Genomic DNA, 216178 nt, shown 5'->3' with positions numbered 1-216178 from the left:
AACACACGGTGCCCAGAACAAACGCAGGATGGGATGGAGATCCAGTGCTGTGTTGCCGTGGCACCAAGCAGGAATGTGAAGCGAGGTGGAGGCCGCCCTGTCCCCTTCTTCCACTTTTCTCAAGGAATATTTGGCATGACTCTACAGATTTATCTCCTGCTCTTCCCCTTCTCTCAAGGGCTGTTTTGCAGAGCTCTGCGGACGTTACCTCTCATTCTTCCTCTTTTCCCACAAAGCCAGCACACACCTTGCACCGAGGAACGCGCTGTGTCGCTACTCAAGAAACAAGTCTGACCACAGTCCTGCCCACCCACACGTACACACTTCCATAAATCCTACCCCGAGTTTGTATCCAACTCGGAGGGACAGATGGATGGGTCTGTGCTCCTCACCCCCCCCAAAGGGACACCTTTTGGTAAGATTTGGGAGCGATTACCCAGGAATTAAGTGTGATTGCAATCGGGGTTTTTTGTGTGTAGTGCTACAGAGCCAACATGCAGCTTGGACATTTATCGTAGCCAATCTCAAAGAATCTTTAGCTGTTGCATAAGAATAAACTGTACTATTTGTGAACCTGACTGCTTCTCCTGAATGCAGCCAGACCTACAGCTCGTGGGCTGTTCATGCATCTGGTGTCAGGCCTATAGTTACAGCCCTAATTGCCATACCTATTAAGAGATAAATCCAGCCCCCTCCAAGCCCCTCTAATCTCTGAGGACCAGCCAGAACGCAAGGGGATTAATCTCTTGCCAAATCAATTCATTACCTTAAAAACAACACACCTTTAGTGACTTTGCACTGAGGCCCAGCCGTCCTCTCCTCTCTTGGCCTCCCTTCCCTCCTGTCTCCATGGGAAAGGGGAGCACAGCAGCCCCCAGGCAAGGCTGGCTCTCCCCTAGCCAGCCACAGAGGTTTTGGCAGGGCTTTTGCTGTTCCTTGGCTTCTCTGCACGTCATCAGCCTGGCTGAGCTGCATCTGCCCTCTCCAGAGAAGCTGAGTGCCTGCCCTACAAAGAAGAAGAAGAGGGGAAAGGAGCAGTGGTGGCTGGACTACAGCAATCGTGGCATCCCATAATACCTCTTATCATATTGTCATATCAGCCCTTCTCAGATTCCCATTATCATCTAAGCCTGTCTCTGTGCAGGTCTCCACATCCACTATCATTCCAGCACCCCGACACCCTGAGCTCTGAACACTATCCCACCAGGCCCGGTGAAGAACCATTTTCTCCACCCTCCAGTTACAACTGCCCCAGCCAGCCCTTCAGCCTTTTTTCTGAGCTTCTTCCAGCTCATCTTCTCCCACCACCACTATGGTAGCAAAGGCAGGTGACAGCCAGAACTCTACCTAACGCACAGCACAGGTAATATTTGTGCTGGTCTGAGTATTCATTCCCTTACTGTGTATCATTGTGTGATACAGTTAATAGGTGACACCTTAAATGTTCACATTCTCTTACAGCTTTGAAAATAATGTTACCAGTTGACTGAAAGAGGGAAAACTGGCTAGAAATAAACATTTTCTTAAACAAGTTTAGCTGAACATTTCAGAAAAAAAGCACCAAGTGTGTGAGAATAGCAACGAAACGTTGGGAATTGTCCCAAATGGGCCGTTTGGCGCGAAATGGAGTGATGGGTTCAGTCTCTTATAGCACTTAAGTCCAAATAAAAGCCAACACCCAGCTGTATTAACAAAGGAGATGGGGACTGACTGGGTGTGAAGAAGAAGGCAGCCTCCCACCCCTTGGCATGGGTCCGTGGTGCTGGGCACAGCGCAGGGCAGCGTGAAGCAGGATGTGCCCCCGCCACTGCTGCTGCCAGCACTGCGCCCGTTCCGGGGAAGGAGCTGAGAGAAGCAAGAAATATCATCTCAGTTCAAGTTTCTGTCTTTAAAATAGACAGCAGATATCTGCCCAAGACGCAACCGGACTCCCTGCTTTCATTATTCTACCTTAACCGTTACAATGTGTAGAATAACCTGCCCTTTGGTATCTCTTCAGGTAATGGGCCACCCCTAAAAAGAAAACATCTTTTATTTACAGACCGCTGAATTATTCTAAGTACTTGTTGTATTCTCATCCTTCTCTCTAAGGATGGAGGCCTGAAAAAGACGGAATATATCTTACAATCTCTTTATTCCCTGCACTCCTTACTCTCCAGGCCACTTCTACTTCTAAACACTGTCCCAAAAATAAGAAGAAAAAAATCTAAAAGAGGAAATGGAAACTTTCCAAGAAAAATCATCACTTAAGCAAGCAATAGCACTAAGGCTTTTGAGGGAAGAATGGCATAGCTGCCAGTGCGTGCTCTCAGTAGCCAGGCTTGTCCCTCCAACTGCCATTCAGCGAACACCCTGTGCTCTGATTAGAGCTGATTAGAGCGAAGAGACGCTTACGCAGACATCGAAATATGCACATGCCTGTGTAGACCAGGGTACGTATATTCTTCGCTTACACTACAGCCTCCAAAAGTGGATCTCGGTCAGAAAAGAGACAGGTCGGGCTGCGAGCAAAACCACATCTGCCTCAGCACCACCACCGCCACCACCACCGTCACCACCACCGCCTCGACCTGAAGGGTTTCACCGGGTGGGTTTTGCTTTGTGCATGAAGCTGGGGACCAGCCCCTGGGGCTGGCGAGCGGCTGGGGGAGCAGGGGCACCACTGCAGCCCTGCCAGGGGGGCAGGAGGGTGGGAAGGCAGAAGGGCAGGCAGGCAGGAGGGATGGCAGGCAGGAGGGATGGCAGGAGGGCAGGAAGGCGGGAAGGAGGGCAGAAGGGCAGGCAAGGAGGGGCAGGCAGGCAGGCAGGAGGGACGGTAGACAAGGAGGATAGGCAGGGGGGCAGGAGGACAGGCAGGCAGGAGGACGGGCAGGCAGGACAGGCAGGCAGGCAGGCAGGAGGACAGGCAGGCAGGCAGGAGGACGGGCAGGCAGGCAGGAGGACGGGCAGGCAGGACAGGCAGGCAGGCAGGCAGGAGGACAGGCAGGCAGGCAGGAGGACGGGCAGGCAGGCAGGAGGACGGGCAGGCGGCCCGAGCCCGCCTCCCCCGGTCCCTCCTCCCGGCCCGGCCCCGCCGCGGCCTTCCCGCCCGCGGGCGGTGCGGAGGGGCGGGCGGAGCGGCCCGAAGTTTCTCTCAGAGCTGCGGACCCGCCTCGGGAGCGCCGGGACGCGTCTCGGCGGCGCTTCCCTGGCCGCCAGCCCCGCGGGCAGCTCCCCGGCGAGTCGGGCGTGTGGCGGGGGGCGCCCCGTGGTAAGGGGCGCCTCAGGCCGGCGGCGTCCCGGCCCTGTAAGGCCGCGCCCGAGCGAGCCACCACCATGTCTGCCGGTAGCAGGCGGTGGCCGGTTTGTTTGCTGGTGGCCACCTGCGTAGTGGCCGGGTCCCCCCCGAGTCGGGAGTGCTCCGTGGAGAAACTGGAAAACGCCATCATCGATATAAACTTATCTCTGCCCAAAGGCGTCAGGGGCGCGGAGCCATTGTACGCCCCGAGCCCAGGGGCTTGCGGTCGCGCTTGCTGCTCGGGGGAAAAGCTCTCAGGTAACCCGCTCCTCTCTGGTCTTTTCTGGGAAATGACTTGCAAAAGTTTGGGCTCGCGTGGTATTCAAGTGCTGTTCCGTGTACTCAGCACAGAAGCGTTCATTTCTCCTTGCGCCCACGCTGCGACTAGTAACCGTTTTGCTAAGGCGTGATGCTAGATCTTAATGTGAGGCCCCGTAGTATTCAGGGAAAGAACTGCAGCAAAGACACAGGGATAGTTTTAAACATTAAAACCTCGCCGATCCCCAAACTGAGGTGCATAAGCCATAGGTGCGCCGTAAAGTAACTGGCATTTTGTGCTACGTTTAATTTTAGCCACAACTGAGAGTGCTTACCTTTCTCTGAGACGGTTGGTTTGCATCGAGCTTTTGGAGCGGTGGGAGGTAAAGCAGCCAAGTGGTAAAGGTGACCCCCGCAATCAGCAACAAGCCAAGCGATTCCTGGGATGTGATAGGGAAAAGTATATAAATCATTTCCTTCCCCATGAGTATGGGAAAGCGGTTTTCAGATGTATGGGGATTTGTAAGCGAGATATTATTACATAAAGTGGTGCCAGTGGGGTATGGGTGAGGGGAGGGTGTGGGTTTAGATTCATTATTTCCTCAGGTTCATCTGTACAGGAAGAGGAAGGTGTGACCTTTTGTATATTGGCCCTGGGCCATTCTTTTACAGTCCTGGGCTGTTTTTCCTGTTGGAATGCTCTATGTTCGTAGTTTTCCTCTTACTCACATGAAGAAAAAAATAATTTAACAACCTAGAGCTCACGATCAAGCTGCTTTAAAAATTCTTATTGCTGAAACATGTACTTATATTTTTCAGGAGACAAGAAGTGTAATTTGATGATTTTTGATGCTCAAAGGACAAGCACGCATCCAAACTGCTACCTGTTTTACTGCCCTAGCGCTGAGGCTTGTCCGATGAAACCCGCAACAGGACTTGTGAGCTACAAAATAACTAGAGGTAAATAATAGTAAGAACCACCAGTCCCCACACTAGATGACTTTTGCACCTGTGAGTTTTCAGTAGGGGCCAGAAAATGTTTGGGGGTTGAATTTTTAGTAAAACGTTCTAAGCCAACCACTGTAATTTGAAGTTGGAAGATGGAGGGGCATATGTGAACTCCTGTGTGTGCCCAGCTTTTTGGTTGGAATAACATCTTGACCCTTATGAAACTCCTTCACCTTAGATTCAGAACTTATAATTTTCCCTTGCTCAAAACAAAAAGAAGCTGTTTCTATCTTGATATATTCAAGAAGGAAAATTCCCTGTATGTAATGCTGAAGAGTGTTGCTGAAAGCAGTGGAAATACAATGCCCTCGTCGCCGTCTGTATATTCAGATCATCCATGCTGCACTGATGAATGCCACGTACACAGAGGCAGAAACACTGACCACACGTAGGGCAAGCACTGCTCTGATGAATGGGTAACTGGCAATAGTAATAATTATTTTCAGCTTTCAGTTAGGAAACCTGAAGCACAGATGCAAACTGTCTAAACTCAAAGCTTCGTGGCACGTGGGCTGCACACTCAGAAATTTCTTGCTGTCTGTCATGTGCTGTGGGGTTTTCAATACCAAATCTTGGTGTTGACTGATGTTCACTTGCACCAGACCTGTCAGAACAGCTCAGATAAGAAACTGATATTTAGACTCTCCACCAGCCAGGAGTTCATAAGGTGGGTTCAGTGTGGTTGCTTGAGAGAGCAGAAAATTTGTATTTCCAGGGACTGAACTTTTGCTGAAAGAGAGAACTTTTCCAAGAGCATCTATGCAAGGAGCCACAGGATATGTAGAAAGACTATTCACATAATGCTAGCAAATATTTCTGTGCAAGCACAGTCACACAGGGACTGGGCAAAAGCAGTGTGTGACAAAGGGATTGCAGGCCTATAAAGTTACTGTTACAACCACTGTTTTTTCCAGCTCTTTCTCCCCTAGAAGACTATGAGGGTTTCAAGAAACAAGGAATGTAACCGTGTTTGTACTTTCATCCTGCAAATGGTATAATATTAGCATAATACTATGCTAACTGAGCATAGTATAATGCTCAGTTAGCAACCTGAGTGCATATACCATCTTTTTTTCATTTTGTGATTTTTAGCTTCTGTGAACATTGAATTATGGAAAAATTATGCTAGTTGATTTACCTTATGTTCCTAATAAGCTTTCAAAGATATCATCTGACAGGTGTTGGTACTGACAAACATTTCAAGCTCTGTTTTTTCACATGAGAATCTATGTGTGGCGACACTGAAAACCAAACTAAAAGGGGGAAATTGCTTTATTGTAGTAAAGCAACTTAAAATACTGATGCTATGTTAGTAATGAAATTCTGTTTTTTCTTTTTTTCTTAACTATTCTTGTAGCTGCTAACTAATGGAAACAACCTATGGCTTAGGAAGTAAAACATTTCCTGGTCCAAGTTGCAAAGAGCTGTTGCTAAAAAATAAATTAACATTTCTGGTTTCTACTGTTCATGTACTTTTGTGGCGCTTGCCTTTCCTGCCCAGCTAAGATACCCAAGCAAGACTTGTGGGTTCTAGTAAAGTATGCTCAGGAGGTGGTTTTGGTTTTGTTTTTTTTTTGAGAGTGACAACATGAAGTTGGTTTCTAATTCAGCTTATTGGATTTGAGATACTAATGGGAGTGCTTTGTTTTTTTAATCTCTTTTTTTAATGTTTGGCTCATATAGTGCCCTTGTTCTTTCTTACCAACGAGCATGTCTGTCCTAGTACCCCAGCTGTACCTCACAATGTGACAGTTTGGGGCAATTGCATTTGGGAGTTTGTAGTCTAAAATGAAGACAATGAATACAATAGTGTTTGATGCTAAAAATGTGGAGTAGAGTTAGTTAATGCAGGCATTTATGTTAATTAATCCATCGGAGCTCTGCAGAGGAGCAGCAATACTTAACTCCTGTACGGGACTCGTCACATAGCCTCCCTGTGCTCCCTCCATCCCTCCTTTGCACGCTGCACGTGTGCTCTGTGATTTTCTAGCTGTTGCCCAGGCGAGCAACCTGAAGATGAGGTGACACCCTGCGAGTGCTTTGTAGCTTTGTTTAAATGCGTGGTGGGAAGCGTCCGTGTGACTGCACTGGGAACAGGGAAAAGGTGAATGGGGGACTGACACCGTGGTGGTGACAGGCTGTTTCCTCACTGGTGTGGTAATGTGTCCAGAGCTGCAGAAGCAGGTTGGCTGTCTTTAACCATACAGCTTCTGATTATCTATTTATTTATATATAAAATATATAGTGATCTCACCCCTGGGCTCGGCACTGGTGAGGCCGCCCCTCAATGAGTGGGTTCAGTTTAGGGCCCCTCACCCCAAAAAGGCCATTGAATGACTCGAGCGTGGCCAGAGAAGGGCAACGGAGCTGGGGCAGGGTCTGGAGCACAGGTCTGCTGGGGAGCGGCTGGGGGAACTGGGGGGGTTCAGTCTGGAGAAGAGGAGGCTGAGGGGAGACCTCCTGGCCCTCTGCAACTCCCTGCCAGGAGGGGGCAGAGAGGGGGGATGAGTCTCTGGAGCCAAGGAGCCAGCGCCAGGCCCCGAGGGAATGGCCTCAAGCTGCCCAGGGCAGGGTCAGGCTGGCTCTGAGGAAGGATTTCTGTGCAGAAGGGGCTGTTGGGCGTTGGAATGGGCTGCCCAGGGCAGGGGGGAGTCCCCGGGATCCCTGGAGGGGTTGAAGAGTCGGGCTGAGCCAGCGCTGAGGGATCTGGGGGAGTTGGGAACGGTCAGGGGGAGGTTAATGCTTGGACTAGATGATCTTCAAGGTCTTTTCCAACCTAGATGATTCTGGAATTCCGTGTAATAACTGAAAATTTTGTTATTTAAAGCCATTCTCTAAAAACAGTGGCTCTTCTTGAAGTCAAACCTTGTGGTTGGAGTCCATTATCTATGTTACCTTGCTAACAAGCAGGTGCTTGACTGGAAGATTGGGATAAAAATTTGTGTCGATGATTCAAGTGAAGTATTTGCTGTGCTCTTGTTTAAAGCATTGCCAGTTTGCCAGTTTTTTGGGTTGTTGGCTTTTTTGCACTTTATTTTTTTGTGGAGTCTTAAGGCTTGGAAATATATATTAAAACAGCAGCCAAGTAGGCTTCTTTGCATGTGTAATAAAGCTGAAGTGTATCCATCCCTCTAGATAGTTCCTACTTGAGAAGTTCCTACTAGAGAAAGTTCCTACTAGAGAAAAAAGTGGTAATGAAAATGTCATGGACTTTTTGTTGTTTACTTCAATTACAGTGCAGTTAATGAACCTCTCTGTTTCTATAAAAAAGGACATGAGTGAGAGTCAGAACTACTTGAGAGCATGTTCCCTTTCAAGTGTTCTGTGTGGCAGCTGTCTGATATTGTAAATTTTATAATTATATGTATATATATTTATATATAAATCTGAATAATAACAATTAGGCAGTCTTTGCAAGAGCTTGCGCTCACCCAAACTCTCTAATACCTGTGTAGAATCAGGTAGCTGCTAGAATTATCATTTGTATGGAATTTCTGTCACATAACACTGTTGTCCTGCTTCCAAATTCTATTAAATGACGTTGACCTGCCTGTTTTTCAAGGAATACCTATCAACTTCTGGAGAAATTATAAAGTGTAGTCTGTTGTGGAAGTCTTCACTGCAAATACCTCGGAGGCTCTTGGAGTGATGTTTTAGAGCCCAGCAGTAGAGGCTCAGATCTTTCCTACAAACCAGTATGTGTATCAAATGGCCTATAAAATGGGGATATTATTGCCACCTTGTATCATAAGACAATTCTTGTGTGTGAATTGAACTGTGTCAAGCAATCAAAGGGCGTTTGGGTGTTACGAGAAAGGGGAATATATCATTATCTTGGCTAGGTGGAAATGTGTACATCTGACAAATAAAAGTGAGGTTGATAATATCTACTCCTTAACTGACAAAGGCTGAGAATGGTTTGAAGGCAGTGGGCCTACTCACACTGCTTTTGACCTCCAAATAACGCTAACATATATGCAATGTGTGTATAAACCAGATTGGGATGATCACTCTGCACAGGTAAATTCTGTAAGAAGCTCCAGTCAGGCTCTGATGTGCCCAGGCTTGAGGCTGATGGGTCTTATGACACAGAATTTAAAAGTCACTCTGGAAACGTTAAAGAAAATATGATTGTGATCCCTCAGTTTCATTAGCCATTACTTTCTGAAGTTCCCTTGTGTCTCTCTCACCAAGAAATATGAATAGAGTAAGCCTGTAGAAGTCACAAGTAGATTTAATAATTAAATACTGGCATTTCCTTTCTGTTTCCAGACAGCCGTGCCCCAGAGGATATATCCTTCCAAAGTGAGAACTTCTCTTCAAGTGGGTATTCTCTGTCTTCGGATGCTGGAGCGTTTCTTTCTCGCAGTCAGACTAGCCATCAGAATCATACCGCTGCTTTGCAACAACCTGTCTTTCATCAGGCATCTGAAGTCCTGAACCATGTGGGCAAGCATTTAGACAACACTGAGTTTCATACAGTTTTTCCTGAATCCCAAAGGGCAAAACATCCTGAGAGCTTAGACCCCGTCCCAAGGCAGAAAGTAATTAACCTGCCATCAAATACATCTTCTGCCGTTGGAATTGGAAACCCCTCTGCTTTGTTCCCTCAGTCTAGCACTCCTGAACCCAGCAATACTGCTCTTACTCCTCTGCCTACAAGTACCACCCGACTGGCATCTCGTACAACCTTTCTGCATCCTGGTGGTGCTAAACCTGCTACTGTCACCACCACCTTTGCACCGACCGTGACCGCTGGAGCTAAACCCACTATCCCTGCCACCGGCATCGCTGTTACACATGTTCCTCTTTCCAGTCCTGCAACTTCTGCATCTACAACCAAGTGGGCAACCACAAATTCCAGATCTGCTGCCACCCCGTCAGGGCTGAGAACTCCAGCCATCTCTCCTGAGCCAGCAGTTGTCTCTTCCAACGATACCAGCCATGTTACCCCCCTCTCTTTTGCAGAGTTCACTCTATCTACTCATGATTCCCCCACAGCTTCCCAAACCAACTCTCAGGGTTATGACCCCTCTGGTTCAAAAAGCTACCTGCCAGAAAGTGTTCTGAGAGGGAAAGGTGTCATTCAGCTGGGAGAAAAAAGCAGCCTTGTAGCAGCTTTGCTTTTCGGGGTGATATTCTTGTTGTTAGTTATTGCACTGACAGGGAAGAAAATACACGAGTCTCTTCAGAAGAGGCATTATACCAGGCTGGATTACTTGATCAATGGAATGTATGCTGATGTATGATGAGGTGGAGGAATAAGACTGAGGAGCATCTCTCATCTGTGAGAGGACAACTCTGAAACAGAACAGTAGATAGTGAATTTGCAGAAGAGGATGGATTCCTTTGGCCACTAATGGGAGGGTGGCAGATGGTTTGGTGGGGAAAAAACCTGCTCCTTCTATGCTGAACTATAATGTCTGTCATTTTTGATTTATTACCAAATCCTGAAAATAAACACTGAAATCCAAGTTAAGCTAAGAAGGTCTCACATTTAAGGAGAAAAAGCATTTCAAGAGCTTAATCTATACTGTGACAAGATCAGTGGAATAGAAGCACACCTAATAAATTGAATACCTGTGCAGTGCGTGAGCATTTTTAGTGCTGTTTGCACCAAATGCCATAGTGTTACGCAATCGTCTGGCAATCCCATTTACTCTATTTATAGCCTTAAAGGAGTACTTAATAGTAGAGCTTTGAGTCTAAGTGGCTTTAGGTACAAACAGGAAAAATTGTAGTACACATAGCTTAATTTTCCTTAGCTACGTATAGTTTACGGATATATATGTATCTTTAATGGATTTTTCTTCATACATCACAAGCTATCTTTAAAACCACATGCTGCAAATCTGAGTTTGCCTTTTCCAAAGAGCTTGCCACCCTATTACATAGAGAATTTTTGCAATATGTACCAGAGAGGAGGAGTTTTTACCGTATCAAAGCAAAGCAAGCTGCAATCAGGCTCTTTTGTAACAGAATGCGTGACCGAGGGACTTGGCGTATGCACGAGAGACAATCTGTACAAATACACCGAAATCCCTAACAGTTGAGACTCAACACCTCATCTCAGAGCAGGCAGAGACTTGTGAGGGGGCTTAGCAAAGACAACAGCTGTATTATTTGCAGAGGACACAGAAAACTGTGGTGTCCGTTTGCTGAACATCTAAAGGGAGGTAAAAAAGTTTTGAAGGAAAATGGTGGCTATGCTGTAGGAGAGTGCTGATCTCAAAGATGTTTCCTACAGTCAGCAGGAGCTTTTGGTGTTCTAGTTCCCTCACCAGGCTGGTGCTCGCCAAAGACCTGCTTGCAACAGTGCTGGACTTGCTGTCCCTCCTGAGCACGCAGAGTTCTGGCCGGCTCTCAGAGCACACCCTCTTTCTTCACTTCTAGGGGCATCTTCTTGGGACTGGTAATAACCGCAGCTGCTCCATGTGTTCCCCCGACACCACCACAGCCAGAGAGGAGTGGGAGGACGTGTGAGCAACTACCCAGCTTCCAGTTCGTGTTACTCACATTTCCCTTCACGTAGACCCAGTTTAAACCTGTTTTTAGAATGAAAGACTAGATTTCAAAGTATCCGTGTGGCAGGCAGTGTAATCAACAACAAACATCAAGACAGAGAAGGAAGGGTGCCTCGTGAAATAATTGTACTACAAAAAATGAAACGCGACTCACATCCGAGAGCTTCTTAGATCTGTCAAGCCTGGTGTGGTGGGAAGCAGGCGTGATCCAAAAATGGCCTCAAGGCAATTTTTGTGAGAGCTCTAACAATAACTTTATGCAGAAAATTCTCTGAAAATGCCATTATTCAAAGATCAAATAGAAGTCAGTGTTTCTTATGTCAAGAAGTTGAATTCTTACTGTATAGGGGCTGCAAACTGCTTTACAGATACAGTTTTTACAGATACAAAACCAGCTGGTCTTCTACATCGCTTAAACCTGACAATGCTTAAATGAAAAACATTCTGGATAATCTCTTAAAAGTGAACAAAATTATAAAAGAAAAGTGTCTCAAGTTCATCAGCTTACCTGTTGACTGCACTTTGTTTAACCTCAGTGGGTTTTTTTTTAATAGCTATTTTCAAAGGGTTTTGGTCAAGGAACGTAACGAGGAGGAACAACATTTCTGGGAAATGAGTTAGTAAAATGATAAGTACTCGGCCCAGTTGTGGGCTGTAAAAATGCAGGCACAGATCTGAGGTTGACCATAATTTTCTCTCAAAGGAACTAAACTCCATGAGAAGCCTTCAGCGTTGCTCCTGCTGTCATGGCAGGTTATTGCAGGAGAGGTGCTAAGAACAACTGTGTGCTTCTGCTGTAATAACTTAATTGATATGAATTGATACGGTGCAGTACAGGAGAGATACATCCAAGAGAAGGCAGGTAGACATATCTCAGGGCCGTTCAGAGCTCTGGGCATGGTTTTGGCTAATATCGTTAGAAATATCACCCTCCAACCCAAACAGCAATGTGTATCAAGTGAACAGCAGAAGTAAAGCAGAGAGGCAACCAGGCACCATGACTAATTTGGGAAGGATGCCAAACTGAGTAGCCTTTCACAAGTTTTGAGTGAAACAAACAACTTTAAAAAGCCGTTTTTATGCTTGAGCAAAGAAAAATACGTATTAGGCAGGTGTACTGAAACACTTTTTTTTTTTTTTTTTCAATCCATTTGTCCTGGATTAAGAATAAACGGGGAATTGTTAGGGACCGGTTTGGCTTTTTCTGGAGGGGCATTTACAAGCTGTGTTTGAACACTAGAGGGCGACAAGGGTTTAGTAAATAGAACTGACAAGTTTTGAGGATGCCAATTTAAAAATGATTTCATTAGCTCGATTTTTAACTTTCCAGTCAATGGTAATTTCATTGCAAAAATGTTTTATAGGAAATCTGGTTTGTTTATTGGAAGGTTTTGAGTGGAGGATTATATACGCACACTTTTAGAATTTCTTATTGTATCATACAGTGGGAGTGAACAGCTGTAGGGACAACAAAACTAAGCATATTTTCTTCTCTGTTTAAATGTTAAATCGGATTGCATTATTAGTCATGTATTGGCATTTCCAGTTAACAGAGCAGGAGAGAGTTTTCCCATCATCATTCTTTCAACTATGATGCTTAATTCTGTGCATTTTTGGAGCTTGTTTATTCATTGGGATATTGCTCTTATATGATGAAACAGGAGTGAGGCAGAGTAACTGTAAAAAATCCATCCAGTTTGTTATACTTTTCAACATTGTTTATCTAAAAGTTCTGTGCACTCTTCTGGTTTTCCATCGACATCTCCTGTGGTCTTAACTGTGCACCACACATATGAACTGGATCATTAGCCACCACAACATGGTGACAACCCCTGCACGTGGGGTGGCTCTTTCTGAAGTGAACCAGTTATGTTATGGCATGAGGCCAAAACCTGATTGACTTTAATCACCTGCAGAGTGTAATAAATGCTGTAGCTTCTTCTTTTCATGTTGTTGCTTTATAGCGCTGAGCAAACATCGGGTGTGTAAATACACTGTCATGAACAAAACTGGTTTGTGGTATTGTACAGTAAGGCAAATAGAAAGCCCACATTTTATAACCACTGCAAACAATCATAAAGAAAGCAATTGGAGATCTATTTGAGATGGATGAGAAGAGTGCATAGTCCCTACCTCAAAGGGCTGCAAACTCAGTGTAGCATGTTCTCTTCAAATGCTGCTTCAGTTTGTTGTAATTCCTGTGGGAGTAGGAAATGCTTATACTCAGGATTCTTTCAAGTAAATTACTAACCGACTAACAAAAGAAAAAAAAAATTACATGAAGAGACAGTTTCAAAACTGAATCTTATTTTTCTTCCTCCTACAAAACCATCTTAGTGGATTTGAATCTGAATACACCATTAGCTACTGCTTTGATCCCACCATCCCACACTCCATGCTGATACAAACATAGAATTTAAAGGGCCATTATTGCAGTCAACAGTTTCCACCCAGTGTCCTTGGAGAGAGCTATACTTTGTGCTCTGTCACACTTCAGAAACTGGCCTAGACTGCTGGGCCCTTGCTACGCATCACCCTTTCTCTCATATAGGTAATAGACTTTCCCTGTTCATCAATAGTTACAGGATAGCCACAGCCCCTCATCGTTGTAACTCTTGCACATCCCTTGAGGACTGTACGTGATATTCCCAGATGCTTTACCAGGCTCTTGATGGAGAGATCTCCTGGGATATACTTAGGATATACTGAACATTCTTCTTCATCTTCAGGAAGCCTAAACTCAATCTCACAGCCTAAATTTGCTTTTTTCTTCTAGGTCTCTACACTCCTGAGGATATCAAAGTGCAAAGCATAAAACTGCTGCTCTTTGTCTTCTTTGTGTTTGGTAGATATTATAAATAACAGATAAATGTATTTTTAGTTTCAGGACAACTATGCTGGATCACCGTTTCCTGTATATTGTCTCACTTTCTGAAAAAAAAGCCGGAGGATTGTGCATTAACTGTTCTGTTACTTCTTTCCTTCCAAGCTATAAAATGTCATTGGCTGAAGTGGCAAAAGAGTTTAGATATGCCGCCTCCAAGGTGTTCTAATCCCTCTTCTTTCTGGTTTGCTTTGTCTTTAATAGAAAATTGAAAATTCAATCATATTGCCAACACCAAGGAATAGTGCTCAGATAATTTGTGCACTCTGTATATTCTCAAATTTCACAAGCAGTTAACATCCAGAACAACTGCAAGTTGTTGTAGGTGAGACTGGCTAAACCATAGGCATGTTTTGAAATATTCACTGGTTTAAGCAGTCACTCTGAAGACCACAGAGGTGCTTCTTCAAACTGCTGGGATGGTGAGGATGACTGTATAAAGTATAAGTACTTACAAGGTCCTTTGGGTACCTGCCCCATCAGAGAAGCAGCTGAGTTCTGGCTGAAAGTTCAGAAGCCATCAGGAGCAAAACCAGGTTTTATGTGCCCCACTTACACAGAAAGAAGGATGTCATTGGTGGTGCTTAGACTTTGACATTGCGACTTTTACAACTCCTCTCAGCAACACCGAGATTGAAAATTTGCACAAAGTTCAAACATTTAGTCTTGTGCTAGGAAGATGGTAGAAAAACCCTCACTTAGACACAGGTATTCTATAGGCTTGCCTGCTGTTTATTTAGTTTCCAAGTAAGTTTTTCTGTTTGCTTCTCTGAAAGAGCCTTTTTTCCCTGTCCCTAAATCCAAGTTCCACTGACACTACTGAAGTCCTGTGTAGCCCGAGTAAGTTAGGAATGAGATGAGCCCTATGCTTTGGTGGCCGTGTGCTGCTCTTTGTGCGTGCAGCTCCTATTGATGTCAGCGGGAGGTCCTCCAGCACATAGTTGATGGCTATAAGTCAAGTCCTCCCACTTAGTGGCTCAACTTTCCAAAACAATTGCCTTATAGGATGACAGCAGTTCTCAGCCCAGAGGTAAAATTTCTGAAAGAACCCAAAGACCATTTTCCCAGCTGCTTCTGATTATTTAACTATGGCAGTGTTGTCCTTGTTTTGTTTCAGGGCACGAAATAAGGAGTTCAAATGTTTTTCCACCATGTGATAACTCAGACACTATTTCTGGAAAGACTCCAGATTTGGCACATGCTATATATTGCCTTGACAGAGCACTTCGTTTTAGAAAGGGCAAAAAATAATTTGTTTGTGAGGTATAGTTTTAAAAAAGTGAGAACGTCTCGCACTATGCTGCTCACTACTAAACAAAATACACATGTGGTTTTCCTACACAAATACATAAAGAAATATATAAAGTGTGTATACCCCATTCAGGTGAATGTTGTGAAGGATGGTAGAGTTTGAAAAGTGACAGGCCTGAATCAGTCACAGAATCCCAGAATCATCTCGGTTGGAAAAGACCTTGAAGTTCCTGCAGTCCAACCACGAACCTCCCCCTGACCGTTCCCAACTCCCCCAGATCCCTCAGCGCTGGCTCAGCCCGACTCTTCAACCCCTCCAGGGATCCCGGGGACTCCCCCCTGCCCTGGGCAGCCCATTCCAACGCCCAACAGCCCCTTCTGCACAGAAATCCTTCCTCAGAGCCAGCCTGACCCTGCCCTGGGCAGCTTGAGGCCATTCCCTCGGGGCCTGGCGCTGGGGCCTTGGCTCAAGAGACTCATCCCCAATGAATGCTGAAGTCTATCCATATGCTACGTCTAGCAGAGAGAGAACATCAGCTTTCGCAGATGTTGGAGGGAGATGTCTGTCATTGGAGAGCCTATCTCAAGGGTGGGTTTGAGGGTAGTTCAAGTGCCATGACGTTCTTGTAGTTTCTGAAAACGGGTATCCCTGGTGATAGCAGACATCTCCAATGGCTGCCCCATCAATTGGTAATGAAAGGGAATTCCAGGAACTCAGTCTGTGTACACCAGCAACAGCCAAAAGAGCAACCAATAAAGTGGATACGTGCTCTGAGCAGTTACGGTGCAGCTTCCTCATCTCTGGAGCATCTCCAGACTTTGTAAAATGTCAGGCGTTCAGAACATAAGAAGAAGGTTATCCTGGGCAGCAATCCAGATGGAGTTAAAGTGGGCAGATGCAGCAGCTGGGTTCCACGGCCGTGCACAACAGCAAGTCACCGTGCATCAGCCAGCGAGGGACACGCAAGTTCTCATACCGGTTCTGCTGCTGTCTGACACCCGTGTTCCAGCGGAGACTGTAGAAGGAAGTGGGCTGGAAAGGTAAATTTGGGGTAAAGCTTAAAACTTTGTAACTGATCCCGATTTTTTTTTTCCTTTAATTAATTTTAACCTGATTGAATGTTGATTAAGTCCTAATTAGAAACAACTTTGGTTGCAGGTCTCGTAATGGACCTGGTAAAACAGGATAGGTCTCTCCAGGAAAGACTTTGCTATTTCTCATTTGGCTTTTGACCTAAAATTTAACAAATCTTTTTTCAATCTTTAACTTAGCTCAACTTCTATTTATTTAACCCTATTACCATCAGTTATGACAACTAAGTATCTATCCTCTACCTCTCTACCTTTTTCTTCACAGCCATTCCATTGTCTAACATTGTTCAAGAGTGGAGGTTTTGCACAGGGAAAGAAAATGGGAATTCACCTTTGTAATTGCTAGGCTGTGTTTTGCTTTAGTTTTCAGATCTTCCTGTTTAAAACTGAAGAGTATTTTAAACTTGAATTTTGATTTTCTAATCTTTCTTTTGAAATCGTATCTATGTAGCAAAATAATTACTAGGTGATCCATATGTCAGGGACCCAGGGCTGCATAATGTTGAGTGCTTTTTGCTCATGAAGAGGCCCTTCTGAATCTATTGAAATACAAAACAGTATCTCAGAAAAAATAGATTTTGTCCTTTGTTTGTTGCAAAGAGCCATGACAAATGTCACAGCTACACCATAGGCACAAGTCTCAAATGTTTTGTGTTCATGTAAGTATAAATCATGGCACATATTTAATGGCAAAAATAATAAAAAGAACTGGCAGATGCATAGCTGAGTACTCTAAACTTAGTGTGCAGAAACTGAGGGAGTGGCTGTGGCACTGAATGAGACCAGGAACTACAGCTCTCCTGCTTGTACACTGATAATACCAAATAAATCAAGTGGTACCAAGTGCAGGTTGCCCAAACCTCGCTGTTTCGTAGAAGCTATAGAATGTGCAGAGTGTCCTCATTGCTTAACTGGAGAGCTATGGGTTTGATGGTCGGACTGTTTGATGGATAAGGAATTTGCTGGATGGCTGCGTCCAGAGCGTTACAGTCAATGGCTAAATGTCCAGATGGAGATGGGTAACAAGTGGTGTCCCTCAGAGTCCATATTTAGACTGATACTGTTCAATATCCTCATCAGTGACAAGGGCGTGGTGGGACTGAGCGCTCCCTCAGCAGGTCTGTGGGTGACACCAGGCTGAGTGGTGCAGTTGATACACCGGAGGGAAGGGATGTGCCATCCAGAGGGGCCTGGACGGGCTGGAGAGGTGGGACATGCAAACCTCATGGAGTTCAACAAGGCCAAGGGCAAGGTCTTGCCCGTGGGTCGGGGCAATCCCCAATATCAGTACAGACTAGGGAATGCATGGATCGAGAGCAGCCCTGCAGAGAAGGATTTGAGAATACTGGTAGAGGAATGATTAGATATGAGCCAGCAATGTGCGCTTGCAGCCCAGAAAGCCACCCGTGTGCTGGGCTGCACCCAGAGCAGTATGGCCAGCAGGGCAAGGGATTCTCCCCCTCTGCTCTGCTCTCGTGAGACCCCCCTGCAGTGCTGGGTCCAGCTCTGGGGCTCCCAGCACAAGACAGACATGGGCCTATTAAGACCAGGTCCAGAAGAGGCTATGAAAACAGTCAGAGGGCTGGAACACTTCTCCTGTGGAGAAAGTCTGAGAGAATTGTGGCTGTTTAGCCTGGAGAAGGCTCCAGGGAGAGCTCCTTATTGCGGCCTTTCAATACTTTAAAGGGGCTTTAAGACAGATGGCGAGAGGCTTTTTACCACAGCCTGTAGTGACCGCACAAGGGACCGTGGTTTTAAACTGACAGAAGGTAGATTTAGATTGGACATAAGGAAGACATTTTTTAATGACGAGGGTGGTGAGACACTGAACAGGTTGCTCAGAGAAGTTGTGGATGCCCCAGCATTGGAAGTGTTTAAGGCTGGGTTGGACATGGCCTGATCTGGTGAAAGATTTTCCTGCCCGTTGGACTAGATGACCTTTACAGATCCCTTCCAACCCAAACCATCCAGTGATTCTATAGTTCTATGACCAGCTGAGAGGTAGTATGCAAAGTGGGAGGGACAACTAAACAACTGGTGTATAGGATGCTCTGCAAACATTTTTTTCTCCTGTCTTTAAGTACTTTGGGTCTGTGCCTCTCATTGTTTTCTTTAACATGGTCACTGGAACACCTTTTGGTATGCTGAACTCATGATTTACTGCCACAGTGTACCATAGGATGCACATATCCTCACTAATATTTCCTCCAGTTAAACTGCCAGGGTAACTAAACCACAGATGAAGACTCTAAATCATCATTTCTTTCAACACTTAGAGCTTTACTTATCTTAAAAAATGGAAAAAAAAAAAAAAAAAAAAAAAAGTGTTTGCAGAAAATAGCATTTTAAATGCATTGTTCAAAGAAAAGATTTCTTAATATGCCAAGATTAAATGGGGATTTTGTTCTGTGTAAGCTCTTTTCAGATCATTCTAAAGGTATTAGATTTTTCACAATTGTAGTAAGGAAAAAAATTAGTAGAAGTTGCATTAACTGCAAAGCTCTGACACTGAAAAAGGCATTGGAAGGAGCTTTATGAGTCAGGGCTGTTCAGACACAATTCCCCGTCTTTTGTTCAACGATCCATGTGACCAAATACTGTCTTTGTGGGTTTGAGTGGGGAGGGAGTGGAAGAAGGAAGGATGAGGAATGGATTGGATAGCTTCACTCTAATCACTACTTTTTCTTGAGAGGAGAAAATATAATCTAATTATTCCAAAATGGAATGTGATGATCCTTCAATAATATCTTGATAGCACGCACAACTGTTTTAATATATATATATATTTTGGGAGTGGGTCTGTCTTTCTCTGTGTTTTACTTTGTCACTTACCTACATTTAGTTGCCAGCTGTACTGGAGGAGTCTTGATAAAGTCCACGCTGTAAGGAAATTATTCAAGAACTAATGGAGATGGAAAAGCAGCAAATGAGACTTCAACTGTATATAATTGCCTCTTCCATCCCCTCCTCACATGAACAATGATTTACGGGCCATAAGCCACAGCAACTTTTATATACAGAGCCAGTGCAAGCTGTAGGACCCGCGTTCATCCCTGCTCAAACAGGCAATGGAATCAGTGGGAGACACTCTAGGTAATGGCTGGGGAGAACGTGTGCTGAGCTTTTTGCTGTCCTATGCCTGTATTTTGAATATCTTTTGTGGAGGCACGGGGGGTTACAGCACACCCTGCACTTAGTGCTGCTGCCAGTCGATAGCGGGATAAAGGGGGAAAATTTGGCACTCTCTTTCCACTTGGGCCATTCCCTCAAAGTCCTATAGCTTTGACACAAAGATCACCATGTTTTTAATAAACCAGAAACTCACTAACTAAATTAGTGGCAAGGCCTGTTTAAAGAAAGGCAGATTGTAGAATCAGCCACTGTCGATTATCTTGGGATTTCATTAGTTGAGAAGTGAGCAAGGACTATTAGGCATTGTGATTAGTTGATTTAAAGATTATTTTTTTTTAAAAAAAAAAGGGTAAAAATTTTGTCCTTGTAGTTTACTCATTCAAGAGTGGTATGATGCTCTAGGGCATTCACAATGATTTTTATGATTCTGAAATAAACTGAGCACTTACTTATGTCCTGCATGCTACCTTTCCAGGCCTTGAAACATGCTTCCCACAGTGAAACATAAAACCCATAGAACAGAGTATGAGTAATAGTTCTGAATTGTCAGAGGCATCGATTTTTCTCTGAGAAATCCTGGGTAATGGTAATTTAATGAAAATGTTACCAAGAATATGCCTCCATCCTTATTTTTAATTACTACCTATAAAGCAATTAAGAGGGTAAAAAAGGTTTGGGTTTTCCTTGAAAGAATAAATTGTTCCAACATCTTGCGTTTGTGTGACCTTACCTTACAAATCTCTTAGAAGAAGGGGGCCTCATTAAACATTGCAGACATTAAACCTAAAGATTACCCATTAGAGGGCACTCTTTTCTGCTCGGAGGAACTCCTCTTGCTTTTCGAGATTATTTTGAGAATTTACCTAACGGTTAATAAAAACAACACCCCTGAAGAGGTATCACAGCTGATCATCCGTAGCCATATTCTTGAGGTGCGTAGTGTCTTGGCTGAGTTGCAGACTAGTTTGTTTGGGAACATAAATAACACAAATATAAATAAAAGTATATTTAAACATGGATGCAAACATAAATATGAAATATAAATATGTAAATATGAATCTCCCTCCCAGAGTTTGAGCTGGAGAGGAATGAGCCTCTTGCTTGCCTTAAACTTCCCTTCCATGGTACTTCCAGAACTTTAGCCCAGAAGTGGGTATTTCAAGTTGCAAACGAGCTCTTTCCTGCACACAGATGGTGTGTCACACCGTGTACGCTACATAAAGATTGGAAATTGTTGTAGGAAAGACTGCTAATTGCTGTGACACGGTGACTTACCTTTCTTGACCATAGGCATAAATTCTAGTCATTAATCCCTGTGACTAAAAAAGTGCGAGTAAACGTACAACGCTTTACCAGTAACTAATTTTTAAACTTCAAAGGCTGCAGTGCAAAGCAGAATTGTTAAATATTATGGATGCATATTGCAAAACGCTGAACTCCATGAAAGGGGTTTGAAAAGGAAATATTCTTAAATTGTTGTTGCTTAAAAGGCACGCATGTTATGGTTAATAGAGCCCAGATGCTGACTGGTTTTGAAAATTTGAGCAAAGTAAAACAAAATAGTGTTTTGGTGTCTGTCAGCCTGAAATGTGAGCTCTTTTAAAAGGATGTTTTCGCTGTATTGACCTAGCATTAAAGTACTTTACAAATTTTAGAACTATAACTTTCTCAAATGACATTTTTATAATTTGGCTTTGAAATGTAGCCACGGCTAAATATTCATAAGGAAAGTCTTGGACTTGCCCTGTGGTCTGGTGGGCAGTGCCAAATTAAAATCAGAATCCTGCATGGTTCACACTGAAAACACAACCGCTGAAGAAGCGTATCCTCAGGCAGTGCTGTTTTCAACTCCCTGGGAGATGGAAGAGGAGGAAAGAGGTAGTAGGTAGACAGCCTGACCTTGGATTCACCATCAGCAGGAGTCCAAACACTCCTCCAAAGGCGTAAAGAAAATGCCCAAGCCTTTCAGGTCATCTTATTTCATATTTTCCCTTGGGGATATAGCCAGATTCCTCTTGGACTAGCTTGCCTGTATGGGCTGCTGAACTCAAGCACCTTCTCCTCTGTGAAGTTTTTGTTGTAAGGATTTTTTTTTTTAGCCACAAAGAAACACAGTTCTCATCCTGGGCACCAGGCAACCTCTTCTGGTAGAGGAGATGGGAAAGAAAGAATGGGTATGATACTTAACGGGGGTGGGGGTGTGTGAAATAAGGTGGTACTGAAATGCAAGGAAAAGAGGCAACTCTGTGCGATAAAAAATGGGAATTGATGAGAAAATTGCTGCAGAAGTAGTGGGAGCACAAGTTTTTGCTGCGGTTTGACAGACTGTGGGGAAACCCTGCAGATAGTAACTGCGAGAAACAAGTAAGGTCTCGTGGCCTGGAGAAAATTTCTGGGCTAGAGACATAGAAAATCTGCTCATAAGCTGCCCATGTCCCAGTGAAAAGGTGCAGTTCATATGGTATGGGAGTAAAAGTGAGGGGAAAAGCATGTTGGCTTGTTACCGAACTTTAGGAAGGAAGAGATGATCTGTTCCTCTGTTCATTGAAGGAGGAACACCATGGTGAACCCATTGCACTCCTGGAACAGGATAAACCTGGTCAGGCACATCTATCACGTTTATTCGAGCTGACCTTGTTTTGAGGAAGAGTCGGATGAAGCATTTTTCTTTATTGATCTAAACTGTTTGACCTAGGTGAGGATGCCGCAAGTCAGGGTGTCCTGTTTTATCTGCGAAACGGTTGTAACAGGCGTCACTGGTGAAGTCATCACTACGTCAAGTCCCATTTCCCAAGCTACTGTGCTGCAAACTTTCCTGCTGGGGGCAAGAGAGGACTTGAGCTCGAGTTTCAGTATGAGACCTTGGCCCTTTTGAAGTCAGTGAGAATTTTGCCATTGCCTTCAGAGGGACCAGGATTTCACCACGCCATGCCCATTAATTCTTGTTGAGACATTCAGCGAGAGAGCTAATTATGATAGTGGTTTCTGTGATGTGGGCAGCCACAAATTCATTTGCTGAGCAGCCATCTTCTCCTAACAGCTTTTGCTCATTAGGGACTTTGGTCCCGGTCCTACAAAAGATCCCGTTGACTCCACTGGAACTCGGGGCACAGTTCAAAGATAGAGTGACTTTGGCAGTCGCTGCTGGTTTCAGGAGTTCCAGCTGCTGCCCCTTGCTGTTCTGTGGCTGACACGACTGCTTGTGAGGCTGGGCCACCAACCTAACCAGGGAACTAACCCGAGTATGAAAAAAATCCCGTGAAAGCTCTTGTATCGTTGAGCCACCATCTAAGGCCAGAGCTAAGGGTAAGGCTGTGCAGGTTTCTTAGTTCAAGCCTTGGACTGGATTTGAGCCAGCAAACGGAGGTTTCTCTTTCTAAGGTTAATGAAAATAACTGCAACTAATAACGGGAGCTTCTTACTAAAATAAAAGAGACATTCACCCTCCACTCCCATTTACTTTGACTTTAAGCTCAAAAAAAGGAACATAATTATCTCAGAGAAACCTTGGCTGTCAGAGGCTTTTCTGTGTGCAGTAATCTTGCCTCCTATTTTACTTTGTAAAAACCTCTGCCATGGAATTAATTCTACCCGTATGAATTAGAAGTAAATCTGAAAAATGTTAGGAGATAGTCTTGGTCTTGATTCCTAAGCATTGATGGGGAAAAGGGTTCAAAAAAAGCTGCCTGGGCTGGAATAGAGAGAGGAGGGTTGTGTCTCTGCAGGCTGTGGGGGAAAGGGGCTAGGCTGAGGGAGGTGAAGCCAATAATCATTAACTGGCCCAGAGGAAATCCAAGAAGGAGAGGAAAGCCTTCGAATTATAGAAAAATGGTGAAATGCACCAGCGTGAGGGGTGGCAGCATATAATGTTCGAAAGCTAAAAATAAAACCAGTCAGCCTGGACAGCAGGGAAGATGTCTTTAAAAGTAAGAGCAACCAGGCAGGGGACCAGGCTCCCAAGGGAGGTAGTCAAGACACCAGAGTGTTTCCAGCAGAAACAGATAAGATGTGAGAGGAAGCGGCAGGTAGAGAAATGAGTTCTGTGGTGCAGGGGTTCAGGCTTGAGGTTTCCCTCGGCTGTGCACTGTGTGATTAAGACAGGAATTCATTAGAGATCTGCTGTACTTCGTAAGAGGTTAATCACAGATTGTGCAACATCGTGAGTGTACAGTATAAGGAAAAAAAAACCCAAACCCACAAACCTATTTTTCTTCTCTGCTTCCAATTAAAAAGTGAAAATAAATATAAAGGTGTGCTCGTTCTGCCTGCTCCTGCAAAATCTAGCAGTGACAACAAGGGTTAGGTGTGGGTTATCTACTGTCTGACTAGATTTTGGCATGGGAAGCCTTTCCCCCCTTCCCCTCCACTATCCGTGCGGATCTTGCTGGAGTTTGCTGACAGCGCCGTAACGGAGGAGGCTACTTCATCCGCCACGGCGTCAAGGACAACATTTTGTAACACAGACCTGGCCTCAGGCAGGGATTGCCATTGACTCGCACTGTTTACATTTTCAAAACGTTTTTTTTGTGACCTTGAAGGTCAGAAATATACTTTTTGTAAAAAGCTCTGAGTTTGTCTCTTTTCTTGTTTTTCCCCAGTAAAAGCTGAGAGTCTGATATTATCATATGACTCCAGGAGCCTGATGTTAAGTCAGTCTACAATGCCCAGGCCTTTAATCTGGCCCAGATGTTATCTCCTACTGTAATCACAAGAAAAGCTATGAAGATATACGCTCAACAGATATGAAATTGAAAGTTAAATGTTTCTGTAAGTTTCTAATAAACCTGAAAATAATATAGACTGCCGAATGTAAGGATCTCAAATTTTGCTGCAAGTTGTTCTGCCTCGTATCATTATCCTACTAACCAGCTGTCATCCTCTATGAGGGACGGAGAACACGATGTAGACATTTAATATTTGCTGTAGAAATCCTGGTGTTGATTTTCTAACCCAGGGGAGATGCAGGAAAGCTGAACTGCGTATTGTTTATTAGGAATGAACAAAGTAGGTAGGGAGGGAAGCTTTTTTTAAGCGAGGGCATATTACAAAATCAGAACTTTTTAGCTTCTTCAGAAAGAAAAGGGCGTGTTTGTCTACAGGGGCACAATCAGGGAAAAGCGTAAGTTATGTTTGAACCCAGCGCGTTGGCCACTCATTTTCATCTTTATTCGTAACCACCGCTCCAAGCGGCACAAAGCCAGCTTACTACATTTAGTTTAGCAAGGGGGACAATAAGCCAAAACACCCTCAAAAGTGCTGGGAAATCAATCACACGCCGTCACATCAACGAAACACCAAGCCCTACTGATAAGGGGCGCCTGCTAGCTCTGCTCTGGGAAAGATCAAGATTACTGCTCTTAAACGTCCATACCGGGGGTATTAATTGCAACTTAATTTTATCATACTGCTTAATTCCACACCGCCGCCCTCCGAGTGATACTCTAACATTACAGCCGCTTCCCCCCAGATTTTAATTGAGCCGGCGAGGCAGAAGGAAGGAGGGAACCGGTAGCCCCGAGGAGCCCCGAGGAGCCCCGAGGAGCCCCGAGGAGCGGCAGCCGCCTTCACCTGGCGGAGGAGCAGCCGCCGCCTTTGTGCCGCCGCTCCTGCTCTGTGGCAGAAAGTAGTCCCGTCCCTCCCCGCGTTGCTCCGCGGGCCGCATCGCAGACGGCGGCGGAGGTGGTGAGTCCCGACAAGTAGTCCCCGCTGGAATGCGACGGCGGAACGCGCCGACCCCGCCGCGTCCCCTCGCCGTCACCCCGCCCGCCCTCGTCCCGGTGCCACCGGGGCCGCCCGACCCCTTCCCCCCCGGGTTTTTGTCGGTCGCGCCAGGCGAGCGGCTGTGCCAGAGCGGCTGCGCGCCCGCCCCGGTGAGCGCGCTCCGCCCGCCCCTCGCTCCCTCCGCCCGCTCCCGCCCTCCCGACGGGAGAGGTGCCGGGGGGCGGGCGCTGCTCCGGGAGCCAGGAGCCGGCCGGGCGCGGCGCGGGGAGGCGAGGCCGGGCCGGGGGAGGAGGAGGAGGGCTGTATCCCTGCGCCTGTGCGCGCCCGGCGGAGGCGGAGGCCGGGCGAGCGAGCCGAGGGGTGGATGGGGGAACGGCCGCGGTGAGGCGGCGGCGGCCGGCATGGAGGGCAGCGCCCGCTCCCGCGGCGGCTCGGCGGGGCAAGTGGCCTGCTAGGGACCGGCCTAAAGGGGGGAGAGAAAAAAAATCTCCGCGGCCGCCCTTCCCCGCCTCCCCCCACCCCTTTCCCCGCCACCTTTCCCCCGCCCGCCTGGAAGCATGAACTGGCAGCGGAGGTGCTGCTCCTCGCCGCCGCCTCCCCGCCGGTGAGAGCGAGGAGGGAAGGAAGATGGGGGCCGTCCTGCGCAGCCTACTCGCCTGCAGTTTTTGTTCCCTGATGAGAGGTGAGCGAGGCGGCGGCGGGGAGGTTGTTTTATTTTTTTTTTTTTGGAGATGGGGGGGGTGTGGGTTAAGGGGGAAAAGTTGCAGGGTTGGTGGCGAGGGGCCATGTTTGGGCGTGCGGGAGGGGAGAGGCCTGGCTGCCGGCGGGGCCCGCCGCGGGGGCAGCGCTCCCGCCCCGCCGCCGCCGCCTCCCCCGGCTCCCCCTCAGCAACTTCCCCGCCGGCCCGGCCCGGCCCGAGCCGCGCTTAGGAGCAGCCCGCCCTGCCAGGCGCCCCATTGTTGGTGTTAAGTTTGTTGTGTGGTTTTTTTTTTTTTTTAAAAAAAAACACCCACCCACAAAACAAGCTCCCCAAACACCCCCCCCCCCCCCCCCCAGTCTCTCCGCACACCCCCCAGCTGCCGTGGCTGTGGGGCAGCAGCTCGGCCACGCCGGTGTCAGGCTGATACCGCTGTTCCTATCGCCAGGCTCCCCTCGTTCCCCCCTGCCCGAGAGGGGGGTTTTATCCTGCCGGGTGCGGAGCCGCACGTATTCAGCGAAGGAGGAGGGGGGTGGGTGGGTGCGTGTGTGTGTGTGAGGGGGTGTATGCGTGTGTCTGGGTGTTGTTGGAAAGTGCCCGGGAACGGGTGTTTCACCGAAAGCTTCCTCGCAGCGAAGTGAGCGTGCGGAGTTGGCGAGAAGAGGAATGAATGCTCCGCTCAGCTGGGCTCGCTCTGCGCTGGGACTTGAGAGAAGTTTGTGTTTCACTGGTGAACTGCCACGGAGGTTCATACAGCTTTTCATCAGCAGTCGAGTGCCTTACAAGGGGATGTCACTTGAAGTAGCTGAGAATTTTTCTGCCACTTCCCCCCTTCCAACAAAACATCTTGTCTTATGGGGCACAGTTGGTACAAAACCCGAGGATTTTTCTTTTTTATGCCGTAAACTGAACTACAGTAGCTATTTCTATGTGTTGTCTTTCAGGGAAGAAATCACCTGTGGTGTTTGCATCCGTCGTTTTGCTGTTTACTTATATTTTTTTCACACTAGATGGGGGAAGAGCTAAATTGCTAACAGCCACACTTTGATTTAGAAAATTCAACTCTAGTGTTCTTCGTTGAAAGCTGGAGTAAAGGTAGTTTAGGTTGAAGTAACTCCTCAGCAGCCAGTTGCTCAGTACTCTGGAAAATTTTCCTCTCCTCCATACGTTGTGTTGTGTTGGTTTGTTTTTTTTTTTTTTCCCCTGTGCATCTGTTTGCCATATTGTATCCTGTTTGCACAGATACAAATATACTTATTTAAATAGGCTGTGTAACATTTTGTAGTCTGTTGTGCTGGATTTTCAAAAGTTGAGCCTGGAGTGGGGAGAGAAACTGTTTCCTGATTAGTTCGTTTTCTTATGTAACAATTTTACCCGTTCTTACTAAACCATTTGTTTGGCTTTAACTCGCTGTTCAGCCTAGTTCAGATGAGAGCACAGAAATCGCTGGTGTATGTGATGTCACGTAATATCGTCACTGATATTTCTTTATATTAATCTCAAAATGGTGATGTGTCCTTTTTCAGTTTTTTTGTATACTTGATGATGCTTAGTAAGACGCTTTGAAGAAACTTTAATTTTATAAACAATCCAGACTGTCACTTCGTTTCTCATCTCTCATCTTTTGTCTATTGCCAAGGATATTTGTATCCGAACAGCATTTTTGTTTCTTCTGTGTTCATGTGCTCCTGCTGTTTGATCACCTACCTGAAGTCGTAATCTGTGACACGATAGTAATTTTCCTACTGGCTAATTGTTGCCTTAGATAGAGATAAACAGCAGGAACAGCTGAACTCTGAAGAAACGAAAATTTTAATGCGTGCATCCTCCCTACTAATAAACAACATCTATGCAAGTAGAGTTGGTTTGAATAAGATGGGTTGAGTTCAGAAGAGGTGTCAGCAGTTCCTTAATGAGGCAGAGGCAGTGCCAGCGTGAGGATGAATAAGTTTATACATGAAAGTAGAGGTGAAGTTATGAAGTTCACTATTTGGTTGGTGAATTCAGTGCTGTGAAGGGTGCCAAGCCAACAGTGCTGGAGACTGAAACTCAGAAAATGTAAGAGTGTTATGTTTGTGGATTGTGGCATCCTCTGCTTACAGAACTAGCCTCCGTGTTCTCCCTGACTTAAAAAAAGCAAATGGACTGAGCTTTACAATAACTGAACTGTGATTATTAGTCTGAAAAAGCTATGGTGGATTCATTTGCTGATCTGGAAAGGAACAAAATTGATAACCTGGAAGAACAGTGCTCTGGAAACTAATACGGACTTGAAGAAGTACTAGGCTGTTCCTAGCCGGAAAGGGATGAACCTTTCTTTCAGAGTTGTTCAAGGACTGCCAGATCCTACTGACATTTTCAAGGCAGGTATTTGGGTTGCTGACAGACAGGAGGTTACTGTCATGACAGCTTGCTGTGGAGATTCTGTGGGTTGGGGTTGGGGTTTTCTTCGTACTCTGACTGATGGAAGAAAGGGTTCACTTTTCTGGAAGCTCTTGACCTTTGTCACAGTCCGGTCTCTGTTCTCCTCTCTTGGCCCCGGTTTGATTTGGGGGTTTGGGCTTCCTCCTCCCTGACCATCGGCCGCTTCCTGAGGGTATGTACAGAGGCGTGAGCTGGAGCTGTTTCATGGCAGCTTTGCGGTGTTCTTCATGACAGCTGTGAAACCAATCAGGATCTCGTTAGATAACTGACAGATGCAAAGAGGCAATAGCAGTGGCACCACATCTGTTGGGGAGCTACAGATAAGGGTGAAACTGAGGTTTCAACTTATTAAAAAGTGATAAAGAGAGGCCTTCATCTGCAAGTATTCACGGCTTACTTTTCTTCCAGAAATAACTCCCCAGTCAGCATGCAATTGCTGTTTTGTTTTGTTTTTAAACCCTGATCGTGCAGACAGTGCGTAAAGCTCTTGTTTGAATAGGAATCTCATAAATTATGTTTGTGCAAACATACTGAATATTGCAGACCTCTGTGCTTAAGCTTAGTCAGTGAAGAAATGGAAGTGCCTGGTTGGTAGTGGGCATTTTAAAACCCCTTCTCTCTTAGGCCTGCAGAATGGGGTTGGTTTTAATCTGTTGTGATTGTTTTAATTGGTTTTAATCTGTTGTTACTTGCTTTTGATAAACAACATCTTTGCTTTTTTGTATCTTTTTAGATAGACTTGTTTGCATGTAGTTTAGAAGAACTTAATGTTCAAGACTTGCTAAGCTGTGACTGGAGGTGTTTGCACGTATTTTTCTATGAGAGGTTGGAGAAGGGGACAAGAAATAGGCTTTTTACTTCCGAAGCACTCAAGTTGGAGCTGAAGTGTGGAGTTTCAGCTGGAGCTATGTTCTTTTTGTAATCATCATGGTCTGTTTCTCCACCCAAGCTTGAATCAGCTGCATTCTAGTGATGATTTTTCATTGTATGATTCCTCAGAAATCAGTGTGACTTTGCTGTGATTTCCAATGCATTTTCCTCTTTTATCTCTTCATAGGAACAGTCTCAGATTAGAGTGGTCCAAGGTGTTACAAAATCCATCCTTACTTTAATAGTTTTTGCAATTGCATCTCTGTGATACGGTTCGCTAATCATCAGATTGCTTTAGCTTTTCTTTAAAACTGAAAAAATTAGGGCTTAAAAAGTTAGACGGAATTTTTTTGCTATGTCTTGGAGGTAAAGTGAAGCAGCATTTTTGACAGGGTGCACTGAAGATACGGGGAAGTTCTGGGTGTTTGGGTGAAGCTGTGTATACCTGGTCAGAGGTCTATGCAGATGATGAGCTTCTTGTATCCTTCAGTGGGAGTTATACAAAGATATTCAGGTGAAAAACTTTGTTCATGTTTCACACCAGGACTGGTTAGAGAGACATTAATCATGTTCATATTTTCTTTTTCCCTAGTGAATTGATTGCATCTACATTCCCTGAGTTCTAGGTAAGGAGTTTGGCTAGAAGCTGTAGCATGTAGAGGTGGCTTATTTTTTTGCAAGGAAGATAGGTCAGGATCTGGAGCACAGGAACCTTTCAAACTCCCTGTCTTTGGGAGCTGGAGAAATCTGATTCCTTTAGACATCTGTAATCCACCTTTTATGATGATGTCACATCTCAAAAATGCCAGCTTCAAAAATACCTGCTGCTGCGCACGTAATATGGGATTTACTTTTTACTTCAAGTAGAGCAAGGATTTTTATTTTTTTTTTCTTCTGAGGGAGTGGGGTAGGGGAAGAAAACAGAGAGAAACAGGTCTCAGTTTCTGATCTGCCACCATTCGTCTCCTCTGGCAGCCAGTCTGCAGACTTTAAACACTATATTCTTTGTCCCCAGCATATTTAACCTCATTAATTTCCTATGAAATGCTAAATACTTGGGTTGCTTTGCTGATGGCCTCTTCGAAAGAGTCCCACTTCCTTGTGCTATAGGGAGGGGTACCTGTTACTGTTGAGTGGCACCAGAAATGCCGTTGTCACTGAAGCTTTGTTGCGTGCTCTTGCTTCTGGCTGGTTCTGTTGTGCCTGGGAGCGTGCTCAGCTTCTCTCCCAGTTCTTCTGGGGAGCCCTCGTGCTTCAGCCCACTCACCGGAGAGAGAATTGGTTAAACTACACTGCTCGCTGGTGAAATTCTTCGCTGCCGCTCACTTTGGCGCTTGGGGGCCGTTTGTACTTTGAAGGCAGTTGCTGCCAGTGAAGCAGAATTTATGTTGAGAAGGAATTTCCCACAGATGCACTTTTACCAACCAGTAAGTCATATAAGTTGCTTCGAAAGGCATGTGGGGATGCACCTGCCTTGCAGACTTCAGGAACGGTCTGCTCACGTTCATGTAAAGCAGCTGGCACTGCTTGCTGAAAAGTTGAGCCGTGGCTCACCAAGGGTGACTGTTGGTGTGTGGACATGAGGTTTAGGATGAGCATGAAGTGAGGACTTCTGCTGCTTCTGTGCCCGGTGCTTTGTAGTGATGGCTCTTCTAGAGGGTGGTTGCTGTTTGGTGAAAGAAATACATTTTCTAATCTTTATTTTTTCAACTTATTCCTTGCTTGTGTAGTTTCAGAGCATATGCCACTTGCAGAATACACAGTGCTCTAAACAAAGACGCCGTGTCATTCTTTTGTGGTAAATGTCCAAGGCATTGCATCTCTAATGGACTGTACATAAATGCTGGATATTGGCACCCTAAATATTAAGTAACTTTTTCCTGTCTGTATATTTGGCAGACAAGCTGACATAGCCTTCATTAAGCTCTCTAGATACCCTTGTAGTTTATAAATATTTATGGCCAGAGATTCACAATGTGAACAAGCTTGATTATTTGCTCCATGTGGACAGAACTTGATCTGAACGCAGTGACGGTGTTTGCAAGCAGAAATGAGCTTGTCGTCATTTCTCCTTTCCGATACATTCTCCTGTGAAACAGTTACGAAAATAGGGTGGGTTTTTTTATCTCCTTGTGATTATCTTTCTATTTCAATGTAATTGGCACAGTCCCCCACCAATTTTGAAATGGAGTCAAGCCTACCAGTCTCTGAATAGAATGGGAATACTGTAATACCTTTTTCCATTTAATTTATAATACATCTTTAAGAACATACCCTTCAAAGCCTAGGTTAAAAGAAGTAGTGATTTAGTTTAGTAATACTTTGTTTCCTTTGCAAAATGTTATAAACTATTTGGAGAAAGAAGCATGTCAGTTTAAAAGACGGAATGCTTGCTGAGCTTCATTATTTATAAGGAGAGAACAATAAGGAAATGTTTTTAATATAAACATACATGGAAAATGGCAACATTTGTACAGATTTTTTTTTAGTATCTTGTTACAGGATCACATTACCTAAATAGAATTACTCCCTCGTGATATAATCAATGTGGCAGAAATGGGATTATAGTTTTAATTCTGTTTATGAGGGCCATGTGTGAGCTCTTGATGTCAGATTTGAAAAGTAATCATATTTGAGACAGAAAATCTTAATCAACTAGCTGTATAATTTTGCTTAGTCAAAAATCATTTGTTTTCCTTCTCTACTATAACGAAATGTAATTTTCTCTTTTATATTTTTCCTCTTACTCTTCCTCTCCTCCCCCACTCTGTTCCCGGAGGAAAAACATTGTTTGTATGTTTTTGGTTGTGTGTTTGTTTTCTGTTTTGTTGGGGTTTTTTTAAAACTGTTTATGCCTCCAGAACTTCTCAGTAATAAGCATTCTCCTCTGTCCGTTGTCAGAGAGTTCAGGCTTCTAGAAGTTGGCTGATGTGTTTGCTTGAATTCTGGAAGTTAAGGGTATGTGGAAGGTGACAGAAATGTAAGGTGTCATAGAGTTTCAGACTTTTTTTTTTCTTTGTTGTTCTGTCAAAGCAGTGACTAAAACTCTGGCTTGTGCTCATAGTGTTGGAGTTAATGAAAATGTTGACACTTTGGAAATCCAAGAATCCTCTTGTCCACACATAGATTAATAGAGTAGAAATATTAAGAGTAACAGAAGAGTAGGAAATTGTAAACCTTGTAGTCACTGTTATGTCCATTTTGAAAATGCACTGGTGTTCTAATAACTCAGAAACTTAACTGAGGCTCAACAGTTAGACTTTATGGTAAAAAACCTAAGTAATATAATTCCAAGTTGGGTGGGTTTGTGTTTATGGGTTGGTTTGTTTTTCTTTTGGATTACCAGAAATGAGTCCTATCCAATATGGAAAAGATGAGATCGTTCACCCTTTTCAAGGCATCCTGGATGGGAATGTATTTGATTTTATGGATTTTTTTTTTTATGTGTCACTAGATCTGATGTAAGTCTGTTGAAGATTTGACATTAATAGTGCTGGAATGTGAGTGTTTTGAGAGTTAATAAAATAGATCACGTAGGTCCAACTGTGTTTCCAAAAAAAATTCAAATGTGCAATACTTTTCAAAATTCTTGAAATATGTGCACATCTTTCCTTACTCTTTAAAAATAGTCCCTAACTGTTCATTTGAACTGGAATTGTTATTTGTTATATTAATCTGTAGTAAATTTAATAGTTTAAGAATTTGACTGTTGAAAAAATAATTTTGGCTTGAGGACTTTTTTTCCTTTAGCTGATGGAAAGTTGTTTTAAACTTGCACTGTGAGCATTTTCTTTTAATTTTCTTTGAAAACTGTTTTCTAGTTCAGCATGAATCCATCATATTTTTGCAAAATTGTTAATACTGTCTTGTCTTGAAGAAAGTATTTTACCTGCTTGAGAAACCAAATCTGTGAAATTGTTCTACTGGTATGGCTTAGTTTGTTCTCAGTAGTTGTTATGATGGTGAACTGACAAAGATGCCATTCACTGAGCTTGGCCTGGAAAGTATGACACAAAAAAATCCTTGGATAGCTGATACAGTTTTTCTTGAAGAATTGCAGAGAAGTGGGGATGAAAATGTGCTAAGCCTTCGAGGCAGTACTGCGGCTCCCCCCACGCTCTCCGCCCCAGATCTGGCCCACTTCTATGTCCTGGCTAAGGGCTGTCACTTACTTTTGTGGTGTACTCATCAGTGCTGGTGACTTTTTCTGTTTTATGGGTTATTTTGTCATCCAGTTGGGGTGTTGTATGCTAAATTCCGTGTTTGTGCTTTACAGCCACTTCCTGATAGCGCTTCAAAAATCTAAACAAACAAAAAGCCCCAACCACAAAACAGAATGAATAAATTTTAAAAGTTGGTTTGATTTTTACCTGATGAGACTAGACTTCAAGACTATTTTTTAAGTAGTAGGCACACCAGCTCGACTAACTTGCTGGAAGTTATCTAAGGGCAGCTCAGTGCCTATGAACTTCTTGTCAGTGTGGAAAAAGGCTTTGTTAGTTTGAAGGCAAACCAGTGTGCTGCTGCTCAGGGGGTGGATTTTTCTGGTCCACTGGAACTGTTGGCAGTCTGGGTGAGACCCTTTGCCTGGGGCTGTTCCCACATGGTGTCAGCAGAAGTAGGGTCCTCCAGCTCAGGAGCTCTCCCTGGTCATTCTCAACTGGATGTGCACCCCCAAACACGTGTGCTGGCCAGGCTGGAACACATAACGAACGGCCATCGCTTCACAAATTTGGAGCATTCCCGCCTCGGTTTGTCAGGGTGTAGAAGGTGTATTTGGTGGCCTTTAGCCTTCGAGGCTTTGGGAAATGGGCTACCTTTGTCACAGCATCTCAATGTTGTGTCTCGGTGCTCTAATTTAGTGGAGGGACTTAAGCAACACAGAGTCTTTCAACAGCTTCATGAGGGATATGAGAGAGGCTTTGGGGTTGTTTTCTTATAGTTAGAAGCGCTGTAGGAAATGGTGACACCAAAAAGTGTAAAGGGTAGCGTGTTGTTTCAGCACCGTCGGGTCATCTTATCTGTCATCATGCAACTTTGAGTTTGGGTTGCAAAATGTCATCCCTATTCGGATGTGGATCTCTAATTGATACCCTACAGCCAAGCAAGATTTCTTTTTCCGCACAAGCAAAGGTGTGTGCTTGGGGAAAACTGTTGGAAAAGTACCTTGCAGACAGGAGATAGTGGGTTTGGAAACTGCTGCAAAGCAGCTTTTTCATTAAACAGGTTGTGTCGATTTAAAGATGGGTGTTTCCCCAGAGCTAGGGAAGTATTACCAATGTGCGTGGAACAGGTATGACTTCATCTGCAGCACTGTGTGTTATTCTGACAACTATTTGAGAAACTGGGAGAGTGTTGGAGTGTTATGAGGGCACCTGAGGAAGTGGGAAGTGTAATGTTGAGGTTGTGCAGACATTAATGTGGATCATGGTACTACTTGGTCACACATCCCTAGGAGCCTTCCTGCTTTCCAGACTCATCTTCTGGTCCAGGAAAGTATATTGTGATGCTGCCAGGTCAGCTTTATTTTCTTGCCACTTTTTCTACCAGCCTGCTGTTCCCCTAAGCAGCAGGGTGATAGAAGGCGGTGGTAGTGTTACACGGCCGTGCAGCTGCCTGACCAGGGAGCGCAGTGCTCTGCTCATCCTAGGCTGTTGTCAGCAAGATAAATTCAGCATATAAAGTTAAGGAGATGTCAGCTGCTAAAGCAGTGTGTTGTATCCCCATGAGAGTGCAATGGAAAGAACTTCAGAGTAGGAGAGTCAGTGTTAAGGAAAGATGGACACGATGTGCTACCTAACACTGAGAAGACTCATGAGGTGATAATTGGGAAGCATGACTGTTCCTGTAACCTTCTGTGTTACCACCTAAACAGCCCTCCGGTGGCTGTAGCATGTGGAATATGCTTCAGGTTAACTGAAAAGAGGAAAAAAAAAGTCCTTTCTGAAAAGGTTGGGCTGCCTCCTGCTTGTTTACTAAAATCCTAGTTGCCTGCTGTGTCCTGCAGGTGTATTTGTGAGAGCAAGGAAGTTCAGAGAGGAGAGAGCTCTCCATTCACAGTGAAGGTGGAATGGGGGCTACTGGTAAGCCAGTTCATTAGTTTTCTTAAAATTGTGTGGAATAAATCAGGAAAGGTGGTGCGATGGAGCACTTAGTGCAAAATCCTGGCCTGCTGCTTGCTGTGCTAAACCTCTTATGTATTTCCTGGTGATTTTTATGTTTGAAAATACAAACCATCTGTAAAAGTTTCTTGAGGCTGGGTCCCTGCTTTTTGGGGAAGTTTATTTTCATTTGAAAGTTGCCTCTCTTCTGATCTCGTAGTCCCCCAGGCTTTTATTCCCAATGCTACCTCAACCTTTTCCTTCTTGCTCCCTCAAATTGAGCAGCAAAACTCAAACGTTCACAGATAACAAATATACAGAATTCCTTATAAGCATAAGCAATGATGAAGAAATTTGAAATCTGGAGTCCTCACAACTGACTGTGCCAGAATCCTTGTGTCAGTCCAGAGGGTTTTTCTTATGTTCCTCTGTTGGCCCTTTGTGGGACATCTTGGGAATGGGGATTGTTTTACATACAAGGAGTTTTGTGTATAGAATGGTTCTGAGGAGGCTGCGGCTAATGCTCTGTGCTCGTTGTGTTTGCCCATTTATCTGCTTTTCCTTCTCTTGTGGACGGAACGTGTGTGCATGTCGTTTTGTCAAGACATCTGGCAAATCCTTCTTGCTCACTGTGCCTCGTCCACAACAGCGTGTATTTGCTTGGCACGTATCACAGAATCATTCAGGTTGGAAAAGCCCCTTGGGATCATCGAGTCCGACCCTCCGCCCAACTCTACAAAGTTCTCCCCTACCCCACATCCCCCCACAGCTCATCCCAACGGCCCTGAAACCCCCCCCTAGGGATGGGGACTGCCCCCTCCCTGGGCAGCCTATTCCTCTGTCTGACCACTCTTTCTGGGAAAAAATTTTTCCTAATGTCCAGCCTGACCCTCCCCTGTTGCATCTCATCGCTGTGTCTCCTCCTCTCCAGTCCTCATGTTTGCCACCCTCATAACAGTGTGCTTGCCAGTATCAATTCACCTTTAGATGCTTGGAGTTCTTCAAGATTTTTATAAGATGGGGAGTTTTCCCAGCTCAGTGACATCTTCTTCCAATGTAACAATCCATGGGTTTCTTACCAGTGGATTCCTGCATGGATATTTCTTCCCACAATGTGAATCGTTGCCCAGTATTACTGGCTGGGCCACACTGGGATTCTGGGGCATGTTACTACAACTTACGGTGGCCACCTCTAGTCTGGCGGGTCCTGTTCCTAAATTGGAGGTTCACCAGCAACTGGTTCAGCTAATTTGTCAAAGCTGATGCACTCCTCCCTTTCCCTGGTGTGCTAGTTCTTGTGTTTATCTGATTTTGGTCTGAACTGGTTCTGGATGATGGCTGGCTAAAATCTACTTTTTGTCAGGTTTGGGGGAGAGCACAGTGGCCTGCTGCTGGTTTGGCTCCCTGCGTTGTCTTGCCGTGCTATGGGACAAGTGCTAGTGCCAACGCAAAAGAGGGGTTGGGAACCAACAGCTGAAACTGGAACTGCGGAGAAAGGATGTAGCTGCAGTCGCATCTTGAGCGGATCTAGCAGGCTGCCAGTGAAAGGGGGGAGAGCTGCTCCCCCTTCCAGCTCCCTGCTGTTTGCCTTATGTTAGTTTTGGAGTTTGCTGGACCACTTCTTGAGTTGATTCAACTCGCTAACCCAGTCAAACCTTTCACTGATGTCATGATTTGAATCAGCTTGGGGAGGGGCCCTTAACTAAGTGAGGGGGTAGAACAGCATTGCTGGGGGTTGGGAATGAGCAAAAAAGGGTTTGGGGATAATGAGGCTCTGCTAATTGCTTTAACCAGGCCAAATTCCAGTTCAGTGAAAGAGAATCAGTATCCTGAAGGTAGCACTGACCTCGTGGCACCCAGAGGCGTCACAGATCATTGAAAGTGGAAAGGAGCAAGCGGGGACTTGTGGAAAAGGCCTGTGGACTAGTTAAAGAAAAATATGAAAATTCTGACATCTTAAAGTTGCCACTTAAACACGAAAAAAAATTGACAAAGCTATTTAGCTTTTTATAACCATTTTACATTGATTCATCACTTTGCATCCTGTGGGCAGCAACGTTTTTAAGCCAGTATCAGACACTCACAAATCAGATGTACAAAGCTAGATTTAGATAAACAAGCATTAGGGAAGCCACACTTAAGTCTCTTGGGGATTTGCAACTTTCAGTATGCTAGGGAGAGCTACAAGAGTTGCAGCCAAGAGAAATATTTGGTAAAAAAATTATAGTTTGGTCATGAGAAGGGTGCTGATGTAGAATTCTAGTTGTAAAGGTAAGGCAAAAAAGGCAATGTCTGGATTTTAATATTGCATGTGGTAAGCTTAGGGAAGGTGTTTTGTGAGTATCGGAGTTAAGAAGCAGTGAGGCCCAGTGACCCGCTATTGGCAGGAGTTTCTTATGATTTAAATTATTTTTGTTGCGGTTCAAATGTATTAAACTTTGGTGTTCTCTAAGCAAGTGCTTGTTCTGCTGGTGGATACAGAAGAAGCTTATTTGATAACTACGCATAGTTTTTACTCTGTATTGGGTACTTAGAAGAATAAACTACATGTAGACTTCTCATGTGGCGGAGGCACAGTAATGTTCACTACTGCTTCAGTTATTGATTTCTGAGATGGGTGTGTTTTACTTTTAAAAAATATGTGCTTCTCTTCAACATATTATAGTTTGTTGCAGTTAAAATATGTATTTTTATGATGTCTGTAGAAAGGGCAATATAAACGCATGTAAAGAGTTAAGAGTCTCAAAAAAAAAAAAAAATCTGAGTTGTATCTCCTTGCCCCATTATAATTTAAATGACAGAACAGTTGCCTGGCTTTCAAAGGAGTTTCTCTTAGACTTCTCAGGTTATTAGCATAGTTCATAACTGTGTTATTCAAGAAAGCTGTCTTTTCAGTGTTCTGTCCTTCTTTTAAAGTGAGTTACATGGGGCAGGATGGGATCTTCTGCCACAATTTTCCTTTTGGAATTGCTGTTTGAGTCAAGTAAATGGCAAAGATGATACTAGGTACTAATACTGCCAACTTCAGTAATTGGGTTTTATAGGATATTGAAGCCTTCGTGTTTTCTGGGAAGGGTTGGAGGGGCTGGGGGAACAAACCTGGTTTTTATTATTTTGGTGATGCATGCTTCATTCTTGAATGTCGCAACAAATTGGAGAGCTTAATATGCTCATCTGCCAGCCCTGCAGAATGGGTTGCAAGTTGTGGCTTTGAATCAGTCTGCGTGAAACTGCACATCCTAAGTGTAGCTGTGTTTCTTCTGAGCCATCCTTCAACTAACTTGTATCATTCCTGAAAAGGAGGCTTTCTCCAGTCCTTCCTCCGCCAGCTCTGAGCTCCAGCAAGGAGTGAGTAACCTCTGTGATGCCCAGCAGTGCCTTCAGGCCTTGGTGACTACACTTGACATGCATGGTGTTCCAACTTGGTGCTTGCTGTGTGCGTGGGTACTCTTGCTCCACGTTGCACGTGATAAATGAGTACAGGCTTCATTGTGCGTGGATTTACTTTTCTTCAAACGCTGGCCATGGTGTCTTATTAGAGAGAGTCCTGCCAGTTGGCTGCATGCTTTCCTATGGTGCACTAGATGATACTGAGCTGGCTATTAAGGAGATTTTTCGGGTTACAACTGTATGCAGGCTTGAAAAAGTATTTTTTTACCACTTTCAGTTTATTGAATACTTTTTTTCTGAAAAATGTAGTGGTCATAAGCAACCAGCTCATCAAGAAACTCCACTGGTTAAATCTTTAGGGGGTGGGAAATTATGCAGGGAAGGGAAGGAGATAGCAGAGTTGAGGTAATAAATCTACTTAAGATTCTGCTTTCTAATTTAAAGAAGTCTACCCCTTCTCCATGGAAATAAAATCTCTAAACTAAATGTTTTGCTGCACAATAAAAACTTGCCTTATGGAGGGGGGGAATACAAATTTAGCATTATTAAAACCACAAATCTTCCCCCTCCCTTTCATAACTTCTCTAAAGATTGTCATAAAAAAAAAATTATATTTAGTGTGTCTAAAGTTACAGCGTAAACAATTTAGTGTGGGTTTTTAACCCAACCAACCCCAAAAACCAACAAGACAGAAGGAAAGAAAAGCTTCCAAACATATATAGCAGAACTTGTTTATTTGGAGGTAGATGAAGGAACTTAGTTCCTTCACCATCTCCCAGTGCACATGTGACAGTGTCTTTAAGAAGCAGTTTTGTGGTAATTAGGGGAGTAGCCTGATCTTGGAAACCAGCTTTTGAATTTTCTGAAGTCTGTTTTAGTATTTCTAATTTCAGCGTGAGTTTCTCATACAGGGAACTGTATCTTCTCTGGCAGTGTAGCCCTTGACATTATTCAGGCAGGCACATCTTTGCCTCTATAAATGTAAACCTCTTGGTCAGGACATACCTCCTGCTGGAAGTTTAAAGTGCCCACCTATGCTGATGAATACACCTTCAAGATTTTTGTTAAATTTGTGTGGTGACAGGAACATTTAGTATGTCAGTCATAGTATGTATCTAAATGCTGCTGTACAGCTCTGTTGCTACAGTGCCTGAGTAAAGACAGGGAAAGGTAGAAATGTTTTCTGATAGTGGCTTTAAAAGGATGTGATTGTCTGCTTTATACAAATGTAGTGTTTTTCTCAACCTTTTGTTGAAGTAGGAATGAGGCTGGAATTTTCATAATGTTATATATAGCTTGTGATTAAGGACAACTAAACAGGCATTTGACATTTCAGAACCTATCTGTTTTCATGGTTACTATTTTTCATTAGTCATCTTAGGTATTGTCTATGAAGAATATGCAGACTGTGCAAATGGATAAAGTAAGCAAATAAAGCATATAAAATAAAGGCGTTGTGTTAGAGAACGGACCAGCAGTGGTAGAGCTGAGCCTGAAAGAACCAGTATTGTCCATTCCTGTGGATGTTTTTCTCCCCTACCTCCTCATACCAGCTTCAGCATTCTGAAACAACATTCATCTCATGCTATGCAGTGAATTTTGTATTTGTATGTATTATGTGTGAAATATACATATATTTTTATATATATATTTAAAAAATTTCAGAGAATATCAACATACAGGTGGCTGTTGTGGTTTAACCCCAGCCGGTGACTCAGCCCCACCCAGCTGCTCGCTCACTCCCCGCCACTATGATGGGGGAGAGAATTGGAAGGGTAAAAGTGAGAAAACCTGTGTTTTCAGAAAAAGACAGTTTAACCAGTAAAGCAAAAGCCGCACGCACAAGCAAAGCCCGAGCAGGGATTCATCCCCCGCTGCCCCTCGCGGGCAGGTGCTCGGCCATCCCCAGGACAGCAGGGCTCCGTCACGCGTAACGGTGACTCGGGCAGACAAACGCCATCGCTCCCAACATCCCCCCTTCCTCCTCCTTCCCCCAGCTTTACGTGCTGAGCACAGTGTCCTGCGGGCTGGGATGTCCCTGGGCTCAGTTGGGGTCGGTGTCCCGGCTGGGTCCCCTCCCAGCTCCTTGTGCCCCCCCAGCCACTCGCTGGCGGGTGCTGCGAGGAGCAGAAAAGGCCTTGGCTCTGTGTAAGCGCTGCCCAACCAAAACATCCCCCTGTTACCAACGCTGTGCCCAGCACAAATCCAAAACACGGCCCCGTAGTAGCTACTCTGAAGAAAACTAACTCTATCCCACCCAAAACCAGGACGGTGGCTTTGATAACTTGACATTAAATTATGCTTTTATAGAAGTGGGGTGTATATTACTAAATTCAAGCAAAAAAATATGAGTCTTTGCTCAGATGGGCCAGTGTGGAGTACTTAGAAAACCGCTTTACTCATGTATTTCAGATTCTTATTTAAACATCCTTCTCTACAGAACAGTGTCATTTGGGCACTTCAAACCCCTGTTTTTCTTTGTTCTTTCCCCTCTTCTTTAATCTTATTTTAATAATGCACAGCCCAGAATAATGAGCTGCCCATTACAAAGTTACCATCTTGAGCTGTAGCACTGTTGAAAGGCTTCAAGTCAGTGCTTTTTAGTCAAACTTCAAAATGTCCCCCTACCTATTTTTTTTTTTTATTAAAAAATTCTTAAATTAGTAGTTACGGCCTGATGCACCGTTATAATGCAAGTTATACTTAATATGAGTGGTGTTAATGCATCTGTCTGTCCCCCCCACCCCTTATTTCTCCCCCTTAAAGCTGCCCCGCTGTTGCTGTACGCGAACCGACGTGACCTGCGACTGGTGGATGCTGCGAACGGGAAGGAGAACGCCACGGTGATCGTGGGTGGCTTAGAGGACGCAGCAGCAGTGGACTTCGTGTTTGTAAAGGGGTTGATATACTGGAGTGATGTCAGTGAAGAAGCCATTAAACGAACAGAATTCAATAAATCCGGGAGTGTACAAAATGTGGTCATTTCTGGACTTCTGTCACCTGATGGGCTGGCATGTGACTGGCTGGGAGAGAAATTGTACTGGACAGATTCTGAAACAAATCGGATTGAAGTTTCTAATTTAGACGGATCACTGAGAAAAGTTTTGTTTTGGCAAGAATTGGATCAACCCAGAGCAATTGCCTTAGATCCTGCAAGAGGGTAAGTCTTTGTTAAAACAAAATAATTACAAATATTAAAACTTGTGCTACTTTTTGTTTGTTGAATGATTTTAAATAAGTGATGGTACTGTTAATGAAGCTATCCTAAGACATTCTGCATTATTTGCTGCCTTTTCTAGTGTGATTTGAAAACAATTTGCACTTTTGAAATTGCAGTCATATTGCTTTGTGAACAACTAGAAATCATCAGACTTTAAAACAGTACTAGAAACTTCTATTGGCAGTAGTGCAGAAGGTGAACGGAAATGGAGAAGTTTTAACGTAAAACCCGAGATAATCTGCTTGAAAAGGCCATCAGTTGCCTGTGGACAGACTTGTGGCGCTCTGCCAGTATCAAGTAACGGAATTTTTTGGAGCTTTGTTCATTGTTGATATTCATGCTTTATTGAAACAGCCGAAGAAATGAGAGAAATCAATGCACTGTATTAATAACAGTTTGAGACATGTTTTAGCACTTAACCAGAACGTTTGCAGAAGGGTTCCTCTCCCCACCCTTGAGGAAACTTTTGTTTTAAAAAGTCTTGTGTTTTGGCTTTACCCTGTTCTAGGACAGGTCTAATTCCTCTCAGCTCTCATTTCAGTCCCTGGACGTGACCTACGGTATAATCTTTTTGTTCTGTTCTTAGGACAAAGCCGTGGTTGCCAGAAATGTGGTGGTTTTGGTGATGTCATATAAATGGCTAGCTTGAGGTTTCCCCATAGGTGGTCACCTGTGGTAAAGTGACTGGCTCTCCCAAAGTGAAAGGCTAATGGAATATCCTTGATGCTGTGTAATCTTTTGATAGTTTTTTAAAATCTGTAGTACAGATCTTATTTATATTATATTTTGTTCCCTGAACAAGCAAGAAAATGAGTCTATTGTACTACCATTTCATGTTTTTTGGGGGGGGAGAAATCAATGCATTCTTTCTTTGGCAAGATGAGGGTTGTTTTAGCTGCTTTCAGCTTTTTTACATTATAGTTTGTTGAACTTGTGTGTTTCAGTCTCTTCCTCCAAAAGAAGAAGGTCTCTTTGTAAAATATGGCTTCTTTCCTGAACTTCATAGAAATATCTCGAGTGTTTTCTTCCACATTTTCAATAGACTCTTGACAACATATAAACAGGATATAAGTTTCTTTTGTATTACTTGTATTTCCAGCTTTGGAAATAACAAAAGGATGGATTTATGCTTTTCTTATCTCTCTGCAACTTATACATTGGAGCCAATGATATAGTTAGTTTGATTTTTATTAGATTCTAAAACCATTTAAGAGAATGCAAGAAAGGATGTGTAATGCTTACGTCCCTTCCACCCACCATCCCAAAACTGAGAGAGAAAAAGGAGGAAAAACACTCTGGCTTGTAATGAGGGAGACCGAGATCCTTCTTAGTTAGGAATAACATACATGTGTCAAACCACTCGGTCTTTTTTAGAAGAGTATTTGTATTTTCTGAATCTGTACAGTAATATGCTCAGTGATCAAAACGAGATGATTGCATATTCTTGCACTCTTTCATAATACTTTACACAGAGGAAAGTACCAGAAGAAAAATGAAATAGATCAAAGGTAAAGTGAACTCATAACCTTATCCATACTGATGATCTGTTAAAGCAGTAGGAGTAAACACTTAAACATGCCTAGATTTAAACAAAACAACTCAAAAACCCCAAACACCAACCCCCCTCTTCACAAAGCAAACAAAGAAACCCCAACCAAAACAAAAAACCCAACAGCTGTAATTGAAGGACAAAATATTTTTTTCTTCTAAACGTTTGTAGAGGTCGCTTCTGAAGTAGTTATGTGAAGGGTATGTTTTAGGAAGGTAACACAGTAATAGATCCACTTTCTGTCTTACCGTATTGCAGTTGCAAAAATTGCAATTCTCATATGCGGTTTTATGACGGAAAACCTCTCAGCTTTCAATAAATCTGATTACATTTCAGAATGGCCTCCAAAGCTTGAAACATAGCTAGAAGGGTGGCATCAGCACAGGGATGTAAATTAAAAAAACATTAAAAATCCCCAAGCTGTTCTTGTATGCACTAATATTTACATTTTTTTAGCCCTGTAAATGTCTTGGTTTCACACTGTTGCCTGGCAGACGGTGGTAGCAATAAGCCATAAAAGGATCTAAGAGTGGTTAATAAAATCTGAAACTTGGAAAAGCAAACCCCCTCTCATTTTCCTGCAGTCTAATCCATCTGCTGTTATGCTCAGTTGATGGTTATTCCAGATACAGTTTTATAAACTCTTACAATTCATGAAAAGAAATTATTTAGCAGCAAAATTTACACAAAGGTCATCGTTACCCACCAGTTCAATTTTTCATTATTTTATTTGTCATATGTAGTTGATCTAAAGTAGCATACATTGAGTATTTCAGACGAAGTTAAGTATCAAACTACTCATCTGTTCTGTGCTTGTGTGTGCATGTGTATTTATTATATGTATCTTAATGAAAACGTGGGAACGCCTCCTTTGAAATGAAAAGTTAAGATCAGTATATGCTAGCACTAATATGTAGTCACAAATAATGCATTTTCTTGGCAGTGTCCCATGTAGAAAAAATTAGATGTTTCATCAACACTCTGGTCTTTTTAGCAACCTGTCTGCTGTAGGATGCTCAGTGGTCATCCTCTGAAGGTCACTACCCAGTGCTGTTGTGATAGTTATGCTCTGAAAAAGTCTAATTATATTCCTCATGCTACAGTAGCAGTAGGGGTGAATAAATAATGAGTTTGGGTAGCCTTTGCCTCTGCCAAAACCATCTGTTAATTGTGTGTGATGTTATATGTGTAACTGAAATACTGGAGTAGAAGTTAGACTAGGTTCCCGTGTCTGTTATCGATAATGGGAAATGCAATACATTTACTTACGGAAAATATTTCTCAGTTGGTAACTGAGACACGGTGGCCAAGTCTAATTTTTACTCTGGTATTTTTGTCTAGGAAGCCATCAGAATCTAAAATGTCTAGACTCCTCTTACTGGCCATCTCCTGTGAACATTTTGAGGTTTGAGCTTCTCATTTCTCATGTTCATATACTCCAACTTACTTTTTTCTATGTTAGTTGTCTTGATACTCAACAAAATATTGTGTGTGTGTACCAGGAGAAAGGAGAAGGGGCCTCAGATGAAGAGGAAGGGAATGGGGTGCTTGTTCAGCCTGCTTTTGAAGTGAGCCCAGGGGATTTCAGGGCAGTTGTGGAAAGGCTTCTCTGTCCTGGTTGTCCTTTCTGAAACTGTTCATTCCTGACCTGTGTTAAACAGGAGACCCTCTTAATAAGATCAGCAGGTGGGAATAACACATACTCTGACAATTTAACGATGATTTTTTGCGAGGGGAGGGGCTGGTGTTAGACCACCAAGTGCAGGAGGGCACCAGATTTAGGAACTGCTCACGTGAAAGTTGAGCAAGTGGAAGAGAAGTTTTTCTGTTTCAGCACTCAAGATGACAAAAATGGCATCATCTGATCAGATTCTTCAGCAAGTACGGCTTGAAAATGCCATATTGTATATTTGGACTGCTGGTTTCTTGTTATTCTTTTAATTTGTACAGCCCTTTTGTCCTCAGGGAAGAGATTTCACTATCATTGTTACAGTTCCCTCAAAATTACCCTTTAGACAACTTGATCAGCTTTCTTCATAAGAAGCACTATCATAATGAACTGGCTTTTCTCACTTCTAGATATATTGTTCCCCACAAAGGGAATTTTAAGTGCCTCCTAGAAGTGCTGACTAATTGCTTACTTTTCAGGACATGTTTTAAATCAAGTGACTCTATAGAGTTACCTTAATTGTTAAACTCTTGTAAAGCTTTCGGGTTGTAAAGGTTTTCAGTTAATGAATGGAATTAGAGTACAAAGGGCTACAACACTTTTTATGACAGCTGAAGTTGATTTCTGGATGGAGTACTTTGCAGGTTGGGCAAGATCTTCAAATTTAACACGTACCCCTCCCCCAGAGGACTTTTCTCTTATTTTCTTCATGCAAAACCTTTGCAGGGAATACATATACTTTTCCTACTTTATGAGCCTACTTCTTTTGTTTCTTTCAAAGTTGGAAACTTGTGTCTCACCATGTCAAGCACAAAAGCAATTGTAATACAGGCCTTACATCTGCACATCATAAAAAAAGATTCATGGAAACTGGTAGAATTTGTGGCAGAGTGGTAGATGTTATACAACAACATAAGGAAAGGAAAACGAACAGTTCTAATCAGTTACAGCATTTTGAGTTGGTAAAAAAACATTTTAAAAATGTAAAAAATTCAGAAATTTTCTTTATAAATTTACCCATTCAGCGAAGGGTTTTTTATTTGAATGCAAGTTAATATTATATAAAATGGCACCTTAGATGTAAATTCCCAAAATAATGCAAATAACTGAAGACTTTCATAGCTTCTCTTGCTTGATGCCACCTCTCCCTTGAGCAGATTGCTTCTGGCTGCAAATCTACTGCTGCTCTGCTCATACTAACATATTTCACAGGCAGCAGATTAGTGCACTCAGCTAATTGTTTGCTGTATAGCCTGGCCTGTGCAGTAAGGAGTTAATTTTGAGATTTTACAGGCATCTTATATGCAAGTGTTAAGCTGATATGAAATCTGCAGACTGCTGTGGTGTTGGCACGTAGATTTATAAGGTGTGTTTAATCTTTCTTCACCTAGGAAGTCTCTGTTGATCAGATGATGATGTTGGTTGCAAATACATCACTAAATTCTGGTAACAGCTAGGATATTAAGCAAACCAAAAGGTATTTTTTTGCGACTTAAAGATAACGAAGCTAGTGCAAAAGATTGCGGTAGTATTGCACAGGTTGTCCTGTGACACTGCATCAGGAGTGGCCTGTCTTGGCTCTGGAGCTGCATGTAACTCTTGGAAGATGTAAAATAGAGCATCGGTGTCGCTAAGCATGGGTGACTACAAATCAGAGAAGACTGCCTAGGCCAGGATTGTACTGCATGATTCAAAACCCAACAGAGTGCAAAGCAGCGCTTCATCCCACGAGATGCTGGCGTGGCATCCAAAATGTCCTCGCCATCTTCTGCCCCAGAACTGCAATAACTCCCTCTGCTTCTTGAAGTAGAAGGTGTTTGGGATTTGACTCTTGGTCTTGTGAAGATCTTTGTGGCTTCTGGAACAAGATCAGATGCTATTCGCTTATGGTAATAGCCTTGAATATTAACTCTAGGGTTTTTTTTTTTTAGTGGGGTTTTTTTGGTTTGTTTTAATCTCATTGACAGCCTGTTCAATTTGTAAGGTTTTTTCACAAAACTTCGCAAGGTTTCTTTGAGATTTATCATGTATGGTTTGTGTCATGCAGATTTCCAGTCCAATGCTAGGGTATTTCCCTGTGGCTAGATGGTAAAATTGTAAAGGTGTCATTTTATTGCACAGCTCAAAATGGTGATTTCTTTCTCCTCTTCTCTTTTTGCCTCATCTGAAGGAGAGGGTGAAGGAAGGTAACCAGAAAGTATCCAGAAACCCACATATTTAAAACAGTGAAGGCTTGAGAGGTGACCTCTCTTGTAAATCTTGCTGTGCTGGTTTTAGATGTTACTGCCATTGACTGCCTATCCTCACCCTACCTACTGCCAGAGGTTGCCAGGAACTCAGAGGAACACATTCACTAATATATTTTTTCTAATTTTCAGGCGATTTACCTATTTTTTTTTTTCCTCTGTGGAATGAGATGGGAGAGATTTGGCTTGTTAGAAATCAAATTAGAGTGCACAGAATCGATTTGTGCAGGACAAACATTTTTCTTACAGGCTCAGATATCTTAAAGATATAGATGTTTTTAGCTGTAGGCAAGTTAGAAAATAGCCTTTCATCTGTACCTCCTTCGTTCGGTGCTTGGGCTAGAAAACAAGACTGTGGACTGGATCAGTTGAGGGCTGTGCTTTCCCATCTGCCAAGTTCCCTCTGAATAAGCAGCATCTTGAAACGCTGTAGGGTTTGTGAAAACACTAATTTCTGTTTTTCTAAGCTTTTTTTTCCGCTTTGTGGCTTCAATTTTGGACTTGTTCTGGTGAGGCATGTGAATATGGGGATATTTAAATGACAGGCTGTTGACAGTTTAAGGTAACATTCAAGAGAATGATTTGGCCTGTCCCTTAACATGTACCTCACTTCTGTGGTGATAAGGGTGATGAGAATTAGTGAACATTATGTAACTTGCTGTAAAGTATCAATGTATACTTCAGATATTTGCATGCAGTGTTTATTTAATAAGTTAGAACTAAGTATTTAAGCTGAGGTGGTAATTTCTGGTCTGCTTGAATAACTTCTGGTGATGAGTCTTTGGGCATGGTTCTGTTTATCTGCATTTTCAGTCCCTGCAATTATAACTTAGCATCTAAGTCTAGACTATGAAGACCTGTTGTATTTTAAAAAATAAATTGTTAACAAACAAGTTTTCAGTAACAGCATGTTGAAGGAAGCTTTATGCCGAGTGAACACAAGGAAAATGATTTTTAGAATAATGATTTTAGACTTCTGGTAAGCATTACTAGCTAGACGTTAATTAAAAAATGTTTGTTCACACACTTTTAAAAATTAAAATGATCCTAAGACAACTTTTAATAACTATTAATAGGAACTCAAAGGGGCCGTATTAATTTACAGCAGCAAATTATAATCTGATATATTGTTCATTCTGTGTTCTTGCTTGAGAAGTTCAAAGTTGCGTTGCTGTTAAGGAAGCAGAGCGGCTTTAAAGGAACATCCATGTTCTGGAGAAGGGGCCAGAGTAAAAAACAAATAATCGTTCTCTCTCCCCATATATAACTTGCATAACTTGGTGGTGTTTGCCAGAAAATCATTACTTCAGAACCCATGACATCTAATAAGACTTGTAGGAGAGAGCTTTCGATTGCTCGCTAAAACCATTGCAGCTGACTCAGCTTAATCATTGCAAATTGCTGCAAGAAATTATTTTTCTACTTCATTTTAGGTAAGTTTTGTCTGGTAATCTCTTTACTCTTTCGAGGCAGGATGTTTTAGAAGGTATTTTTTTCAGAAATGATGATGATCCTTAACACAGTGTGTTTTAAAAAAGAAATTTATTGGCAAAATTAGCCTTCAGCAAATATAGCTCCTTACAGCGTGGTTTAAACTCTTGTTATTAATCCTGCGACCATCTTCTTCCCTTTCTAAATAAGATTCACTGTCAAAAGCAAGTTTTCTACCATAAACTGAGATTATACTCACAATTCTTGCTGCAGTGTATCGGTCAACATGTTGTACACCCGACGAGTGCATTTGCAGCAGAAGTGTGTAATGTAGGCTCAGCCTGAGTCTGAGAGGAGCATGATAGTGTCTGGCCTTACCATTAAGGACTTTGCTTATTCATGGCCTTGTGGAGTGTGCAGGTGGAAAGAGGAATGCGGGAAGACAAAATCTTCTGTTTTCTTCATTTAAAAATCAAGATATGTTTGGTTGTGGGTTGGGTTCCCCTCCCCTTCTTTTGGGGTAGTAATTGAACTGCATCCATTTTAGAGTTTAAACTTTGGTCCAAACTTTAGACCAAAGGGTTTGATCTGCGTATAGAAGATGGAGTAGAAAGTTGTCTTTGTTCCTCTGGAGGAACTTAGATTTATGTTGTGAGAAAAAATACTGATTTATGTCGCATTTCTTGAAGAAAGCTGATAAATCCACTTGCTAGCACGATTTGAAACAGACCAAAAATATTCTTTAAATAAACTATGGATTAAGTTTGTTTAAAAAAGTTAAAATCATAGCACGCAGCTGTATGAAATTCCAGCATGATTAACAAAAAGTCTGTAGAAGAACCATCTTTATTTGGCTGCATTCCTGGAAAAAATAAGACTATCCCTGTGGAGAATAAATGTATTTCAGCACTGTCTTCTCTGTAGAGTGGTCAGATAAAATGTCACGGGATAATACATTGTACAGAGGATGTCAAGCAAATGCAGCTTTTACAGCACAACTAGTAAGAAGGGACATACCAGGAGCATAATTTGTTAGGTGGCCTAATAAAATACCTAAGTAAGTGTTTCTAGAATTCCTGGGGTGACCCCAGGAGAGGAGAGGATGGTTCATGTTACAGTCAGCATGTCAGGGTTGTTAGTTGGGGCTGTATCTGAACCGATACAATTCTACCATTTCAAGATCTGTGTATAAAAGACCTGAAAATGAGCTGAGCAAAGCAAAAGTTACTGCTTTGGGTTTCTGCTTGCCGCTTGGAGAAAGAATTACAACTTTTCACTCTTTGTTGTGTTACTGTAGCCTATGTGGTGAGTTTCTGGTCAGTCTGTTTCTTTGGTAGGGGATGTCCCTGTCCAGGCTGCTTTTAAAACATCTGGCCCAGCTGTGGGTGTTCTGTAAGAAAAGAACCCAACAGAAAACCTGAGCCTTGTCCGTGGGAGCAGAGTCACTTCAGATGGGGCAGCGATGCTGTTCCACAGTAGTGCTCTAGATTTTAAATTGTGTGCTTTAAATGCATATGTGTGGGTGAGAATGTACAGGTAATATGTATTTGTGGTGTCTGTGTCTAGTTAATTGTATTTTATACTTGAAACATGCTAATTGTGTTGTACCTTAAAACCTAAAACCCAAACAAACCAACCCTCAAAATATCTCCTCCCCCCCCCGCAGCTCCAACAAACCCCCATAAATATGGCATAAATGTGGAATCCTTTTTTTATCTTGGATTGATGAGTAGAAATATAAAGCATAGTAACACATTTCCTAGACCTTAATGCTTTAATTAGAATCCTTCTAATACCACTCTTAAAAAAAAAAAAAAAAAAAAAAAAGTCAGCATCCATTCTAGGCCTCTGTCTTCTCCCTCCCCCCCTCTGCCACTTCTTTCCCCAGGGTTGTTTAACACATACTTTACATTTTCATTTCTCATGGGAACGTTGTCGTTCCTCACTTTTACATCTTAATTCCATGTTTCAGCATAAAGTATTACTTGTATTAAGTTTTCTCTGTCACTTCAAGCAAGAAGTGGTAAAGATAGGAGATTATGCAATGAAGAGCACTGTTAAGTTGGAGAGCTTTTTTTCTAAATAAATCTATGTAACTGTGAAATTTATTTTTCTTATTTAAAGGATAAGTATGATCTCTGCTCTAGCCGGTTGTTAAAAATTACCCTAAAGAAAATGCTCTTGCAAATTAAGATTGTGTGATTCTTTTGTATTGTAGTAAAGCATAGAAAAATCTTCCGTTCTTGAGTAGAATGTTCTTTTACTAAAAATGCATTTGTTTGTCATAAAATAAAACTGTATTTTATATCACTGTCTTAGGTTAAACTTTGGCAAACTTCTGAGTAAGGTCAAATAAAAGATGCTATCTTGATATTTCTTTTATTTTCAGCATGCATTTTTCTTGTGTATATTAAAAAAATAACAAATTCTGTGAAAGACATGTTTAGATCTAGATATAAGCCTGGGAGGTAAAAATTAAGAAGGGGGTTGGAATTTACTCAGGAGGTACATGTGGTTTATAAAGTAGTGGGCTCCAGTAGATCTCAAACTGTAAGAAAATCCTGGAAGAACGCTTTCAGATGTGTAAAACAAAACTCACCTAGTTCTTACTGTAAACACCTGAATGTGATGGAGCTTGAGCAGTTGGTAACAATCCAGAGTTCTCTGGTTTTAGTGCGTGTGTGTATATGTTGGTAAACTGGTGCTTCACCGGATTATGAGATTCCACACAAACGTTCTGTTAACTGTATAAAGTACGGATCGTGCGTTGATTTTACTGTGCTTTCCTCATTAAACAATTTGCTGGTTTATTGCGATAGCCTGACATGCTCTTTTAAACAGCATTTAATAATGTGCTTATTGTGGCCAGAAGTGCCGGCCGGAGGTTCTGACTGAGAATTTCTGTTGGCCCCTAGACGTGCATGAAAGTAGTCACTTGACTGAGGAGAAGGATTGCTGGATGTGGTGTTCAAGCCAGCACTCGCCGTTGAGCTGGCAGGCACAGAACGGCTTGGCCAAGTAGGCAATAGCAAAACCAGAGATTTGTTTTAGTAAAGGTCTGATCGCTGCTCATAACCACTAAAAGCTTTAGCATTAAATAAATTATATAGTCCTAATCAACATTTTATAGCTACAAACCAAATTTGGATTTAAAGAGACGGATTCTATGAAAGCATGAAAGTACAATGTGTTCTTGAGGTTTGACAGAAATTTGTTACTTAACTAGAGAAGAATTGTCTCCTTGCATAAAAATGTTCTTTTATTGCAAGGCAGAAATGAGACTCGGAAAACTGTGAGTTTCTAAACAGAGTTCTTTATGTTAATGTATTTGGTTTAGCCTCATGAAAGTCGGTGAAATCTCAGCAGTTTATGTCACGAGAGCGTTTTGCCCACTGTTTCATAACTCGCTGAAGGGCAGACTTGTTGATAACCATGAAACAGAAAAAGGGGCTCTTTGCTCCCAGTTCCAAGGGGCAGATTATCTATAAACTGTGGCCCGTGGCCTTGCTGTTGCATGTTCTGTCTTCTCTGTATCCCCCTCCATATAAAATGGATGCTATCAACTGGTCTCACACAGATAATTAGCTAATGAAAGTTAAAAAGGGAAAATCCAGGTCAGAACGTAGAGGATTTCTATGCATCAGCTTTTAAATATCCAGCAGGACATAACCTAAAATGGAGCAACGACTGGGAGAAAGACTCGGTGATTTTTGAGTTTTGATATGCTTCGTGGTCATCCAGGGGCTGTACAGATACAAAGGCAGAAGCCTTCCCATTTTCTTCAGTGAGAATAGGATTACAGATGCCAGAGGGCCACCCGTGCAACAGGGTGGGAAAATTAAGATTTTTGAGCTCTGGTTCCTATTTAAGTTCTTTGTCACTCTTTTTCTTTTGAAGCCTGGCCCTCTGCAAACAACTGCTAGTAATCTAAAGTTGAAATCTTATGAGCTGAATTTCTCATGTGTGGCTGTGAAAGTATTAGTTGCCTTCTGTGATTCTCCAAAACGCACAACATGAGACAAACTGTGGATTTGTGTAGTTTGGGACTCTTCCACCCACCCACCTGCATGGTTTGTAAAATCTCCCAAAGCATCTTGCCTGTTCCCTTCATCCTCTTCATAAACGACATATTAAAAGTTCCCTTAGAGAATTTGTCATGTGGCACCCTAGAAATACATAACCTCAGCCAAAACTTTGAATAAAGAGATGTGACTCTGTAAAGATGGTGGACTGCTTGATGTTTGCCCACATGTGCATGCGTGTGGCTGTTGACATATGTAAGTATGTGTATGCATATTTTATTTGTAGAGTTCACCAGTGTAAATATTAACAGTATATACACCAAACAATCTACACATAATTAGCCTGAAATCTGTTACAAAGGTCAACTCATTAAAAACTGAATGGAGTTACAGAAAAACTTGGTTTGGGTGTAGGTCTTCCAGAGGCTAAAGCCTTCTGACTTTCATCTGGTGACCCTCAAAAGCATATGTTGCTTGTGACTGCTCTGTTAATCTTGACAGGACTGCTCGTCAAGATTAAATGTAAAAATGTACTTGAATGTTTTGCTGGACTTAGGATGAGTATTTCCTTATCAGTTTGTGGTCCTGGAGCTAAGGGACGAGTAGCTATCACTATTTTTGGGAGGAGGGAAAGACGGAAGAGAGAAATTCCTTAAGATCCTCTAAGAGTAACTTTATGAAAATGAGAAGTAAAATTTGTCATATTGGGGAAAGCTGCCTGACAGCTCTTTATAGACTAGCAGAAGCCCTACATTTAAAACTAGACAAAAGGAAAGAAAGTGACCCTGAAAAATTAAATAGGCTTAAAGACAACACTCCTGAAGTCAAGTGGAAGGTCATCTATGGTAGTTACTTGACACTTAAACCTTGACTTGAGTGCTGCCTATCGTACTACAGATTAAGAGGTCTAATCTTAGGCTCTTGCTCATGAATCATTTGGCATTAGACTATTCTATTGTTGATTTCCAAGATGTAGTTTGTTTGTGGATTGTCATTCTTGAATTCACAATTACCTGTTCAAGTAAGAAAAAAATTCTTTCATGCCAATGAAAGAATCTGCAGAGCCAGTTAGCTATAAAGGAAGTTTATGAAGTGAATATAGTAAAAAAAAAAAAATCATTTCATAGTGATGGAAAAGTCAGCAGTATTCTGAAAATAGTTGTGCTCGGTGAAGTTTCGGCATTAAAAAGTACAGTTAGGAGCAAATATTTGTATTTTGAAGTGGAGCACGATGAGACTTAACTCCTTATCAAGATTTTCCAGTTGTGCTTTTCTTATCCCTCCCTTTCTCTGCCTCCCTCTCTCTCCATCTCCAAAATATTTGCCCCCACCATGTTGACCATCCACTTTTCCAACTTTCAGTTTTCAAAGTATGCTTTACAGTCAACTTCTTGAGGGAATGTATATAATGTAAACATCAAGTATATCCTCTGGGGCTGTGGCTTTGAAGTGTTTTTATTTCTGAAGTTCTATTTTCTGAAGTATCTTAAAGATAGTTCTTAGAATCTGTCTTGTGAGCTGCCTTGTGGTAGGCTGTGAAGCTCGGACAGATGAAATCACAGGATTAACAGTTATTTTGGCATGGCAGTGTCGAGCATGCTGCTTAGGTAGAGAATTGTGGTTTTGCAGAGAGTTTGTGGCATTCTAGTGTCCAGACTTCAATGATTGTTTTCTTAATGCAGGACCTAGATGCTTTGTGAAACTTCAGGAACTGCTGAATATTAACTTCCAATTTTTTTCCCTTGAGTTGGTAGAGGATATGAGTAAGCTTAATCTATGTATTTTTTTCTGTTAAATAAGGAAAGAGCAAAATCACGTTTAAAAGAGTGTAAGGGATGAGTGCTCTCCCCTATGGAGAAGTCTGGCTAATAAAATGGAGTTTTGCGGGGAATTTGAAAAATGCACAAGCTAGGTAGTGAGAGCAAGCATCAGGTTAATTCTACACTTGATAATTTTTGTTATTTTTAGTGAAAAGAATGGCTACCTTTTTCTCTTCCACATGCATCTTCCTGGCAAATATATATTGTTTCAGGGAACCATGAAATTTGCCATTTTCATAATTCTCTGTTGCTTCTAGATAAGCTTCCTTCGGTGTGACCATGGTCAAGGAGTTCATAAGACACAGCTTGTCAGACATATGTTCAGTGAGTGCTTGACTAATGTTTTTTTGATGGAAAAGTTCTGGCTCCTTTTTTTAGAAACAATAAGAAAAATCTATGGGAACAGTTAGCCTTTTTATGACTGACTTTGAAGACATTACATGACTTGTTTCTTCGTTTCAGCCTGTCCCTCTGGAATTATGAAGTTGCTAAGTTCTGGCATCTATTTTCTCAATACTGTTGAGAGCTGTGTATAAAATCTTCACAGAGATAGTTTGGGAGTTTTCTTTGCGTGGCTAACTAGAGTTGTTAGTCTTTAAAAAAAAAAAAACAAACCACACAGAAATCAAACAAACAAACAAAAAAACCCAAAAAAAACCAAAAACCCAACCTATTTCAGTGCTCCAAAATTGTAAAATGATATGAACAATTGTTGTATCCAGGGATTCAACAAAAAAATTATGGTCAAACTATGTTTAGAACAAACCTTTTGGTCTTAAATAGTTTTGTGTCACCTAGAATTACCCAGTTTTGTGTAACTGAAGACAAGACTGTTTTAAGGTAGTGGTGTTTCTATGCATGACAAGAAATGGTAAGTTAATAAAATGGTAATTTAGAGCCTGGTGTAATCTCCACCTAGACATTTTTAGGCTGAGTTATGCAATTCACATGCCCTGTTATATAGTTAATTTGATTACAACACCTTATTCAGTGTTTCAGCAGTCGAAACTGTTGACAAGAATGGCCATGCCCACTTTTATTTCAAAGCTTAAGTGTCTCATTTATCCAAGATCTTTTTTCGTGGATAGGTTTCTCACCCTCTTTAGGGTTTGAGGTGCCTGTAGTTCTTCTCAAAAGACAGAATTCTCTGTGGTCAGCCAGTGAATTCAGTGACAGTAGTGGGCCTGGGCAGCATTCTGGTTTGGGGCATGGAGTTGCCCTTCAGCAAAGGTAACTGCAGTTCAGTGGTAGAAGACTTCTGTGGGTTCTTTCAGAATTTGATTTTATTTTAGTCTTGGTCTCTTTTTCACAGGTTTGATTGAAATTTAAGTTGATGTCTGGCAGTCTGCTAACAGTAGAAGTGGAAAGGTGGGAGGGTTCTAACTGAAATGACTGGTAGTGAGGGCAGTGTGGTTTGATAAAGGGTCTTCCTCAAAAACATGTGAACACCAGGCTCTGTTTTTCTCCTTTCTACTACTTCTTTGCAACCAAAACGTTTTACTACTGTTTCTCTTATCAGAAGCAGAGTTGGATTCACATATCATAAAAGGAAGCAAACTTTTTTTGTTTTGCCAATCACTGGTTTAAGAGCTCCTCTGCTTTTTCAGCCTTTAATCTGCATTGTGGCGTTGTGTCTGTGTCACTCTTGACATGTTTCAGAGTGCATCAGATGAATTTGTTTAGTGAAGCAGTTCTTTTGTTTGCCTTTGTGTCTCTTCAGAAGCTCAAGAGTGGGCAAAACGTGTCAGCAGAAGTAAGCTGAATGATCCCACGGGCAAACTCTTGTCACTGCCAGAAGAAAAAAAAAAAACCCTATTCAATTGAATTGGCATTCTAATAGTAATGCTGTGTGTTTTCAGTCTTAAAATTGGCTTCCCGGCTCTGTGACAATTTCCAAGGTGACTGTGAGTAGGGTGAATGTACTGTATGGGGATGTTTGTTCATAGAGACTTAGATGTTGGGTTTTTTTTATTAGTTTCTTTTCGCACAGAAACACTTAAGCAGAATACTGTGTGATTTGTGGAATGATTGTGTGAATAATGTGTACACCAACACGTGGAAATGAGAACTTCTAGGCTGGAACCAAAGTTTGCTCAGAGGCATTTGTTGTCTTGTGCGCTTGGGTGGTCAGTTGGTGGTTAGAGGTGGTGTGTGTGCCCACAGCACAGAGCTGCTCGCCTGACTCTCTCTAGCTGTGTACAACTGACTGAACAGCTTCACGTACGAGGTGGCCAGATCTGGTCTGCGTAGGCTCTAGGGAACCTGGTCAAAATGCCAATGTCACAGACTCAGATGGCGACTTTAAGAAAGGCAAAGTGTCTCCCCTTTCACCTGGGTCTTTTGTGTCTACTAATTCTTGGAGAAGGCAAAAACTATTGCAGCCAAGCAGCTGGTGTTTTGGTCTTGCCACCTTGTAGTGTGGAGGAAACTCCTCAGGCGCTGCAGTTGAGCAAGCAGTGACAGGTCGTGTGGGGTCTGTGGTGGTGCTACAAGTCGTACGGCTGGGTTGTGTTACATAGCTGTGGATGTTTTCTGAATGAGACTGTGGGGAGAGCTGTGTGGTGAGAGGGTATTTACTCTGCAGAAGGCTACTGATGTCATAGAACGTAAAGGTGGTTCTTGTGGAATATGTGTGACCTTGTTTATAAGAGAAATACTTCTCCTCTGTCTTTGAGCATACAGATAATAGTTTAAAAATCACAACACAAAGCCTAAAATAAGTAGTGAGCCAGCAGTGTGCCCAGGTGGCCAAGAAGGCCAATGGCATCCTGGCTTGTGTCAGCACTGGCGTGGCCAGCAGGGACAGGGAAGGGATCTGAGCCCTGGGCTCGGCACTGGGGAGGCCGCCCCTCGGTGAGTGGGTTCAGTGTTGGGCCCCTCACCCCAAAAAGGCCATTGAATGACTCGAGCGTGGCCAGAGAAGGGCAACGGAGCTGGGGCAGGGTCTGGAGCACAGGTCTGCTGGGGAGCGGCTGGGGGAACTGGGGGGGTTCAGTCTGGAGAAGAGGAGGCTGAGGGGAGACCTCCTGGCCCTCTGCAACTCCCTGCCAGGAGGGGGCAGAGAGGGGGGATGAGTCTCTGGAGCCAAGGAGCCAGCGCCAGGCCCCGAGGGAATGGCCTCAAGCTGCCCAGGGCAGGGTCAGGCTGGCTCTGAGGAAGGATTTCTGTGCAGAAGGGGCTGTTGGGCGTTGGAATGGGCTGCCCAGGGCAGGGGGGAGTCCCCGGGATCCTTGGAGGGGTTGAAGAGTCGGGCTGAGCCAGCGCTGAGGGATCTGGGGGAGTTGGGAACGGTCAGGGGGAGGTTCATGGTTGGACTGGAGGAGCTTCAAGGTCCTTTCCAACTGAGATGATTCTGGAATTGCTTAAGGGAGTGTTTCATTGGTAATTTGTCACATGTAAGGGTATGAGCTGCAATTTCAGTATAGTAAAGATCTAAAGGTAGCCTGGGGAATGGTGGTGGTACAGAGTCAGGAAGCCTAGCAACTGGCTATTTTAATTGAGGGTCAGATGCTATTTAACTTAAAAGCTTTCAAACCACTTGCATAGCTAAATAGGTGATCTCTCAAAGGGCAAGTTTCTCTGTGTAACTCTCGGTACAAAGAAAGCTTAACTCCTGTGTTAATATCATATGTGTTAATAATCATAGCCTGATTTGCTTCTAAAGTAACAGACATCCAGCCAGTGTGATCATCCTTAAAACGTCAACAGATGTTTTACACAAGTAGAGTCAGTGTGTAGACAGTTGTAACAGTAGGGTTGCGTTGCATCATCAGAACTTGCAGAGCTTACTTCTGGAGGTAAGGGATGTTTACGTACAGATTTAGTTAAAGACGTTATGCCATGAAATGGCAATAGTTACAAGTGTGTAACTTTACATAAGCATCACACATTCAGTGGTGGAATGGGTCTAAAAAGACAAGTTTTGGTAGCAGTACAGTCTGCCATATCAGTGTAGTTGGGTGGAATGAATGTTTTGTGTATCACTGAGCAAATACATCGCTTGCTGTGACATTTTTTAACAGATGGGCGACTGAGGATTTTGTTTCTAATTCTTCTTTGGGTGGTATGTTATGGTTTTGGGTTTTGTTTGTTTTGATGAGAAATCTTGGGCAAATCACTATTCCTGCCATAACTTTCTTTTTCAAGACATTTGATGTTATTTAGCTCGTTTGTGAGCACAGCGCAGTTTTCTGCCTTTCCTTTCCCCTCGTCCCACTCCTGCAGATGCCTGTTGGAAGAGGTACAAACATTCTGTCTGCCCGAATGACGTAGGCCAGCCTTTTGTGTTTTGAAACATATGAAGCAGCATGCTCACAACGGCATCACTTGTGAAACCATTTAGAGGAATTAGAAGGAGAAAAGCAAAAATGTGCTTCAAAAACCTAGGATAAGTATAAAAACTTTGGGGGGATGCTGAGACAGGCTCAAAGAATGTTTGTGATAAAAGCACTCCTTTCCATTGCTGCATCTCCAAATGCAAAAAACATGGTGCTAATGTGCTGCTGAACTGTTTATAAAGAAACAGAGGTGCTGACCTGCTTTCTTAATTTGAGATGAATTATATAAACTACATTAAATGGTGAAATAAGAGCAAGTGCTTTCATTGAAGGATTTTCAGTTACTTAAAGTTGGTGTGAAATTCTCTTGACAGTTTTACTTTGGTAAAAAATGCTGATTCATCAAAATGGAAATGTTTTGTAGAAACATTTGTTTTGGCAACTTTTCATCAGGCTGTTGTCCTGGTTTGCATGGTGGAGCCTTGAGCTTCCAGCTCTGTTGCAGTCACCCTTTGCTAGTAAAATGGTTAGGGATTTTCAGCTGTGGTAGTTTTGTGATCTTCTCACTGGTTTTAGGTGTTTCTATCCAGGTAGATCTTTCCGTTTCAAATGTTACTGTTGTTATTCCAATTCAGTGAGAACTTGTAAACTTTGATTTTTGTTTCACTGGTCGCAGCAAGACTTAGATGAGAGCAAAACACTTCCTGCTAAAAGAAGCAGAACTGTCCTTTCCACATCCCCAGTTCTCATTCCTGTGTCAGCTCTTCGTCATCCTGGCGCTATGGTTTGTGCTACACTGGGTATTGTCTATATGAAAGGTAGGAATAATGGTTGTTTGGGTCATCAGAATTTTAATACCTCTCTTGCAGATCCTAGAAGGCAAGCAGGTGATAATAATATAGAGGAGGGGGAAAAAATGGGTTAAAAATATGATTTTTTTTTTTTTTTTTTTTTTCCCCTAGGACATGGGAACAGAGCATCTTAGGAGAGATGGGGTCTCTTCCCCCTGTCAGAAGCTTTAGTTTCCTGTGCTGGTTGACCTGTACAGCCTTGGTTGTAGATTCTGGTTATCATATAAGAATGCTAGTTATCCGTTAACTGTTTCCAGAGGCAGTCTGGGTTTTAAGAGTTACTAAGCTGTCTTATCAGTTTTCTAATTTTTGCTCACTGGTGTTTGCTCTCTAAGGTTATTGCAAATCTTAAGACACTTCTCAAGTTTTCTGTCACCCCTATTAAAGTTCTGATTTTCATGGTGACATACTGAATTCCACACTATGAAATGCAGAAGCGTTTTTCTTTATTGCTGTAAAAAGCAATGTCATTAAATTGCAACCAGTAGCCTTCTAATTCACCCTGTGATTTGTTCATCTTTTGTCTGAATACTAAGCAGCTTACTTTGTGAAAGTTGTATTGTCTTTAAATATATAAGCTGATGCAAAAGGGGAGATATACACAGTTGCTTAAGAGACTCTTGTTATCATTTGGTAGATATTCTTGCAACATCACCTTCTAGCACAGGATGCATTCTTGCTCCTACAGGTGGGATTGGGAGGGTAGAAAGGAAGTAGCAGCATTCTGCTGCCAAAATAAATAGTTTGTGGGCCTCATCTACCACTCCAATCTCATCAAGACAGCTGTTAACCAAATGTTTGACCTGCTTAATGGTGTGAGGGTTGGATATCACTTTGGAGGGGCGACATAATTAGTGAGGTTGTGCTGCAAAGTAATACCTGTTTTCTCTGATAATTCTGGCTTAAATATGCACAGCTCAAAACCAGTCCCGGCACAGTTTAGTGCTTCCAGTGGAGGGTTTAGCAAATGAGCAGGGAGCCATTCCCTTCAGTGGTATTACAAGAGCTAATGTTTCTCAGTGCAAGAAGCTTTACCAACAGCTCTATTAGCTGTCTGGCTTTCTGCATATTTCATGCCGTGGATGTTTGGTGCCTCTTGCTACCTCTGCCAATGTGATTAAAACCCAAAACGTGTTACAAGTGTGAGAGAGTTGGTGATGGGTGGCAATTTCCACTCCCAAGCTTGGGTCACATGTACAAGTGCTAAGGATAAGGGTTGCTGCAGAATTTTGCCCTGCCTTTAATTAGCTCCTCTGAGGTTACAGGTTTGTGTGTCTGAGGTTTGGGTAGCTGAGGAGAGCAATATTCACAGCTCTTTATACGCTGAGCGCATGAGATTGGGTTATGTTTAGCTAGCGAAAAGCACACACAAAAAAATTGATGGACCTAGAAGCTGACAATAGCCTGAAAATAGGAAAAAGCACCAGTTGTAGCTAATATAATATATGATGCCTGTATGAGTACTGTAGGTATCTGAGCCTAAGCCAAAAAATAAGTCCCATTTTGATCTTTGTGATTTGTTCCTCGATTTCAGTCGAGTCAGGCCCCAGCTTCACCTACCGGAGGAGTCCAGTGCTGTCATGCAGGTCTGTAGCAGGGCACCCACACAGGACAGACCCCCTCCAAATGCTCTAGCTGCTGGATGTCCTTCGTTCAGTGCCTCTGCTTTTGTTAGACTTGAAGGAATCTAGCCATGCCATGCTTTTCTAGAAGACCAAGTTCTCTTAATTCCAGTGTTCACTGAGAAACTTGCATTGTTACCATTTGTTGGATTTGTGGTTTGTTTTTTTTTGTTTGTTTTTTTTTTTTTTTCCAGAGGTTTTGCCCATTAATCAACATTAGAGTGGTTGTGTCTTGTCCTAGAAGTATGGCTAACAGAGAGGGCCCAGGCAGATGCCAGTTTGTTGCAGGGGATGCACAACAGAAAAAGCAACACATAGATCTCTGGTACTATTTTTTTTATAATAGATAGTCAATGTGAGTAAGGTGATGTAGAAAAAGCTTGCTTGTTCTCTGCACTGAAAAGAACCCCAGTCTCTGCTTTGACAGAAGTTTCATATCTCTTTAGGAGGAGCTACCTACAGAGGAAGAGATGATGTCCCTGCTTAAATAGAAGTTGGTGCCTTCACTTAGTCCCAGATATAACTGCCTCATTGACATCACTTTGGACTGCTGACTCTCTGCCTCTGAAAAGAACAAAAAACCACATAGTAACTTCTCTTGTTAGGATTAAGTGAAAGCTGAGTTCTTGCCAAGCTGAGCAAGCCTTATTTCTTTCACTGTTATCTTGGACCCCAAAAAAGAAAGCGAGTTTGTGCCTTTCTGTTTGAAAGTCAGCCAGAAAACGATCTTTGAGGGGAGAATTCCCAGGCCATTTTTAGGTACCCAACTGCCTGAGTTGAGCTAGCCAACTCAACTCCCTTCACAGTCACTGCAGAAGGGTGGCTTTCTCTTTGGGCTGAGTCAGAGCAATACCGTAACCTCTGCAGGAAGCTGCCACTTCTCTTCACCTTTTGTTTGAGGAGCCTAGCTGGTGTGCTCAACCTTTGCAACTGGGTTCTAAAACTGGACCTTGTGATTAATGCTGCTTCCCCTCAGAGGACTCTCTGATTATTCAGAAATAATTATTTGTTTCAGTGCTAAACTTGGTGAGCACTATTGCTTCTGTGGACTGTGAGAAGGAAGAAAGCAAAAATGTACGGTCTTGTTTAGAAAAATGACTGTAGTTTTAACAGTCAAGGTTTAAAACTAAAACTACCCCCTAATATAAAGCAAACACCATAAATGTGACTTTATTGGATGATTTCTTAATGTGGTGTAAAAGACTGAGCAAAAGGGTTATTTCATTCTCCTATTCCAGTTCAAGAAGCTAGAGTTTTGTAGAAATTCCCACACTGGAGGCTCCCTTGTGGACATCAACCTTGATTAAGTAAAATGAGACTGACTTGCATATATTTGAAACTCTTGCAGTCATTAGAGTGCTGTTCCTGATAAAACTGTGATGAAGGCAAGTGTCTTTGTATTTCATCTGCATTAAAATAATTGTTTTATCTGTGAAGCAAATTGAAGCCTTATATTTTTTCTTTTTTTTTTTCTTTTTTTCTTTTAATAGAAGTCCTCGTGGTTGTTATAGCATTCATTTCCAAAGCAAATTCTGAAAAGCTTATATTAGGCATTGCAGCCCAACACAGAGGAGCACTGAAGGGTTCTGAGTTGAGAAGATTTTCATACAGAAAATCTTAAGGCGATATTAAAGCCATCAATATGTACAACCCTGTAATTTTATGTATTACTTGGAAATTCAGCTTCTTTGCTTCCCTGAGTACAGAGTGTGGTATTGAATATGGCTCAAATTCCTATCTGGAGAAAGACTCATTTACACAATGAATTTTTGCTGGCCTGGAAGAGTCCTTTCTGAGGTAGTTATGTCAACTTGTTGAGTTGATCCTGAAGGCATTAGACAATTAGATTTGAGGTGGTAAAAAAAATCTCAGGGCTCCCGCCCCATTGCTTCAAATTTATGACTTGTGACTTAAGGATCAGCTTTGTTACTGCTGTAGGAAGGGAGTTGGTTAGAAGAAGCTTTCAGCAGCTAGGGCTAGCCCTACTGCTATTGGTAAGTCCATTTTCTTTCCCCATGCTGTGAAAAAGCTGCAGTACCTATTTTCTTGGATTTTGTGGAATGAACCTGGTTCTGTCAAGCTGTCAGGGTCAAGTGCCGTTGAATCGCAGCCTTCCCTGGCCTGTCTGTGTCCTCTGCCTCCTCGCTGTTACCAGGGTGCAAAACCAACCTGTTCTGGTAGCTCACAGTGCAGACCACAAAAAACCACAGGAGCAAGGTTATGAAGATGTAAGACTCCCTTGAATAAATTATCTATTTCTTACACAACTGGGAGAAAGTCTTACCGCTGCCACCACTTCTGTGTATTATTAGAATAACTCTTATTCCTCTTATTTGGATGTCTTCCTCTAGTTCTTTTTCAAACATACTTTTGTCCTTAGTGGTAATCCCAAACTTTTTTGTTTTCTGTCATTTACAGAACTGTACATCCGTTTTATTACAATGAAATTCAGTTCAGAGAAGAGTAGTTAAACAGTAATTGTCAATAAAGCAGATAAAAGCCTTTGGTAAAATTGGATAACAAGCATGAAGGGATTACTGTTCGTGACTTATAACAAAAGAAAGTATTGTTATCTGAAGCAGACCACAGAATGGACAGGCTAAATTGGACCTGATATGAAAAGAATAAATTAATTTTAGAGCAGTACATTTTTTTGGAAGTGTACACAGTTTTCAGAAATTGTTGCACTTGAGATTTGAATGCATCCCTGATGTACATAGACTCAGCTCTTGAGGAAAGAATATCCATACTCACGCATACATAATCTGGGATTTTATTTTCTCATAATGTGTTATGAGTGCTGGCTGATGAAAAACTTAGAGGGGTCAGGTTGTATGACCGTGTTCCTGCATTTCCATGGAAAATGAAAGCTTAAAGGAAAACCCAGAGCTTAGATGAATTAATCGTACTTTGCCTTGGGACAGAAATTATATACAGCGAAACCTGTAAATTATGCATGGCCTGGACACAAGTCTCAAGCTGTCAGCAGCCGTGCTCAGTGCTGCCACTATTATTAATGAAACTACCTTTCGGCCCTGATCTTTTTGACTCTTAAGACTGTAGTTGTGACTCTTAGAAGAGTTTTGGGGTAGAAGTGCTTTATTCCCTTCAAAAAAAAAAGGATACTAACGCTGTCCCGCTTTGGAGTTTATTAGCGATTATTGCTTTGGTCAACTTGGGTTGATGGCAAATGGGTGCAGTGTTCTGTTAACTTGAGAAACTCTTAACTGAAGTTATAGTTAAGCAGTAGTGGAGAAGAATAGTGTTACACCAAGAACTAAAACCTCTGCTTTTGGGTGTGACAGCAATATAGTCTGAACAGAGGGAGAGCACTAATAATTAAAACGTAGTTGGAGCAGCAGGAAACTTGACAGACAATTTGTATCCTTTTAGTCTTCCCCACTAGAGCAGTTCCTCTAGTGGAAAAAGGGCTGAAGCTCCCCGTGCTGTATGTCAGTGGTCAGAAAGAACCAGAGTAGCGTGGCAGCTGAAAGCTCCGATATCTCTTATGTGTTGCGTTCCCACCTCGGGAAATGAACAGTTGTACGTTGGAGAGTAGTTGATCTTGCCTACAGGTCAGAATGTGACCCGAGTTTACATATTGGTCAGTAAACCATTAAAAATGGAATTTCTGTGTGAACTTCATTTACTAATCATTAAGTTGGTGTTGCTTAGCTGTAGCTTGCTGTTGAAATGCAGTTGTGTTGGGGGACGTGTATCAGGATACTTTAATTTTTGAATTTGCTACTGAACCTACAGATTTCTGTTCACTGACTGTTTCCTGACTTCTTTCATAAAAATTATTTAGGTAATTTTGGCAAGATTGAAGTGCTACTCTTCACTATATCTTCAAGACTCAACCTCTTCCATAGCTGGATTCCTAGCTGGTAATGTTTCTTCGTCGTGTTGGTCTTAGGTCTAAGACAAGGTAGTCATCAGTGACCAGCTTTTCTTCACATGTGCTTCGCTACACATAATGTTTCCCGATTCCCATGAGCTCCTCTGTGCTTTTGCTGCCTTAAAGCTTTTGTATCTAGTGCAGAATTCTGAAGTGTCCGTATCTGCTATCACAGTTGTGTTCAGTTCTGGGTGAAGCTTACCTAAGGCTGGCACTGCCATGAGGAATGATCTATTACTTTGTACTTTTTTTCCTGTGGCCTCAACTTTTGCTGTCACTCACCTGTTGGCCATGGGCACAAATTTAGAAGATTTAGGAGGGGACAGATCCTTTATCCATACTATTTCATTTGTATGTCCTCTAGCATAACGGTTTCCACTTAAAAAGTAAATTTGCTCATATGGAGTAATTCACATAAAAACTCAGATACAGCCTGCTGTCCAATTTTGTTTTGTAATGTTTAAAATGTGCGTGTCAGGTTCTCAGTGGCATATTTATAATTCAAAAGAGAACATGCTCTCCACTTACCCTTGCTCAGTGTCCAATCTGTCAGGTTCTCACTTAGAAATTCAGCTGTCCTGTCCTGCGTTTTGCAGGGGGAGATCAAAAGGCACCTGCAGAATAGCACAGAGAACTCTGAGTTTCTGCCTATTAAAACAAATCTGGTAACAAAGAATTGTGAGGGGAACATAAAGGTAAGGGAACATCGCAGCACCAAGTTTAAAAGACACAAAACCACCAGCAGCTTCAGGATGTGGTAGAAGTGGAGTTCCCAGCTGTATATAACACATGCATCACTTGCTCTTTTGTGGCATCGTGCATTGCAGGTTTTAAGCATTCTAGCCCTGAATTTCTCTGTTTTCCCTCTGGATGTTCTCACATTTTAAATTACTCTTCCAAATATTATTCTCGAATTAGCTGGATAGGCTAGATTGCTGTTAAATGAAACAGTAAGTTTGGCCCTAGAAATGAAATGGTAAGTTTGGCCATAGAGTAAAATCAAAACTATAAATCAATTTGCAACAATGATAAGTATCCATCTACAAGCTGAAATGCCTTTTCATGTGTTCTGCTGGTTTAAATGTATTCATTCCGCTGCTGAATGTGGGAGAGTGACCGTTCCCCATCCCCTCTGATAATGACCAGAAGTGCTGTTGTCTCCAAGAGGCTGTTCTGAAGGGTAGATTATAGTGCATATATATTATGCTTATAAAACGAATTAACCATCATTGTGCCAAGTACACACAAAATTACTAGAAACACAAATATACCAGGCACTTTTTTTTTTTTTTTGAACAAGCTGTAACTTGGTGCGTTTTGGTTTTTGGTTGTTTTTTTTTTTTTTTTTCCCCCTTTAAAAGTCTTCAAGTATAGGATGAGTAAGGAGCACAGTAAGAGAGGCACTTCATTCCTCCCCTCTTGCAGCCTGTTCAAATGGGGTTAATGCCTGAGCTCCTTCTGTGCTTCTTGCTTTCAATAAGCAGATTTCTCTCACTGGTTCAGAGCAGTAAGAAATTTTCCTCACCAGCACATGTTGGCTTTGCTATGTTTAAGTTTAATGTTTCCAACTCTTTTATTTTCTCTGCGCCTTTTTTTCTGTAGTTTTAACAGGTGAAAACACAGCAACAAATATTCTATCAGATTAAATCACATGTTTAAAGTTACTATTTTCTATTCCTATGTGGAAAATTGGGGAGCATTTTTATAGCTGCTTAAGAGAGACTGCCAGCTTTCTAGTATAACACAGTTGTATGCTGGAAAAGGATCTCATACCTAACAGTGAGTCTTTAAAGTATTGTAATACTGAATACTGTAGGTTCACAATATATTTAGATATAGAAAAGATGTGTATTTGTGTCTGGGGTTTTCTTTCTTATGCTTGTTTTACATGTATCAGCATATAATTTACTTTATATGCAGTTAAGTGTTTTGTTTACCATGGCAGCTGGTTTTGCAAGTTAAATGCAAAAAACTATTTCATTGTTCTGTTAAAATACTCCAAAATTGTTGTATGAGTTTATCTGTAAAACCACTCAAATTATTATCTTCTGCAGAAAAAGCTTTGAATTGGACAGATTTTGTTATGTTTATATGGTTTCTCCCTGCTTTATTACCTTCTAGTGTTGCATTCTTCTGAGTTGTGCCACATAATGTTGGGTTTGGCTGGGTTTAGTTGAATCAGAGGTAAACCCTAAGTAAAGCATCAGGTTTTGAAAACAAAATAGGATTGGCCTAGGTGGGCTCCTTCGGTGCCAGCACTATACTTGGGATTTCTGCATATCTCTGCATTTTTCTCCTGTTGTCATGTCACCAACACCTCTTTTTTTACCTCTTTGGAGGGTTTCTGAGTGGAAAAAGAGCAAGTGGGCCCTGCTCACGCTGCCTTCATCTCCTTGGATTGGCACAGCGCAAGATCCTCCATGCTTTAGAAAACCTGGGCCAGATGATGTCTTCTGGACTGAGGGCTGCTATTCCTTTCTGCCTGGGCTGGCAATAGCTAGCTTTCTCGGGATGCTTGGAGGCTCTGTGTGAGATATAAGAGAAGAAAAAGAGACTTATTCTTCAGAGAGGACCTGAAGTGCATTTATTAGTGCAGAGGAAGGTAGTCAGCCAGTATGTGTAAGGAGAGGAGTCGTTGGTCCCTGGTGGAAAAGTGGCAGCCTTGAGATGTTGGGCCTCTGGCAAAAGCAACTGCCAGCACATGGATCAGTTTTATTGGTATAGTATGTATTGGGCAGGAAAACAACAGCATTTAAATAAGCAAAATATTGCTGGAAACTTATTTTCTGCTTTTGTGAACATCAGAGTTCCACACTCTGATGTTCACAAAAAAAGAAATCTTTTTTTGCTGATTTTTAAAATCTCTGATTTTTCAATGAGATCTACAATTTTTCAAGGCTGCTCCAGTATGCGGTAGTTCCCCTCATTGTTGCCAAATACACACAGCTTTCCCTTTCCCAGTATGTTTATTAGCATATCCTTGCATCATTTATGTAGTGCCCATTTCCCATTCCCCCTCCCAAGAACCAGCTGAGTTTCAAAACTTGTGGTTTTATCTACTTGAATTGTTAAAATCGTGATTTTTTTTTTTTTTTTTTCCAGATGCTGTAGCAAAAACAAGGAAGAAGCACTTCTTTGCTTGTTTGTAAACAGCCTGGATTTTAAAAAATCTTTTTATTTAGGATAATTATTTTAAATCCTGTGAGCTGATGGCAAATGATCAGCTGCTTTTTTTTTTTTTTTTTTTTCCCTGAGCAATTCAGGATTGAGCTGAAAGTCTTCAATTGATACTTTTGAGTGCTTGGAAGCATACTTGGGTTTTCTGCCCTTCATGTAATAGTTTGGTGGACATTTTCTTTGTGCCTTTTAGAAAGTGTCTTGTGAGGCCTGTGCTTGGGGAAGGATTGGGGATTTTTTTTTTCACCCTTTCAATGCATCTCTGTGCCGGAAGTGATTTGTATGCAGTGTGCATGGTTAATGTTGGCTCTTACCAGAAGAGCAGGTGAATGACCTGCAAAAGAAGCTTGTAGGGAGAGATGCTAATGACTTGGATTTAAAGCTGTTTTAATTGATTTTTAACTGGAGAATTCTAGGTGCATAAATACGAGAAGTGTAGTTGTTGTAGAATGCATGGATGCTTTTTCCATAAAAATTGATTCTGAGCACTTGATGTTGAGTTGTTTAAACTAGGAATGGAAAAGTACAAGCTGCCTTAGTTCCTTTATTGCAGATTCTAACCTAGAAAAAGATTGAGTCAAGTCTCATAATGTTTTCGATATCAAAATGAAAGGGTGTTTGTTTCATTCCAGTGTGAAGCCTTTGGCTGGTATTCAGATCCCATTTTTGTGCCTTTCTAAATGCTCTGTGAAAATGTTCCTCCTTCTCAGTAAAAGCTGAGCCCACCTAGGTTTGGATCTCCAGAATTAGGGCTCTAACCAAATCTCCAGTGTAATATAGCCTGTCTCGTTATGTGTTAATTACACCTTGCCCCTTTATTTCTACTCTTTTTACCCTCCATAGAGGGTTTGTTTTGTAGGGAACATCATGTAGCTTTTGATGGGTTAAAAATAAGGCCTTATTTTTGGTAATTTTTTAGTATGAAAAGACTAATTGGTGCATGATGCTTTCTTACAGGGGAGTAAGCGATTTAGTGAATCTAGTGCATGATCAAAGTACAGAAGAGAAAAAAAAAAAAACAGTTAAGGCAAATAAAGCCATTTCAGAAAAGCTGAAATAAATCAATTGCTTGCCTGAGTGTTCCTTACTGAGGGCATCAGGTTGGTTTCCATATCAACAAACTGATAAACAAATCACAAGGACAGGAACTTCACTGAAAATGTACTGAACTCCTAAATGACATTATGAATTTATTTTTTTTTTTTTAAATATGAAGGAATGATGATTACATATATAAATAAGCCTTATATAAGTAATACCAAACAATAGCATGGAAACTATGAAAAAATAATTAGCAGAGTGCTGGAAATGTGATATGAAGGGTAAGAGCCAGCTTGGTTTGGTAGAGCATTAAAGTTCATTAGAGTTTCTTGGAGGAGTCAGAAATCAAAAACATGAAAACGACCCAGTTGGGAGTAGTGTACTGAGAGAAGGGCTGAGTAAGAAGGGGGATATTTTACTGATGAAAGGCTTCCTTGGAATAATAGGAAAAAATCTCATCAAGGAAAAATTGCGGAAGGATCTCATGATACTGAACATGCCGTTCCCCAGTTTCATTTGATGGAAGACAGGGCATCTCCCTGATAGTTTTTTCAGCTAATTTCAGCTAATCTTTTCTCCCCTCGTTCCTGGCTGTGCCATCCTGTCTTCTCTTGTTTTAACACAGGTGCCCACTTGACAGTATGGTGATCTGCTTCAGGGGATTGTTTGGGCCCCGACTTAATCCAGTAAAATCCAGGTCTTGGACAAAAACTGTTGCCGTTGTAAGCTGCATCTGCATTAAGGATTGCTGGGATGGTTATGCCAGCATATTCTGTTTAATGCAGGTGTAGTTGATGTATCTGTGTAGTACCCTGTGTGCGGTTCAAAGCTCAAAATCTTGCACAGAGATGTACAATGGCATGATTAGACTTTTGCTTATAAGAAACAGCCCAGAATGCCAAATGGCAGATTTTTCCCCCTTGTCCTCATTTACTGGGCAACGCAATTGGGGCGTATGACCGTGCTCTCTTGCCGTGGAGAAGTGGGTGTGTTCTTAGGGCTTCAATTTAAGGTAGAAGTGTAGGGAAAAACTTCTTTGCTTCCTGTATTCAGAATGTATAGAGAGATAAGGAGAAGAATTCTCCCTTTTTTTTTTTTTTATTGAAGGATAAGAAACAAGTTTGGTTATGACTGAACTGAACTGAAAAGATCCTTGTGTGTCAAAGCAGGGAGTGAAAAATTCACAGTTAGCAGCTGACTTGTCTAGTTTCAGCCCAAGGCTCTTTGAATTTACTGAATTCTAAATTCTCATTTACAAATTAAATATTTACAGTGCAAATGTTTGTATTTTTAGAGCAAGTCCCTGTAAAGAAACAGATTGTTTGTAATTGTACGAAGAACATAAATTTTATGTGGGAAAGATGGTGAACAGTGATCCCACCATTTTCTCACTGCTTTCCACCGCTTGTAGTTTTAACATAGCTAAATAATTTTGTATACTTTCTTTTCAGCATTTCATTCAGTTCACACGTGTGTAGATCTGCACCTTTTAATAGGATCTCCAAGAGCTGTTTGAAACGGCTGGTTCTGTGGACGTGGGCTCCTCTGGGGTGATGCTGAGCAACTACAGCTGGAGGCACTGCCAGGGCAGACCTCAGTGAGACTCCTCAGCCCTGAAGAGCTGCCCAGTGGCAGCACACAGCCCTGGCTCAGCTTCTTTCCTGACCTCCTGAGAGGCTGTGGCACAGCTGTTGTTTTGTTGTGGGTTTTGTTGTTTTTGTTTGGGTTTTTTTTTTTCATTTGTGTGTTTGTCTTTTTAAAGTCTGTCAAAGCTGCTAGCTTGTTTGCTTTGCTCTGCTCTTTTCTTGTTGTAGTTGAAGAACCAGCGTAGGTTGGAAGGCATAAATTTTCCTTTTGTTGTCTATCTCTTGTTACATTAACTTATGTTTTAGTTTTCTTGTTGGCTTACCTGCTGCTAAAATTTTGGCTGGCTGAACTTTCCAGGCTCTGGAGTATTACATCTGGAGTGATTTCTGTGCAAAGGGCTGGCTGAGGCTTTCCAAAGCACATCTGCAGCTTTCTTCCATCTTGAAGTCTATAGTGTTAAATAGGTAACAGAGGGGAAATAGTTTCTTTCTATATTTATTTGGCTTAAACTGGGAAAATTGTTTTTTCAAATACTGTTTTTAAGTGCTGCTACATTCTGACAAGCTTTATTTCCTGCTTGCTCTAGGAGAAACCAGAAAATGGCTTCTGTTTCGTAACTGTGGAAGGCATGTTGTTAGACCTTTTGTGTCTGGAGATAGGAAAGGTTAATTTACAAGTTCAAGGAGCAAGAGACCTTTCCACCTGCTCAAACAATCAAACAATTGAAATTCTGCCTTTGTGAGCCTTCAGCCAAAATAGCTGCTGCTTGTTTTTATTAATGAACCCCTTTCTCTTTTTCCTTGGGATATGTGACCAAAAGGACAACCATATGCATGTGACTGCAGTGTATCAGCATATGTTTGACAGTTACGTAAAATCTGACTTCCCACAGACTCTCAGAAATGTCTGTGTGAAAATGAAAAACGATCTCTCATCTGTGTTTTTCTTGTCAGATTGCCCAACATATTCTTTAAACTAGAATACCTGAAAACAGACGGCAGGATGGCTGAGAGAGGCTTTTGCATACGGAGTTGTTTCTTTCTTTTATGAAACAAGAGTATCATGGAAGTTTGTGCTTCCACGCTGATTTCTTACGAATGACTTAGTGTTTTTGCTAAGGTATTCTTTTCAGGGCTTGTGAAAACCAAAATCTCACTGTGGTTTTATACAGCGTTGTTTATACTAAGCTAAAAACAAAGCATCGGCTTTTGAACACTTCATCACAGGTTTTCTTTCCAGAGCTGGAGTGTTTGCATTTGTCCCTTATTTTAGAAATGAATTCCAAGAAAAGGGAAGGTCTGGTGATAATTTTCTTTCTTCTGCTAGATAAGGTCTGAATAGGAGACTAAAGCCAGCTCTAAAGTGGAAATCCTTGTATTGCCATACTGGTTACAGGTGGGTCTTTACCTAATTAGTATACTGCCTGATGTCCTAGGATAAATGCAGTCATTTGCATAAAACTGCTGTCACCAGGATAGCTTCTTCCTCTTGAGGGAACCGGTATAGAGTATACTGGGAAAAACATTTGTATGCCTTATAAAGTATGTGTTCTGGTAGACCTTTTTTCTAGTGTATGGTAGACATACAGAGATGGGGAATTTTGCACATTGTTTTCTCCCTGTTGTCAGTCAAGTCTTTTAGCACCCCTGACAGATCAGCTATGGAGGCTGCAGTAGTTCCTTGACATTGAGCTCTGTTTCTGCACAAGGTTACTGCTTTATTGGCAACAGTGGCAGAATGAGATATGTTTGTTACAGGTCATTGTGTTAAAGTCACCAGACAGTCTCCTGTCTAGTTTTGATGGTCTGAACCCTTAATTATTTGGGCTGTAAAATGGAATGGCTGAGATGCAAGCACCTGTAGAGTCAAGCCTTCACCGGAATGCAGGGGCTTGGGATTGGGTGGGGAGAGTTAAAAAGGTTCAGCTTGTTCCCCTGATGCTTTCTTGTCAAGCGTTGTGAGCACCTAAGTCATTTGCACTGATGCTTTTAAGGAGAGTGAAATAAAAAAAAAGGCTTGGTTTTCAGTGAAAGAAATCTTGTTTTGTTTTGTCTTAAGACAGGTGGTTCTGAGCCAGCCTTGCCTCACTGAAATCACAGCTTTGTTGGGAACCAGTGGGCTCCTAAAACCAGTAAGTTTAAGGCAAGGAGATTCAATGTGTTAGGATGTTAATAGCTCACTACTGACTTCACACCTATTTCCCACATAGGTGTTCTTAGTACCCAAGAGTGATGTTGTAGAGGCAGCTGAAAAACTGCGTATCATAAGCTAATTATTACAAAAAATGGTCTTGAGTGCTTTGAATGTTACCATAAGAAATTACTGTAGAGCAACTCCGAAAATTACATTCAACTAATGTCCACACTTACTCACAGAGACAAGCTATTGTTACAGTGTACAGTTCTCAGCTAGCTAAGAACATCTTTTTTCTCGTATTTATCTTGATTGTATCCCAAAGGGATATTTCTTCCTCTCTTTTGTGAAGAATTATCTCCGTATTTAATTTGCTATGTGCATGGTTTTACTTCTCTTGGAGGACTGAAAATATTTCCTGAATTTTGCAATCAGTTTGAGAAACTTTTTACTAAAAAGTGGTACCTTTAGTCCCCTTATTTGAACATCTACTTTCTGTGTCATTTGATGCTCACTATGTCCTCCTGGGTTGTGGTTTCCATTCCTCTGTGAACCTGCCTCACAAAGTTTCTGTTTAAGGATACCTGAAGGGTCGCTTGATACGACTTCTCGTGATTCGTCTTTTCTTAAACTCCCAGAGGGCCATGAACATTTCTTCTTCTCAAGTCAAGAGCTATTTCTGATAGCCAAACACACATTTCTTGTGTGTAATTTTCCAGAGCTACTCCAACACCTACCATTTAAGTTGGATTTCTTCGTTAGGTGAGTGCTAGTGCTGGAGCTGGAGCGGGCTGCGTTTCTCAAGGACCACTGCAGAGCTGATGAGCTCCACAGGGGTTTCTGCACTTCTGAAACCTTTGCAGGCTCTGAAGTTTGGCGGCTGTTTGGGTCCCCGTAGAGCTCAGAGGTTCTTAGGGGCTGAAACGAGCATAATTGCAAAGTTGGAGCATTCACCGTGAAGGGCCTCACCAAATAATTGGCTGTCCCAATTAAGCAGCTGTTCTTCCCCCTGAATAACGTTCTGGAAGGTAAATGATTGCCTGCCCTGTAAGGTGTCCCAATTAACTGCCTTAAAATCAGCTAAGTGTCGCATGGGGTATCTCTGTTCAGTGAGTGAAAGTTGCATGCATCTCGATGGGGGCTGGTGGTTTAATGACACTCCTAGCAGGGGCCTGGTTTCACGCGGGATAGCAGGGCCGAAAGGATCTGCATCAGTGTTGGGGAGCGCTGTGGATCACAGGCTTGCAAAGCTGATGGGTGCTGGTGATGAATTTCTCTCCCTCTGTGCGTACTTTCAGAAATCACTGCTAAATTATAGCATTTAATCTTGGCATTTGTACTCTGCAAGCTTTTTTCTGTGTCTGTGGGATATTCCGCCATCAGCGTGCCTAGACTTTATGAGCTTTTTAGCAAAGAAGCTCAGTTATTTATTATATTTGTTCATTGCACAGAATGGAACCAAGAAACGCTGTTTCCTCTTTTTTTTTGTTGTGGCAAAACCTTTTAATTTGGAGCAAATCAAAACTGTGAGGTTACAGCTGTACAGTGCATAGTGTTTTCTGATGTCTTTTAAGAGGAAGTTGCATTGCCTGGGTTCACCTTACCTACCTGAGATGCAAAAATTAAAAAATGTTGAATCTAAAGACGGATAGAAGAAAGTTTATAGGGAAAAAACATCAAAGCTCTTCCTCTGTTTGTTCATAGATTTTATAGATGGTGTAACCGTGTAGGATAAACCAGCATTCTGGGCCACAGTCAAACAGAACACCAGTTAAATACTGCAGTCGAAGAACCTTCTTCTTTTCTGTCACTATATGTCAAATATTTGATGTGCCTTAATTCCGGGGGTGGAGGCTGTATAATTTCCTGACGTCCCTAATATTAAAATTACAGGTGTAGATAAATAGAAATACATTTTTGTTGTCACTTTTTCTGTTAGATTTTTATAACGGCTCACAACCATTTCTAAAGTCTGCTAGTAAAGTCTGACAAACATGGCATTTAACAGTATTTAACAGGTGAAAAATAATGAAGTAGTTCAAAATATCCAGGTTATTTGATTAAAACCAAAGTATTTTAAAATACAGTGGTTAATTACTTAAGAAAAAGACGAGATTAATGGGATCAGTTTTAATCAGCTGTGGTATTTCTACTAGGTTGAACAGAGATTTGGCTCTATATATGTTGATTTGATACTAAATTCAGTGTTTACCTGCTAAGTCTGGTATTCCTGTTAGGCATGAAAGTATGCCAGGTATGTTTAAAAATTCCAAGGCATAGGGTACACTTATTCACTTCTGCAGTTTTTACATTTGATTTTTTAAAATTTGTGCTGCACTACTGCTTCTCCGTACTAGTTTTAAACTCCTTGCAAAGCTGAGTTTGGATGAAGTAGCTGGTATGTGAAGTACAGCAGCAAGGTCTGGGCTCGTGGTCCCCATTCCTGGGGACTCCCAGTGCAGGGTGACCTTCAGCAAGGAGACAGTAACAATCAGCTGGAGGGGTCCAGAGCTCTAGTACCAGCCTGTCCTGGTTGTAACAGCGTGGAACAACAGTTCTACCAGCCAGAGTTCAGAAGTGTGAGGAAGCATTCCTGTTTCTGGACCCAGACAGGCTTGCTGAAGTCACAGCATGTCTGTAGATTGCCCTCTGGATCCTATGGATTGGGTTTTTCCTGAGAATTCACAGGGTAGTATGGATTTTAATTTTAAATTTTTATTTTCTCCTCTTCTGGGCTAGAATTAAAATCTTGATTCCTGAATTTAAATTTTATAGGAAGGTATTACTAGATGAGGAGAGAGGCAAATTGAACAGTAGTCTTCTGGTGGTATCTGAATGCCATAATTTATACAAGACATTACTTTTCATTTAATATTTTGCTCTGTCTTTTTGGTGGCAGCCTTTTACTTTCCCACCCCCCACTCCCCCCAATGGAAATAATTAAATGTGTTTGAAGAGGAGGGGCAGGAGGGAGAATGACCTTTACCTTATCTATATGGCTGGCTTACCGTTGTCCAATAAGTCTGTCTGTTGTAACATCTTCCTTTCTTTATGGTCTCTGTATGGATTCCATATCAACCATTATATAATGAAACCGGAATCTGTAAACCTTCCAGAAAGGAGGAACCAGCACACACATGTGAACAGTTTGATGTTACCTGGAAGAGGGAAGACCTGCAGTAATGGGAATTTGCAGTGGTGACCATCTGTCTGTCCCCCCACTCTCCCATGGCTGTTAGTCAGGTCTCCCTTGCCTCTTTGCCGTTGCAGTTAACTCAAAGCATAGTTACAACAGGGGCATTTCTTCCCACTGTTTACACAGCTAATTCTTCCCGTCCCCTCCTGCTCCTGTCTGTGGTGTATGTGCTCAGCTGTTGCAGAAAAGGGCCTTGAGTAAGAAAGTGGCTGTTGTTGGCACGCGTGCTGGTTGGGGCAGCTACAGACACCTACACCTGCGTGCAGGTGGAAGTGTTCATGGAGCTGTGCCCTGGAATGCCTTTAGACTGATGAATGATTTTTAGCCTAGACCTATTCCTTGAATCCAGTTTCCTGCATGGCCGTAGAGGCCTTGTACTGGAAGCAAAGGTGATCTGCAAGAAGTTGCTCAAAAGCGACTGTTACCAAAAGAAATGGTCATCGGGCTATATAACCTGCATTACTTTTTCAGCAGGGAAAAGCCTGGCTTCCCGAATGAAACACAGCCCTTGATGCCATCGGTGGGAGAGTGGCCGGGTCCAAAGATTTTTAATGGAGACATTAAAACCCGGAGGCTTTCAAGCACGGTGGAGGAAAACAAAACAATGATAGTGGAAAAAAAAAACTGTTGGAGAAACAGAGCAGAGGTCACTGGAGCAGACTGGGAATGTTACTGAGTCTTAAAGTCAGTTCTGTGTGCTCCTCTGACAAATGAAATAGTGCTGGCGTTGTGAAGTCTGGGAAGGCTTTTCTTTGTTACCAAACTACCCTTACCTGTTTTTGCTTGAGTAATTGCAGGCAGGGAAGAAGATGAGGCTGTACAGCAACTAATGAGCTGTTTCAGCCTGAAAAATCGGTCTAGCAGGGTGGCCAGAGCCTTGGAACCTATTAACCTTGATGAAGTATTTGGAAGTCTAGGACTTGACAGCTGGGGCAAAGAAGGGTCTTTTTAAAGAAATTTTTTTTAGAATTTCTCCTTTCTCACATGTGCTTGCTGGTGAAATGCCGCCTGACTTTTTTTAACTTTTTTTTTTTTTTCCCAAGTATGTAGTTTTTTTACTGCATAGCTTGATCAGGTGACTTACTACTGTGCTACCTATCTGAAAATTATTTGGGTTTTTTTCCTTTTGCATGATGGAAAACCAGTTTCCCTGTAGTGCTTGTTTATGCCTGCAGAAATCTCACATGTTCTCTTCAGATATTTGTGTTCTGTGTTTGACAGAGACGTTGCTCCATGAAGAATGACTCACTTGGGATCGAATAGGGCAATATTTGTGTTCATCAGCTGCACTTCTGTCCACAGATAGAGCTGTGCATTAAAACAAACGCGCTTTAGACGTGAATTAAGGGGGGAAAATATAACATGGAATTTCCTGACTTTTTAAAATAAAAATAAATCTTTGTCAAGGATAACTTTCTCTGCAAGTGTTTCTTAAATGTGTTGAACATTTGTTTTTCTTTAAAGGACGGGTGGCCAGGCCTCTTCACATGTGGGCACTGTATAGTGACATGTGGTTGTGTGATCATCTGCGTTAGTTTAAAGGCTTCAAATCATTCCTCATCTGGATTGTTTTGATTGAGCCAGGTTAGGAAGCACAGATACAAGCAGGTATGCTGACAGATGTCATAAAGAAGGGTTATGAGAAGCAATTTAGGACAGTAGTCATCTTGTCTGTCCCAGCTGCAACAACAAAACAGAGCAAGCTCCATGGACACACTTTGTCTGATCTGTTTATATTGTATGTTACTTCTGTTTAGTTATGCTTTCTGTTAGCAATCCACAAAAGTAAATCCATTTTCTACCACCTGCAGAAAAAGGACAAGTATTCTCTACTCCCTACTACTCCTCAGCCATAACCAAGTGGTTTCTTTTGCTTCATCTCAGTCTTAAATGCAACTAGGTAACTTCCTTCCCCCCACTACTTGCTAAAGAATGTTTAAAGATGTGCCAGTGTACGCTAACATGTTTTAAAACTTGCTTCCCATGTCTTAAAAGATTTTATGGAGTGTTTTGCATAGTCACTGGGTGCAAACTGTGCTTCTAAATATGTTGACTTAGTTGACTGTCTCTGAATTTCTCTGGAAAAAAATAAAAAAAGGACATGAATCGGTTGGTCTTCCATCAAATCTGTTTCACTGCCTTGCATGCAACTGCTTTGTCCACTATGAATCCACACACCTTCTTTTTCCATTCCCCTCTCATTCAATACTCTGACCCGTGTTAAAGAGGCTGTTGTACTTTTATGATAGTCTGTAATATTTCTCTTCACTGCTTAATGTTGAATTCTGAGGTTATTGTCAAGTTCTGTTGGATAAACCTAACTTTCTCACTTGACCCAAGGAAAGAAACATACAGAAGTATAATGTGACATTATACTGTGGGTTTGACTTAAGTTTTCTTCAGCTTTTTGTGAAGTGACTTTGTTCTGTTGTGTTTCACAGCACATGTATTTTACCCAGTAGAACAGAGCTCTGCTCTGCACAGCGCCTTTGCCTTTACTGAAAGTTGTAGCCAATGTTCCAGTTGTAGATTTATATATGATTGCTTTCTTTTTTTGTCTTTTTTCTTTGTAAAATAATTACAGGTTCATGTATTGGACAGACTGGGGAGAAGTGCCAAAGATAGAACGTGCTGGGATGGATGGTTCAAGCCGCTCCATTATAGTTAACACAGACATATACTGGCCAAATGGACTGACGCTGGATTATGAGGAACAGAAGCTTTATTGGGCAGATGCTAAACTGAATTTCATCCACAAATCAAATCTGGATGGAAGTCATAGGTAAGAAGTTTTTGTTTGATGTATGTAGTGCTTTGCTTAGGAGGTGTTGCTTAAGCACCATCATAAACTGTGTTGCAGGGGATTTGTCATGTTAGCACTCGCAGAATTTTAAGCAAACTAGTGGTATCAGAAGCTTATAACCTTCCCTATCCTCGTCTTTCCAGCACTGTGAAGTTGAATGTGTGCCCCTCTTTGGGGTATCCTATAACTTTCAGGAAGTCTTTCCTCAGAACCAGTCCCATACAGAAATCCTTGAATCCTATTCTTAATTGTGTAAGACCACATAGCAGAGCTGTCCCTTGTCAATAGGTCTTCTGTGCTCTGTTGCTGTGGTATTCAGAAATGCAGAAAATAATCTGGAAAAATGGATCATCATATACTAGTATTTCTGTTTCATTAATCCTAGGGGTTGGGGAATTAGCAGAAAACAGTCTTTACAGAAAACTGCTAAAATGACTGTTTCCCTCTAACAGTTTTACAGCAGTGATGTAATTCTTTTTGATCCAGACATGGTTACTTCTTAATTAAGGGTATAACAGGTATTTTGTATATATGCATTTATCCCAAATTTGGACAATGACTCCCTTCATTAAATGAGATATCTTTGACAAGTATTGTTTGCACACACAAATGAATTACAGTTAGCTTGTGCCTCAGGTATCGTATATAGAGATACGAAATTTTTTTTAGGTTATTCTTTGCAAATTTTTTGTGATGCTTCAGTTAGTTTATCTGAGCATGAAATATCCTTTCTTATGCTCTTTGTTCTGACCTCTTAGGCACTTGTCCCTTCTTTCACCACAAAAGTTGATCTGGCATAAAGATATCAATCATACTGACAACATAGGTGTTTGTGAATTGGAACATAGGCAGCACACATGAAACATATCCACTGTCTTCCTGTAGTATTTATTTTGAACTCCACCGTTTCTTGTAATACTGGTTTAAAAGTTTGTGTCGTTTCCTTCTTAAATTCTGCCTGTTAAGAGACCAAAAGTTCATGCAGTATTTTTGTAATGGTGTTTGATTATAGAAGGTAACAGGAGTTGGATGCAGTTTTAAATTTGTGTCTTTGGATATAAATATTGTGACTAGCTTTGTTAATTCAAAACATGGAGATACGGATATCTATATTGAACTAGTCCTTTGTTTTCTTTATTTACAAAAAAGAAAACTTAATAGTACCAAAAAAGAGAGAAATATTTCATAGTGATACTTTCTTTAAAAAAGGAAGACTATCACATAAGTTTTCAAGTGAGAGAGAGAACGGGATAGTATTGTCATGTATAATAATAACTTGAGTCTTTTTTTTTTTTCTCCTTTAATTTATCCTGGTTAACTGGAATACCCTAAAATCTCTTTCTCTGTTAAAAATTATTTATAAAGTTATATATCTCCCATGCTAAGAATAGAGAGATGATGGAACCAGATGCATAACAGAACTTTACAAAGAGTCACCTCTACTGAAAGCAATCACACGTGAGGCTCAGTGTGACAGCTTGCCACCTGAGAAACTGCAGTCCAAATCTGGATTTCTCGCACAAATATGGAGTGCTTACAGTTGCTGTTGGAGTTACAGAAACAGACAAACCCAAAACAATCCCACCCTCCAAACAATAGCACCAGTGAGAAGAAAGTACCCCTCCAAAATGACTACCGATATGATCACACCTAAAATGCACTTGGGTGGCTTTGTCCAACAGGATAATTTGGTGGCTTGTTCTGTTCTCGAGTCACCCCTTTTTGTGCCCTTCTATTTATATGAAAGGGAAAGGACCACCTTAGGATAACAACACACTACTGCAGTCTGGCCCTTCTAGGAAGAGAGCGCGTATGGGGCGCTGCATGAAATGGTACTGCTTTCGATAGCACCCCCGGGAAAATAAATGATGCAGGATGCAGAGATATTTTTTTGAAATGTTAATTGCTTGCAACGTGTCCACCAATCAAAAATTGACACCACCGCCTTCCAAATCTGTATTTATGTTTTTCCCATGGAGCACAAACCTCCGTGTCTTATCTAGTGTCTCCAGTCTTTCAGGCTCCAGAGTTACTTCGGCGTTTCCTGCTGGTACTGCTGCGTTTTCAATCTTCTCTTGCTACAGACTTCTTTGCCTTTTTTTTCCCCCCTTACTGGTAGTCTGTTGTACAGCAGTGTAAATACATTTAGGTTTAGTAATTTGTTTTTATTTTAATGGTGTTTATTCCCTGGTCTGCCTTTGGCTAACCTGGAAGTGATTTGTTCTAGAGATGAGGCTGTGAAGGTGCTGATCTTTCTTGGTGAGAGGGGCTGACCAAGCTTGTCTGTGGAGAGCTGCAGCTACCAGCTGTCTGCTGACTTCAAACTGAAGTCACCTGTATCCCAGCAGTTACCTCATTCCAGAGTAAATTCTCTGGAATTGGTGAAACTAGTAATAAAGACCTGTATAGACAAGTAATTTAGACTTTAGATCTACTAATTCTTTCTTAAATATTTATTAAAACCAAAACAATTAGTCTAATACTTGAAAGTTAGCTTTATTTTTTTAACCGATTCTGAAATATATCGGAGATATTTCATGGCAGCGTGCTAATATGTTCCCATTTGAGGGGGAGAAAGGGAAATAGTCTTTAGAGAGGAAAGCACATATGACTTCCCTTAAGCACTCAGAAGCACGCACCACTTCTAACAGCACCTGTTTTTCCCTAGGCATGTGAGAAAGTTCTGAAGATTCAGAAAATAGTCAACATCTGTATCCAGGCATTTTTGGTTTGTTTTTTATTCTTTGCAATTACATCATCACAAGGGGGGGGGAGGAAGAATTGTAGAAGTTAAGCTGTTCTACAATGGGGTTTTATGTTTTGTTGGGTTTTTTTTCCTCTGCTGTGACCTCTTAGCCTCTGTCTGTCTTCAGAAAAAAAGAACCTCTGGGGTTGTCTGAAGTGATTCTTTGTTGTTAAATACTGTCTTTCAGTTATTCAGCAAATTCACCTTTCTCAATATGATATTTTACAGCTGTAATTTTGTACTTTAGCTCTTAATTATTTTATTAACGTTTTTCAATAACTGATTTTCTAATACTAAAAAAGAAAAGACAATTTCTAATTCTGCAGACAAAACCAAAAACCCTCGAGATCTTCTGTTTAAGTGGAAAAAAAAAAAAAAAACCAAACCCAAACAAACAAACCCCACAAAGCCTTCAGTCTTCCAGTCATTGCCACCCCCAAAAATAGAAAAGCTAATCAGATTTTTCTGTGAACAGTAGCACTAACAACATCTGGGATTAGAAGGATTTCTACTTATCCCTCCACCCCAGCAGCAGTCCCTCTGGCTTCTCTCTCTGTGTTCCTATGCCCTGTGCATGCACGTACCTCCTCCTTTTTTTTCTCCCTCCTCCTTGCCATCCCTCAAACGCATCCCTGGCTTCTTGTATGCCTTCACCCAGCGTTATCCCTTCCTCCTGTCTGTGTCCCCTGTGCACTCTTGTTGGGTCTGACAGCTCAACGAAGTGTTGCTGGGCAGCTTATTTCAGCTGCTGCTCTTGTCGGGTGGGTCAGATACAGGAGGTTTAGGGTCGCTCCTGTCTTCACAGCCATCTATTTGCTAAGGAAAACTTGTAAAAAGTAAAAATTCTTTTTGTGATGCTTGCTTTCCTGAATGGTTGGCCAAGAGATATAAGATGCATTGGGGTGTGGAGCTGAAGAAAATGGATACTGTACAGACACAGGTAGAATGATCAAATAGCCTTGTCTCCTTGTGAAAAGATGACACTCTGTAACTGGACCAATTTTTTTCCACCATTGCCTTTTAAAATCCCCTTTTAAGGGGGCCACCTTGTAGAGTCTTTTTCCTTTAGAGTTAAGAATGGGGGAAGAGAAGATCATTATCATTGGGTGTGTAATCTAACTTAAAACAGACTTTTGGGTTTATTTAGAAACTTCTAGTGATTTGTTCTTGACACTTAGACCGTTCTTCTAACTGCTGTTTTATATTTACAAAGTAAGTTTATTTTTTTTTCTCTTAATTAAAATATTTTTTTGTTTGTTTTATTGTTGCAAAGTGTTACAAGTTTTCCTGCTGCTTTACCTACTGTCAACGCGTCTGGGAAAATATTTGTGCTTCTGGAGCTATTGAAAAGAAAAAGGCAACTGAGTTATTGAAAGATGTATAGCTTCATTAAAATATTGTGTTCTAGATCCAAATAGTAACTTGGGTAACTTTCAGCGGAGGAAGCAGATGAGTAGAGATTTGAATTGTCTCCAGTTTTTTAGTGTTGCATAACATGAGGTGGGAAAGAGTATAGCAGATAAATGCGATTGTAAAAGCTTCGCATAATGACAGGAGTTTTAATTGCTTTGGGGGAAGTGAGATATAGCAGGAGCTAACATCTTTATATCAAAAACTAATTTCAAACAGTTCAAAGAAAACTGCTTTTGTGATTTGGATAGTGAGAGAGAATACAATGTAAATAGGAAAATATTTTAATTAGTGTCACTGACACTAAGTTTTGAGGTTCAGACCTCAGTGGTCTAAAACTTGGAATGAGTGGAAGGGAAACATTCTTGGCATATTTCTAAATCTGTAAGAAATCCGTAACTTTTTTTGTCTTTTTATTCCTGTAGTCTATCACATCTCTACACCTGGCACTATGCAAGAATTAAAATTTAAAGATTTATATGTCAGAGAAGGACATTGATATGCATGGATGCTTTGCTTCTTGCTTGCAGGGGTCTGGGTAGTGGAAGAGTATAGTAGGCAGGTGGGAGGAATATGCAGGGAGAGAAACAAAGGAGGCCTTGATTTTATTTTTTTTTTTTAATTTTTTTTTTTTGGTCACCTCTTTGGACAGGACCTAGATAAGCTTCCTTTGGAGTCGTGAGCCTCTGCATCAAAACTAGTGAGCAGCATGATAGTGCTGGCAGTAGCACTCGGTAAATATGTGGTAGAGTCTAAATTCATGAGAGAACCTCTACAGCAAATTTTACAGGGATGATGTATCCTTCGTTACCTGCTAGCCCTGGGACTTATTAGCCCTAGCTACTCCAGTGATGGGCTCATTAGAATAAAGGGGAAGAGCGCCGAAGTTGATGACTAATGCCCTTGGTTTGCCAGAGAGAGAAAGGAACGAACAGTTTTTCATGTCAAAATGTAATAATTAAAAAATTAAATTGGTGCATAGAAAAGATGGGTTTGGGTTTTTGCAGCTCTCGCCCCACTCTTATCAGAGCGAACAGTTGCTTTTTGTGGGACTAATTAAACAAAACTGAATTGCAGGCAGCTCTCCTGTGAGTAGAGTACCCAAGATAGGTTGGCCTGCTAAGGCAGCTCTTGAATTAATTTTCTCTTCCTTTACCCTGCAGCAGCAGTTCTAATTAATAAGTTAACACGTTACTGGCTGAAGGGAAATGCACTTACAAGGTCCCCCAGGAAGTGTTTGTGCTAATGAGATGGGTTTTGAGGCCACTGTAAGAAAACATACTTTCAGCAACTGTCAGAAAGCTGGGAAGCTCTTGCGAGGAGGTGAATGTCTTAAGTTTGCGCTCAAGCATTGATTTTCCTAGTTTCTGTTTTCAAGCATCAGCTCATGTCTGTCTGCCAGATGATTAGTTGCAGATTTGATGAAACGCTAAATATACCGTGTCCCTGCGTTTAGGAGAGTTTCGTTTTCATTATTTGTTTATGAAGTGTACAATATGACATCGCATGCGAGGTATAAAATACTGCATTCTCTGTATATCTCTGTGTATATTTCTGCGAGATAAAAATTTTTAATACCCTCAAGCAATGAAAGAGTCTGTGGTGAAAAGCCTATTTCAGTACCTCACCAACACATTACAGGCCAGAGCAGAAGACAAATAGTGCCCTAATTAAAACTGCTAGAGAAGCCTGCATAGGCAGAATTAATTAGACTATTTGGACACAGAGTTAGGGTGAACTTCTTGGTTCTTCCCCAAGGTGCTTCTGAAATAAAATGCTGGAAAGGTGGAGCTTCAAAACATCTGTGGTTGACTGTGTGATACACATGCACCGTGTGTGTAAAACTAGAGTCACTAGATCACAGGCCTCTGCGTATTTGCAGCCTTTAAATAAAAATACATAGTACAGGGTGATTAGCCCAGGTGGATCAACAGAGCAGTTTATCATTACTGCTTCTGAGACCTGAGGTGGGAAATGCAGAGTTAGTTCAGGATCACAGCCCTGCTGGAAGCAGAGGAGGAGCAGCTTTGGTGAGGAAGCTCACAGACCGCTCGGCACTCAGTGGATCTACCCGTGCACCTCGTCCTAACCCCCCTCGTGTCTTCCTGCTGCTTTCCCACAGTCCTCCCCTCTTGCCATGTGTCATGATGGTGTTTGCCTGAAAAATGACCCACAGAATGACTTTTTGTGGGTCAATGACTTTTTTTTTTTTTTCCCCAATGGTTTTACTTCTGATTGACCTTTTCAGACTTTCACTGAAGGTGGGATTTGAAATGTCATTTCTAGACCCGTAATTTGTTACATTCTGGAAACAACATGGCAATCGTGGCTTAAAGAAGTATCAAAAAAGAACATATTTTGGTTTTAAAAGACAGTATTATACCCCACAAGTCATCCTTCCTGTTTACTTTCTCAGGTAATTAGAACCAGGCTTGTATTCTGATAGGAATATTTGAACAAGCATTCATGGCAAAAATCCAGCTTAGTTTTCCAAGTTTGTTTTGCAAATGTTTTTGTTAGGTTGGCAGGAGGGGAAACCTTGTAAACTTCTGAGGGAAGGGGAACTGCCTGCCCTCCTTGGGGCATCCTTGGTGTGGAGTTACGTGGTTGTCTGTTGGTCTTTCATCCTGCTTCATCTGATGGTGTGCAGGATTCGTGCTGTGCGTTCTTGGGCCACTTGCTAATATTTCCAGTTGTCACAAGTCAAAGCTGTGTAATTCTTGCGATTCCTCAGGCATTAAATAATCTGTAGATGGAGAGAAACGTTTTTGTGTGAAATACTATAATTTGCTTCATGCAAGCCTGTCTGTTCTACGCCTTCTTTAACATGATGAGAACTAAAAGCAAGGTTTAGAAGACAGGTCTTTCAATTTTTAATCCTTCATGAAGGAAGATGTGATGGTAATTGCAGTGTAACAACTTTCTGTTTTGTTTTTCTTATACCAAAAGGGGAAAAAAACCCCAACCCAAGGCCTGATAAGAATGTAGCCCCCAGGTATTTTTAACTGAAAATTGATCTGGTATAGCATAAGGAAAAGAAATTAAAATTCAGTAAATGCAGATACGAGCATCCATTACAGACTTTTTCAGCAGTATGTAGGCTAATCAGAGAGCTTTTACCTCTAGTTGATGTGGATTGGAAGCTCTTAATATTGTATTGTTGTTGGATGCCAGTATGGTAAATTTTGCCAGTGTATATGGAATTGCCTACGAAGACATAATAAAATGCTTTACTACAGTGCCTCGCTGGGCTTGTAATGGCTGAAATTCGGGAGCATGGAAACAAAGCAAGTAGTTTCTGCTTCTCATCTTTGTTCATAACTATAGTGTCAGTATTACTTTGGTCACATCAGAAGAGGGTTTTTCTCATAGTAGGAATAAAAAGACCAAGGAGACATCCCAAGAAAGGCACAAGTCTGTTTACGTGGAAGTATTTCCTGGGAAAGAAATGATGTTAGATACTGGTTTTCCTTATTAGAAATATAATGTCCAGGTGCCAGCAAGGATGTGTATCCCTCCCAAATGAAGCTGGTATAAGAAAATGCAGCAGAAAAGGGTGGTGGTGTGCACTTTTTCAGAACAAACAATACAAACACCGAACCTGCTCAATTTAGTATTGTTAGCACATTCTATTGAGTATGAACTTCAAATGAAAACTTAAATGTCCACTCCATTTTATGCTCCTGTTCCAGTTCTTTGCTGCTTAAAACTGAAATTTTCTTGGCTGTTAATTATGGGGATTGCATAGTGTATCGCATTAATGAATTTCTTTGTTTTGCAGGCAGAATTAGTCTGTCCCAAATTATTTAGCAAGCAAGATAGATGTATACCTACTCTAAAAATAGCTGGTCATTATTATTTCCCCAGATCAATGATCTATGGTATCCTAAACAGCAGGTACTCACATTTGTTCTTCAGGTTACAGAAACAGATCCCTGGGTAATAAATGCAGTGGTAAATGTACACATACCTGTGTAAGTTCATTTACATTTTCTGTGTAACTCTGTCACTGTACCTTACTGTTGGCGATTTGGATTAGCTTTCTGAAATTAAAGTGTCTCAGATCAGTGGCAACGATCAAGCAAACATCAGGCATTTCTGTGCTTTCTGAACAACCTGTTTGGCATGGTGGTTGATCCTCCCTGGCTCAGGCTGTGGATGGACATCCCGCTACAGAACTTGTCCCACTGGTGGAAAAGGTTACTGCCATGAGCCTGCCCATAGCTGCAAGGCACGGTCGCTTGTCCAGGCCCGACAACTGAATTACCCATGTGCCCACTGTCTCACTAGCTGGTTGATTTAATCCTTCATTTTTATCATAAGTCTTTACTTACCCTTCTTATTCTGGGTGAGTGGAGTTGAGAGGTGTAAGAGAGAGCTTCAGGGGAGTTCTTTCTCTTATATTCACTCTTCAGCATCAACACTATAGTATTCAGATGATTTAACCTTTTCCTTGTCTTCACAGTTGTATTTGAAAGGGGGTTGCAAAAACTGGCACAGCAGTAGATAATATTTTTTTTTTTTCACTGTCTGTTTGCATAGGAGTTGGTGATACATATGGGATCCTTCAGAGGGACATGGAGAAATGCATTGCAACCTAAATGTGAAAATTCTTGCACCATGCCCTGGAGATTGAACGCAGGCAGCTTCAGGGGTCACCTGAAAGGAGTTTCACTACGGTGAAGCTGGAATGTTAATGGTTTAGAGATATACAGGCCAGGATGTCTAAAGTACCCCAGGTTTCCTGCAGGTGTTCTGATCAGTTTTTGAAATTAGAGAACTGTAATGCAGCCAGAATAGAAGGAATTTGGTTAATGGAAAGTGTGTGTTTATTTTTGTGGAGAAATGCTATTATGCTTGGATATAAAGCATCTGTTGACATTCTAGGGAAAAAAAAATCACAATTATGACAGTATTTTAAATTTCTCTTGATTTTTGGTGGCTTTCTTTTGCTGGGAAGAGTTCTTAAATTTCATAACTATAATCTAGCTTTGGATTTGAATGCTAGTATTAGTTGAAAAAAATAAAGGCAGATTGAGGAAATCATGGTTGTGATACAGTTGATTTTTTTTGTCGTTTTACTCTCAATTTTTATTTCAAGCGAGTTTAGTCTTTGTCTGAAGTGCATATTATCCTGAAGCAGGAGCTTTTTTGTTGTTAGTCTAAAATTGCATAGATTGATTGTCTCAGAATTTTAATGTATGTACTCTGTTCCAGAGTTCAGTAGCCCCTTTTGTAATGCCTGCTTTAACTTGTTTGTTATTTGTTTCCTTTTTCTTTATCTTCACAAAGTATTTCACAGGCCTCTTTAACAGAATAAGAATGGAACAAAGGTGGATGTATTTAAATTGGATCTACGTTTTCTTCAGGCAGTAGAAAACTCTTTACTATAATAAGTTTTTATTGTAATTGCATCTCTGATTACCGTGATGATACTATAAATAGTTGTATTTAGGAAATTGTGATACGCAGCACAGATGAAATTTAATTTCTGTGGAAATTGCTTGTTTTCTTTCTCTCTTTCTCTCCCCACCTTCCTTCTCTACTGTCCCTTTCTGCATTTTCTTCCCAGCTAACTAAACAAAGTAGAGATGGTGACATTTTAAATGTCAATTGCTATCAAGATTTTTAAGGCAAATTTGTGTGATTATAGGCCTGGTGTGGGGAAGATTATTAAACTTAGTGTGTGCTTAGTGCCATCTAATATGTAGCCAGTTTGCATGTTGCTGAAGCCCTAGAGATGTCTCCTGGATGAATAACATTACTCCTTATCCTCATCTCTCTCTTTCTCATCATCTCTGGTGTCTCTCTTTAACGAGACTAATGATACGAGTACAGCAGTTTGAAAGAACAGAAGAACTTAGTGAAGGATAATGGGATGTAGTGCTTTTTGCTGTCGTATCGCTTGTTCCAGTCAAGCCCAGGCTGATAAATGTAGAGGCTGAAGGTAGTTGCCACCAAAGACCTGTCAGGTCGTGTCAGCCCAATTACACCTGCAGCACCGTACCCGGTACCCAGGTCGGTGGCTTTATTAGCAAGGCCAGAAATGTGGAGACGTGGCTGTTCCCCAACCCCACACAGGTGCTGGTGAAACGCTCAGTAGGTGGGAAGCGCCTGCTCCTGTCAACCGTGCACAGCAGTTGAGTGCTACGGGTGACCTTCTGGTCCCCTTCATTCACCCCTGGGTGTATTTAATAATCAGTCAAGGCAGAAGTTGGGACCCCTCTTCTCACCCACCAAAACCAGAGCTCTGATGTTCCTAACACAGATCGTGCTAAAGCATAACTGCTTCACGGCAGCTATCAGGACAGTTCTTGCTCTCTCTCCCCTTCCTTTTCTGTTTTTTTAGCATCTTGGCTCTCCAGCCTTTCCCCCCCTGCTCCCCCATTAGGCTGTGGAGGCTTGTTTAGCACGACTCACCCACTGCTGTTGTGCTGATACACATCCTGAGGCTGCCGTTCAGCGAGGCCGGAGCTGCGGCCCGGGGAATATGTTTGAAGAGGAAAAAAACTTCTGGTTTTGCTGATTGGCAGTGAGCTATCACCTTGTAATGGCTTGCTGGGAACCGGGGATGTGGAGTACCTGTTACTGGGAATAGTCACCTGACTGAGATGCAAGAAATACATGCTGATGTATTTGGGCCCAAAGCCATTTTCATGTGATGGTTCGTTATACCTGCTGAGAAAAGTCCTACAAGCTTAAGAGTAATTGCTTCAAGGCTGTGGCTGATGGTGCAGCCAAATGAAGCGTTCCTGGATCTCTCCAGATAAGGACTGGTTTAAATAAGGGTCACAGTTCACCTTATGCATTGTCATTTGAATAGATGGTTGGCCGAAAGTTGGGCACGTCTGACATGTTGTCAAAGATTTATTCCCACCTATTTTGTGTGCACTGATGGCAATCAAAAATTTTCTGGGTTGTTTGGTTGTTTGGTTTTTTTTAAAGTGAATTGCAAGATAATCAGAATGCTTCAGAAAAATGTGGCTTCCCTTGTGCATGGGAATGCTGTCTTTGGTGCAGGTTTGGTTATAGGGAGAACTTTAGACTTCTGTTGCTTCTATCTCATATGACAAATGTCATAAATTTGTCATAAAGACTTAGTCCCCAAGCCTACTATAAACTAAAATTATTCAAATCTGAAGGCATTTAGCATTTGGGGTGGTGTTGGTAAAAATGTTTACAGAATTAGAATGCCTTTATTCTTGGTATGGGAGTGTGTTGTGTCATTCTGGCTTCACTGTTTGGCTGATAGGTTTCAGCTGTAAATTATATTACAATAGTCTTTTGTAAGATGCTTAGTTGGTGCATTTAATTAGAAGCAAATATATACCTGACTCCAGACAGAGATAAGAAAAAAGATAATATGTCCTACTTTTGAGTGCAAAATATCAAGAAATAGAAAATTTTGTTTGGTGTAGAATTGGAACACTGGAATGACAAGTAAGGGAATGTATGTGTTTTTTCTTGGGAGCAGAAAAAAATAGAAGCTTTAAAGATAATACATCTTCTTCCTGAAGCTAAGGTGAAAGAGCGATAATGACTGCAGTCTCTTTGTACTCAGAATCATTGGCAGAAGACACCTTCGAGTTTCTTGCTTTAATATGCTTTTCTGTTACATTTTAACAGAAAATATTTGGAAAATAAGAGTATTTTTGTTCTCTACTAAGCCACTTCAGTTACCGACTTCTTCGCAAAGTGATGCTTACAGTGTGGTGGTGTTTTCTCAGTAAATATACAGATAATGACACTCTTCCCTGCAAAAAGAAAATTGGGAGGCTGGTGGTCATAGTGTGCCCTATACCTGAAGGAGCAGTAGAGCTGTGTATCAGTCCCTTAGGCTTTCAGTCCCAGAGAGGGACGGCCATCTCCCTGGTTTGGAGGGAGCTTGTGTACATGGGAACACAAGTGTACCCACATCCAGAAGAAGGGAGGTGGGAAGAAGCACTTGTGTGAATGGTACTTGTGCAGCCCTGGTTTGAGCAGGGTGTTGGTCCAGGTGACCTCCAGGGTCCTCTCCATCCGAAGTTTTTCTATGATCCTGAATAAAATAACTATAAGAATCGAGCTACTTAATTCTAGTTCTGAAGAACCTGGGTACAGATAATTAGCTGCTACATCACAAGAACCTGGAAAAACTGTCTTCAGTAATGTTTGTGCTGCATTTTTGTGATGGCTAATGAGCATGTGTTTGTATATATACATAAAATATATGGGTATACTCTTTAATTTTGTTTATGAACCTGGAGACAGGCGGTGACCCAGTTTGCTCAGAAATGATACCATTACCATGGCAGAAGATCAGTAGAACTCTGTTTAATGGCACTGCTTATAATAAAAAACAATAGCTTAATAATTATCATAATAATGAATAAAAAAAAAAACTTTAAAGATTTCTGTGTAGTGAAACTATTTGCCATTAGAGTATTTTTCTGACGGTTCAAAGATGGAAACTGAAGAGATGGATGGACTGTTAACTGACCAAATGCTGTCCCAGTTTAAAATCTGCTGAGACTGAAAATGATGGACATCATAAATCAGCAGGTATCAGTTAGACCTGCATAAAACCAGCTGGCATTCTCTCCACATGTGCATGGTGACGTAGGGCCTCACGGGGATCGAGTGTTAAAAGGGTGCTAAGAAATAGCCACAGACCTAAGTAAGGATTTAAATTGGCATCTCTTGGCCATTTCAGCATTATTAGGCAGCCTGGAAATAGTTGTTCCCCCATATCATTCCCCAAAGCGGGTGCGCTGTATTTTTTTTCCCCATAAATAAGTTCTGATCAACCCTGTTCACCAAAGCTATGCTCAAGCAAAACCGTAGCATGGAATTGTGTTTCAGCATTAATTTTCTTCCCTGTGCTCTATTAGGCAAGCAGTGGTTAAAGGCTCCCTTCCACATCCTTTTGCTTTGACGCTGTTTGGGGACACGTTGTACTGGACTGACTGGAACACGCATTCGATCTTGGCCTGCAGCAAGTACTCTGGGGAGGACCTGCGTGAAATACATTCCAACATCTTTTCTCCCATGGATATCCATGCTTTCAGCCAAAAGAGGCAGCCAAATGGTAAGCTGCCTTGCTTTCTTTTTTTAACTGCAAGTTGGAACTGATTTGAAAAAAAATCTTAATTAGTCTTTCTGTATGGCGGTGGGTGGCTTCGCTCGCGTCATGATGCAATTTTTCCAATGAAGAGATTGGGAAAAGACCCAAAGAGAAACCAAATATTCTCAACATTGTTTTTTCAACTGCAAAAAGATATCTATTGCTTCTTTTCTGCCTGCCACATTTATCCTGTTGTCGTATTCCTTTTTCTGTTTCATGTGCCATAACTTTAGGCAAAATGGTATTTTTATTTTTTCCAAGTAGTAGTTCCTGAATGGAAAGTAGTGTTAATTTGGCTGATTATATTAAGCCAAGACCAGCTCTGTGTAATAACCAGTGTCTTAACCATTGTGTTGATTTAATGTTTGCATTTTGGTTTTATATATACAACCTGCTATACATTCAGCACCGACATGCTGAATAGTATGTGAAAATGAGAAGAGCAGAGCTGAAACAAGGCTCTTGTTTAGACCTGAGTGCTACTTTCCCAAGAAAGGAAATGTTCAACATCGTGCATTTTGGTACCATAAATACCCTGCTACTCAACACTTGGAATTAATTTTTCCTTGTTCTGTGTTTATCATTTCCTTCTTTAATCTGTGTTGCTGCCACCGATTCTACCACTCAAATGCTGTATATGTCTTAACACATGAGATGAGGTCATCCATTATCAGAAGCATTAATCTGTGTGATTTATGTTAACAGCTACAAACCCATGTGGAATTAATAATGGTGGCTGCTCCCACTTGTGTTTGATGTCTCCTACCAAGCCCTCTTATCAGTGTGCATGTCCCACTGGTGTGAAACTTCTTGAGAATGGAAAGACCTGCAAAGATGGTAGGCTTCGTTTTTAAAAAATCCTTTTAGATTAAGCACAAAGTAGTTTTTGGAGGGAAATGGGTTCTTCCAGCTTCACTACATAATGCACGTTAGGGGTGGCAAATTGTGAAATCATGCATGCTTCTGCAGTGCAGATAAAAGTGATTGGAAAATACCCTCTACTTTTCAAAAAAGAAGAGAGTCTCATGACTGAAGAGCAGGTTACTTCCGGTTAGAAAATAAAGGTTGCAATTCTGTCTCTGTCACTAATTCCCTGCAAGTTTTTTTTGGGTTCTTATCCCTTTTCTTAAAGAAAATGATACCTACGTCCTCTGTTTCCAAAGTGTTTCTAACATTGTTCATGAATTAGTATTTGGCTAGTAGGATTGTACAATAAACACAGTTCTTTTTTTCCCTTTAATTTCTTTTCCTTTAAGAACAATTTTTAAGATGCATACACCTGAAAACTCTTTTGCTTCACAGGCATAAAGTGAGGCACCTACATCTTTATAAAGGAGCTGAAAAGAATGACATGTTTTTAGAGGTGTTGAAAGTGTTTCAGCCTTCAAGCTCAAGACGTGATCGAGATTTAGGGCTGCAAGTGCTCACCCAAAATGGCTTTTAGTGTCTTGTGGGCCAGTGTATATGATTTTAAACAGTTATATTTTGTAAGTATAGGTCTTGTGACGTGCTGTGATTGCTGTTATACAGTAACAGGATCAAAATAAACACTGGCAGATAATTAGCTTGCTCATAAATAACCATCTTTTATGCAGATCATCTCTCTATGACAAAAGTAAATGGAGGAAGAAACATAAGGATGCAGCAGAACTTACTGTAAATAGGCTAAATAGAATGTATACAGAAATAATTTTTCTTAAATTATTTTATATTTTAAAAGTTCTCCTAGGCTTGTCAACTGCTGTTCAGTATTTTCTTTAATTTCATGCTATTTCATGCTCTCTGCTGATTATTTTTGTGTGGCTATTTGTGTCTGTGTGAACCTTGTTAAAATAAATTGCTGCTTTTATGTGAAAAACTCAAAAGCAGCTCGCAGTTTAGCCTTGCAGAATTGTTTGTAAGTATTTACTGATGCGTGTGCAAGATGTTTTTCTTCCATTTCTGCCAGTACAAGGAACAAGCTTCAATAATTCTGCTCTGGGTTGGTCATATTTAGTCAGAATGTGACACAAATTCACATGCTTTTTTAAAAAAATACTTGATACACACAGATAAACTCCTTTGTGTCAGCAGATAGCTAAAGCGGTTGTGACCCAATACAGGCATGTTTCCAAAAGCAAAGCTGCACAGAAACCCCATGTGGGGGACAAGGAGTGGTAAAGGTTTGGTCACTTGCCAAGCCGAGGTAGAAAGGTAAGGAAGCAGAGGCTGAAGGACCAAGGGCAACACTTGGAACAAGCCCTGGAGAGATCCAGAGAGATAAATTGCTTCTCTTTGACTTACTGCTGATAAGAAAAGAGCAGGGGACTTCAGGCAAGAGGAGCTGTATCGTTTTGCTCCTCGTGTGTTGTGTTCCAAGGAATGGGTAGTTGTATCACAGAAATTCCTTCTTCCCTGCTCAGGTTCAGCCCGATGTCCTCGTGGAGGCAACCTACCCAACCTACCCCAGATGTTAACAGCCCTGTGCTGAATGGCACCTTTCTAGTGTATCAAATTACCAAAGGCAAGTCAAGGAATGGTATTTTTAAAAAGCCCAACAAAGCCTTATTAACAGGCCTTTTTCTCATGCAGAGATATTCAGACTTATCAGTTCACTTTTTCAGTCATTCCCTATGTCTCAGAATTTATAACTGTTGTTCTTTTCTCCCACTCCCTGAACACATGAGAAGCCAAATTGTATGTTCCCAGTCAGCCATAAAGTGTATTTGGCTCACAAAACATAGCTCCCATTTTATCCGAAATTGTTAACCAATTTACTACAGCAAGTTGTCCATCTGTATGCAAAAAACTTTATACAAGAACGTTCATTTATCTTATGCTTGTCAAGATAATGTTACATTTTTAACCACCATTCTGCTATTACGTCTTCCCAAAACACTCTGCCCCTCCCTTTTCAAGGAGAAAAACGGGTGAGGAGGGGGATAGAAAATTGAGTCTCTGTTTATTTTAGCTCGGTGAGCGTTGCATACCATGGCTTCTTGGACTTAGAAACGAGTTAGCACATAACCCAAGTGCAACAACCTACACAAACTATGCATCAGATCCGTTGGTTTCACTTAACGTCTGTGATGCTGTAAAGAGCTGACTTCTGGGAGGAGCGTGAAGGAGCTTCAGGTTCAGCATTTAGAGCTGAGCTTACCCCAAAAGAATGAAATATTTTTGACTCCTCTCACTGAACAGAGGTGCAGGGGATAGGCTTAGGGCTTCTGCGAGTGAACTACAACTTGCCAAAGCTCTTCAAGGCGGAGGTACACTGGACTTTCTTCTTGTAGCTGCAAAGGCTGCAATTACTGATTCAGAGAAGGAGGAGAGCATGGCAGTCAAACAGAGCCAGAGCAGCCACAGAGCAGATTTTGAGATGTAAATCTGTACATGTTTGTGTATTGACTTCCTTTCTTAGGCTGCTCAGTGACTGTGGAGAATTATTTTCTCTTTTTTAGGTGTGTGGGGTGGGGGTTGGTTCTGGTTTCTTGAGCTGTTTTTTTTTTCCCTTTGTACTTGCCTGTTTACTGTATCTGCTGTGAAAGTAGAGCTGAACCTTGACAACTGAACACTTATACCTTCGGTCATGTCAATATATATCTACTATGCTGAAACACTGAGTGATTAAATCTCCATTTGCAATTAGAACATGTACTTGACTGTGGGGGAAGAAAGGAGGGAGGGGTGACTTACAGGTGAAGAAAGGTGAAAAATGAGGCAAAGAATTTATCTTTTTTAAGATGGTTTTGTCTTCTAGCGGTAGCCTAAAATCAGGCTGGTTCCTAAACCGAATTGTTTCATGCTGAAAGGAGCCTCTTTGAGGAGAGAACTTCATTTCACGCTGTGCTGTTGAGAGCACCGGCCTGGACTGGAAAGATTTTGACGGGTGAATTTTGAGTGTGTGTTTGTGGTGTTTGCAGTGCTTTGGCATTGACAGATGATCCTTGCAGCCAAAGGTGAGGCTGGCTGACCCTCCCTGAGCAGTTTCCATGACAACCTAGCATTTTTGAATAATCTTGGTTTATAGGAAATCTTTTCTTCCCTCTCCTTTCTGCCTGTGTTAGTTTCTCCATTTTTTTTTTGTAGGTTTTTTTCATCACACCTTAGAGGGCTTTTGCCATTTCCTGTGAGAGCTATGAATATAATACCACCCCGCCCTCCATTTAGAAACACTTTTCCATAGTCTTTCAGTAAAGAGTGATAACTTGGAATAAAATTAGCTGTTTTTCTAGTAACTGATGATACTGGCTGGTTGTTCATGTCTTAATTTCTATTGCTGTTACAAGACAAAACAGTTAAATAACTGAGATGGGGACTTGTGGCAAGCTCATGGCTCCCCCGCCGCCTAGGTGAAAGTTTATAAATCCCTGTGCCTCAAAGAAAAAAGAGGCAGAATAATCAGTTTTCATGGCCAGCTGTTCCTCAGTCAGTAATGTCCGAAGCAGAGAGTCCTGTCTGAGCACCCAGGCACTTCTACCTGAGAGCTTTTACCTACTGTTGTCATATTATTGGTAATTTATTGGCCTCTTCTGCTGGACATACTGGGATTTCTCTTTTTCAGTATAATAGGCACTGCAGTTTTGAGTTTGGCAGTGCTACATTTAAATGACCTGTTTGATAGTTGGTTTTGTAACAAAATATAGGTTCGTCCTACAGATTTGTCATTGGGGTTACATTTTTATTAGTGCTGGAAGATCTCCCTGTCCATGTGCTCAGCTTCTGTCTTTCCCTGCAGTGAATGATATTAATTCCCTGCATTTGCTACTACCAGTATGGATGTGTGGTTTGTGCTGAGAAAACCAGTGGTGATTTCAGCTAATCAAAGAGATGCAAGTTTCCTCATGAAGAAAAAGCACTGCTTCAGACTTTCATTTCAGTCTTGCTTTGGCCGTTCCATTCTCTTCTGGGAAAAGAGTCTTTATTTTGCCTATGGACGCTCACATTCTACTTCCCTTAAGGCCTGGAGGCAGTAATCAGAAATTTGCACTTTCTTTTGCAATTTAGTGCTGGCTAGTGGGTCATTTGCTTTGTTGAGAGTAGCTAGAATCCTGATTTGACTGCGCAGATCAAGATGTTTAATTTAACACCCTAATTCTTTCATTTCTTTGAAAGGGGAAAAAAAAAAAATCAGATACATGGCCTTCTGCTTTTGTAGTTTTAAGGTTGAGGTTTTCTAGATGAAAAAAATTTTGTTTGCATTGTAGAGTCAAGGGCTGTCTAACATTACTGAGTTTATAACTGGGGAAAGACATTGTGGGTAAGAAATATTTTAGTCAAGTATGTGAGATTTCTATTGAGGATGTATTAATAATTTTGATTTCTCAGATACAGAGAATGCATTATACATGTTCTAGGTCTAGCACTTCTGTATTGTGTATTCCTGAGTCTATGTCTGTGTAGCTGTACTGGCCTCAGCAACTGCTGATGGTTTGAAAGTTCAATAACTTACAAATGTCTGAGGCCTGTACATCATAGAGAAGATGTAATGAATTGTAAAGGTTAGCAGGGCATTAGACATTGGACTTTAAAGCTATGCCATTGCATGTATCTGCATGCTCGCTGTTTCCCCTTTTCTCCCCCTTCCCTTGACTTCAGCTAGCACACAGATTTAAATTATTTTGATTTTTTTAATAGCGACTTTGTGAGGAAAGTATTAGTTCCAGGACTAATGTAATGCACCATCCATGAGCTTGTAATCCCAGCTTTCAAAGTGCTTAATAAAAGTAGGCTAAAGCTCTCAAAAAAGAGTCTGGAGTACAGCTTTTATGTCCATATTTAGACATCTTAAGCAAGGGACTTGATTTTAGAAAAATTGCTAACTATCCTCAATACCCCATGACTTGAGTCACTGCTACAGAGAACCTTGAGCTTGGTCCCCAGTTTGAATAGTTTGGGAGGGATTTTTTTTTTTAAATTAATTACGGGTTGCTGAGAGCACTTAGGACTGTGTTGGAGACCAGCCCCAAGGGTAGGCAAAAAGACCTGACTTTGTATACCGGAAAGCCATCTGCTTACTCTGCCTTGCAAGTGTTTTGCAGGCTGTGAGCACACACCCTGCATACCTGGTGGGGGTCTGTGCCCTCAAACCCAGCAGTCGATGGGTTCAAATTCAAAACCAAATTCAAAACCATACAGATTTGAGATGCGCTTGGGTCTTCAGGCATGCTTGCGTTGGGTGCAGCGGAGATCACCAGTAGTTAGACAGAGGACAGCGGCATGGGCAATAAACTCTCCTCCAAGTCTCTGTGTGTTTGTCTAGGCCACTGCATCCCTGTGTGTGCAGTCCAAGGTGTCTAGAGGAAGAACTGCTTCAGGTCAGTGCTCTGGTTGCAGTCTCCATGCACCTTTTGGAAGGGTTGAGCCAGTTGAGTTTTGAGGTGGTTTATATGTTCATGGCTCATTCCAGTCTCTCCCAGTAAGTGCTGATAGATTGAAAAGAAAAAAAAATAAACTATGCTGGCATGCAACCTGCATTATCTTTTCCTGTCTTTTCATTCCTTTTTTTTTTTTTTTTTGCTGATATATGATTCCATCCCCATGGTACTTTCCATCTTGCTCATCATTAGAGGCAGGGAATGTCTTGGAGAGGCAGAGTGAAGAAGTCTGGAGATCCTGGTGTCACAGTTCAACTTAGAACAGAAGTGAACAAAATTGATTGATTGTTATGTCCTGGCAACCTTGTGTACCTTGAGCAGTCCTCTGAGTGGTGGGTCCGTGCGTAGCCAGATAAACTTTGTACAGCTGAGCAAATTGTTTTAGTTTTGAGACCATCTTTTTTCTTTGAGTTCTATCAAGGTGGTAACGGGATCAGTCCATAAATATGCCCAGCTCTTGCATTTGCTATTTTCACTATTGTCAGGGCAGGCGTGAAGGCATTCAGAATAATCTTTCCCTCAACCTACTTTGAGGTGAGATGCTTCTCTGCTGCTCAATTATTTTTATTATTTTTTTCCTGGACAGAATGACTGGTGATCTAACTAAGCAGCTGAGGTGTCGGTTTGCAAATGGGTGGGTAATGGCTCTAAAGTAAGCTTTAAGCTTTTTATTGCTCAATTGGAGGGGTGGGGGTGGTGTTTGATTGGGGGCTGGAATGTTAGCCAAGTCCCCAGATAAAGACCATGAAATTATTAGCTCAGGGATCCAGAGTGCAGCCCGGGTTAGCTGAAAGCCAGTCATTTCCCGATGCTGAATTGTAGTTCAGACACTGGGTTATTTGACTAAGCGGCAGTGTTGCAACCCGAAAGCAGGATACTGAAGCTGTTGAAATGGGTCATCTTTGAGAAGAATTGGAAGGTCAATTGGTCAATTTTAAGGGTGAGTATCAGCAAAGGCATGATTGTACTCAACCGAGTCTTTCTGGGGACCTGACATCAGGTCTTCAAAATGACTGTCAGCTACAGCTAGAGCACACAAATTATTTTTAAATTATGCCTTACACTTTTTCTTTGTATAGTAGAATATATATATATATAGCTTTCTAACTATTTAAAAATCTCAGGTTAGTGCATTTTCTTATTACTACATAGTGTGAAAAAAGTATTACTGTTTGGGTTTTTTAATATGATTTTCATAGTCTTGGTTAAAAGGTAAGTTGAATAAATGACTGTGAAGTTAGTAAAAAAGAAAGTACTAGGGATTTCTTTCTTTCTTGAGCCATAATTAGGGATTAGTTATGCATTAATACTTTGTGTGACCATAATGCAGCTGAATGCTTGGATCTTGATGCTGAATTGATATACTCAGTAGCAACTAATACAGATGTACATATACACTGTCGTGACAAGATCTGTTGCTTCTGTAACTATAAAAAAATCTTACAAACAGGCCTGTTTTCCATTTGCTATGTCACATGCTTTACATTATTTTGAAGGATGCATAGACGTGTAATTACAGGTTCCCCCTTCCTGATGTTAATTAATGCATAAGAGTTATTCACTAGAAGAACAATTGAGTAGCGTGTACATGTGTTTCTGAACACAAGGTGTTTTAGGACACAGGATCCCAAAGCTAATCTGAATCTGTTCTGGACTACCAATCAGGAACACTTGTAATAATATTCTCAACTTCTGTTGTTGAAAAGTGCTGTTTCTTGCAGCGGTGTGGAAGTGCCTTAGGTATCTTTTTTAATGTGTTAAACTTGCTGTAAATGGAGCAGTGGCTGCTTTGGCATCTTTCCAAAGTTTGGCATGCAGTGAGATTTCATCTAGCACCAACAATTACTGACTTTTTAAAAAAGAAATTTGGCATCAGACACCAAAATTCTTTTTTCATCAGCAACCTACTTGCTTTAGTTGTTGCACTTTCAGTCTTCTAGCCCTTATTTTTACCTCTGTAAGATCAAGACGTGGACAGAATGTGCCTTGGTGATGGCTCTTTTTCTCCACGATGTTGATGTATTTATTTTCCTAAACCTTCCCCCACCCCCTCCTTCTGTCCTCACACCTACATCAGTCCCTGCCAAACCCTTTCCCCACACTGTTTGAGGAGAGCCTTTGCAACACACTTTCCCTGCATTTAGGATGCACGCATTTTTCACCTTAGCTCAGGCTTCCCTGAGGCCCAAGCTGCTCTTATCTCCTTGAGACTCCAAACTGATAAGCCAGTTTAATTGGAATGGGGTGTGGTAGCTGTTTATCCTCCATTACATTGAAATCTAGTGACATAGAGTAGAAATGAGAATGAATTAAATAGACAGTAGGTACATCTGTCATTGATCAGATCCCCAGCACATGCACCAATAAACAGCTTGTGTTGCCTCACGTGAAAATCATTTGCACTGCAAGGTGATCTTAGTTATTTATTGTGATTCTGACTTTTGACCCACAAGCCAGCATGGCTTTTGCACGCTTCAGTTCAAAATCACTTTATAAGATTCACTGTTGCTTATCTTCATGTCTTTAATAAGCTTGTTCTCAACAGATATGGGAGAAGCTGAGAGCTCTCCTGCTTCATGTGGTCACTGGGCAGTTATCAGTTCCCAAAACTGATTTCTCTGATAGGAGTTTCTCAAAGGAGACTTACTTGTGACGTTCTGTGTTACTTTTTTTTTTTTTCCTCCTTAGTGGTGAAACACGCAGCTTGTTTGTCAGGATTGTCCCCTATACCAACAATAGCAAACAGTCAGTAAATTATTTATATAATTAATTTTTCATCTAAGAGGCTGCAGGCCATCTGTTGATTTGCATAAAATAGCAGCACAGTCACTGCATATCTATTTCACTTCCTTTGGAGGGAACGATATCGATAGAAAATGTGTCCAACATGACCACTGAATTTTCTCTGTAAACACATCTGACTTGTTCTGCAGAAGAATAACCTCACCTTTGAAGTGCTGGTGTGGAATTCTCTGCTGGTGCCCATCGGTTTGGTTAAGTCCTGTGAAATCAAGGCAGCTGGACTGGCTTGTACCACATGGTACAGAATCGGGTTCATTCTTTACAGGCTCACTGCACAGTGTTTGTAAGATGGTTGTGTTTTTTGCCTTATTCATGCAGGTGCCACTGAACTCCTGCTTCTAGCCCGCCGGACAGATTTGAGGCGAATTTCCTTAGACACCCCAGATTTTACTGACATTGTTTTGCCACTGGAGGACATCCGTCATGCCATCGCCATTGACTTTGATCCCCTGGAAGGATACATCTATTGGACTGATGATGAAGTTAGGGCCATCCGCCGGTCGTTCATCGATGGGTCAGGTAGTCAGTTTGTTGTCACGGCACAGATTGCACATCCTGATGGCATTGCTGTGGACTGGGTTGCCCGAAATCTCTATTGGACTGACACTGGCACAGACCGGATTGAAGTGACAAGGCTTAATGGGACCATGAGAAAAATCTTAATATCAGAAGACCTGGAAGAACCCAGAGCTATTGTGCTGGATCCCATGGTTGGGTGAGGAGCTGTTTGTGAGCATTTTTTTAAATATTAGTCATCTAAAAAAGATACCTCTGTCTACCTGTATGCAGATAATGGGATGCAATGATAAACTTCTGAGCCTTTGATACTGGAATTCTTTGAAAGATAAGGCTCTGAGGCACAGGGACTACTGTGTTTTGACCACCTGGGTAGCCATCTGGGAGAATAAAACAAAGCCATGTCTTTGTTTTATTCTCCTTTTAAAAAATATTTTGCGGGACTGTGTGGATCTGTTCATCTGTTCTAGCTAGCAGCACTGCTTATGTTGTCTTGCTGAGCAGACTGATACAGGAGTTTCGTGCAAAGGGACCAGGTTTTTTTACACATCGATGCTTTCTGAATGGTTTGGGCATCCTTACTTAGGTGAGGAAATATATTTGACTTATAAATGTACCGTTCTGTGTGTGATGTGGTTTCGGGGAGCAGGAGTCCAGAAGAAGCTGTGTGAATATTGGAAGTTTGGATTAAGATTTTAAATCTTAAGATTCTTAAGATTTTGTTTCCTTTGCAGGTACATGTACTGGACTGACTGGGGAGAAATCCCGAAGATCGAGAGGGCAGCGCTAGATGGCTCAGACAGAATTGTGCTGGTGAATACTTCTCTTGGCTGGCCAAATGGCCTGGCACTGGATTATGCCGAAAGCAAAATATACTGGGGAGATGCCAAAACAGACAAAATAGAGGTTTGTAATTGCATCTGCATTTTTAATTCCATGGAGTTACTCTGCTTTTCTAGGTGTTCAAATTCTGGTAGAGCCCAAAAGGGCAGTGGGGTAATTTGTGCTTTAAGGAACAATTCATCTTCTGCGTGTAAAATGGAAATTATATCCATGTAGTAGATCCCTCTTTTTAAGAATGGATGAAACGAATTTCTTAAATAAGGCAATTCTTAAGTCATCAGGGAAAATAGCTTTTTACTGGGAGTAATGTTTGTAGGTTAAAAAAATCGGTCTTTCATTCTTTGTGTTGCTCAGCTTAGATGCTAGTACAACATATTTTAAAGAAATCCCATTTCACATATAATTATTTGTACTCTCATAAATCCTCTATACTTTGCATCTCCCTTGTTTTATTAGGGCTTCAGTAAGGGGATAGATTTTTCCTTTCTTTCTGGTATGTTCTGCTGAAACTTTTAATTGAAGAAAAAAAAAAAAAGGCAAGCTGTTTTTCTTCTATCCCACATTGAAAATCTTGTGTTTATTTTGTTGTATAACATTGATGGAACAAATTTGACATTTATTATCTCTGTCAGTCTTTGAGAAAATAGTTTTGTTTAGTATTTGTTCAGTTTACTATCAAAAGGCAGAAGTTTATCTGGAGGTAGGAGACTTGGCTACTACCTGGTGCATGGTAGCACCATCTGCCTTTGCTAAACCTTGTAGATTTACCTTTCTTTTGATGAATTGTAGCTTTGCTTAGTCATTCCTTACCGTTGCAAATAATTTTCAGCACTTACATTAGGCACAATATCTTTTCTAGCCCTATGAAGTATTTTTTTTCTAACTCCCAATAAGTCAGTGTGAAGTCACAGCGTTGTGCTGGGAGGTCACGTAACTGTTTTGTTCTCCTTCGGAGTCAACTCCAGTCCTGCAAGGTGAGTTGCTTTGAAGCACTCCCTGGGAGAACCCCAGGGAGCACAGTTTTCTGTGTCCTGAAAACAAGATTTATAGTCTGTAATTCAGCTAACATTGTACCAGCTTTGAGAAAAGAGGGCAAAAAGAGCCTTAGCTGTGCCTAGAGATTTATTTATAACAGATTGAGCACTTCAGCCCTGATACTGCCTTGGATTTCAATGTGTTTTGCAAAAGGAAAGTTGGGCATTCTCCACTTTCATGCTTGCCAAAACACTGAGATTTTTTTCATGCATTTCAGTCTTACTCAGACCATGGTTCTCTATTCATTAATAATGATTCTGTTCAGTGCTGGATCAGTTTGTGATAGAAATTTTCATCTAGATGGGGCGTGAGCTCCTTGCTGCAATTCTGTCAAGCTAACTAGAACACATGATATGATGTTTATCCCAACGTTACAGTGTCTGTGGCAGGACAGCAGATATCTGATCTGGCACAAAGTCAGCTAGGACAATTTCCATTTCATTGTTTTTAAACCAGTGTGAGCCAGCAGAATGAGTTTGTTCCAGGTTGTCATGTAACATCTATGCAGGGCATCAGGGAAGATCCCTTATTTTAAGGTTTCAGAATTACTAGTTGGGTTTTTTTTTTCTATGAGGCTCCAAGTGTTAGAGCTATGATTTTACTGCTGTTACTCTTTATAACAAGTTAACGTTTGTTAACTCTTAGCGGTGTGCAGAAGATCTTGAAGAAGTCTCTGGGTAAAGCCTTTAAAGCAACAGAGAAGAAATTCTCCCACAGTTTTTCTTTGTTGGTTTTGTATTTTAGTTTGTTTGAGGATTTGGGTTTTTAAAATTTCATTGCAGAAGGTGTTAATTTAGGGGTATGTGACAGGGATCTATAAAATAAATTATGGATAAGGTGAACAGGACTTGCACCCACACAATTTTTTTGATAGAAGAAATCTGCAGGTGATGGGTGCAGAACAAACAAAAGCAGATGGATCTTCAAACAGCGCGTGGGAAGTTGTGGAAGTGGTTGTGGATGTTAAAAGCTTACATATGCTGTTGGGAAGACTGGGTAAGTCTGTGGAAGGGAATTCCACTGCAGTTTACTAGAAAATAGAATTGCCTTCTGAACCACAAATCACTGAACCGTAAATTGCTGTAGAATGAAAGAGTTGTCTTGAAAAGTTTCAGTATGGATTTGCTTTATGCTGTTCGGTAGGTGTAAGTTTTGATTATTCTCTGAAACAGAATACTGGGATGGGTGGACCCTTGGACTGAACCCATACAGCCTGTCTCTTTTCCTGTGTTGAGGCCATTCTATTCCCTGAAGGTCTGGGGAGTCTTTAGTCTGGTAGCTTGTTGCATTAGCTTTAGGAAAAACTATGTGTTCTTCCTTAGGTGTAATATTGCTGCTTGCTAACTTCACTGCAGAGGGGCAGAAATGGGTTGAAAATCGATGACCTCTAATAGTGATAGATCAGAGTGTGAGTTCAGTGTGGCTTCTGTAATTAATAAAGCATGGAAAAGGCTCTGTAGGATGAAGAGGAGGTGTTTGTCCAAGAGAATGGTTCAGTCTAGATCTCCCCCCACCTCCAGTGTGCTAAGTAATGCAAATGTAGTGGTGAGTTTCTTTACTGATGAATCTTAGCGAATTTTCCCCAGGATCTTGTGTGGACTCTGTAATCTTTTATGAGAGACCGACTTTGTTATGGTAGGCTGCAGAAATCTCGGGCTGCAGTGATGCTATCTAAATCTAGCTAAAATATGACTAACATTTCAAGTCTTTGCTTTTTGTCCCGCTGCCTTTCTCTCCTATGGCAACCATGAATCCTGAGGAGATTTGTTACACTTTCCCTGCCCTTCCCATCCTTTTTTTTATATCAGTTTAGTAGAAGATGCTTTGACCTTCCTTAAATGTTTTAAACTTACATCTGGAGAAGGGACACTGGAGGAGGTGTAACAAAGAGGATGTTTGTGACAGGATCAAAAGATGGAACTTGGATTGGCTGCGAAGACTTCAGAATTATGTGCCTGGTCCCTGCTCTGCCTGTGTGTTTGTATATATTTGTGAGGGGGGGGGGGGGGGTAAAAGCGAGAGACACATGTTTCTATACTTGCCTTTAAGTAGTTTTTCCGTACATGATTTTACATACATTGTAAAATCCACACACGCCCACTCCCCCCAAGTATGTGGAATTCCTCAGAACCATTATTTAATTGCAGTGCTACCAAAATGAATGTTTCTTGCAAGCAATGTCTCTGGTTTGTTTGTGCTACATATGAGCTTTTATTATTTATTTTTTTTACACACTGATTCATGCTACGCTGTTCTGGAGCCCCCAGACGATAATAAAGCATCAGCAGGGGTTAATGGAGACTGGTAGGGGGTACAGCAGGGAGCTTTTGTTCCCATTTTATCTGGCAGCCTGCAGCAGGCAGAAGCAGGCTGTGGCTCAACAGCTTCGTCATTTATCTCGGTCAGGTTTCACTGCTGATAAACTTCTATTGAAATGGATGGCTGCTATTGTGCTTACCAGTAGGGAAGATTTCTCATTGACTTGCTACAGGTTTAAAGCATTTTCCTGCCGTGCTATGAGGTTAAAAATGTATGATCTGCTCTGTTGAATTGGTCTTATGTTTTCCTGCTCAAGTGAATATTTGTCTTCTGAGCACGTACGCTACCTGTTTTAAGGCATAGGTTGGATTTGAAATGGTCAGCAAAGCTTGTATTGATAAAGCAATTATAAATATCTGTGTGCGTGTGTGGCTGTGTGCATTAGGAGGAAATAATGATGATATGGCTGATTTCTCACAATTTTTCAGTCTTTGCTTCATTTTTCTTTATTCATCTTCTTTCCTATTTCTCCATTCTCAGAGCCAGAGATGACACCCACTTACACCTACTAGTGGTGAGTCTAAAGAAAGGACTCTGCCTTCTCTGCAGATCCAACAATTATCTAGTGATTTTTAAGTACAGCTCTAACTTGAAGTGTTTCTTCATTCCCAAATCTATTAGCCGTGCCTGGCATTACTTTGGGTAATCCTCATGATTAATATGGAAAGTCTTACATCCTGCTGTTTTTCAGCATAAGCACACACAAGTCTTCAGAACCCAGCCTTGTCGGACAAGAGAAAGCGGATGCTGCGAAGACATTTTTGAGCACAAAAATCTTGAACAGAGAGGACCTTTTTGTCTTTGACCTAGGAGCTAATAGCTTGGCATCTAGAGAATGCTCTAATTCATATCCTAATCCTGAAATTGCAGGGCTACATTTTCCTCTGATGACAACTCCCTCAATTTTACCGCCACCCTAATAAGGAAATTTTGTTTTCTAAGCATTCACCATTTATTTTCTGACTGGGAAATTTTGTCTCATAGCATTAGTCTTTGTATTGTGAAATGCTGATGACCTGTAAGCCTGATTACTGATCCTACCCCATCCACCCTACTTTGAAGCAGAGGTTTGAAAATCGAGAAGCAGAAACCATTGAATTCCTAACTGTTGAACACGGCTGCTTTTGTGCACTTGCCTTAAGCTTTTGCAGGTATGAGAAGTAAGGTAGTTGAAACAAATTCTTGAAGTTGCTTTGCTGTTTAGTTTTGGCCACAGTTCTTTGTCCATCTGGTTTGGATAGTTGTGGCACTTGGGAACTTCATTCAGCAAATAACAGCAAGTATGTGCTGCAAAGGGTAGGGGCAGATCCCTCTACTCCGTCCCAGCTTCAGAAATTTAAAGCTTTCTTTGTCAGGGAATTTTCAGCTATTTCTTAACGCCTGCTGGGCCTGCAGTAAGAAAAATTACAGATTTTTGAAATTAGTAGTAGAGTAAGGGCTTACTGTTTTTTTTTTTAAAAAAAACCAATTAGTTTTTATGTTGTATAATTTCCATTTGGGAGGTTTCTTTTGAACTTCTGAATGAGCTTAGGGAAGAATTAAATTTTGTGATGCAGACCAAGATAGGAAAACTATATTACAAAGCAAACAAATGACAGCCACAGACCACATATTAGTAAGGTCTCCTGACTGTCAAAGAGCTGGGTACAAGAATTTGAGTGGCCTCTTATCTCTCTACCCCAAATGCTTAGCGAGGACCTTCTGGCATTGTAAGCTTGTTAAAAAGTTAAATTCCTTTTTTGCTTTGGCTTTTGAGCGTGGTGCTACAGAATTGTCACTTAGGCATGTACCTTTTGTAGCTATTCAGAGTGTTTTAATGTACAAGCGAAAAAGATGAAACATCCACGCCGGTTTCATTTCAGGAACATTAAAAAGTCAACTTTTTATTGCTTTTGATAAATTGAGAATATATAAATAAAACTGAAATGTGAAAAGTTTGATTACTGAGACACCCAGTACAAACCACTTGTGCTGACGAGTTCCCAGTGAAGTCCTGAGGGATCTGCTGTCAACAGGCTGTCATGCTTAATGGAACAGGGAGAGGTTCCCAGTACCTCGCCACAGAAAGAAGATACCAAGGGGGAAGGTTTTGGGTAGATAGAGCCAGAACTCTTGTCCAAGGGTAACCTGACACTGATCTGGGTGCCAAGCATGGTATTTTTCTAAGAAGTGAAATTACTGCCCTAAAAATTTTATGATATTACCGAACACTTTGACATTCAGTTTTAAAATGGTTCTTGGGTCGTAGATCTGCATTTCTCCCTGAAATCTGGGGCTGGTTTTCATCTGATGAGATGTAGATACCTTCGGCTCAGTGAACTGCCTTATGTTGCCTTTATAGAAAATGATAGAAGTCATCACCTCTGCAGTGTGCCTTGCTTTACCCTGAAGTAAATGTTTAGAATAGTTTGGATGAGTCCTACCCTAAAAATACTTATTCTTCTGTTACCTCTAAGGAGAGCCTGGAGCGGCCGTGTCAGAGGCAGATGCCCACACTTGAGACACATTCAAGCAGAAAGTCGTGCTGCCTTCTGTCACCTTTTTTGCACGTTATTGTTAATAGTAAAATTTCACCTTTCTCAGACTCGGTTGTTGCTTGCATCTGTGCAGCTTGACCGAGACTTTCCACCTTGGAAATTCAGAGATGTTTCTTACAAAGCTTTGCTAACAGATGAGCAGTCCTGTTTTGCTAATGATAGCTCTGTAAGCCTGATGGCTCCCAGTGGCCCAGCATGGAGCTGATTGAAGTACAACATTTGGATCCCACTAATGTGTCATACGTGCTTCCTAGATTTTTCCCACTGGAGTTAGGAAACTGTATGTTAGTTTACACTGTTGTCTCATCTAGAAAGTAACAAGCCTCTACTGGCAGTCAGTATTGGTTACCTAAGGGAAAACACAAAAATCCCACAGACTAAAACAACTAGAGCCATCATCTGACCTCACTGAGTCTGACATACTTAAAATAATATTTGAAGGCAAGCTGCAGAGTGATTTGAAGAGATACTGAGCTATCTTCTGCATTTCTGATCCAGCTGACTGCTGTTTCTCAGTCTATTATCCCTTACTCTCCAATATTCTGGCTTTTTTTTTTTTCTTCTCCCAAATTTAGTTGCGTTAATGTACAAAACAGATTGTACTGATCTTGGACCTGGGCTTTTCCAGAAACATTCACGGAGCTTGTGATCCTTCTCAATAATTATTCAGCTGTCTTCACACAGGTTCTTTATTTTGCTCTGAGATTATTTTTTTTTTTTAGTCTTAACCTAAATTTTTTTTCTGATGCTATTCATGATGTTGCAACTTTGCTGTGGTCTGTGAGAGAAGGATTATAAGAAAGCTAATACCTTTTATTAGGCAGGTAAATATATATGGTGGAAAAACAAGCTTTTGGACATGCAGAGACCCTTGGAATTGGTTTAGTGAAGGGAACAGTTGAATCAACTTAATAGCTTACTGCCACCTAAAGTAGAAAGTATCCCAGATCCCCCCCCCCCCGCCGCAGCTTTGCACTGGCTGAGTCACTCATTGGACCACTTGGATGTGCCAAAAGAACAGCAAACTTCTCACATTTTTTCCTCTCTCCAAAAAACTCAATTATACTTGCTTACAAAGGAGTCTGGAAAGCACCAAGTTAGATAGAGAACATATTAAAAATAGTAAGTTCCTGGGGCAAGGTACTGAAAGAAAGTACCTTGGGAAGGAAGAGTTGAGAACAGAGGGGTTTGTCTATGTGCAAGAGCATTAGAAGTTGTGTTGCTGATTATAATCTTGTAAAATTGTTCCCCAAACCACTGTGAGAGTTCTGGCTGGTCTTGGCTAGTCTCCTTTGCTTCCTGGGAAATGTGTGTACGGTTGCTCATAGGACTTAGTTGACAAATAGTAAGTTGCAAAATCACAGTAATTTGCTTCCTTTGTACCCCTGTAACCTATGCCCACATACCAGAACACCCTCGGACTGTTGCCACTCCACCCTATGTATTAATAATGTACCAACATTAATTTCCATAGCCAAGCATCTTTATTCACCTGTTTTACCTCTGAATCTTCTGAAAGGATCCTCTATTTTTTTCCCTGTGAAAACCTCTCTTTTCATCCTATTCATCATTTCGGCTCAATTTTTTGTCTTAGCCTGTTTCTTAGAAATGCAGGGGTGTTTTTTTGTATTGCACAAGATTGCCTAGGAGATGTCATATTTGATTGTCACAATGGTTATAAACTCCTTTCCCTGCCTGCTTGTCACTTCACCTGACTTGAGCTGTTCCATTGAAAACCCACCCGATTGTTTCTAAAATTAAATTCCATCGCTGAGAAAACAGTTCTGCTGTTGGCATTGATTGATCAGTGAGCTAGAAAAGTTGTCCTATTGTGAAAGAAATGAGCTTATAACAGTGTCTGTAGCATGATAGAAAGGACTATTTATGAAGTTAATCTCTATTCTGTTTTTACGTATTTATCTTCACTGCACTCCTATTAGGAATATTATCCATGCTCAGGAAAAATACATTTTGAATTCTTTGGAAAAATGATTAGAGCTCAAAAGGAAATTGAGGGTGCTGGGGAACTGTTAAATTCGAAATTGGTAATGGCTATTATAAAACAATTAGCGGTAAGAAATTGTGGAGTTGGCTGGAGGCATTTGATTTCTGAAGCAAATATCAAGGGTTCCAGGTATCCCTTCTGCTGATTTCTCGGGATTTCACTGCAGTGAAGAGATGGCTTCCCATTTCATATCTAAAGCATTCCTTAATGTTTTGGAATTAAGGGAAAATGTTGTTAACAATAAATTAATGACACAGGATAATTTCCTCCAGCTGAGTTTAAAGTTTCAATTGCTTAGTCAAAGAGAGTATAGTTGATCGGGAATTTATTTTTTTTTAGAGGGAACAACTAATAAAATTGGAAATTTAGACAAGATGTCCCTTTTTTAATCTCTTACAGCTGCTGTTTTATAGTAGATACATGTGTTAATTTTATTATATTACTGCAGCCATAAAAGTAAAATCATTCTGGTCTGTGTTGCTTAAAGAGGCAAGCTGAAAATACATAGTCTGAAAAAATGTTAATGTAATGTTGAGAAGACATTCTAGTTATCTTTTAGAGTTATTTTACAAGAGATGGTGCCCCTGTTTGTTTTTTTTCTTTAACCAAATTAGTGTTGTTTTTCATTTTTCTGATATAGTAAGATTCATGTACGTTGAGGTGGAAGATGAACAGTCATAGCCTTGATTAATAGTGTCATGAACTGAGTCAATATGTGTTGCATCAGACAAACAGCACATTGAAAACTTATAAATTATCATTGGATAACGAGAGCTGAAGTAACTAATTGTAGACCTTGAATATTCCTAAACTATTTCAGGTATAATGCAGGCCTTGTTCGACATCTTTTCCTATGGTATGTTGAAATATCTGGGATATATATATATATATATATAAAATTCAGTATTTCACAGCTGTCTTACAGTAATACTTCTCTGCAATTGTCTTATGCAGATCAGTGTTAATGATCAAATTCATGAGAAATTCACCTTTTCACTTCATCGTTTTTTAGTTGTACGCATTCCTAGAATGCGTTAGCGTGTCCTGCGTTGAAATTATGAAGGTGGTAGTGCTTTCTGGTATGGTTTTTTGCTCTTTCAAGCCATTGCAAGAAACCCAACTTGTCATTAGAATTACTCAAGAGTTTTAAGGACTGCTCTGGAAGAGTTTACCTTTTTTTGTGTGTGTGTGTGACGTCCTTTGTATAGGTCTGTGACAAATGGCTGGCTTTTTCTCATGCTGTAAAATAAATAACTATATATCTGGGAGTGTATTTCAGCATGTACCAAGGTAGTGTTCTGCGTTTGTGGGACACGCGACCTGCAAAGCATTGCCACCGAATCAGAACATTCTCAGGTTCCTTACCCTTTCAGAAGGAAGGTAAGTGCTGCAATTGCATCCTTCCTGCGAGTCAGTGGGGAGAGATGGTTTCCAGCTGTGGTCCCTGATAGAAGTTTTGTAGAGCTGGCACACTGATGGCAGTAGTACTTGAGCAGGGCAACTGAGGGACCTCTTGGCCTCTCTGAGGATCAGTAAGCTGGTACTGGTAAAGAACTAGGTGAAGTTTAACAAAGACAAGTGCAAGGCACATGGGTTGACATAACACCAGAGCCCAGTGTAGGCTGGGATCTATGGGGCTGGGGAGCAGCCTGGCTGAAAGGGACCTGCGGGTCCTGGTGGACAATGAGCTGAACATGGGTGTAGTGTGCTGCTGCACAGCAAAGGCAAATCGGTTCCTGGGCTGCATCCGCAAGAGGATTGCTAGCAGAGATAGAGATGTGATCATCCTGCTCTACTCGGTGCTTGTCAGTTCACGTGTAGAGCATTGTGTCCAGGTCTGGTCCCCACAATTCAAAAAAGATGCAGACAGACCAGAGAGGGGCCAAAGGAAGGTCACAAAGATGATCGAAGGGGTGGAGAACCTGCTCTCGGAGGAAAGACTGAAGGATTTAGGTCTTTTTCCACTGGAGAAGGTTCGAGGGGACCTCATCACAGTTTTCTAATACTTAAAGGGTAACTACAATGAGGATGGAGGCTCTCCCTTCACAAGGAGCCACAGGGAGAGGACAGGGGCAACTGGTACAATTTGCACTGGAGGAGGTTTCATGTCAGTATAAGAAAGAAATATTTTACAGTGAGAGCAATTGTTTACTGGAATAACCTTCCAAGGGATGTGGTAGAGGCCCCATCACTGGAAGTTTTCAAGATGTGACTGGACAGGATGGTAGATAATCTCATCTAGGCTCCCTTTTCCACAAAAGGTTGGGCCAGATGATCTTTTGAGGTCCCAGCCTGGGCTGGTCTATGATTCTGTGGTTCTACATTGAAAATTAAACTGTGCATATGAGTTAAGATGAAAGGTAATGGTTTGCACACTGTCATCCTGCTTATGGCACTAGGTTAATTATGAGTAAATCATATCAGCTTTGTCTGACAGCGTCATGGTTTAAACCCAGTTGGCAGCCAAACGCCACGCGACCGCTCGCCCACCCTCCCCTGCCCCAGGGGATGGAGTACAGAATTGGAGGAGTAGAGGGAGACCCATAGGTTGACATAAAAACAGTTTAATAATTGAAATAAAATAAACCAGTAACAATAATAGAAAATACAAATGGGTAATGCACAATGTGATTGCTCACCACCTGCTGACTGATAGCCAGCCTGTTCCTGGCCAGCGATCCTGAAAACCAAGAGCCTGAAACCACCATCCCAGAAGTGAGAAAGAACCCGCTCCTTCCCAGCTGACCCTCCATGATGTTACACAATCTGGAATATTCCATTGGCCGCTTTGGGTCTGGTGCTTTGGCTGTGCTCCCTCCCAGCTTCTCGTGCACCTGTGCACGAGCAGGACATGGGGAGTTGGAGAGTCCTTGATCTCGTAGCAGCAACTGTAAACATCAGTGTATTATCAGCATTCTCCTCATACCAAATCCCATACTGAATCCAAAACACAGCACTATTCTAGCTACTAAGAAGAAAAAATAACTCTATCCCAGCCCAAACCAGGACAGTCTCCCAGATTTACCCTGGAAAGTGTGTTCTTTCCAGAGCCTGAGCGCTCTTTTCTGGGAGTCGTCGGCACTGAGGTTGTCTGGCACCTTGTAAAACTGGGTGATATTGGTCAAAGAATGGCCTGCTCATCTCCTCAGAGCTATGGATACAAGTCTAGTCTCTACTGCCGCTGGCCTTGGTCTGCTAAACCTGAGCCGACTGCTAGTCTGCATGGCTTTGCTAGGCTTCCAGCATGAGCTCTAACCAGGGCTGAATGTTGTTATCACAAATGGGATAGGTACAATGGTTGAGCTCTAGACTTAAACCAATCAAGTGACAAATATCAACTACCATACATTCAAATCCCAGATTATCAAAAAGGTAAATTCACTGTATTACCCTATTTATCTCCGTTATTGCTGGTATCCAAAGAGTGAATTAAATCCAGGGTATGCGACAGCAAGAAAGACCCTAAGAATATATCACTGTGCAATCCAGTCTGTAACTTTAAAAATAAAAGTAATCCTTCCAAGTTGGTTTTTAATTGTCCCTGCTGACCATTAAGCACAGCATCTTAAAATGCAACCACATTTTCAGCATTAATTTGTTTATTTTGAATAAGCTGTATTTTCATGAGGCCGTAGGTTTTCATTCATTATTGTTCTAGGCTAAGCAAAGCCCTTATCCTACAAGCGGGTATTTTTTTCTGAGGCCATTTCATTTTTGTACTTAGTTCCATTTTTTTTTTCATGGAACTACTCGCTCTTTCAGTAAAGGTGGTGGTTGTGGTTGTACCACATCTGTTTCCTGTTGTAGTCTATATTCTCACTGTGGTTTGCAGTATTCAGAATGGCCTCAGAATGTGAAACCCACACCACATTGTGGTTAAAGCAGCGTAAACCGCTGGAGACACTGCCTCATGGCAGCGGGAGGTGGGTTTCTCATACGGGGGGTTCTGTGGGGATAGGCTTCATTGTGGTGAGCTGATCCATCTGGGGCTGGAGAAGGGGAATAAACACGTAAAGCAGCATTGGCTGGGACTCAGTTGTCTCCTGAATTTCAGTATGCGATAAGAGGATGCTGAAATCCTTTGTAATCGGTCTATTAGTGATTGTTTCTTTTTCCTTGTGCTTATTATATATATCACCCCAATATCCCTTGCCATTTTCCTTCTGGCCTACACCAGACTATTTGGTCCCGTAGCCTACTGATGAAATTCTATTCAAATCTCCTAAAATGCAGCCAAAGTGAGTGCAGACAGCATGCTGCTGTGGAACTATGGACGTGGTGGTACCCGGCTGCTAGTGGGCAGATGTTTATATCAAGTAATATTGCACAGATGGGCTCAGGTAAGATGCATAGGAGTAGGGTAGCAGGTGTGTGTAAGTGCTTTCAGCTAGGCGTCTGTTTCGTCTAGGTGACATAAAGCTGTCTTTTAAAATCACCTGCATGTGGCAAAACAAAATTTAATTAAAAGCAGATACTTATGGATTAAGTCCTCCCTTCTCTTTTCCTGACTTTCTTTCAGTATAAGAGGAAGCTTATTTGAACAGCTCCCCTTTTAAAGTTTGCCAAAGAAAGTTCATCGCATACCATACCCCTTCCAGGTAATTCTCTTTGCTGGTGGTTAAGCACCTGCTTAAATACAGAAGTTTTTTCCTTTTATAAGTACAAGGCAAAAAGTGTAGCGTCTGAAAATACTGCTTTGTGATAGTGAAGTTTTAGTGGTTATTACTGTGTGGTTTTAGTTGACTCACTTTGCAACATCCATCCATTCTGTTTATATTTTTGGTCTGCTTAGCAAGCACTGATTGCCATATATTAATTAGTTGCAAGCAAATGGCTTATCTCTGTAGTTTAAGGGGGAGAGGGAAACAAGTCGTCAGAGAAATGTAAGATGACTGTGCTATGGTTGGAAAATACGTGGTAGGCAAAAGGGGATGACTTTTGCTTGGTGGTGGTGATGGTTTCTTGAAAGGATGGTGGGTTTAAGGGCTGTAAGTCACAGTTTATCTTACGGATGTTAAATCCGTGTCCCTAGTTCTAAAGTTAGCCGTTAGTCTGTTGTTTAGCAACCTCATTTATCAAAACAGAGTGTAGGAGGCATGCTGCTAGGAATTGAGAGCCAGCAGATGCTGAAGTTTTCAGACACAGAATAGATGGAATAGCAGGGCTTGTTTTCAGAAGGAAGTCCAGAAATTAGGCAATTACTCTGGGCTCTGAGCCCAGCTAAACAATCTGTGATAGGAAAAGCTATGTTTGGATTTGGTTATCAGTGTGTAAAGGACATAAGTTACAGCTTTAGGCTGGGAAATGCACCATAACGCGAAACGAAGCTGCAAGTACTGTGCTTGACTTTCTGAAGCATCTTAGTGAGAATGCAGGGGAAAAAAATCATTTCACCAAGCAACGTTCACCTTATTTTTGTGATGCATGTGCATTAGTAGAAGCGTGCCATATATGCTACTAGAATGAAGATTTTTTGGAAAGCCAATTACGCAGGGTAATTATGAGCTTTTTAAAAAAAGTTAAATTATTATTAATAATTATTATTATTCCTTATTCCTACAAACCAGCAAGTATGCAGAACCCCTTTCATTTTTCTGTAGGAAATGTGCACATAAAGATTCAATTCCTGTTCTAACATACTCGGAGTAAGTACAGTAATGTCGGGAAGTTTATGACAGAGAATAGTTTTAAGGAGAAATAGAATTGTTGTGAAGATTATAGCATTTTCTTCAGCTTTTTTAGTGAACTTAAAAACATTTTATTAACATGCACATTATACTGTACGCTGAGAAAGGAATGGCTTTCAGTTCTGTTTCTCTATTCCTTTCCTTCTTCCCTCATCTGTTCTTGGGTAGGCAAAAGGTAGATGAGTTGCTCCAAAATAGCCTTCTCATTTCTCATGAGTTGGGAAATTCTTCTGACCACAAAACATCATCCATCTAGCCAGAGTTACTAAACCAATTGATTTTGAAGGTTGTCATTGCACAAATCTTTGGGTTTGAGCCATGGGGAAAAATGGGAAATCATACAGACTTGACTATATATCTTAATTCCACAAGGCAACTGAGAGAGATTTGAAAACAGCTATTTTAGTAAGTCACTCTTTTACTAGTCCTTAACTTGGAACATCCTTGGGTAGTGGGAAGGACATTTTAATGTTTCAGGGATTAGTATGCTATCTTGAATTTTATGGATCACGTTGTTTTGGGAATTTTTTACATTCAGGTGGTTTGGCTTGGGTTTTTTTATTTTTTTGGAAGGGTAGTATACATGCTGTAAACTTAAACTGAAACTTGAAACAAGCAGAAATATTTCAGAAGGAACTTTTCTATTAAATTGTAGTGCTGAATCATTGTTAAGCTTCTCTTAAAACACAAGACTCTCTTCACTCCTGTCAGTATGGTACTTTTTATAAATACTTGGCATTCATAAGGTACTTGATCACTTGAACATGCATAAACATATGTTTAATTAATCCTTTCAGTTCCTCTTTGAGGAAGTTAGGTATTACTTCTTTTTAGCAGTAGAGAAAAATGACACAGTAAATTCAAGTGTGTTGATCAAAGGCATGCAATTATTTGCAGACTATTACTGTTCCTTCTAGTACAAAAAATACTGAACTTAATTTTGAAGAATATAAAACTGGTTCTTTATTCAGGCTTGGGAATATAAACTTATTCTGTAGACCTTCTTGACTCTTTGCCTCCCAGAATTTATGTGGGGCCTCCTCTTATTGCTGTTTGTAATCTGGGCAAAGCTCACTTGGGAGGGACTGTGGACTACAAGATGCTGAGCCAGGACTTCTTGACATTGTAAGCTTGTCTTCATGTAAAGCACAGTGTCTGCCATTTAAACTAAGAGACCTAAGTCAGAAACAAAAGAGGCAATGTCTAACAGGCACACATAATATTTCTAAAGCAAATACAATAAGGAATGTTGTGTCATAATTTCATGTTACGATCTTATTAGCCTTATACATAAGGGATCCTCTGTGGCTTTTAGAATAAGTACCTGTTGAAATAAGTACCTGTCTTTTTAATTAGATTGCTGTGTGATATTGATAGCATTTTAATGGCTAGGAGATTATTTTTAAATTTGCATTCTGAGTGTGGAGCAGCTAGTTAATTAATCTCCGATAAATAGTGACAGAATTATTCTGTTTGTGTTTGTGTATATCCATAGGTCATGAATGCTGATGGAAGTGGGCGAAGAGTTCTGGTGGAGGACAAGCTGCCTCATATCTTTGGATTCACATTGCTGGGAGATTACGTTTACTGGACAGACTGGCAAAGGCGAAGTATTGAACGCGTGCATAAACGCACAGCAGAAAGGGAGATCATCATAGATCAGCTGCCTGATCTAATGGGCCTGAAAGCTACAAACGTCCGCCAGATAATTGGTGAGTGAGACTGCTAATTGGGCAAGTAAACGAAATGGAAAATTTCAACAGTGCTCTTCCGCAGATACCGCTTTATAGCAGGTCAGATTTTTAGAAATGGGCAGAATCCAGTTCTGTTGTGTGGTGCACAGTTTGATGGGATGGGGTAGGTGTTCTATGAGGTGCTTTAGTTCTCTAACTTGAATGAATATGAAGCTGGAAAGCAACCAGGCACCTCCCAGAATGGGTAATTTTCTGCTTCTTCGAGAATTGGAGCAGCTCATAGGTCTGAACAACCCTGGATGCAGTAAGGGGAGAAGAAGGATCATGGGAAATGAGAACCTCTCTTTGTAACAGCCAGCTATTAGATTGGCCCAGCTGTTTATGGAACTGCAGCTGTAGCAGCTTTTCATCTTGTAATCCGAACATGTGCTCCCAGTATGCGAAAGCTAAGAATGAGCCAGTTTTAGTCTGTTCATTGCCTTCCACATTCATACTGCAAAATCATCTTTTAAAAATAATTAGAAGTGCTTTCTGCCCTGTAGTGTTCATGGTGTAAAAAAAAAAAGCAGGATCCAGCTTTAAATTGGCTATCATTGGCTATCTTAACACTGGTAGCAGTGTAACTGTAGCATCACAGAACTCATCACATTCCCTAAACGTCCTGCTGTGTGGTTAGGGCTTGTAGCCTCTTGCTGCCATGTCTGGATTATACCCCAGGAAATGAGTCAAATGTAGTTGAGGTGTATCTTTGGGTTGCTGCTGCCACGTTAACAAGATGCCCTAAGGTACATGTGCTAGTCAGCGTGAGGTTAATGGTTGGACTAAATGATCTTCAAGGTCTTTTCCAACCGAGATGATTCTGTACTTTAAACGCAGCCCCCTTTCCAACTGTTTGGCTAACTGAGTTTGGTAATGCTGGGCCTCTCTTAGTGGGTGGATTTTCAGCACGTGCAGGTACACGAGTTGGTATTGCAAAGAGCTGTTTTACTAGTAGAAGAGACTGTTGAATGGATATGAAAGTAGATCTGCACGTTTTTTCATCCCTAGGAACTCAATCAGGCTATGTAACTGGACCAGTGCACTGTAAAAGGCAGCAGAACATATGCTTGCTTACTTACAAGTGAATCAGGAGCATCAGTAGCTGTTGGAGTCCAGACCCCTTTCCCTAATGCTGGGTTTGTTTCACGAGGCCAGGAAAACACATTCTGGCTTTCCAGCTAAGTCGTGTAACATCTGTCTAAAGGATTACAAAAAACAAACAAAAGTTAATTCATTCAGAGAATAAAAGGTAGCAAAACTATAGGTATTTCTTAAAGGACTCAGTGTTGTTGATGCATGTGAGGACTGGTTTCATCTTCCAACTTCAGTCGGTTTGCAGTGATGGTTTTTGATTTTGTTGCGTGCTTAGGTACAAACCCTTGCGCAGAGGATAACGGCGGCTGCAGCCACCTCTGTCTGTACAGACCACAAGGCCTCCGCTGCGCTTGCCCCATAGGCTTGGAGCTCATCAATGACATGAAGACCTGCATCGTCCCAGAAGCTTTCCTGCTGTTTTCTCGGAGAGCGGATATCAGACGAATCTCTTTAGAAACAAACAACAACAACGTGGCTATTCCACTCACTGGAGTCAAGGAAGCTTCCGCTCTGGATTTTGATGTGACAGACAATCGGATTTACTGGACTGACATTTCACTGAAGGTAGAGGTTGATTCCATATTAAGTTGTTACAAGGTTCTTGAGATACTTAAGAATGGATTGGCAATTGTGATTACAAGATTCAAGGGATAGGTAAAAGAGCTTGTTCTAACTAAAAATGACATACATTTTTCATTATAATAGCAGCATTCTCTCCTATAAATCATCTGTACTGGGTGGCAAGGTTTTGGTGGTGGGGGATACAGAAGTGGCTTCTATGATAAGCTGCTAGAAGCTCCCCCCATGCCCAACAGAGCCAATGCCAGTGGCTCCAAGTCTGACTCGCCACTGGCCAAGGCCAAGCCCATCAGCCATGGTGGTAGCGCTTCTGGGATAATGTATTTAAGAAGGGGAAAAAGTTGCTGCACAACAGCAACTGCAACGAGAGAGGAGTGAGAATATGTGGGAGAAACAACTCTGCAGACACCAAGGGTAGTGCAGAAGGGAGAGGAGGTGCTCCAGGTGCCAGAGCAGAGATTCCCACGCAGCCTGTGGTGAGGCAGCTGTGTCCTGCACCCATGGAGGCACACGGGGGAGCAGAGACCCACCTGCAGCCCGTGGGGGACCCCACGCCGGAGCAGGGAAATGCCCAAAAGAGGCTGTGACCCCCTGGCAGGGGTCCTGTGCCCCCCTGGCAGGACCTGTGGCCCTGTAGAGAGAGGAGCTCACGCTGAAGCAGGTTTGCTGGTAGGATCTGTGACCCCACGGAGGTCCCACGCTAGAGCAGTCTCTGCCTGAGGGACTGCACCCCGTGGGAGGGACCCATGCTGGAGCAGTTTGGGAAGCAGTTCTGTTTCATGTGGCAGAAGTTCGTAGAGAACTGTCTGCTGTGTGAGGGACCCCACGCTGGAGCAGGGGAGGAGTGTGAGGAGTCATCCCCCTGAGGAGGAAGGAGCGGCAGAGACAAGGGGTGATGAACTGACCACAACCCCCGTTCCCCATTCCCCTGAGCTGCTGGGGGGAGGAGGTAGAGAAATTGGGAGTGAAGTTGAACCTGGGAAGAGGGGAGGGGTGGGGGAAAGGTGTTTTAAGATTCAGTTTTATTTCTCATTACCCTCCTCTGCTTTGTTTGGTAATAAATTAAATTAACTTTTCCCAAGTTGGGTCTGGTTTGCCCATGACAGTAACTGGTGAGTGATCTCTCGTTGTGCTCTACCTTGAGGCACGAGCCTTTCGTGATATTTCCTCTCTCCTGTCCAGCTGAGGAGGGGAACGGTAGAGCAGCTTTGGTGGGCACCTGACATCCAACCAGGGTCAACCCACCACATCATTTAAATCTAACGTATACATTTTCACATAAAGGATAAGTTTGCAAAAATTAAGTTTTTGGCAGAAAGCTCAGAAGAGTGCCATGTGGCAGGAGGTTTTGGGGATCATGGATGTTTTGCCAAATATGTTTAATGGGGGGAAGCCTTGTCTTGGGTCAGGAAGTTAAAATGGGTCTTACCTGCTCATTAACTTACATAACTGCTGCATGTGAGACATATTATGAACCACAGGCTTTATAAAACAGGTTTAGGGTCTAGAGTGACAAATCAGAAAAGGTTGAGGGTAGGTGTTTAAATGTGGTGGTTAATGCAGCGACAGAAATCTGTGTATTGTCTGTTAGCAGTAAGTCTAGTTATTCCCTTTGTTTTTCATGGGTTGTAGATGTAGTCAGAATTCTGAGCACCAGAAATTAGTTTTTAATAAAAGAAAGTTTTCTGCAATTGGGTTGAGACCTGAGCCAACAATAACTCATGGACCTTCGCAACTGAAGAATCATAAAACTTAAAAACACAGTTTAAGTGGGTTTGAGAGAGGTGGCTTGGCTGAACTCTTTAGGTATGGTATTCATTTGAGCTGTGTTTGAAATAAAAATAAAGCAAGGATCTGATCAATTTTTTAAGGAGGATACAGATGAAGACTGAGATACAAAGTTCCCTGCTGTGTACTGTCACAAATTGGCGTAATTAGCAGGTAACATCCAAACTGGGAAGTAAACAAAAAATCAGTCTTTGTGTTAACGTCTGATGGGTTACGAGCATGAGGAGCCTCTGCAGAGGGGAATATTAGGGACATAAAAACCAAACCCATGTTTCCCAAAAAGAATTTTGTACCGTCCTACCATTATTCTGTTATTTTCAGACTCATGAGTGGTCGCAGTAAATCAGGGAATTAGGGAATGCCTAAACTCTGATATATTATTACAATATAATTCTGGCTGTATCTGCTATCACGGGCTGATCCATGACGGCAAGAGTTAAGTCTCTTGAATAAAAGCCCGAGAAGAAATTATGCTGAGTAAAATTAAATTAAACCAACCGTCAGTACTGAAGCACTTGCAATACTGAGCTAATCAGTCGTTAGGTTGTTTTCTTCTATTTGCTGTTCTGCCCTGAACTTTTTCATTAGGCTGCTTTAAATTGTGTTCCATGCTATAACATCGGTGCTTTTGTATAGTCCTGGGAGAGCCAAAATATTTCCCCCTCGAAGTTGGCACTGAGTTATTAAGGTCATTTTGGCATGTAGACTGCTTAATTGAAGCAGACTAGTTATCCCATTTATTTCCCCAGTGAAACACTATTGTAATTGACACAGAATACATTCATGGAGAACAGTAAATCATTACTTCTGAATAGCAGCATTGTTCGCCTTGCAAATAAGTAGCATATTGTAAGATCCTCTTTCCTAGGAGATGCCTAAAATCTGAAAGTGTTTAAAATGCAACAAAGCAAACAACCAGCCGAATGACAGACTGGTAAAATTTTTAATTTGCCTGTGTATCTTTGTATCCCTGCAGACCATCAGCAGAGCGTTTATGAATGGCAGCGCACTGGAACACGTCGTGGAGTTTGGCTTGGATTACCCGGAAGGCATGGCTGTAGATTGGCTGGGGAAGAACTTGTACTGGGCTGATACAGGAACAAATCGTATAGAAGTGTCAAAGCTGGATGGACAGCATCGCCAGGTGCTGGTGTGGAAAGATCTCGACAGTCCCCGGGCGCTGGCGTTGGACCCTGCTGAGGGGTAACTTGCTGGTTTAATTTTATGTTTATGAACGGTGAAAAACAACATCATAATGCTTCCTCTAGGGCATGTTAGTTAGGCACTGCCTGTAAATCCTGAGAGAACTGAGCTGGGGAATACAACTTGGTAATTTAGAGTATGAGGGATGGAGGAATGCGCTCTTAATGTCCTGAATAATCATTAAGACTACTACCAAAAAAATCAGAGCAGCTCATTAAAAAGGGATTTATATTTAGTTTTTTAATTAACCACAGAATCAAAGTAGTTTTAGGTTTGTGGAATTCATTAATTAGAAAAGGACTATAACATTGAAAAGAAAATATTTGTCCTTTTAAAAACAGGGATTCTTTTTATCACAAGTTAGGGTCCTATAAAACTATTAAATGATTTATCCTGAGAGTGGGGGAGTGAAGCTTATTGTCTAAGAATAAGGAAGGTGTTTGTTTCTTCAGATAAGGAAGCCTTTTTAGTTGGTATGGACAAGGGAAGCAAGGACAGAGAAAGAGTGGAAACAATTATCCCCAAAACGAAAGCTTTTCTGAGAAGAAACTTCTCAGTTGGATTCAAATGTAATAGCAAAAGTAGGACAATAAGCAGGGGGAAGGAGGAAGGAACAGAGCAAGGCAAAACTGTTTGGCTTCTGAAATAGCTCTTCTACCATGAAGTGCTCATTTGACATTAACTAATTAAAAACATAAACCTGTTTGAGGTTATGCCAACATTGTATTATTCTCATTTTACAAATGAGGGAACTTCATTTTCAAGGTTTATGAAACGATCACCGTTTGCAGTGACGCTGCAAGAGTTAGAGCAATGCAGAGAACTCCGAGCACGCTCTTCCTGCCTCGTTCCAACAAGGTGGTGACAATTGTCACGGTGCTTAGTCCAGCAGAGCTGTGCACTGTCTGCAGTGGGACACCTGGGTGGGGTTCAGCCCCAACATGCCAGGGGATGCCTGGACAAGTACATCAGAGGGCATCCAGGACTAGATTGTTAGCTCCAGTCACTCAGTTGTAAGAAAAGGTTGCTACGTGTGATTCTAGTTTTACACTGGGAATAGACGTTTTTCCAAGGATCATTATCATTCAATGCTTTGTCTTTTCACCACAGACCAGAAGAAAAAAAAAAAAAAAAGAGTCTGAATGAATGCCTGTTTTTCCTTTTGAGCTGTGTCGTCATACTTGATAAGGAAGTTTTCCTGGCATTGCTACTGCAGGGACAATTCTAACACTTAGGTCCATGCTGTGCACAACTTGCAAAAAACTTGAAGAAAAATTTGCAAGTATTCTTGGTGTCTAAAGAATAGCTTCCCCTTGATCAGCAGTTTCTGAAGCAACGTTTCCCACTGTGTGGTTGGTTGAAATTAAAAGCATTTCAGAGGTGTTTGTTACTAGAGGTATTAAAGCAGAAAGGTGTAAACACATTGACTGGCGATGTCTCACTTGGAAAGCAAATACCATTTAAAAATCATTTTGGAAGGAGTGACTAACTAGCCACCAAATGTCAAATATATAGCCCTCTACTGTACAGTGTCTGAAGAAAATGTAAACATGTACAGGTCTGCTTCTGCCAAATGAGGCATAAACTGGCCTGTGAGTATGTAATAGTTTGTACTTTTGCTCCAGTGGAAACGCCAGACAGTTTTGTGTTATTTTGCCCTTGGCTGAAATTTAACATACCGTTACATGGTTGATTGGCTTAGTTGTCTGGAGATGGGCAGTGTCATCTATGAACAAAAGTACCCTGCATACCCACCCTTTTGTATTCCTTCTTTTGATGGACAACTGAATAGCAACAGAAGCTAAGTGCCATGGAAAATACCTTCCTAAATAACCGGCTACAAGTGAAGGTACCCAGCTGCCAACCTTTTGCTTCTTAACCGATGTGTGTGGATTAGTTAAGATTGAAGTGCTTTCATATGGAATTTCCTGGTGAAAATCTAGTCCAAGTGGAAAAATTAAGTTGGAAGCATTCTGAGGAAACTTGACTCACTTCCTTGCTTGTATTTTGAAAGAATATTTAGTGTAATGGGGCTTAATAAATGCTCAAATTTACAGCTCTTGTTTCTTTTTCTCATTCTAAGGATTTGTGTTTTGTTTCTCCCCTTGAGTTTTCTTTTGGATTGAACGTGATTTTTTTTTTTTTTAAATTTTTTTTTAAATTTTTTTTTCGTCCTTTTAATCAGGTTTATGTACTGGACTGAGTGGGGTGGTAAGCCAAAGATTGATAGAGCTGCTATGGATGGCAGCGAGAGGACTACTCTGGTCCCAAACGTGGGACGTGCCAACGGCCTCACTATTGATTACGCTAAAAGACGACTGTACTGGACCGACCTCGATACCAACCTGATAGAATCCTCCAACATGCTCGGTGAGACCCAGAGCCCTGGGCAGTGTCACGGGCACGCTGCTACTGTTTCATGTTTCCCCGTGGCAAGTTATTACTTAAATAATGCAAGGATCCACGTCTTAAGACAAAAATAGATTTTTCCGAACTCACGTGCCTGTAACGTTTGCTTCTGTAATTGATGCATTTAGCGAGGCCTCGATTTTCTTGTAGGTGATATTGTTGCTCACAAAGTTAAAGTTATACAAGCTGTACATGTTTTCAGTTATATGTAGGACAAAGCTGTCAACTTTCAGTGTTCTGGAGAATCTTGTTTTGCTGCTCTGAAGAGCACTGGCAAGTATATAACAAACACTTCATCATCTGTAGGAAGGTAGAGAGCCAAGATAACAACAGCTTATTGGACACTTTTCACAATGTAATTTAATACAATTTGGTTTTTAATTTTTGTTGGTATTGCCAGGGTTCAGGCATTTTTTTCCCCCAGGATCCTGCACACCAAGGAGCTTTTCCCGGCTAGTACTGTTCACGAGGGGGACCCTCTCTCACACTGGGCTCTGTGTGATTGTTTTATAAACTGGTCATTACAGCTAAATGGAGGTGAAATATTTTGTTCTTTCCCTGTCCCAGGGTAGTGTACTGAGGACTCAAGCTCTCTCAGATTTGCACACTATCTTTTCTTAACTTCTCATCACCCAGGGGAGTGGACTGCCTTGTATGCCAAATTATTCAGATTAGCATTATCACCAGCCAATATTTAAGGCTAAAGGAGATAGTCTACTTTAAACAGTACGTTTGCAATAGTGGAACAAAGCTAGAAAAAGATCAAAACAAGAGAATGCATTATAGAAATTATATGTAATATAAAAGCTTTTCTTCAGCTTCTCATGTATTTTGGTGTGCTGTCAAGGCTGGCTCAGCATTCCCCTGTGTACCGTGGAGCTGGACACAGCATTAGAATTTAATTTTCCCTGTGGCTAGTGACAGCAGAGTGCAGGGCTGTGCATCCTTGTCTTCTTCTCTGTGCAAAGAGGGAGTGATATCTTGCTTCATAATCTCCCATTTGTTTTCTGTGACAAGGCAGCAGGACATCCCGTGGTAATGAAGTGGTTGAAATAATGTGGTTGAAATCATTTTCCCCTCCATGCCCTGCTCCTTAAGGTCTCTTAACATTTCCACACTATACACCATTAACTGTTTCCTACCCTGAGTTTGTAACTGCACCTTCCTGTTAAGACATTCCAGAGAGAGGTTAGTTTAACCTTGTGCATTTAATTTTTCTCATAATACGATGTAGAATTTTATTAAGCCCATAACAATTCTCTCTCTGTAAGCAGTGGGCAGAGACCCAGCTGTGGTGCGAGAGGTGGTGAACTGGGAATACAGTGTCAGGATACTGCATCTACTTCAGAGGAATCCTGTTTGTTTCGGAGAGGACGGAAAGGACAGAGTCTTTCTGAGAACCCAGATCATTTTTAAAACTGAGACTTCTTTAGTAAAATACATTTTCTTCTGCGAATTGCGAACAGGATTAGCACATTTCTATTGATAGGCTCTGAGACTTCAGGATGGTCTTTGGAATATTGTATGTTATTTTAGAATTTACTTTTGTAAGAATGCAACTCTAATTATATGTTAACCTTTCTGTGCAGGGGACATGTCCAACAGCATATCGTTTGTCCCCATGTAATTTTGCTTTTTCTTTCCCTTTTTGGAAACAGGCCTTGACCGTGAGATTATAGCTGATGACTTGCCTCACCCATTTGGCTTGACTCAGTATCAGGATTACATTTACTGGACAGACTGGAGCCGGCGTAGCATTGAACGAGCCAACAAGACCAGTGGCCAGAACCGAACTATCATCCAAGGGCATTTGGATTACGTGATGGACATCTTGGTCTTCCATTCCTCCAGGCAGGCGGGCTGGAACGAGTGTGCCTCCAGCAACGGTCACTGCTCTCACCTCTGCTTAGCAGTGCCCGTCGGTGGCTTTGTCTGCGGCTGCCCCGCTCACTATTCCTTGAACTCTGACAACAGGACTTGCAGTGGTAAGCTGTAATGAGTGAAAATAAAACAGAGAAGCAGATGTGTTTAGTAACAGACGCGAGCATTGTACTTGGAGGAAAGAAGAGTTTTATTTTCATGTGAAATGGTGGAGCTTGTTTGCCGATAGGCCAAGTTAAAACTAGTTTTTATTTTAAATGCTGAACGTGTATTTGAAAAAATGTTGGTTTCTTAGCCTCCCTTCCTCCATAGGAAACAGGATATATGTCTGGATAAAGATGCCAATAAAAAAAATGTACTTAAAATATAATTTTCTGATACAAAAAGCCTACTGACTTTTAAGAGAAGATAGGATATTGAAAAAAAAAAAAAAAGAGCAGCTGTTAGTGAGCCCTTTCAGTGACTCAGCTAAATCTGTGTAAAGCTCAAAATGCTGTTGTTTTTTTGTCTGTCAAACTCTCTTCAAGTACTTGCTTGTTTATTTATCCGCTTGTTTATTTCTAATCTGACATAAAGGTTATGTGATAGTTTGGTCTATATTCTGGACTTTGCAAAGCCTTTAGGTGGTCAGGATTTAATTCTATAGTAGCTGTGTCTGCTGGCTGATGAGAGGCTGAGGTGGGCCCCTCTTGTACCCCTAAAAGTGTTTCTTCCTCAGTGAGGAGAGGCTCGACTCCACGGCCTCTCCAGCACTTCAGATTTGTGATCTCAGTGCAGCCCCATTTTTCTTTATTGTCGTGCAGAATATGAACCACAGGGCCCCTCGGGCTGTGTGTAATTAGCTTCTAACCAAATAATTTATCCATCTCAATAACTGGCTGCCAGTGAAGCTCTCATAATTTTGGCAGCCACACTGGATGGCTGATTTCCACTGGTGTCATTCAGATTAGTCAGTGGGTGAAGAGATTCATGGTACAGAGAGACAGATTGTATCTTGTCCGTGTTATGCACGAGCAGAGAGATCCAACTGTTGTTTTAAAGCCAAAATCAGGCCAGCTTGTTCCACGAATGCCACCTCATGGCATTTTTTGAAAATCATGCTCTTTGGAAAACTGCTTTTCCACCCCACCACGTGTCCTCCTTCCCTTTTTTATTGCAAGGGGCACTCGCATGACAACTGGATTCTTGTACTCTTAACACTCTCACACCTTCTTGCAAGTTAGAGGCACAACTGGCACCTCTCTGGTGAACGACTGTGATTTTGTAGGTGGAGGAATTTGACTTTCAGTGGGGAGTAAGTAGCAAAATGATCAAAGGTCGTGTTTTCTTGTGAAAATGCTCTTAGAAACAAAAGGAGAAAAATACAGGAAATGTGTTGTGAGCAGATGGAACCTGCAGTACAGTTCAGGGCTGTTCGTGAGATATTAGGAATCTTCTGCCATGTTCAAACCTGGGAACTTTCCAGCTTCTCATTTGTAGGTAATTGGAGACTTAAACTTCTCTGGATATAATATAATTTTTTTCTTGGCCACTATAATTGGAGCATGAATTGTTTTAACTTTCTCTTGCCTGTCTTACTTGCTTATGTACTTCTGAACATTATTATTAGCCCAAGCCTTGTCTAGAGGCCAGTTCCTCCCCTCTGGATTACCCTGCCCCTGCGTGCGTAGATGGTTTTAATTACGGGAAGGACACACTGCTCTGAGATCTGGTATCTCGTCAGACCTACCACGTGTCGTGAAGTTTGAAGGCAGTTGTTACACAGGAGACATGCTCGTCGCACTCCATTTGCCTGCCAAAAATATAGTTAAAATATGTGACTGTTGGGAGGGAGAATGATGAAAACTGGGAAGGGATTTGTGAAACTGGTAGTGTTTCAGAGGTGTGGGGACTCAGGGGGGGAAATTCTGCTGGTGCTTTTTATAATGAACCATCAATTCAGAGTTGGAAACCAGGTAATATTAGAGAGTGAGAGGGTGTCTTCGGGGTAAAGTGGAAAGAATTTTAGGTGTTTATGATGGCATGTTTACCTGCACTGTTTTATCTTAAGCTTTTTTCCTTTTCCATTACTCTCAACTGGTTGGTAAGAATTCTGATGTTTTCTGGATCTATAATTTCTCTATACACGTTCATATAATCTTCACTTTGCTTTTTTTGTGCTTTCTTCTACTATTTAGAGCTAAGTAGAAGCCATCTTAAATTATTGGAGAAATGCTGGGAGGGGAAATACAGGTTTTCCAGAACACAAGAATACCTTGCAATTAGGCCTGATTGCTATAGGATGTTAGGAATGAGTGTTAGTTACCAAGGAAACTACCCCCCCCCCCCCTTTTATTTTTTTTCCAGCAGCCAGAATAAATGTTCAAAGCATATGCCTAAAATAACAAAGCAAGGTGATGATGTTCTCTGGAAGACTTTTGCTACCTCCCCTTTCCAAGGTGCTTGCCTTACCTGTTTTACAGGCTGGATTGAATGTGTGCAGTGTCCTACTGCTAATCTCTCCAGATTTGTGCTATAGAGAATTGATTGTACAAACTTCAGGGAGGCTGCAAACTCCATTTCTGGCTGCTGGCTCTTGTGCTGTCTTGCACAGCAGTGGCTCCAAGGTAGACCATTATTGAAAAGAAGCCTGTGAAAAGGGAAAATGCTTTAACTACCTCCTCTGTTTCCTGACCCAGTTATGTAATACAGGGATTTCTTTGTAATGATGTATTAAATGTCTTGTGCACTTACTGTAAGATACAGGCGGTAAACTTACAGCTATATCGGGTGAGGAAACTTATTTTCTGATGTTATTTCTAAGAAAAAATCATTTTTCCAGGGAATTTTTGCTGGGCATTTGAAAACCTGAAGCAGAGCATCAGATTTTTTTTTTTTTTTTTTTCTGATTACAGGTTAGCATTTCCAGATGAGCACCTAAAAATAAGAAAGATAAAGAAATTTGAGAAGAGTGACTAGATTTTTCTCCAAAAACACAGCCTTGCACATACCTAAGAGATTTTTCTGTGATTTGGTTGTTGTTTCATTCCAGTGCAGGCAGAAAGAGAGTTTGTGGGAACAGGACTGAACCACTCTAACATCAATCCCTCTTCCCTGGAACTTCTGAATAAGGAACCAGAGCTGGCTTTTGCTCAGATTCCTCTGCAACTAGAAGAATACCTAGCAAAAGTTCAACTTCAGAATAGTAGAAGGGACCTTGAGACCCCTTTAGAAATAAAAATTGACAGTTCTGTGAGAGGCATAGCTGACTGTTCTTTGAGATGATTTTGACAGGAGTCTTCACATTAATTAGTCCTGCGACTTACAAAATTATCTTTGCCTGTCACATCCATGTTCAGACGTTTATAGTAAGAAGAGGTCATTTGAAAGGCTCTCCAGACTGATCAGAGGTTGGGATTTTTGTGGGGTTTTTTTTTTTTTGGCTAAGGAAGAGGGAGAAGGGGAATGAAATAATAGCTACCCTCTGGTTATATATAGTAGCTGTCGTTATTGAACGTACAAATACCCAACATTATTGCTGTGTGTAACCCTTTCACCCTTCTTTTTTTTTTTTTTTTTTAACCCTCCAAGCTCCTACAACCTTTCTGTTGTTCAGTCAGAAGAATGCAATTAATCGCATGGTGATAGATGAGCAGCAGAGTCCAGATATCATACTCCCTATCCACAGTCTCAGGAATGTTCGAGCCATTGATTACGACCCCCTGGATAAGCAGCTGTACTGGATTGATTCTCGGCAGAACATCATCCGGAAGGCACAGGAAGACGGCAGCCAGGTACCCTGCGGGTGATGGAATTACTGAAAGATGAGGAAGGCCTGCCCTACACCCAACAGTGAATGACTGCACATAAATAATTTAGTTACACAGACTTCCTGTAGATTACTAGCTGTCACTTGGCAAAACAAGTGGCATCTGGAGTTTCTGGAGTCCTCAGCCAGTAAGCTGGGAGGTGCAGCAAGAAATAAAACATGGAATACTGAGACCAACTTGAAGATACTGTTGTTGACAGCATGTTATTTGCTCAGGGCTGGTTTTTGGCTGAGGGCTGTTGTAAACCCTTGTTTGAGAGAGGTGAAACATGGAAGGGAAGGTTCTTGGGAGAACCAGAGTGTGTCGGGGAGAAGGAAGAGCTGTAAATTCACAGATCACAGGGGCACTGACTCTGAAATGAAGAGGGTGGGACTTTGTGAGCACACAGCTTTGAAGCCTCCCAGGTTCTGGTGGGGATAGGAAGAGAGCTGATGTCAACCACAGAGGCACTGAGTGAGGAGGTTGGAATAGTGACCCGTAAGAGATGTAGCAGGCTTAGGAGAATGTATTTGGGGAATACAGAAACAGTAGAGTAGGGTAAAAATCAAAAGGTGATACAGGTATAGCGAGGTTAATCATAAGTAGTGACTGCTTGTTCATTTTCACGTTTTAAAATAAAGGTTTTTTTCCTTCCTGATTGTTTGAATGAGAGAGCAGTGGGAGACTTAAGTTAAACAACAGAGGTGCTATATTCAGTTTAATTTTAAGAGTGTGTGGTTTCTGGTGGTGGGTGTGGTGGTAGTTGGATCCTACTGAAATGCCCTTCAGCCTTAACTCTCTTAATTTAGCAATGATTTTAATTTTAGAATATCTAAATAATTTAACACCCAGACCTAGTCAAAGGCACCAGGTTTTTGCCAGCTTCATCAGAATAAACAAATGCAAGACTTGTAGGCACACCCTTCTGTAGAAGTGACAAGCCAAATAAGAAAGTTAGGCAAATTTTCTGGTAAAGTTTAATTTGGGGGTGAGAGGGTGGAGGCGGCTCACCTCAGAAGCATGAAGTTTTCCAAAGAGATTATGTGAAGTTGTGTTTTGTGAGTTACCAGTCCTCTTAGGGTTTTCTGAAAAGTTCGTGAAAGTTATCAGTTAGGTTCACCTTTCACTACAGGGAGACTGTGCAGTTTCTTTTTTAAAAAAATAATTTAAAAAAGAGAAAGGCATGTGAACCGCAGAGGTCTGGACCAGCAGAAGGCAAGAACTTTAGAGCAGAAAGGTGCTAGCTGGAAATGCTTTAAAGTCACGGTCTCACACCAGCTGATGCCCTTTCTGTCTGTTGGCAGAGTTGCCTTTCATTTATTATTCATCCTTATGTTATGTCACCCAAGTGTGATGGCAGTGGTGGTGGAGAACAGCGAGGCAAGAATTTCAAGCTCTGTCTGGCCTCACTTTGCCTCTGTTTTCATCTGTTCAGCTGAAGCTTTGGGAATTAGTCATGATGCGAGTGTTTCTGTGGTAAAGCACTAAACTTTCTGGGTTTGGGTCTGTACAAACAAAACTTAGGGTTGTCAAGAAAACAGAGGAGATGGGGAAGTTGAACCTAAACCTTCAACATAAAGACAGTTTGGACTTGCTGGTCAAACTTGCTAAGTCTTGTGAGCTGCAACCAGCTAATGTGATTGCCATTATGAAAAACCATTGGGACTAAGTTTCTATATCAAATCAAAGGTGTTGGTGGGGCAACTAGACTTGTAGGTTTCCTACTTTATGATAGTGTTTTGGCCTCCTCCTTTTCCTGAGAAGTAGTTTGGTGTAGTGCATCCATAGTAAATAAAATTGCTTATGTTAGATCAGATTAAATGCTCTTCTCTGGGTTGTCTCTTTCCTTTGTAGAGCCTCACTGTTGTGACAAGTCCAGTTCCCAACCAGAACCTAGACATGCAGCCTTATGACCTGAGCATCGACATCTACAGCCGCTACATCTACTGGACTTGTGAAGCTACTAATGTGATCAATGTGACACGCCTGGATGGGAGAGCCATGGGAGTGGTGCTCAAAGGGGATCAAGATAGGCCCAGGGCCATTGTGGTGAATCCAGAGAAAGGGTACGTAGCTGAAATAGTGATGTGGGCAAATTCAGGCTGAAGGTCTTGAGAATCAAATTCTTTTCTTGCTGCTGGTTGTTTTTTCTGTTTGTCAGAATAAAAACATCTTTGGCATTTGTTAAGATGTCTTGGTCGTATCACAAAAATGTGGAAAGATCAAATAAACTTTTTTTTCCCTCTGATCATTCCTATTCCAGATACATGTATTTCACCAACCTTCAGGAAAGGTCTCCTAAAATTGAGAGAGCAGCATTGGATGGAACTGAACGAGAGGTCCTTTTTTTCAGTGGTTTGAGCAAGCCCATAGCACTAGCTATTGACAGCCAGCTAGGCAAGTTGTTCTGGGCTGACTCAGACCTGCGGAGAATTGAAAGCAGTGACCTTTCAGGTAGAGTAGCACTTTAATTCAGTGATTCATTTGTGTGGTGTGGGTGTGGGGGAATGCAGAGAAAGGTGTCGTCTTTTCCTTCCTACTATAAACAGTCTGTACTGTGATTCTAATCGCTCCCTAAATTCCCAGCCAGGGAATGTGCATGATTCATGCAGTGTGCCTTTACAGTCTCATGCCTCTATCTGTGATTTGCATTATTAATTGCTACACATGCTATTTACTTCAGTTTCTCACTGCAAGACCTTTGTGTGGTTTCCCAAAGTCAGTTCACAAATAAATTGCAGCAGTTTTGGAAAGGGGAGTTTTTAAAAGCATTGGTTTTGATGCAGTAATCTGTCAATCAGAGGAAAGTTTCCCGTTAGAAGAATCTTTCCTGCAGAGTTAAAGCAGCAGGTGTGCAGGTCACTTATGTACCTGTCATTTAGGGTGAAATGATGTGAGAAGGATAGAGCAGATCTAACATCTCTCTGTTCTCAAAAGGCAAAAAAACTTCCTCTTCCAGCTACAGAATTCTCTCTGCCTGCTCCCTAAGGTTGGTTATGCTGCTTGTCTGACCTCCTCTATGAGTTGATTCAGCTCACGTAACCACATAAGCAAAACAATAACCTAACAACAATATACAGGAAAAGAGAAATAGAGAACAGTGTTTTGGAAAGCTGAATTGGCTCAGCAAGAGTCCAGCAAGCCACCAGAACTGGAACAAGAGAAGAGGCAAAATCATGCAGTCAGATTGGGTGAGAAAGCCTGAGATGTCTCCATCTGGAGATCCAGCAAGCTGCTGGATCAGCTCAGCTGTCTCATGTGGCTTTGGTAGTAAATTGTTGTGATACAAGTTGGGCTGGATGTTGGTGCTGGGAGTGCCAGGACGTTCTGAGCACGTATGACCCATCTCAGGCCCTGGGGTATATGCCCCCCTTGCACCTGCTGCTAGTGCAGGGCACTGGCAGAATTTCTCCTTTCTCTGTAGTAAGTCCTCCCCCAGTGTGAATAGTGTATGTCCTTGTACTTCAGCTGAGTGTTATTCTACTATCAGAAGCATAAATGGACACGTAAGAAAACAAGGACACACTTTGCAATCTGTGAGCGGGTTTGAAAACTTAACAAGAGCGTGATGGTTTGTAGTAATGTCTTTCACCGGTGACGTGGTACCTTCATTCAAAGCAGCAGTGTGTAATCCCACTGGCACCAGTGCGGTGTTCAGCCTTTTAGTAAACTGCTAGAATAAGCTTTTGTTTTGGAAAACGTTTCAGATTTTCTAGATGATTGGTATCGGGGCTCAGCAAGGTAGTAATTATTTTCAGTGACTGCCGTGGTGTATCACTGGAAGATTCAGGGTTCACTGATGGACTGTGATATCCTGACTGTTTACTGGTTTAAAACGCAGGATGTAAACTGAGTTGAGTTAGTGAATTGTTTTGTTTTTTTTTTTTAAAAAGTGATGTGGTGTACCTCAGTGTGTTCCGGGCTATCCCAGATAGATTCTGTGTGAGTACAGTAATGGGCGGCAGCAGAACATCATACGTGCTTTCTTTCCCTCTCTGTCTGTTATCTGCCAGGAATTAGGACACTAGAGGAGGAGGAAATGGGTCTAAATTCTAATCCATTCTGGTTTCAATGATTCTGCTTCCTCTTTTTTTTTTTTTTTTTTTTTTTAAGATGTGGCTGTTGGATTGCCGATGTTGTATGGTAAAAGCTTGCCATATTTTCGAAGAACCTGAAGAAAAAAATCCTTCCAAAACCTCTCTTGCTTTTTGGTGTTTGCACCACAAGTAGATTGCTATAATCACCACGATAAATTGCTAACTGCTGAGATGCATTCCTGAGCTTAGGAATGCTGATGAATAGGCTCTTTTGACTGGCAGAGTAATTTTTCTGCATGTTAGCTTCTTAAAAACACGCACAGCCTCTTGCTTTGTCGACTCTGTAGATGACAGTACCCATAAAGAGAAGGAGAGCTAGAATGCCTTTTATGTGATGCAATCCCTCTCTTCCTCCCTGTCCTTCAGGCATGCACTTAGGACTTGGTTATGCTGCCCAAATGGGAGATCCTGTTGAAGCTAACCAGATTCTTCACATGATTAACGGGTTGTTTATGAAAAGCTGACTGCAATTAGCTCCCTACCATGGAAACTATTTGGAAATTAGTTCTTCTATTCCAGAATAATTAGTGTGATTTGGAAATGCCTAATGATTCTGGAATTAAGTCATTTTTGGGGGGAAATAGAATGAGCTATGGGTGTGTCATGATTTTTTTGTATTTCTTTTGTTTTTCAGTCTTTTTGTAAAAGGTATTGCTGGAAAGAGAATGGTGATGGGCAGGAGACAAAGCTTCTCTTAATCACATCTCCCTTTCATCTGACACTACCAATAAAGGGGACTAGCACCCTGATGAGCCAGCTTCAGATTTTATTGTTGGTTTATGGAAGGAGGCATTTCAGTGTGTCGGTTTAGTCAGAAATCGTTACTCTTGTTCACAAGTATTAAAAAGAAAGATTAAGACATGAAGGGAGTGAAAATTTTAAGGTTCAGAGCTTTAGGAACATACTGCAAAATGCCATGCTGATTGACATGGGGCATGGCAGAGCAGGGCATGTACAGACTCTGTTTGGGTAGGTCAAGGTCTTAGTTTTAACTATATTCCTTCCTGTCATCTTTGCATTTTCCCCTATTCCCAGCTTAGCCTGTCTTCTCCTCGAGACGCAGGTTGCTGTTTCTTACCTTTTCCCTATACAGTGAGTCATGTTCATGGGGGTTAATAGACGGTTGCACTTAGTTTGGCTTACATCACTTAATCTATTAATTTCTACATTAGTCTGGGTATAGCCTCCTTCAGAATCCATCAACATCTTCTGTTAATCAGGTCCTCGCTGGTGGTGTTCCACAGTGGTGGGTGAAAGCCCAGTCTAGCTGAGAATTAATATTTGAATTTCCATGTTCTGCTTTAGATGTTACCACTTGCTAAATGTTTAGAACATCGCTTAACTTCTGAGAGCTGTATACATCTGGTGAAAAGGAGATAAATATATTTTTCATAGCTGAATTTGTTTGTAAGTCGTCATCACTGACATACTGTCAATTAAATTCCCTACAAGCCAAAAAACATTTTAGCTACTTATCAAAACGAAGGGATAGAACCTGTTCAAATTATACAAACATAAAATATATGTGTCTTTTGTCCCATAACATTATTTTGTGTGGACACGGTACAGACATGGTAGAATTTTTCTCTGATATTCAGGTTTTACAGTATATTTTTATAGGACAGAATAGAAAAACTTCTTGGAAATTGTTTTGTGGATGAACGTAGGCAAAGCTATTGCCCACTCTACTAAAAGCATAGCAGTGAGCTGAAATACCAGGATTTATATGTAAATTTTCAAGCTGTGGCCTGGTTTTAGACTGTGTGATATTGTTTCAGCATTTCAAAATGGAAGCAGATTCCTTATGTTTGTGAGTAATTTTATTCTCAGAATCTGATAAAGCTCACTGAATATTTGAGTGTTAATGACCACATTATGTAAAATAAATGAAGCATGGATTAAACCTCACTTGAGCTCCGCTTTAGAATAACATATTTTTCATCTGTGTACGGGTTACAAAGTCTTCACTGTCTTTGGACAGTCTTTAAGGATATGTTTAAAACAGCTGCGGGCTGTCTGCTGTTTATGTGGAGTGTTAACCATGCAGTGTGGCTGTTGCTCTTGTCTACATTTAATGCCAGGTAATCTAGCATAAAAATCCACAGATAGTCTTCAGAGGTGTAGGGCTAAAGCCTCTTGACTGCTACCGATGATTGCTAAAGGGACTGAGGAAAGTAAGGCTTCACTAGAAAGAAAGGAGCAGTCCCAATTTAGCATGAAAACCTTAGTGAAGATAATGTAGATGAAACAAAAGAATATGAGGAAGTCAGAAGTCAAGTGTTTACCTTAATCTCATAATTCATGTGAAAAAGTACTAACTACCTTGTCTTCACTTGAATTTTATCTTGTGTTAGTTAACTCAAGCTAATAATCCATCATCTTATTCCCTGTTGTATGCCAAGACAAAGCAGTTAATCTCTCAAAAAAAGGATAGAAGAATGAAAAGAATTACCAGTTCCCATCGTATCGATAAAAGACTGAATAGGCTCATGAGAGCTGAGACCCCAATTCCAGATGCTGCTTAAATAAACTAAATGTATTTGAAGCACAAAAACTGTCGTCTTGATGAAAGTAGAAAAAAAATCTGATTATCTGTCTGTGAAGTGCATCAGTCTTGCATCAGAGGACCCAGGAGTTCTTGTGGTTTTAGCTGGTAGTGGGAAAGTACTGGAAAACAGTGGTGTGAGTAGTGTAGAAAATGTTTGTGATAGCTCAGCTAGAATCAGCTGAAATACTGAACCACTCTTTCCCTTCTACAGGTGCGAACCGGATCATTTTGGAAGACTCTAATATCTTGCAGCCCGTGGGACTAACTGTCTTTGAAAACTGGCTGTATTGGATTGACAGGCAACAGCAGATGATTGAAAAGATTGATATGACCGGTCGAGAAGGACGTACAAAGGTCCAAGCTCGTATTGCACAACTCAGTGACATCCATGCTGTGAAAGAGCTCAACGTTCAGGAATACAGTAAGTGCAATCCCTGTCTGCAAGTGCAAACGGTGCCTGTGGGGCTCGAGGCGAGGAGTGGCCGCAGAGAGATGAGCCTGTTTTGCCTTGTCGCTGATCGACATCGGTGCAGATCGAAGGAAGGGGCCAGAAGTTGGTATCATTTTGTGTCTGCACCTCGCCAGGGTGCGATTAAATTTGTTTCCTCCGGGCGGTTGGCAGTGGACTGGAAATCTATCACAAACCCAACATCACGTTGTGTTGGTGATGACAACTTTATTGGTGGTCCCGTAGAGGCACCTGGCATTTGGGTGGCTGTAGGCACAGTGGAAACATCCCATTATCCCTAGTAGACGATGATGGCTGCAACACACTAGTGAGTTGCTCTTAGGTGTTTATTCCGTTGAGACAAGCGCAGCTCTCCGGGCCTTTTACCAGCAGGAAATGTTTCAGTGGGCTGCCTGCCTTGAAGGCAAAATGAACAATTTTTATTGGTGGCCATTCAGATTGAAAGTAAGTGACAGAAGAGCAATGTTGCCTTGCACAAAGGAAGTGTGTATTAAATAACAATTTGTGTTGAACATGGCTGCACTTCTGAAAGTTTTCTGCTTACCAGGATACAGCCTTTCCCTCCGCATGTGTGCTTGAAACGATGGGAGAGAGATGGTTAAAGCAGTGGAGGAAATAAACCTGGTTAATAGGCTGTGGTGCATGCCTTGGAGAAATATGTAGAAAAATGTCTGGGGATGTTTAATTAAAGCATCTGTGCAGACTACTACTAGTTTTATTTGCTATTAATCTCAGTAAATCTGTCAGGAGTTCCGAGAGAAGTATGTTGTCCTTATTAAACATTAAAATGAAGAGACATATTTATCTAGAGCATGTTAATTTGAGTTTCGGAGACAGTATGGAAGCTTCAGAATTCATAAATTAGAAAAGTTTACTTTTTTAATGGTCTTTGATAGAGAAAATGAAGTATGGAATCTTTTTGTATTACTAAGGCTTCTGTTTGTGCTGCAGAACTAATTCCACCCTGCACAAGAAGCAAAATGCTTTGAGTACTGTTTGGTGTTTTAGTAGGCACCGTGGCATGATTCTCACACTGTTTCAGATCACAGACAGCGATCGATGTGCATGATAATTATTGATGTGTGTAAAGGGGAGAAAATGCACACAACAAAATACAACTCTTTCAGAGTTGGTTTTAGTAGTGCTCTCCCCAGGGGGAAGGAAGTAATGAAAGGAGTTCCTGTGCACCAAAAAAATCACTGAATGGTCGAAAAAGAGGTGGGGATTTCTTGTCAGTACCTGTCTTTCTTATTTTTTTTAAATCCCAGGACAGCATCCTTGTTCTCAAGATAATGGTGGCTGCTCACACATTTGCATCGTGAAGGGCGACGGCACCACGCGCTGCTCTTGCCCCGTCCACCTCGTTCTGCTGCAGGATGAGCTGTCCTGCGGAGGTAAGTCCTCCCCGGGCTCCGTGTCACTGAGCTCCTGGCTTCTGGGTTGGGGGAGGAGGGGGGTCTCCATCTTTAGGGGTGGCTTCTGAGCTGAAAGAGTGTGACAGTGCACCAGATGCTGTTACACGCTTTTACACACTTACCTCTTTGCCTCCCTCCCAGCTGAATCTGCAAGTACTGAGGGATTAGTAAGAAAAAGGGGAAAATTCACTAGTTGGCTGTTGAAAAATTCACTTATTAGTCTGCCCCTCGGTGAGTGGGTTCAGTTTTGGGCCCCTCACCCCAAAAAGGCCATTGAATGACTCGAGCGTGGCCAGAGAAGGGCAACGGAGCTGGGGCAGGGTCTGGAGCACAGGTCTGCTGGGGAGCGGCTGGGGGAACTGGGGGGGTTCAGTCTGGAGAAGAGGAGGCTGAGGGGAGACCTCCTGGCCCTCTGCAACTCCCTGCCAGGAGGGGGCAGAGAGGGGGGATGAGTCTCTGGAGCCAAGGCCCCAGCGCCAGGCCCCGAGGGAATGGCCTCAAGCTGCCCAGGGCAGGGTCAGGCTGGCTCTGAGGAAGGATTTCTGTGCAGAAGGGGCTGTTGGGCGTTGGAATGGGCTGCCCAGGGCAGGGGGGAGTCCCCGGGATCCCTGGAGGGGTTGAAGAGTCGGGCTGAGCCAGCGCTGAGGGATCTGGGGGAGTTGGGAACGGTCAGGGGGAGGTTCATGGTTGGACTGGAGGAGCTTCAAGGTCCTTTCCAACCGAGATGATTCTGTGAATAAGGCTTTCTGTTTAGCCTTTCCATTTAAGACCACTGAATGATTTCAACTTGATTTTTTTTTTTTTTAATTATATGATATTTATTACTTTTTTTCTATCACTCTGTATGTTCTCCATTTTCAAATGGTGGTAGAGCCTCGCGTTCTGGCATCATTACACCATGACTGTGCCATTTTATTCTTCTCTGCTGTCCTCCTCAAACTCACCCTGTGCGTGCCTTTCTGAACTGCAGTCCCAGAAGGGCAAGTTGCCTCCTCTGTGGCGATACGGCCACTGTAGCCCACACCCTGATGCCTCCAAGGGTGGGGATGAAATGGGGAAGAGGAGAGGCACTTTGGTGCTTGGATCTCTTTGTGCCACCGTACTGAATGGATTTATTATGCAATCTTCTCGCCATCAAGGCGACGTGTGGTCTCACAATGGAACAAGAGCTAACATAATCCAGATATTTTCTCAGACCAAGTTTAATACCAGGCCAAAAGCAGGGGGGAGAAAAGGGAGGATTAAAAAAAGGGGGAAAAAAAATCCACACTTACTGCATGAGATTAACAGTTACTGTAGTAAATGTTAAATAACAGCTAACAGCTGTGTTGAGATAGCAGGACTTGACTATATGGAGCAGTTTTTTGTTGTTTTAAGAGAATTTTGACTGAGCAGAGCTGTCGAGGGCACATAACTAGACATTGAGTCACAGTGCATCCATCTGCAGCGCATTACGTCCTTCTAACATTTTCTATACAGCGACTGTTGAGCATTAAAAAGAAAGTGAGCCATCGGTTGTGTATACAGTGGTGTTGCAGGAAAGGGGGAGTAGAAAAGCGTGTTGACTTTAAATGACTTTTGAAGACCTGCTAAGAGAAGGGTGTAAGGCTGAAGTAGGAAGGGAAGAAAATAATTGTTTTGAGTGTGCATGTTTCTCTGTTTCTCTTGTTCTTTGTCTAATGAGCCTCCATGGATGTGAGGCTGCCTCAGTCACATGGGGCTCAAGATCTGCACAAATGACTTGCAGAGCGGAGGTGGGAGTTACTTTATGTCATGGCACATTTAGCAGCTGCTCGATAAATCAAACCAGCTGAGATCTTCTTATCCTTACCTGTCCTGATCTACTGTTTGTTCACTTGGATTTTTAATTTTTGTTTGTTTGCTTGATTTTTAAAGAACCACCAACATGCTCCCCTCAGCAGTTCACCTGTTTCACAGGTGAGATTGACTGCATCCCGGTGGCCTGGCGCTGCGATGGTTTTACTGAATGTGAAGATCACAGTGATGAAAAGAACTGCCCGGTGTGCTCAGACACCCAGTTCCAGTGTGAAAGTGGACAGTGCATAGACAGTGCCCTCCGGTGCAACAGTGAAGCAAATTGCCAGGACAACTCAGATGAGAAGAACTGCGAAGGTAGAGAGGATCTTTCAAAGTGTGATGAAAACAGCTGTCGTGGGGACACTGATAAATACCAGAGTTACTCCTGACTAGGATTTGGAGTGATCTGACATTCTGCTAGCTTTTAAACTGGTCTGTAAAATGGGAAATTATTTCACAACTCCATACTTTAGTTTATCCACCTGTGAAATGGAAATAACGCCGATCCCCTGCATGGTGATTTAAGCTCTGTTTGTGAAAAGTACTATTGAATGTGGAATGTTTTTAAGCTATAAGGACCTGGTGACTGGGAGTGAATTACAAAGCGGAGCAAATCCTTGTCATAGTTTTTTATATACCTTGTAGCAAGTAAAGGTCTTGGGATTGTTTATTTTATAGTACCTGAACAAAATGAAGTTAAGCTTTTCTGAGTAAGTAGGAGTAAGAGACAAGATTTCTGAGTAAGCAGGAGTAAGAGACAGACAGGATTTCTGGAGACCTCAACTTCCTATAGAGCACAGCAAAAGAGAGTATTTGAGCCGTCATTACAGAGGGAAGTGCTGTTGCCAACACAATGAGAATTAAGTTCTTTTAATTTTGGAAAGGATGGGTTATGCTGGTGGAATCTGAACTACCCCACCACTATACAAAGCAAAACTTGAGTAAACTCGCCCTTCCTTTCCCCGCTACCCAAGTAATAGAGAGTTGTAGGGACAGCTTGTAAGCTTGAAAGGATTCCTCTTCTCTATATCCTTTTAGTACATTTTTCCTTCTTTGAAGAGACCGTCTAAGGGTCTTTGAATCAGCAGAACTTCTTTCCAAAAGATGTGCTCCAGCTCAAACAAAAACATACAGACCGATGCAGAAATTCCTGTGTGATGAAAGGTGATTGTTAGCCAGATGAGATGCTGACATCTGAAAATACATTGTTGAAGTTAGCTTCCCACTTGCCATCCAGCCATCCAGTTCATCGCCTTCAAAGTGGCCCTGTTGTTCAGAGGACTCAAGTTGATTACAGACCAGAAAAGCCTTTAGTTTAACTTCTTAATTCAACTGAAGTCAGAAAGAATTTCTAGATTTATGAGAAACAGGAGGCAAAAATATGTATAAACAACAGCAGCCAGCACCTTGCCTGCAGCACCTTTTTTCCCAAAGCGGTAGTTTATTTTTTCAGTGTACTGGCAAAGCTCCAGTTTTATCTTCTGTCTTTCATTTCAGTTTAAAAACATAATGCCAAGTGAAATATGTTGTCCCATGATCAAGGAGTTTTCTGGTTTACAGGAAGAACACAAGGGCATTGAGAAACCACATTTACCTTTCTTAAACAATTTTTTCATCAAGGTTTGGCAGATTTATTTTTAATAACTTAATTTGTATCTCTTATATTACAGTAGGTTATTAGAGTTGAGGCTTTTTATAATAATTTTGCAATAAGTGTGGCCTAGGACAAGTGCCTGTGCTCTCAGTGGCCTTCTGCTTCTGAGTTATTTTAGTCAAGGTAACTTTATTTTGTAGTGTCCTTGTTATAAACAGGCAGTAAGCACCAGCTACCCACTGTGCAATATCCTCAACAGGACACTGAAACACTTTTTCTGCACAGATGTCATGAGGGACTTGGTGTGACACTGGCTATTTCAATAAATGAAGCTAGCAGCTGTCTAAACTCTCCTAAGATACTTCTTGTTGTATGCTTTGGTGTCTTGTTTTCTTAATCATTTTAAAGTCTTTGATACTGATTCTTGGTGTATGTGGGGGGTTTCTCTTTCCAGTGCTTTGTTTAACCGACCAGTTCCGCTGTGCCAGTGGGCAGTGCATTGGGAAAAGCAAGAAATGTGATCACAACCTGGACTGCAGTGACAGCTCAGATGAGCAAGGATGCTGTAAGTGTAATACCTGAGACTAGAGACTTGATTGCAGCATCTGAAATTTGTTTCTTACCTTCTCTGAGTTTATTCTGCCAATCAAACTGAATTAATTGTTCCCAAAATGAATGCTCCTGCTCATAACTACCATCATGCAGTCAGTGCACAATGTGGTGGAATAGGAATAGCAAAAATAACCAGTACTCTGAATGAGTAGTCTCTGAGGCAGAGCAGGCTAGTAATTTTTCCACTTACCTTTTTAAACTTTTAAAAGAAATAAAAGGGTTTGTTTTTCTACAATCTGTTAGTATGCTGAGTTGGTCCAGTGTTCAAAAAAAATATCTTTCTAGCAGCGTGAGGCTTTTATATATAACTGCTCTGCTTCATGGTTTTCTCATCCTGAGAATTAATAGCAGGTGCTTTTAGAATCAGAGGAGCACTCTGTTTATAGAGTAAACCTTCTAAAATTTCCTTTGTATCTTGAAAAGATGTAATTTTGAGCTTGATTTATGATTTGTAACATGTGATATCCCCTACCTTGAAATCTCCAGGGCTCTGCAAGAAAACCACTGACTTTAAAATTCCAACTTGAAAGTTCGTATTCAGTGTTGGTGCTTTAAAAGAAATTGCAAATAGGGACATCTCTTCTTGCGTTAGAGATCCGTATATCACGGTTGACACATGCATAACTTGAAAATGCAAAGCCACAGTTGGACCCTTGATCTTAAGGAGTAATAGGAGATGTTCTGCCATGCTACCAAGTTATTAGTGGCATTATCACAGACGTGTACAGTTATCTTTATTAGAGTTCATGTATTTTCTGGTTTTGTAACAGAGGATGGAAAATTAGCCCACCCAGAGTACGACTGCAGTTGTCACTGTCCCTCTTCAGTATGATCAGAAGTCTGTTTGCTTATCTCTGTAGACTGTGACAAGCTGGTTAAAGTGTGGGGCTGGTGTTCAGGGAGAAGAAAATGTGTTGAAGAAAAGACTTTCAGTAATGGATAAGATGTAAAACACTGACTAGAACAGGAAAATACTTTAAAGTCTGCTTTTCTTGTCAAATTCATGAAGCACAGGCAGGGGGTTGTCAGTTATTCCCAGAAATGTCATTGCTTAGAATTGGTATTGTAGGGAAAGCCACTCATTTTGACTGTTGAATAATCATTTCAGATACAGATTCCTCATAAGGATGGCACCTCTAAAGCTGATGCTCAGCTATATCTGTAACCGACAGTGTAGGTCAGATGTGGAGTAGGTTAGGTAGTTTAATAAATAGCAGCAAAACCAGAATTCATCACTGGTTCAGCATAAGTGAATGTTAACACAGCTAAGAAGAGGGAGTGCTGATCTGTTGAGCGATAACCTGGGTGCTTACGTGATGAGGCGCAACACAAAAAGTCGTTGTCATCGTCTTTAATGACAAGAAAAAGCACAACTGGAGTCCCCAGCACCGTGCCATCTGGACTCGTGGCTGCAGGTCTTGTTCATCAAGTCCAGAGGGTAGCCCTGCCTGTCAGCATTGCAGCAAAGTCAGGACCTGGTCCTTCAGCCCCCCTGCACGTGTGTGTGCTGTCGTTTCCTGACATTTGTGACTCGGAAGCCTCTCTGCATGGGTGAGGCCATCTTGTGCACACATAGCCTTTATCAACACTCAGAGTCTTTAAACAGACCTGTCCCAGTGCCTGTTTGTTCCTCCCATGTATTAATTTGAAAGCTGTTGTCTGCCGAGGAGGCTTTTATTTTTTTCCTGTGTGGAAAGATGTCAGGAAAAACTGATGTTGGTACATGAAGCTGTCGGATTAACTTACACGGTCTGATTTTCCTTTTTCCTTTTAGACACAACAGAGGAGCCTGCGCCACAGCCCAACAACACAATAGGCTCCATCATCGGCGTGATCCTTACAGTTTTTGTGGTTGGAGCAATGTACTTCATCTGCCAGAGGGTGCTGTGCCCACGCATGAAGGGAGATGGGGAAACAATGACCAATGATTACGTGGTGCACGGACCAGCCTCTGTACCTCTTGGTTATGTGCCTCACCCAAGCTCTTTGTCAGGATCTCTTCCTGGTGAGTAAATGGTGTGATCCTGCTCTTTGGCACCACATAGTTGTAGCTGAGGATACTGTGTGTGTTTGCACAGGAGATGTCCATGCCAGATGCATAATTCCTAGAAACTGTTGGAAGCCAGGACTGTCAAGGCTTGTCACAATCTTTCTTTAGAATAATGATCTGCTGTTTTACCTGCACTGAGATACTTAGAACCCTAAGCTCAAACTTAGAGCTGTGGGAGTTCTCCTCTTTTGCTACTAGACCTGCCTCTTTTTGGACTATCAGCAAGGTGTCATGACAGTACAGGATAAGAGTTGCATTCAGGGGACTTTAAACATGATGTAATTATTCCTGTTAGATTTGTAGACTGGATTTGTACACTTGTGAAACTTCTGCAAAGTCTGTAATGACCAGCAATAAAGATGGTCTCAGCTTATTTTGTCTGATGATGAAGTTTCCAACGCCAATCCAAGAACGTGATGCTACTGCTGTTTAAAAAGTTAAGACTTAATCACAGTGTTGCACTTCATTTATGTACCTTGCTTCTGGTTTTGTCTGCGTTCTGCTTTTTCTATAGATTAAATACATACTGCAACTTGTGGCTTTGGATCCAGCAGGTTCCAGTGAGAACCCAGAGGTTCTGTGAGGCTGTTAGAGGTTTAAAATAATACACCAAATTTCTTTGCTTCCTGTAATAACCTGCTTTCATAAAAAAAGTCTTTGAGCAGAATTTCCACCACTATTTCGAGCACAGTGGCATACCTCCCCGGTTCCTGCTTGGACACCCTGCCAGCGTGCTTCAGTCCAGTAGCAAAAGCTCACTTAACAGTGTGGAAATGAAAGAACACAAACCCTCTCTTCTCTTGCACAAATTTCAGTTGCTCAGTTGAGGTGGTCAGTGTCGGTTTCATGTTTTATTCTGAGGCATAGAAATAGTGCCTGAATGCCTGTTCTCTCAAGTCTTTTCCAGCCATTCAAGTGAAAGAAATGTGTTTCTCTTCACACAGCTCTAGTATAGCCCAGTGCCAAGTCCTGCAGTTGAGTACTGAAACAAAAAAATGTTTATTCCCTGTCAGTCTTCACTCCAGTTGTCCATCAAGGAGTGCTGGATTTGCTCTTAATACCAAGATGATTAATTTTGGTTTTAGGAGTTGTGTTTATCCTGCTGTCATCCTCTAGATTATTTTTCTAAGCTTTCTTTTCTCTGTTTTCTTCAAAGAATTGAATGTTGACATACATCTTTGTTCTTCAGGGATGTCTCGAGGTAAATCGGTGATCAGCTCCCTCAGCATCATGGGAGGGAGCAGCGGGCCACCCTATGACAGGGCTCATGTCACTGGCGCCTCCTCCAGTAGTTCTTCAAGTACCAAAGGCACTTACTTTCCTCCAGTAAGTCATTCTGTTATTCACAGACCTTTAATAACTTTCAGGGAAGTGGCCAGTGTCTTTCTGAGGATAATCAATTGACAGATGCATGTTCTGTTTGAAATTTCTAGCCTACTAAACTTGTTTGAATATGGAATGATACTGAAAGGGGGGAGGGAGAGGAGATACGTCTTTTTCTAAAACAGTATAGGAATTTTCTGTTAATTCTAAAAAGTTGTGAGAAAGCTCAGTGCCAGAAAAAGATGTTAAATTGAATGTCAGGGGAGATTAAAAAAAAATGCCTCTAAATGTTGAGCAGCTCTGGCAGAGTGATCTCCTTTCATTATACTCTGCCATGTGCCTCTGGAGGTAAAACTATGGTTGAGTCTGTATAGACCTTACAAAGAATTAAAATGACATTTTGTGTCATGTGCCTTGCAAGTGACAAGTAAATAAGTGTCTTACGACTCTGTAGCATTCTTCTAGTCACAAATGGGTAGTGTGCTGGACTAGATACTATATAAAAGTTGGTACTAGCCCTAGAGGGCTCCCTGTATCTTTTCTTCTAGCATCCCTGGTGGTTGTTTTAGATATTTCTGTGAAGTCCACCAAGCCCCTAATGAGTGATAAACAGTTACGTGCTCAGCCCGTGCAGGCTGAAATCTTCAACTGTTTTCAGTTCCACGAACCAACCTATCACATTAGATCTTTAAATTAATCAAAAAACTGTTTGTGCAGTAAAAGCATGCCTGTATAGGGAAGAAATGCTTGCCTTGGACAGCACGCTGCAAATATTATAAACGGCATAATACCTGGGGACTGCAGCTAGCGGGAGCAGACATCTGCCAGTTTGCCTAGGGCGGTGGTCTCCCTAGTGACAATCTAGTATTGAACAGCTAGCTTCAACTTTTCTTTTTGGCACTGGGTATGTCAGAATAGCAACGGCAGTCGGTGTTTTCTGAGAAGAACTTAGTAATAGCTTCTGTGTGAATGGTAACAGGTGGCATTCCCAGTGTCTGTTAAAGAATTGGGGAATAAACAGAAGAAAAATCCTGTTTGTTGGGAGGGGCTATGCATGCAGTTCTTAGCTTAAGGTTCCTGTTAAACAGTACTAGAAAGAAAATTTATAAAGTGATGTTTTCTTGAGTCTCCTTCATGGCTTTTTTTAACTGTGGCTTTTTTCTCATTTTTTTTTCCCCCTTAGATTTTGAACCCACCACCATCACCAGCTACTGAACGTTCACATTATACCATGGAATTTGGTTATTCTTCAAACAGCCCATCCACTCATAGATCCTACAGGTAATTACTATTACAGTAGCTTCTGTCAGGATCAAAGCAGTTAGTGGAGAAAATGCATAATAAAAAGAGCCTCTGCTCCGTAAGAATTGCAATCAAAGGCCCTAATTGTGCAAGCACTAGAACAGGTGCTTGGATGGGTTCACATCTATCATGTCACTGAGCATGCGTGTACGTGCAGCACTGTTTGAGGTAAATCCTACAGTAAGTGGGCTAGTGGTGCACCTCTCAGGTATATTGCTTTAGGGGGAATGCCAACACTCATCACAAAATCGGCTAAATGCCAAAAGAAACCTGGTACCATGATAACTTTGAGCCAAAAATACTTACCCTGGAGTGAACGCTGCCCTTTTTTTAGGCTTCTGTCATAAATAATTTGTTATGTAATTGTCAGAAATGATAGGCAAAGACCATGCGGAGGAAGGTTGGATAGTAGGTCAGAAGTAGCACTAATATTAGGGCCTAAATAGAGTTCAGCAGTTCTAGGTTGACATATCAAGGGTTAATATCTGAAGAAGGTTGCTAACATTTTGCTTATTTTCTCTGACTCTAGTATTTATGGGCATGAAAGCTTTATCTCTGTTTACTTGAACCTATCTTTCTTACCGTCCCTGTAAGATGCTAGAGTTCATTACCATTTTATAACTAGTTACCAAAAATAGAGAGAGACACCTAGTACCCCAGGGTGTGAAGGTTCCCCTCCCAAATCACTAGTAGATCTGGTCAATGAGAAGAGAGTGCTGTATTTGTCTGCTGAAAGAAATGCCTCCCTAACACAGAGCCTTTGGGGGCTTTTGGATAATGAGGTCTCTGGGGCTGAAAAGACATCTCTTCTCCATTAGCAGAAAATATGGCCTCTGTTGTGCAGAAGGTCAGACCAGATGTTTATAATGATCCCTTGCAGCCATATAAAAAAAAAAAAATCTTTTAAAATGATGAGTAATTTTCTAATGAAAGAAACCTGAAGTTTGGCACCAGCATGAATCATGCTGATCGCTGGTTAGCTGATGTGACTTTTAGTATTATAAATGGTATTAGGGGTGGTAGCACAGGGTTGAATGTTTCCAAACGCTCCCCCACCCAAGAATAAACCCTGGCTTTGCTGCTTCTGATCCTCCCATCTTTCTGAACGTTCTGACTTGAATATAGAGGAGCTGCGTCCCCACCCGCCCCCAACAACTGACTGTGATGCTGATAGTTGTAGCTGCCAAGCACCTCCATTTCTAGTTTGTTTTCTTTAAAATACCTTGGGCTCATTTTAAAAGATGTTTTGTAGTAGCAGCCTTTGGGAATTCCATCCCCGTTACTGCTCTGGTGAGCAATTCTCCTGACTGCTCTGAATGTGCCAGGCCATTTTCAGTCTCCCTGTCCGGGCTTGGAAGTCAGTATTCATGAATTGCATAATGGAAACAGAATATTTTCTCCATATAATTGCAATACAGCTATTCTTCCCTCTCCCCATGCCCTTCCTGCCCCACTGTCTTAGGAGCAACTTCTTCTCTAGCTCAAGTAAGTCCTGAGGGAGCCTATTTTCCGTAGATAATTAATAATTGCCATCCCTTTCACTAGTTGTTACGATTTGACTGACACTGTAGTGCAAAGGTGGCCCTTCTGCAGGGGAATTAACGAGTTCACAGCCTGAGAGAGAGAAGAGCACGATGCTGCCTGTTTTCTGCAGAGAGGTTGACCTGCTCTCCCTTTCCACCTTGGCTTACCCGCTGCTGGCTCAGTCACCTGTCACCCAGAACACACATTTTTTTTCTATATTCTGACTCTTTCCCCGTAAATCTCCCCCCCACCACAGCTACAGGCCTTACAGCTACCGGCATTTTGCACCTCCCACGACACCCTGCAGCACGGATGTCTGTGACAGTGACTATGCCCCCAGCCGAAGGGTCACGGCAGCCACGGCCAAGGGCTACACCAGTGACTTGAACTACGATTCGGAGCCCGTCCCCCCGCCGCCCACTCCCCGCAGCCAGTACCTGTCGGCGGAGGAGAACTACGAGAGCTGCCCGCCATCCCCCTACACGGAGCGGAGCTACTCGCACCACCTCTACCCGCCGCCGCCGTCCCCCTGCACGGACTCCTCATGAGGGGTAGCCCCCCCGCCCCGTTATCTGCCTCCGCCGTGGAAGTGTAAATACAAAACGTTTTACTGGGGAGGGGGGAGGGAGCTCTCGGCGAAGGATGAGGTAGGACAGTGTACAGTTAAATGTTATTAAATGGGGTGGAGGAATACTGAAGATATTTGTACAGAAGAAAAAGGATATTTATATATTTTCTTAAACAGCAACTGCTGCTTGTGCCATAAGAAGAAAAAAATTTTTGTATAAAAGAACCCAGACATTTGTACAAAAAGTTTTTATTTTTGCAAATGGAACACAAAAACATGCCTTAATCCAGTGAAGTGACTGAGCACATAAGGAAACAGAAGGACCAGGATGTGTTACTTGTCCAGCGAGGCGAGATGTGGGGTTTGTCAATACCAAAAATGTTTAAAGTAATTAATGATAAAGAAGTCCGTCTCAGAGCAGCATACCATAGATACTTGGAAGTAGCCAAATAAACCTCTATGTTAACTACGGAGGGCCAGCAACTAAAGTTAAACTTGAAAATGCAGTCAGGACAGATCTTAACCTTACACAAAGGGCTTTGTTTTCTACAGGAATACAGCAATCGTAGCAGTGAATCCAGAAAAATAATCACATACTTCTTTAAATGAATACACCTCTGTTTTTCCTTAATGCATTTACCAAACAAGAGCATTTAGAGCTCTCTCCCAGCTTCTGGAATTTCAATTATTTTTGTTGGGTATATTTTAAAAGTTTGCTTTTTTTCTCCTGTTTAGCTTTTCCCATCTCTTCTGCATCCTTTCTTCCTGCCCGTGTCACTTTAAATCACGATCTCCTTATTTAAAGTACTGCTAGAACTGGGCTGCTGTAAATTCTTTTTTTTTCTTCTAATTAGCCTCGTCATGCAGTGAGTATCATGCTCTACATACCTTCTTCGTTTTGCCAGCATGGTAGGATTCCGTTTTGTACCAGGTCAGTACGATTTTCACGTGATTGACAAGGGTAATATGCATATACCTGAATGATTTCTAGTCCCTTAAAAAAGAAAACCTTATTTTGACCTAGTGCCCACAAAATGTCAAATATTTTTATACCACATATAATATAGACAGCATATTTATAAACTATAAATTTAACCGTGGATTGTTAGTTTTACTGTAAATGAATAATATATCCTTGCAGTACTTTCAGTGTATATTGATATCACGGTATACAAATCATATATATAAAAATATATATATTATTTTTTCCTAGTAAGGAAGCATTTAACTTTCAGCGGAGCAACTATCCATAAAAAAAAAAAAAAAATAAGTAGATGTTTCGATCATTGGAAGGGTTTCCCATGCTGTATTAACTGCTCATGATTTCTTTGTGTTAGGTAAAGCGAGTTTTTCTCAGTATGATTTTGTCATACCTCCTCTTTTGCGTGGTGTGAGTTTAATACTTTAGTATTAACCGCTGTGAATGTCAAATTTTAAGATATTCTTAACGAAACCATTTTTATATTCGCATCTCTATTTTTGTATATTATCATATTTAGCCCCTTCTCCCGTCAGTCTCACCACGGTGATTTTGACAGGGCAAGTATATAATCAAGTGAAAACATTATTTGTGTAGATTGAGGGGCGACCTAGGGTATTATTAACTCCTCTTCGACTCCATTGCAGTGTTTTGAATTTGCCTTGGCTGCAGTAGAGCTCACAGTATACCTGATCTTAGATGGCATTATGCATTCACACCTTCTTTTGACATCAAATCCACTGAAGGTGCTCGATGCCTTCAAAGACCCGGCCCTCTGAGCCCTCTCTCTCAGAACAAAGGGACTGAGGAGCTTCTGCCTCCCAGCCTTTGGGCACAGTATGGGCATAACAACGCTTCGGAGGTGCCGTTGGGGTGTTACTGTTCTCTGTTGCTTGTTAGCCAGCCAGTTTCAACTAAAAAAAGAAAGAATCTGAAGATGTGGCATGGGCTTTAATTCGTGCGTTGACAGAATTAGTGACAAGTAATTCTTGCTAGTGCTGCCGCTCTTGGTTTCAGCTCCAAGGAAAACCACAGCATTGGGATTCCAGCTGTAATAAAGGGTCTTTCTAGTAGTCCAAGATACCTGAGGAAACTTTAAAAAGCCTTAGCGGTCTCCAGGCTATTGCAGTTGATCCCTGGATCTGGCGTACTAAGGTGGGTTTTTGTTTTGCCCAGCTTCATTCTAGGTATCTAGGAATCGTGGTAGCTGTTCTTCTGGCTCTTCCTTGCTGGTGAAGAAGCTTGTTTGTGTTCTCCAGCAGGATGGATGTTGAGGAGGGTATTGTGAACTATAAGGGAACTCAAAACCATTTATATGAAGGGGGGGAGGGCGGGTGTGTCGGGGCAGGGGGTGTTGAGGCTGGCACACCGATGAGAATTTAGAAACTTCTCTGTTGTTTACATTTTTTTCATGTGCAGCATTCCGTGTGGGGTTCACATGTGGAAACTTGCACTAATGAACTCAGAAGAATATTGCATTGTTGTATCTCAGTCCAAGTGCTTGTACTGCGATGGCAATGGTCTCTTCTTGCAAAATACTTTTTTCAGTGTGCCAATTTCTGTTTGAAAAACTCTCAAGGTAGTTGAGCTTAAGGAGTGGTATCCTCTTTCTGGTGCATTGGCCTGCCTCCCTGAGGCTTCCTCTTGGAGGGGACTTCCTGCAGGTAAATTCATAAGTGTGTTAATTCCAGCGAGGGTTCTGTAGAAGAAAAATATTCTCTGTGTGTGGGTCATGCTGCCTGCCTTCTCTGCTAGTTTATGCCAACACATAACTCGCCTGAACTCGATGGGGTGGACGTATAATTCAGTGTAGGATTTGATCAAGTCTTTTTGATGCCTATGTTTCCATTTGTGCGTCACATATTTTGAGTGGTTTGCCTCTGGGAGGTTCACATGAAGAGGAACAAAGTGGACAGACTCAGGTTTTCCACTGAAGGTCACCAGCATAGAGAGCAGACTGTTTCTCGTCTGGACTAACCTAACCAAAGAATTTATTTACTGGGAACTGTGATCTGCCTTTGCAAGTACATGTATTTTCTTAGTAAATCTAGAGTAAAATTTTGAAAGAGTTGATGATCTGTGAAGCTCCTTTTGGGCAGATCTCCAAATTACAGAAGCATTGATGCAACTAGTACACACACCTGATGCGTTCCCAGTGGATAAACCATAGAGACTGATTTGAACATGGGGACTGAACAGTTCCTCTCTGTTCCTCTCCGCTGCTGAGCCAGCCATGATTCATATTCTCTCTTTCCTTCAGTGAGGATCATGCTTTCTCCCACTTCTTCTGTTAGGACTGCAGATAACAGACAGATGGCAGTTCAGGGGATCGTTATGCTGAAGTGGGTTTGTAGCATTAGCACCCAAGTGGTCTCACTGACATCAGTGAAGCTGCTCCTTGTCTTTTAAACTAAACACAAATGCCTTTATCTTACACCATCGAGTACATACACAGTGAGGTATCAACAGGAGTAATCTTTGTGCACTTTTTCCCCTGTGTAGATACCTGAGGAGTGTTCCTAGCTGGCTGGCTGGCGATGGAAATAGCTGGCCATGCTCAATCAGGAGAGGAATAGCCCTTTGTAGTTTAAGAAAAAAAACTAATAAGGACATACAGCACAATTTATTGAAAACTAGATCAACATGCATGATCAACAGGAGCATAGCATGTTTAAATGGCAACATTCATGAGACCTAATCTTGCCTTTTAAAATCACACCTGCCATGTCATGCCGCATCCTTCCGAAGGAGCACGGCTCATTTCTCCACTGCTTTTGGATACCAAGGTATTTATTTGAAAAGAACTTTAGAGATGATAAAATGGAACATGCACATAGCATTTGCATTTGAAATAAAGAATGGTTTCCATGAATATAAATTCATGAAACCTGTGAATATATATTAAATGAAATATTTACAGTAATGCAAAACATGCAAATGAGCCGGTTGATATCAAAGGATTCATTTTGCTGTGAGTTGTAACTTTCAGTATTGTAAATTCCAGATTACTGCCATAACATTTTCCCCCCGTGCGCATATAGGTATGCGGGTGCACGTGTCTTTGATAATGCGAATTTACCCAAAGTTAATCACTGTCTCCCTTGTGCATACACGTTCATACACCCCCACTGGCAGGTTCAGCCTCCCCACCTGTCAGAGTGCTGATGTTGGATGCTATCCTCCTGTCTCACATAAGCTGGACTTCCTTAGGCCAGGGAGTAGGTCACACAACAGAATACTCGCTACTTTAAACCTGAAGAATTAATGCTCTGTCATACCAGACAGGAGCAGAAGCACATTTTTTATACTGTTCCCCTACTTTTGGAGTCCATTTTGCAGATGAGTAAAACTCTTCTTGTAGGCACCTAAAGATCAATCTGTTGTAGTCCTAGATTAATTATGAAGCAAGTTGCACCCAAACTGCTTGACACAGCAGGTGCTACAGTGTACTGCGAGTGAACATGCATGCAGAAAATCCCCATTTATTGCACTAATGGGCTTTGGTGGTGTTCCGTTCTCCAGTTGCCCGTTCTCTGTTGATTATTGCCCATTCTCTAGAAGTGGCTTGATTGGTGAGTCTTGAACACAAATTCATTTGTTTAAAGCAGTTAAGTCTGTGATAAGATGAAGACAAGGCCACTGTCTTGAATATTGAATATTTCCATTCCTTATTGCTTGACAAATCTCCTTGAATTAATTGATTACCTCCATTCTGGGGAAAACTGCTTAAACTACAGAACTCCCTGGTCATGCATGCTGTTGGATCAAATGACTTCTTCAAAATATCTCCTAAGAAGTAATCAGTCGCTCTTTTTCTTGACATTTTTGTCTTGAGCATGTTTGTCACACAGCATTGTTATGGACAAAATCTGCTTTTGAATGTGTACTGTACATGTAGCAGATTTCTTATTATTTCTACAACAAAAAAAAAAGCTGGTTCGTTTGGTCCATTAAAAATAATTTTAACACTCTTATGCAGAAATTGCTTTCTTAGCCATGAGATTGCTTTAAGTGCATTTTAATGGGGTTATTGCTTGAAAATTAACCTTTAACTTAATTGGCAGGTGACAGGTACACCTTGAAAAGAAGTTAGGAATGACCTAATAGCTTGAGAATGGCTGCAAAGCATGCCATTTCTTTCTAAAAGAAAGTCAAGTAAAATACAAGAGGGATCCAAACCGGACAATTTTCTTTCCGTCTTTAAAAAGGGCAGCTCAGTGGGTGATGCCAGCGCGTTTACAGCATTTATAGGGACTGGGTCATCCTCTCCAAAACTGTGTGGGGGCAGAGTAAGCAAACGGTCCATATTCGATTCAGGCCAGGGATCATCATAGCAGCACGCAGCATGATTGTTATGATGAAACTATTGGAGATCAGTCTTGTTCCCCTCTTTTAAATGAACAAGGAAGGGCTTTGAAGTCCTGATTAAAATGGCTGTAGCCTTAAGCCAGGCAGTTAAGAGTCAGCGAGGGAAAATGAAAGTGTCTTTTTGTAAAGAGGATACCACCAGGCTTAAGCTGAACTAGCCTTGTTTGCAAGTGAAGGATCTGGTGCTGCTTTCAGATTTTTTTTTTAATCTTGTTTTTGTTTTTTTGTTTTGTTTGTTCTTTTTTGTAAGCTTTAATCACTGTTTGTCATTGTCTTAAAGCCAGCTGGTGTCTCTTGTTCATCAACTTTGGTACGATGGTGCTTTGCAAGGATGTATTTATATTATAATGACCAACATTTGGTCAGCCCTATTCACTCATTCACTAACTTTTTTTTTTTTTTTTTTTGTAAAATAAAGTGCTTTACTTGTAAGGTGTATATAAACCTTGTACAAAAATCCTTTCCAATTATTACTATAAACTGAGTTGTAACAAATGAAATGTTGATTTTTATAATAAAACTAAGAGTGAAAAAGGAGAGGAACTCTTCATTTTATTTCATCATCTGGAGGACAGGTAATTAAAGGTGAAAGTCCATGTGTGTCTTTGCTCTCCATAAAAGCCAGAATGTGCTGTTTTCTGATGCTGTAGGCAGACTCTGCAAACACTCATGCATTTTCCTGAAACACATCATTGACTTCGAGCAGTTCTGTTGATTTCTGTTCTACAGTACATTTTAAAATTAAGTCTCCATTATTGATCACTTAGATTGGTTTACAGGATAATACAAACCGGACAATTTTATCAGATAAATCCTTATCAGACTAGAGATACCTGGTAATCATTTTGGAGACTGCTGGTCTTTAAATCTGTATCAAAATGTTCACAGTGAGAGAAGTGTTTAACTTTAAAATGGAAACAAAATTCCCGCCCCTGATCCTTTTTCTGTTAGGAAGCAGGTCTGAATTTATAAGCTCAGCACAGGAATTTCCACTCTACTTGCATCCGCTGGTTGTGGAAATAAATATGACTTTGTATTGGTGTGGATCTGACTCTACTAAAGTTCTTTTTTACAGCTCCAGCTTTTTTACATGAGGCATGGACAAGCCATGTATCACCGTCCATATCAGTAAGACAGGGCCTACGTTTATCGGTCTCACAAAATGTTGTAAAAATAAATGCTACTCGGCTAGTGTGCCATGCTTATTTTATTTCAAAGTGCTGTATTTATTCTATCTTAGAAAATGAATCATCAGTGCTGGGTGCTGTGTTTTTCTCTAAAAATGCCAGTTGTGAATTGCTGCTGGGCTACAGAAGGCTCACCAGCTGCATTTTTTTTTTTTTTTTTTTATTAAACTATGGTGGCTACCTTTCTACAGAGGCTGTGCAGTTGTGTTATAGTAGAAGTTTGTGTATAGCATTCATGTTGTTCCGGATTCCCTTCATCTTTTGCAGATACAGCTGTTAAGCATCAGGGTACATCTCAAATGCAGCTCTTCAAAGTGCTTGCCATGGACACCACAAAGAGCAGGATCAGCCCTATCAATGAGCCACTTGAGTTAAATCTTGAAAAAAAAAGCACTGCTCTCTGTAGCTCAGGAAACAAGTAAGTTGTGTTTCAGCTGCAGCTCCACCATGTGTCTTGTCTGTGCCAGTTGTCAAGGCCTCCCTGGATGGCAGAGCTGCTGAAATTGTGTTTACCAGGCACCAAGGGACAGCAAGCTTAGTAAGGGACACTGTTTTCCATCATTTAAACAAAATATTCCCTGTCTGTCTGAGAAAAGATTGCTTTGGAAGCCTGAGAATTGATTTCCTTTGTGTAATTCTGCATCTCTCTTGCATGTGTGCACACGAGCAGAGGTGACTGTGAGCGCTGGAATCCTGCCCTTCGTTTTGATAGTGGGAAGAACCCTTCGTTAAGAGTATAAAAACAAGATTTTTGTTTTGTTTTGGATCTGCCAGTATTGGCAGCTCTTCCCTAAGGTGAGAACACGAAATCACATGCTTGCTCCCGCAGGGGAACTGCTGAACGTGTTTAACCTGTTTTCACAGAGGAGATGTTGTAGCTAGCTGAGAAACCTCTGCATGGGAATCAAGGCATGTTTGGTACAACTGCCTACAGAAAAGCAGGGCCCTGACAAGGGGAAGATTTGCTTGTATCAAACCTGCTGTGTGCAGCAGCTATTCCTGCATCCTTTGTCCTGGTACATCAGTTTGGGAACGTAAGATACATGTTGCTGGGTTTAGTGACTGTTTTAAAAGTAAAACAACAAAAAGACCACCCCTGATTTCTCCTGTAGAAACTGCATTTCTAGGTAAACAAGCTTTACCTTGCCCTTGATCATCACAAGATATTCAAGAGTCGGGCTGAGCCAGCGCTGAGGGATCTGGTGGAGTTGAGAACGGTCAGGGTGAGGTTAATGTTTGGACTGGAGGAGCTTCAAGGTCTTTTCCACCCGAGATGATTCTGTGAAGATCTACGATGGCAGCTAAATGCAAACTCCCTGTTTATGGGAAAGATTGGGCACTGCTGACCCTCCCCTGCTTGCACCCTCTGTTGCATAACTGTTTAGTAGGAAAGGTTTGGTGTCTGGGTTGCCCGTCTCGGTGCGGCAGGGCAGTGGTCTTACCATAGCTTTGCTTTCACAGCAAGGTACCTTCTCTGTGAATTTAAGGGGAATGGTCTGCAGAAACTACTAAGTTTGCTTCTCTGAGGACATGTAAAGTATCATTTGGGTCTGAGGAGATGGAAGGATTCCATGTGGTAAGTGTTTTCTGTTTGTCAGTGTTGCCAAAATTCTTAGCACTGTCTCTTTGCCAAGAAACCAATAATCACGTTAACCCACAGAGCACTTGGCTGGAGAGGAATGGTAAGTGACCCACCACCAAGCTTCCCCTGCATTCCCCTGAGCCACGTGCTTCAAACCACCGATGATCCCTCTTGGTGGTTTGCTGAATAAAGGGCTACAGGCGGCTACCAGGGTGCCAGGAGCCTGTGGTGAAGTGTCTGGCTGTCCCAGGAGGAAAGCCCAAAAGCCTTCGCCCTCAGCTCAGGTGCTGTAAGAGCTGCTCCCGGTTTCCTGGGCCATTTTCCCATGCAGGTAAAGAGTAGTAGGAAAATGTTACACATCAGAGATGGGCAGAGAGGGCCAATGAGGCTGGAAGGGGTTGTGGGAAGGGAGGAGTGATGAGGGTGTAGTGTTTGTGCTCCAGGCTCCTCACTCCTCTCCAAGGATGTGCATGGAGGGGAAATTAGGAAAATAGAGCATAAAAAAAGATGACTAAAGGATGCAGAGCATATGGTAGGAAGGGTTTTGGAAGCGTGTGGCAATAAGAAGAAAGGGTAACGTTACAGGTGGCTCTCTGAAGTCGCTCAGGAACACAGGGTTGCTCCTCAGCGTTGCCGCAAGTGCACCGTGCCTGGTTGGCACGCAGGGACCGAAAATCTGGCAAGGGTGGAGAAAAGGAACAGGTTGGGCCGTTCAGAGCGAAGGGCCAGAGGAGTCTGGCAGAAAAGCAGGGACTTCTGTGTTTCTTGCACCCTGTCTGTGCTAGGAATGAAATAATCATTAAGGGGCCTGACTCCTGCAGGGCCAGCCAAGATCAGTTAAGGAAGGAGCAGAGGAGACAAGTGGAGAGAGGGCTCTTACCTTCCCACCCACCCCCCAGTACTCAGCAGAGAGGAGAGAATGAACGTGGGAGAATAGAACACATAAACACCCCCCTGTCCTTGCCTCCCCTCCATCTTGGTGCAGGATGAGTGGGGAAGAAAGGGCGTGGTGAAGGAGCCAAGAGCATTCCCTTGCATTCACATCCATAGGAAAAAAAATGATGGGAATAAAGAAGTGAAAGGAGGAGTCACTGACTGTGTGGAAGAGGAAGATGCCAGGGCTGACCAGGTCTGGCACTGGATGAGGCCTTGCAGAGGCTGTGGCCGGTGTGAGCCATTTGCTGATTTTGTGACCTTGGAGGTGTGTTCTGTTTCTCCCTGCCTCTGTTTGGTCTTTAAAGTGGGAAAAGAAAACACCCCTGAAACAAAGAGTCTCTTCTGAAGATGGAGAAACCCCAGTGCTGCTGGTTTTCCCACCCCACCCGACAAAGGGGGAGCAGGAAAGGCAGCACTTCACAGCTGAGGGATCCAGTGACAATAACACCGTGAGATAAGCTGCTCTCTGCTCAGGTCTTCCTTGATTTGGCTCACAAGAAGGCAGCTTTTGTCCCAAAGAGAGGAGCAACAGTACAGAAATCATCATCGTGGCTTGATGGGACAGAAAATGTGGCTGTGCTGGACACTTTGTGAGACTGTAAGGGCTTTCCTGGCGGGGGTAATCCCTCTCGTGCACTGCCCTGACTGCATTTTTTGGCAGCAAGGCACTATCATGCCAGCAAGAGTTCCCAGTTGCCAGGGTTTGGGGCTGGCCAGAGGGCATCAGGCGAGCTGGAGGAGGAGATGGCAACGGGGGCGACGCATCAGGAATCGGCTGAGGCGCCCCGGCCTGCCCCGAGCCCTTCGTCTTCCCCAAACACTTGCTGATGCTCGTGGAAGGAGTTATAAAAACCTCGTGAGCTGTGCCTGTGTACGGCCTCTTTCCTGTCCTGCACCTCCCCTGGCTCTCGTTACGTGTCGTGCCTAATGAAAACCAGACCGTGGCCTCCGAGGGCACTTCATGTGCTTTTGTGGCTCGTTCCGTAACGGAGGCCGTCGTCGTCCTCACTGTGAAATTGCGTTTGGCTGCTGTGGGAGTGAGTGTGGTGTTGCTGATGTGCCGGTTTGACTTCGGGTAGGAAGCCAGCAGCAGGTGAGCCCTGCAGATCAAGATCCAGATTTAGGCAGACTGAAAAGCCGAGGAGATCAGAAAGTGCACCCTACTGTGAACAGGAGGAGAGTTTGTAAATGAATTTTTGATTAAAATGGCTCACAAGGCAATAGATGCTTTAAGAGAGAAAAAAAAAGAATATCCATTGGTGTATTTTTCCCAACTTTATGTTTTTCAGGCCTGCTCTGTTTGCTGGAGACAGTGTGATTCCTCCCTCGACACCACTTTCTTCTTCCCGTCCTGCGAGTGTTTTGGGAAACCCTGTGGCTGCAGCATTGCTGTGCGAATGCCTTAACGTGGGTTGTTGTTCTGAAATGCAGCTGTTAGGGATGAATTACTTTATGGAAGATAACTGCTTTCAGATGCTTCTAATATAAAGTTGTTCCACCAGCAGCACTAATAACCAAGACTGATTTTTTTTTTTTTTTTTTTTTTCAGAATGTACTTCTCTCTCCCGTCCTTCCAGTGCAATGCCCATACGTCTTCTCCATGCTGTCTCTGTGTTGTATCCACTTTCCCCCAAAAACCCTCGGCCTCCTGTCTTGCCCCCCTTGATTTTGGCCCCTGGGGCTGATGGTGGCTGGTGCCTCAGCAGCCTGGTCCAACCTCATGTGGTGGGTGAGGATCGAGGTCCAACCATCCCCCCTTAGGGCGGGAGGGCTTTGGCATTGGCATCTGTGAGGAACAGGGTGGTGGGAAAGGTGGTTGGGGGGAGATGGGTGCGGAGGTTGACGCGATGGAGATGGGATGGGGAAGGGCAGCGAATGCTCCTGCCCAGGGAGAGGAGCTGAGGCGGTGGCAAGGAGTGTGGGATGAGGAGCACACATGCAAGGGGCTGCTCGGCGGCTTCCCAACAGAGCAGGAATCCCAGCGTTCCTTCTCTGTGGGCACTCCCACATCCCCGCATCCCGGGGTTTCCTGAACAGCTGGGGAAAAGAGCTGGAGTCAGTTAAACTGGAGTCATTGAGTAGGAAAGATGTGTTCGTTCAGATTTTGAAGCAGGAGGGGAAGAGGTACTGACTGTCTCCTCCACCAGCATCCCTTTGTCTCCCCAAAAGAGACCAAAAAAAGCTCAGAAGTCAAAAGTTAAACTGAAGTAAGGGCTTGTCATAAAGCCAGAATCCGAGAGAAAGTTATCTGGTGACCGGCACCAGGTAAGGAAGAGTTGCTCTTGTTTTTTCTAGATCTTTGTAGAAAACATAGGTCTGTCTGTCAGTGCAGGGGGGCATGCGAACGGATGGGAAAGGGAGAGCTGCGTTTTCTGCTGCTTTGAGATATTTGGCACCTTCCATGCGGGTGGTTTTCTCTCTTCTCGTCTGATGTTTGCATCATCCTTCAGCTTTAGATGACTCCAAACAGAGAGGACCAAGAGAACAGAGGTAATCCTCGTTGTTCATTTCTTCGAGTTAATTTTATGTTGATAATAAAACCTATCTCTTTCTGTGACTGTGAAAGGCATCAGGCAAAGCACCTCTAGAGCTAAGAGGGTTTGGCGATTGAGATTCATCATTTACTGCAGGATTTCTCCCACATTTGTTTCCAATTATCTAGCATTTGTCTTGCTGTTGTGCACAATTAGCTGCTGTTGCTGTAAGCAGGTACTTCGGTCTCCTGACCCTGCCATGCCACTGGGAGCCAACTGTAAATCACAAAAAAAAAAAGATTGTTTCAGAGAGAAGGGTTTGGCTTGGGTTTTTTTGTTTTGTTTTTGGCAAGAGGCTCTTCTCTATTGCATATCTCCATGAGACCACTTCATATTTGAAATGATCGCTGGCCACTTCTATTCCTGTGTTTTGTGACACAGAAGAGTTGTGGGGAAAATAAAAAAGCACTGCAAGCTGGGATTATATTAAATATGAAGATTGCTCCCTTCTGCCCAAAGGAGCTTTGCTCCTTATAAGTCTGAAAGTCCTTAGAAGGAATTGAATTTCACATTCAGCATCAAGTGTAAGAATCTACTCCTCTCCCTCTATCAGTTACTGCTGCATTGCAACTTGATGCTAGTTTTATATTTAATGATTTCTACATTCGTTCCTTCCAGACAGAATAGGTTCAGTGATCCGACGTATCTTTTACATCTTTGTGGGTTTTTTAATGTATTTTATATCATCTATATTATATTTTTATATACCTGGAAGAGCTCAATACCTTATTTTTAATTACAGCTGCCTCCACTGTTTTCATTGCAATTTTTTTAGAAAAAAAACACATATACTGAATTTGGAGGGTTTTCTGTATATTTTTATTTTGGCTTGTGCACAGAGAAGGTGACAGCCCATCCTTTTCAGGAACAACTACAGCAAAACACTCAACATTACAATAGCTGTGAGAGCACCAATCTTCACCTGTCCTTGGGCTGCTAGAATGAAGGACCTTGAGGCCAGAAGGTAATTAGCCAACTTATTTTGAGCTGAGATGATGGATAAGGGCCCTACCAAATCCTCATGAATGAACTGCAAACTCACATGCACAGTATCAGCAGCAAATTTATTCCCATAGTGGTTTTCAACTTGCTTTGCTCGAGTCACTGTCTATAGGTAAAATAATATGATACTTTCCAACCTTTTCTTCTGAAAAATAATTGTTAGTGGTGGGGCAAGCAGGCAATTTAATGATGGTAATTACAGTGTTTTTCAGGTTTCCCTGCTCCTCTTCCCCATATGAGAGACCCTGGTGTACATATCCACATGGATGTATCTGCATGTTTTCCTATGCTTTGTCCTACGGTCTGTCCAAGCAGGAGGAGAGAAGGCAGTGCCAACCCGTAACTGCCCACTTGCTTTTCACGCTGCCAGGATTACAAATCGGTGCCCAGGTTGGGATGCTGAGCATCACCCTTCGAGGGCCCAGTGGTAAGCAAGGAGGATAAGCACTTTGCTCAATAGCATTTGAGGGAGCAGAGAGAAGAAAGTTATCCCAGGCCCTCCCACTTAGAGCAACTAGAGTTTATGAATCTTAAAAAACCTTTTTCAAAAGCAGAAAGTAAAATGAAAACTTAGCCTTCAAAGTGATTGTGAGTCACTCCCCTTCAAAGCATTTCCATGGATTTCTTGAAGTTTCTTTCCAATGTGTATTCCAAACGTTTTTGTGGGGATGATAAATTCTTCCTGTCTCACATTTAATTTTGGTCCATCAAACTGGCTCTCATTTTAGTTTTTCTTCTGGCACTAAAGGCTAATTTGCTTCCTTTAATTGAATGCAGACACTGCATCTAACATGACAGGCACTACCCACTCAATAATGGGATATTGTCTTTCCTGACTCCTACTTGCCTTAATTAAAAGCAGAGGGCTGACCTCAGCGCTGAACTCTGCCCTATTCCTTGCTAATACTTTTACACATCACTTCACGCTAAGGCTTGACAGAGCACACGCAAGTTCCTGGCTCGCCAGCATCGCTTGTTTGTTTGTTACTGTTTTAAGGGCAAGTTTCACTTAATTGGTGGGAGTTCCTCCTGGCTTGGGTAGGGCTGGCCCGCTGCCACGGCCGCTCTGCACCTCTGGGGACACCGTGAGGGAAGAGGGAGCAGGTCCACAGCATGGTACCACCAGGCACGGCCGCTGAACACAGGAGGTGATTTGGGGTAGGCAAACGTTTCCATGGGCCTGTGCAGTTCATAGCTGCACCAACTCCTGCGTGACCTGCTCTGGCTTGGGCACTCTGCCCTCCGGATGGGCAGAAATCCATTTTCACAGAGGACACAGGATCTAGTGGATATTCTGAGGTCATTTAGATATCCAGCCTGGGTTTCAGGCTTGGAGTCAGGTGTTAAAAGTTTTAAGATTTTGTATTTTTTAACCCATGTCCTCTTATGGCTAAATCTAGGACTTCAGGTCCCCGTCACTTGAACCTGCACAGGACCGTTACAAGCCTTCACTCTCCTGCTTCTGGAGAGAAAGTAACCAAGTGATCTGCTTTGACCTGAAAGGATAAAATACAGAGGGCAAATATTGACACCCAGCCTCCCCAACAACTTTGAAAACCCCAGAACACCACCTGAGGGGGTTAAACTTCCCAGGTTTTTGTGGGAGAGGTCGAGGTACTCACTCAGGGCTTTCTGATACTGGGGTTGGCAAGGCAAAGCACAGGGCTTGGCTGCTGTTAACAGCCTTCCATAGCTTTGCCAGAGAAAGTCAGTCACAAGGCCACCCTCACCTTTTCTCTGATGCTTCACATGAAGATAATGCTTGAAGCAGTTCCCATATCTCCCACCCCACAGAAAATCTTTGTAACCCAGGTGCTCACAGGAAGGCACCTTTCCCAAGACGTAAAGACATGCAAGTTTGATGAAATTAAAAAAAAAAGAATCAAGCCAGCAGAAGCCAGGCACACACAGCTACTTTAAATACAGAGCATGTGTATCTTTTTCTTGTATCCCAGTACCATTCATACCCCTGCCTCTGGCTGATCCTAGAGCCTTGACTTGACCCACCAAAAGATTGTAATTTTACTACAAGTACCTATGCTGAATATTTAGGCACCGCTGGCATCAGCAAAGACTTCCTTCAAGCCTCACTTAACAAAAACAGTCCCACGCTTGCCTGCATTTCTGCTGCCAGACACAAGCAGAGCCCTCAGCCTGAGCGGTGATGAGCTGCTTTGTACAGACTGTCCTCTTGCCTCTTCAGCAAACAGGACCCATCTCGTAGGTGCTTCCCCAGATATATATCATTTCAGATCGTGGGGGAGCAGAATGGATAATACTGGTGGTATTATCCAAGTTGGTGGTATTATTCGCATTGACAGAGGTTAGAACAGCTAGCTGGCATGCAAGAAAATCCAGGTTTGAATCTCTAGGGAAGGTAACATAAGCATAACCCGAATTTTCCATTGCAGTGCTGTGTGTAATGAATATTTAAAGAGAACCACTGCAGTGGCAGACAGAAAGTTTCACTTTGGGTGTTTAACTTCTCAAAAATGAAGTCCCATCTGCCTCCAGCATCCAGTGCTGAAGTCAGTTCGTTTCCCTTTTAGTATGGTAGCTTTGGCTGGGAAACTTCTGAGCTTCCCCTTAGAGAAGAGATAAGAGCCACGTGTTTGGCATGGATCTGCCAAAAGTGACCCTGGGGTAGAAAGATGAGCGGAAGACTAGCGTGAAAGTCAGCGTAGAGATCGTATCAGTCAGCAAAGATGCAGACTCCGGCAATAAATATTTTTGCAACCCATTATTTCTACCACCCCAGGCAGGAAAACGCATCGTCCCTGCACCCGCACAGCAAAAAGCTTTTTGCTTTGGCTGCAGCAGATCTGCAGGAGAGCAAGTCATGGGACACAAGAGAAGCCTCCTCTGTGGGTTGACTAGGATGGATCACAGCAGCTCCAAGCCCAGAACATCTCAAGCTTCCCCCCACAACCTGTCGTGCAACGGAGCTCCAATTTCTGTCTGGCCTCTGGGGTTTACACCATCCCTGGCAAGAGCATCACAGCCACAGATAGCAAACAAGCGAGGCAATCAGCTTTAATGTTTGCTGCTTGGTTCTCACCCTTCACTCACACTACAACGCCCCAGCTGTGAACTTTTAACCCTGAACTTGTTCCAGATTGTGAGCCTTTACAGCAGACGAGTCATAGGCAGTAAATCCACTTTTCAGACAATGGTGTCTCTTGAGCTATTCCCCTCGGTGCTTCTCTGCAATTCACTTTCTGTCCACCTGCTGCTTTTCTGTCTACTCAAATGTGTGTATCAGTAGTAATAGCACGCTACTCACCTGCGGAAGGGAGAGAAAGGAGAAGCAGCTTAAAAAGAGGGAGACTGCACGATGCCATAAGACCCAAGGATGCCTCCTTATGCCTCATCAGCCTGTTTTGGAGAAATACTGGATTTGGCAGCATTTCCTGAGAGCTGAGAGAAATCTACCCCTCTGAGAGCTGAAGCAAAGGTGAGGAACAGACAAGTGAAATGGTTGGTTTGGGGAAAAGACTTGTTTTCTACTATTTCTGCCTCCTGCTTACTCACTGGAGCAAGGGACGCTGTGGCCACGAGCCAGGGCAGAGCTCGCTGGTCTATAAAAGAGCCTGATGCTGACCTGGGTGGATATACAGTAAGAAACATCCCGTGTGACACTTGTTTTAACATTTAACCTCTCTGTCTTTTATAGTAACGCCCTGAGTTGGCACCAGAGGGTCCTACAGCTAAACACAGGGATGTCTTGTGAGAGATGAACATAAAATGAGGGCATGGCCAGTTGTCCTCCCTCACAACACCCCTTCCCCTTCCATACACACCCAAAACGCACGCATTTGTCTGCCGTTCGTTTAGTCATCACAGATTAAAAAAGCAGCAAGGCGAAGACTGGTTGAACCAGTAGTAGAGCTTTGTTAATTCATGCCAGGCAGCAGCAGTGGCAACAGCTCAGGGCTCAGCCTTGCTGACTGCTCTTCAAATAAACTAAAGCCATCGTTCCAGCAAGGAAGTTGCCACAGATCCCTGCCATAAAAGGAGTAGATGGCTCTTAAAATCTAACTGATGTGGATGTAAGAATGACTAAATAAGAAACAGCTCACTTGGCTGATTTCCTATGCTGGCCCCTACTGCTACCGGAAAAAAAAAAAAAAAAAAAAAATTCCTCTCAACAACCCAGAGAAAAATAAAAAACAGCTAAATATCTTTTCTTAGACGGCTAGTTTTCTCATTCCCATTCAAGTCGGTCTGTTGTGCTGTTGGCTCTGCTCTTGGCAGGAAACTGGCCCTAAGGTACCAAACTGGGGATGAGGGACGAGTGTGGGGTTTGGGCTGCTAAACCTTCAGCTGGAAAAACCACACTCACAAACACAGAATTTGCCCCTCGCTAAACAGCAGACTAAATTCAAGCAGAGAAAATGAAAAAAGTGGCTTCTGTGAGCTAGCACCCAACTAATGGCAAATGTGTACGCCAGCAGAGCGGGTCTAGTCTTAGTGCAATTCAAATGGAATCAGATCTAGTTCTTCAGAGCCAAGATCTAGCTAACCAGCCAGCTTTAGAAACCAATCAAATTTATAATAAAGCAGCAGCCTTCAATGTGTGGGAGGGTACAATGATCACAATTTTATTTTTTTTTTCCATAGGAAAAAGATGTTGGAGAAAGAGATAGAAAGAGAAGAACAACGTTTTGAACTTTTGAGTAAGTTCTTGCCTCATCCCCACAAATCATCCACCTTTGGGGACGTCTGATGTGATCAGAGAGAGTGGATGTTCTTAAAACTAAGGGAATCTTATATTTACAGTGTAGAGATATATCAAGTATTTCCCAAATCCTTTGAAGAAAGGAAACAAAGGTAACTTGCTTCCATCTTCTCTCTCTTTTGTTTCACGTATACGTGTCCAAACAGAGGCAGAGTTTGCTATGCATGAGTTGAAAGTTTAAGGTTTATTAGAAAAATACTTGGTCTTTGATAGCATTGCGTATTTTACACATCCAGTTAAAATGCTTTTTATTATTTTCATTCAAATTCATGATTTGTTAATCACTTCTTTGTGCAATCTTTGTAGTAGAAGTACAGAATAAGCACCTGTAATGGAAGGGTATCTTACTGAGAGGCAGAGACCCTCTTCATTTTTTGAATGATTTTTTTTTTTTGAATCTTCATTCATTCATTCACATTACCTGTTTTTTTCTGGAAAGTCACAGTTTTACAGCTTCAGCAGTTGTCCTGAGTCCCCTCTTCCCCCACTGTGAATTTGCGGGGCACGGAAATCCAGAAGTTATCAACTAAATGGGCCACGAAACCAAGCTCAAAATCATTAATAGTTTTGCTGGCATCCACTTCTACTCTAAATGATGCACTGATGTTCCTTTCACTGCCACACATACACATTCAAGAACTCCCATCAGATCACTTGTTTTCCGTGGCTGAAGGGCCAGTTCAGTTTATGGAGAAATCCCTGAGATTACACATAGCACCAAGCTCCTTTTGAATAAGGAGGAAAACTGACATGGTAGGAGAATTTTTCAATTTCTCAGACTACAAAGCTTACACAGTGCTTCTATCTTGCACATTAAGGGACAAAATAATGTTGTAAAAGTCGACGTCTATTGCACTATGCTTTGAAGGGGTTTAAGACAGAAGAGTGCAAATTAAAAGCATCTGTAGGTAGATCAAGTCTCTTTTCTTGGGGGTATGGGGAAGGCACTGGAGTAAAAATCCCTCTTTTGCCTTACTTGGTCCCTTTTAGAAGTATAAAATGGCATCAGGACTTTGGAGAATCTAATTGGAGAGAGAGGAAGCCGATAGCAGTGTGTTGGTATGTCTTGTAACGAGAGACTGTGGGATTAGTAACAGATGTTACTGCTGTGAACCACAGGAATGTGGCAGCACTTGTCTCACTTGGTGGATGGTTGATCACAGTCCAGTGGTTCTTGATTGCATACTTTGGTATTTTTCCCCAGTTTTCACTTTAACCATCCTCAGGAGCAGTGGCAAGCATCTCTACTCATAAAGGTACCTAAAATCACTATCTGTGGGGCTGAATGCTCCAGGGGAGTTGGAAGTGCCTTCATAACGACTGAAGAACACTTTTACATCAATACTGGCTTTAAGAAAGTGGAGTGTTACCCACCAGAGTTAGCCATGGAAAAATTAAGAATATATAGCCACCAATCACCGCGGCATTGGATTGTGGTAAGATCCTGTGTTCCTTAACTGAAGGCTCCTGCTCCCTGATGAATGAATTCAGTGATGATTACTCTACTTCTTCCTGATCCAGTGAAGTCAGAGCCTTCTCCTGTAACATAGAAAGAAAACTTACAATTGTAAAAGCAATGGGCACCCTCACCCTAATTTGAACTCTGCTGAGGTCAGCCAGTAGGTTTGCCAGGAGGATTTCCTGGCCTCACGTACTGTGGATTCTTATGGATATAGGTTGTGCACCTGCTGAATGTTTCCATTCATTTCATGAAGCACAAAAGGACTAGGATGGCTGTATGAACTCCTGAACTACTGTGCTGTCCCCAGAACTCGCCAGCAGCACACTTCTACAGAGAAGTATAGGATTAGGGCAAGTATGAAGTTTCTTGGTGTTTCTTCCAGCCTTCAGCTATTTGTGGTGAAGAGACTGTCTGTGCCAGGAATGGTATTTTATCCTTAACAACCCTCCACAAATGTCCCCTATTGATTTTTGTACATGTGTAAATTAAATCGTGCAGCATAGGAGATATCTTCTAGCAAGTATATTCCACAGCTGGAGTACACGCAGTGTTCAAGAACATGCAGTTTGGTTTGGTTTGCTTTTGGCCCATGTTAGAGGGGCCAGAAGCACAAGTCAAGGGAGGCAAAACACATACCCAGCCACCCTGGTCCTGAATCCACGGCCTGAAGTGTTCTCTGAGGTACTTTAATCCGAAGCCCAAGACCAGGTTCATGGGATGGTTGTCCACAGCAGTAAGTCTGGTGGCAAGTTCCATTGTAAAGGCAACTTTTGTGAGTTGTACTTGGCCTCTTGGCTCATTTGTTGAATCTGCTGAGACATTCTCCAGGAACGTATCAGTGATCCTCTCAAAGAAGGTGTAGGACAGCATCTCTTTAAAACACTGATAGAAAACCCTGTCCTTCTTGATCTGAAAATAAGAAAAAGGATTGGTTAAATCGAGCCACTTCTGTCAGAACTGCTTTCCCCATCTCATCAGGAAAGGAGAACATCTCCAGGTGATGCATCCAATGTGGCCTAATCGTGGTGAGGAATGCAAGAGATGGCACACAATCTCCCCACCTCACTGCAAAGCCGCTCCCTCAGGCTCTGGAGGTGGCTCTATGTTTTTTCCTCAAAAATAATCTTCATTTTTTTGAAGGAAAGAAGCAGAAAGAGAGAAAGAAAGCGAAACAAGCGTGACCTTGGTATTGAGACCTGCAGGTGAGGAGACATGGGAACCCAGGAGCAGTGGGAAGATGACAGTAGAGGCAAGGTTATGAGAAGTGCTGGCAAGAGGTGCCCTGCTAAGCTCCTTTTGCTCAGTCACCATCTTCGTGATGCTTCTTCCTGCATCTGGGTACCCCTCTGCTGCAGGAGCTGAGCATCTCCTCCATCTAGGATTATATCTTTACAGAGCGGAAGGGGCAGCTAAAGAAGGGAGTAAAGGGAACAAATCCCTGTGTTTTTAACAGAAAAAACATGCACTCCAACTAATGGACTCAGGCAGGGGTTCTTCTATAACTTTTGGGCAGGACTTTCTAAAATGCAGACAGAAGATTTATTTCCCTTTCCGTACAAGAACTCTCAAAGCTGTAGAGCTTCCCTCCCTCCACTGGGAACAACTTGTATGTCAAATTTAATGTGAACACAAGAGTCAGTCAGGGTCAGACAAGTGCCCAACGTCCCAGGAAACTCAACGGGAATGATGTGAGTGACTCCTCTTTGAAACGCACAACCTTTCTATTACCTTCCTCCCCCACCCCAGCAGAGATGTCTGCTAGTCCTCTGGTCTTAAGAAAGATTTCAGGATGAATGGTGAAGGTTTCAGAAAGCCCTAGCTGTGGAAGGAGAAGTTCAGGATAGAGAGGAGCGTGCTAGGTTATAAAACATTCACTCCCAAGAGAAGAGTGACCTCTCTCTCACACTCCAGCCTGTGTAGCTCCTGAAAAGAGGAGTTACCTTTTCTTCTAGTCGGTCCCCTGATTGTCTTAACAGTGAAACTATTTCTTGTATTATCTTTTCTTCATCTGTTAAGGAAAAAAGTAACATAAATATTGCAGCCTTCTAGTAGGATCCAGATAGAAAACTATGGCAAAAGCCTTTGTGTCACTTAATCATGAAAACAGCTGCTATTTTGTGGCAAATCCACAGACAATTGTGTATCGGGGTTTTAAGCTGAAGCTCGCTGTTCTAGTCTGCATGGAGTAAGCAATGCAGCCTGATGTTTTGCTCCAGTTAATCTGGGAAAGAGCAGGGTCTTTAACATCCCACTGCCAGCCCTTTGGGCTTCGAGGTGTGTCTGATAATAAGCCAGAACAAAAGAGCAATTAGTGGAAGCCCACAAAAATGGACTGAAAATTAGGGAGGAAAAAAAAAAAATCCCCTCATCATTATCAATTACACCTTCTGCAACTCATTGGGACAAACTCAGGGTCTGTCAGATTAGAAAATGCAAGTATGGCAGTATCCCTCTTGTAACCAAAAATTCCTAAAAGCTTGTATTAAAACTAAATCTCTGCAGGCATCATGGAAGACAAGCAGTTCAGACTCTGAGCAGAGATTGAGCAGTGTTTTCCCATCACCAAAGAGGGATTGACCAAGTCATTATTGCCCCAACGACTGGTCTTTGGCCTTAGAGCCCTGATGTATTACTCTGCCCCCAGTCCTGCCACTCCTACCACTGCTCTGCCACCTTATGTCACTGCCTTTGTCCTCCTTTCTTCATGTCACACCTCCTGGGACAGAGCAAACTTCCTTCTTCACAGCATCTTACTGCAGGAGTGCCACGTGCTTCACCATGTCTAGAGGATGCCTCAGTGTGCAGTCCCAACCTGATGTACTGCCCCTCAGCAGGACATTCTTCACCCTTACCGTGTTCCTCGCCCTCATGTCCATCAGCAGGCTGGCTGTTGTCTTGTTCCTGACGTGGGGCATGATACATCATCCTGAATGACACATCTGAAGGAGATTCCTCAGATCTGGAAGTAACAAGCTTGGCAAGTTTGTCTGCAATGTGGTTGACATCTGCTGTTTCACCTGATCGGGGAAGAGGGTGGGAAATAAAGCAATTAATCTTGCCAGGAAATAATTCAGTGATTTACCCATTTACACGGCCCCTGAGGTGGAAGTGCCCAGAGGTTACCAACAGCTACATTTCTCCATGCTGGGGTTTTGCTACTGCTTGAGATCAGCTGGTAATAATTTAAAGACAAGTAATGCAAAACAACCCCCTTCTAGTATCTGAGCAGCAGCTAGCTATACAGAGGCCGTACAGAAGCAAGTGTGAGTGTTGCTCACCAGCATACAACTTTGCAGGCCAGAAGCATGCCATGAATTAAGAAATGTGAGAGTTCTGCTCTACAGGATGGTGAATCTTAGACCTGAGTTGTATTGCCCATGATTAGTTCATCTATAGGTCCAGATTCAGAAAAGACGGGATATTTGAATGCTCTTCCCTTGTTCTTACAGGCTAATCCTGAGCAAAGGAGAAGTAGACTTCACTTCAGAGGCACCTCTAGCACAAAAGCTTCTCGTGTCCTTGACACTTGTATTAAACAGACATGAGTATCAGGAGAACTCGGCAACCAGACTGGATTTATCCACCTTGTGTAATGACCCTGTGCAGGATCTTGACTGGCTGAAGGCATCGCTCTGTGAGGGCACTCAACGGGGATCCTGCTATAGCAAAGAGAGCAGGAGGAGCTGGTGCAAGGTTTGTTTCATATAAAAAATGCTTTTCTTTACAATTCACCTCACAGACCTTGGGATGAAAAACTCTGTCTCCCCACCACCGCTGCCAGGTGGCAGCTCCTGGGTGACCAGCAGACATCAAGGCCAGCTCAGCAGTGACCTGACCCGTAACACGTGTAAGATTCATGAGCAGAGTTTATTGTGGGGGCAGCAGGGGTTCATGCAGCCAATAAAAAATGCATTTTAAGGCTGGTGAATCAACCCCAAGACTTTTCCATCCCCTTGCCTGCCTGGAGATCTTGTCAGGGAGCTGCTAAACTTCCAGGATGGGGATCAGGCTGCTCATTAATTTGGAAACCTAAGATTAGGCAACTGGTTTAAATTGAATAGGCCTTCAGTTTAGATAAGTAATCCCCAAAAGCACCCCCATTTGCTCCAGAATGGTGTGACTAAGCTTGTAGTGCAGCTGCTATACAAGTGATAAATGATAATCATGTTTTAGGAGTTGGTCCAGTAATCTGCTGAAGGGCAGGTAAGGGAGCCTAGGGGAGACTTGGAGCCAAGAAGGATCCCCAGGGAGGTTAACACCCAGCACGGGAAGACTTTGCCTCCAGGCCATGCTGCAGGGAACTCGGTGATGTGTTGGCAGGGCCATCAAGTGATTGCACCCAAACTTTCCAGCACTTTCCTTCACAATGTGAAAATAAAACGGATGTAAAACCAGATATCTGGATGCTAACATATGGCCATGGCAACCAAACAAGGGAAAGTTATAGTTATTTTCACCTGGTGAAAGGCACTGGGCTGGGGCAGGGAGTCTTGCTTGAGAGACTGGCAGCAGGGAGAGTTATGGGCTTGGTGGGTAGGAGCTGGCCCAGGATGGTTAAACTGGTCAGGGGTGGGGCATTAGGCTGGAGACAGAGGAGAAGTCAGTGGTGGATAATTTTTAGAAATATCTTTAAATGCAGTGAAAGGGGAGAGCAATCACTGTGACACCGAGTATCAAGCTGGGACAAAGTAAACAACCCCGTGCCTTATCTGTATGAAAGCAATATGGCAACTTAATGGGGATACCTCATCCTCCTCTCCCAGTCTGGTACAAGAAGTTAAAATATTAGTTATTATCCAGAGCAGGAAAGGTAAAATCTTATTGCCTGCAGTGCAGCAACTGATGTGGGACAGGCTTTGAGGGCTTATATGGATGGAATTCCTGGATGCCAGATGGATTACAGCTACCTACCACCTCTTCTTCCAACTCATGGGGGGCAGCTTCAGACTTTGGATAATAACAACGTGTAGAGGAGACTTAGGTAACTCTGGAAGACTCTTTCCATTTAAGATACATGGTGGGGTTATGAGAGGTGGCCTGGAGACGCAGTCTGCTCCATGCTTGGGGCTGGTCACAGCCAACTACTTGGCACCAGAGCTTCAAGCAGAATCTAGCACTTTTGTCTTTATTGTGGAATATTTACTGCATGATAAAGCTCCTCGAACAGGCCTTCAAACAACTTCTCTTCCTTGATTTTAGTATGGAGGTCTGCAGTCTGACTAGTGTTTTCTGTTTTCTTTCTAGGGTATGAAAAAGAAAAAAACAATGCTCAGGGAAAAAAAAAAAAAGTGCCAACCAGCCTGTGCAATTGTTTGGAAAAAACCCAGCCTGTGCAATTATGATACTTACCACCTTATGATGGAAAAGAGCAAAGCCAGTCACAAGCATGAATCTTGTGCGGGCAAGCACTGCTGATGATCTGGCAATCTGCCTTCCTCAGTAGAAATCAATAAAGCTAGTATAAGAGGTGACCAAAAAGTGGAAGAAAACACCTTCCTCCTCCTGCCTTTTCCACAGGCCACAGCCATTTCAGCTATTTAGAGAGAGAGTTAAAGGCGGGCAACAGAAGGAAAGAACTATGACATACTTGTCTGATGCTGAGAATTCCCTTCTGGAAGGATCTCAGGTTGGGTCTCAGAAATTGAGACATTTACTGTGCGCCTTCCCTGCAGTAACAGCACTGGGGGCTTTTCCCTCTTTTCTCTGCCAGAGAGAAAAGATTGGTGAGAGGTAGACAAGCTCTTGGCTTTCACTTGCTCTTTGCCGAAAACGCCACCCTGAAAAACAGCTCTTTGGCTTGGTCCATATTGATCCCTTTGATGGTCAATCTTTACTTTTCTTCTGATTAAGGATGATGATTTCTTTACGTTAGCCTCATTTTTCAGAAGATTCCCATATTTACGGACAGACAGTCGCCGCTGGGCATAGGCCATCAGGATCTTGTATTCTATGCTGTCTCGCTCATCATCTTCCAGTGGTATTTCTTCCATGCTGACATCATTTGGTGAAGACATCTTGGTTCCTGCAAGAACATATTCTTAGTTTTAATGGCTTAGGGAACAGTCTGGTTTTCATTAATACCAACCAGAATTTGACATTTCTAGAGAACCTTTCACCAAACACCTTATAAACCTCAGCGATGTGAACAATATTGCAGTACCCGGGAGCCAGAGAAGCGCTGTTTTCTAGGAAGAGAATTTGGTTACTGAGAAATACCTCAGGTGGCAATCAAGGCTGTCAAAGAATGGGAACATTGCTTTTAACTGCATTTGGTGGCTTAGACAGGAAAGATGAGGAAATTCAAGGAGTATTCAGTGGTCAGGGCGCAGTGCGTGAAAAGATGAAAGCCCATAACAATAATAACTGATTCTTGGGATGGAAAGAAAAACGATTCATCAAAGCACTGCAAAGGAAAAGCCTACACTGTGGCTCAAATGAGCAAGCATCTAAATACATCAGAATTGAGCTTTCAGAGGAAGGTTTGACAAATAATAAGCTATAGGACAAGAGGTAAGCGCCTCAAGTTGCACTAGGGAAGGTTTAGACTAGATATTAGGAAGTATTTCTTTGCAGAAGGGGCTGTTGGGCATTGGAATGGGCTGCCCAGGGCAGGGGGGAGTCCCCGGGATCCCTGGAGGGGTTGAAGAGTCGGGCTGAGCCAGCGCTGAGGGATCTGGGGGAGTTGGGAACGGTCAGGGGGAGGGTCATGGTGGTGCTGGAGGAGCTGCAAGGGCCTTTCCAACCGAGATGTTTCTGTGAAATGCAGGCCCTGAGTGCTCTAGGTAGCAAAATAAGCAAGAACTAGCCCAAGGAAAAATTATTATATTTATTCATATCCAACTGTCCTTTTACTTCAGGGGACTCAGGTCAACGATTTTGCACGTTTCGTGCAATGAGTGCTGTGGTGGTACTTATCTAGTGTAACTTGTTCACATCCAAATAAACATAACAACCCCACAGCACACACACGCATTTTGCCATCTTCCTGTTTCTCCACGTATTGCAGCTCATCAAGCCACAGCATGAAACACTCTTAAACCTTTGCTTAGCACTAGACCCATTTGCCACCAGCCTCCTGGAAGCCAGAGCAACAAGAGGAACAAATGGGAGTGACCAGCTGCGATGCAGTGACCTAGTGCTGTGCTTTTTTTATTATTATTTTAAATTCTCAAAAAGGTGTCATCTGCAGAGCCCAGGGGAGGTTTCAGTTCTTTGAGCAGGTGGCCCTGACCACCACCAGCAGGCTCTCTGCAATGCCTCTGCTCAATGACTCAAGCAAAGTCGAACAAAACTGTGCACGTCTCCAGAATCTGTTGCTGGGGCCTCTCTTGCTGACAAGTCAAAATAGGAGGCTCTGCCCCCACTGTGCTCTCTTAAACAAGTACCAAATTCACTCGCACTGTGCCCTCAGACTGACAGAGACAAATTTAAGCTAATTTCTTCCTGTCTGGAATATCAGCCAGCTATTAACGAAGCTGGAGGGCTTGGAGAATCAATCCTGTGAGGAGGCAGGGCAGGAGCTGGGAGTGTTCAGTGTGAGGAGGAGGAGGCTGAGGGGAGCCCTCATCCCTCTCTGCAGCTCCTGACAGGACATTGCAGAGAGGCTGGGGCTGGGCTCTGCTCCCAGGGGATCAGGGACAGGACAAGAGGGAACGGCTGGAAACTGCCACAGGGGAGGGTCAGGCTGGGCAGGAGGAGAAAATGTTTCCCAGCAAGAGTGGTCCGAGAGTGGAACAGGCTGTCCAGGGAGGGGGGAGTCCCCATCCCTGGGGGGGTTTCAGGGCCGTTGGGATGAGCTGTGGGGGGATGTGGGGTAGGGGAGAACTTTGTAGAGTGGGGCTGAGGGTTGGACTCGATGATCCCGAGGGGCTTTTCCAACCCGAATGATTCTGGGATTTGTCACTTTGAATGGAACCCTACTGCTGACACATATCTAGCAGGACGGAGACTCACGTTTTGGGAGCTAAGCACACACCATGCGCCTCCTGGGTCCAAAGGAGAGTCAGTGGGAACGGGCTGCCTTGCTCCCCATGTATTTTTAACTTTTGCCACTGGGATAAGAGCAAGCTGGCTCCCCCAGTTCACAGCAACCGGGCAGCTGTTGTGTAGGAGGCAACATTCTAGCGCAGCCTTATTCTGCAGGCGCCTGCGGGCACAGCAGTGGTGTATGAAGGACTTGGGTACCCTGCCTCTTCAGAGGTGTTGGGAGGCAAAGCTCAGAGGCAGGGAGATTGCTAGGCTGTGCTTTAATTGCAGATCTTTACTGTGGAGAGGTCTGAAGTTACTAGCTGCTTCCTTCCAACTCTAGAAAACTACAAGTTGTTGCAGTCCGATCCATCTATTAATCACCCTAAAACTTTCTTTTTCCTAAGCATGAGGGTGAAATAAGTCATATATGTATGTATGAAGCACCAGATCTTCCCCTGGTATAAACCATCCTAGTCCCATGAAAATCCACAGGAGGATACTAGCTCATTTTTAGCAGAAGTCTGGCTTTAAACTTCTGAACACCTTTATTTGGACCAGACACCTCACCTCACAGGCATTCACTACTTGGGTATAATGGATACCATTTGTCTTCTGGATACAGGTGGTGTTAGGACTGACACGCTTAAAGGGGGTTAATAAAAAAGTTTGAAGTGACTGACCAACCAAAAGATTTCCCTGCCCCAGCAAGTTATGGAGAGAAACAAAGCCCAGCTGATTTGTCACCTTGTTTTCAATACTACTTTCATTGTAAGATTTTAACTTCATTTTAGTTAAGTTTCACACACGTAACCTTTTAAATTTAAAAAAAAAAAAAAGTTTGTGGCACTCTGTGCTATTTTGCCGTTAGCTAGAGAAGGCAACCAATATAACAAAACATAGATGAGCCACTTCCACCATAAGTTGGTTTTTGGTGGTGTTATTGAGACAGCAGAAGAAAAGTATAAAACTGCCCTTAACAGATGTAGGATCATCAGAAATTAGACCAACTCCAAACCCATGGCGTACATGTTCAGCATTGTCCTTACCAGTGAAGGGGATGAGGAAGGAAAAGGGGAATTGGAAGGAGAGGACAAAGGGAGAGAAGAAGGGTAAAAGGGTGAGGAGGAAGAAACCTGGAGTGTCATATCACAGTTCCTCTAACCTTGCACTGCTAAATGCATCTATGCACCTCACAGTCTGCATCCCATTTTAGGGACCCTGTTTTCTCCTCAAGAGACAGGACTGTTCCAGATGCTGCTCTGGGATATCATTGGCTTCCACTTTCACTTTAGGACAGTCGCTGGAGAAATGAGAATGGGAAGAGTGTGATAGGAAGAAGGGGGGAAAAGTGGAGAAAAAAACCTCAGCATGTCCATTGGTAGAGACAGGAAAGGTTACTAGTTTATCTCTCAGGGAACTGCTAGGTTAAGTCCAGGAGTGAGCCAAAATATAATTTCCCAACTGTGCTCAAGTTAAGCCACTGACACACCACCGCCCGTGTCTCAAACACATGGCACCAGCCCCTCTGAAATTTTCTTCCCGGTGCGATTCCAGGTGTCAGTTTTGCTCAGCTCTCTGCTAGCAGCGTGCTGCAATTCAGTGTTTAGAAATTTATATTTCATGTGGCAAAACATCCCACTATGCTCAGATGAGGCTTTATCCCGACAGCACCCAAGACTGCCTTATCTTCGAACAGGCTCCTGGGCTTCAGCAGAAGCCCTGTCCTGTGAAGGGCCCAGTGCTGCACCGAGACCTCTTGCTCACAAGCTCATGCCAAGGTGAGTCCCTGTTTGCTGAACATGGCCGGGGCAGTTTGGAGGCTGTGAGACAGGGAGCAAGTTCCCCTCCTCTTGCTGGTTGCTGCCTTGAGATATTCAAAAGGTCAGCAAGAATTTTGCATCTTCTCACAGGGTTCATGAAGGCTGGTTTAACAAACTTGCAAGGGAAACTGAAAGCCCAGCAGGAAAAAGTCAGCAAGAGGCTGTTACAAGAAACAAACCAAGTGGAGAAAAAGAAGTGAGAGCTTGAAATACAGAAAAAAAAAAAAAACAAAACAGAGAAGTGATATGATGCAAGACAAGCATGGGGCTGCTGCTGCTTTGTTGCTGCACGTAGGAAGGGTGTGCTGATACACATACCACCCTCAGGATCTCAGGGGAGCGAAGGTAGGACCTTTTCTGTGCCCTGTGATTGTTTGAGGCCAGTGCAGCCCGGAGGAGCTTAAAGAGTGTTTTAAGCTGCACTTTGTTTGTGTCTCCGCTACACAGAAAGCAAGGCTACATCAAATCCCTTCAGCGAGTCAGAGTTCAGGAACAGGCACTTCCCTTTGCCCCAGAAGCCAGACCAAGCATTTATTTCATTTTGAAGTTCATCCAGAAATAGAGAGAAAATTTTAAAGGCTATGCCATTCTTTTTCATTATTTAATACTTGATTCAAACTTAGGTTTCTCCTCAAAAATATATAACTTCACTACTCAGATCAGATACAGACTCTACTTAATACAGCAGAGCCTTCCCTACCATGGGTGCACTTCATAGATCTAAAATAATTTGTGTCACAATCATTTTTCATTAATATAAATATCAATATAAAAGTAGATAAGCTATATATATAATTATAAAGTAATTACATAAAATAATATAAAAATTCATTCCCAAACAGCAAGAGGAATTACCGACAATAGCATTAAATAACCCTCACATCCCTGTGCGCTGGGCTATTACTTATACGTTGAGAACAGTCCTACCCGAGGTGGCTGTACAGATAAAAATCAAATAAGAGTTCAAGGGTTGGTCTCCTAAACGAGGCTGAGTGCAGACCGATAGCAGGAGGTTCAGTATTATTACAGCTTGCCAGCACGTAACATCAAATAAGCACTCGCACATCAGATGCAGCTGTACAGCTAAACCTGCCCCTCGCTCTGATGGGGAACCTCTGGGAAATAAAACAAATTATGTTGGTAAAAACGTGGTATTAGAGCTTCCTTGCTGGGACTTTTTTTGAGCGCTGATGTCTCGGTAAGAAATCTCACCCCTGTGTATACAGGAAGGCTGGAGGAGTGTAAAAGAGAACAAGGAGTCACAGTTTATAGCTCATTTATGACATTACTTACAAATAGCGAGGAAAGGAGGTATCACCACGTGCTGGTGAGCGTTTATAAAGGAGACTGCCAGTAGCTAACTTGTTTTTCAGTTAATTTTAAAGTTTGAAATCTTAACTGGTGACTTAAATCTCTCTTTAGATTTACTTCTTCATACTATAACCATATTATTTTTCCAATATCCCATCTGGCGTGGGTCAGAGACGAGCCAGGCCTTTTGCAGAAGCAGCACTCGCTTTGCATGAACTCTTTTCTCAGAAACGAATTTCTGTAAAGAACGTTTTTTAATGCAGGCATTGATTTGGTTTGACAAGTACTTGGAAGTCCTGCTAAAACCCAAATCTGCATATTATTTCCTAGGATGATTAAAAGAAATTTGGAAGGTCAGATTATGGAGAGTAGCAGCACGGTCTCGTTCTGTCTATTTAAAAACTCTGGTCTAAATTATTTATCTTCTGGAGCTTGCAGGCTCCAAGGCAGCAGTCTTACCCCCTCCCTCTTTACTCTCCTCCAGACCTTTTCTTACCATTGTCAAATGTCACATCCACATGCCATTTCCCAGAAAATGGAAACTGAACTGCCAACGCTCGTAGTGGTACTTTTAGCTACAACCCTCCATCCACTTCAAGAATTATCTGCCAGGATGGAGAAATTTAGCAAAAACACAGATGGGTTTCTGTGATCAGCACGACCAACAAAACCCTCTTTCCTTTGGAGTCTCTGAGAGCCAAGACTGGCTAAACTTGCTCAAGTCCACAAAAATACCCAATCCTCCAACTTGTAGCACTGTATCACCACCCTGGGCCAACTGCAATGATATTAAACTAAAAGCTTGAGAAGTTTATTGTATGAGGCTGAGTGGGCGGGATACAGAAAGAAAACGATAAGAAAGATATAAGCTAACAGTGTGACTGTTTACTCTTTGTTAGGAGGAAGTGTAGCCTGGAGGTTCAAGTACAGATGGAATAACTGTTGATTTGGAGGTCATCCAGCTGTAGGCCTTGTTCAGCAAAACTGGACCAAGTGGTGTCCTGGCTACACCATTTCTCAATAGTTGTTGTATTGGTGTTGTTTATTAATTTATAGTTGCACATATAGCTGCAAACCACCGTGGTGGCTAACTCTGCAAGTCCTCTTGGCCTGTGCTCACCACAGACTCCTCTTGAGCCCAAACTTGGGTGCTGGACTCATGCTTTCCCAGTCTCTCCTCTCCTCCTAACCCTGCTGGCTTGGCTCCCCTCCTTCCTCCTTATGTGCCCACAGAGCACAGAGAATGTTCCCTAGGCACATTCATCTCCCTGCCTTGCGGACAGCCCTGGGATTTACCTCCAGAAGGCTCAGGGACCTTGACCAAGCAGAGGCAATGTCAGTGCTGACCGTGCTGTTTGGCTCAATTCCCCGTTACGTACGCTCTTGCCAGCACTAGCAAACCCCAGGGAAGCACAGAAAGATACCTGGCCTGAAAGGCTGAATAGAAAAAGGAGAAGGGAGAAATGAAAGAGGCCCCTGAAATTACCACAGAATCATCACAGAATCATAATTTAGGTTGGGAAATACCTTTAAGAAACCAACCATGTCCCTGCACAACATGTCTACACATCTTTTAAATACCCCCAGGCATGGTGACTTAACCACTTCCCTGAGCAGCCTGTTCCTGTGCTTGACAACCCTTTCAGTGAAGAAATTTTTCCTAATATCCCACCTAAACCTCCCCTGGTGCAACTTGTGGCCGTTTCCTCTCATGCTATCAGCCCTTGCATAGTTGATAGTCCAGGCTGCTCAGGTCTGGTCTGGTGCTTCTCCCTCAACCAGCAGACAGAAATGTCGTTGCTTGTCTGGGATGCCAGTTCTAAATAAAACACTTTTATTTTTGAGGCAATGCTGGAGAAAGGTGCTAGCAATAAAAGCACCGCTGTTTACACTACTGACTCATCCTAGGTGTGGGGCTTTCCCTTCAGCTCTGCTCTCACGTCCATAGGAGTATGTGATAGTGGAAGGGGAAGTCCCGCGCAAGGGGAAGCAAAGACCAGGAGCCCTCTCCTAGCTCTTCAAGCTAGATCCTGTCCTCTGGGTGGATAACCCTAACCTACTGATAGTTCTTGCGGAGAAAAGCAGAACCATCACAGGTCTCCAGAGTTCATTAGTATGTGAGTGACACACTTTGCTGAAGAAATCTTTTGTACATATCGAGTTGGTCATTCTCATAAAACCCTTAAGGGATAAGTATTGTCTGCACAAGACAGACTGAACCATCTTAAACTGTACAGGTGCTGTGGAAACCTGGTTTTACACACAAGCCCACCAGAAGGGCCTTCTCCACTTGGTACTGCAATATAGTTGCCTCTGATGGAAAGCACTAACTTGTAAAACTGAAGGATTATGCGCCCCTTATTTAATCTTAACTAAATAGGATGCAACATAACTAGTGAAGGCAGATGGATGCCAAGGAAAACATCCCTACTGGCAACAGATTTTCATGAGCACTGTTGTGCAACAGATACAACGCATGCTATATAAAAAGGTCTACGCTGATACGTGTCTGCTGGTCTGCGGCTGTCCAGAAGTATTTTCCGTATTCAGAGGCGAGAGAACTGCTGAAGGCTCAGCCTCTGGGAAGAGAAGTGATGCACTACTCGGCTTTCAGCACCAGCAGAAATGGTAAGGCACCGTATTTATAAACTCCAGTAGGCTACATCAGCTGTCACTGCGCAGCAAAGATCTGGGAGGAAAAAGGGAATAACAGGTCTGCTTACTGATGATTTCAGGGGAGCGTGTCACCTGCTGAGTCACCTCTATTATTTACTTGCTTGGATTAGAGTTTCCTTCAGTTGTAAATAAAGGCATTTTACCACCAAGAGGTGACCTAGCTTGAACTGGGCTGACCTGTAAGAACCAGGTGGTGAGGATTTAAGTCTACCTGAATACAAATTTTAAATTCAACCTTCCACAACTAACTGTAGTGTGGTTAGCAGAAAAGGACTTTACTCTGCTTGGCTTGATGGGTCAATCTCTTCTTTCCAAAACACACAGCCAACAGCAGCAAAGCTTGTATGGCAGCTCCAAAAGTCCCAGGGCAGTTCGTTCCCTTTTTGACACCACAGCTAAACCTGAAAGTACATGGTTTGGTACCTAAATTAATCCATTTAATCCATATACACTAAGAATCAGAGAGTCTTGTGCCAGGTTATAGACAGGGAAACATTATAAAGAGAAACCAAGTTCAGAGAAGAAAAAGGAGCTCATTACCTTCCAGGTCTATTGCACCAGCAACCCTGGGTGCTCGCTGATCTCAATTCTTTCCCCTCTTCTTCCAGTGGCTAGACTTGTCTTGCTAGACCCAGCCTTGCAAGCACAGCACTTCCCTCCAGAAACCCAAAGTTCACTTCTTCTGTTTAATACTTTCAGCCTTTCATCAAAACACGTGTTCGTAAGCTTTCCCTAAGAAGGGTGCTGCACTTGCAATAAAAAAAAAAAAGGTGCCCCATGTACTTCCTTATGAGAACAATGTTCAAACATGTCAGCTCACTTATAAAAAGCAGAAAGGGTAGGGCCGGCCCCTCCTTCATGTGACTTGTTCTCAGAAGTGCACTAGTCAAGGGGAAAGAAGTCTGTAGTTCTTTGGGGCTTCTTGCCAAACTTTTTTTTTTTTTTTTTTTTTTTAAATTTTCTTCCAAACCCTTTTTTTTCTCAATGGTACAAATCAAATAATCATTTTAACAAAGGAAGGGTTTTTTTTAAGTGTTTTGAAAATCAGTTATATCTCTTATTCTATAAACAATCGTAAACTAGTCTATGTTTTTTTTGTATGTTGTTACCTTTTTTTTTTTTCCAAACTTACATTAAACATTAATTAGATAAGATCAGTAAGATACTTGCAACAGTGACATGGTATTGCTCTTGTAACTCGTGGGCCAAAATTGTGGCTTCGTTACCCATGTAACTAACCCCAAGTTAGTTGGGTCAGAAGCACACTTCCATTTTAAGAAGGATTTTCACCATGCCAGTGTGCCTCCATTTTTGAAATAAGCTTGCAGACAAATTCACAGGCTAGGAGGGGCCTGATGCCCATGAAACAGCTGAAGAAGGGGAACGCTTGCCTTTATCTGTGGCAAAGAAATAGTTTTAGGAGGTACAGAGGGCTTTCTGGCTGGGAGGAGAGCCCTTCTCAGGAATAAAAGCACTGAAGGCCCGTTGTACGGAAAATGTCTGTCTGGTGCCTTTCCTGCGAAGGGAGGAATTTACTAGTAGAAACGGAATTATAAGTAGAGCCAATTTTTGCATTTCCAGGGAATAGTGGCTTGGAGTTCACTTATACGTTGCAGGCTTATAGAAGCTTTTTTGTTCGTGTTCACTGAAGCTTTCCATTTCCTTCCTGCTTTCCTAGAGCCAACTGACCTGAGAGCAATAATAGCAGATGGAAACCCTGCATATTTCAGATTATTAACGATCTGTCATTCTCTGGACTGCAAAAACTTTCGTTTTCTTTTCAAACATACGCCATACCCCAATGCAGAATATACTTTCCCCGATACTAAGGGGGGAAAAAAAAGTGGTATTTGAGGCCCAGAAAAGGGAAGGGTAGCCTGCTAGAAGCATGAAAAAAGACCTAAACCCCCACCCCTTTAAAAATGCAATTTTGTATTCCATAGCACCAGACAGAAAGTGAGAAGACTGAGAAAAAACAAACTCACAATGACTCTGCCCCGTTGTATCTATTCTATTCCTAAAGAAAGGATTGCGTCCTTGTTCTGTGTTCTATCATGACAAAACGGGCATAAATGGGCCATTTTCCACTCAGCACTTGTGTTGAGTTTATAACCAGAGCTGGATGTACAGCCCTGCATAACTTTTGAAATATACTGACAAAACCTAGATTTGATTTGATTTGATCTGATTTGATTGAGGCAGCATCACTACCCACGGAGCAATGACATCCTCCATCACACAGCTACTCGCCCCATCCATCACTTCCATCAGTTTCTGCCATTTCCCACCTCAGAATACTCCCATACCTTTGAGAGTAGCCATTCTGGTCCTCGTTTTAAACTGCTGAGAAATCAAAACACCTGGATTCTTTGCAATCCCTGGTGGTATTTAGGAAAGAGTGTGGCAGTCCGTGTTTGCAAATTGTCAGCCCTGGCTGCACACAGGAAAAGCCGTAGCCAGTTTTCTGCCCTGCCTGGAGCTCTGGATTCCTAAAATCTCTGGGTGGAGGGACCTGACTTTGTCCCTTATGGAGCAATATTAGGAACAGGGATATTTCTGCGCATGTTACAGCCAGCCTGAGCAGATGTGGGTGTAAGGGAAGGCTCACTCTAAGGACTCCTTTTTATCATTTTTGCAGTAGATTTTTCAAACAAACAGAACTAGAAACAGTCCCAGAGGAGGCAAGATGGATGTAAAAGGGAAACTCTCATAGATACAATACAATATATTTTTAATGCTCTTTAATTATTTTTGCTTCGTTGTGCTTCTCTATTTTCCTCCCCTTTCTTTGTCTGCCAAGGAAGATTTATTTTAATAGCCTTTCCTGAAAGTGGATAGAAGAGCAACCATTCTGAATAATGGCAGTGTAATTCCCTGCTTTACAGGAGGTTCACATTTGGTTTTTCTTTCGGTTCTCAGTCCCTTCATGATGTTTCTCACATTAAGACCCAAACTGGGCTCTCTATCTTGCTTGCATTATGGATTCTAATTTCCTGGAAAACCCTTATATTATCCTCTTAGGTTTCTTACCTTTTCTGTTGCCATCTATCTTATCTAAATCCTCCAGCCCTTTTTTAACTCTCTCATTTACCCTTAGCTAACCAAGCCAAACACTTGATGTTGACTCATACAGTTCTCCAAAGATGATAAACTGCTTTAAGGTGTTTTTTTTTTTCCATTTCCTATCTTGGGCAAATTTAGATCAGTCATAAGCTAGTTTTGGTTTTGTTTCTACTTACTTTCCAGCCTAAAATCCTTGGTATCCCAACATTTGATTTGCACAATCTGTAAAAGGACACTTAAAACTAAAACCATTGTTTCCACTGACTTTCAGAGTGCCTGTGAGGATTGATTTTCTCTATATGTATTGATCCAAAAGTATAAGATGATTCCCACCAAAAACTGGGAGGAGCTCTCTGGTGAGAGAAACTAGCTGTTTCCAAGAAGGAAAAATAAATCAAAGAGGAAAAAACCTATTTTGGGAGACAAGAAAGACTTGGATTTTTTGTTTTTTCTTTTGTTGGTTTTGGTTATGTTTTTTCCCTCCAGAAACAGCGTAAGCATTTGTCCATCCTGAATTGAAAAGGTCTAAGGCAATTTCAGTATTTAATTAGTTCTTGTCTTGCAAGTTTAAATGGCCGAGGGTAGCGTGCCCAGGCCATTTCATCTAAAGGAGCTTTTTCTGACTGCGAAATCTAGAAACTGGCTCCTTCCACCACAGAAGGGTGAGGGAGAAAACCACAAAGAGCCATCAAACAAGGCAGACCAATCTACCCCCGTCATCAGTCAAATTTCAGAAAGGAGTCATGAATTAAAGGAGCTTTGGGGAGCACTGGGGCTCTCGGATGCCCGCACAAGCTGGGCACAGCGGGGTCTGACTCCAGGTGGGCCAGCAGTGCCTCCACACATCATCTGCTGACAAACACCTGCACCTCTGCGGGTATAAAGGGGCATTGCCAAGAGGGCTGGGGGATTCCTCCTTCAGAGGAGGGCAACGAGGCTGGGGAAGGGCCTGGAGAATAAATCCTGTGAGGAGCCAAGGAAGGAGCTGGGAGTGTTCAGTGTGAGGAGGAGGAGGCTGAGGGGAGCCCTCATCCCTCTCTGCAGCTCCTGACAGGACATTGCAGAGAGGCTGGGGCTGGGCTCTGCTCCCAGGGGATCAGGGACAGGACAAGAGGGAACGGCTGGAAACTGCCACAGGGGAGGGTCAGGCTGGGCAGGAGGAGAAAATGTTTCCCAGCAAGAGTGGTCCGAGAGTGGAAGAGGCTGCCCAGGGAGGGGGCAGTCCCCATCCCTGGGGGGGTTTCAGGGCCGTTGGGATGAGCTGTGGGGGGATGTGGGGTAGGGGAGAGCTTTGTAGAGTCGGGCTGAGGGTTGGACTCGATGATCCCGAGGGGCTTTTCCAACCTGAATGGTTCTGTGATTCCTGACCTCCCCTCTCCCCTTCATCAGAGGGCTGGGAAGCTGCAGCAGCCAGGAACATCAGACCCGGTGGGAAGGATGACAGCTGAGGCTGGGTGCCCTCGCCAGCAGCGTATCTAGAAGCATTGCCTGCCCTGGTAAAGGTGAAGGTAGGGGGCTGTTGACACCAGTGGGCTTGTATCAGGGGGGTGTGGGCAGCTCCCTGCCCTGCCTGAGCCCTGGTGGGGGTTGAGGACAGGGAAACAGTGTCAGGCAGCAACAGGCAACAGCCCTGTCCCCCGGCCCACCCATTCCATGGACTCTGCTCCCACCCCCTGCAGCTGGTGAGTGCTCTTCAATGGGCTAGAGGTGAAATCCAGCAGCTTGTGCCCCCGTCGGGCCAGGGTGAGACAGGATTCTGGAAAATAATGGGACCAGCAAGGCGTAAAGGTCCTTGGCTCTTCTGCCTGGTCTTACCAAGCTGGTGCTTGGCGTGTGGAAAATGGAGTCTGAGCTCTGGAGAAGATTGAGGAACTAAAAGATGGTTGTGTTTCATTCCTGGCACATAGAACTGTGCAAACCCAGAAATGAAATGTGGAAAGGGAGCTTGCACAGAACTACACTGGGTTTTTTTCTGAGCAGTGCTGCTACCCTTGCTTGGTTGGTTTAGATGTGAAATAATTTTTAAGTTACTAAATGATGCAGCTTTTCCCAAAAGAGTTTTGTCTCCTCTTACTGTGTACTGCAATAGAGTGAGTGGTGAGGGACAGGGTGAGGTTTGTGGTTAAAGAGGTACTGCTGTCCTCTTCTTTTAACCCTCTGCCTTCCCCCCACCCCTCCATGGGGCTCGGCGCTGGTGCTCCAGGCCAGCTCCGATGCGGTGTGGCTGGGTGATGCGGGTCCGGACACCAGGGAAAGAGCCACGGGGTGGGAGCCTCGCTGGGAGCCTCCCCACGTCGCCCAGGGGCTGCAGCTCAGCCCAGACCTCACCCTTGGTCCTGCAGCTCTGCCTGGGCCTGGCCACGTGCCAGACGATCCAGACCCTGGCCCTGACCTGCTCCCCTCGCGCCGTGGCGTGAAATTGTTCTTTCTCCGTGATGTTTGATATTATATTTTATCACTTGCACAGGTACCGTGGGGCTGCCCCGTGCCCATGAGGGTGATGCTCTGGGCTGCTTGGCATCACCCTCAGCTCTCAGCTGCCCTTCTGTGAAGCAGCCTGCTCTGGTGGCTCCCAGGCACTCTCCAGATCTTCAAGCTGTGCCATGAGGCTTTCAGTAGAAAAGTAATCCTGGACTGTATTTATTTTGGTACACTGAGTGAGGAAAATCCATATTCTTTTATTTTTCATGTTATTTAGTCACTTCTAGTCCAGTTCCTGACTGGCAGCTTAGCACAGTTCAGGTGGTATAAAGACACATTTTGCAGTCGCCCACTACCCTGTCCTTAAACCAGTTTGGTTTAAGGCTGTAGGCTGCGAGCTGCCCTGAGTGCCAAGGATATGTTCCAGAGCCTGGGAGTCAGCATAACATGGGAGGGTTTAAGTCTCATCCTCTTTTCTCCCAGCCTTTTCAATAAGACAGTAAGTAAAGTTTGCCTAAGAGCTACTGAGCCAGAAATCCCTCTAAGCAAGTTTTTCTTAATCCCTTTATTTTCTATAAGAAAAAAAACCTGAACCACAAAGCGTTTAAGTTTGTGGATTAATAGTGAAATATGAGATAGGCGTAGACTAAAAAATCATATACAGCTGTCTCTGGAAAGTATTTTCACACTTGAATTACGGAGAATATTGAATATTACACCAGTAGCCTTTGGCATCAACTGTGCAGAATAAAGCCCAATATCTAATAAAACCAAGGAACGTCTTAAAGCTTTGAGTTAGGAAAAACCAGCCACTGGAGGACCTCCTTCAGCACGACACCGTGACACAACTGACGTACCCTGGACATCTCCAGGAGCCCGTGGTGGAGCAGCTACACCCTGTGTTGAGCTCGGGCCTCATTCCAAGTGTGGGCAAAGCCTCAGGCTGGGGTGAAATTCAGCTTGGGAAGGGCCAGTGCAAACCCTATAAGGCTGCGTGGAAATCAAGTGGCATACAGATCCTCCACCAGATGGATGAATTTATTCTCTCAGCAGTTTTGTGGTTCTGGCAAACCAGAACATCACGATACACATCTGGGGATGTGCATATGGTACCACGCTAGTGCTGCCACAAATTGCCCACCCACAGGAGAGGATTTTCTGGGTGTCACTGAGCTGTTTCAGGTGCCTGTGTTATCTGCCACTGCACGTTCCTTTTGTGCATACATCTGCATATTTACATTGCTCTGCTGTGGCCAGCAGGTCGAGGGAGGGGATTCTGCCCCTCTGCTCTGCTCTGGTGAGTCCCCACCTGCAGTGCTGTGTCCAGCTCTGGGGCTCCCAACATAAGAAAGACACAGACCTGTTGCAGCAGGTCCAGAGGAGGCCACAAAAATGGTCAGAGGGTTGGACCAGCTCCCCTGTGAGGAAAGGCTGAGAAAGTTGGCTTTGTTCAGCCTGGGGAAGAGAAGGCTCTGGGGAGACCCTATTGTGGCTTTTCAGTATTTAGAGGGAGCTTGTAAGAAAGACAAACTTTTTACCAAGGCCTGTAGTGACAGCACAAGGGACAGTGATTTTAAACTGCAGGAGGGTAGATTTAGACTGAACATACGGAAGACATTTTTTATGATGAGGGTGGTGAGGCCCTGGCACAGGCTGCCCGGAGAAGCTGTGGCTGCCCCCTCCCTGGAAGGGTTCAAGGCCAGGTGGGACGGGGCTTTGGGCAACCTGGGCTAGTGGAAGGTGGCCCTGCCCGGGGCAGGGGGTGGGAACTAGATGAGCTTTAAGGTCCCTTCCAAGCCAAACCCTTCCATGATTCCATTTAACGGCTAATTACTTGATATGCATTGAAGGAGTTTCGGTAACTTCCTAAGTGTGTTCTTCACACATGCAGGTAAAAAGATTTGCTTAGACCTCCAGCTGGGATGAGTGTGCAGTTACCACAGCTCCGCTGGCAGAGGCGAACGCACTGGGAAAGCCTTAATTCCTCCTGTTTGCTGCCGACATTTGAAGCTCTATGAACACATCCTTGTGTAAGTATGCACAGGTTTGGTTTTTTTTCTCCTTTATAGAATGGAAAACTTTCATGAGCTTCAGGTAAGAACAATGTCCAGTGTTCTTATACACTTGACTCACTGCAGCTAATAGCTGTAAAGACAAAAATGGTTTTGAGTGGGAAGCAGGGGACTGGAAACCACAAGCTGAATGCAACCATATGAATCAAGGAGCTCAGAGGCCGATGCAGTTGCAGTTACAGTCTGTGTTGGTTAGTTATCCTCACAGTCAAATGGAATACATTCTTTGATCAGGATTCCTCTCAAGAGCGGTATTTTAGCAAGATTTCCAGTCAGAGAAAAACACCGTATGAGAATAAAAAGCATTCCAAAATGAGCTGAGCTGCCGTGCTCTGCACAGCTACTAGAGGGTGGAAAAAACCTTGGCGAATAATAGAGATGGCAGGTCTATAAGCCTCAATAATTAAAAGATTAAGAATTTATCATTTTGTGTCAAATTAGGATAATAATTCCCAAAGGAATATGTGGAATAAAATTCTTGACTTCCTGAGGAAGAAGCATGGTTTCTGAATTTTGGGATATCCATTTTGTGCACTCCTTTGGGACTTACTAACTTTTTTTTTTTTTAACGTTAACAATAAAAGCTGCTTTTTCCATTTAAGTTAAAACCAACCATCTGTGTGCGTAAAGAGTCTTTTCCTGCGAGACAGATACTGGGTTTCCAATCTTCCTACTTCTCTGGCATTCATTAGTCCATTAATCATAAGACTTAGCACTCCCGTAGTGCTGCAAATCTCCCAAACTCCCTGCTACCATGAGGGCCTTCATTCTGTAAATGAATTTAAGTGGGTGGATCACTGGGCTCGGGCAGAGCCCCATGAAAAACAGCAGGGCCTCCCAAAAATGTAAGTGGGTCTGAGGCCTGAGGTACTGTCCCTCCTGGTAACAGTGTTGTCCTTTACACTTCTTTTGCAGCTGGAAACTCTAAGGTGTAGGTGATGGCAAGGAAGAGCCTACATCTGTGACGACGTTTGGAACGTCTGGTTGCTCAAGAGGGGAAAAGGAAGCCTTTAGTGAGCATTATAATTTGCTTTACTGTCCTTTAAAACTGGATCTAAGCCTTTTGTGGGGGCTGTTTAATGGTATTATTTACCTAGATATAGACACAAAACACTTGTAGCACTTCATTCCCTGTAAAAGTTGCTGAGGGGTTTCCCACTGAAATTATTTCACCTTTGCTGAACACCTAAAAAAATCCTTGAAGGGGGATATGGGATTGAAATGAAAGGGTTTTTTTCCCCTCAAACCAAATTGTCGTATCTCCTTGGACTAAGGTATGTTCAGATGTATGTTTTCAATTACACTGATGTAATTGAACTTGTCTGGTGTTGCTTTGCTTCACGGGAGTTGTAGTTTAGGTCCCATTTTGTGCCCTGGTTTTGGTTCCTCAGAGAACAGCCTCTCCCCTCCGGCTGGGCTTGTTGGGAGGTTATATGGGGCAACGTATAGCAATGAAGAAATGCAGTTCAGTGAAATATTTCGTTTCGCTTTGATCCAAAATATTTTATTCAATGAAAACTTGTCTTCAGCTCTCCATCCCAAGTTGGGAGAAAACAAGATACTGAAATGGCAGAATTTCCCACAACATAGCAGCTCTGTGTCTCATTTGTCCCAATTCCCATTTTATGCCCAAAGGTGCTGTGCTTTGTTGCTGTTTCTTTTTTTGGTACAACATTAATTACATTTCATCTTCAGGGTGAAGTGAGATACATACTCTGGAGATTAAGGTTTTTTTTTTTTTTAATAAATGATTCTGGGTGTTTAAGTTCGTAAATGTTCAAGACGTGAAGTCTCACTTTCAGAAGTAACTTACAGTCTGCAGTGCCCAGCAAACTGAAAACAGAAATTAGGGTCCTAATTAGTTATTAGGAGAAGACTTTCTAATTGACTTAATTATTAGAATATCAGGTGTAAGTCGGTTCTGTGCTGGTCTCAAACCTCCTGATAGATATGGCGAGAACTATTTGAATTTCAAAGTGACTTTCAAGTTATTTTAAACAGAAATTTGTGTGTCTATATATAAGGAGAATATTATATTTTAAATTTTTTCATAGCTGACAGCTCCTAGGATTTCCAGGTATCACTGCTTCTCGGTGGGTTGTACAGTTTTGGTGGGGTTTTGTTTTGTTTTCTTAAAAGATGGTCAAAAAAAAGAGATGTGCAACAAGTTCTACTCACTGAATAGAGATGCTGAAAATGTTGAAGAGATTTTCTGAAGGCTGCCTGAGATTAGCTTTATAATGGATCCTTTAGATTAAAAAAAAAAATAATCCAGGTTTTAAATAAGCATTGCTTTTATAGTTAGAGGAGTTTATCCTCATGTCTTAGAGAAGCACGGCTCAATCCAGCTTTGGATATTGAAGAAATAAAATTCAGAGATTCACTATTAAATATTTAAAATTCACTTCTTTGGATCAAGAGTGTCTAGAATTTTTCAGTAAGAACAATGCTATTAACCAAGTCGGGCTGCTACCAGTTTTCACACCAATCATTTATATTCAAGTGATATTTATCATGTGCTGAATGCTGTCCACACACATGGGAGGACTCTTGTTCTTTCCTGAAAATCTTGCAGTCACTGGCAAAGAAAAAAAGCATTTTGTTTGCTGAAGGATGAATAGACCCTTCAAACATCTGCATGCTGTTAAACAAGCCAGAAAATAATAATGGCTATAAAAATAATGAGCTGTAGCTTCCTCCATACCTGGCTTTAAAGGCACAGGCCCCCTTCCCCACAGTTACTGAGCCTTTTGTTTTTAAAGATCAACCACTTCACTCTGGAGCTAGCAACAGACTTATTTTTTATTTGTATCGCAGCAGAGAGGAAAGAGCAGCTTGCTAATAGCTCTTATTTGGACTGCAGTCACTGCAGCCTCACTAAAATCTTCTATTGCATTTCTTCATCTCAGGAGGAGGAGGAACACCTGGCTCCCCGCAGCCAAGCACAGTCCCAGCTGCTGCTTTCCTGCTCCGTCAACAGACGTTTCTGTGCCAGTAGGACCGAGAGCGATGGTTTTCTAATGACAGCATTTCCCCTAGTGCCTTATACGTTCTGCCTAGTAAACCCTTTGGAATAATAAGACGGATTCAGCCCATTGGTGACAGAAGGGAGGGTCGTATGGGGGACGTGGAGGGGAGAAAGGAAGCAAGAACCCAAACTGCTGCCTGTTGAATAGCTGGACAAAAGGCCATACAGCATTGTTTTATTTAGGTTCAGCCATCGCAACAACGCAGTGCCAACGTGTGCTTACCCAGCACCAACGTCCTCCCGTACCACCTTCTGTAGCACCCAGCAACCCCTGACACCAACCCTTAGCAGACGAGACAAAAAGAAGGCGTGTGGGATGGGTTCACAGAGGTGACGCAGAGTATCGGAGGCACAAACAGAACCGTCTCCCTGGGTCGAGCATCGTTTCTGTTACCTCTGCCGCAGGCGCCTGCAGCAGGGCAGGGTTGATTACTGTGTGAATGAGGAAAGCTGCTGGAAGCTGCTGGACTGCTAGCCCTAATCACAGCCCAAGGGCTACATGACAAATAGCATCTTTTACCACTTTATTAGAGACAGTGGCCAATAATTTGACAAGTAAAAATTGATTTTTTTTCCCCTTACAAACTCCACATGAGCCGCCTGGACGTTAATGAACCATTAAATTTCTCATCCCTTTGCCGTCGGAGGATTTCCCCTTCTTCCCCCACTGATAATCCAGCTTTTGCACTGCCCATCTGCAGGTTTGAAGATCTCTGTACCACTGCTAATAAGAATGAGGCAGTCAAATCCTAAATGGGGCGTTACTTAACGAAATCTTTTTCTTCTTTATTTTGTCCTAAAGCCGGTGCTGTTGTCTCCTGAGGAGTTGAAGGAAACGTGCAGGACTAGTTCAGCTGCCTGTTGTGCCCTCTGCTGGAGTTCAGGGGCTGGAGGGAGGCTGAGAAGGTGAGTGGTAGTTTGGATGCTTCACTCCTGAGAGTGGGTTTTGCCTCACTTGGGAGATTTCAAGGTAGAATCCTTGAGAATCAGCCACGGAGCAGAAAGACGCTCAGGAGATCTGCCTGATTTATAAAGAGAAGTTCCAGAAAACTGAGGGACACATCATCCCATTGTGGAAGAAGGAAGGGAATTTTAGAAGATGCATTTTATGCTTCTCTTTAGGACAGAAGAGAAGCTATAAAAACATTGCTTAGGTACTTGGGCACAACACACAGAAAGCCAAAGCTCAGCTTTGTGATAAAGCCGGCAGTGGGCATTAAGGAAAGGGCTGGTTATGTGGGTGGGCAGGGGATGATGGAGATATCTTCACTTCAGTGGGGCTTTTCTAGAGTGTCTCCCACAGCGTTCTCATTTGGGAGGTGAGGAAGTATGGGGTAAACAAAAGGACCGCTGGGAAAATCTCCAGACTCAAAGGACGGTGATCAGCGGCTCAACATCTGACTCGTGGCTGGTAATGGGTAGCCCAGGAGTCAATACTGGGGCTGATAGTGTTCCACTTCAGCAGAGACTGAGAGGAGAGCACAGAGTACACCCTCAGTATCTCTGCACGTAACACCATAGTAGGGAAAGTGGCAGGGACAAATGGCAGGACCCCAACTCAGAGAGACCTCGATAAACTCAAGAAAAGGACTGACAAAGACCTGTTGCGGGACCTCACTGAGGACTCATCTGAAGTTCCACACCGGGGCAGAATTGCCCTATCTTTCAGCAACTGGCTGAGCAGCAATTTGCTAAAAATGGCCTGGGGGTTATGGTGGATGCCTGGTTGAGTATGAGCTGACAGGCTGCTCTCACTGCAAGCAAGGCAAACTGAACAGTAGATCGCATTAGAAGGAACAACAGCCAGCAGAGCACAGTAAGTTCCTGTCTCCTGCGCACAGCTGAGCCCACAGCTGGAACAGCATGTTCAAAGTCTGTTCCCATACCTAGAACAGTATGTCCAAAGGAGGATGTGGACAAACTGAAGAGGGTCCAGCAGAAGTTTACTAGATGGTAAGGAGCCTAGAGCTCATGTCCTGTGAAGAGCAAATTGAGAGAGATGGATGTGTTTAGTCTAGCAAGGAGGAAGATAAGATGTTGTCTAAGATCTGCCCACAAAGTACTTGAAAGTCAGGGCCAAGCTCTTCTCAACAGTGATGGAAATGAACAGTGAGTGCCGGGCTGCACTGTGCTCTAGCTGCACTTACCTTCCCTCCTGTCTCCTGTGTTATAGCCTTGTAGCTGGCCCTGTCTCCTCACCAGCTTTCTGGATGGACCCTGGAGCTGGTTCATCTCATCACCTGGTTGGGGGCTGTTGACGGACACTGCTCAAGACCTGTGGGACTGTGCCGGAGGGGTGGGTGTGTGAGGGTGTGTGCCTGTGCTCTAGAAACCCTCAGCTCGTGGTTTGTCCTTCCCTGGGGAGTAGTTTCCTCCCCTACCCCTTGTTGCTCCTGATGTTTCACAGACCTCTGTTTTCAAGGCCAGAATTGACTCAGACCTTCCCTTCAGCATAAGGAATAAACCTTTACCTGGTTGAACCTCTGACACTAATAGCCTTTGACTGACTGAATGTATCTACCAGGAAAGCACATGCTTCAGGGGATTTCTCTGCTTCAGGTATTTCCCTTGCTTATACCGAAGGTGATGCTCAAATCATGTTGGATTTGTGTTTGGAACTTTTAATGCTTTTACATAGTGAATGGCTATATTACAGAATTTGATATTTGATATTTATTACAGGATGATTTCAGCTTGTTTTAAATCTTGCAGCTTCATACTCTAGCTTATCTTGTTAAAAAAACACACACACAAATTCTTGGTAGCTGTTGCAGCAACTGAGCACAGAGCATCATGAACAGTCCTTATTCCTTGATGAGAGTGAATTTGGATGCCCAGCAAAGACTTAAAACGTAACATTAACCATTTGGCTGCTGATCAAAGATGTTTGAAAGGGGAGGGAATCTGCAGATTTCCAAAGCAGAATCAATCTGCTCTAAGTGAGTTATCATTTTGATGTCACGAAACACTGATGCCTGAGGAAATTCAATCACTTCTCTTTTCTTTCATATGTGTCCCAGAAAGCCAGAAGAGAGTGGCAGAGAGACAAATGAAGAAACAATCACTGCTCCAGAAAACGGTGAGAGATATCCTTGTCCTGCAACCTCCCTATATGTACCCCATTATAAGTATCTTTAAAACTGATGTAATTCACAGACAGAGCCCAGGACAGCAGCCCAGTGTTTCCCTCTTCATAAAGTTTTGCTTTTTAAGCTGTATTTCTTAGTTTTTCACAGTAACTTGCAGCATGGGGTGTCTAGGCGCCAGCCTTGTGCTGACAGTGGGGCAATAGATGGATGTCTTCTGTAAAACCACCACCTGTGGAAGCTGAATTGCACCCAAAACCTTTGCAGTTGTTTTCCCAGAGCTGCAGCAACTCCCTGTCTTATTTACATGGGAGTCGCAAGTGTCCTCATCATCCTCAAGTCTGGAGTGTTTATTTAGGTGCCACCACAGGCAGAAATTCATGCAGTCTTTCTCCTGCTGAGTCTCATCTAACAGCCTAGAGCTCAGCTTAGGAAACTCCGTAGCTGGGTAGAGATGTGTCCAAAGACATACCAAGCTTTAGGCACCATGGTTTTAAAATTTAAAATTTTCATTTTAAATTTTAGAAAAATTAAATTCTTAACTGAATAATAATAATAATGTGGACAATATTTCACTGTTGCAGACAGGGGTTACCGGGTAAAGCTGTGTGGAGATTCCTGAGGAAGAAATGATCTGAAACAGAAGATAGCAGCAGTTATTTCAGCAAAGCTTAATGCTTTCGAATGGGAGGTGAGACTATTACTGCTGTTGAAAAGCAGGAAAAACTGAAAGGGGAAAATAATTATCCTGGATTTTAGTCGCAATCAAAAATGTGCATTTTGAGATCTAAATCATCAGGATGTTTCCCTTCGCTTTCGGCAACAGAGTGACACCCTCGTGTCCCTTTTCCTCACACAAAGCCGGGCAGGGCAGCAGCTCCACGCTGCCTGGGGGGGGCCATCACCCCACCGAGCACCCCAGCTCCCCGTGCCGGGGTGCCGGGCACCCACACAGCACCCGCGGGTGCCAAGGCCTCTGGGGCTCGGAGGGGGGGAAAAACATTTCTTCAGGGCTTTCCTTTGGGAATTGGGGGTGTCACCCAGCCAGGCAGCCTCATATGACAGCGCTACCTGTCTTAAAATGTCATGGGACTGGTACAATCCTTAGAAAGACCAACATCGCTTTTAAGTGCTTTAATTCACCGTTTACCAAGGTGACAGGGTCACTTCGCCTGTTTACCAAACGTCTGGAGGGCTTAGTAAAAGATGGGACTTGGGCTCCCAAGGGTTTGCTTGATTAATTTTTAATTTTTTTTTATTTGAAAATTTTGTTTAAATTTTAATTTATTTTTTTTTTTAAAAAAGTTTTTGATTTACGCGGGAGGCTGCCCACAGCGAGGCCTCCGCTCCCCGCCGGGGCGGCAGATGGCGCCATGGCGGCACCATGGCGGCTCGATCCGCCGCGGCGGGCGGTGCCTGGGCCGGGGTGGGGGGGGGATCCCCGAGGGAGCGGCTCCGCCGAGGGCCCCGCCAAGGCGGAACCCCCCCGCCGAGGAGCCGCCGGCACCGCGGCCCGCGCTCGGCCTCGCCGGGCCGCTGTGGCGCCGGGCGGGCGTTTGGGCAGGGTTCGCCATCCCGGCATGGCGGTGGCCGCCGGGCGGGAACGGGGGGACACCCCCCCCCCGCCTCCTGCCTCAGGGCCCCGCAGCCCGGGGCTGGGTGGGAGAAGCCGAAGTGGGTCTGAGGGGCACTTGAGGCCGCAGGGGGGTTGTGGGGAGGAGGCAGGATCTGGGGGGGAAATCGGTCGGTTGTGCTGCCCGGTGTCTCACGGGGCCGGCGGCATGATGCCTCAGCATCCGAGCTCACCCCGCCTGGAGACCACCGAGAAACACCGACATTTCCCTCTCAGACTGGATGGCATCAGGTTAGAACTGCCAGAGAACGTGTGGGAGAAACTCTCTGTGTGGTGGGTCTCTTTCAGGAAGATGGAATTTGCCTTTGATGCTATTTGCTATTGGGAGAGGGGAAGAGAAAGGAGAAAACAGGTGCTTTTTTTTTTTTTTTTTAAATGGAAAGAAATCTTCCACCTAGTTTTACATGCGTTTCTACCCACAATCTGCTTTAACAGCCCCTCCGCTCCTGCTGACACACAGTGGTGGTGGCTGCCATCAAATGCTGTCCATTCATGCCTTGTGCTTTGCTGTTTTGTTACCAGTATTAATATAAAGCCTCACACCACAGATTTCCTAGGGCCAAATTCTGCCTTCCTCAGCTTTGTGGTTGGACTAGATGATTTCAAGGCCTTTTCCAACATAGGTGATTCTGTGCACCCTCACTCCTGGGTGGTTTCTTCCAAGCTGGAGCGGTTGATCAGTCACTAAAACATAAAGATGCTCCTTGCAGCATGGTGGAGCAGAGAAGCCCTGTGGAAGAGCAGGCCCAGAGGGGTCTGTACAGTTCCCTCACAGCCCACCGCTGTGTGTGGTCATCCCTCATCTTTGCCAGAGGCTCGTGGATGCTGCCACGGGGACGTGTCCTACGTCAGGCCATTTCTAAACAGCCTGATCTTGCTCTAAAGTCTTTACGTGATGTAGTTTCCTCTGCCGTACAGAACCTGATGGGTGTTTGCCTGACGTGTGAGATAAGTGATGAACGCTGGTTTTCCTCTTGTTTGTGTCTCCCCGTGCTCTAGTTTCATTGTCAGTCCAGCTGGTGTCACTGCCAACAAGAGGAGCAGTGATCAGATCCAGCAGAGAGCCAGAAAAAAAAAAAAAGTGGGGGGGGAGGGGGAATGTTAGTTTTCAGTGGGATCAATTCTTCCTTGCTCCAAATAGTTGAATAAGCAAACCAGAGGGACTTGGCCCTGGCACAGGAACAAACAGCGTGGGCAAGGAGGGAACACAGTGTCCACATCAGCTAAAACTGCTACTGGAAACTTGCATGTCAAAAGATACCCCGAGGGCTCTTGACATGAAAGTTGTTGAGACATAATCTTCCACACCTAGACATTTCTGGATTTACCCAGGAGGAGCTGGTAGTGGTGATAGCAACACACATTCACAGAGGGCTTTTTTTTCCTTGAAATGCATACTCACAACACTTTTTACTTAAAGAAAGAATGGAAGAAAGAAAAAACACCCCAAACCACCACCCCACCCAAACATGTCAGTTTTTAAAATATGGCCATTCTATTCCTGGATTGTTTTTTTAGTGCTGCACCATTAAATGCAGAAGTCTTCTTCCACTTCCCTTTCCCCTCTCCCCTTCCTGCAGCAATATACAGATGGACCTTAGAGAGAGAGAGAGGAGGGAAAGGTGCCCTGTTGATTCTTGTGAAGATGTTGCTTTTGTTCTTTCTTTGTTACTAGATTATAAGATGAAAACAGATGTTTCTTCTCTTTACAACGCACTGTATGGCCTGTCTAAACATAAGGAGAACAGCACTTCTGCAGACAGTGCTAAGTCTCATCAAGGCTGGAGTCATCTTTATCATGAGGCAGTTGCATTGTGGTACATACTTCGGTGAAACCTGCATCCAAAGTCCCACAACACCATGGTTCAGAATTTATCTGGCTTCTGTTTCCCTTACAAAAGTGTAATTTCCAATATTCTCTAAAATTATTAAATGACTGAATGAATAAGGGGGTGGGGGACATACGTGTTCATCTGCCTGCCTGTTTTTCCTGCACGCAAAACAAACGTATGTCCATTTGTTCCAGAAAAATCGTTTGCTAGAGATCTACCATCCAGGGGTTCACATGTAGGGAATACCTCTTGCAGAAGATTAAGTGCTTTATCTTGTGAGTGAAAATATAAAGCGTGAAAGCAGGCAATAGATTTTGCTTTTTAATCCAGGTAATGTTTGTTGTTGAGATTTTGTGAGTCATTATTTGTAGGTCGGGATCCTCCTTTTTCAAGTTTCTAATGTTGTGGCTGCCTGACATAGGAAAGAGCTCTCCTTGGGCAGAAGACAGGAGTGCCGGAGTGGGCCCTGGTTTTGTGAGTAGGAATGCTGAGGACACAGGGATACTGGCAGATGGGAAACACTGAGTATCGCTTGGCCAGAGTCACCGGCGCACGGGGAGGAAATATCCAAGTCCAAATTAATACGCTCGTTTAAACAGTTAAAGCCTTGAAAGCATTCACGCTAACAGTCAATCGTGTTTCTCATTTAGCAGTTGTGTTTCTCCACAGGACGTTCCTGAAAGTTTGCAGGAAAATAACTTTGGCTTTTTATTTAAAGCTTGCTTTTTTTTTTTTTTTTTTTTCCTAACAAAAATAACCTTTATGCTTTTCTCTTGCTTCAGCGTAAGCCTGGAAAATCTTGACTCCTGAGCACCAGATGGGTTAATGCAATAACATTTCTTACCGAAACAGCTGATAGTGGCCAGGTGCTATCTGACTAGTGCTCGATGCCAGTGACCCTCTCCCCTCATCTGGGCGTTTTTGGATGGCAGTCATACAGCCCCAGAGGCCGCACCAGAGTGGCTAATTCACTGCCCGAGGCATCTGCTCCTTGGCAAGCTCCGTGGGCATCTGCATAGGTGGCTCTGCAGAGTTTTTCTTTCTGTCACAGGGCCAGGTACCTGGGGGCACAGCGGGAGACCTGCTTTGCTGTTTTTTTCTTTTCTTTGGGGTTTCTGGAGCTTCCTGAATAAACCGAGAGGCGTTTTCTTTATAAGGAATTGGCTGTACATCCCATATGTCCTTCTATTGTTCATGCTGGGATAATCTGCACTGAAACAGGATCTTTGTTTCCGGCACCCCTGTCTCTCTCCCTGTACGCAGGCTGAAGTCATAACCCTCTCAGGGCGTCCTTAACGTTGGTTACTCTAGAAGCAATTGTGTTTTTGTAGACAGCTGTTTATAATTTCAGGTCTATGAGGGAATGAGTGACAAATTTAAAGAAACAAAGCTACTTGGGAGACTTTACCCTATTTGCTGGAAAGAAGTAAGGAAAGTTTGGGGAAAATAAAACAGCTGGAAGGCAAGGAGGCATCGCAAGAAGTGGGTCGTTGCAAAATGAACCTTATAAGGGAATAGCTGCTTGGTCTCACCAAATTTAGAGGACTAGATGTAGAAAGGCGTAGTAGATAATTGCGTTTTGCACCAGCTTGAGGCAGGAAGCAGGATGAAACAGTTCTGCAGCTCTTGTAATAAGCTATGAGGTGGATAAACCATGTGCTGTTTGGGTTTTTTTCAGGAACAGAAAAAAGAAGTCTCCCCCCTCTTGCCATTCACCAGCAGGATGGCAGCATTCACCTTTCCTCCCCCACCTTCCTCAGGCCCATCTTCTCTCTTCCGAGTCTCAGCTCCCCTTGTTTTCACCACAGGTTACACGCAGTCCCTCCCAATCCTTTCGGTGAGGTGATGGGTGGACGTTGGGGTTGTGTGCTTAATGGTTTTTATCTGTTGCTCTTTGCTTCCTAGTGAGTGTTCCTGTGGGCTTCCCAGTGTTGCTCCCTGGTGTGGGACCTTCACAGGCTGCAGTTCCTCAGGGGTGTCCCTGCCCCAGCGTGTGTTGCCTTCTTGAAGAGTGCGTCTCCAGCCGTGCCCCCCAACACTGTCTCCCTCCACGTTCTCCTAATGCTTCTCTTCACGTAAGTCCTCGCATATCTTCCCTGTATTTTTTGTGCATCATTTTACCTGTCTCCAAACACACCTCCTCACTTAGCTCCTCACGACTGCCATTCATGATTAAATATGTCAGAGTGGAGGCACCACATGCTCCTTTGGTTGGAGTTTTGGCTCACTGTGGGCCATGGGGGGCAGCCGTGACTGGCCCAGGGCAGTTCATGGCCTCCTCCCACACAGGTCACCCCCACAGCCCCTGCCATTTAAACCCTGCCCGTTTTGCCCAATTTACCTCCTTTTTCTCTCTGCCCAACAACCTGCCCATCTCCTGCAGTGCATTGCTGGCTCCTGTCTCTAGGTTATCCCAGGATTTACTTGCAAGCAATACTACTCTTAAAGCATAGGTGATTATCTTGTATGAGTTACATACTGGAAAAAACGTAGGGTTTTTTCCCCCATCAAACCCGTGTTCCTGGAATCACTTGATTAAACTTTCACTATATTTTTAATACAAATTCATAACCCTTGTGCTTAAAGAGAAAATCTTGAAAATGTAAACTATAGAAGGCAAATAAAAAAAAGAAATACGGGAATTATTTTTGTCTCTTGGCTTTTGGAGCCAATTCATAATGTGTAAGCCCTAAGGGTTTGCAATACCATGGAAGGAGCTGCTTCTCTGTTGTGTCCATATCTGCAAAACTATAATAACCTCTGTAATTCTTTTGTGTTACATCCCTACCAAATATGTTAGTTTACATTTCAGCACATTTTTGTCTGCTTAGGTCACAGCCTACAGTGCTCTACAAATTACTAGTTGAATAGATACATGCACAGTGGTAAGAATGGACTTGCTGCAAAGCATGGTCTGTGGCAATGAAGAAAAATCTGGATTTAAAAGAAAAACTGCCACTGATGTTGCCCTTTATAGAGAGTATCATGGGAAATGAAAATGCTCAGAATCTCTGAAAGTATAAGCTCTTAATTCTGAGTCTCTTCTGCAAGACATTTTTCTTAAGAAATACCTAGCTCTGCATTTTCCCCCATAATGCTATCTTCACCTTCCTTCAGCAAGTTCAAAAATTTCTTAATGTGCTTGTCAAGCCTAACTCAGCTGTACCTCATTCAGGGAGATATCACTCCCAGAGTTTAATATCTTCAAGACAGCCAAACCTGTCCTATTTTAATACTAAAAGCTATTTACATCAGAAACCGTTAACCGAGAAACCAATTTCCATTCCAGGGATGACCACGGCTGCACTTTAGACTTCCTGCAGAGATGGGTCTTTTAAATCCACGTTTTGCCCTCAAGATTTTGTCACATGTTGAAGCGTTGACCATCCAAACAGTATAGACCTACAGTTTACATGCTGTAGCAGCGTATGTAACTGTAGCAGTGTGTAAGGGAGGAGGAATGCACCAGGCTGCTTACTACTGCTCCTTTTTCTGGATAGAAAAGCGCCATCGCTCAGCTTGGGGCCTTGCAGGAGAACATCAACTCAAGGGTAAGTCTTCATGAATAAACATGATGTTGTCAGATTTTCCCTGCTCTTCCTCAGGGGGTTGTTATGACTATACCTGTGGAAGCTCTGGACGAGGAGGTTTTGCTTTCCTTTATTCACTACTCAAAACCAACTCGAAGGGATAGGTAGTTGTGATAGCCACAGAGGTGTGGCCGCCTCGCCTTGTGTTTATCTTAGGCTCCTCCATACACCTTCAAATGGCAACACAACCCCTTCCTGCAGGTGTGAGAGGGGATTTGGAAAGATAGATGTGAAGGCATGGAGAAGGGAGGCTGGATCAGAACTCGGGTAAGCTGCTGCAAGACCACTCTTGATCCAGTTCCAGCAAATTCACCCAGTGAGATACATCTGTGTAGTTCTTTTGGATGTGTGGAGAGGGAGGTCAGGCTTGAAGCTTAAGCCTGGAACTGTGTGCAAGTAAGCAAGGTGTGCTTCTGAAGGGTGGAGAAACCACCTTGAAAGGTTATGTATGAAAATGTAGGTGTCCAGGGCTAAACTAGCCACTTCTGGCCAAGGCTAAATGCATTTTAAGGTGTTCTTAAAATTGAGACATTTGATTTGATGTGGTTTAATTAATTTGTGTGTATCCTCAGTCTACCATGAACTGACTTAAAACCAGTAAAATTCTGAGGTATAAACAAGACCTAAAACAAGAAATCTCAATAGATTCTTAGTCTTTAGTTAGTCAGGAATTATTTCCTGTGTGCAGTAGGTGTGGTCTGTTACAGAACTACAGAGCAGCGGAAAAAGCTTTTCAAATATGAAGGCTGAAGGGGGGGCCATACTGTCCTGAGTATTACATGCCCTGACAAACAGATCATTAGTTCCAGCTTCTGGAGTCAATTAAATATGGAAAATAATCTGGGCGCTCATGTAAAAACAGAAAAAAAGTATGCAAGGGCATGCTTTGGAAACTTTGGGAAGTTGAAGTCAGACTTGCAACTTCTGAAGCCCTGATTCATGGTTCCTGAATGTGTGGGATTGCTGATGTGGTCAAAGATTTGTCCCTTAAAGCATGAAAGGCAAGTCACCTCCCGGGGGACTCTGATGAGGCATGGCTTGCTTGTGCAGCGTGTTGGAAGCCCATAAGCTCTACATTCCCAATGTATGCATGTGTGTGGGGAGAGGTCTCCCCATTTTGTTAATTCTTTTTTAACACCTCGATAGCTATCAAAGCACTGGTTTCTACCTCATTCCTTCCTCACTGCCCATCTTCCATGTAGACCTTGCAGCAACACGCTGTTATTTTCTCCCCGGTTTTGGGACTTGGCTGCAGATGTCACCTGGCTCTTCCATGTTCTTGCTGATGTCCAGGCTGTTCCCAAGGAGCAGTCATCAGAGGAGGACTTTACTAAATGACTAATCCAAGATCAAACAGCGGGACAGTAGCAGAGGCAGGAACTGAAATCAGGTCTTCTGACTCAAGTTTCTCTTGGCTGCAGTCCCCAGGTTACACGGCAGAACTCATTTGTGCTGGAAGTTTCAGCAGTCGCTGAGACAAAATTTCATTTTCTTTCCCCGAGATACCATATCTGTGTCATCCTGTTCTCTGCCTACTAGGAAGCAGCTTCTTAGCATTTGACTTTAAAAAGGGAAGGCGAGCAGGAGCTGTTTCTAAGTGGTTACACTCTTTTGATCGATGAGAGAGGTGAGCCAGAGTGTGTTCCAGTGACCTCCTGCTATATAAAAGCTTGGCCTGCCTGACAGGACTTCTGGCTGCTGAGTAGCTGTGAGTCACAGCCTTTACCGCTTGGATTCGATGCGGATTTTTACATCAGACACTGCGGAAACGAGGTGGCCTCTCAAATATTTGCATTGCTTGGCAAGCTAGGGTAAACGGGGGTGGATTCAGGAAGTTCTGGCAAGGGCAAGCACAGCTGGTGTTAAGGTCTTTGCAGGGCTCCTTTGTGTGTGTGTGCGTGTGTGTGTTTGTAGGAAAATAGTGAGGCCCCTTGATTTTTTTCCAGCCAAGGTTCCTGGGAAAGGATGAGTAATCTGGAGATTTCCTGTGACTTTTGGAGTGAAGAAGAAAAAAAAAACCACGTCGCCTTTTGGGGAAATCTTCTTGGATCTTCCACCATCCCACTTTTTTCCCTGAGCGGCACAGAAAGCCTCTCAGCTGGTCTCAGTGCAGCTTTGTTTATTGCTTGCTCGGTGGCCGGTGGGTACTGCTCAAGAGCAACATGAGCTGTGCTCTGCGAATCACTATTTTCTTTCCTCGTTTGCCTGGAAAGCCCAGGATCTGAGCTGTACCCTTCCCACGGCCTCCTTGTGCGTGTCCTTCAGGAGCGAAACTCTGCGGTGGGCGCGGGTACTGGCGCTCGAGGTGTGCCTGGCTCGGGATGCTGGGAGCCTTTCCCTTTCATGTCTGAGAGCATCAGCTCTGCGAGGGAGGGACTGTGTGGCCGTGAAGTATTTTTTTGCCCAGCACCTAGCATGGCTGGCTTCAGGCTCATGACTGAGTCAGCTGGGTGCTGCTGCTGCAAATGAGTCAATAGTAATGACAGAAGAGATGGGGGGGATTTCCTGCTGGCTGAGGAAGAAAGGAGTGAGGTACCTCAACTCTGAGCTTATTACTATTTATTATTTGACTTGCAATGCTGCCTGCAGGCTGCCCTCAGGGACAAGGGCTCTGTCCGCGAGGCACGTGCAGGCAGCGAAGGCAGAACCGTTCCCCACCCTGAAAAAGGGCGTTCTCCATCTGAGCTCAAGCTCAAACTGAGTTGTTTGAGTTCTTTGAGAGCAGGGACAGTGCGATGATACAGGGGCCAGAGGGTAAAGCGAAGGGTGTTGCTGCAACCCTGTGCACAGGGAGTTTGGACATCAGGTATATGTCCAAACAACCTGCTTCTATTATTTCTCGATGCTCCTCACCACTATTTGGCCACAACTTTCTCTAACTAGTATTTCTCGATGTGTGCTTAGCCATTTTACGTTCTGAGTGCTTTACAAATATTATGTAATTAGGAAAATAACTCTCTATTTGCACAGGCAATTGCACAACCACACGTTCAAAATTCAGCCTTTGGAAATGTAGCCTCAACTGAAATTTCCTTATCTGCTCCTAACTCTCCCAGCTGCTCTTCCCAAAATAATTTTTAATCCCTTCAACCCCATAACTGACTGTGATGATGGTAATAAAATGGATACAGCCTGGGCAGATAAACTGCTTGCCTCTGCAGTGTAAAATAAATGGAAAGTAAGGGCTGGTAGGAAGTACATGTTTTGAATTCCAGCATCAGTCCATTTGCTAAATATGCTGGCCTTTAGTAGAAGAAAATCAGTGCAAAACAAACAGCCACATCCCCCAGCGCCTCATCTCCAGTTGCTGACGACAGAACTGAGGGCTCAGAAACAACCCACGTAGTTGCTTCACTTTCTCACAAGCCTCAGTGTTGTACCAGGCTGGGGCCAGGGAAGGATTTAACCTGGACAAAATGTGAGCCATTGGCACAAAGCTTGAGACTTACCTCCCTACCCAAATCCAGAGTTTTTTTATTTGGTGTTTTTTTGTGTTGTGGTGTTGGGTTTTTTTTCCCCCTCTCTCTGTCTCTCAAAGGTTAAACGGTTCCCACAGGGTGCAAGAAAGGGTTATTGAAAGCAGCAGGTCCACTTTTGAATATTGCACTTCTGGTAAATCTCTGATCCAGCATCTAGTGGTTAACCACTGATACAGGAAATGACATTTAACGTTTTATCACTCAGCCAGAAATGGAAGAACAAGGCAAGTCTGTATGTGGTGAAGATGGATCATTGCCTGCTACCTTCCCCTTAAAGGCATATCATGCCATTTAAAAGGAAATGTTTTCCAAGCCAGGGCTTTTTTCTTTCTTTGTGTACCTTTCTGCTTAAGGCAGACTAAAAACCTGGAAAACAAATCCTCTTCTTCCCCCCTCCCCGAGGTTTTGCCTGTTAAAATAGGGGTGATGGCCTTATAAACAACTTAAATCCTCTTTCCTGCTCTTTTGTGTCTTTTGGAAGTGTATCCCAGGCCCTGGAGGAAGCTGGGGGGGATGCGGGGCGGGGGGAGGAACCGGGAATGGAAAATTCAGGTTTCAGTAGGTGGCACTCTGGCTCAGGGCTCAGCCCGTCCCTGGCATCATGGGCTGCGTTTGGTCGAGGCAATCGGGAGCAAATGTGCTAAAGCGGCAAAGGAAGAAAAGAAAAAAGTTAAAAAAAAAAAAAAATCAGAATACAGGGCCGGAACTTCAGCAAGTATAAATTGTTGTGGTTTATTGATTTCAGTGTAGCTGCATTGGTTTGCAGCGACGAGCACCTGCCTATTGTCAGCACAGGCGAGCTGCAGCGGCCGTGCTCGCTGTCTGAGCGGCTCAAACTTTGTCTGATTACAGAGTGCATATTCAGGAAGCAAGCAAGCAAGCTCCAAAATTAAATCCTGTGTCACAGTCCAACTAAATCTCAAGTCTGCCAAATCTGCCTATATAAATTCTAACAGTTTCAGATGTTTTCATCATACATACCGGGGTGAAAAAAAAAAAAAAAAAGCAGCAAGCAGCAGTGAGGCACTTTCCTCCTGCAAATAGGATATGTGGGCAAATACTTTGTTTTTTTTAGCTGTTCCGGAGGCCGTTTTCACCTAATGACATAGTGTGAGACATTTTCCAAAGAAAGAGCTTCACAGATTGCCAAAACTTTCCTGGAAGTGAGCACGTTAGAAAGCGAAGTCTTAAAGGTGGGCCAGCCCTCCTGATCTGTGGGGTTTTGTAACATGACTTTTATGAGCCCAAGAGCCACAAGAAGCGAATGCTTGAGAGAGCCAGTGGCCAAGCAGCAGAGACCTCCATGAGGAGTTCAGAGGCTACCGATGAGGGCAGCTCTCCAGAAGTCCTGCTGCTCTCTGGCTTGGCTGAAAGTGAAGCTGGATGATGGGGTGAGCACTTGGATGCTGGAAAGCTGGCTTGCTCCATCCCACGGCAAGGATCTTGGAGCCCACTAGCCAAAACCAACTAGCACAGCCCTCCTGTAGTTAAAGCACTGTCTGACTCAAACTGCTTGAGAGCCATCCTTGGAACATCACACTGGTAGATCAGACAGAGGAAATAAAAATGTCTGTAACCTAGAGACAAGCTCGGATTTGTGTTCAGGTGGAGGTTCACTGTCAACTGGAAATGGAGAGTAAGGATCTGTGGTAAAACGGTCAGTGGACGTCAAAAATGGGTAAAAGAGAAAACTGTAGTTCAGCTCTCAGCACGCTCGCTGTTCAGTTAGAGTGTTGGTTCTTCAGTCTGCTGCTAATTTTCCTTTTTGGTTGTGGAAACTTGCTTGAATGCAGAATGCAAAGTGGGAAAGCTGTGGAAGCTGCGTGGAGCGCGCTGATGAGGGCTCTGCAGAAACACACATGTGTCAGCCACAAAGAGTGAAGATGCACGTGCACTCATGGAACCAGATTCTCAGCCCTTAACGTGGCATGTTTTTGATAACGTTGTGATGTATTTTGTGCATCCGAGAGCCTGCCCTGCTAAGGCGTCCTGGTCTGTGTAGAAAAATCTCTTCTCTCCAGCCTTACAAAGCAGTTGGGCATAAGTCCTGCCAGAAAGTCTGCAGAGACTTGAGCAGGTCTTTGGCTTTTCTGAATGTTTGCCTGCAAACATCGACTGGCAGGATCAGAGCCTTGAGCTACGCCTTGGGAAGTGCTACTATTTATCTCTGCACTTGATTGCACCCAATTACTTGCTAAGAACACGTTCTTTGAAAAAAGATCGGGAGCTGGATCTTTCTCTCATTGTGGCTCTGCCAGCTGCCGTCCCCAAAGCTATTTTTAATCAGACAAGCTTCCCCGTCCCTGCCAAAAAAACTCGTAACAATTAATAACAATAAAATGAAGGTAGCCTGGATAAATGAATCGTGCTGGCTCTATAAATCAGCAGCAAAAGCTGCTAGGGAAGATCAGCGCCGCATCATTAATGTGCCATCTTCTATTTTGCCATAGCCTCGGTCTCCGGGTTCGCGCTCGGTCCCTGCGCGTTGCGGTGCTGCCGGCCTCCGCGCTGCCTGTCGCAGGTAGGCTGGCAGATGGGCACAAGCACCTCTGCTCAGCGTGTTGCTTTGATCCGTCTCGTTGCGGATGTGAGGCGGGTATAAATGCTCCCTCTTACGTGCTCATCGTGTTGCCCTGCTAAGTTCCTGCGTTCTGGGAGCAGCAAGATGACAAGAGAGCTGCACCCAAAGTCTGCTTGGTGGTTGGGTTAAGTCTCGGTACTGTCATGGGGCAGCCACTGGGGTGATTATTTGCCTGCGGGTGTGTGCGTCCCTGTGCTGTGATCCTGGCAAAAGCTAAGCTTTGTTGGCCTGGATCAGAGCCTGGCCTCCGAGGACAGGCTGCCCAGGCAGTGATCCCATTAAGCAGTAGGTGGTACTGTGCACTCTGCCAGCGAGATGCGGAGCTGCCTGAGGTTTCCCCACCCGGGTGCAAGCTCTTGCCTTGCCCACATGAGGTAACAAAACATTTCCTGGCATTTTTATTGGAAAAAAAAATAAAAAAGCCTAGGGGCGCCAGTCCGAAGGTACGTCCTGGCCGCGTCCCAGGCTGGGTGTCTGTATGTGGTTTGCTTCCGTATAGACTTCTTCCTGCTGGACAACATATTTCTCCTCAACCCCAGCTCCAAACTGTTTGATAACATTGCTCTTCGGCTGTTATGCCCTACTCCAGAGCTGGAGGCGTCCACCAGTGGGGAGCTGCACAGTTTCAAGGGTTCTGGAAGGAAAGATAAATAGGAAACGGAAAAAGAGGAGGAAAAGATAGGAAAGAAGTAAATGAACAAACAACCCCACCACCTCCAGCACAAAACCAGTCCCCCAGGAGTGTGTGACTGATACACAGTCAGCAAGGATTGTTTTCCTATGTCCTCTGGGGTCTCCTGGGGGAAAAAAAAAAAAAGCAATGAAACTGTCGACACCTCAGCCAGCAAGGGCACTGTGGAGATCACCTAGAAGAGCACGAAAGCAGGGACAGCAGAAGGACCGAGGAGAGCCTGGGTGGCACTGGGGAAAAGGAAAGGAGAAAGCTAGCTCCTGTTTTGCTTGCCTGTAAATCTCACATCCTTAGCATCCTTTTTCTCAGCGTGCCTGAGAAATTCAGCCGAAAGTGGTGTCATTTCTGAACTTGCTGCTGGCAGTGGCCATCTTGCTGCAAAAAGCTGTTTGGCCAGCCATGAGGAAGCACAATGTGAGAGCCTCAAGCAAGCCTGGCCTCCTCCAGGCTCCGAGACTTGTGCAGCTAGCAACAAACAGAAGGGAATACATATGTTTTACTCAGATGCTTTCTTTTACAGGTGGAAATCTCTTCCCACAAAAAAAAAAAAAAAAAAAAAAAGAACACAAATTAACAAAGCCACTACTTTGTGCTTCCTTCTGAAAATAATTGCCAAGCTGATGTTCACAGGACCCTGGCAGGTGATAAAGTCGAGGTGGGTGGCAAGATGCAAGTAATGATGCTCATCTAATAGGTCCCTGCAAGGCAAAGTAGCAAAAATCCCTCTATGCCTGCCAGTGGGGGAAGCAGCTACCTATGAAACTGTGTACTCAGAAAACTCTTACTTTGTTCTCCTACCCAGAGTTTCTTATTGTAATCTATGACACAAGTACAGATCTATTCCAGGCAATGGTTTTAACTTAAATGGGTGAGTATCCAGATATTTTCCACTGGAAGTATAGTGCTGTGCACAATAAAATGGAGTTGCTTCTCCTGGGCCGCTCTGAAGCCACCTGTGTACCTCCCCCAGCTTCAGCCAGACGGTAGCCACCGAGGTAGAGTACGGCTGCGCTGCTGGGGCTGCAGGGTGCAACATTTTCAGGGGTGGCCCTGAAGAGACTGCGCTGCAAATCCCCTGGTGCGTGGCCACGTGGATCTCCTGCCACCCAGGTTATTTCGTTAGCATCTCAGCAGTGCGTTGCCACTTCTACACTGCTAGCAGGAACCAAACGTAAAGCTAGTTTGAGTATACGTGTACGGCTGACAAATTGCACCATAGTCATACTAAGCATGTGTTCTGCTCTGTGCCTGTGCATAATCCCACCTTCAAGGTAGCACTTGTCTGCATGAAATGAAGTGATATATGAATGGTTTTCAGGCTGGAGACTTAGTGTTGTAATTATTCTGAGGCATGGTCTCTACAGTTCAGGTGCTGAGCACAAAGACATGCCAGCCTGGCCGAGTCCTCTGCTTACACATGACAAAATGTCCTTATATTTATTGCAAGTTGGGGAGGGACCTGGGGGGGTGATTGCCAGTCAGCTGAACAGGAGCCAGCAGTGTGCCCAGGGGCCAAGAAGGCCAATGGCATCCTGGCTTGTGTCAGCACTGGCGTGGCCAGCAGGGACAGGGAAGGGATCTGAGCCCTGGGCTCGGCACTGGGGAGGCCGCCCCTCGGTGAGTGGGTTCAGTTTTGGGCCCCTCACCCCAAAAAGGCCGTTGAATGACTCGAGCGTGGCCAGAGAAGGGCAACGGAGCTGGGGCAGGGTCTGGAGCACAGGTCTGCTGGGGAGCGGCTGGGGGAACTGGGGGGGTTCAGTCTGGAGAAGAGGAGGCTGAGGGGAGACCTCCTGGCCCTCTGCAACTCCCTGCCAGGAGGGGGCAGAGAGGGGGGATGAGTCTCTGGAGCCAAGGAGCCAGCGCCAGGCCCCGAGGGAATGGCCTCAAGCTGCCCAGGGCAGGGTCAGGCTGGCTCTGAGGAAGGATTTCTGTGCAGAAGGGGCTGTTGGGCGTTGGAATGGGCTGCCCAGGGCAGGGGGGAGTCCCCGGGATCCCTGGAGGGGTTGAAGAGTCGGGCTGAGCCAGCGCTGAGGGATCTGGGGGAGTTGGGAACGGTCAGGGGGATGGTCATGGTTGGGCTGGAGGAGCTTCGAGGGCTTTTCCAATCTAGATGATTCTGTGATTTTATTGGTAAGATGGTGTTCCAGAAAGGGAGAAACAGATACACAGTGTTCTTTGCTGAATGCTTTGGTATCATCTGTTGGCAGAGGTGCTCAGAAGACCTCAAAATACTAATCCCAAAAGGAATGTGACATGACCAAGGTTGCCTGTATGTTTTAAGAGATGAAAACACTTTTTTGGGAGAGTCTTGGAAGGTAAGCTGGTCTTGACCTCGCTTTGCACGACTGGCACTGCACAAGCTCTGCACACGCATGCACAGAGGCTGTTGAAGTGAGCGTGCCGGCTCTGTGTGGTTCCTCCTTTGGGGAGTCTCAGCTCTCCTCATCAGGTCTTAAATTCACACCATCCCCATTCACATTACCCTCCAGATGGTCATCTCGGCCGCAAGGTCACGGCCAGCCTCCAACACCAGGGCTGGACTTGCTAACATGGTGGTCTGGCAGCAGGCTGGCATGGAGCAGGTGTGTAATCACATACCATGGGCTTCAGGCTGACTTAACATGTTCTGCAGGGAACATACGGTTTTTATTCCTAAACTTTTTATTGTAAATTCATGGAAATGAGCTCTATTGACATGAGTGTCTTTATACTGTTATAATGGAGCCTTAGAGGGGATGGCGGTGGCTTCCCCATGCCAAACAGAGTAAGCAGCACTTCAGTGAAACCAGGGGGTGATGGATGACTGCTGTGACTTGCAGTTGGGATGCAGCCTCTTAAACAGTTTGTGAGCCCTTCAGTGGTTTTAGAAACCTGAGTTTTAGAAAATAAGCAGAGCAGTCGAGGAGGAGTAGAGCTAAAGGATGTGTGTTGTCTCTTAAACAATCTGAGCTTTAGAAAACAAGCAGAGCAGTAGAGGAGGAGTAGAGCTAGAGGATGTGTTTTGTGCAAATGTAGTCATTCGCTGCAGGTGTCTAGGTGTTCTGATGCTTTGTGTATATATACTTTCTAATTTTTTTACAAGAAGTGAAAGACACAACAATGCTGCACTGGGAAAGGCTGTGAACACCCTTATAGTCAAAAAAGTGATATGAAGCAATTCAAGAAAGATTAAAGAATGGTTGGAAAACAACAATGCAAGTTCTAACTTGGAGAAATGCAAACTGGAGAAAAACAACTTGAAACTCAAATATGCAGCAGGAATAAATGGTGTTGAGGAGATCGAGGAATGATAGCGGCTAGCTGATTGGAAGTGATATTTCTCAAGCTGCAGAAGTGGGCAATGCGTGGGAAGGCACCCTCTTACATGTGGGAAGGCAGAGCATGTGGAATATTGCCCTGAGTCCCGGGTACTGCACTTCTAGGCAGACAGAGGCATGCTGCGGGGGATTCAACAACAGCAACCCCCCCCAAAAAAAAAAAAAGGAGGGAGTTTGTGAATATGCTTTTCCATAATTTTTCTCCATAAAGTAGTCAAAAGATGACAAAGAGGGAATGTGGTAACTGTCGCCAGCGTTAGAAAAAAGTAAATGCTAAACAGATTTACTTAAGGCTATATGCAGGGGGATAATCAGGAGTAATGGGAGTGCAGCAAGAAAAGGAACATTTAACTGAATATCAAAAATCTCCTTGATGGAGAGATGGGCAATGCCCTGCAAGGAAGTGGTGGAAGCTTCATCCCCTGGGGACATCTAACACTTGACCACACAAAGCACTAGGAAGTTTATTAGAGGAAATGACTGCATTGGATAGGCGGGGGAAGTATGATACAAGATCACTTTCAATTTATCTGAATGTATGATATGAACGGAAAAATATGTACCAGGATGTTTGTGATTTCCACATTCAACAGTCTTAAGCTGCCTTCCATTTATAGTGATGATAGACTAATTTATTCCCAGGTTGCTCTGTTTTCTACTCCACCAACTGTACCTTTCTTAATTCATGCTGTGAAGCAGTAACCTTAGAGCACAGAGGAATGGGAGGCTTTTTCTCAGAATAAGCAATAGTTTTGATGGAAATCCTCGCTTTCTGGCTGGATAATGCCAAAACACGGGACAGAAGGTTGTCGTATTGGTTCTGTGGGTGTCGGCTCAGTGGGGTGCTCCTTCTTTACTGCCTTGGGAAGTAGATCGACGTTCTGCGAGGAGGCACGTGGCTTTTGTAAGGTCCCACGTGGCTTATGCGAGCCACTTGCAGTTGCCATTTAAATTGGCTGCCAGAATGTGGAATTTCTCCCCTGGTTATTTAACCGGCATGCTTAAAATCTTGCTATCTGCACAAAAAGACACAAACAAAGGTACACACACCTCCAAAAAAATGTTGACAGCCCCAATGTTTTTAAAAGCATGTGCCTCCCACCCATGCAAGCGCTTCCCAGTCCCGCCGGGCGCTGGAGGCTGGGGGCGTACAGCAAGCACTGCCTTCCTGTGGGCTCCGAAGGCTTTTATCGTTGCCTGGTTATTCAGAGATCAGGTGGTCAAGCTGTAGCTTCAGAGCAACAGGAGCTAACCAGGGAGAGGGGAAAAATAGATGTAAATGTGCGCCTGGATGTGCTGAAAACCCAGCCTTGCTGCTGAGTAGCTCCTCGTTGTCCCATTGCTGCAGCACTGGTTTAACCCCGTGCTCATTAGCCTTGACAGTCTCTCTTGACAGCATGCCCTCTCTATAATCTAAAGCTGTGCTTGGAAGATAAGGGCTTTGTGTACTGGTTATAAACAGCAAGGCTGGAGTGGAAAATCACAGGGCTGGAAGTCAGAGAGCAGCTTTGCGGCTACATTGAGAAAGCCTCATAAAGGGTGAGGGCTCCTTCTCTTGGCACATTCAAAGCAGCTTCTCCTTCAATCTCTCCTAAGGCGTTAGTGCTTTTTGTTCTGCCCCCACCTCCACAAGTCCTTGTGCTGAAAGGTTTTTCTTGTTTTCTTCTGGAGTCACTTTGGATGCATTGTCCTCTCCCAAAGGCTTTGTACTTTCGACAAACCAAGGTGCTTGTATACCATTGCTGAGGGGGAGGGAAAATAGCAGGGCGGGAGGAAAAACACTTAACCTGGGAAACCTTTAAGAATCTTGTTTGGTTTTTTTTTTTCTTTATCAGAGCAAAGACGGATTGTCTTTTGAAATGTCCATAGTTTCGATGATATTTGTCTTCTTGCACCTTTTAATTGGTTTGGAGGATTTCCATGTTTATTCATTACTGGAGTATTGAGAGCTCCCCCACCACCCTTCTCACTCTATTGTCAGACCTTGGGGGAAGGCTGGACTTGGGGGGTTCTCCTCATTAAAAGCAAAAGGAATATTTAATGTTTCTACATGGGTGAAGTGAAAAGAGCTGCAAGTGGCTCTCAGTAAAAAAATAGGGCTGCGTTTGGTCAGTTCAAAACGGGTTATTTGCCTTTGGTACAAGAATATTATCTAATAGCCTTGGAATTCATCTAAAGAAATTGCAGTATAAATGAAGACATCAGCTGTGAAAGGGTGCACAGCCTCTGAGCTTCCTACCCCTCTGTCCTCCAGACTTTGTGTTGTCCCAGATTAATATACCTTTTCACTCACCCAAATGCTTGGGAGTTTTCAGTGGGCTTGTCAAGGCAAGCAGTGTGAAAAATATGGGAAGCTAGAGAATAGGTTCCCAACCAGTATCCTGTTTGGAGCAATATTTTATGACCCTAAAGCAGATGCAGTGTCTTATTCTGTTCAGCTCTGTCCTCGGTGAGCACATACTAAGTGTTACCAGAGCAGCTGTAGCCCAGGACCTG

At 42.9% G+C, this 216178-nt stretch overlaps 3 protein-coding genes across 3 annotated transcripts; 2 read left to right on the top strand and 1 right to left on the bottom strand.

Moving 5' to 3' along the window:
- The first annotated feature begins 3091 nt into the window (after positions 1–3091).
- MANSC1 (MANSC domain containing 1) lies at positions 3092–14029 on the top strand. The gene is made up of 3 exons (XM_074901801.1): positions 3092–3535; positions 4355–4495; positions 8816–14029. The coding sequence occupies exons 1-3, from the start codon at positions 3316–3318 to the stop codon at positions 9790–9792; spliced, it is 1338 nt and encodes a 445-aa protein (XP_074757902.1). The 5' UTR covers positions 3092–3315; the 3' UTR covers positions 9793–14029.
- An 11490-nt stretch (positions 14030–25519) lies between these two features.
- On the top strand, positions 25520–152607 carry LRP6 (LDL receptor related protein 6). The gene is made up of 23 exons (XM_074901800.1): positions 25520–25829; positions 41396–41789; positions 78953–79150; positions 92198–92394; positions 93136–93267; positions 101907–102303; positions 102839–103010; positions 118026–118242; positions 119633–119922; positions 122702–122928; positions 125114–125298; positions 126996–127322; positions 130789–130991; positions 132861–133072; positions 133270–133460; positions 137863–138072; positions 139389–139514; positions 141432–141668; positions 143402–143512; positions 145334–145564; positions 146799–146935; positions 148116–148213; positions 150015–152607. The coding sequence occupies exons 1-23, from the start codon at positions 25775–25777 to the stop codon at positions 150304–150306; spliced, it is 4839 nt and encodes a 1612-aa protein (XP_074757901.1). The 5' UTR covers positions 25520–25774; the 3' UTR covers positions 150307–152607.
- A 16542-nt stretch (positions 152608–169149) lies between these two features.
- On the bottom strand, positions 169150–175128 carry BCL2L14 (BCL2 like 14). The gene is made up of 5 exons (XM_074901196.1): positions 174702–175128; positions 171967–172131; positions 171055–171122; positions 169751–170023; positions 169150–169191 (listed from the first exon to the last, which is right to left on the bottom strand). Exons 1-5 carry the CDS (start codon positions 175126–175128, stop codon positions 169150–169152), a joined length of 975 nt encoding a protein of 324 aa, XP_074757297.1.
- Positions 175129–216178: the final 41050 nt, after the last annotated feature.

The sequence above is a fragment of the Athene noctua genome, chromosome 3 (genome assembly GCF_965140245.1).
Source record: "Athene noctua chromosome 3, bAthNoc1.hap1.1, whole genome shotgun sequence".
Lineage (NCBI taxonomy): Eukaryota > Metazoa > Chordata > Aves > Strigiformes > Strigidae > Athene > Athene noctua.
This window is presented reverse-complemented; position numbering and strand designations above follow the sequence as displayed.

Excerpts from the sequence above, each read along its gene's own strand:
- MANSC1 (XM_074901801.1), top strand. The coding sequence starts at position 3,316 with ATGTCTGCCGGTAGCAGGCGGTGGCCGGTTTGTTTGCTGGTGGCCACC. Across the intron at positions 3,536-4,354 it reads CTCGGGGGAAAAGCTCTCAG|GAGACAAGAAGTGTAATTTG; the intron begins GTAACCCGCTCC and ends TATATTTTTCAG. Across the intron at positions 4,496-8,815 it reads GAGCTACAAAATAACTAGAG|ACAGCCGTGCCCCAGAGGAT; the intron begins GTAAATAATAGT and ends TTCTGTTTCCAG.
- LRP6 (XM_074901800.1), top strand. The coding sequence starts at position 25,775 with ATGGGGGCCGTCCTGCGCAGCCTACTCGCCTGCAGTTTTTGTTCCCTG. Across the intron at positions 122,929-125,113 it reads GCGTTGGACCCTGCTGAGGG|GTTTATGTACTGGACTGAGT; the intron begins GTAACTTGCTGG and ends CCTTTTAATCAG. Across the intron at positions 146,936-148,115 it reads AAGGCACTTACTTTCCTCCA|ATTTTGAACCCACCACCATC; the intron begins GTAAGTCATTCT and ends TTTCCCCCTTAG.
- BCL2L14 (XM_074901196.1), bottom strand. The coding sequence starts at position 175,128 with ATGTCTTCACCAAATGATGTCAGCATGGAAGAAATACCACTGGAAGAT. Across the intron at positions 170,024-171,054 it reads GGGACCGACTAGAAGAAAAG|ATCAAGAAGGACAGGGTTTT; the intron begins GTAACTCCTCTT and ends TCTTATTTTCAG. Across the intron at positions 169,192-169,750 it reads TTCAGGACCAGGGTGGCTGG|GAGAAGGCTCTGACTTCACT; the intron begins GTATGTGTTTTG and ends TCTATGTTACAG.